The 288,358-nt window shown below is 41.4% G+C and overlaps 1 protein-coding gene and 1 long non-coding RNA gene across 4 annotated transcripts; one reads left to right on the top strand and one right to left on the bottom strand.

Moving 5' to 3' along the window:
• Nucleotides 1-52,953: 52,953 nt before the first annotated feature.
• On the bottom strand, nucleotides 52,954-79,047 carry LOC132523042 (uncharacterized). The gene is made up of 3 exons (XR_009541408.1): nucleotides 78,918-79,047; nucleotides 56,195-56,228; nucleotides 52,954-53,041 (listed from the first exon to the last, which is right to left on the bottom strand). It is a non-coding gene; the product is annotated as an uncharacterized LOC132523042 (long non-coding RNA).
• A 17,536-nt stretch (nucleotides 79,048-96,583) lies between these two features.
• KIF13B (kinesin family member 13B) lies at nucleotides 96,584-284,388 on the top strand. Of its 3 annotated transcripts, none has more exons than XM_060155773.1 (41): nucleotides 96,584-96,712; nucleotides 114,977-115,070; nucleotides 159,007-159,019; nucleotides 163,685-163,745; nucleotides 165,871-165,963; nucleotides 166,773-166,953; nucleotides 171,119-171,206; nucleotides 174,435-174,569; nucleotides 176,540-176,652; nucleotides 177,796-177,907; nucleotides 184,515-184,727; nucleotides 186,310-186,420; nucleotides 191,626-191,760; nucleotides 198,926-199,056; nucleotides 202,553-202,639; nucleotides 204,159-204,349; nucleotides 204,895-205,105; nucleotides 205,991-206,153; nucleotides 207,653-207,799; nucleotides 209,221-209,370; nucleotides 209,659-209,787; nucleotides 214,683-214,853; nucleotides 216,118-216,275; nucleotides 217,578-217,710; nucleotides 222,022-222,168; nucleotides 222,778-222,807; nucleotides 224,458-224,557; nucleotides 225,146-225,272; nucleotides 226,039-226,094; nucleotides 227,674-227,798; nucleotides 229,055-229,231; nucleotides 231,676-231,768; nucleotides 236,021-236,173; nucleotides 236,921-236,998; nucleotides 238,162-238,215; nucleotides 243,085-243,123; nucleotides 248,937-249,048; nucleotides 256,359-256,492; nucleotides 273,519-273,581; nucleotides 277,197-278,079; nucleotides 281,691-284,388. In XM_060155773.1, the coding sequence occupies exons 1-41, from the start codon at nucleotides 96,658-96,660 to the stop codon at nucleotides 281,975-281,977; spliced, it is 5,733 nt and encodes a 1,910-aa protein (XP_060011756.1). In that variant the 5' UTR covers nucleotides 96,584-96,657; the 3' UTR covers nucleotides 281,978-284,388. The 3 variants fall into 3 exon arrangements, with proteins under 3 accessions (XP_060011756.1, XP_060011759.1, XP_060011757.1); XM_060155776.1 differs by having other exon boundaries at nucleotides 277,197-277,778; nucleotides 281,691-281,882; XM_060155774.1 differs by lacking the exon at nucleotides 243,085-243,123.
• Nucleotides 284,389-288,358: the final 3,970 nt, after the last annotated feature.

The following is a 288,358-nucleotide window of genomic DNA, read 5'->3' as shown; positions in this document are numbered from 1 at the left end:
TTTAGGAAGGCTCATCAGACAGCAGGTGGATGAATGGATTAAGGGGAGCTGGGACAAATGACTAGAACTGTGGATGATATGTCATTAAGGATGGGGCACATGTCAGATTTCTATAATCCCAGTTTGAAAAAGTGTCCGAAACACCAGAGGCTTTTCAAGCATGGAGAAGGTACCACCTTACTGAAGTCAGATGCTGGCAATCGGCAGATACCCCCACCCCAAATTTTGACTCATCCTACCTTGAATCACAACATCTTCCCCTCTAGGTCCATCCTTTGGGTGTTGGTCCAGATTGCCTCAGTCCCCAGAGTCAGATGAAGTGAAGCATTGGAGTGGCTCATACCAGCTCATGAGAGCTATTTAGGAATTTTGTAAGAACCACTGGTAGAAGTCTACCATGGCAGGAGTATTTATACCATGGAAGTCAGTCAGTGCTACAAATGTGTTCTTTTGTTTTCAGAGATTGGTTTACCAGTGCACTACTGAGCAGATGTCAAGATGGAATTGAACATGTAAGAATTCTATTCGGGAAAGCATCTGTATGAGAAAAAAAAAAATGGGAAGGGGGACAAGAAAGGCTGGGAAAGTCAAGTCATGCAGCAAAGCAAGTCTGACCCCAAGTGAGGGAGGAGGGAGGGAAGAATAGCTAGTGGAAGCACCCTAAACTATATATGCATTTGAAGGACAGTTCTGCAAGGCTGTTGGAGAGTCCTTGAGCCAAAGTCGGCCATCGTTGGAGGTCTCCCAGGAACCAACCTAAGTATCCCTGTAGTACTCTGTCATTTATAAGGAGCACTCCATGGGAAGTGTGGCCTCAGTGAAAATATGGCAATGATTTTCTGAGCCCAGCAGCCAGGGCCCTGGCTAATAACACCCTTGCTGTTGGTTGTCCATGGGGCACGTTCTCATTACCACCACAGTCCACCCCTTGGGCTGCACTGGAAGTTGCAGTAAGCAGCTCCTTCAAGGTTCCATTGGACATTTTTCCCTGAAGGATAAGCCAACAGCCTCCACCACTGCAGTTGATCTTGGGACTACAACTGAGCATCCTCATCCCTCCTCCACTCTTCATTCTAAACCCTCCTCACCCTTGTTCTCAACATGGCAGGTGTTAGTGTCTTACCAGTTGGTATTGAACTTCATTCCTGAAGGGTCTAAATTCTTGATCACTGTACCCTTCTCAGTTTGGAGTGGCTGCACATGTCTATTCACAGTTACAGTGAGACAAGGGAGAGCCAGGAGGCACCCCAGTGTGTTGCCTGGTTTCCACACTCCCACCTCCTCCTGCTGATGAAGGTCAATGACTCCTCTCAATATGATGACCCCCCTTTTCACCCACTGACTCCAAAGTGTCCTGGTGGCAGCCTTAACTTGTAGTTCAATGGGTCTCTTGCTGTGTCTCCTGGCAAGGGTATATTCTCTTTTGGGACCAGGACTTCAAACCCTGCAGAACACAGAGTTGCAGGAACATGAGACAAAAAATCTGCCCAGTGGGTCATTAAGAGTGATGTAAGTGGGGTCACTTCTGATTCTACCTTTGGGTTTTATTAACTTTAGTAATATAACAGCCAGTTATTTTAGCAGCAAAAGTGAGTTTATTCAGGAATAGCCAGAGGAATTACAATTCATGGTGTGTGAACTATGGTAGACCATAGGCAAATTCAGAGAACAAGGAAGGGGGACTTGCTTTTAAAGGGAGAAGGGTGGAGTTGGGAGGGGCTGTAATAACCAATGCCCATTGGAGGAAGCTGAAAATCCAATATGGAGGCTTCTCATTGATTGGGCTGCTACAGTCTCTGATTGGCTGGGCTGTCATCAGAGGGAGATAAGTTTTTCTTCTTCTTCCAGGTGGATAGTAAAGTAGGCAAAACCTTCCTGTCAGAGATGTAGGCCTACATCTCTTTCTGTTTGGATAGTTGATAATGCATGGCAGGGTGTGAGAGCTCCCCATAAAAGCCTATTCTGACTCCAATTTTAGCTGAGATTTCTTTAATTAATTCCACATTTCCCCCTTTTGATCACGATCTTTCCTCAAAAGCATTGCTGATCAAAAGTCAGGATGTCTGCATATAGTGTTTTGTCCCTTAGTGCCAGGAAGACCCTTCTCTGTTTGTTATGTCTCACATTTGAGGGAAGGTACACAAATCAGAAACCTCATTAGGCTGCATTTGATTAGCAAGGAAAGGTAGTAGGGAGAACTCTCAGGCATTTCTTTTAAAAGTCCATATTTAGTCAATGTCCTAAGTGCTAGAAATTATCTCCAAGCACTGAGTTAGCATCATCTTATTAGGCATGTCATTTTTATAAATATTAAGACAAGCAATAGGGCTTCCCTGGTGGGACAGTGGTTGAGAGTCCGCCTGCCTATGCAGGGGACACGGGTTAGTGCCCCGGTCCGGGATGATCCCACATGCCACAGAGCGGCTGGGCCCGTGAGCCATGGCCGCTGAGCCTGCGCGTCCGGAGCCTGTGCTCCGCAAGGGGAGAGGCCACAACAGTGAGAGGGCTGCGTACCGCAAAAAAAAAAAAAAAAAGACAAGCAATAGGTACAGAACTTAACCACAGTATACAGTGCAGAATTTAAAACAACATGATAAACTCAGTTTGCAAGATGATTCTAAACCAGGAGCCCATACTAGAAGGTAGCCAGCTGAATAAATCAAAAGTTAGCGGGTTGTCAAGTGAAATTTGTTGTAACCAATGTGCTTGCTCTTTAATTTTATATAATTGGATCTCTAATTCCCTGGAGGCATTTATGCACCTGCAGCAAGAGGTGTTTGCTATTGCACAGACACCTCCTTGCTCAGTGAGTAAGTAATCATGGGGTACGTGCTTATCCAAAACCACCGTGGCCAATGAGTTAAGTGAGTATTGCTGAGCTGAAAATGTGTTAGCCACAGAGTCAGCTAACTATCCTAATATCAGAGAGGGATTCCTGTTCATACGTTCATTGGCGCTCACTCTGATCCATGGAAAGAAAGCTCTACCTACAGAGGCAAAGCCAGAATCACATACACTACCTGTAAGTTCTCACTTACGGAAGCTATAGAGGCTTAATAGGATGAGCCAATGAAAGGCTTCTGTTCAGTTATGTAGGGAGAATAGGACAGTGAATACAGCAAGGGCATGCTGTCCTTGTATTCTCCAGGTATCAAACTGATGAGTTGCTCAAGCATAAAAGCCACTGCCAAAACTTCCACACGTGAAGGTGTTAACCATGGTGTGTACATAAGGCCCCCACATAAGTCATAGTATCTATGGATTAATTCACTGCCACAAAGGTGTTAGCATTATTTAACCAAAGCTCAGACATTATGTTGTTACACACCAAGAGGTTACCTAGATAAACAGATATGTCAGCAAATTTACAAATGATCCAACTTGTATTGCCAACTCCACAGGAGCTTTCATACAAACATTCAAAAGATCTTATTTTCCCATAACAAGATTGGGTCAAATTGAAGCAAGAAATAATTTTAAGTGAGCTTAGCCCTCTGACTCTATAAAATGGGTCCATGGAACAATCTGGACAGACAACAGCATTTGGAACCCCAGTAAAATTACTTATAGAGTGAACCTAAGGACCATTCCTATCTTGGACTGACTGAGGTTTCTGATGGCAAATCCAGCAATCAGGGAGGTTTCCCTCTCTTGCAAAGGATTGGGAAATATGGACGGGGGCTTTGTTCTTCAACTGAAGGGAGGAGGAAAACAAGGTAAGAGACAGTATTGAAAAGAAGGTATACAGGCCTGGTCCAGATATCTTGGAAAAGCTGTCAGCCTCAGATGTCATCTGCTTCAGATCCTAGTGAGCTTTATCTTCAGGTTGCTGGACGGTGAGCAGGTTCACCTGGAGTTTAGTGTCTTCTTTAGGTGTGACACGTGGATCCAGGGGTCTACTCCCCGGAGTTTGGTGGCACAGCGGTTAGTTAACAGTACCTGATAGGGACTCATCCAGCGAGGCTGGAGAGAGTCCTTTTGAAGGGGTCTTTTCCAGTACACAAAATTTCCAGGTTGTATGGTGTAATGTGTGGGGTCTTTGTCCCCCAGGAGTGTGTTGCAAAAAGAGTATCCTACCAGGGCCTGGTTATTTTTTAACAGAAACAATTAGGTCTTTACAGTAGAGAAGTATGTATCCCTTTATCAGCTGTGGAGCAAAAGAAGCAGGAGGCCAGTGCATTCGGTGTCCTGTTACAAGGAGAGCAGACTCCTATTGAACCTATGCAAACACATACATTTTTATGAAAAATAAGAATTTTAAATAAGAGTTTCAGAACCCTTGAGTGATCAGGTAGGGAGAAAAATATAAATGCTGCAACCTTGGTTGCAAAGATACACTTCAGCAAATTGCTTTAAGTTATAGACAGCTTAAAGAAGCATAGAAAAAGGGTGGTCCTTTACATCTGGAAAACAAAAGCACTTGGTTTTCCATTAGAGTTTTATAAATTCTTACCCAGTTCAATGCTATGATCTTAAAGTTATCAAAGACCTGTATTCCAGTGTACCTGTCAGAGTCCTTTCCATGAGTTTCTCTGAAGATGAAGCACATTTGCAAAAGTATCTGAGTAAAGTAATAACTGTCTATAAATGACAAAAAGACTTGAAAATGCCCATTATTAAAGATTTGATGAGAGTTCATTATAACTGGATTGACAAGGGGATCTGCTTATTTCTGTGACATACATTTTAAAATTATGATGGAAAACATTATATCAGGATATCTTAGAATTTCAGGAATTTCACACAATTTGGAACACTTATATTAACATGTCCCTATACAAATAAAAAAGTTTAGTTTTCCTTCTTATCTGACAGGCTTCTCATTTAGTTTAACATGTCAAATAAACCTGATTAGTTTAACATTTTACCAAATGAGAGATAAATCCTTTGAAATTTTCCAGGAGTCCTCTGGAAGAACTCAAATTTAGTTCAAAGTCAAGAAGACTTCAGTTAGAACCCAATATTTTGGGTAAGTTTGTCAAAAATATGAAAATGTTTTAGGCATTTGACCAAACAAGACCACAAATCATTATGAAATTATACTTAATTATCTATTTGACCAAAGTAACAAAGATTCCAAAGGCAAATACCAAAAGGTTACATAGTTGTAGGTAAAACTCAGCTCTTTCAATATTGAGAAGGTTCAGTCTTCTTTAGGAATCAAAGGCCTGATTAAGACCACATGAAGTACAGGAAATTATTTTGATAAAACACAAACCTTTGTGTTCTAAGCAGTTTACTTAATAGGTTAAACAAAAAAACCCAAAAAAAACAGAAACAAAAACTTTCTCCCATCAGAAGCAAGCCAATAGTAAAAGTATATTTTCCTCATAGTAATTTTCCAATATGATACAAAATATGTTTACCAGGAGACCCAAATATCTTCAGTTCCTATGTAAAGGAAAGCAAAAGTGGATGAACCAATATTTGTAGTGTTTCAGTATTTCATCTTATTTGGAAGTGAGCTAGCTATTTAATGATCACCCATCATTTAATTTAACTTAGCAAACCTCTAAAGTTTCAAGTTACCAAAAGGTTTCGGGAAGTTATTTTTCAAGCATATATACCTTAAAACATAATTATTTCATCCAAAAGCTCTTATCCCATTTTCATCCATCTAAATCATTTGTTCCCAACTACTGTGTTTAGGTTACTCACAAAGATTTGTGTGATAGTAAAACAGTTAACCATCATCTTAAGTTATTTTTCTTGCTGACAAATTGTGTAACAAAGATAACATGAACTTATCTGACCAGATAAGTTAAAGACAGACAGAATGAAAGTTATATGCCTGTATTACTTTCAGCATTGATAAATTCAAAGACATGCTTGTTTTAATGAAAACAACAACCTTTGCCTAGCTTTCATTTACTAAAATTTAATCATAGATAATGTGAACCTGTAGGGCATTTGGGGTCAGTTTTTGTAATATTTCTTTAACTTTTATAAGTACATGTTTGTTTTTAAGCCAATTAAATAGAGCTCTTTACCAATTAATCTTAGCAATACCATCCAGAGGTAAAGAATACCATGCATCTACAACACACATATAGATACAGAAGAGCATACAGACAGATGCAAACAGCGATCTTATAGTTTTGTTTTAGATTTTAGCCATATCTCAGATGCAAACTCAAAAGAATAGTTGAATCTAAATTATTTTTCTGGAAGATGGACTAAGTTAAGGTTACTTGCTCAAATGGCCAAAGTTTTTTGCTTGTTTTTTTTTTGCATGCTGTAAGGATACTTTTCTATCTTAGCTGTTTTTGGCATCTCTTTGTCTTTTAGAAACTCCTGCATACCAATCAAAGAATGCATTTCATTGTCTCCCGAGAGGTTTGGGATCCTCTCTTTTAAGGGTGTCCCTTAGGTGGACTTATTTAAAACAAAATTTCCCCCTTTTGAACAAGATGGATGACTTACCAAAAGGCTTCAACAAACAGACAGAAACAGAAAGCAAGTTTTCTCCTAGGAGTTTTGGAATATATTTGTCTATTGTCAAAAGTCTAGGACTTCCCCTGTGGTGCAGTGGTTAAGAATCTGCCTGCCAGTGGGACACAGGTTTGAGCCCTGGTCCGGGAAGATCCCACATGCCGCAAAGCAACTAAGTCCGTGAGCCACAACTACAGAGCCTATGCTCTAGAGCCCGAGAGCCACAACTACTGAAGCCTGAGTGCCTAGAGCCCATGCTCTGCAACAAGAGAAGCCACCATAATGAGAAACCAGCGCATCACAACGAAGAGTAGCCCCCACATGCCGCAACTAGAGAAGGGCCTCACACAGGAACAAAGACCCAATGCAGCCAAAAAAAAAAAGTCTAGGGCGATTGCTACTTTAATCTTTCTTTCTAGTTGTTTCTTTGTTCCACTTAAATTAGAAACACTAATTAGGGGGTTAGCATTTGGATCCTCAGAGGGTCCAATTTTAAAGGGGCAGGTTTTGGAACTTCCCTGGTGGTCCAGTGGTAAAGAATCCCCCTTCCAATGCAGGGGACACAGGTTCGATACCTGGTTGGGCAACTAAGATCCCACATTCCGTGAGGCAACTAGGCCTGTGCGCCACAACTATTGAGCTTGCGCGCCTCAATGAGAGAACCCATGTACGGCAAACTACAGAGCCCATCCGCCCTGAAGCCCACGCACTACAGCTAGAGAGAGAAAACCCTCACATCACAACTAGAGAGAAGCCCGTGTACCACAATGAAGAGCCCGTGTGGTGCAATGAAAGATCCCACATGCCTCAACGAAAATCTCGAGTGCTGCAACTAAGACCCAATGCAGCCAAAAAAATAAATTAAATAAATAAATAAATATACTTTTAAGTTTAAAAAAAATAAGTAAAGGGGCAGGTTTTCACAGAGGAGGAGAGAGGAAGATGGCACAGGGGGCAGAGTCTGAGCACAAAATGGCTGTCAGGGAAGACACAAAAGATGGCACCTGAGACAACAAAGGGGAGGGGAACACAAGAAACATGAGTTTTCAGAAACCATGTATTTATTTATTTATTTAAAAATTTATTTATTTTGGCTGTGCCGGGTCTTAGTTGCAGCATGCGGGATCTTCGTTGCAGCATGTGGGATCTTTAGTTGCGGCATGCAGGCTTCTTAGTTGTGGCATGCATGCAGGATCTAGTTCCCCAACCAGGGATCGAAACTGGGTCCCCTGCATGGGGAGCATGGAATCTTACCACTGTGACCACCAGGGAAGTCCCCAGAAGTCATTTAATTCTTTTCTAGTTTTTTAGTTTTTTCAGCCAATGTAGAAATGGCATTTGCAAAGAGGCAACTTTATAGTTTTGTGCACAATTGGAAGCTTCTGGGTACCAACGAAAATAAATATACCGTTTTTTTGCTTAATTTTAGAACTGCAGTACTCCAATTTAATCTTAAGAAAAGTGAACTTGGTGAAATCAAAAGTTCTTCATAATGACCATTGTAATTCTAGATCACTTTTAGTTTGGTCAGACCACTTAGTTTAAAAATGAGCATGTGTGAAGTCACAGTTTTTAAACATAAAATGAGCCTGAGCCTCCAAAGGAGGGCTGCCTTTAGAACATTTAGATGGCTGGGATCCCATTTTCCTAAGGTCTTCTGAAAACACAAGAAAGGTGCAAGAGTGCTAGCCTGAATCCCAAAAGGAATCTACAGACAAAAAAACCCAACTTGGATTCCAGTTAGTCTGATCCCCCAAAGAGAACTTCGCTACCTTGCATTTCAGAAAACAACTGAGTACTCACCAAGGACAAAGCCTTAAACTGGAAAAGATGAAATCTTTCCCCTGACAGGACAAAGCCTTTCCAGATCCAGAATAAAGTCAGAGAGCTCAAAATGCAAAAAGAGCAAAGCTTGAAATCGTAGGGAAAACTCACAAAACTGAAAGCAGGAGGCCTTCATGGAAGCAATGAGCACAGGGGATTGGTGTGAGTACCTCACTCAGTTCCAGGGGGCCATCATTTCTGGAGTTTGCTTCCTTTGGATCCCACTTCTGACACCAAAAATGTCAACTTTAATAATAATAATAGCCAGTTATTTTACCAGCAAAAGCAAGTTTATTTGGGAATGGCCAAAGGAATGTCATTTGGGATATGTGACTGTGATGGATCATAGGCAAATCCAGAGAACAAGGAAGGGGAACTTGATTTTAAAGGGAAAAGGGAAGAGCTGGGAGGGGCTATAATAACCAAAGAGTCCATTGGAGGAATCTGGGAGTCCAAAGTATGGAGGTTTCTCATTGGTTGTACTACTACAGTCTTTGATTGTCTGGGCTGTCATGGGGTAGAGAGAAGTTTTCTTCTTCCCGATGAACAGTAAAGTAGGCAACATCTTCTTGTCAGAGATATAGGCCTACGTCTCTTCCTGTTTGGAATAATTAACAATGCATGGCAGGGCATGAGGTCTCCCCCTACAAGCTTGTCTCAACTCCAATTTTTTATTGGAGTTTCTTTAATTCCACAGATTCCAGACTTATGTGTTTTTCCTTTTAGGAACACAGGCCATATATAGGTCTTTGGGCACTGAAAGATGATATCCCATCCTTTCAGGGTATTTCCTGCAAGCTGGCACTTCAGCTGCTCCTTTAGAAGGACACTCCAGGATTCTATGAGGCCAACTCTCTCAAGGTGGTGTGGTTTATGATACAATTACCCACTTCTGCACTTCCTAAGCTATAAGGTGTGTCCCGTGTTTCAGGGTCCCAGATTGTCTTAGGCTGCTAGGCCTGCCATAAGAAAATACCATAGGCTGCATGGTTTAAACAATAGACATTTGTTTTCTCACAGTTCTGGAGGCTCAAAAGTCCAAGATCAAGGTGCCAGGCAATTTGGTCTCTGGTGAAATCTCTCTTCTTGGCTTGCAGATGGCTGCCTTTTTGCTGTGTCCTCATGGCATGGGGAAGGGGAATGACAGGGAGAAACAGAAAGCTCTTCCTCTTCTTTAAGGCCACATTCCCATCATACTAGGGCCCCACCCCTATAATCACATTTAACCTTAATTACCTCCTAAAAGCCTTATCTTCAAATACAGTCACATTGGGGATTAATGCTTCAATATATGAATTTGGGTGGAACACAGTTCACTCCATAGTACAGATTTTCCCATGGCCCTGTCCTTTGCGTAACAGACCTGCCTTAGCTGAGCATTCAAACATCTCTGGAGCTGTGACTCACAATGAGGTCTTCAGCCTGCCGCTCAAGTATCTCTGCCTCTCCACTCTGGGTAGCAAGGCCTCTTTGTGAACTACCACCAGGGCATTCTGGCTCTTGCACTTAGCCCTTATCTGCTTTTTAATAGCCTTCGGTCTCTCATTATCCTTTTGCAGGGCATCAGCACAACTTTGCAGTAAACAGTGAATTCCACTATCTTTGTAGGCATTGTTCTCCCCATATTTTTCAAATTCCTGCATCACCACACCTGCCACAGAATTCCCCTCCACCATGACATTTCCCAGGTCACCACCAGTAACATTTTTAGCAATTGGGCCATCCTGTTGTGCCACAGACTATCCATGTTCCACCTCCTGACCTTCCTCTTCATGTGTTGGGTGGTGGGTAATCCAGGCCCACATCCCCAACTTGCCCCTGTTCTCTCAGACTACTCTCAGTACCACTTGTGTTGGTCCAGGTCCTCTGAGAAGCAAACACCAAGGAGGGATTAAGCATGCAAAGATCTTATGCCTATGGGAAAGCAAATGGGGAGAGAGCCCAAAAGACTGGAGAGCCATGTCAGACCTCGAAGCAAGTCTGACCCCAAGTGAAAGAGGGAGGGAAGGAAGGAATTGAATAGAAGCATGCTAGAGTGCCATGAAGTCTAAGGAAGTTTCTACAAGGTCATCAGGGAGTGCTGGAGCCAAAGCCAACCGTCAGAGAAGTCCTAGTATCCTTGCACACTTAGTCATTTGTTGGCAGCTCCCGGTGGGAAACATGGACTCAGCACAAATACTGCAATGGATTCCAGAGCGAAGTACCGGGGGTCTTTGGTCAGTTATGATCCCTCTAGTTAGAGGTCCGTGAGGTGCAATCACCACTCTACAATGCTCCAGGTCTTCTCTGACTCCAGTGGGGCAGAAAGAAAAAAAAGTGTTACAGTCAACAAAAGAATAAGCACATGGTGTTTTTTAATCCTTGAGTATTGATCTAAATAACCACTTCTGCCAAAAACCACAGAGATAAACTTCTTTATCGTTACATAGTCTCCACCATACTGGTAGGTATTTGTTATTTTTTTTTTTTACAAGTCAAAGTAAGCACTGCCCCTGATGGCCAAGGATGTTAAAGGCCATCTGCATTTTCTCCCATATCTCTCCAATAATTGTCTTCTGGGGAGCTCACCACCAAGAAGTATTCAGAATGACTTCCCATTGCCATGGTATCGTTTTTATAATGTTCATGATGCTGGGCTAATATCTACGTGGAAGTTAAATGATCAATCAAGGTGCATCCCCACACTAGTTTTGTTTTTTTAAATATTTATTTATTTGGCTGCGCTGGGTCTCAGTTGCAGCGTGCAGGATCTTCGTCGTGGCACGTGGGATCATTTTAGTTGCGGCATGCGGGATCTGGTTCCCTGACCAGGGATCGAACCCGGGCCCCCTTCATTGGGGGCGTGACATCTTAACTACTGGACCACCAGGGAAGTCCCTCCACACTACTTTTGAAAGGGAAGGAGTGAGCAGGTAGGATTCTGTTCCTTTACCCAGAAGTAAATCTCAAGTCCACAGTAGCAGAGCTATTGCAGGCCTGAGTGCTCTGATTGCCAAAGGCGTTTCACAGGTACCGTTACAAGTCAGCCCTGTGCCAATGGCCTTTTACGTCTCCATTCAGTTTTTTAATTTTCTTTTCTTTTATATCCCACCCCAGATCCTCCTGACACTAGTCAAAATCGATTCCCAGTCATGAATGGCAGAGCCCCATCAGCTCCTTCTGGCCTAAATTCATATAAAACAAGAAAAAGAGCCTCTAGGTTGTCAACTCAGCATTTATCGAGCTCCTGGTGGATACCAAGCACACACTGTTAAGTCCTGGGATACAGAGACAATAAAATACGGGCCCTACTTTCTAAAAGCTCCCAATCAGCTTTTTCACAATCCTCATGCTCTCCACTGCATTCAGAGTGCCAGGGTCTAAATTATTCACAGAGGATAAAATGGTCTATTTTGGGGTAATTCCTATCACACTTCATGGTGACTGCTTCCATTTTTAAAATAGCCTCAAGTGTGACTATTAATCAGGATATCATTAAAAATAATATCTGTCAGGATGACATTCACTTCTATTCCATAAATAATATCACCAGCATTGAATTCCTGAACAGTGGAACATGTACAAAGTTACAGAAGGACTCTGGGTAATGAGCTTCTGGAGGAGAGGGCTGTGCCGTGTCTTCTGCTTTTCTAACACACGGCACCTGGGACAGTGCCTGACACATGGGAAGAGCTCAGCAAATGTTTGTTGGATTAATTTTTAAATCCCTACATCTCACATTGTGACCCTGTTGTGAAAGTACGTGGTTCTTTGTGATGTCAAGCTCCAAGGTTAGGAGAGTTTCCAAAATGTCTTAAGGTGTCTTAGAGACCCATTCTTGCTTTTTAAAAGTATATTTATATCTTTATCCTCTTACATCTCTTAGGTGAACGTATTTCATAAGTTCATTACTCAATGTATGAAAAGGTACATAGTTCTATTGATTTTAAATCTACTTGTATTAAAGGTCAAGAGCTGCCCCTTTTGAACTGGATAAAAATCAGTGTCAATGTAGCTTTGTCTATTTCTACCTTTCTCTAGCACTAACATTCTAGGCTTATTTAATTTTTTTAATTAGATTTTGAGATAATGGCAGAGTCACATGCAGCGGTGAAAAGTAATACAGAGTGATTGCATGTACCCTTCACCCAATATCCTACTAATGGTATCATTTTGTGTAACTACAGTACAGTATCACAACTAGGAAATATCACTTGTGTGTGTATGTGTGCATTTAGTTCTATGCAATTTTATCACATGTGTAGATTCATATATTCACTACCACAGTCAAGCCTCAGAACAGTTTCACTGCCACAAAGATCCCTCATGTTGCCCTTCTATAGATCCAGCGACTTCCCTCCCCGCCTGTAACTCCTGGCAACCACTAATCTGTTCTCCATCTCTATAATTTTGTTTATAGAATGTTATATAAATGGAACCATACCGTACGTAACCTTTTGAGATTTGAGATCCGTCCAAGTGGCTATACATATCAATGGCCTGTTTCTTTTTATTGCTGAATAGTATTTCACAGTATGGATGTAGCACAGTTTAACCATTCACCCACTGAAGGACATTTGGCCTGTTTCCAATTTGGAAGTCATTTTATTTTATTTTTTTTAAATAAGTGTATCAGCCATCAGTTTTACCATCTTCAAAAGCCCAAATACTTGCCTTTCTCATTCCCATCCTTGCCCATTCCTTTAACAGTTTTAAAGCCCTTCTCGAGTCCTAGCATATTTTTCTGAGATTTCTTGATCAAATTTCCACATAGAATTCAGACTGAAAAACACAATACTTTTTTATGATAGTAGAACAATGTTTCCCCTTGAGTTTATAATACCTTTCCTGATTGGGCCCTACCCGTAGTCAACTTCTTTGGCTACTGGAAGCTGATAAGCTCAGAGAACAGTCTCATACTGTGTGTAGACATATTTTAGCCTAAGGAACTACAAGTATAGTTTGGATTATTATTTTTCTCAATATCCTATCTTTCACTTACCCATCCTGAAACTAATCTGCTGCTTTGCTGCAGCCCAGAGAATCTGAAAAGAGCTTCCCCCATCTTACACGTCTTAGTTTGTGTTCTCTCTGCCTGATAAGTCCTACGAGGTCTGCAAGCTTGGAGGCTGCTCCGCACAGCCCCCCTCCCTACTCTTGTGTACAGGTCCAGGGCTTGCGGCCAGCTTTTCTCCATTTCCTGTCACTGTGTCTCTTGCTAATGAGAGTCTTATCTATGATTGCTTTCTGTTCAGCAGAAGGAAGGAATTTATCTGACTTTCCAAAACCCTGAACCAGCTTTCTGAGCTCTAGGAAACCAGCATCATTCCTGTCTTAGATTGAAGAAGAAAGAGACCCATAAGCTACACCAGCGGTTCCCACTTCTGTCTGCACATCATACCCAGGTGTCACCTCCAATGCATTAGATCCAGGGAAAACCTAGAACATGAGCATGTTTTAAAAGTCCTCAGGACTCAAATAAATTATAGTACACCCATACACTGGAATACTATGTAATCATTTTTTTTAAAAGACTGAGGAAGTTGTCTACATACTGATAAGGAAAAATCTCCAAGACAGAGTGTTATACGAATGAAGTTGATATAAATCCATATGCTACCATTTGTGCAGGAGATGATAATGTACACGTGTCTTCGCTTATCTAGGCATAAAATATCTCTGGAAACATTTATAAGACTCTAGGGACAGTGGTTGCCTCTGGGTGGCTGGTGGGTTATGGTGGGAGGGCAACTTTTCACTGTGTACCTTTTAAAATCTGTTGAATATTAAACCAGCTAAATCGATTGCTTATGTCAAAAACCAAATTAAAATCAACAAAATTAAAATAGAAGGAAGGTGATGCTGACGTACAGCCAGGATTGAGAATCACTGTGCTACACGATCATGAGCTGACAGTGAAAACTACAAGTCCAATTACAAGTTTCCTGGACTATTTATTATTTGTTTGTTTGGGGAAAGATTGAAAATTCCCTTTTAAGTGCCGTGCATACCTACCTTTTAAAAAATTGAGTGTGAGCATTTTTACTGTACTATATATAGTACTGTACTGTATAGTAGAGGGAACGCTACTCAATACTCTGTAATAACCTATGTGGGAAAAGAATCTGAAAAAGAATCGATATATGTATAACTGAACAACTTTGCTGTACACTTGCAACTAACACAGCATTGTAAATCAACTATACTCCAATATAAAATAAATTTTTAAAAAAATCGAGGTCTAATATAAATAGAGAAAAGAGAGCGCAATAAGAGTACATCTTAATGAATTTACATACTGTACACCTGCATTCAGAGTGAGAGGCAAACCATTTCCAGCATTCAAGAAGGCCCTGCATGACTCCCCTCAATCAATAACCGCCCTCCAGATGCAACCACTGTTCTGACATCTAGTGTTTCTTCTTGAACTTCATATAAATGGAATATGTCTGGCTTCTTTCATTCAACCTTACGCCTGTGAGATTGATCCATGTTGTTGCATGTGGCAGTGGTTTGGGGCTTTTTATTGGGGAGAAGGCTGCAGAGGGGACTTTGCTAAGTAATCTCCCCTTTATAAATATACCACAATTTACTTATCCATTCTTTGGTTGATGGACGTTTTGGTTATTTGCAGTTTTGCGCTATTATAAAGCTATATGGATATTCTTACAGCTGTCTTTCAGACATAGGCGCTCATTTGGGTACTCTTGGGTACTCTTGCATCTTCTTAACAGAAGTCTTTGATTATGTGATTAACTGTTCTTTGTTTATCTTCCCTGAAGGATTATAAGCTTTCTGAAAGTAGGGAGAGATCTATGACTGTTTACTGGGGCATCCCCTGAATGAAAAGGAAAATTCCCTATTGCCCCTAACCTTTCCTGTATTCCAGCCTAGAATAAGAATCTGATGTCTGAAGATATGGCAACCACCTTCTGATAATGAGAACAATGGCAAAAGAAAGGCAGGGCAGGCAGCTAGCTATGAGGTAGCTAGGTTCTGATGATATTGAAGAACACAGCACCAACCCTGGACTGCCTACCTCCAGACTGGTGGGAAGAGAAAAAAGAAGACAGAAACAGAGGCACAGAGTAGAGCAGAGATGAGGGATGGAGAAAGTCTGAGAAGTTGGAGTCTCAAGTCCCAGCTCATTCCTGAGACCTGATTGCACACTGCCCTCACATCTTGCAATGCACTCTGTCTTCCAATAAATCTTTCTTTCTTTGCTTGAGCAAGCACCACTGGATTTCTGTTACCTCAACCAGGGGTCTCACCTAAGTCACTATTTCAGCACTGTATTATCACTGATTTTTGTAATTTTGCCTCTAATACATCAAGTAAAGGTGAAAAAGATGCTTATAATCTCTAATTTGTAAAAAGTAGGAGAGTTCTCACAGTGTGATAGCAAAAACGTAGGCTTTGGAGTTGGAAAAAATTGGATTCAAATCTCCATTCTGGCACTCATCCAACATGTGATTTTAGCCAAGTTACATAAGTTCTCTGAGCTTCCGTTTTTCTTACTGGCTAAATGGTGATAATAATATGTACTTTGCAGGGTTGTTAAGGGCTGGATGCAATAATGTTTGTAAAGGGCTGGTAGATAATTAGTATTCAATAATGAGAGGAATTTTTTTTGAAAAAAGGTGGAGTAGTTTGTATTATATAGTAGAAAGATTTACCTTGAAAGTGATTTTTCTATTTATGGGATTTCCTTTTTTTCAGAGAGAGAGAGAGAAAATTACCTTATTTCCCAATAGTGCCAGATGGTAGACCATCAACACACTAGTCCAAACTTGGAGTATTGCAAACATTATTTTTGCGTGTCAATAAACCATCAGAAAAATTATGTGCTAGCTAAATGATACCTTCAAAGTAAGATTTCTAAAATTTATAGGCTCTGTATAAAGAGATTGGCAGCCCAAGTCTGCTCCAAGCTTCCCTTGCCAGAGCCTGGGGACAAATCAGGTGTCTCAGAACACCAGATGACTTTACAGACCCCACGCCTCCTGCATTCGTCTAAGCCCTAGAGGCTTTGTGCCATCTCTGGACCAGAAAACCACATCCACGGGTCTGCGCTTCATCATGGACAACCACAGCTTTAAATACAAGACAGCACTTTACAATCAAATCCAGATGGACAGCTCTCCCAAAGCCAAATCTATACCCAGGACACAGATTTCTAGAGGAAAATGCAGCCAAGGCAAATACAAAAACAACCCAGGGAACAAAAAGTCCCAGTCACTCTAATGTCATTGATCGCTCTGCAGCTCAGCATTGAGCGGCACATGCGCAGTGTGACGGCAGGCATGGGGGTGGGGAAGACCAGGAGCCAGATGCCAAAGCCCAGGAAATGCGCGGGGTGAGCGGAGGTCAGCAGAAGACAGTGGCAACAGTAGGGAGGGCGTATGCTCTCCCATCAGCACGGTCCACTTTCTCTCCCTTCCTTGTTAGAGTGTGAGGACCCGGCCTCACACATATCTACGGTCCTACTGTGTACACAGCCCTGGAGTGTGGGCTGCCATCCCCCGTGTCAGATATGACACGTGGAGGGGATGAACTGTCTAGAGTGCTTCCATCTTGCAGAAGACGCTGCAGCTCCTCCTCTCAGCATCACTGGCCAGGACCTCCATTTGGTCCATTTGCTGAGAAGTGGCCAGACCCTACGGGGCTGTGCTGAGCAAACTTGTAAGAGATTCGCTGGTAAACCAGATGTCTATTGACTGACTCTTTCTAGGAGACACCCCCTTTACGCTGCCCTCATTCGTCACACCTCTCGCTCCAAACCTTCTTGTATTCCACCAACTTAGATTTATCCTATGTCCATGTCTTCAAGACCCTTCTCTTTGAGGTGAAACTATCTGATACACTTGATGATGGTGAGTGGTCAAGGATAGGCTACTTCTTTCTTAATTACAGTCATAATAGTTACCATGTGCCAGGCATTTTATGTACATGATCTCATGTAATTCTCAACCTTATGTAGTGGGCATTATTACTATCATCCTGACTTTTATAGATGAAGAAATGGGGGCTCAGAGTAATTCAATAACTTAAATGTCCCAGGTTGAGCTCCCCAGGAAGCAGACTGGGATTATTGGGCAGCATGTTTGTTAGGGAGTGTCCTTGAGCAGGGGTGGTTTTGCATGGCTTAGAGAGAGCGCCCTTTAGATCAACACCCATGGAAGGAGGGCATGGGGACTGGAGTGAACAGAAGGAGAAGTTGAGCTCTGATGCAAACCATCGCTGGCCTAAGGCAACCCATCAGAAGCTCTGGAGATAGAATGACCGACCTTTCAGAGTTGTGTCAAATTGAGGTGGGAGGACCAGGTCTCTATACTCCCTTTCAGTCAGTCATGGGACATGGGACCCCCCAGAAGGGTGGACTTTGGGTGACATGGCTCTGCAGCTGAGGCAGACCTCAAAGGGGCTGATGGCTGCAGACAGTCTGCTGATCACACTTCCAGAAGCCGGGCCAGCGAGTCCTTCACTGACACAGGAACTGAGTTGCCCATCACCATGTCTGGAATGTTGAGAAGGTCCCACAAGTCATGAGTGGTAGGGCAGGCTTGGGACAGAGACTCTCTGACCCTAGATCCTTCCAGTCAACCATCTTTCTACAGCGCCTCTCACAACGCTTTAAATCGGTTGTTGAATGTTCAGCTCTCGAAGGTGGTTTTCTTCTTTCACGTGTTTTGCCTGCAAATTGGCATCCTCCCCAAGCCGGCGGGCCCCTTGGGCACATTTATGATTGTTGCCTAAAGGAGGATGACCCTGTACCTGTCTAGGGAAGACCAGTGGCCTCAGCAGTGTTGATGTCCTGAGCCCTTAGCCTGGGGGAAAAAAAAAGATCAACAAATACCTCTGTCCCCCTCATAACATGCTCAGTGGTCACTTCAGCCTCAAGACCAATCACACATGCCCACAGAATGAAACCAAATATTTCAGCAGTCCCACTTCATCCTACTACCCTAGAACTATTTCCTTCTTTAAAAATTAACTTTGGGATCTTATTTAATTTGTTCTTTCCTATCAGCTGTTAAAGTGAAACAAGAGTGAGTGAGACAATGTTCAGAGTCACAGATCCTTTTTGCAAAAATGACACTATCTCTGTAAGAGTTTCAAGCCATGTATTTTTTAAAAATTACTCAAAATGACATCACCTGGGGGTAATCACTTAACATTTTGAGTATCTCCTTTCAAAAAGTGCCGTGCATATATATATAGACTAAAATACATGTGTTCGTTTTTCATAAATGGGGATAAGCCATGCATGCGTCTTAATCTGCTTTTTCCTCACCAGTGTGATAGGGGGCATCTTTCTATTATGACAGATTTTCACACTGGAGCCTGTGAGGAGCTAAAGATGACCCTGGGGATGTGGACAGAGTTGGGGAGATGGGGACGGCTGTGATAAAGTTTTAAGATCTTATCCTAAGTATAAGGAGGAGATACTGAAGTACTGCAAAATTCAATTTATTTTTAAAATGGCTTATTCTGACTACTGGTTGTGACATGAGTGTTTGTTGTCATGATTCAGTCAAAAATCTATGTCTAAGTAATGTTTCCATGGTGTTCAACCTTAGACATAAGAGCGGGAAATGTCAGTAATTTCCACTCAATCCATGCCCATACATAGGCTTCTTTGGTTAGAATTTACTAATTACCAGAGAAAGCTGTCATCTATAAAGGCTTTCCCATCTTTATAAATCTTACCTGTCTGCTTTCCAGGACCAATAAATGTTCATAGTAGAAAATAAAGAGAATTTTTTTAAATTTATTTATTTTTATTGATTTTGATTGGGTCTTCATTGGGTCTATCATTGGGTCTTCGTTGCTGTGCATGGGCTTTCTCTAGCTGTGGCGAGTGGGGGCTACTCTTCATTGCGGTGCGCAGGCTTCTCATTGCGGTGGCTTCTCTTGTCGCAGGGCACAGGCTCTAGGTGCGTGGGCTTCAGTAGTTGTGGTACGCAGGCTCAGTAGTTGTGGCTCACAGGCTCTGGAGCACAGGTTCTGTAGTTGTGGCTCGCAGGCTCTAGAGTGCAGGCTCAGTAGTTGCGGCACATGGGCTTAGTTGCTCTGCGGCATGTGGGATCTTCACAGACCAGGGATCGAACCCATGTCCCCTGCATTGGCAGGTGGATTCTTAACCACTGTGCCACCAAGAAACTCTGAGCATTTTTAAAAAGAAAACCTAACTCACTTGTAATTCTATCATCCAGAGATAACCACTAATCATTACCGTGTTAGATGTCTCCTGCCAGTCTTTTTCCTAAGAATATTTTTTTCTATTACAAAAAAGAACAACCATATTGTACAAGCTGTATTATATTTAAATATCTTTCTAGATCATTAAAGATTCTCCTACAACTTCATTTTCAGTGATCATCTAGTATCCATTTTGTGGTACTATCATTTGTCAAACTAGTCCCTACTTGGTGAGAATTTACCTTGTTTTGAGTTATTTACTATTATAAAGCACACCTGTGATGAACACCCTTGTAGGAAAACCACACTGTGATGATCTGCTTTAAGATCTCATAGACTCTATCCATCCTTACAGCCTCACCCACATCACCATCAAACATTATAAAATATACCTCAAGCTCACATTAACATGGTTTTGCTATAAAGAAAATTAAGAGGATTTTTCTAAGTTGCTTTTGAAACTGTTTAGCTCCAAGGAACACATTTAATTTACCTATGAATTCTCAGCATTCAGCTTATACCAGAATTCTTGTGAAGTGAGAAAATCAAATCTACAGATGGGTTTTTGTTTGTTTCTCTTTTATTTATTTATTTTTAAAACTTTTATTGAACTATAGTTGATTTACAATGTTGTGTTAATTTATTCTGTATAGCAAAGAGATTCAGTTATACTTGTATATATTACTTTTCATATTCTTTTCCATTATGGTTTGTTATAGGATATTGAATATAGTTCCCTGTGCTATACAGTAGGACCTTGTTGTTTGTCCATCCTATATATAGTAGTTTGCCTCTGTTAATCCCAAACTCCCATTACTTCCCTCCTCTTCCCTCCCTCCCCCTTGGTGATAGTTTTTTAATATGATGAAATTTTATGAACAATAAATTTAATAATTCATTCAATTGATATACAGTTGCATTTTGTGAATATTTAGTTTCAACATCTGTTCATTTAATTTTTTCTTTTTCTTTTTTACTTAATTTTGGAGATAGACTTGTTTTTCAAGGTCTCAAACATTTTTTAGGCTCTTTAAAAGCTCATAGGCAGGACTTCCCTGGTGGCGCAGTAGTTAAGAATCCACCTGCCAATGCAGGAGACACGGGTTCGAGCCCTGGTCTGGGAAGATCCCACATGCCGCCGAGCAACTAAGCCCGTACGCCACAACTACTGAGCCTATGCTCTAGAGCCTGAGAGCCACAACTACTGAGCCCGCATGCCACAACTACTGAAGCCTGCGTGCCTAGAGCCGGTGCTCTGCAACAAGAGAAGCCACCGCAATGAGAAACCCACGCAGCACAATGCAGCCCCCACTCACTGCAACTAAAGAAAGCCCGCATGCAGCAACGAAGACCCAACACAGTCATAAATAAATAAATAATTTTTAAAAATAAAATAAAAGCTCATAGGCGTCAGGCAGTATGACTATAAATCCTAATAGATGAACGGACTGCAAATATTGCTAAGAGGGCCAATAATATAGAAAGATTTTCAAACAAAGCATGATCACTCTCACTCGATAAACTCTAAACTAACCCTCCAACTCCTTCTTCTCCTCTTGCAGCCCCTCTGCATGAAACACAGACTACCTGTAGGTAAATGGGTTTCCCCAGGAGAAACAAGAGAAAGAAAGGCATATTGCTTCTCAGAGGGTGGTTTCACACAAGGGTCTGCTTGTTACTTTTTTTTAATCTTATTGGAGTACAGTTGCTTTACAATGTTGTGTTAGTTTCTGCTGTACAGCAGAGTGAATCAGATATATGTATACATATATCCCCTCTTTTTTTGGATTTCCTTCCCATTTAGGTCACCACAGAGCACTGAGTAGAGTTCCCTGTGCTATACAGGACGTTCTCATTAGTTACCTATTTTATACATAGTAGTGCATATATGTCAATCCCAATCTCCCAATTCATCCCACCACCCCCTTCCCCCCTTGGTATCCATACGTTTGTTCTCTACTTCTGTGTCTCTATTTCTACTTTGCAAATAAGTTCATCTGTATCATTTTTCTAGATTCCACATATAAGAGATATTATATGATATTTGTTTTTCTCTTTCTGGCTTACTTCACTCTGTATGACAGTCTCTAGGTCTATCCACGTCTCTGCAAATAGCACAATTTCATTCCTTTTTATGGCCAGCTCGCTATTTTTTTTTTTTTTTTTGGTATATGGGACTCTCACTGTTGTGGCCTCTCCCGTTGCGGAGCACAGGCTCCGGACGCGCAGGCTCAGCGGCCATGGCTTACGGGCACAGCTGCTCCGCGGCATGTGGTATCCTACCGGACCGGGTCACGAACCCGTGTCCCCTGCATCGGCAGGCAGACTCTCAACAACTGCGCCACCAGGGAAGCCCCCCAGCTATTTTTGATGGACAGTTTTTGTGGGTCAGCACACACATTGGCACATGGACTTGCTCTTGCCGAATGGACATCTGCAGAGATGAAAAGGTATTTGTATGGACACGTGTCAACAGGGCTCTGAAGATGTTCACAGCGATGGAGGCATAGGTCACTGCAAAAGGTCACCCTGCATCAGGACACCACACCCACCACTCCTCCCAGCGTTGCCTTTGTGCATCTGGGGAAGCTCACTTTTCAGCGTGTGTCTTTTTATAAACTTATTTTTTATTATTATTATTTTTTACCACATTGGGTCTTCGTTGCTGCACATGGGCTTTCTCTAGTTGTGGTGAGCGGGGGCTCCTTTTTGTTGCAGTGCACGGGCTTCTCATTGTCGTGGCTTCTCTTGTTGTGGAGCATGGGCTCTAGGCGCGGGCTTCAGTAGTTGTGGCACGAGGGCTCAGTAGTTGTGGCTCGCGGGCTCTAGAGTGCAGGTCAGTAGTTGTGGTGCACAGGCTTAGTTGCTCCACGGCAGGTGGGATCTTCCTGCACCAGGGCTCAAACCCATGTCCCCTGCATTGGCAGGCGGATTCTCAACCACTGCGCCACCAGGGAAGCCCTCAGCGTGTGTTCTTATGAGGCCAAGGGATCTTCCTCTGAAAAGCATCTTCAGCCCAGAAGTCAGGAGGAAAGAAACCCACCCCTTGCAGCCATCTGGGATTAAGCAGGCTTTAGCGTGCAGCCCCCAGATACCTCGTGGCAGGATTTCTCATACCATCTCCAAATGTCAAGTAGAGGAATGAGTTACAGCTCATCAATAGATGCTTTTTTCTTTGAAGAGACATTTTACGGGGAGGAAAAGGTCACTGCCTGCCCCTATCCTTCCCTTCTCCCTTACTTTTTATTTGATAGACTATTTTTTAGAGCAGTTTTAGGTTCACTACAAGATTGAGCAGAAGGTATAGAGAGTTCCCACATACCCCCTGCCCCCCTCACATGCACACAGCCTCCCCACCATCAACATACCCCACCAGAGCCTCACTCATTTTTTTCAGTGCCCTCCATTTCTTCTTTTGGATTTTCTTCCTTTTGGATTTTTTTTAGCTTCAATACTCCTTCCTCCTCCAGAAATCCCTCTCCTTTCATCACACACTTAATGTTCTTTTGGCTTTAGCCCCTTATCATTGGCCTGGAGCCTCTGGGCTTCTTCCTTAGGTCCTCACCCCAGCTAAGTTTTCTCTACCAAAAATTTCCCTTGTTATTCTCCGTGTTTATTAGCAATGCATTTTCTCCTTATTGCATTTTATTTATTATTATAAGAGTCGTGACGTGAACCCACATTTCCTGGTATTTAGCTATGACCAAATCCCCCATCCACCCAACCCACCACCACTGACTACGACCATCAATCATTCACTCAACAAACATTTCCCAGATTCCTGCTATGTACTAGGAACCACTCTAGGAACTGCAGTTGTCCAAGAATGTTTCCTATAGTTGCTCTTGTTTTGACTTTTATCCAAGATCCAATCAAACATCATGCATTGCATTTATTATGATGTCTTTCTGCTCTCTTTTAAGTTAGATATTAGTATTATAGTATATTATGATATCTTTTGACAAGACCAGGCCACTTGTCCAGTTGTCTTATATTTTGTCCAGAATAGCTCATATTTTGGATTTGTCTGATTCCTTCCTCCTGCTTAATTTCAAGTTAAACATTTTTGACAAGAGCACATCCTTGGTGATGTTGCATTCCTCTTGTCACTTTAGGGGGCACAGAATGTCAAGGTGTCCCATCATTAGTGTTGCTAAATTTAATCCCTGAATCCAGGTGATGACTCCCAGCTCTCTCCACTCTAAAGACACAGCGTTAATTAATTGCCCTTGGTAATTGGTAAGATTCTGAGAAGTGACACTTTGAGACCATGAGCATATTTTATCCCTCAACAAACTTATTTATCCATCAACAATCCTTACCTGAATTGACTGTTACATTGGAGGTTAGAAATGATGGCTTTCCAACCTTCTTTCTACCACTAATTTTTTTTAAGCTTTATTCTACTTATTCACCGGGACTCGTGGAAATTTTAAAAATCAATGTCTAAACATAAGACCCAAAACTATAAAACTCCTAGAAGAAACATAGGGGAAAAGCTTTATGACATTGGATATGGCACTGACATCTTGGATATGACATCAAAAGCACAAGCAACAAAAATAAAAATAGAGGGGCTTCCCTGGTGGCGCAGTGGTTTTGAGTCCGCCTGCCGATGCAGGGGACGCGGGTTCATGCCCTGGTCCGGAAAGATCCCACATGCCACGGAGCGGCTGGGCCCGTGAGCCATGGCCGCTAGGCTTGCGCGTCCGGAGCCTGTGCTCCGCAACGGGAGAGGCCACAACAGTGAGAGGCCCACGTACTGCAAAAAAAAAAAAAAAAAAAAAAAGACAAATGAGATTGTATCAAACTTCAAAACTCTTGTGAATCAAAGGGCGATATCAGCACAGTGGAACGGCAACCTACGGAATGGGAGAAAATATTTGCAAATAATACATCTGAAAATACTGGACATGCTGTTCAGTATTTTCACTATAAGCATCTTTGCTGCAAGCATTTTTGCTGCAGACATTTTGGCTGCATAACTAATTGGCCGTAAGGCAATTTTGCTGTGAATGACAAAATAACTGGTTGACAATTTTGGGTTTGACAGTTTGGTTTCAAATAGTTGAAATGCATTAGCATCTCTCCCAGTTAGCAACATTATCGCTGGCTTTACCGAGCTGACAGATGACAATGATTTGCCCCAAGAGTTGGTTTCTTAGTTTGAAACATACTGCATTGGAGGAAGAAGAGGCCGAGGGCTTCAAAGGCACGGAGTTGAACCCACATTTCCCGCAGAACTTTGGAATGCCTGTTAGCGGACATGTGACAGCATGCCAAGAACACACAACAGTGTAGAAGCTTTCACAAGGCAATACAAAGTTCAGTTACAGATATTCATCCTAGTGTTTAGAAACTGATACCTCTCTTGAAGAAGGAAGAAATGTTAGCAAAAAAGAAAATGTGCCATGCTGAACAAGGAAACGAATCAACAAGCAAAAAAAAGTGTAGAACCCAATGGATGCAAGACTTGGAAGACAAGGGCTTAGATACAGCCCACAAAATGAAAATCCATTATTTGTGCGGTATTGCCATGAATTTACACGCATTTTCAATGTATTCAAGTATTTTGTATTTTGCAGTAAAGTCTTTAATTTTGTTATTCATTTCTCATGTTTCATTATGTCCTTTTTAATGTCTCTCTTTTATTTTTCACTATTTTATCTTTTATGGCAAAATTGCTTTACAGCCAATCCGTTATGCAGCAAAAATGCTTGTGGCAAAGATGTCTAAAGCAAAGATGCTATGACAAAAGTACCTAGACCAATATCCAGCATATATAAAGAATTCCTATAACTCAACAACAAAAGGTTCAAGTAACCCAATTAAAAATAAGGCAAAAACAATTACTGAGCCTTCGTGCCACAACTGTTGAAGCCTGCACGCCTAAGAGCCTGTGCTGCGCAACAAGAGAAGCTACTGCAATGAGAAGCCCGTGCACCGCAACGAAGAGTAGCCCCTGCTGGCTGCAACTAGAAAGCCTGCGCGCAGCAACAAAGACCCAACACAGCCAAAAAAATGAAATCAATTTTAAAAAATAATAAATGAGGCAAAAGACGTGAATAGACATTTCTCTAAAGATGATTATACAACAGGCACATGAAAAGCTGCTCGGAATCACTAATATCAGATAAATGTAAACCCAAAACACAATGAGGTACCAACTTATGCCCATTGGGATGACTACGATGAAAAATAATAATAAGTGTTGGCAAGGAAGTAGAGAAATTGGTGGGATTATAAAACGGTGCAACTACCATGGAAAACAGTTTGGTGATTCCTCAAAAAATTAAAACTAGAATTACCATATGATCCAGCAATTTCACTTCCTGGTATATATCTAAAAGAATGGAAAGCAGGGTCTCAGAGAGGTATTTTCACACGCATGTTCATAGCAGCGCTATTCACAATAGCCAAGAGGTGGAAGCAACAAAAATGTCTATAACAGATGAATGGCTAAACAAAATGTGGTATATATGAATATTACTTAGTCTATAAAAGGAGGGCAATTCTGTCACATGGTACAACATGGACAAACCTTGAGGACATTATGCTGAGTGAAGTAAGCCAGTTACAAAAGGACAAATACTGTATGATTCCACTTAAGTCAGGTATCTAAAATAGTCAAATTCATAGAGACAGAAAGTAGAGTGGTGATTACCAGGGCCTGAGGGAAGGGGGGAAAGAGAAATTGATGTTTAACGGGTGTAGATTTTCAGTTTTGCAAGATGAAAAAATTGGGGGGTGGGCGGTGGTGGGATGAATTGGGAGACTGGGACTGACATATATACACTATTGATACTATGTATAAAATAGGTAACTAATGAGAACCTACTATATAGCACAGGGAACTCAGTGCTCTGTGATGACCTAAATGGGAAGGAAATCCACAAAATAGGGGATATATGTATATGTATATGTATAGCTGATTCACTTTGCTGTACAGTAGAAATTAACACAACATTGTAAAGCAACTATACTCCAGTAAAAATTAAATTAGCCTTATGAATCAAAAGAAAAAAATTCTGGCGATGTTTCACAACAAGGTGAATATACTTAACACTACTGCATTGTATAATTAAAATGGTAAATTTTATGTTACATTTTTAAGTACAATTTAAAAACCAATGTGCTATGATCAATTATTGTCATTGTTTTTGATGCTCAAATTATTCCAAATTTGACCAATGGGCACTCCTTCAAGTCAGTCCCTTTGTGCTTTTGACATTATTCTATTTGTCTTCAAGCACATCCTTGCTTTCTGGCTACAAGACTGAGTTTAAGCCTCATGATAACCCTATTACAGAAACACACTATACTTATGTTTCAGGCTCTGTGTCTATGCACATTGCACCTGCATAGGCAACTTCTGGAAGGCTTACTCAGGAAACTGCTCATGGGGGTTGCCTCTGGAAATGGGGTCTGGGACTCAGGTACCCAGTGAGACCCCAACGGGCAGCTTGCCCAATCTCATGGAATAGCACCCTTGTATAATTCAGCTTAAGGCTGCCCTTAAGATGCTGAAGACCTAGAACAGGCAAGAGTAAAGAAATAAACAGCGTCTTCCCATTACTTGAGGATACTGGCACCACGAACTTTTCTTCTTTCTCTCCTTCCATCAGTCTAAGCTCCTCCCTCCTGTAGCTGACCCCAGAAGTGCTCAACCTGGCTATGTAAAAATAACATTCATTATTTTTATTTACATGAATGGCTTGCTGTTTATGTTTAATTACCATATAGCACAATAACAAACACACTCTAAGAGGGTCGGGACACTTTTGTGGTGGATTTTATTTCCAAACCCTGCATGTATATATTTAATCTTCATAGTTCAAGTAACGTTGCCTATTCACAACTTAAAATACTTAGGAGTTTTGCTGAGGAGGATCTGAATTCCTGCCCCCATAATTTTTATAAAACAATAAGAGAACACATTTATTGAGCATGACACCCTTTATCATTTGTCATAAAAGCCTGATGACACAGGTGTTATTATCATGCCCATTCTACAGATAAGGAAAGTGAGGCATAGAGCATTTGGGTCACTTGCTCAAGATCACACAGCCTAATGGCAAAGTCAGACAGTGTGACTCCAGAGCAGCAAAGCTGCGTGATGAGGGCACTGATGGTGTTCTTTGCCATATGTTGCATGGGAGGGGTTGAGTGGTTGTCAGTAAAAGGAATTGAAGTGTCAGCTTAGACCCGTGGTCAGTGGAAGCCAATAATATTTTTCTTACCAATGAGATTCTAACCCACTCTGGGGGTAGGGACCTTGTTGTACATCCCAGTGCTTAGCATATGCATTACAGTTTCTGCTACCTCTGAAAATGATCCCAAATTCAGTTGATGTCCCTAACCCAATCACATGGGTTAGGGACGCCCCCTAGCCCCACCCACTCCATGAATCACCTAACTTGGGTCAGTTCTACTGAAACAGTTTTCCAACTCATCAGCTCTTCTCCATCCCCACTGCCTCTGCCCCAGGCTGGGTCCTGATCATCACTTGCCTGGCTTAGGGCAACATTCCCTTCTCTGCCTAGGAAACGCTTACAGACTCTCCAGACAGCATTAGTCACTCTCTCTGAGTAGGGCTTATCCCATTCTATTATATTTACTATAAATTCTTTTGCAGTCTCCAATCAGAATGAGTTCTTCCAGGGAAGATGCTGTCTTTTCATATCTTCATCCTTTCTTCCTAGCACCGAATCTGGAACACAGTCAATGTCAGTGTTTGCTGAATTAATGATCTCCTGAAGATCTTTCCTAAAATGTTTCAAGATTAAAAAAAATCATATGTACAAAATGCAAAATATTCGAACAATATAGAAATTGCAAGACACAGATAAATCTTCCTCCCCAATTTAGTTCTCCCCAATGAGTATCTGTATATAGACATTTTCACTTACAAAATAGAATTACCCTGTATGCATATTGATTTCGTTGTGTGCATCTGGGAGATATTCTCTATGGAATTTGCCTCTCTCCTTTAAACAGCTGCATAATATTTCACCATATGTATATCGACTTAACCAGTCCCCTATTGGTGGACTTCTGGGTAATTTTTAGTTCTCTGCTATAATGCTGTCCCAATGAACTTATATTGAAGGCCCTTTTTAAAGTCTTATTTTTAAAACACGAGTATCACATCCACATGATTCAAAATCCAAATGTACAAGAGAGTGTAAAGTAAAAAGCCTCCCCTTTTGCCTATAATCCTCGTTCCATCCTTCCTGCAGAGTCCACAGCCACCCGGTTCCCCCCCATAGAGGCAACTGATGTCACTACTTTCGTACCTGTGTCTATATTGCCATATTTTTTTCTTCCATATTTTTAAGAGAATATGCAAGAGCTAAATTCCAAGTCCTCAAATTGCTGAGTCCAAGTGTATGTGGTTTTGTTTTTTAATAGTTGATACTGCCAACTGTCCTTCAAAAAGATTGTACTGATGTAATTAGTAAATATTAATTAGGTGGTTAATAATACTAATTAGGACGTAGTAAATACTAATTTACACTCCTACCAGCAACAAACAACATTTCTTTCCCTATGTCTTCACCAACACTGGCTATTTTCAAACCTGTAAATGTTTGCCAAGCTGATAGGTGGTAAGGAATACCTTGTCACTTTGATCTACAGTTCTTTAATTATGAGTGAAGGCAAGCAGCTTTTCATATGCTTATCGCTGTTTGAATTTCTTTTTCTGTGAACTGCCTCTTCAGGTCCTTTGCCCATTTTTCTGTTAGGTTGTTATATTTCTCTTATTGATCTGTACATTTTTCTGGCATGGCATCTGCAAATATTTTCCCTCCTAATACGCTTATAATTAAAACCACGTAATTCAAAATTTTAAATTCCTATTCAGGGGTGTCACTTTTGTCTCCCCAGTCAGCTTGTAAATTACGCCAAAACTGGGACCTAGAATCTACTCTAGTCCTACATTGCACGGCAAACTCTGGTTGATCAGCTGCGACCTTCATTCTGGGCACAGGGCATGGACTGAGATCCTCTGGGGAAGAATTGTGCCTTCTGTTGTTACGGAAGGAGATGAGATTCGACTTCCAGGGTCAGCCTCTCCATCTATCTAGTATATCTTTCTCTGTGACAGCAGCAACAAGAAGCATGTTGAAGAGAATCCAATTACCCTTTTTGACACCCGATTCAAAAGGTTAGGAATTTATACTATATATCACCCTTTGAGATCTTCCTTCCACCAATTCATCTAAACCCCTCCTGAACCTCAGTATACAGTCCCACTCCAGGCACTACAGGTAATGAGTTCTTTTGTTTATAATGCAATATATCAACTTCTGGGTCAGGAGGGCAGCATTATATTTACGGAAGCATGTATAATTCTCCCCACTTCACTCCAAATACCTATAAATAATAAATAAAAAGTAGGTTTGAAATATTAACAAAATGTTCCCTTTATTAGTTCCAAAATTGTCTTCAAACTTTTCCTTGACCTTTTTATTGTATATTATTACATACAGAAAAAGACAAAAAATATAAATGTACAGTTTAATGAATAACGTTAACCCTACAACTATGTAATCACACCATGTGGAAGAAGGGGGTCCCCAAATCTCTTATGTGTCTCTTCCTCACAAAGAGAAGGTAAACACTCTCCTGACTTTTGAGATAATCATTTTCTTGCATTTTAAAATGTTCTATCTATCACCTATGGATATACCCCTAAGTGCTAAACTTTGGTTTGAGCTGGTTTTGAACTTTTGTAAACAGGCTTTGTGTAAATGGGCTGTCTGTATTTTTTGTGTCTTGTTGTTCCCCTCAACATTAAGTTTTTAGGATTCACCCATGTTCGCTGAGAATAGTTCTAAGTCATTCATTCTCTTTCTTGATAGGTTTCTATTATATGACAATACCACAATAAAATTACACATTCTACTGATGGACATTTGGGTTGTTTCCAGTTTGGAGTTATTACAAGTAATGCTGTTATTCTTATAAATGTATCCTGGGCCATGTGTATACAATTTTCCCTAGGGGTACACACAGGAGTGAAATGACTGAATCTTAGGGGTGCATATCTTCAACTACAAGATAGTACTGCCAAACATCTTTCCAAAGTGGTTACACTGGGAATTCCCTGGTGGTCCAGTAGCTAAGACTCCGCACTTTCACCGTCAAGGGCACGGGTTCAATCCTTGGTCGGGGAACAAGGCACACAGCCAAAAAAGAAAAAAGTAATAAAAATAAAAAGTGGTTACACGAATTTGCAACTCCCATTAATAGAACCTGAGAGTTCCCGTTGCGCTATAGACTCCTTAACACTTGGTGTTGTCAGAGGTTTTTTAATTTTGTTTTGTTTTTTAATAGCTTTGCCAAGGTATGATTCGCATACCACACAATTCATCCTCTCAAAGTGTACAATTTGATGGTTGTTAGTATATTCACAGAGTTGTGCTTCCATCGTCACAATCAACTTTTGAACATTTTTATATACATATATCAAATCATCACAATGTACACTTTAAATACCTTACAATTTTATTTGTCAGTTATACCTCAATAAAGCTGAAAAAAGAAGAATTAATATTTTGAAAATTTTAGGACATTTTAATTACCACAGAAACCCAAACCTGTTAGACACCACTGCTCATCCCCCCAACCCCAGCCCTAGGCAACAATGGTTGCCTACTTTCTGTCTCTATAGATTTGCCTGTTCATTTCATTTCACGTAAGTTGAATCATACAGTACGTGGACCCTTGTGACTGTCATCCTTCACTTAGCATTATTGCTCAAGCTTCACCCATGTTATAGCATGTATTAATATTTCATTTTTATTCCAAATAATATCCCATTGTATGGCTGTTATTATTTATCCACTAATCAGTTGATGGACATTAGGGTTCTTCCTCTTTTGGGCTATTATGAACATGCTGCTGTTACGAACATTCACGGACAATTTTTTGTGTGGACATGTTTCAATCTCTTGTGTATATACCCAGGAGTAGAGGTCCTGATCATATGGTAACTCTATGGCTAATTAGCCTTTTAAGGACCTGCCAAACTGTTTTCCAAAGCCGCTGCACTAGTTTACATTCCCACCAGCAGTGTGTGATGGTTCTAATTTCTCCACATCCTCGCCAACACTTGTTACTATCTGTCTTTCTCATAATAGCGATTCCACTGGGTGTGACTTGATGTCACCTTATGTTTTGATTTGCATTTCCCTGATAGCTGATGATACTGAGCATCTTTTCTTGTGCTTATTGGTCGTTTGTGTATCTTCTTTGAAGAAATGTCTATTCAGATCCATTGACCATTTTTTAATTGGGCTATTTGTCCTTTTATTGCTGAGTTGCAAGATATACATAAATATCTACCTCACCAGATATATGATTTGCAAAACTTTTCTTCTGTACTCTGGGTTTTCACTTTCTTTTTTTTTTTATTTTTTTAACTTATTATTTTATATTGGAGTATAATTGATTAACAATGTTGTGTTCGTTTCAGGTGTACAGCAATGTGATTCAGTTATAACATATACATGTATCTATTCTTTTTCAAATTCTTCTCCCATTTAGGTTGTTCCATAATATGGAGCACAGTTCCCTGTGCTATACAGTAGGTCCTTGTTGGTTATCCATTTTAAATATAGAGTTTTCACTTTCTTGATGGTATCCTTTTTTTGAAGCACAAAAATTTAAAGTGTTGATGTCCAGTTTACCTATATTTTCTTTTATTGCTCATGTTTTTGGTATCATAGTTAAGAAACCATTGCCAATCCAAGGCCATGCAGATTTGTATCTATGCTTTCGTCTAAGAATTTAATAGTTTCAGCTCTTACCTTTAAGGTTTTATCTATTTTGAGTTAATTTTTGTGTACTGTGTGAGATGTGAGTCCACTTTCATTCCACATGGATATCTATTTACATGTAGATATCCAGTTGTCCTAATACCACTAGTCGAAACGACAATTCTTTCCCCCATTGAACTGCTTTGGCACTCTTGTCAAAAATCAATTAACTGTAATTGTGAAGGCTTATTTCTGGACTCTAAATTCTATTCCATTGATCTATAGCTCTATCCTTAGACCAGTATCGCACTGTCTTGATTACTGTAGCTTGGCAGTAAGTCTTGTTTTGTTTTGTTGTTAAGTTTTGAATTGGGAAGCGTGAATCTACCTTTGTCCTTCTTTTTCAAGATCGTTTTGGCTATTACGGGTCCTTGCATTTCCATGTGAATTTTAGGATCACCTCGCTGATTTCTGCAAACTCAACTGGGATTTTGATAGTGATTGTGTTGAATATGTATATCAATTTGGGGAGTATTGCCATCTTAAAAATATTGTCTTTTCAATAATGAACATAGAATGTCTTTTCATTTATTTAGGCCTTCTTTAACTTCTTTCAACAATGTTTTGTAATTTTCAGTGTAATTTGCACTGCCTTTGTTAATTTATTCTTAGGTAGCTATTCTTTTTGATGCTATTGCAAATGGAATTGTTTTCTTAATTTCAATTTTGGTTTGCTCATTGTTACTGTATAGAAGTACAAATGATCATTGTATATTGACCTTGTATCCTGCAACCTTGTAGAACTCATTTATTAGTTCTAAAAGATTTTTTAGTGCATTCCCAAGGATTTTCTATATACAAGATCATCTCATCTACAAATAGTTTTATCTCTTCCTTACCAGTCTGTATGCCTTCTTTTCATTTTCTTGCCTTATTGTCATGTCCAGAAACCCCAGCACAATGTTGAAAAGAGTAGTGAACATGGACATCCTTGTCTTGTTCCTTAGGGGGAAAGCTTTCACATTAAGTATGATGTCAGCTATAGGTTTTTCATGGTTGTTCTTTATCAGATTGAGGAATTTCCCTTCTATTCCTGGTTTGTTGAGTGCCTTTATCATGATAAGGTGCTGGGTTTTGTGAAATGTTTTTGTTTTGTTTTTTGGCTGTGCTGCATGGCTTGTGGGATCTTAGTTCCCCGACCCGGGATCAAACCCGTGCCCCCTGCAGTGGAAGCAGAGAGTTTTATCCATTGGATTGCCAGAGAAGTCCCGTAAAATGTTTTTTCTGCATGTAGTGAGATGATCGTATTATTGTCCTTTATTCTACTGATTCAGTGTATTACATTAATTGATTTTTGAATGTTAAACCAAACTTGCACTCCTGGGAAAAATTCCACTGGGTCACAGTGTATAATCTTTTCACATATTATTGAATTCTAGTTCCTAGGCTTTTGTTGAGGATTTTTATGTCTATGTTCATAACATTTATTGGTCTGTAGTTTTCTTTTCTTGTGATATCTTTGTCTGTTTTTGCTAGCAGGATAATACTACCCTCATAAAATGAAGTGTTCCTTCCTTTTCTGGGGTTTTTTTTGTAGCGGGAAGAGTTTATAAAGAACTGGTATAATTTTTCTTTAAATGTTTGATAATTGTTGAACTTTTTATTTCTCCCAACTCATGAATGTATATTGGTATCTCAAGTGGTTTAACTTTGCATTTCGCTGATTACTAAGAAGGTTGAACAATTTTTCATATGTTTGTTGGACTTCTGGATTTCCTTTTATTCAAGCGTTTCGGTCATTTGGGGAAAGCTGTCTTCCTTATTGATTTACAGAGGTTCTTTTTATGTTCCAGATACCTGTCCTTCATAAATTATATGTGCTGCAACAACTATCATTTTCTTTACTGTGGGTTTTTAAAATTTTTTGTAAAGTCTTGATAAATAGAAATTCTTAGTGTTTATATAGTCAAAAATATGGGCTTTTCCTGACCATAAGTTCAGGAAATTTGTGTGTCTCATGTAAAAATATTTAAAATATTCCAAGATCATTAAATATTCTCCTGTAATATTTCCTAACTTTTTTGCCTATCATTTTATCCACCTGGAAATGTTTTATTATAAATGATGTTAAACAGGAATCCAACTTTATTTTTTTCCCAAATGGATACTTATTCATCTGAATACTATTTCCTGAAAAAAAATTATTTCTCCACTACTCTGCACTGCCAACTCTAGCAACATCAAGTATCCATAAATGTTTCTGGGTATCTATTCAGTTCCAATCATCTATCTGTTCATTTTTATTCCAATACCATAGTTTTAATTATTATAACTTTATAATACTTTTGCTAACTTATAAAATAGCTAATTCAACCATGTTTCTCTGCATGAGTGTCTTGACGCTTCTAGGCCCTTTGTATTCCATATACACTTTGTAATTATCAAGTTTCACCAAAAATTTGTTTGAATTTTTGACAAGGATTGCATTGAATCTACTGATAAATCTGAGTAGAAATGCCATTATATAATATTGAGCTTTCCATACTGTTAATATGGTATATTTCTCCACTTATTTAGATATGCTTTAATATCTCATGGTAAAGTTTTTTATTTATTTCGGTAAAGGCACTGCACAGATACTTTCATGTACTTCATATTTCTCATGGTATTATAAATTACATTTAAATATTTTCCATTTTCTGTTTATGACTAGTCTAGAAATATAACTTATTTTTGTACCTTGATCTTTGTAAGATCTTTGTAAGTCACTTGGCTAAACATTCATGAACATTAACCTTTGAACTATAAATTCTTACGGAATGTAATGTACACAATGAGGTAATCTACAAATGATGGAAATTTTGTTTCTCCTTTTTCATTGTTTTTCTTGTGTTATTGTCTTGGATTCTTGTTTCTCATCTCAGAGAAAGTGAGGTTTCATTATTGTGTTGCTTCTTTTTTTTTTTTTTTTTTGTGGTATGCAGGCCTCTCACTGCTGTGGCCTCTCCCGTTGCAGAGCACAGGCTCTGGACGCGCAGGCCCAGCGGCCATGGCTCACGGGCCCAGCCACTCCGCGGCATGTGGGATCCTCCCGGACCGGGGCATGAACCCGCGTCCCCTGCATCGGCAGGCAGACTCCCAACCACTGCGCCACCAGGGAAGCCCCTTGTGTTGCTTCTTGAAGCTCTGTTTTTGTCTGATTGTGTTTTGTTTTATAGATATCTTTTATAAGGTTAAAAAAGTCTCCTTCTATTCCTATTTGGCTATGAATTTTTATCATGAAAGGACATTGAATTTAATCAAATACTTTTCCTCCATCTTTTGAAATGATGATCACAAGCTTTTCCCCTCTAATCTGTTACTGTGGTGATTTACATTAATTGTTTTTCTAATATTAAATCAACCTTAGAATAAACCAACTTGGTGATAGTATATTATCCTTTTTTATATATTGCTGGATCCTATTTGCTAATATTTTGTTTAGAATTTTTGTATATATGTGGGATTGTCCTATATTTTTCTATTCGCCTACTATCCTTTTCAGATTTCATTATCAAGGTTATAACAGCTTCAGAAATGAATTAGAAGAAACCTCTTTGTCTATTTTCTAAAAAGTTTGTGTAAGACTGGAATTATTTGTTCCTTGAATATCAGGTTGAACTTTCCACTGAACCATCTGAGCCTGGAATTTTGCTTGCAGGGAGATTTTTAATTACTAATTCAATTTTTCCAATGAGTTATAAGAATTTTCGGGTTTGCTTTCACTTCCAAAGTCAGTTTTCATTTCATATAACCTTATTGAGGTACAATTTATATACAGTCAAACTCAAGCATTTTAAGTGTACAATTCAACAACTTTTAGTACATAATTTTTTGCGCAACTATAACCAGAATCCTACTCTAGAACCCAGATTCACTTAGGGTAAATTTTTTTTCCAGGAATTTGTCCATTCCATCTGATTTCTGGCATAAAGTTGTTCATAATATCTTATTATATTGTTAATTTTTACAGTATCTAAGTTATGTTCCCTTCCACTCCTGCATTTTTGTAACATTTTCTTTTTTCCTTGATCAGTGTCACCAAAGGTCTGTCAAATTTATTAATCTTTTTGGAAGAACAACTCTGGATATATCAAAACTCTCTGCTGTGGATTTGTTTTCTATTCTACTAATTTCTGCTTTTATCATAACTGTTCCTTCTTTTTGCTTTCTATATTTTATTTTTATTTCCTAATTAGTTAAGAAGGATGCTTAGCTCATTTCTTCAGTCTTTTCTCTTTTATATCTGTTAAGAGCTATAAATATCCCACTAAGTACTATTTTAGCTATAACAACTAGTTTTGAAATGTAATGTTTTCTATTATTGTTCAATTCAAAATGTTTTAAAATTTCCATTATTATTTCCCTTTGCATTTTTAAAAAATATTTATTTATTTAGGCTGTGCCAGGTCTTAGTTGCGGCATGTGGGCTTCTTAGTTTGTGACATGCAGACTCTTAGTTGAGGCATGCATGTGAGATTTAGTTCCCCAACCAGGGATCGAACCCAGGCTCCCTGCATTGGGAGCATGGAGTCTTACCCACTTGACCACCAGGGAAGTCCCTACATTCATTATTATTTAGGAATACAGTTCTTTAATTTCCAAATTTATGGAGATATTTTGTTACATTTTTATTATTGATTTCTAGCATAATCCTATTTTGTTCAAAAATAAATATTGTGTGATTTCAATACTTCAACATTTTTTACTTGCAGCCCAAAACATAGTGAAATTTTTAAAATATAAAATGTGCACTCAAAAAAATGTTATTCTGACAACTAGGGCACCTACCAGGCACCGGTGGGGAACCACGGACACCTAAGGGGACGGGAGGAACCCCCAGCGACCAGGTAGGACAGGGGGTGTGGGGGGAGTGAGGGGCAGAGGAGAAGTGGAGGTGGGACGGGACTGGTGCCCTGAGGGGCGGCTGGGGGAGAGGAAGGGATCCCACGCACGAAGGGGGAAATTGGGGAACCACTGGCAGGGCAGAGGATCAGAAAGGAGCATGGCCAGGTTTCCCCTGCCCACTTGGGCCCCCAGGAACCTTCTGAGATACCAGGCCTGATCTTCTGACCACCTAGACCCCCTCCAGTCGTGTGGGTCCTAAGGGAGTGGGAGGGAGGGAAGAGGGAGCAAAAGTAAAGGCCAGACCTACGGGACCAGCACCCCTAAGGGGCAGCTGGGGGAGGGGAAGAGTTCCTACACCCAGCAGGACCCACCCTCGGTTAGGGGTTCAGTGGGGATGGGGGAGATCCTGGGGAAATGGGAGAGAGGGGCGCGAAGGAACAGAAGGGAACGGGGACCAGTGCTTTCCCTGTCCACTTATGCACCCGGAGCTTGTTGGGCCCCCAAGCCTAATCCTCTGCCCTCGGAGCCTCCCTCCTGCAGTGCAGAGCCCAAGCCCCGCCCCTACACCCCACCCAGGGCCCCACCTCTACACTCAGAGACCCCCTCTGAGACCCCTCCAACGCGCTGGGCCTAAACCCACACACCCTCACTCAGGGCCTTACCGCCAAACTCCTGAACTCCATGCTCCAGAGGCGCTCCTTCCAACGTGCTGCCTCTCCCCTTCTGCGCAGGTCCTAAGCAGAGGCCCTGCCTCACGCTCAACGTCACCCCCCCAACTGCCTAGGTCCCACCCCACCCTAAACCCCGCCCCTGCATAAGTTCCACCCCTGCCTAAGTTCCACCCCTATCATAAAGGCTTTTTTTTTTTTCTTTTTTCCTCTTTTAGATTGGGGTTCTGTTTTACCATGTTGATTCATTGTTGTTAATTCATTTATATTTTTATTTTTCCTAATAAGTCTTTTATTTTTCTAATTTTATTTTATTCTTTATACTTTGTTATTGTTCTCTCCTTTAGGCTTGTTCCCCTCCCCCCCCTTTTTTTTTTCTTTTTTCTGTTGTGGCTTTATTTTGCCTTGTTGCACTTGTTTCAATTATAGTTTTATTTTTCCTAATATATTTTCTATCTTTATAATTTTATTTTTTATTCCTTGATATTGTACTGCTCCTTTTTTTCTTTCTTTTTCCTTTTTTTTCTTTTTCGTTTACCATGCCACGAAGCTTGCAAGATCTTGGTTCCCAAGCTGGAGGTTGGGCCTGAGCTCCTGTGGTGGGAGCTCCAAGTCCAAACCTTTGGACTAACAGAGAAACTCAGACCCCAGGGAATATTAATCAGAGTGAGGCCACCCAGAGATCCTCATCTCAGCACCAAGACCTGGCTGGATCTCAGCACCAACTCCAGTGCTGGAAGTCTCAGGCCAAACGACCAGTAAGACAGGAATACAGCACCACACATCAAAAAAAGAAAAAGAAGAAAACAACAAAAAATATGTTACAGACAAAAGAGCAAGGTAAAAACCTACAAGACCAAATAAATGAAGATGAAATAGGCAACCTACCTGAAAAAGAATTCAGAGTAATTATAGTAAAGATGATCCAAAATCTCAGAAACAGAATGGAGAAAATACAAGAAATATTTAACAAGGATCTAAAAGAAGTAAAGTGCAAACAAACAGTGATGAACAACACAATAACTGAAGTTAAAAATACTCTAGAAGGAATCAATAGCAGAATAACTGAGGCAGAAGAACAGATAAGTGAGCTGGAAGACAAAATGGTGGAAATAACTGCCAGGGAGCAGAATAAAGAATGAAAAGAATTGAGGACAGTCTCAGAGACCTCTGGGACAACATTAAATGCACCAACATTTGAATTATAGGGGTCCCAGAAGAAGAAGAGAAGAAGAAAGGGGCTGAGAAAATATTTGAAGAGATTATAGTCAAAAACTTCCCTAACATGGGAAAGGAAATAGTCAATCAAGTCTAGGAAGCACAGAGAGTCCCATACAGAATAAACCCAAAGAGAAACACACCGAGACACCTATTAAGGAAACTATCAATAATTAAATACAAAGAAAAAATATTAAAAGTAGCAAGGGAAAAGCAACAAATAACATACAAGGGAATCCCCATAAGGTTAACAGCTGACCTTTTAGCAGAAACTGCAAGCCAGAAGGGAGTGGCAGGACAAATTTATAGTGATGAAAGGGAAAAACCTACAACCAAGATTACTCTACCCAGCAGGGATCTCATTCAGATTTGATGGAGAAATTAAAACCTTTACAGATAAGCAAAAGTTAAGAGAATTCAGCATCACCAAACCAGCTTTACAACAAATGCTAAAGGACTTTCTCTAGACGGGAAATACAAGAGAAGGAAAAGACCTACAAAAACAAACCCAAAACAATTAAGAAAATTGTAATAGGAACATACATATCAATAATTACCTTAAATGTAAATGGATTAACTGCTCCAACCAAAAGACATAGCCTGGCTGAATGGATACAAAAACAAGACCTGTACATATGCTGCCTACAAGAGACCCAATTCAGACCCAGGGACACATACAGACTGAAAGTGAGGGGATGGAAAAACAAATGGAAATCAAAAGAAAGCTGGAGTAGCAATTCTCATATCAGACAAAATACACTTTAAAACAAAGATTATTACAAGAGACAAAGACAGACACTATATAATGATCAAGGGATCAATCCAAGAAGAAGATATAACAGTTGAAAATATTTATGTACCCAACATAGGAGCACCTCAATACATAAGTCAAATGCTAACAGCCATAAAAGGGGAAATCAACAGTAACACAATAATAGTAGGGGACTTTAATGCCCCACTTTCACCAATGGACAGATCATCCAAAATGAAAATAAATAAGGAAACACAAGCTTTAAATGACACATTAGCCAAGATGGACTTCATTGATATTTATAGGACATTCCATCCAAAAACAACAGAATACACTTTCTTTTCAAGTGCTCATGGAACATTCCCCAGGATAGACCATATTTGGGGTCACAAATAAAGCCTTGGTAATTTTAAGAGAATTGAAATCGTATCAAGTATCTTCTCTGACCACAACGCTATGAGACTAGATATCAATTACAGGAAAAAAATCTGTAAAAAATACAAACGCATGGAGGCTAAACAATGCACTACTAAATAACCAAGAGATCACTGAAGAAATCAAAGAGGAAATTTAAAAATACCTAGAAACAAATGACAATGGAAACACAACAACCCAAAACCTATGGGATGCAGCAAAAGCAGTTCTAAGAGGGAGGTTTATAGCAATACAATCCTACCTCAAGAAACAAGACAAATCTCAAATAAACAATGTAACCTTACACCTAAAGCAACTAGAGAAAGAAGAACAAAAACAACCCAAAGTTAGCAGAAGGAAAGAAATCATAAAGATCATCTCAGAAATAAATGAAAAAGAAATGAAGGAAACAATAGCAAAGATCATTAAAACTAAAATCTGGTTCTTTGAGAAGATAAACAAAATTGATAAACCATTAGCCAGATTCATCAAGAAAAAAAGGGGAAGATTCAAATCAACAGAATTAGAAATGAAAAGGAGAAGTAACAACTGACAATGCAGAAATACAAAGGATCATGAGAGATTAAAAAGCAAATATATGCCAATAAAATGGACAACCTGGAAGAAATGAACAAATTCTTAGAAAAACACAACCTTCTGAGACTGAACCAGGAAGAAATGGAAAATATAAACAGACCTATCACAAGCACTGAAATTGAAACTGTGATTAAAAATCTTCCAGCAAACAAAAGCCCAGGATGAGATGACTTCACAGGTGAATTCTATCAAACATTTAGAGAAGAGCTAACACCTATCCTTCTCAAACTCTTCCAAAATATAGCAAAGGGAGAAACTCTCCCAAACTCATTCTATGAGGCCACCACCACCCTGATACCAAAACCAGACAAAGATGTCACAAAAAAAGAAAACTACAGGCCAGTATCTCTGATGAACATAGATGCAAAAATCCTTAACAGAATAATAGCAAACAGAATCCAACAGCACATTAAAAGGATTATACACCATGATCAAGTGGGGTTTATCCCAGGAATGCAAGGATTCTTCAGTATATGCAAATCAATCAGTGTGATAGACCATATTAAGAAAATGAAGGCTAAAATCCATATGATAATCTCAATACATGCAGAAAAAGCTTTTGACAAAATTCAACACCCATTTATGATAAAAACTCTCCAGAAAGTAGGCATAGAGGGAACTTACCTCAACATAATAAAGGCCATATATGACAAACCCACAGCCAACATCATTCTCAATGGTGAAAAACTGAAACCATTTCCTCTAAGATCAGGGACAAGACAGGGTTACCCACTCTCACCACTATTATTCAACATAGTTTTGGAAGTTTTAGCCACAGGAATCAGAGAAGAAAAAGAAACAAAAGGAATCCAAATCGGAAAAGAAGAAGTAAAACTGTCACTGTTTGCAGATGACATGATACTATACATAGAGAATGCTAAAGATGCCACCAGAAAATTACTAGAGCTAATCAATGAATTCAGTAGAGTAGCAGGATAAAAAATTAATGCACAGAAATCTCCTGCATTCCTATACACTAATGATGAAATATCTGATAGAGAAATTAAGGAAACACTCCCATTTACCACTGCAACAAAAAGAATAAAGTACCTAGAAATAAACCTACCTAAGGAGACAAAAGACCTGTATGCAGAAAACTATAAGACACTGATGAAAGATATTAAAGATGATACAAACAGATGGAGAGATATACCATGTTCTTGGATTGGAAGAATCAACACTGTGAAAATGACTATACTACCCAAAGCAATCTACAGATTCAATGCAATCCCTATGAAACAACCAATGGCATTTTTCACAGAACTAGAACAAAAAATTGCACAAGTTGTATGGAAACACAAAAGAGCCCAAATAGCCAAAGCATCTTGAGAAAGAAAAACAGAGCTGGAGGAATCAGGCTTCTGGACTTCAGACTATACTACAAAGCTACAGTAATCAAGACAGTATCGTACTGGCATAAAAACAGAAATATAGATGAATGGAAGAGGATAGAAAGCCCAGAGATAAACCCACGGACATATGGTCACCTTACCTTTGATAAAGGAGGCAAGAGTATACAATGGAGGAAAGACAGCTTCTTCAATAAGTGGTGCTGGGAGAACTGGACAGCTACATGTAAAAGAATGAAGTTAGAACACTTACTAACACTGTACACAAAAATAAACTCAAAATGGATTAGAGACCTAAGGCCAGACACTATAAAACTCTTAGGGAAAAACATAGGCAGAACACTCTATGACATAAATCACAGCAGGATCCTTTTTGACCCACCTCCTAGAGAAATGGAAATAAAACCAAAAATAAACAAATGGGACCTAATGAAACTTTAAAGCCTTTGCAGAGCAAAAGAAAACATAAACCAGACGAAAAGACAATCCTCAGAATGGGAGAAAATATTTGCAAACGAAGTAACTAACAAAGGATTAATCTCCAAAATTTACAAGCAGCTCATGCAGCTCAATATCAAAATAACAAACAACCCAATCCAAAAATGGGCAGAAGACCTAAACAGACTTTTCTCCAAAGAAGATATACAGATTGCCAACAAACACATAAAAGAATGCTCAACATCATTAATCATTAGAGAAATGCAAATCAAAACTACAGTAAGATATCACCTTACACAGGTCAGAATGTCCATCATCAAAAAATCTACAAACAATAAATGCTGGAGAGGGTGTGGAGAAAAGGGAACCCTCTTGCACTGTTGGTGGGAATGTAAATGGATACAGCCACTATGGAGAACAGTATGGAGGTTCCTTAAAAAACTAAAAATAGAACTACCATATGACCCAGCAATCCAACTATTGGGCATATACCCTGAGAAAACCATAATTCAAAAAGAGTCATGTACCACAGTGTTCACTGCAACTCTCTTTACAATGGCCAGGACATGGAAGCAACCTAAGTGTCCAATGGCAGGTGAATGGATAAAGAAGATGTGGCACATATATACAATGGAATATTACTCAGCCATAAAAAGAAATGAATTAAGTTATTTTTAGTGAGGTGGATGGACCTGGAGTCTGTCATACAGAGTGAGGTAAGTCAGAAAGAGAAAAACAAATACCCTATGCTAACACATATATATGGAATCTAAAAAAAAAAAAAAAACTAGGGGCAGGACAGGAATAAAGACACAGACGTAGAGAATGGGCTTGAGGGGGAAGAGTAAACTGGGATGAAGTGAGAGAGTAACATTGACATATATACACTACCAAATGTAAAATAGATAGCTAGTGGGAAGCAGCCGCATAGCACAGGGAGATCAGCTTGGTGCTTTGCGACCACCTAGAGGGGTGGGATAAGGAGAGTGGGAGGGAGACACAAGATGGAGGGGATATGGGGATATATGTATACATATAGCTGATTCACTTTGTCTTACAGCAGAAACTAACACAACATTGTAAATCAATTATACTCCAATAAAGATGTTAAAGGAAAAAAGAAAAAAAAATGTCATTCTGAAGTTATTGGGATCAGTGTGACTCTTGCTGCTGCTTCTATCAGTTATTGAGAGTTAAAGTTTCTTTTAATCTTCCGGGATAATTGTGGAGTGGTTATTTCTCCTATGATTCTGTCAAATTATCTTTAATTATATTCTGTGAATGGTTATTAGGTAAATAAAAGTTTAGAGATAAAAAAATCTTTCTGATGGCTTGACCTTTTATCATTTTGATGTAACTCTCTCTATGTCTAGTATTGCTTTTTGCCTTAAAGTCCTTTGGTGTTTTTATTTTACAAATAATGAAATTATTCTTTTTAGTACAATTCTAAAAGTTACTGAGAAATGCATGGAGTTGTGTAACCATCACCACAATCAAGATACAGGACAATTCCATCACCCCCAAAATTCTTTTGTTCTGCTCCTTTGTAGGTACCCTACCACTGATCCCTGGTTATTACTGATTGTTTTCTATCACTACAGTTTTCCCTTCTCCAGAATATCATATAAATAGAACCATTAAGTGTACAGCCTTTTGAGTCTGGCTTCTTTCACATAGCACTAGTTCAAGAATCATCTATGTTGCGGCACGTATCAGTAATTTGTTCTTTTTGTTGCTAAGGCGTAGTCCACTGTCTGATTGTAGCAAAATTTGCTTATCCATTCACCAGTTGAAGAACACTTGGGTTGCCTCCAGGTTTTCTGCGGTTAGGAACAAAGCTGCAATAAATATGTACATACAGGTTTTCCAGGGAACATTTTATTTCCCTTGAGAGTGGGGTTACTGGGTAATGTGATAAATGTACATTTAACTTCATAAGGAACTGTCAAACTGTTTTCCAACGTGGCTGCACCATTTTGCACTCCCACCAGCAATGGATGAGAGTCCCCATTGCTCTGCATTGTTGATTGTTGCCAGATCTTGGTATCATTTGGTTTCTGTTTGTTTGTTTGTTTGTTTTTGGCCTCACGAGGAGGCTTGCGGGATCTTGGTTCCCTGACCAGGGATTGAACCCAGGCCCCCAGCAGTGGAAGCGTGGAGTCCTAACCAATGGACCACCAGGGAATTCCTGTTTTGTTTTCTTTCAGCCATTCTATTAGGTACGTAGTAGTATCTCATTGGACTTGTAACTTGCATTTCTCTAATGATCAACGATGTTGAAAAACTTTGCATGTGCTTATTTGCATCCATATATCTTTGCTGAAAATACCTGTTCAATCTTTTGCTCATTTTAAAAATGTGGTTATTTTTATTGTTGTTGGGTTTTGGGAGTTCTATATATTGAATACAAGCCCTTTTCCATATAATGTGATTTGCAAATATTTTCTCCCAGTTTGTGGCTTGTCTTTTCATTCTCTTAACAATGTCTTTTACAGAGCAATAGTTTTAAATTTTATTGAAAACCCATTTATAAATTTTCTTTTTTCTTTTAAGGGTCATGCTTTTAGTGCCATATCCAAAAATTTTCTCTAACTCAAGGTCACAAAAATTTTCTCCTGTGTTTCCTTTCAGAAGTTTTATAGTTTCAGGTTTTATATTTAAGTCTATGATGTATTTTGAGTCAATTTCTATATTAAATCTGAGGTAAGGGTTAAGGGTTCTTTGGGGGGGTTGTTTGTTTGAGGGGTTGCATATGACTGTCCAATTGTTCCAGAATTCTTTGTTGAAAAGATTGTTCTTTCTCCCTTGAACTGCTTTTATAATCTTGTTAAAAATTAGTTAACCATATTTGTGGGAGTCTATCTCACATACATATAGACTTACAGTCTATCTTTTCCCACAATATCTCATTGTCCTAATTACTGTAGCTTCATAGTAGTTTTAAGGTCAGGTAATATGAAACTTCCAACATTTTCTTCCTTTTCTAAGTTGTTTTGACTACTCTATTTCCTACCATTTTCTATGTAAATTTTAGATTCAACTTATCTATCTACAAAGTCTCCAGCTAGGGTTTTGTTTGGAATTGCACTTAAACTACAGATCAAACTAGGGAACATTTGCACCTTAATGAAACTAAGTCTTCCTGTTGACAGAGCATCTATCACCATTTATTTAGGTTTTCTTTTATTTCTTTCTTAAAGTTTATTTTGTCTGATAGAAATATAGCTATACCAGCTTTCTTTTTGGTTAATATTTGCTTGGTATACCTTTTCCCACCTGTGGTACCTCCTAGCGATGCCCATCCCTAATCCTCAGAACCTGTGAATGTGTTAGGTTACATGGTAAAGGGGAATGAAGGTTGCAGGTGGGAGGAAGGCTGCTTAAAATCAGCTGACCTTAATCACCTGAACTTAAGAGAAATTTTTCTGGATCATCTAGATGGGCCCAGTGTAATCAGCAGGATTGTTAAAAGCAGCAGAGAGAAGAAGAGCATAGGCCAGAATGATGCAGTGTGAAGACTTAGCCCAATATTGCAGGTTTTGAGGAAGTGGGCCATAAGCCAAGGAATGCAGGCAGCCTCTAGAAGCTGGAGAAGGCAAGGAAATGGATTCTCACCTACAGCCTCAAAAGAATGCAGCTGTGACAACACCTAGATTTTAGCCCAGTAAGACCTCATTTGTATCATTCAAGCCCTAAGTTCATGGTAATGTGTTACAGCAGAAATAGGAAACCAATGCACTCTCTTTCTACTCATACTTTCATTATTGTATTCTTAAGAACATCTCTGGTAAACCGCATGTGATTTGATTTTGCTTTTGTTTTTCTTAGAGTCTGACGATCTTTGTTTTTTAACTGGAATATATAATCCAGTAATATTTAATGTTCATATTAGTATATATATTAATTGCTCATATATTTGGTTTACATCTAGTACAGGCAGACCTCAGAGATACTGTGGGTTCAGTTCCAGACCACCACAGTAAAGCAAATAAAGGGAGTCACGTGAACTTTTTGGTTTCCCAGTGCATAAAAAAGTTATGTTTACATTATACTGTGGTCTATTAAGTGCATAATAGCATTGTGTCTAAAAAACTGGGCATACCTTAATTAAAAAATACTTTATTGCTGAAAAATGCTAACCGGTTGAGTACATCCCCTGCTCAACCAGGCCTTGCTTCTCACACATGACTATCCAATCTTCTTAATTATAGAGCTTAATTAGTAACTTCCCACACACTTGCTCCCTGCCCCAGCCGCTGGTTTCCCTGGTAATTGATGAGCCAACTTGGTGTCAATTCCACCTATAAATGGTAGCCTCCTTCTCCCCCAAATAGCAAAGACTATGTCCAGCCCACTGTCTGCTGTCCATGGTGGGTGTTGCTCCAGGGCCTTTGTTTCAGATGTGCAAGATCCCCTGTCCACTAAACTATTGATGTCTCTGTCACTGTCTCTAGGCTCTTTCTTCAGTCTCAAGGCTAGGCAACTAACTACAGGGCTTGCAGGCCTGCAGGGTGCAGCCCAACAGCAGGGTTGTCACAAACATTCCATTTGTTAAAAACAAAAACTCAGTAGCACCGAAGCACAATAGAGCAAATCACAATAAAACAAGGTATGCCTGAATCTACTTATCTCATGTATTCTGTTTCTTTTTCCCCTTTCCTTCCCTTTTTTCACTTGATTATGGTTTATGTCTTTCCTTCTGCTAAGTTATAATTCTGATTCTATATTAATGGATACCTAGAAATTAAAATATGCATAATTAACTTGCCAAATTCTAAAGTTAGTCAATATTTATCCTTTCCTTGGATAATTAAAAATCTTTAGGGGAATTCCCTGGTGGTCCAGTGGTTAGGACTCCATGGTTTCACTGTTGAGGGCAGGGGTTCAGTCCCTGGTTGGGGAACTAAGATCCCACAAGCTGCTGTGAGACGAAAAAAAAAAAAAACAAAAAATCTTTGGAACCCTTTAGCTTCATTTATCCCTCTCCAGCATATTTGCTATGATTGTCATGCATTTTAATTTTATTTAAAATCTTACAAGCTACTAGTATTGTTTTATCTAATCAACATTAATTTAGATTTTGTCTAGATTATGTACCACTTTTTTCTTTATTTGTTTCTTATTTTGGTATCACATTATTTCCATTTGAAATATACTCTTTGGGATTTGCCTTATTGAAATTCTGATAATAGCAGACTCTCTCTCTCTTTGTCTATGTGAAAAATCTCTATTTCACCCTCATTCTTGAAATATACCTTTACTGTATAAAAAGTGGTAGGTATTTTCTTTTCACATATTGACATTATCATTCCATTGTCTTCTGTCTTCCATGGTTGCTACTGAGAAGTCTGCTATTAGTCTTGCTACCCCTCCTTTGAAGATCTTTTGTCTCTGGTTGTTTTTAAGATCTTCTCTCTGTTTTTGGTCTTCTAAACTTCACTGTAATCTCAATATGGACTTTGTTGTTGTTGTTGTTGCTGTTGTTGTTGTTGAACCAGCTTGTGATTCTTGGGTTTTTACATCTCTGGGTTGATGTCTCTAAACATTTTTAGAAATTTCTAGAAAATTCTTAACCTTTCTTCAAATATTGCTGTTGCCCCATTTACTCTCCTCTCCTTATGTAAATTTGATTAAATATATGTTAGGCCTTTTCACTCTGTCTCAACTTTTTCTGTATTTTTTATCTTTTTGCTTCTCTGTGCTGCCCTCTGGAAAAAATTTCAGACCTCTCTTCAAGATGATTAATCCTCTCTTCAGCTATGTCTAATCTGGTGGTGAACCCAATCCACTGAGCTTCTAATTTCAGTTATTGTATGTTTTATTTCTAGACGCTCTATTTTGTTCTTTCCAATTAACTTTGTTGTTGCTGTTGATTTCCATTTCCCTGCAATAATATTCAAGCTTGTCTTTTATCCATATAAACACAGTAAGTAAGCACAGTTGTTTACTTGTGCGTGACAATTCCAATAGCTTGTGCCTTTGCGGGTCTCATTCTGTGTTTTTTTCTGGTTCTCAATCACAGTTCTGTTCCTCTTTTGCATGTATTATCTTTGTGTGCTGCAACTGTACTAGAGGAATTATTTATAGGAAGTATTTGAGGCCTCAGATGAAGCTTCTTTTCCCCCAAAGGGATTTGCATTTGCTGCTGCCTGGTGTAGAGACACCACCAGTCCAGGCACCACCTGAGGTTTCCTAAGCTACCCAGATGGCAGAAACCTGGAGGAAAAATCCCTTGGAGAGCCAGTCCAACCTTACCCTAAATATATGGCCCTTTGTGCTTCAGATTATGGTCATCATACAAACTATCCTTCCCTGGGAACTTTTCTTCTTAAAGTACCAGAAATCTCATGGTGTTCCATCTAGAAATCCCTAGCATTAAACAAGGATAAGACAATGATGTCTGGGTTCTTTCTTTTAATAATGTTCCCTGTGGTATCAAGAAGCTTGTTGTCCCTTTAAGTCAAAGCAACATATTATGTCAGTTTCCTTGGGAAACAGTTTATAAAACAAAACAGTACACAATTCAAGAGATATTTATTAAGTGTCTGCCATGAACCAGTTGCTGTGGTGCTAGGAATACAATGGTGAGAAATACAGAAACCAGCACTCCAATGACTATTTAATTTCTTTCCTAGATGTAATTGGTGGCTTAAAGATTATTTTATTATTTTGATTTATAATTTTAAGGGTAAGATAAATCACTGTGTCTTCATGCTTTTCCATTTGCTACTATTCCTCAGAGAGCTCAAAGCCTATTCAGGGAGGAAACATGAAACAGCCTGGGTAATTCAATTCTGCAGTTATTTTTATGGAAAGCCTCCTATAGGGAATACATGGGAAGTAATGGTCATTGAGTTCTTACTTAGTAGGTTCCCAGTACTCTACATTTGTTTCTTACCAGAAGCCTATGAGATAGGCATTAGTATCCCCATTTTACAACTGAAGAAACTGAGGTACAAAGACACTGCCTTTCCTGAAGTCACATAGTATGAAAGGCAGCTTCTGAAATGGCTCCCAAAGATTCCCGACTCCTGATAACCACCACCCTGTGTATTAGCCCATCCTTTGGGGGCTGGGCTAGAACTAGTGACTCACTTTAATCAACAGACTACAGCAACAGGGACTTCCCTGGTGGTCCAGTGGGTAAGACTCTGTGCTCCCAATGCAGGGGGCCTGGGTTTGATCCCCGGTCAGGGAACTAGATCCTACACACATGCTGCAACTAAGAGTCTGCATGCCACAACTAAGAGACTGCATGCCATAACTAAGACCCAGTGTAGCCAAAATAAATAAATAAATAATACTACAGCAACAGTGATGGGGTGTCACTTCTGAGATTAAACTACAAAAGACTAACTTTCCTTTCTCTCTTTCTCTTTTCCTCTGGCTCGTCTCACTTTTTCATTCTGATGATGAAGGAAGCTACCATGTTAGGAGCTGCCCTATGGAGAAACCCATGAGAAGAAGCTGGGGCCTTTTGTCCAGCAACCCATAGGAACTGAGATCTGCCAACTACCACACATGAGCACGAAAGCAGATCCTCCCCCAGCTGAGCCATCAGGTGAGACCACAGCCCCAACTGACACCTGAAACCCAGCTAAGTCACGACCAGATTCCTGACCCATGGAAACTGTGTGATAACAAATGTTGTTGTTTTGAGCCACTAAGCTTTGGGATAATGTGTTTCACAGTAGAGAACCAATACACACCACTAATATAAGGCAATCAGATATTTGACAGGTCTATCTGAGATGACTTCCTGAGCATCGGTATACACACACAAAGAACTAAATCCTCAGAGGAGATACCTTTGAATAGAAATTTCAAGAAGGGTCCAGACAATATAAATCATAGGAAAGTAGAGCTAAACTTATTCTTTTTTTGGCTGTGTTGGGTCTTCGTTGTGGTGCGTGGGCTTTCTCTAGTTGCGGCGAGCGTTCGTTGCAGTGTGCAGGCTTCTCACTGTCGTGGCTTCTCTTGTTGCGGAGTACAGGCTCTAGGCACGCAGGCTTCAGTAGTTGTGGCACGTGGGCTCTAGACCACAGGCTCAGTAGTTGTGGCACACGGGCTTAGTTGCTCCGCAGCATGTGAGATCTTCCGGACCAGGGCTCGAACCCGTGTCCTTTGCATTGGCAGGCAGATTCTTAACAACTGTGCCACCAGGGAAGCCCTAAACTTATTCTTAAAGCTCACATTATCCAGCTCTCTCATTTTACAGTTGGGGAACTGAGGGATTGAGACTTTCCCAGTGCCCCATGGCATTTGGGAAGGGCCAGGACCTAAACCTAGTTTGTTTCTTTATGCAAAGTGTCTACTCTGCTTCAACCTCACTTCCCTTGCTATTTAAGGCAGAACTAATGCCTTCTTGAGTTTTGCTCACTAACATGTTTTGTATAAATGGCCTGTACACGTTATGAAGTAATGCATATTTTCTGCAAGAGAAGTCCTTGATAGTCACAATGAAAAGTTGCACAGTGTCCCTTTCTACCCTTTTTTCTCCACCTCCCACCCCAGCAGCAAGACATGGACATGGAATAGAATTGTTAGGATCCCTGGATAATGGGATACCTAGATGCTTTCTGAACAGAACATTGTAATCAGGCCACACATAGGCAAGAGGGAAGGAGCTAGTTATAAGAGCTAGATTTGGTAGCTTATCCACCAGAGAACTGCAGGTATTTTGTAGCTCCTGGGATGTAGAAGGTGGTTCAGGAGATTAAGGAGAATATTTCAGGGTCCCAAGGAATCCTCAAAAGAAAACAAACAAATAAACGAAAAAGAGTACCCTTTGCAGAAGATCTTCAATAGCAAGTGATCAAGCAACTTTTCTCTGAGCCGCATTCATAGGTTGTAATGTTAACATGTGTCCACTAGAGGTCAGCACTTACCACTACCTAAAGCAGAAATTCCACCGTTTTCATCTAAAGACTAACCGACTTGGGATATTTTGTCTTGCCAAACAAACTGAATTTATTAAGAAATATCAACTTGGGTTTCCGATTTTTACTTATAAAAGGCACAAACAGTAGCCATCATACGTTTCAGATCACTCTGAGATAACCAGTGTTATAAAATTCCAGCACCCCCGAAGTATTTTTTAGTTGGCCTTCTCAGAGAGAAATGTAAGAAGAGTTATTAAAACGCTGAAAATTAAAAAGAAAGAAGGAAGGAATGGAAGGAGGGAAGGAAAAAAGAGAGAAAGGAAAACAGTAAGAGAGGAAGTCTGAGAACCATTATGACTTCCCAGTTCCCTTGGGATCCAGAAGTTCTGGTTTTGGGAAACACCAATTTTAGCCAGAGGAGGCAAGGTAGGACAGTCCCATTTTCCTTTTCAAAGTAGGACAGGCATTCTTTCTTGGATAGAGCTTCCTAATCTATCTTATGTTGGGGAAGGGCTAAATATGTGTTAAAGAAATCTTCTAGCTCAGGTAATCATCTAATCACATGTTCTTGGCCAATGACAAACGTTTTGGAGGTGAAGTGGTGGTATTTTGCCTCAGTTGAATTTGTATCTACCTACATTTTGGTGGCATAAGCTTAGAGGGAAGAGACAACAGCCCAATTCAAGACAAGATGAATATAATCATCTTGACCAGACTGTAATATGCTTGAGGTCAGGGACTCTATACTATATGTCATTTATTTTCTTCCAATGCCACTACAGAGCTTGGCACACAGTATAAATGAGTCGATGATAATGCATTAAAAACCAAAACGTGGGGCTTCCCTGGTGGCGCAATGGTTAAGAATCCACCTATCAATGAAGGGGACACGGGTTCGAGTCCTGGTCTGGGAAGATCCCACATGCGCGGGGCAAGTAGGCCCGTATGCCACAGCTACTGAGCCTGCGCTCTAGAGCCCGCGAGCCACAACTACTGAAGCCCGCGCGGCTAGAGCCCGTGCTCTGCAACAAGAGAAGCCACTGCAATGAGAAGCCTGTGCACCACAACGAAGAGTAGTCCCCGCTCGCTGCAACTAGAGAAAGCCCACGCGCAGCAAAGAAGACACAAGGCGGCCAAAAATAAATAAATAAATCAATTTAAATAAATAATAAAACCCAAAACGTGTTAAGAAGCCCCTGATGAATAAAGAGCATTCATTTTCCAGAGTCTATGACTCAAGGTATATGTAGAAATGGTCAGTGTACTATATATTCATTAGACATGTGATCGGTATTTAATTCTCAAGTTAAGATTTTAACAGTCGATGAAATTCAGAGGATTTGAAAAGGAATATTGTGTGTATTCTCGCATGGCGTTACAGAGATCCACTACTGGGGTGCCAGTAAAAATATTGGTCGCCAGGTGGCGCTGTTGCCTTACCGTCAGCTTCTCCGCTGCAGTCTCCTCTTCAGGTGGGTCCTTGAGCGTTGCTCTCAACTGGTGAGACAAAACGACCTTCAGATTCGTTTTAATTACGAAAACTGACAAGAGAAAAAAAAATAATAATGGGAAGAATGATAACGTTACAGCCAGACTCTTCACCGTCGGTTTCATCTGAGATGCAGTTTGATTTTATCTAGAGGAGACAGAGAGGGAAACACATTTTACAGAAGCTCATTTCCTATTTCTAGCAGGATCAGTCAGCTAGGAGGTGAAGTGTTTCCCGCCCGGGCTCGGTTCTCTCTGTTCCATGGGGTCATCAGTAAGACATGGCCAAGGTCTCATTCCTTGTGGAAGGAGAGAGATGAGGTCTGAGTGTGTGTACGCGAGAGATGGAGGGAGGTTTCCAGAGGTGGGTTAAAAGGTCTGTCTTTCAACAGGGAACTATATTCAATATCCTGTGATAAACCATAATGGAAAAGAATATTTTTTTAAAATGTCAAAAAAAAAAAAAAAAGCTCTGTCTTTCAACCAGCCCTGACCCTGTTTTCAATACCACAAATCAGAGAAGTTTATCAGATACAAAATAGGCAGCAACAACTGGCTACACCCAATTTGACAGTTGAATCTGCAGTAAATATAAAATCTCAAACCTGGAGCCAAATAAATGAACGGCCCCCATTCAGCCAAATGCCCTCCCCACCCCATCAAGGCCACCATCCTCTGAACACATCCGGCTCCTTCACGACTGCTCTGAGCCGTGCCTTATTCAACCCTCACCACAATAGCCCCAGGAAGAAGCCATGACAACCCCATTTCAGGCTGAGGAAAGCTGAGGTTGACTATCCTGACTGGTGATGGCTCTGTGGTTTGGACACGTCTTCCCCGCAGAGAATGTTCTTTCCACTTTGCCTGTGCAGCTTCTCCCACAAACTTCTGCGAAGAAGATGGGGCCGATGGGCCCTTCCCTGGAAGGGGGACCCTTTGTGAGGACCCGGGAGGGGCCTCCACAGGGAAAAATGCTCATGGTTGGAATGTTTACTACGAGTTCTTGAGACTCTAAGGTGGAATAACATAGTAGCTGAAGGAACGCTGCCTCTGGGCCCAGGCTGCCTGGTTCGAGGGTCAGCTCTGTCACTCGCTCATGCAAACTTGAACAAGTTACTTAACCTCTCTGTGCCTCAGTTTCCTCATCTGTACATTAGGGATACTAAAATGCCCATCAGAGAGTTGTGAGGGTTAAGTGAATTAAACACAGATAAAGCACCTCATATTGCACATTTATTCCTTCAATAAACCCTGTATTGTTTATTGTTGTAATTAGATAGGTCACAGCAATTAAATTCTTAAGCAAAAATGAAGTCAGAGAAAGCTTTAAACCAACCAAACTTTAAAAAAAAAATATGTTTTCTCTGAACCAATCAGGACTGCTCCATCCTGTGAACCAGTGGGCCCAGGCTTTGACAAAGATTGTTCAATTTGTTTTGTTTTGTTTTTTTAGTTTATTTATTTATTTATTTATTTTTGGCTGTGTTGGGTCTTCACTGCTGCACACGGGCTTTCTCTAGTTGCAGCGAGTGGGGGCTACTCTTCATTGCGGTGTGTGGGCTTCTCATTGTGGTGGCTTTTCTTGTTGCAGAGCACAGGCTCTAGGCACGCAGGCTTCAGTAGTTGTGGCACATGGGCTCAGTAGTTGTGGCTCACGGACGTAGTTGCTCCGCAGCATGTGGGTTCTTCCTGGACCAGGGATCGAACCTGTGTCGCCTGCATTGGCAGGCAGATTCTTAACCACTGTGCCACCAGGGAAGTCCCAAGATTGTTCAGTTTGATCAATAAGACAATTCATACCTTGGGCACCTACTGTGTGCCAGGCTCTGGCTAGCTGTAGAGGAATTCACAAATGAAGCCACTGGCCCCTGCCTCGCAGGCTCTCCCAGGGCTGCAGGAGAGACAGGAAGTTACAAACCACAAGAACAATGTGTTATATATGGAAGTAGATCAAGGCCCTTTAAGGGTGAGAGAGGAGAGAACACTTAATTCAGCCCAAAGATTTCAGGGAAGGCTTTCTGGAGGAGGGGGCATTTAACCAAGTGTCCAAGTGATAGGAAAGGGAAGAGAATTTAAACCACAGGGAACTCAAGAGCAGGTGGGCTTGGCTAAAAGGTGGGAAATTATGAGGAAATGGCTGGACCCAAAGACAGAAGCCAGAAGGAGCCTCGGAGGAGAGGAGTCCCAAGCTTCGGAGTCCGATTTTACCTTGCGCAAGAGCATCCTCTAAGAATGAAGTTTCTCAAACTTTAATTTGCAAACAAATTACCTGGGGATTGTGTTAAAATGCAGGCCTGGGAGAGCAAACTCCCACGTGCTTCTAACTCTGCAGGTCTTATACTCCAGTGCGTGAGGGCCGGCAAACCTTTTCTGTAAAGGGCCAGGTAGTAAATAGTTTAGGCTCTGCCAATCCTGGGGTATTAAATGAAAGCACATGGCTGTATTCAGTAAAAGTTTATTTGCAGAAACATGCAATGGCCCAGAAACAAACCCTCCCATATATGGTCAAATGATTTTCGGCAAGGGTGCCAAGACCATTCAACGTGGAAAGGAGTTTTTCAACAAATGGTGTTGGAAAAAATGGATTTCCACAAGCAAAAGAAAGAGGCTGGGGCTTCCCTGGTGGTGCAGTGGTTGAGAGTCCGCCTGCCAATGCAGGGGACACGGGTTCATGCCCCGGTCCAGGAGGATCCCACATGCCGCAGAGCGGCTGGGCCCGTGAGCCATGGCCAGTGAGCCTGCGCGTCCGGAGCCTGTGCTCCGCAACGGGAGAGGCCACGGCAGTGAGAGGCCCACGTACCGCAAAAAAAAAAAAAAAAAAAAAAGAAAGAAAGAGGCTGGACCCTTACGTCATACCACAGACACAAATTAACTCAAAATGGATCAAAGACCTAAATGGAAGAGCTAAAATTATAAACCTCTTAGGACGAAAGCTTCGTGATATTGGATTTTGGCAATGCTCTCCTAGCAGTTTCACCAAAAGCACAGGCAACACCAAAAAAAATAGATAACTAACTAAAAAAAAAAAAAAGATCCAGCACAACGAAGATCCCATGTGTCGCAACTAAGACCAGGTGCAGCCAAAATAAATAATAAATGAATACTTTTAAAAAATGGTTCAATAGCTGTGGAAAACAGTATAACAATTCCTCAAAAAAAAAATTAACAATAGAGTTGCCAAGGCGGTCCCTGGTGACCTAGTGGTTAGGATTCTGGGCTTTCACTGATGTGGCCCACATTCAATTCCCGATCAGGGAATCCCACAAGCTGTGCAGCACAGCCAAAAAAAAAATAGAGTTACCTTATGATCCAGTAATTCCTCATCAGGGTGTATACTGAAAAAAAGTGAAGCAGGAAATCAAACAGATATTTGCATACCCAGAGAAACTTTTTACCATTTTTCACAATAGCCAAAAGGCAGGAACAACCCAGTCCATCCACTGATTAACAGATAAACGAAATGTGATCTGTACATACAGTGGAATATTATTCAGTCTTAAAAAAGGAAATTCTGACACAAGTTACAGCATGGATGAATATTGAGGACATTATGTTAAGTGAAATAAGCCAGTTACAAAAGGACAAATACTGTAGGATTCACTTATATGAAGTCCTAGAGTAGTCAGAGTCATAGAGACAGAAAGTAGAGCTATGGTTGCCAGGGGCTGGGAGGAATGGGGAGTTAGTGTTTAATGGGGACAGAGTTTCAGTCTGAGAAGGTGAAAAGTTCTGGAGATGGATGGTGGTGACAGTTACAGAACAATGTGAAGGTACTTAATGCCAGTAAAATGTGCATTTAAATGGTCAATTTTATGTATATTTTCCTATGACTTAAAAAGCATGCAGTAGGCAGACTTTGGCCACGGGCCAGATTTGTTCCACTTGCCACAGGTGGCCGACTTCTGGGAAACTCATGGGCCCAATCATTTCAGGATAATGCCTCAGGCTGCAGAGACCAGGCAGATGGGAAGCAAGGGAGGGAGAGGCAGGGAGACTGTCTGCAGGCAGGAGGTCTTTGCGGAATCCTGGCCTGAACCTGTGCTTCTCAACTCTAGCTGCACATCACCGGTACCAGAGGGGTGTCAAAACTCCCTAATGCCAGGCCGCACTCCAAACCAATACATCTGAATCTCTGGGAATGAGACTCAGGCACCAGAGCCCTTTATAGCTGCCTGGTGATCCCTTGAATTCAGGAAGGATCACACACGGGGAACTTTCCAAAGTGCATGGCCCTATAAAACTGATGGGATGAGAAGAAGGTAGATTGAGGAAACAATTCCCCACGTGGTGAAGAATTAACTGTTTTTGAGAAGCCTCAGCAGCTTCGGGCAGAATTAAGTGCTTCTCCCCCTCACTGGCTAAAGTGTCTTGTGCTTGTTCCAAACAAACACACTGATCTTGTTTGTAACTTCTCTCTCTCTCTCCTCTCTTTTAAAACCATGGTCAAATATATACATAACATAAAATTTATTCTTTCAACCATTTTTAAGTGTGCAGTTCAGGGACACTAAGTACATGCACACGGTCGTATGGGGTTGGCCCAAAAGTTCATTCGGTTTTAAGTAAAAATAAAAGTCACATTTCTCATTTTCACCAAGAACTTTATTGAACAACGTATTCACTAACCAAACTACAACCATCGCCACCATCCATCTCCAGAACTTTTTCATCTTTCCCAACTGAGACTCTGTCCCCATTAAATAACAGCTCCCACTCCCCTCTCTCCACTGCCCCCCCATCCCTGCCAACCCCTATTCTACTTTCCATCTCTATGAATTTCACTACTATGAGTGGAATCATACAGTATTAGTCCTTTTGTGTCTGGATTTTTCTTTTTTCTTCATAGCTAAATGGATTTTATTCTAGGAATTCAAGGATGGTTTAACATTTTTAAATCAATATAATTTATCATGTATTTTTTTAAAAAAATTATTGACATATAGTTGATTGACAATGTTGTGTTAGTTTCAGATGTACAGCAAAGTGATTCATTTATATATTTTTTTTTCTTTTTCAGATTATTTTCCCTTGTAGGTTATTACAAGATATTGAGTATATTTCCCTGTGCTATAGAGTAGGTCCTTGTTAGTTATCTATTTTAAATATATACTAGTGTGTATATTTTAATCCCAAACTCCTAATTTATCCTTCCCCCGCTTTGGTAAGCATAAATTTGTTTTCTATGTCTGTGAGTCTATTTCTGTTTTGTAAATAAGTTCATTTGTATCATTTTTTTTAGATTCCATGTGTAAGCAAAATCATATGGTCATTTTTTCCAGATTCCACGTGTAAGCAAAATCATATGGTATTTGTCTTTGTCTGGGTTATTTCACTTAGTATGATAATCTCCAAGTCCATCCATGTTGCTACAAATGGCATTAATTCATTCCTTTTTGTTACTAATATTCCATTGTAGATATGTACCACTTCTTTTTTTTTTTTTTGTGATACGCGGGCCTCTCACTGCTGTGGCCTCTCCTGTTGTGGAGCACAGGCTCCGGACGCACAGGCTCAGCGGCCATGGCTCACGGGCCCAGCCGCTCTGCGGCATGTGGGATTTTCCCGGACCGGGACACGAACCCGTGTCCCCTGCCTCCACAGGCGGACTCTCAACCACTGTGCCACCAGGGAAGCCCCCCCACTTCTTCTTTATCCATTCATCTGTTGATGGACACTTAGGTTGCTTCCATGTCTTGGCTATTGTAAATAGTGCTGCTGTGAACACTGGGGTGCTTGTATCTTTTCAAATTATGTTTTTCTCCAGATATATGCCCAGGAGTGGAATTGCAGGATCATATGGTAGCTCTATTTTTAGTTTTTTAAGGAACCTCCATATGTGTTTTCCATAGTAGCTGCACAAATTTACATTCCCACCAACAGTATAGGAGGGTTCCCTTTTCTCCACACCCTCTCCAGCACTTGTTATTTGTAGACTTTCTGATGTTGGCCATTCTGACCAGTGTGAGGTGATACCTCAGTATAGTTTTGATTTGCATTTCTCTAATAATTAGCGACGTTGAGCATCTTTTCATGTGTGTGTCTGGCTTATTTTATTTAACATAATGTCCTCAAGTTTCATCCATATTGTAGCCTGTGTCAGAATTTCCTTCCTTTCTAAGGCTGAATAATATTCCATTGAACATATAGACCACATTTTGTTTATCCTTTCATCTGTCAGTGGACACATGGGTTGCTTTTGGTTGTTGTGAATAATGCTACTACAAACATGGGTGTATAACTATCTGTCTGGGTCCCTGCTTTCTCTTCTTTTGGGTACAGACCCAGAAGTGGAATTGCTGGGCCATATGGTAATTCATCTTCTGAGGGACCTTACCCATCTCTCTCAAAGGACTGGGAGAGCCTGCAAGGCAGGGGCCAGCGGCTTCATCTGATAATCCCTCTTCATTATCATGACTTCTCTGGCCTGTCTGGGGTGTGGACTGGTGAGAATATGTATAAAATTTAGCAGCAGCAAGAGAACAATTTGCTGAGTCATTTCTGGCACATTTTCACTTCACGTTTCACAGTTCTACAACAAGTATGGACAACAACCAAAAAAAAAAGGGGGCTTCCCTGGTGGCGCAGTGGTTGAGAGTCCGCCTGCCGATGCAGGGGACGCGGGTTCGTGCCCCGGTCCGGGAAGATCCCACATGCCGCAGAGCGGCTGGGCCCGTGAGCCATGGCCGCTGAGCCTGCGCGTCCGGAGCCTGTGCTCCGCAACGGGAGAGGCCACAGCAGTGAGAGGCCCGCGTACCGCAAAAAAAAAAAAAAAGACTATTGTGACGCCTGCAGGCAAGAGGAGGGACAGATGAGTCACAGGTGAGGAAAGACAGAGACAGAGAGAACAGGGAGGCCGGGAACTGCCCCAGCCGCGGGTGTGTGTGTATGTGTGTAAATAAACCTTTGAATACAGAAAAGCATTTTAAAAGACTCAGAATCCCATCACCCAAAAATGTTGACCAAAAATAAAATATATGCATATAGTAAAAAAAAAAAAAAGAAAGAAAGAAAAAAAGAAAGGAAAAAACCTACGAGATAAAATAAAAAGCAAATTTTTTTCTCTGCCAAGCACCTCTGGTGTCTTTCTAGAAAATAGCACTCATGCATGCCAGTTTATTTACGTGTACTAATTTTTGTATTTGTATAAAAATATTATCATACACATTGTTCTATACCACCTTAGAAAGAGTTTTTTTGTTTGTTTCTTTTTAACCCAAAAGAGGAAAGAAAATAGCCAGAAAAGACCATAAAAAATTAATGGCAGGAAAGGGCAGAGAGATCCATGAATACAAATGCTGTTCATAGGAATTCACTAAACTTTTTCTTAACCCAATTTTTTCCAAAACAACCCTTGAGCAATTAAAAGTGTCAGCATCTGTAGCTGGAGCTGAAGATGGCAAAGATGAAGATCGCCAGTAACTTCAAATTTCTCATTAACACGTTAGACGTAACAGCAGCATCAGAAATACTGTCTCATCAGTTACACAGGATGAGAAAAGAAAAACACTCATTCAGTGTGCTTGAACGTGCTGCTTGCCGTGGTTCCCTCTTTTCATCCCTGTCAATGAGAGAACAGAGTATTCTGGATCGTTTTAATCGTATCAGGATTGGCAACGTTTTCAGAAGAAAATCGTCATGTGTGCTTTCAATTTTTTTGTTTTGTTTTGTTTTGCGGTACGCGGGCCTCTCACTGTTGTGGCCTCTCCTGTTGCGGAGCACAGGCTCCGGACGCGCAGGCTCAGCGGCCATGGCTCACGGGCCCAGCCGCTCCGCGGCATGTGGGATCCTCCCGGACCGGGGCACGAACCCGTGTCCCCTGCATCGGCAGGCGGACTCTCAACCACTGCGCCACCAGGGAAGCCCCATGCTTTCAATTTTTAATCCTTGGAATCTCCCTACAAGAAGTAGCAAATATTTCAACAAGTTTCACCATGCTCTCCATGGCATCCTACCTTTTCACAGGGTAACTTCACAGATATGGAAGTCTTCTTGCAATAGGAATGGAACTGCTTCTAGAAGAAAATCCTGTAGAAAGTTTACAGTTCAAGTTGCCAGGAGCTTTGCTTGAAGTGCCTCTCTGTGCTGTATTTTGAGACGGTCACTGCAGGTGAATGTATTAAATACTCTATACTTGTTCACGACTCTCCATGACCTTGCATTTTAAGGAGAAGAAATTCTTCTCAATCCTTGTCGAAAGTTCATAATTTTATCTACTTTTCTTCCTACATCCACACATTCAGGATCATCTTTGTCTACCCCATTTATTTATTTATTTTGTAAAGACCCTGCTTTTTTTTTTTTTTTTGGGCTGCGTTGGGTCTTCGTTGCTGTGCACAGGCTTTTTCTAGTTGCGGCGAGAATGGGCTACTCTTCATTGCGGCGCACAGGCTTCTCATTGCGGTGGCTTCTCTTTGTTGTGGAGCACAGGCTCTAGTCGTGCGGGTTTCAGTAGTTGTGGCACGCGGACTCAGTAGTTGTGACTCGCGAGCTCTAGAGCGCAGGCTCAGTAGTTGTGGCGCACGGGCTTATTTGCTCTGCGGCATGTGGGATCTTCTCGGATCAGGGCTGGAACCCTTGTCCCCTGCATTGTCAGGTGGATTCTTAACCACTGCACCAGGGAAGTCCTGTCTACTCCCATTTAAAAAGCCAAAATATAATGAACAAGTACATTTCATTCAACGATCATTTTACAGAGCACTTGCTATGTGTTGATACTTGGCCCTTGGAAATATAAGGATGAACTGTCAGCCTCTGACCTCAAGGGGGCGCTCACCGCCCACTGAGTAGAAAAGCTGTTCGCTTCGAGTTCCAATTCTCAGCAAATGGTATCTCTAAGTTGCTAAACCAAAACCCAGAAGAACTACAAATTCGATGAAGCGGGACGACATTATGCTAAGTGAAGCAAGCCAGAAGGACAAATGCTGTAGAATTCCACTTACATGAGGTACCCATCATAGTCAAATTCACAGAGACAGAGGGTAGAATGGTGGGTGCCAGGGGCTGGGGGTGGGGAATGGGAAGTTGATGAATGGGGACAGAGTCTCAGTTTGGGAAGATAAGAAAGTTCTGGAGATGGATGGTGATGATGGTTGCACAACAATGTGAAAGGACTTAATTGCACTCAACTACACATTTTAAAACGGTTTAAATGGTAAATTTTGTTGTTTATTTTACCACAATAAAAAAAAATTGTTTTTAAGCCAAGAGTCCCCCTTGAAGCCTCTCTTTCATCCCAGATCTAATTCATCGTTAAGGCCTAGTAGCTCTACTTTCAAAATAGATCCTAAAGGTGACTACCTCTTACCATGGCCCCTGTCACTGTCCTGGGCTTCTTCCCACGTGGGCTCATAAAAGGGCTCCCAGCTCCACCTGTAGCCTCTCTTCCACACGCAACGGCAGACGCCCTTCACGGCAGAAGTGACCTCACTCAACACTCCTACTTCCATGGCCTCTTTATTGTTCCCTGAGCTTCCCAAGAACATTCCCTCTGGAGCCTTTGCCTTTGCTCTCTTTTCTGCCTGGTACCCTAACAGCTCAGATTTGCACCTGGCTCGAGCCCTCGCTTCTTTCACATCTGCACTCCCAGATCCCCTCCTCAGAGTGGCTGCTCTTTACCACCTCCTCTGACATAGCTCATCCCCCTCAGCCTCCATCCTAGAGCCTTGCTTTATTTTCCTTCATACCAGAATTGCATTGTGTGTTGATTTGTTGGTGACCATATGTTCTCTGCGATGGCCCCTACATACGAACCTTCAAGTTGCAAACTTTCAAAGATGCGAACGAGGGACTTCCCTGGTGGTCCAGTGGTTAAGAATCCGCCTCCCAAGGCAGGGGACTCAGGTTCGATCCCTGGTCAGGGAACTAAGATCCCACATGCAGCACAGCAACTAAGCCTGCATGCCTCAACTACTGAGCCCGCGAGCTCTAGAGCCCGCGCATCACAGCTAGAGAGCCTGAGCGTCTGGAGTCCACGCGCCACAACTAGAGAGAAGCCCATGCACTGCAACTAGAGAAGCCCGCATACCGCAACTAAGACTAGATGCAGACAAATAAATAAGTAAAATGTTTTTTAAAAAAACAAAGATGCGAATGTGCATTCGCACATCCAATCATGTAAGTTGGTTCCCATGACTGGCATGTACTGTCATGTGCACGCATCCTCTACAAGTGGTTGTGCTTTTGTGTACTTTACTGTATAGTACTGTACAGAGTACAATAGTACAGTATCTTTATTCAAATCCAGGATGTCCAGAAGCAAGAGTAAAATCAGCGGTGATGTAGCCGGTACTACTGTACTTTTCAAGGTACTGTACTGTAAGATTAAAAATGTTTTCTTTATTTTTCGTGTTTGTTTTTTATGTATTATTTGTGTGAAAAGCATTATAAATCTATTACAGTACAGTAAGATATAGCCGATTGTGTTAGTTGGGTACCTAGGCTAACATTGTTGGACTTAGGAACAAATTGAACTTATGAACGCACTCTCGGAATGGAACTCAGTCATATGTAGGAAACTTACTGTAGTGCCTGACACGTAGTAGGCACATTCAGTATATGATGGTTGTTTGAATGAATGAATGAGAGAGACTTTGTTATTTTCTATATATGAGGGCTGGGCTTTGAAGGAGCAGCCCGTATCACAGGTGTGTAAGGTAAATAAGGGAGCTGGGGCTTTATTTGACTCATGCCAACAGCCCACTGTGAGTCCAATGAGGCACATTGTGGTCCTAAGACAGGAGGTGAGGGAATTCCCTGGTGGTCCGGTGGCTAGGACTCTGTGCTTCCACTGCAGAGGGCACAGGTTTGATCCCTGGTTGGGGAACTAAGTATCCAGGTGTGGCCAAAAAATAAAAAATAAATTAAAAAAGCAAAACAAAAAACTAAGAGCATGAGGTGAATGGACTTGTATCTCTCTGGTCAAGGCCTCACTGAATTTTCACTCAAAGAGAAAGATAACTTTTTTTTATGGAAGTATAGTTGATTTACAATATTGTCTTAGTTTCAGGTGTACAGTAAAGTCATTCAGTTATACATATATTTTTTCAGATTATTTTTGCATTGTAGGTTATTAAAGGATATTGAATATTGTTTCCTGTGCTATACAGTAAATCTTTGTTGCTTATTTATTTTATAAATAGTAGTGTGTATCTGTTAATCCCAAACTCCTAATTTATTCCTCTACCGTGCCTTCCCCCCTTGGTAACCACATGTCTGTTCTCTATGCCTGTGAGTCTGTTTCTGTTTTGTAAATAAGTTCATTTGTATTATTTTTTAGATTCCACATGTAAGTGAGATCATATAATATTTGTCTTTCTCTGACTTCCTTCACTTAGTATGATAATCTCTAGGTCCATCTGTGTTGCTGCAAATGGCATTATTTCATTCTTTTTTATGGCTGAGTAATATTCCAGTGTATATACGTACCACATCTTCTTTATCCATTCATCTGTCGATGGACACTTAGGTTGCTTCCATGTCCTGGCTATTGTAAATAGAGCTGCAATGAACATTGGGGTGCATGAATCTTTTTGAATTAGCGTTTTCATCTTTTCTGGTTATAGGATAGGCTCAAGAGTGGGATTGCTGCATCATATGGCAATCCTGTTTTTAGTTTTTTGAGGGACCTCCATACTGTTCTCCATAGTGGCTGCACCAATTTACATTCCCACCAACAGTGTAGGAGGGTTCCCTTTTCTCCACACCCTCTCCAGCATTTATTATTTGTAGACTTTTATTTATTTATTTTTCGCTGTGTTGGGTCTTCATTGCTGCATACAGGCTTTCTCTAGTTGCAGTGAGCGGGGGCTACTCTTCGTTGTGGTGCACGGGCTTCTCATTGTGGTGGCTTCTCTAGTGGCAGAGCACGGGCTCTAGGCACATGGGCTCAGTACTTGCTGCACACGGGCTCTAGAGCGCAGGCTCAGTAGTTGTGGCGCACGGGCTTAATTGTTCTGCAGCATGTGGGATCTTCCCGGACCAGGGCTCGAACCCGTGTCCCCTGCATTGGCAGGCAGATTCTTAACCACTGCGCCACCAGAAAAGTCCTATTTGTAGACTTTTTGATGATAGCCATTCTGACCGGTGTGGGGTAATACCTCATTGTGGTTTTAATTTGTATTTTTCTAATAATTAGCAATGCTGAGCATCTTTTTATGTGCCTGTTGGCCATCTGTATGTCTTCTTTGGAGAAATGTCTATTTAGGTCTTCTGCCCACTTTTTGATTGGGTTGCTTGGTTTTTTGATATTGAGTTATATAAGCTGTTTGTATATTTTGGAAATTAAGCCGTTGTTGGTTGCATTGTTTGCAAATATTTTCTCCCATTCTGTAGGTTGTCTTTTCATTTTGTTGATGGTTTCCTTTGCTGTGCCAAAGCTTTTAAGTTTGATTAGGTCCCATTTGTTTACGTTTGCTTTTTTTTTCTTTGCCTTGTGAGACTGATCTAAGAAAATATTGCTACGATTTATGTCAAAGAATCTTTTGCCTGTGGTCTCTTCTAGGAGTTTTATGATATCACGTCTTATATTTAGGCCTTTAAACCGTTGAGGTTATTTTTGTGTATGGTTTGAGTGTTCTAATTTCATTGGTTTACATGAGGCTGTCTAGCTTTCCCAACACCACTTGCTGAAGAGACTCTTTTCTCCTTTTTTATTCTTGCCTCCTTTGTTGAAGATTAATTGACCGTAGGTATGTGGGCTTATTTCTGGGCTCTCTATTCTGTTCCGTTGACCTATATATCTGGTTTTGTGCCAGTACACTGTTTTGATTACTATAGCTTTGTAGTATCATCTGAAATCTGGGAGGGTTATGGCTCTAGCTTTGTTCTTTTTTTTTTTTTTTGGCTGCACCATGTGGTATGTGGGATCTTAGTTCCCTGACCCGGGATCAAAACCCGTGCCCCCTGCATTGGGAGCACAGTCTTAACCAATGGACTGCCAGTTCTTTGTTCTGCTTTGTTCTTTTTCTTCAGATTGCTTTGACAATTCTAGGTCTTTTGTGGCTCCATATAAATTTTAGGATTATTTGTTCTAGTTCTGTGGGAAAATGTCATGGGTAATTTGATAGGGATCACATTAAATCTATAGATTGCTTTGGGTACTATGGCCATTTTAACAATATTAATTCTTCCAATCCAAGAGCATGGGATATCTTTCCATTTCCTTGAATTATCTTCAATTTCCTTTATCAGTGTTTTAGAGTTCTCCGTGTATAGGTCTGCCACCTCCTTGGTTAGGTTTATTCCTAGGTAATGTTTTCTTTTTTTTTTTTTTTGCAGTACACGGGCCTCTCACTGCTGTGGCCTCTCCCGTTGCAGAGCACAGGCTCCAGACGCACAGGCTCAGCGGCCATGGCCCACAGGCCCAGCCGCTCCGTGGCATGTGGGATCCTCCCAGACCGGGGCGCGAACCGGTGTCCTCTGCATCGGCAGGCGGACTCCCAACCACTGCGCCACCAGGGAAGCCCAGGTAATGTTTTCTTGATGCAGTTTTAAATGGAATTGTTTTTTACTTTCTCTTTCTGATATTTTATTGTTAGTGTAAAGAAATCTGTATATCAATCCTGTATCCTCCTACCTTGCTAAATTCATTTATTAGTTCTAATAGTTTTTCTGTGCAGTCTTTAGGGTTTTCTATATAGAGTATCATGGTATCTGCATATAATGACAATTTAACCTCTTCACTTCCAGCTTGGATACCTTTTATTTCTCTTTCTTGTCTGATTGCTGTGACTAGGACTTCCAACACTATGCTGAATAGAAGTGGTGAGAGTGGGCATCCTTATCTTGTTCTAGAATTTAGTGGGAAGGCTTTCAGCTTTTCACTGTTGAGTATTTTGTTGGCTGTGGGTTTGTCATAAATGGCTTTTATTATGTTGAGATATGTTCCCTCTATACAGATTTAGGTGAGAGTTTTTATTATGAATGGATGTTGAATTTTATCAGATTTTTTTCTGTATCTGTTGAGATAATCCTGTGGTTTTTGTCTTTTCTTTTGTTGATGTGGTGTATCACATTGATTGATTTGTGAATGTTGAACCATCCTTGTGACCTTAAAATGAATCCAACTTGATCATGGTGTATTATCCTTTTTATGTATTGTTGGATTCAGTTTGCTAATATTTTGTTGAGGATTTTTGCATTTATATTCGTCAAAGATATTGGCCTGTAATTCTCTCTTTTTGTACTGTCTTTGTCTGGCTTTGGTATCAAGATGATGGTGGCTTCATAGAATGACTTTGGAAGTGTTCCCTCCTCTTCAATCTTTTGGAAGAGTTTGCGAAGGATAGGTATAAGTTCTTCTTTGTATGTTTGGTAGAATTCCCTGGTGAAGCCATCTGGTCCTGGACTTTGGTTTGCAGGGAGGTTTTTTTTTTTTTTTTTTTACAGATTCTATTTCATTTCTAGTCATTGGTCTGTTCGAGTTTTTTCTAGACTCAATTTCGGCAGGCTGTATGTTTCTAGAAATTCATCCATTTCTTGTAGGTTTTCTAGTCTGTTGGCATATAACTGTTCATAGTATTTTCTTCTGATTTTTTTTGTATTTCTGTGCTATAGTTTGTTATTTCTCCTTTTTCACTTCTTATTTTGTTTATTTGGGTCTTCTCTTTTCTTCTTGGTGAGCCTAGCTAGACGTTTGTCAATTTTGTTTATCCTTTAAAAAAAAACAGCTCTTGGTTTTATTGATCTTTTCTACTGTTTGTTTGTTTTAGTTGAAGTACAGTTGATTTGCAATGTTGTGTTAGTTTCAGGTATACAGCAAAGTGATTCAGATATATATATATACATGAAAAAGAAACATATTTCTTTTTCAGATATAATTTTCCATTATAGGTTATTATAAGATATTGAATATAGTTCCCTGTGCTATACAGTAGATCCTTGTTGTTTATCTATTTTTTATATAGTAGTGTGTATCTGTTAATCCCAAACTCCTAATTTATCCTTCTCCTCTATTGGTTTTTGGATCTCTATTTTATTTATTTCCTCTCTGATATTTATTGTTTCCTTCCTTCTGCTGACTTTGGGTTTTGTTTGTTCTTCTTTTTCTAATTCTTTTAGGTGGTAGTTTAGGTTGTTTATTTGGGATTTTTCTTGTTTCTTGAGGAAGGCCTGTATCACTATGAATTTCCCTCTTAGAACTGCTTTTGCTGAGTCCCATAGATTTTGTAGGGTTGTGTTTTCATTGTCGTTTGTCGTTTGTCTTGAGGTATTTTCTGATTTCCTCTTTGATTTCATCATTGACCCACTGAGAAAGATAACTTTTGAAGAAGACCCATACCCCCTTCAGCATTCTCAAATGGCATTCTACATTTTCTCCAAAAATGTATTCACATTTATGAAATTTATGCAAGTGCTAGGATTATGGATTTAAGGTTTCCTCTCATGCTCACCTCCTACAAGATTAGATTACCTGCCCGGCCAGCTTCAGAAAGCCATGAGAGATAAGAGGTTCTGGAGAGAAAATAGCTTGCTTCTTTTGAGGAATGTTGAAGACACTTCCAAGAAGCATTTCAGAATAGAAAGGGAGTTGTGGTGGAGTGGCTTTTAAAGGGTAGAGATGAGCTGATTCATCTAGAACTGGCAGGCAAGTGGCTGCTAAGAGAAGGGCTCCACAGGGAACTGTTTCTGGAGCCAGGAGGACAGGTGTAGGTGTAGACCGAGGGTCAAAGAAGGGTCAAAAAACACTAAGCTTTTGATCAGAGGGAATGAAGGGTGCATTGCAGGTCAACATCACAGCTGGGAGGGTAAAGAAGAGCATAGGAACAACACCCATGAGGAGCAATTCCTTGGCCCACTCCATTGAGATCTAGAAAGAGTCTGAGAACTGCTCGAGGCATCAGTGCTCACAGCAAGGAAGACAGAAAAGGAAGGGCTTTATGCAGTCATTTAAAAAGAGATGCGCAGATAGTCCTCAGTGGATGACCTTGGAGGTCCTTTCCAACTAAGAATCTCTGAGAACCAGATGGGATAAAAAGCAGAAATAAGTAATAAGAAGGAAAGGAGGGAGTGAATGTTCAGTTTTGGAACCTTTACTGCAGGCCAGATACTTTGCAAGGTGTTTTGCACTTACATCTTATTGAACATTCATACTAACCTAATAGGTTGGTATTATTATGTCCGGTTGGCAGATGAGAAGACCAATGTTCAGTTTATGGAACGTGCTCCATGTCACACAGCTAGCCAGTGGAGCAAGCAGGACTCAAATCCAGGAGTGTACGATTCCCAAGAGACAGTCCAACTTTTGGTAAATGAGAGAGATATTGTGGAATACCTTGCAGTTACGGGTTTTTTTGTTGTTTATTTTTTTTGCGGTACGCGGGCCTCTCACTGTTGTGGCCTCTCCCGTTGCAGAGCACAGGCTCCGGACGCACAGGCTCAGCAGCCATGGCTCATGGGCCCAGCCGCTCCGCAGCATGTGGGATCTTCCTGGAGTGGGGCATGAACCCGTGTCCCCCGCATCGGCAGGCGGACTCTCAACCACTGCGCCACCAGGGAAGCCCTTTTATGGTTTTTTAGCCTTATTTTGAGCCACAGACCTCTTTGAGGGCAGGAGTTTTTAACCACCAAGGGTCTCATGGATGGGCTTTTGGGGACATGAATCTCCTGAAATTATCTGCGAAATCTACTTTGCATGTGTATTTTTCTGGAGAGAAGAACCATAGTTCTTTGTTCAGTTATTTAAAGGTCTCTGCCCCCTCAAAAGATTTTAACCATTGTTCTAGGAAGTCCATGAACCCTTATGATAGCAAGAGGACAGAGAAAGACAAATACTGTATGATACTATAATGATGGATACATGTCATTATACTTTTGTGCAAACCCACAGAAAGTAAAACATCAAAAGTAAATCCTGGGACTTCCCTGGTGGCACAGTGGTTAAGAATCCGCCTGCCAATGCAGGGGACATAAATAAATAAATAAAACATTTAAGAAAAATAAAGTAAATCCTAAGGTAAACGATGGACTTTGGGTGATTATGATGTGTTTTTTTTTTATTAAAAAAATTTTTTTAAATTTATTTTTGGCTGTGTTGGGTCTTCGTTGCTGCACGCAGGCTTTCTCTAGTTGTGGCGAGCAGGGGCTACTCTTTGGTTCTCATTGTGGTGGCTTCTCTTGTCACGGAGCACAGGCTCTAGGTGACAGGCTTCAGTAGTTGTAGCACACGGTCTCAGTAGTTGTGGCTCCTGGGCTCTAGATTGCAGGCTCGGTAGTTGTGGTCCACAGGCCTAGTTGCCCCACGCCATGTAGGATCTTCCTGGACCAAGGCTTGAACCTGCGTCTCTTGCCTTGGCAGGCAGATTGTTAACCACTGCGCCACAAGGGAAGTCCTGATTATGATGTGTTAATGTAGGTTCATCCTTGGTAAAAATGCACCATTCTAGGGAGTGATGTTGATAATGGGGGAGGCTTTGCATGTGTGCGGGCAGAGGGTAGATAGGAAATCTTTGTACCTCTGTATCTTCCTCTCAATTTTGTTATAAACCTAAAACTGCTCTTTTTTTAAAAATGAAGTCTTTAAAAAGAAAAAGATTGAAAAAAGAAATAAAACATAAAAAAGTATCCTATGAAAAATGTAGGAATCATCATTAGAAAAAGAGTAAATCGTACAAATGAACTTACTTACAAAACAGAAATAGAGTCACAGATGTAGAAAACAAACTTATGGTTACCAGGGGGGACAGGGGTGGGGGAGGGATACATTGGGAGATTGGGACGGACATATATACACAACTATATATAAAATAGATAATTAATAAGGACCTACTGTATAGCCAGGAAACTCTTCTCAATACTCTGTAATGACCTATATGGGAAAAGAATCTAAAAAAGAGTGGATATATGTATAACTGACTCACTTTGCTGTACAGCAGAAACTAACACAGCATTGTAAATCAACTATATTCCAATAAAAATTTTTTAAAAAAGAGAAAAATGTTTCTGGAATGATGTCAATAAAAAATTTATATTTGTGAAAAGAAAAACAGTAAAACTGATAGTTGTTTCTAGTAGTTGTTTTTTGTTAGGTTTTGTATAATTCCGAGCAATCATAGGTGTGGTCCTGAAAAAAAAAGCCGCAACTTTTTTTTTTAATTTATTTATTTTTAACATCTTTATTGGAGTATAATTGGTTTACAGTGGTGTGTTAGTTTCTGCTTTACAACAAAATGCATCAGTTATATATATACATATGTTCCCATATCTCTTCCCTCTTGCGTCTCCCTCCCTCCCATCCTCCCTATCCCACCTCTCCAGGCGATCACAAAGCACACCGAGCTGATCTCCCTGTGCCATAAGCCGCAACTTTTTAAAGGCCATTTGGAATAACAACACCAATGAGAGTCTTTTTGAGTAGTGTCTTTATGCTTTTCAAAGTGCTTTCATATATATCACCCCATTTGATTTTAACAGCCTGTAGGGTGACATAGCCTAAAACAACTACAAAATTGCCACTGAAAATAGAGTGACTAGAAATGATAAAAGAAGAACTCGTTTACAACTTAGCATTCTATTTTAGTCACAATAAAACAAGAGAAAACTAGACATAGGGCATTGTTTTAAAATTCCTGCCTAGGTGGAAATAAAATTTTGAGAAATCAGTGTCCCTTGAAGAATGATTGGAAAATATCAGAAAGATAAGATCCTTACAAGGAAGTAAATGATAGGTATGTTATATATTTAAAGAATCAGAAGAAATATAATCATGGACTAGTATTTAAGGATGAGGGACTTCCCTGGTGGTCCAGTGGTTAAGACTCCGACCTTCCACTGCAGGGGCTGTGGGGGTTTTATTTATTTATTTATTTTTGGCTGCGTTGGGTCTTCATTGCTGCACGCAGGCTTTCACTAGTTGCAGCGAGCGCGAGCTACTCTTCGTTGCAGTGCTCAGGCTTCTCATTGCAGTGGCTTCTCTTGTTGCAGAGCATGGGCTCTAGGCACATGGGCTCAGTAGTTGTGGCGCACGGGCTTAGTTGCTCCGTGGCATGTGGGATCCTCCCGGACCAGGGCTGGAACCCGTGTCCCCTGCAGTAGCAGGCGGATTCTTAACCGCTGCGCCACCAGGAAAGTCCAGGAGTGTGGGTATGATCCCTGGTCGGGGAGCTAAGATCCCGCATGCTGCAGCAAGGCAAAAAAAAAAGAAAAGAAAAGCTAAGAATCAGATGAGAACTGCATAATTTAAGTGGTGGTGTGAGATATGAGAATGGGGACAAACCCAAAATCAAATACTACAGACACGTGGGCACGATACCGACCTAGTTATTGGTCCAAGTGGTGGGCTAGATTGCCCTGTGCACTGGCCAGGAGGGCGACTGACTCACAAACACACAAGCTATGATGATGAGCTGGGATCTTCCCACCGCCCACCTAACCCATCAGAGTCAGGGACTGACCTTTCCCCTGGCCCCGGTTTAGCCCAAAGATACCTGAAGAGCGGCAGCTCTCCCCTCAGCCAAATACAGAAAAGTTTTAGAGAATGTAGGTCAGGTCCACCCTTCCTGTAATTCATCCTGGTTCTTTAGGACCTAAAGGGTCCTGCTCTTCATGTGTGTGGAAGTGGGGAGGGGGCAGGACAGCACCTAACCTTCCTCCACTCAGGATTCAAAGGTATGTTCTCGTTGAGGTGTGCACAAAGTAAAAGATAAAGTTTTCTGTCCTCACTCTATTTCTTCCCTTCCTGGTGGGAATGTGATCTTTTCTCAAGAAAAACATGACAAATGATGCCCTGAAAGGTTAACATAGCAAGGAAATGGTTTATTTCTCTTGTAGATATTCTGCTTTGATCCCTGAACAGAGCTCAGGAGTTCCACTTGGTACCAGGAGGGAGCTGGGACCCCGTGGGGAGGACGGGGGTGGAAAGGATCCAGGCAGAGATTGAAGAGGAGAGACCTGAAACCAGGAAAAACCTTCTACGCCAACCAATGGCTGCCTCTACACCCCTGAAAGGTGATGTAATGGAAAAATACCAAACCGTTTGGGCCTTTTCTCTAGATTCCACTTGCTTGTCTGGGATCTGCTGATAGTAAGATCTCCTTCCCTTCCAGTGGAACCGGGCTCTCTCTTTCAGATGTGGCAGGGCTGGAAGGAGGGTTATAAACATTTGCCTGGATATTCTCCTTGGTCTTGAAAGGCCCCTCCAGTTTGAAACCTTGAACCCTGGTTTAGCTGACATTGGACCTCCCCTGCATCCTGGACCTCACTGGCCCAGGCTGACCTAACTGCCCGTAGGTGTGGTGAGCCCCCTGCTGGCCCTGGATTCCCCGAGTCCTCTTCAGGAGGGCCTGCCTGTGTCCACTGTCTCAGGCCCACAACTACACTGGCTCTGACTAGGTGCATTTCATTTTGAACCCAGGCCCCCCCACCTAGTTTGGAAGATTGTTGGAAATAGCTTGCTTTCAAAGTGGAAAGTGGGAGAAATCAATACAGGAGTCTCTTAAAACCCAGTTGTAAGGATTTGGGGAATCAGAAAGTCAAGAATGTAGAGAGGAAGGGATTAAGAACTTCTATAGGGGGGCTTCCCTGGAGGCACAGTGGTTGAAAGTCCGCCTGCCGATGCAGGGGACACGGGTTCGTGCCCCGGTCCGGGAAGATCCCACATGCCGTGGAGCGTCTGACCCCGTGAGCCATGGCTGCTGAGCCTGCGCGTCCGGAGCCTGTGCTCCGCAACGGGAGAGGCCACAGCAGTGAGAGGCCCGCGTACCGCACAAAAAAAAAAATAAAGAACTTCTATAGGGACTTCCCTGGGGGTCCAGGGGTTAAGACTCCACTCTTCCACTGCATGGAAGAGTATGGGTTCGATTCCTTGTCGGGGAACTAAGATCCTGCATGCCACGTGGCCAAAACAAAGAAAAAGAAAATTTCTTGAACTGAATAAAAATGAAAATACAACATATCAACTTAAAAAAGTATTAAAAGAAAAAAAAACTTTTATAAACAGGAAACCACTACTCCTTCCTTCAAAGAGGGGAGGGATAATAAATATCATCACAGAAAAGCCTGTGCCGTAGAGAGAATGGTGACTGATCCCAGCATGAGTTAATGAGACCTCAGAGAGGAGGGTGAAATATGGACTAGGTTAAAGCAGAAATAAATGGGAGAGAAAGAGAATGTCAGTTTGGAAAGGGAAAGTTTAATGCTGGAAGTAGGTTTTTATTAAGCAATGTAGTATTTATGAATATTTTCTTTCCCTCTTAGTTAAGATAGGAAGGCCAGAGGCGGACTATTCCTGGTGGGGCACAGCTGGAAACTGTTAAGGATGACAGAGTATGTCAAAGAGGATTTGGAGGGAATTCCGCTGTGGTCCAGTGGTTAGAACTCTGCACGCTCGCTGCCGAAGGCCCGGGTTCAATCCCTGGTTTGGGAACTAAGATCCCACAAGCTGCGGGATCTTTTTTTGTGTGTGGCCAAAAAAAAAAAAGAGAAAGGAGGATTTGGAAAGACTTATTTTAGGAATTAATTCAGTTATGTCTTTAATCAATAGCCTATTTTTAGAGCAGTGTTAGATTTACAGAAAAATTGAGCAGAAAGTACAAAGAGTTCCCATATTACCCCCTGACACACACACACACACACACACACACAGAGTTTATCATGCATTGGTGTGGTACATTTATTACAATTGATGAACCAATATCGATACATTATTATTAACTCAAATCCACAGTTTACATTATGGCTCATTTTTTTTTGTTGCCATTGATGAACATATTAAATCTAAAAATAAAGCTGTTTTCATAGATGAGAGATTATTAACAGATGTAGAGAATCAATGGTTCCTCTATAAATACTTTATATAATTCCAAAAAAAAAAGTGGAATTTCCCTCTTGGGACAGCATAGATGTCAAAAAACAAAAAATTTTCCTTCTGATGGCAGGACTCTTTGGTTCTGGAATGACTTTGAGCTCTTAAGAGCAGCATTTTTGGTACTAGGCAAAACAAAGGTGGTTAAATATTCTTAAGGCTCAGGATATAAAACCCCTTAAAAATTTTTTTGGGTACTTAATGCCGTTGAACTGTAACCTTAAAAAAGCGTTAAAATAGTCAATTTGTGTTATATGTATTTTGCCACAGTCAGAAGCCTTTTTAAAGGAAAATCACCCAGGAGAGCACAGCCACAAGAGATGTAACTCAATCAGCTGAGTGGGAAGCCAATTTCCAAGGCAGACGCCACCAAGTATGCATCCGGGAACGAGCAAAGATGAAGGCCTCAGATTGCTTGTAAGCAAGTCGCGCTTCTGAGCCAATAGCAACATTAGCTTTTGGGAAAGTGTTATGTTCAGTGTGGCTTTGGATCAGACCTAGACCACCTTCCTGGCAGGAAGGTGAAGTCTCCTGTCCTCAGATTTCTGACTTCTCTGAGGCCAGCCGTTACCGGTAAGGGGACCCGCAAGATCATGTACCTGCTTAGGATTTAGGGAGACAGTGGGAAGGCAGGAGTTCTCCTGGGTGACCCTGGGGTCCGTTGGTGGAGTCTGTCCAAGATTCTGCCACCCCACTGTTGTTTAACTGAGCTGCAAGTGGCTGGGTGATCCGTATGCTGTTGGCGTTGATAAAGACATCGTCTGGCTCCAGGAGTCTGCCTCTCCCCAGACACACTTGCGTGTAGATTGTGCCATTCCACCCCTCGCTGCTGTATAAAGTCGTCTCAAACGCAGAGCAGAACTTCATTCCCTAAAAGGCCAAGTCAAGGTGTTAAAACCTCAGTTCCTCATTCAGGGATCAGGTGGCTTGAAATTAACTGTCGCCTTCCCAGGGATTGGTTTCTCCTCAATGGGTTTTTTGTTTGTTTGGTTGGTTGGTTGGTTTTGGGGGTTTTATGGCCGCACAGAGCAGCTTGCAGGATCTTAGTTCCCTGACGAGGGATCGAACCCGGGCCATGGCAGTGAAAGCGCAGAGTCCTACCCACTGGACTGCCAGGAAATTCCCCTCAATGAGTTTTAATTTATAATTGACCCAAAGATATGAAAAAGTGCTAATGGCTGTCATTAAACTAAATGAGATGGTGCACATGTCAGGGCCTGGAATACTGCCTGGATCATAGCTGGTGCTCAGTAAATGTGTGCTTTCCCTTTACTGAATATGTAGCTTAGAAAATCAGACGACTTGCACAATCTTTAAGCTAGTTCTATATTCTGGGCTCAGTTTGATCAGAGGGGAACTACTAACAAAATTGTTTATACAGTTGACCCTTGAACAACATGCGTTTGAATTGCCTGGGTCCACTTATCCATGGATTTTTTTTTTTTTTTTTTTTTTTTGCGGTACGCGGGCCTCTCACTGCTGTGGCCTCTCCCGTTGCGGAGCACAGGCTCCGGACACGCAGGCCCAGCGGCCATGGCTCACAGGCCCAGCCGCTTCGCGGCATGTGGGATCTTCATGGACTGGGGCACGAACTCGTGTCCCCTGCATCGGCAGGCGGACTCTCAACCACTGCGCCACCAGGGAAGCCCGGATTTTTTTAATAGTAAATACTACAGTACTACACGATCCTGGTTGGTTGAATGTGCAGATGTGTAACCTCGGATACAGAGGAACCACATATATGGGGGCCCAACTATAAGTTATCCAGGGATTTTTGATGCTTGAGTACTGGTGGCCCTAACACCCCAGTTGCTCAGGACTCAACTGTAATTGTAAACTTTGGTAGCAATTATAGGAAATTGCTTATATAACAGTATTTTATTGATTATAGGAGACACTCAGTAACAGTATAAAAGGTGTTAAACACTTTGTGTTCCCTGTGTTGGCACTCACTGTCAAGTTTTATGGAGTAACTTTATTGTGAACATTATTGCCGTCTTTTGAAGAGCCATGTGCAAAGCTGTTTTCCTTTGGGCAAACCTTAGCCTACCTGTGGGAGACCCTCAGCCTTCTGCTCTCAGAATGGAATAAGCAATTATTCCATTGCTTTTTTTTTTTTTAAACAAGGAACATTTACTGACATTTCAGTCAGTGAGAATTGAGAAAGTGACCTAATATCTTTTTTTTTAATTTTTTTTAATGTGGACCATTTTTAAAGTTTTTATTGAATTTTTTACAATATTGCTTCTATTTTATGTTTTGGTTTTTTGGCCACGAGGCATGTGGGATCTTAGCTCCCCAACCAAGGATCGAACCCACACCCCCTGCATTAGAAGGCAAAGTCTTAACCACTGGACCGCCAGGGAAGTCCCTCCATTGCTTGTGAAGCATCCGTTCCCATGACCCCCCAAGTCAGCATCCCTAGTCTTGATCAGTCATGAGATCCACTTGTATTCTAAGTGCTGGTTGCATGTTTCCACTTTGATATCCTGTCATTATCTCATGTTATCTGCTATGTTATTCTCCTGATAATCTAAGCTTGACACCACAGACTACCTTTGATTTCTTCATTTCCAGGTGATTGAATCCATGGGTCCTCCTTTAGCAGGGCTCTCTCTAGGTAGACCCTCAGGGCCAGAACTAGGTGAGGAAGCAAGGCGCCTAGGGTGAGGCAAACTGAGGTGGCACAACCTTTAAGGTGGCACAGCTCTCCAGGTAGCACAAGTGCAGGAACAGCCTTGAGAGTGGGTGCCTTCTTAAGCTCTGCATCCTAGGGACCTCCCTTGCCTCATTTCTATAGACTGAATGTTTGTGTCCCCCCGCCACCAAAATTCATATGTTGAAATCCTAACCCCCAGTGTGATAGTATTAGGAGGTGGGGCCTCTGAAAGGTTCTTAGGTCATGAGGGTGGAGCCCTCAATAATGGGATTAGTGCCCTTATGAAAGAGACCACAGAGCACTCCCTTGCCCCTTCTACCACGTGAGGACAAAAGACTGCCTATGAACCAGGAAGGGGGCCCTTACCAGACACTGAATCTGCCAGCACCTAGATCTTGTACTTCCCAGCCTCCAGAACTGTGAGAAATACATTTCCATAGTTTATAAGCCACCGGTCTGTGGTATTTTTTTATAGCAGCCAGAGTAGACTAAGATACTCAGCCTAGTCCCACCCTGTTGACACTTCCTTCTCATCCCCACAGCCACATCCCAGCTCCCTGACCTGATGACTGCAATGGCTTTCTAACTGGCCTCCCCATTTCCACTCTTTTCCTCTCCCTTCAGAACAAGTCTACTGTTGGCTTTCTTCCAGCATCACTCCTTGAGGCAGACCATTTGTGTTCTCAGAACACCATTACGCACTTATCACTCAGCATGGTGGATATTTCTTGACCCGTCTGCCCTCTCTTGAAGGTAAGGACTGTGACATTCATTGTATGTCCCCCCAAAATACACTGGCACAGTCATTCATGACATGAGAGGTGGTGCAGCAAGGCGGTTGCGCAGGGAGTTCTGGATTCAAATTCTGACACTTCTCTTTTTACTAACCTGTGACTTTGGGCAAGTCACTTAACCTCTCTCACCTTTGGATTCTCCATCTATAAAACATGGCACCCAAACTACCCACCCTTGTGGGACTCTTGGCAGGATTGAGTAAGACTGTTGCAGTGTTTGCCTCAATAAATGCTAGTGACCATAATTAGTCCCTGAACGTCTGCTGAACTAAACCATCTCTACCCTACACATCACTGTCCAATTACTCTTCCTACGTTGTCACTTGTGTCATATCACTCTCGGATCAAAATCCTCCTGGTTGGATGAAACTCTAACCCCTTAGCTTTAGCAGGTATTGATTTACCTCGATTTTCAAAACACATCTATTATTGTGTAAATGTTTCTTTCAATACTATTTTCATAAAGCTTGTTTTGTAATTACTAGTTGGTCACAAGAAAATGATTCTATCAGAATCAACCTTATAGGGAACAATTCTGTGAACCTACCTTTAATCCGGGGTTCTCAGTCCTGGCTGCATATTCAAATAGCCCAGGGAGCTTTTTAAAGCACTCCAACACCCAACCCCCAGAAATTCCAATCTAATTTTTCCAGGGTGTGGCTGGACATTGGGATTGAAAAAGCTCCCCAGGTGAGTCTGCTGTGCAGCCAGTGTTGAGTGGCCCCCTGGCCCCCTCTGCTGTGTCACACCGGGTAGAGCCTTCATGCCAACTCACCTGCAACCACACAGTTTTCAGGTTCTTGCTGTCAGCTGGCCGTTCCTGTTCCCAAGTTTGCCTGGTATAGGCCCAAGTCACACGAGCTCCTACCCCGAAGGGTTTGTAAGGAGGCACCTTCTGATGCAAATAAGCCTTGTCTTCAAATCAGGCCACAAACACACCTTGACTCACCCTCATTCTTGATCCGGTTTATGGTCTACTGATAACATCCTGGATGGAAAACCAGTTTCTGACTTGCAATGACCTATTCACCCCTTGGCTGGAGCTGGACTCTCATGTGCTCCGGGCTCCTCCCCTATCCCAGACTAGCAGGAATTGATTACTTCTTTGGCATTTAGTGCTTTGCCTCCTGATTTCTACCACGATAGGTCCTAGCCTTCGGGAGCTTCTACAGCCTTTAGCTTTCCTCTTGCAGTGCTAGCCCCATCCCAGCCCCCAATCCTGGACGCTGGTGCCTTTTGGGTGTCCGGTTTCCACTTACTTTTCTTATAGAGAACTAGGTGATAAGCCGAACCTTGAACAAGGAAAACACAAGTCTGGAACTGGTTAATCCGGAGAAAGTGGAAGGGGGTAGTTTGGAGGGTTATCCAACACAGTTTACCTTTTTTGTGGATTTTAGGAACCCGAGGGTAATGCATAGGGTATTCTAGTAGACTGTCAACAACCACAATCCTTCCCACCTTTTTTTTTTTTTTTGGCCACTTCCCCACAGCACGTGGGATCTTAATTCCCTGACCAGGGATTGAACCTGCGCCCCCTGCATTGATAGCATGGAGTCTTAACTACTGGACTGCCAGGGAAGACCCCTTCCCATCTTAATATCATGGTTTCTGCTCCTTATTTACTCCCTCATCTGGTTCTCCTTTTTCCCCTTTTATCACACACAGCACATGGAGCCCAGATAGGAAATCAGAATTATGTTTACAGTCAGAGCGAGAATAAGATTTCAGAATCAAATCAACCCACGTAGGGCTATGGAGAGGGAAATTTACAGGGGACAAGGGGTCAGTATTTATACAGGTCCTTCTCAGAATGTTTGTATCACTAATGTGGAAGGACCTTGCTGTTTAATTAAAGCTCCTGCAATAGACTTGAGATTTGTCACTTTTTCCCTACTTGCTTTGGGTCACGCAGGACTAAGCTGAAAGTCCCATTTTAGAAGAGGGAGGTTCTGGATCTCACATCAGCTCACTTTGGGCACTTGCATCCCCTCTGCAGTTGTCAGTGGAGGGCATATATAGTTCACAAATCTACCTGGTAGAAGCTTCAAGGAGTTCTTACACTCAAGACTTTAAAGGCAACTAAAATGTTCATCAGGAATAAGACATACACACTATGGGATGAGAACTGGGTACAATTTACTCTCTAGTTAGCTTAAATCATAGCCATAAAAAATATGAAGTAGTGTTTTTTTAATTTTATTTTTTATTTTTTGGCTGCGTTGGGTCTTTGTTGCTGCGCGAAGTCTTTCTCTAGTTGTGGCGAGCGGGGGCTACTCTCCATTGTGGTGCTCCGGCTTCTCATTGCGGTGGCTTCTCTTGTTGTGGAGCACGGGCTCTGGGAGCACGGGCTTCAGTAGCTGCAGCACGCGGGCTCAATAATTGCGGCACGCAGGCCCTAGAGCTTGCGGGCTTCGGTAGTTACAGTGCATGGGCTCAGTAGTTGTGGCTCGCAGGCTCAGTAGTTGTGGCACACGGGCTTTAGTAATTGCAGCACGCGGGCTCAATAATTGCGGCACACAGGCCCTAGAGCTTGCGAGCTTCAGTAGTTATAGTGCGTGGGCTCACTAGTTGTGGCTCGTGGGCTCTAGAGCACAGGCTCAGTAGTTGTGGCACACGGGCTTAGTTGTTCTGCTGCATGTGGGATCTTTCTGGAACAGGGATTGAACCCATTGTCCCCTGCATCGGCAGGCAGATTCTTAACCACTGCACTACCAGGGAAGTCCCCTGGAGTAGTGTTTTGATATTAATTTCTTCTCTACATCTTGGTGAAAGCTTAGACAAATTTCTTTCTAGAGTCTCCTATTTTTTCATGGTTTATTTTATCATCAGCATCTCGTACTGGTCCAAGAAAAAAGTCATTTCCTTACATTATGAAACTTATTGCTAATTCCAGAAAACTCACATTCATACTTGGCAATTGCTCGACTTTCAGACAGTATTAAAACATTCTGATTATTTAAAAAAAAATCATCAGGCAAATCCACAAGAGAGGGTCTGAAGGATAATTGTATTGTCTGCCTCATTCATGAAAGAGACACTGGCTCCAAGTTGGAGGAGAGGAGCCTCTGAATGAACACCAGCTTTAACTTCATGCCAAGTGTATCCCAATTAGCTAAATGAAGTGATCTGTTGGGTTGGGTCCTTTGGTATTCACTTTACAATAGATGATGGCTATCAGAATTCTCTTTTAACCATTTCATCTCGACAGTGGCTAGTCAAGAAATCCAGTCATACCTTGAAACTGCTATTTTGTTATGGTACAGAGACGTTTGTTTTCTTATTTTTATAATGCTAATTTTGTCATTAAAATATGTGATTCAAAAAAATAAATTAATTAAATGTTACAATAGCAAAAAAATCATAAGGAAAAATTTTGATTACAGAAAATTGGGAAAATTATAATAAATAATTAAAATTAGCCATAATCCTCCCACTCAAAGGTACCATTCTGGAGTATTTCTAGTTTTTCTTTCCCTTTTACTGTATATTGTTATGTACATGTGTATAAATGCATACATTAGGTGAAAATGATATACTATAAACTGCCTCAAAGTTATCATTAGAATGTACTTTTCCATGCCATTAAACATCCTCCCAAAACATGAATTTTAATGATGGTGTTTAATTACTGCATCTCACTGTAAAAAATATCACAGTTTAACTATTTCCCTATTGCTGAAACTTTAAACTGTTTGTAATTTTTGAATACAGTAAGTAAAATCCAATTGGCTATCCATAATCATAAATGTTTATGACCTCCTCTACTTATTTCCTTAAGATAAATTTCCTAGAAATGGAATGACTGGTTACACATGTTTAAGGCTCTTGAAATTCACATGCAAGTACTCTCCAGAAAAGGTGCACCAATATATACTTCTGACCAGAAATATCTGAAAGTACTGTTTTCACAAGGACTGTCCCCCTGTGGTTTCAGCACTGAAAGTTCCACATTCCAGGAAACCCTCCACTGTACATGAGAAAGCATGGTTTTCAGCATGAGTGTGGAAGATTGGGGGAAAGTACAAAACTCGTTATAGTGGCGAAAACCTAGGGGCTAAAGGAAACACTCTTTTTAGTGTCAAATGGATATGGTGGATAGATTACCCACCTTGCATGGTCACTGACTGCTGATGTTGTCTACCATGATTTTCAGTTCCATAACAGATCATCCACTGTTACATCACTGGGTGTGATACTACTTAGGTGTGCAACTTAAGGGCCTTATAATCTTTAACAGTCTGTCTTCGTCTCTGCCTGCGGTTTAACTCTTGTTCTGTATTTGTATTGAGAATTTGCTTGTACCGAATGCTAGTTTAATTTTTTAACATTGTGAATAGTGTGACCATGTTTTCTAAGAGTTCATATTACAATACAAACACCAGCGTGACCTAGACATCACTGAAAAAAGAAGGCTAAAGGACCATGACATTTTAATGACAGACGGAAGGACATGGTACATGATTAGGGAGGTAAAGCAACAAAACTGAGCATGCTACACAGGTGCAGAAAATATACTGGGATCGAGCATGGTGCAGAAGGGGAGGTAAAGACACACATGGGGACTGAATCTTAAAAGTCCGGGATGAAATGGGCAAGTCCTTCTAAATCGATCTAAACTGGCCTCTTAAAACGTAGGGCCGGGGCTTCCCTGGTGGCGCGGTGGTTGAGAGTCCGCCTGCCCATGCAGGGAACACGGGTTCGTGCCCCGGTCCGGGAAGATCCCACATGCCGCGGAGCGGCTGGGCCCGTGAGCCATGGCCGCTGGGCCTGCGAGTCTGGAGCCTGTGCTCCGCAATGGGAGAGGCCACAACAGTGAGAGGCCCGCGTACCGCAAAAAAAAAAAAAAAATGTAGGGCCGATTCTGGCAGAACTTACCAACCATTATGCTTTCTACAGTGTATCAAGTGATGGGTTAAATCAGAGCAACGCTAGTCATAACGAAGGGGATGAGGATATGCCACTTTGGCATATTATTTTGAACTAAAGGTACTTGAGAAACAGCAGATGCAGGAAGAACTCTCTGCCCTCTCCCATATGCCTAAAAGCAAGGCATAAATTTCCCCTGGAGAAAGCTAACCTTCCATTCCCACCCCCAGCCCCTTGTACCAGGGAGAGCACTCTTATCACCAGAGATAGGGAGTCGACACTGAGATGAATTTGCACAAACAGGCCTTATTAAAATAACTATTCCCCCCATGTATTTCCCAGTTACTTCCCTGCAATTTGTCATCCCTTGAATCCCAAACGTCCTTTCCTTTGTTAAAATGGTATATGAGACTTCCCTGGTGGTCCAGTGGTTAAGACTCCACGCTCCCAACGCAGGGGGCGCAGGTTCAATCCCTGGTCGGGGAACTAAGATCCCACATGCCGCAAGCCATGGCCAAAGATAAATAAATAAATAAAATGGTATATAAGCTCCTGAAGCTAACTGCTTCTTTGAGTTTCATTTCTTTTCTGTGAATTCCTGTGTCTGTAACTATTAAATAAAAATTGTGCCTTTTTTTCTGTTAATCAGTCTTTGGCCCATTTAATTCCCAGGCCTCAGATACTGAATCTAAGAGTGTGGAGGAAAAGTTTTTTTCCTCCCCAACAACAAAAAATATGTTCTATTTCTTAGGTACTTTGATATGAAACATGGAATCTCAAATTGTCTTCTTGATTTCTATGAAGATTTAAATGAAACTACAGAAAACATAAAAGATTGTTGATATATTATCCGACTGCCAACTGGACCTTGCTTATCTATCTGCCTATTTGGCAGATGGTCCAAATGTAAATTTTGGCAGATTCAGTCTATACTTTTTTTTTTTTTTTTCGGTACGTGGGCCTCTCACTGCTGTGGCCTCTCCCGTTGCGGAGCACAGGCTCCGGACGCGCAGGCTCAGTGGCCATGGCTCACGGGACCAGCCGCTCCGCGGCATGTGGGGTCTTCCCGGACTGGGGCACGAACCCATGTCCCCTCCATCGGCAGGCGGACTCTCAACCACTGCGCCACCAGGGAAGCCCCAGTCTATACATTTTTAACCAAAGGCAATGAAAAAACATCTCTCCTACTGAATGTTTTGCATATCTTATACACCACACTGCTATAGAGAAATATGATTTGCTCACCTGTGAAGCTGAGGTTTTCATTATGAAAGTTTTAGTCACTTTTCAGTTTTCTGAAAACTGCAGAATCACTTAATGAGATATGTGACTTTATAGAAATGGAAGGAGCTCACCTTGTTAGACATAGGACATATGTCTTAGACATAGTCTATCATTGCTGCTGGCCATAGAAAAGATATGAAATATTGCCTGTAAAATTATATTTTCAAAATGAGGGACAAGAACACTGTCCTTCTCCAATTTGAAAATACAATGAGGATAAGAATGGAAAAAAGAATGACTGTAGAACAGAAATTTGTATGCTGTTTCTCCAAAAGTGTTTGATGATCTTTGAAGAGGCCATAAGAAGCCTAGCTAAGGGTGGACTGAGCCCACTTGAATTGTTTGATGTTATGTGTAGGTTGTAACAAAAAGTTTCATAAGGAAGTTTTTGGAAATAAGACTGCTTCAGAACTCAAAACAAAACAAAAAGTCACCAAAAAAGGGCAACCAAATTAAACAGGACTTTCTCATTTCTCTACTAAAACTATAATTTACTTGGAATCAAATTTTGATTTCATAAGTTCAGATTACATCCATGCTTTAAGATCATTTTCCCTGAGAGAAATTTAACTCATGATATCATCCAAGCTGCTCTGGAGTGTTCACAAATGATGGACATTTTCCATACAGATAGTGTATACAATGAATTTATAGCTGTAAAGGACATTATTGACAAACAGCTGACCTACCGAAACAAGCTTGTAGATACAAAGTGGATGAACATTTTTGGAAAGCTAGAAGCAAAGTCCCACAAGTCTAAAACCCTGCAATTACTAGTAAGTAAAATCTACTATTCCATACAGTATGCTTTTGTTGAGGGAATATTTAGCTTGATGTCATCACAGAAGGCTGACACCAGGAATTAGCATAATGTGGACTTGGTAAGCATCAACTGAATTTTGCATTTGAGTATGTTCAGTCTGTCACCACATGAAAGCAAAGAAGGATGCTCTAAGTTATTGTAAAAAGGAAACAAAGAATAAAAATATCCTATGGGATATTTTTGGAGAGAATATTGGGAGAAAAAGAAACATGTCTTTGTGGGAGAAAAAGAAACATGTCTTTGTGCTTTCTTCTTAAATATAGGTTAATATTTATTTAATTAGTCCTATTGTATTTTCACTCTCCTTTTAAAACGTATTACATTTGTGTATCTTAGGCATTGTTCACATTTCTTCCGTAAGAAATAGCCTGTTACCTTCTATTAGTCTCTTGCTGTTTTGTTTTGTTTTTAAATGTCTTCTTCAGGACTATAACTTTACGTTTATCATATATTGCCAAAACTTTCCAATTTGTTGCCCACTCTTTCCAGTTTTGGTGAGTTCTTTGGGTATACTTTAGAAATATTCGTTTTCCAAACTACCTGTTTTTATTTTTCCCCTTGAAGAAGCACTTCTGTGCAGAGCTGAGAGTAAGGCTCTGGTGTAGCACAGACCCCAGCTCCACCTACAGACCTTGCAACCTTGCACAAGTTTCTCAGTACTTTTACTATTACTGATGACTTCTTTCTTTGCTTGAGCTCAGCTAAATATTCGCTCTTATTTTTCTCTAGTTTTTCAGGTTTTTACAGGTAAGCCTTGAATGTGTCTGGTAGTTACATTGGTGAAGGATGCCTACATCGTTCTCTATTTCTAAGGTGGTTTTGCTCTCCTCCATAGATGGTGCCGAAGTGCGAGACAGTTGCAGCTGCCCTGCTCTGTCCTGGGCTTTGTTCAGCTGCCCCTGAGTCATGCTGTGGCACTGGCAGGGTTTTATAGCCTCTGGCTTTCTAGTGGGTAGAACAGCTTCCAGATTGAGTCCCAGCTGAAAAACAAAGTCTCCCTCGATGGCATAGAAAAATGAACTCTATGTTACTTCCTATTACAGAGTCCCGGGCTGCAGCTGCCTTGGGTTTCTTTTAACCGCTTCATGCCCAGTGTCTAGAAGATTAAAACCACATGAGGCATCCATCCTGGCCTGAGCCATTTTCTCTGCCCTTCTCTTCCCTCCAGTATCGGGATTTTGATGCACTCCACCCTCCCACCCCTCGCTGCCACCCGCCTTCATGCTTCCTGCAGAGGTAACACCTCCTAGATCTGAATCTGGGGTAGCTCAGAATGTTTCTTCTCTCTCCCCAGCTAGGCTCAGGCCTCCACCCCAGCCACCTGCAACTGCCACATGTGACAACTTCCCTGGGAAAACAGGATCTCATTTACCTGCCAGTATCCAAGGAGGAATTTGATGGATATTTTTTTCTTCCACTGGAACAGCATCATTTTCTTCCAGTAAATTCTAACCTGGAAATGTAAAGTATGTCATCCTCACTTTGTGATTCCTTATCGGGGAAGTACCTTTCATTGATTGCATATGCTATCAAATTTGGATTAGATGGAATTGTATGTGATAGAAAACAGCAATAATGAATAGAGGGGGGAGGGTGTCTTTCACAGCAGGGATTCCTCCCCAGGTATTTTTCTAGGACATTTCTTTTTCTTTCTTTCTTTCTTTCTTTCCTTCCTTCTTTCTTTCTTTCTTTCCTTCCTTCCTTCCTTCTTTCTTCCTTCCTTCCTTCCTTTCTTTCCTTCCTTTCTTTCTTTCTCCCTTTCTTTCTTCCTTCCTTCCTTCCTTCCTTTCTTTCTCCCTTTCTTTCTTTCTTTCTTTCCTTCCTCCCTCCCTCCCTCCCTCCCTCCCTCCCTCCCTCCCTCCCTCCCTCCCTCCCTTCCTTCCTTCCTTCCTTCCTTCCTTCCTTCCTTCCTTCCTTCCTTCCTTCCTTCCTTCCTTCCTTTTTCCCATGCTAACTTTATCCAGTATTTCTCCCAGGAGGTTTTGCTGCTTCACCAGATGGCCCTCCCCATGAGAAGCCAGTTGCTTCTCCTCAGGCTGGGAGACCTGGGCAAAATAGTTCACCTCCAACTTACCTCACCCTTTCTCTTGTGGTTTCAAAAAAATCCCTTTAAATTCTAAATCAGATTTGTTGATGGGCTGTGGAAACCTCTGAGCTGAAGGGAGCAGACTGCTGCAATCACGGGTCTGACGAATCTCATGCCTTAGGCAGTGGGTCCCCCAAGCAGTCAACGTATTTGTACCACAGCCTATGAATATTTTATAGATGTCCTTTTGTGCTCACTAATGGGGCCTGAACTGTACAATCTGCCTGGAATAATACCAAAAGAATACCCTCTCCTGACCTCCATCCCTGAATGATTTATGGAGATGAACTCGGCCCATCAGAGATTTATTATGGAGGTTGTTCTTTCCAGACACTTTTCAACAAAGAGGGAAGTAATATGTTCGTACAGATAGTGGACACTCTGGGGGAGTTTAGTGTGGAATCTGTGTGTTTGGAGAGGACTCTTCGTTCTGGATCTTCAGAGATGAGGAGGGAGTTTACCTTTCCTCAATAAAGAGGGCAAAATGCGGTTTGAAAGAACTTCCATGCCACCACCCGTGCTTATGTTATTCCTGGAATTTCTTGTCACTGTAGAATATCAGTCAAAACAATGAAAGTAAAGCCTTTCTCATGCCTCCTGTCTCTTCCACTCTGTGTCTTTTACATTGGAATAGTTCAGTGTCCAAGTATAGATGGGGTCGGCTGTGTGCTTGTCACATACCAAAGACAAGAAGACAGCATCTCCACTACTGAGTTCTCCACCTAATTGGAGAAGATGAGACCTATACACATTGCTTACGTCGGCCTGTCACCAATGCTCGTGCGGTACAGAGCTAGAAGCTTCCAAAAGGGAACATTGACGTGTGTTGGACGAGCGAAGGGTGAGTTTATGGAGAAAACAGGGCTCGAGTGGTTAGGTGTTAATTGGCAGAGGGAGGGAGGACATCCTAGAGAAGTTAGCAACGTGAGTGAGAGCAACTAGAGCAAAAGTACTGGGTAAGAGAGACTGTCCAGCAGTGAGGGGTGAGTAAGGGGATGCTGCCTTCTAAAATGAAGTAAAACCCAGGGCTGTAAGGTTAGTATGAAGAGCCCAGTGATCTCAGATCTTTACTTCTGATTTGACTCGTGTTGTGGTCTTTCCCCCCGTCCCCACTGCCTCCACCACATTGGCCTCAGAGGTAGACTTCTTCCCTTTTAAAGCTCTGTCAAAAGTCCCTTCCTCTGCTTCCCCCTAGCATAGGTCAAATACACATACATTTAAGAAAAGTTTACTAATGGGGGAGGGGTCAATTAGGAATTTGGGATTAACATATACACACTACTATATATAAAATAGATAATCAACGAGGACCTACTGTATAGCACAGGGAATCCTACTCAATATTCTGTAATAACCTATATGGGAAAAGAATCTGAAAAAGAATAGATACATGTATATGTATAACTGAGCACTTAGCTGTACACCTGAAACTAACACAATATTGTCAATCAACTATACTCCAATATAAAATAAAAATTAAATTAAAAAAAAGAAAAGTTGAGCACAAAGAGAGAAAAAAGAAACTAATGTATAAATAATCGCGTTTACGAGGTACACCTCGCTCTCTGGGTCTCATAAACCCTACTTCATCCCAAATGAGATCCCAGGGAAAGAGGGGTGCACCCTACCTAGTACACTTCAGGGGACATCTTTAACCTCCAGCACCCAAGTGGACTCTTTGAATCATCGAAATCTCTCAAAAATCCAAGTCAATTCCATTCAGCCTCCTGAGCCCCGCAGTTGTGGCCTTTTACCCTTTCAGGAGAAACCCAATTCTATGACCCCAAAGTGCATGACCCCATACACAGGATGGAGGGATACTTTCTGCCAGAGGTATCTTTTGGGGAGGGGTCATGCAGAAGCTTTGAAAGCCAGAACTGTAGAAGGCTTAGGATAGGTTGGTGGCAATGCGAATAGAACAAACAGGTACGAGAGACACGGATTTTGACAGCAAGGAACCCCTATGAGCTTTTTGCACTTCAGGCTCTGGCAGCTACTCTTCGATGAATACTAGTGTTTCTTTCCGTTGTCCCCTTTCTTTCGTGCCTAGTTCTTCTACTGCTTAGCTGCCGCTCCATCTATTGGCTGTTCTTTTCCCCCCAGCTTTGGAATTGGGTGGAGTACCCTTAGCTTTGCCTTCCCTGTGATCTCCCAAGCCAGGTCTACTGAGCCTTCTCTTTTCCCAGTGCACCATCCTTAAAGGGGGTTCCCACACTATTCTGAGAAACAAAGAGGCAGCAAAACAACTTGAAGAAGTTATGAAATTTCCAGAAATCTAACCAAACTTCTTAGCCCTTAAGGACAGTCACCACCTCTTTTTGATCTTTGTATCCCAAGCACCTAATGCCATAATGCCAAGCACAAGGTGGGGAAGTTTGTTGATTAAAATAATAAATTAATTAAAACAAGGAGAACAGGGACCTCCCTGGTGGTCCAGTGGTTAAGACTCCGCCCTTCCACTGCAGGGGGTATGGTTCAATCCCTTGTCAGGGAACTAGGATCCCTCATGTTATGCAGTGTGGCCAAAAAAAAAAAAAAAATCCCCCAAGGAGAACAGAGTGATGTCATAGAAAGTAAGACCATCAAGAAGGGGATGGTCGATAACACCAAATACCACAGAGAAATCAAGTAAAATGAGGACCGAAAGGCACCCTACTGGATTTGCAAATCAAGGACCAATGATACACCTGGCCAGCCTGGTTTTATTGGAGGGGTGAACGTGGCGAAAGCGTGATTGAATTAATAGTCGGTTGACTAATGACAGGTGAGGAAGGGAAGGCAGTGAGTGTAAATTATCTGGGGAAGCTTGGCTGTGGAAGAGGCAGAGAGAGAGGTAACTGGAGGTGGACTAAGGGTTGAGGGGAAGTGGTAAAGATGGTAAAGGCCCTGGAGGAATGGGGGAGGGCACTGAGGGCCCCACTGAGACTAAAGAGCACAGATCTGTGAGGGCACCAAGGTGCATGGGTGTGTGACTTCCTCCAGCAGGGTTCCTGGGCCCAGTTCCAACGTGTGTGTGTGTGTGTGTGTATGTATGTGTGTAGGCTTCCCCACACCAACAAGCGATTCTTGGACACCAACAGGGTGACAGGAAATTCCACTCAATTCTGACACTATCTACCTAGACATAGAATCAGATTCCATAGGTAAAGGGCTCAGGCCCACAAGACCGCCCTCCACCTTAGACGCCAGTCCCAAGCCCAGGTCGTCACCTGTGCTCCTGAACAACTTGCTATGAATTCGCAGTTCCATTGACCCTCCTCTACCTCAGGATGCTAATTGCAAGTCCAGGGTGTTACCTGTACTTCTGACCATCAGGCTATAAATTGGAGATTCCCATGACTCTCTCCTTGGGTTCAATTAATTTGCTAGAATGACTCACAAAACTTAGGAAAACACATTTCACTAGATTTGTTATAAAAAGATATTAAAGGATAGGAATCAACAGCCAGATGAAGAGATACATAGGGCTAGGTCCCAATCAAAGGAGGTTCTGTCCTCGTGGAGGGTTGGGGCCCAGAGCCCACATGGAAACTGGTTCCCGTGGAAACTCCAAGAAAGGGCCCCAGCGCTGTCCTTTTAGGGGTGTTATGGAGGCTTTATTACATACACATGATTGACTAAATCGTTGGCCAATGGTGTTGATTTCAACTCCAGCCTGGCTCCCCTCCCTGGAGGTCTAATCACAGGTTGGTCCCATTGGCAATCAACCCCCAGCCTTAGGTGTTTTCCAGAAGACACATCATTAACACAACAAGAGACACCTTGATCACTCTCAACCCTTAGGAAATTCCAAGGGCTTGGGGAGCTATGAGCCATCAGAACAACTGTGAATGAAGATCAAATACATATGAGACATAGATTTTGGTCCTCTGAATGATCAAATATGTATTTCTTGTAAGTCACAACATGGCACTGACCAAGTATGGGAGAAGGAGGGAAGGGAAATGACTTAAGTTTAGGAACTCACGGGCCATGAGTGGTGGTGATGACATGGGCAAGAGGAAGGTTTAAGCTACAGACGTAAGAAAATGAGCCCCTGAAGGAGCTTGAGCGTGAGGAAAGGGGTAAGTTGAGGAACTGGAGGCTTAAAAACAGTGCATTGGTACCTGGCAGTAGGGGAGTGAGTCAGGTTGGATGAGACTGAGGCTGTGGATGAGAGTTACTGAGTTTCATAGGCGGAGCCATCTTAGATCATGGCAAGATCCAGGTGTGGCCCTGCCAGTCCGTGGCTGATGAAGTGTCAGAAGAGGCTGAGGGACCCAGCAGGGCACCAGAGGCTACATGAAGCAGGGTGGGGTGGTGGCAAAGGTCTGAAGGCCTGGGCAAGAGCACACAGCAGGGACCCAGAATTTGCATTTAGGAACCTCTTACTCAGGCTAGCGTACAAGTTAACTTGCCCCATTTAGTCTCAGTTGCCCATCTGTCAAAGGCTGTAATAATATCGCCAAGCTTCACGGGATTGTTGTGAAAATTAAATGAGATCGTGTATGGGGGGTGCTGAGCACAGTGCCTGGCCCATAATAAGCACTTGATAAATAACACCTATAAAATAAAGGCCACTCTGGAGACTGACATCCACTAGGAATTCACAACATAGGAAAGAGAACACTAACATGAAAAATACATAAGAGGATGCATAGGGATGGCCTTCTTTGTGGAAACAGCCTAGATTTTCAGAATCAAATTTGTGTTTGCATTCCAACCCTGAAGCTTACTAGCTCTGTGTAGATTGGAGGCAAGTAACTTCACCTGTCTGTGGTTAATCATGGTGCTGGGTTGTTAATATCTTCCCTCACATGTATTAAGTGCCTGCCTACTGAGTACCAGGGATTATACTGGGTGTTGGAGATAAAGAGACTTGAACAAGACACTCTCCTGCACCCACAGTATAGCTGGGGAGACAGAAACAGACAACTGGGAAAACTTAGACCTCTGGCAAAGCTAAGCCTGAGGCACGCAAGTAAATCCTTAATGACGCCGGAGAGATGTCTTTTGCCCTGATGCAGTGATTAGCTCATTCCCTCCCTTTTTAAAAATATAGAACTTAGCGTACAGTCCCCACTTTTTTTTTTTTTTACAATAATAGGGTTTCAGAAACTATTCTGGAAAGTAGAATAGCGGAAAATTAGATGTTTTCAAATTCCTATGGGCTGAACAGTCTGTGTGGAGACACTTCCCGTCATGAAGGATTCTAGAGAGGGGGGTCAGAGCACAACCGTGGCACCTTCAGTAAGTTTGTCGGGTCCAGTTTCCCCATCTGTAAGGCGAGGAGAGTAATGGTCACTGCTTCATAGAGTTAGTGTGAGGATTAGATGAGTTAATACACATAAAATGCTTAGGGGAGTGTCTGGTACATAGTGATTATTCAATATGTTTGTTCTCATTATTCTATTAAGTGATGATATTATAAGGCAAAATGTCTTCCTCAACCTCTGCAGGGATCATCAGAAATTGTGGATCAAAGCAACAAAAAAGTAAACTAGAAATTGGTTTTAGAACGAGTAGATCTGCAAAGGGTCAGGGCAAAATAAAGGAGGACCTTCTTATCAACACAGCTAAAATTCAACAATGTCTTGACTGCAGTATCTACACCGTAAAATATTGGTGGATTTCTTAAGTCCTTGCTTTGCAAGAAAATGGTCCAAGGGAGTGCCTTATTTACTAGTTCCTTTTCTCTTTTTCCTCTAATAGTTCAAAAGGGAGAAACCCTGACTTTCCCCCTCTTCTGTTGGAGTCCGAACCAGCACTCCCAGCCAGGTGACAGGGCAGCTCTCCAGTTACCTGGTGTGAAAGTCCCCAGGCTCCTGGGCTGCAGGTTGAAACTCGCCTCTCAGTCCTTTCTCTCTCACAATCTCAGCGAGATTTTCCCCGGGAAGATAAAGCCATTCCTAGGCTCTGGCTCTTTCCTCTAAGAATCCTCTCTCCTCACCTTTATTGCAGAAGTCAAAAGGGGGAGATTAGTGTGAATAAGAGGTCAAAGGGAGAGTAGCCCACAGGGGTGTTTCTCTACGGTCCCTTGGGAAGCTCCTGTCATTTTCTTCCAGTCAAATGTTTCCAGGACCACTTAAATGGTTTTGAAACTTTAGAGAAAGTCCTCACCTCTTCCCTATTGTATCCCCCCCCACCTCTCCGACTCCTAAGGGGCTTTCTCCTCTCGGAAATTTGAGCTTAAATGGAAATACAGTGTTCACATAGAAACTGGTAGCCTTCTCTTTTTCTGCCTGCCTTGTTTCTGTTAAGCTAGATTCAAGCTGTCATGAGAACAGGCCTTTTAAAAAGAAAATTTACCAGGTTATAAAAGAGATATAAAGCGAACAGTGGATGCCCAGGAACCTTGGCACATTGCAAACCCTCATTTGTTATAACCTGCGTGTGGTGAGATGGTTAATAGGAAATCCGTTTAAGCCTAGAATACCCAACTCTGGTAATCAGTCCAAGGGCCATGATAAAAGTTTTTTCAATGCTAAATAAGAGCAAAAGGGTAGGAGTGAGGGTTTTCATCCAGCAAATGATTTCAATATAAAAATATATTCTTTGCGACCTGGCTTTTATTTTTTTTAAAGGATGACAGTGATAGTAGACAGCAATTTGTTGTATCCATTAGTTTTTAAAGAATTTACTTGGTAAAATTAAAAAGCTGACAATGGTAAATTAGTCCTCCTTATTTTGTTCACTTTATTGCGCTGTGAAAATCAAAAGATTTACTGTCTGAAACCTACTGCTTCTCCAGCTGAGAAGGCCCCCTTGAAATCTCAGATGAGGTGCGGCTAAGAAAGAAATTCCCTTCCTGTAAGGAGGGCCTTCTGGGGTTGCATTTTCTATTTTTAACCTTTTTTTCTTACTTAATTTTTAATTGAGGTATAATTGACATATTAGTTTCAGGTGTACAACATAATGATATGATGTTTTACCTTTTTTTAGTTGTGGCAAAATATACACAACATAAATGTACCATTTTAGGGCTTCCCAGGTGGTGCAGTGGTTGGAATTCCACCTGCCAATGCAGGAGACACGGGTTCGAGCCCTGGTCCGGGAAGATTCCACATGCCGCAGAGCAACTAAGACCGTGAGCCACAACTACTGAGCCTGCGCTCTAGAGCCCGCGAGCCACAACTACTGAAGCCTGCGTGCTTAGAGCCCATGCTCGGCAACAAGAGAGGTCACCACAATGAGAGGCCCATGCACTGCAACGAAGAGTAGCCCCTGCCCACTACAACTAGAGAAAGCCCGTGTGCAGCAACAAAGACCCAATGCAGCCAAAAATAAATACATTTATATTTTAAAAGGTACCTTTTGTGTGTGTGTGTGTGTGTGGTATGCGGGCCTCTCACTGTTGTGGCTTCTGCCGTTGCGGAGTATAGGCTCTGGACGCGCAGGCTCAGCAGCCATGGCTCACCGGCCCAGCCGCTCCGCGGCAGGTGGGATCTTCCCAGACCGGGGCACGAACCCGTGTCCGCTGCATCGGCAGGCGGACTCTCAACCACTGCACCACCAGGGAAGCCCTGAAAGGTACCATTTTAACCATTTGCAGGTGTGCAGTTCAGTGGCATAAAGTACATTCACATTGTTGTGCAACTATCACTACCATCCATCACCAGAACTTTTCTAATTTTCCCAAACAGAAACTCTGTATTCATTAAACACTAACTCCCTATTCCCCTTCTTCCCAGCCCCTGGCAACCATCATTCCACCTTCTGTCTCTGAATTTCACTATTCTAGGTACCTCATATAAGTGCAATCATACAGGGCTTGCTTTTTTTGTGTCTGGATCATTTCATGTCTTGTTAATTTCTGCTGTACAGCAAAGTGATTCAGTTATACATATATACATATATATATGTGTGTATATATATATATACACACACATACATATATACACATTCTTTTTTATATTCTTTTCCATTATGGTTTATCTCAGGATATTGAATATAGTTCCCTGTGCTATATAGTCTCTTAAATGTGTTTTTAACCTGTTGGACAACTCTGCTTGTATTGAAGCTATTTCAACAATAGGATGGTTGGTAAAAGGGCAAGTCTTGCCAGCTTTCTGTATTTACTCATCTGTAAAATTGTTCTGAGTTCTATTCTGTCATTTAAACATATCGAAGCAGAACTGCCTCTTATAAAGGTGGCCACTGCTACTCATTTCCTATTGATATTCCCAATATGTAATGTAGGCCCAGCATTGCATGTAAAAATCTCCCAGTTTTCATGCATTGGCCAATAACGTTGGGCCAAATAGAATATGTTTGCAGGTCAGATCTTGCCCACAGGCCACCAGTTAGCATTTCTGCTAGGGCTTAACAAAAAGCACATTTTAGTGTGGCTTCACTGAGTCATTGATTCATTCATGCAATAAATGTTTACTGGGTCTCTACTACAGGCAAGGCTACACATGTAAGATATGGTTTTAAAAATACAAAATACGGGCTTCCCTGGTGGCGCAGTGATTGAGAGTCCGCCTGCCGATGCAGGGGACACGGGTTCGTGCCCCGGTCCGGGAAGATCCCACATGCCGCGGAGGGGCTGGGCCCGTAAGCCATGGCCGCTGAGCCTGCGCATCCGGAGCCTGTGCTCCGCAATGGAAGAGGGCACAACAGTGAGAGGCCCGCGTACCGCAAAAAAAAAAAAAAAATAGGAGAGACATAAATAGTTGCAGCATAAATGCTATAACAGATCAAAAATGACTTTTATTGCGCACTTTTGTGCCTGGGAGTTTTAAGAGGTTTACCTACAGTAACTCACTAAACCTCACAACAATCCCATAAAGTAGGTATTTCATTTACATATGAAAAGACAAGCATACAGTGGTCAAATCACTTGCCTTGATCACACAGTTGGAAAGTGCTAAGGGCGCGTTTGAACCCAGATTGATGCCAGAGCCCAAGGTCTTGACTGGAAGGGGGGCAGGGGGTGGGTTGGTATAGGGTAACCTGTGGATTTATGAAGACCTCCAGAAGTGACTTTTGACTTGTCTTGAAGGCTGATTTCAGCAAACACGGCCGGGAGGGCAATCCAGGCAGAGGAAATAATTTGAGCCAGGGATAAAACACTAAGATTGGCAGGAAATGAGTCTGAGAGAGGTCGCAAGGTCTCCAGTGCCATCTATTCAACTGTTTGTTTTCAGGTGAGATATCAGCTCATCGACAGCTTACGTCTCAGTACTAACTGTAAGGGTAAGTAAGAATTGTGTAGAAACAGAGGGGTATTTACAAGCTCCAGAGAGGGAAGCGCACCGGACCTATGCAGCTCTGCCCCCGACCACCTATAGGGACTACAAGTCCCGTCATGCAGCGGGGGCGCCGCCGGGAGCACCGAGTCGGCCCCGCCCCTCCGCAGGCCCCGCCCCGGCCCCGCCCCTCTCTCCCGTAGCCCCCTCCCGCCCGGTCAGCCCCGAAGAGTTGCCCGGTGGCCGCGGCAGACGGAAGCCGAGCGAGAGCCTTGGCGGCGGCAGGATGGGGGACTCCAAAGTGAAAGTGGCCGTCCGGATCCGACCCATGAACCGAAGAGGTGAGAGCCGAGCGCGCCTGGGGCCGCCGCGGCGGAGGCGGCAGGTGCCTGGCGCGCCCTTCCCTTGGCCGCGGCCGCCGTGTGGGGTCCGGCCGGTCCCGCCCCTGGAGTCCGTGTCTGGGCGGGGTGGGGGGGCGGCCCGCGCACCCCGAAACCTCGTCGCCCGTGCCCGCCCCGCCTGCTCGGGACGCCCCTCCCCTGGCCCGCACCGCGTCCCGGGGCGCCGCGGGCCCCATGTCCCGGCCCGCTGCCCCTTCCGCCGGCGCGCCCGCCCCGCCGCCCTTTTGCCCTCCTGTCTCCCTGCCCTTCTAGGAGGGCGCCCGCGCCCCTGGCTCGCTTCCTCCTTCCCCACCCGGCCCCTGGTCCCGCGCCTCGCCGCGCCCCCGCTCTCGGCCCGCCAGCTGTCAGCGCGGCCCCCGCCCTGGGGTCCTCATCCTCCGGCCTGGCCCGGGACAGCCGGGGACCCCCAGGCCCCACGTCGGTGGCCCAGGCGCCCCGACCCCGCACTCCTGTGGCCCGTGGCAGGAAGAAGGGCAGGGAGTTGGGGTTACTTCTGAGAAAGCAGTCTAGTGCAAAAGTCCTTCCTCTTGACTTTTCACTTTATATTCCTTTAACCTGGATTGTCATGAAGACTTGTAAATCCTTTGATTGAACTTGGGTAGAGGAGTTGCCCTCCCCCGACCCCCCGCTTTTTCTTGACTGTTAAGAAAGTTTTGTTTTTGCTTGAAGTCATCTTCGTCATCTCTCAACAATAAATAGATTAGGTGCCAAGATTCTTGTGAAATTGTATCTTTCAGACATTCTCTCAATTCTGCAGGGAGGGTAGAGAAAGCAGATAAACAGTATATTTTAAATCCTCTTTAGACAGTCAAATGTAATGGAGAAAACCTGACTCAAGTCAGAGGCGGTGGGCCGGGCCTTGGCTTTAATGCTTAACTAGCAGCGTGACAGGGCAAGTTACTTTAAGTGAGATATATTGGAAACACCTCCTGTATATACCAGGTGATACTAGTGGGATCATTATAGTCCCAGGAAATGACTTTTCAGCTGAGAAGGCTCTTAACTAATGCGAATCATTCGTGTAAGTACCAGAATCATTTTCTCATTTTCGCAACTTCTTTGTTTGTAGTTGTTGTTTATTTATTTATTTTATTATATTTATTTTTGGCTGCGTTGGGTCTTCGTTGCCGCGAGCGGGCTTTCTTTAGTTGCGGCGAGCAGGGACTACTCTTCGTTGCCTTGCGCGGGCTTCTCATTGCGATGGCTTCTCTTGTTGTGGAGCACAGGCTCTAGGCACGTGGGCTTCCATAGTTGTGGCTTGCGGGCTCTAGAGCGCAGGCGTTCGAACCCGTGTCCCCTGCATTGACAGGCGGATTCTTAACCACTGCGGCACCAGGGAAACCCGGTAGTTGTGTTAAGTCTGTGTAGAAATGGAGTTGCTTTCTAGCTGTCTTTTCTGTCTTTGGTATATATTGAGGTACACAGTTCAACAGGATAACATGCTTTCTAGGTTTGTCCTCTTGGAAGTTTTTTTTTTTTTTTTTTTGGAGTTGGTGATTCCTCCTGTCCCTGCTTGGCTTAAGGCTGTCAAGATGACACAAGAATTTTCCCTAAGAACTTAATTACTTTAAGTTCTCAACAAGTTCACGTTTTGGGTCTTCAACCTTTGCCTCATTAATTCCATGCTCTGACAAAATGAAAGAACTTAGATGAACTCTGACAGTTTCCAGAAGCTTCTAGTCCTCGAGTGTTCAGGCAGCTTTATTTCAATTCACTTCAAGTTTATTACCATCACAGTGATTAAAGGCAGCTTTATTTCAATTCACTTCAAGTTTATTACCATCACAGTGATTAAAAAAAAAAAAAAAAACACCAAGCCGCAGAAAACACAACTTAGCTGGGATTTGATTCTGAAAGGATGATTTCGGCACATTAAAAAAATTTCCTATTCACGAAAAACTTGGGAAATGCCAGTGCTAAAAAGAGGCAGCTAACTCACCACCACCAAAGACCTATCTTGGATAATTGAAATTCTTTCCTCTTTCCCCTCCCCCGACCTTGAGTTTCAGTTTTCCATGGGAAGCACTATCCTTTTTACTTATAAATTGACATTGATTAGATTGTAATAATTGTCAGTATCAGAGGTTCAAGGGGTACTTAGAATACTTTTAGCTTTGGAAAAGATGTTAGTTGTCCCTTTGGCTGAACTCATTTTAAAATTAAGGTTTATGCATAGATCCATTACCCTATAAGTAGAAGCGCGTTGTTTGTGGTATACTGCCTTCTGATTCATTTAGTGCTGTCTCTTACCTAGCCTCACATTTCCTGAATGCACATGGACTTTTTTTTTTTAGTGATTACTACAGATAATTAAAAGTGGTTCTATTTGTATTTTGTCATAAAGTAGTCATTTACATAAATCTAGAGGTTCTTGTGGAATACAATGGAGTGGAATTCTAATGCCAGTGATTTTTATACTGCTGTGTAGAGTTTGCTTAAAAAGGCTAAAACAAAGTCATATCCCTTTCCGGTAATTTTGAAAAAAATTATTACTGTGACCAATTATTACTTCCGGGAAAATTAATGGATTAAGTAATAGTATACAATTCTGATGAATAGTGAACTTTTAGTCATAATTGTTTCTCCCTTAGCAGGTTAGTGCAGGAAGCAACCTCAGAAATCACTCTTCACAAATGAGAATGAGATGAGAATGGGTTCCTGGGATAATGTAGTTTTACTCTAAAGACTGATAGTTGGAATCACGTTAACTACTTGTTGAGGAAAATCTGAAATTTGCAAGAAGCTTCTAGTGTACCATTAAGTCCTTCATGTGATTCAGTATCTGACTGTGCTTAGGTGTTAAGGTAGATAATTGGTTTATTATTTAACATTTATCATGGAATTAAGAGTGTTTCAGTCTTTTTTGCTAAATTACATGTGGGCTTGGGAAACTTAGTTATTTGAACATTCAGCATTAGGCCCTACTTCAGTCATAGCAAGAAATTGTAATGACTAATGAATATGCTTTTGTCGGGAATGTTTTTCTTGTTATACATTTTAACATTATACTAAGAAAACAAAAAATAAAAAGGAAAATGTCTCTGACATTCTTTCACCTTAACAATTCACACTCATTTTCTTATTTTCATTCCAGTTCGTACTTACATGCATATGTAATTTTACGTAGTTTTAATACTACAACTTTTGTTTTTGCTTTTCTTCATTTGAAGTATGAACTTAAACAGCTAAAGTAAAAGAGGTTAAGCTTGTTTTGTCATGAGATCTGGGAGTTCTATTTGCAGTTCTGTTTGTCATCTCTCAGACCTGTACAACTCACCAGGTAACCTCTTTGTGTTCTGTAAACTGTAAGGAACACCCATTCATACATTATTAACCAGTGAAATTATTAAGTGAGCTGAAAGTTTTACAAGCATAATTGATGGCACTAGTTAGATCAGCGACACTCTCCTGTTCAGGACTTTGATGTTTTATAACTTTAGATGGCTTAAAAAATATTTAATACTTATTGAACACCTGCCAGGTGTCTACCTTATCTTAGTATGGGATCTTATTGCCTTCCCTCAAGGGGCTTCCAGTGTTTAAATATGTATGAGATTAACTATCAAAATAAATAAATCTATATAAAAAGTGTTTGGGAAATATCTTTGCTGTCTACCTAGCCTAAGGTGATGAAACCGGAAATTACATTAGAAATTTAGCAAGAGAGAAAAAACAGTGAAATGGGTTATTTCAGGTGTTAGGAAGCATGGACAATAAATTTATTTTAACAGGTATTTCTCAACGGTTTGCTTTGAATTTTTCAGTACTTGATGCAGTGAAAATCACGGAGAAGAATCAACACAGTAAAAGACACAAAGAATAATGTAATGTCTAACTAGGAAAAGAAGTCAGTGCTTAAGTGAATCACAGTCTAGTTTCTCAGTGGATAAGATATAGACGTTAAAAATGAAAATCAAAACCATTTAACAAGGAAGACTTTTTTATGTTAGAAAAAGCAGAATGTAAAGCAGTATGTGTAACTGTATGGTTGAATCTATTATGATTATTACTATGTTAAAAATGTAAACAGGAATGGGCAAGGGCTAGAAACAAACGTGAAAAAATGAGACTGATCTTGTTGGGGGAATTTTATTTCCTAAAAACTTTCTCTTAGTGTTGTCTAGTATTATAGTATTCAGTTTTTAAAAGTGCACTTTACGGTTTATGCTCATAAGGAAATGACCGTCACATGAAAAGATAAGATTAAAAGGTAAACACCTTCAGCAGATTGCTAGTTATTAAAAGTACCAGGTGAGTGATAGGGAGATGTAGGAATTTAGAGTGAAGGATCCCTGGAAACCTGGTGATTAGGGGAGGCTTCTTTCTCTGTGGAGGGAGGAAGCTTATGGTGCCTGGTGGGAGGGGTGGGGAGTTGGTTCTCTGAGAAGGAAGTATGGCCTGAGAGCAAAGGCAAGGGGACAGAAATGAGCCAGGCAAGTTTAGGCACAGAGATGAGATTAGCGTGTGCTAACACAGGGAGGAGTGCTCCGTGAGGTTAACTGGAGAAGGCTGAGATTAGGAAGGTCAGGCGGAGTTGCAGGGGGCCCAGAAATCTGGCTTCAGGGTGGCTGGTCCATGTGCTCTGTTTAGCTTTTGAGAACTTCGTGTGGGTCTTGGACATAAGCATGACGGAGAAAGATCGCCAGATCTCAGGGCAAGATTGAAAGCCTGGTAACTGATTCAGGGTATAGCTAGAAAACATTTACAAGCGTGTGGTGGAAATGAAGCCATGTGAATAGGAAGATTAAGGAGACCAGTCAAAACCAAGTGAGCAGTCGTGAATCAAAAGACAGGTGAAACTGAGGAAGTAGGAGGAAGCTTGGAAGACCCTGGCCCGTCAGTGAGGAAAACAGGTGATCCTTGGGAATCAAGGTGCAGGGTTGGGTGGGAGAATCTGTTTGAAACAGGAAGGAGTCTTTGACCCTGAGCCCACTGGTGGTTCTTAAGCCTTCTCAGATAACTGGTGTTGGAATTAGGGATGACTGTGGATGGAAATTTCTGACATATTTTCTGAAACAGAAGATGCTTGTTTTATTATCATCTGCTTGGGATGCTAATGGAGGATGAGACACACATCTATCACAACATTCTTTTGTTTCTGCTGTCAACTCCGTGACTGAAAAATGGGATTTATACATATAGGGCCAGAGGCTTTTGGAGACGAAAGTACAAGTTTATCAAATCAAATCAAAACTTGTTTGAATTGGCATTACTTTAACCCCCCACCCCCCCATAAAACAATGACTAACGTCAACTTTTCCATTTCTTAAGTTCTGAAGATGGAAGAAACCACTGGCAAAAATATTGGTTAAGCAGATGGATTGAGCTGTTTAGTGAGGGAAATGGGTTCGTTATTGATCTCTATGCTTGCTGATCAGCTTCCCCTTGTGTTCAACAAAGCATATTCTTAAAAAAGCTTGGCTGAGAGAAGCAGTGTAGTCATTAGGGAAGTGTGTGAAACATGAAATCCATGACTTAATTGGTCCTGGGCTTTAGCTCTCAGAAGCTGTAGGTATCTTTAAAAGCTGGTAGTAATGAATTCGCCTATTCAATTTAACATGTGTTGATTGAGGAAAAAAATAATAGCTACTTTTTGAGAGCTTTCTGTTTGTGAGCTACACAGTTCGTTCCTTTTTATACATTATTCTTCAAACAAAACTTTGAAAGGTAGTTATAGAATTTCTTTTTAACAGAATCTCAGAGAGGTTAAGTAACTTTCCCAGAATTACAAAACCAGTATTTTGGAGCCCGAATTTCACCTATTTTGCCATTAAAACCTGTGCTTTTACTACTCTATCAGACATGATGATCTTTAGAGGGGCGTTGCATTCCTGAGCTTGCGTAATTTTCAAAGATGTGCAGGATATATGAGAAGCATAAGTCATGATCTTTGACAACAAGAGCTCACTGTCTTGTTGGTAGTAAGATACACAGGTGAATCAGTTATGAGTATAGTACACAAAGCAATGATGGCGGTGCCTTATGAATTAAAGAAATGGGGGTGGGGCTTGAGAATGATGAGGCATGGGTTGAAGGCAATTGACAGGAAGGCATGGCAGGTGGGGTGCACAAGATGAGTTGTTGGACTTAGCAAAACATGGATGTAGGAATTAAGCGAGAACAGTGAGGAAGTTAGCTGTAAAAATTCAGACAGCAGGAAGGAGACAGTATCTGTATAATTAACAGTTAAAGAGAGGTTGCTGTGCATCGACATGGTCCCAAGCACTGAACTAGATTATTTTAGGTTAATCCTCACAAAAATGCTAGGAAGAATTTATAACTCATTTTACAGATGAGAAAATGGGAACTTGAACAAGCTTAGCCACTTGCCCCAAATCACATAACTATCAAGTGGAGAAACTGGGGAGAAACTGGAGAACCTGGGCAGTTCAGCTCCAGAGCCCCAGCCCTGAAATTCTGTTCTTTCTTGGAAAAGCTGGAAGAATATAGGGAGTGGGGCATGAGAAGAGTGATGGAAGGTGGCCTCACTGAAGTCACAAGGTTTGTGGGCAGCAGAGGGGTATGAAGAGGGGTGAGGTACAGGCAGGTTCAGAAGGGTCTTGGGCAGGGTTGGAGGAGTGCAGTCACTGTAGGTTTTTTTTTTTTTAAGGTAAAATTGGTATGTAACAGTATATTAGTTTCAGGTGTACAAGGTAACTCTAAAAAGTGATCACCACGATAACAATAAGTCCAGTTACCAAACAACCCCCTTCACCCATTTGCCACCCCTAACCCCCTCCGCTCTGTAACTACCAGTCTGTCCTCTGTGTCTGTAAGTTTTGTTTTGTTTGTTCTTTTTTTTTATATTCCACATATAAGTGAAATCATACGGTGGTGTTTGTCTGATTTACTTCGCCTAGCACAATACCCTCAAGGTCCATGCGTGTTGTCACAAATGTATAGGTTTTTGAATAGAGCAGTGGCACTGTTAAAGTGATGCTTTAGGAAGGTAAATTAAGCTGTGTCTCTATCTTGCTCACAAGCTAATACATTAGCTTGTTTCTGTTTCATGAATGCTGGAGGAAGACACAGGACTTTTGGGTCAGAGGATTTACAGCGCAGCAGGTGGCAGGAGCAGTTCCCTTTGCCTGCAAATCCCACAGGGGTGACATGGAGGGGTCCAGATGGATGCTGTGCAGGCAGTGGGTTGGGTTGCATCTGAGGAGCATTGAGCTGGGGGACTCGATTGCTTTTACGTGGTAAGCAAGCCTGTTCTTTGTCCTGAGGGTTGCTGGCTGCAGACACATTCCTGAGAGGTGGGTGGGGTAAAGAGCATTTCTGGCCTTGCAGCCTAGACACACCCAGCAAGAACTTGTCAAGGTGGTATGAAAGCAACTGAGATTTGGGAAATATAGGAAGATTGCAAAGCTTCTGGTTTAGATAACTGAGTGAATGAGTGCTGGTGTCATTAACTGAGATCAGAAACATGGGAGAAGCAGGTTTTAGGGTGGAGGTGTGGGAAATTATGAGCTCCATTCTTGGACATTCAACAATATTTAGTCAGTGCTTATCACATGCCATGCACTGCACCTACAACTAAGATGTGGTACGTGCCTGGAAGAAACGCAAGAGACTGGTTGAGTTTTAGTTTCTGAAGTGCAGCCAAGCGGATGGATGCAGAAGCTGTTGTACAGGAGTCTGAAACTAAGGGACTAGAGATACGTGTAGATTTGGGAGTCGTTACTATATTTAGAAGATAGGACATCAAATTAAGGCATGCGTGAAGGACGAGGTCACAGAGGCCAAGAAGAGAGGCATAAGGAAAAGCAGGTGAAAGTAATGTGGAGGCCCAGGGCAAAAAATGGCAGAAGAATAATTTTTACTGAATGAATGAATTGGTCTTGGCATGTTGGTAGTGGGCTGAGAAATCAGTGGGTGTTTCCATATGGAAGCAGTGTGTATACGTGAGCATTCTTCTAAGAAGCTCCATATAGAAATATTATTCAGTCATAAAAAGAATGAAATAATGCCATTTGCAGCAACATGGATGGACCTAGAGATTATCATACTAAGTGAAGTAAGCCAGACAGGGAAAGACAACTATCATATGATATTGCTTATATGCGGAATCTAAAAAAAAAGATGCAAATGAACTTATTTACAAAACAGAAATAAACCCACAGACATAGAAAACAAGCATGGTTACCAAAGGGGAAGGGGAAGGGGGGAGGGATAAATTAGGAGTTTGGGATTAACATACACACACTACTATAAATAAAATGGATAACTAACAAGGACCTACTGTATAGCTCAGGAACGATACTCAATATTTTGTAATAACCTATAAGGGAAAAGAATCTGAAGAAGAATATATATGTGTGTGTGTATATATATAGCTGAATCACTGTGCTGTACACCTGAAACTAACACAGCATTGTAAATTAACTATACTTCAATTAAAACAAAAAAGCTGGGCTTCCCTGGTGGCGCAGTGGTTGAGAGTCCGCTTGCCGATGCAGGGGACGTGGGTTCGTGCCCTGGTCCGGGAAGATCCCACATACCGTGGAGCGGCTGGGCCTGTGAGCCATGGGCACTGAGCCTGTGCGTCCGGAGCCTGTAAAAAAATAGAAATAGCCAATAGAGAGGGAATTTTTTTTTTAATTAATTTTTGGCTGCACTGGGTCTTTGTTGCTGCACGTGGGCTTTCTCTAGTTGCGGGAGCGGGGGTTACTCTTCGTTGCGGTGCACAGGCTTCTCATTGCGGTGGCTTCTCGTTGTGGAGCATGGGCTCTAGGCGCGTAGGCTTCAGTAGTTGTGGCTCGCGGGCTCTAGAGCGCAGGCTCAGTAGCTGTGGCGCACGGGCTTAGTTGCTCCACTGCATGTAGGATCTTCCCGGACCAGGGATTGAACCCGTGTCCCCTGCATTGGCAGGCGGATTCTTAAACACTGTGCCACCAGGGAAGTCCCTAGAGACGGAAATTTTTGAAGTATAGGGGGAAGAGGATAATTATATAATGAGAAAGCCCTGGAGTGCTTAATTTTCTAGATGAGGTAGAATGTGAGGTTATTAATTGAGAGTAAGAAGAATTGGGTTGGCTGGGATCTTCAAAGTAGTGAGTGTCTAGAAGTGTGGTTGAAGGACTTGAACCATAATTTATATCCATTGAGGACAGTGGGACCATTCCTTCTCAGCTGTTTTTGAGATGTAGTTCATGTATCAAAAGTGTATACTTCAGTGGCTTTTAGTGTGTTTGCAGAGCTGTGCAACCATCAGCACTGTCCGACTCCAGAACATTTTCATCATCCCAAAGAGAGACTCTCTCGTTAGCAGTCGCTCTCCATCCATACCCACACCCTCCCCTTTCCCCACAGCCCCTGGCAGCCACTAATCTACTTCTTGTCTCTGTGGATTTGCCTTTTCTGGACATTTACTATAAATGGGATCATACAGTATATGGACTTTTGTATCTGCTTTCCCTTGGCATAGTGTGTTCAGGATTTATCCATGTTGTAGCATGAATCAATACTTCATTCCTTTTTAAAGCTGAATAATATTCTGTGATATGGATATGCTGCATTTTGATGCCCATTCATCAGTTGATGGGCATTTGGCTTGTTTCCGTTTTTTAGCTATTAATGAATAATGAACATTTATATATAAGTTATTGTGTATTTTCATTTCTCTTGAGTATGTGTATACATGGAAGTGGAATCGCTGGGTCATATAGTAACTCTAACTTTTGAGAAACCGCTAAATTGTTTTCCAAAGTTATTGCACCATTTTACATTTCCACCAACAATGTATGAAGTTTCCAGATTACTGCCATCCTAGTGGGTGTGAAGTGGTATCTCATTACGATTTTTGATTTGCTTGTCCCCAATGTCTAGTGATGTTAATTAAGCATCTTTTCATGTAATTAAGCCATTTGTATATCTTTTCGGAGATCCCTATTCAAACCCTATTCTTATTTTTAAAATTGAGTTGTCTTTTTATTATTGAGTTCTAAGAGTTCTTTGTATATTCTGAGTACCAGTCCCTTAACAGATACATGATTTGCAGATACTGTCTTGAATTTGTGGGTTTCCTTTTCATTCTTTCAGTGGAGTCCTTTGAAGCACAAAAGTTTTTCATTTTGATGTGGTCCAATTTATCTGTTTTTTTCTTTTGTTGCTTGTGCTTTTGATTTGATATCTAAGAAACCATTGCCTAACCCAAGGTCATGTGGATTTTAATGCCTGTGTTTTCTTCTAAGAGTTTTATAGTTTTAGCTCTTATACTTATTTAGGACTTTGATCTGTTTGGCGTTAATTTTTGAATGTGGTGTGAGGTAGAGGTCCAATTTTGTCTTTTTGCATGTGAATACCCAGTTGTCCCATCACCATTTGTTGAAATGACTATACTTTCCCCATTGGATTGTCTTGGCACCCTTGTTGAAAATTAGTTGACCATAAATGTGACAGCATACGTCTGGATTCTCAAGTCTATTCCAATGATTTATACGTCTGTCCTTAGGTTAGTATCACACTGTCTTGATTACTGTAGCTTTGTAGTAAGTTTGAAATTGGTGAGTGTAGTCCTTCTACTTTGTTCTTCTTTTTCAAGATTGGTCTGGCTATTCTGGTTTTGCCTTATAAGTTTTTAAATACCTGCTTTCTAACCCTCTGAAGTTGATTGGTTTCTTGAAAATACACATTTTATGTTTTGGGCCATGTAAGATTATTTCAATTATTTTGGTATTACCCCATCAGGCATCGTGTCTTGGATCTTCCTTCATTCCTCAGTTTTTTCTTTAGCTGTATTAGAACTCGGTTATATTTTATCTTTTGTTTATTGAATAGATTCTCATGTTCACTGGTAAAAACATAAAAGTAGGTGATTAGGATATTTTATATATCTCTTACTAGAAAGCAAACTACCAATTGGTTTTTTACCTCTGTGGCATCACCTAATTTTCTTTTTCCTTGGGTCAGTGGGTCCCAGGCAACTTGTAAGTGTAGTAAAGAACTATAAGTCTTATTCCCTATTCTGCAATTAAGAATACTACATTCCAGTTGGGAAAACAAGTGCTTCATACATGAAATATGAGTTATGAATATCATCAGCATGCATAGACATGTAAAAATATTAGGCACATGACACAATTTAGTTGAAAATAGAACCATATATAGCATGCAAAATTTTCAATTTAATTAAAATGTGAATCTTACAAATAATTTACTATCTTCCTTTTAAAAATGGACCCTAGTGAATTTAACAGTAAGTTATAGCTTTTTAGGAATGTGACATAGGTAAAGGGAGGTTCATTTATATTTCTGAGTAGTAGATTTTGTTTGAAAATTACTATTAATTTTCTGGAGAATTAGAAAAGCAGGTTCCTGAATGGGCAACTCAGAATTATTTTGTCCACACTGAGAATGATGCATTTACTCAGATGGAATATGAGTTATATAAAGGGAGTCTCCCACGCCCCACCTATCTTTGACTATGATGTCATTGAAGAAAGAGCCATAGCTGATTTATGCATTGAAGAAAGACTTGTTTCAAATTATTGTTCACTTTTACAAGGTGACTAAATTTGCTCGCTGAGTAAGCTGAATTATCAGCTGTTGATATTTTATTCACCTTGAGGAACTTGACCTAGAAAAAGATCCTGTTTGGGAAATAATATGGGATCTTTAATGTTAGTGGACTAAATTAACTTTCTTTCCTTCCTCCTTTCTTTCTTTCTTCCTCTCTTTCTCTCTTTCTTTCTATTTTTTTAAAAAAATATTTATTTATTTATTTTTGGCTGCATTGGGTCTTTGTTGGGTCTTCGTTGCTGTGCACGGGCTTTCTCTAGTTGCAGCGAGCGGGAGCTACTCTTTGTTTTGGTGCGCAGGCTTCTCATTGTGGTGGCTTCTCTTGTGGAGCGTGGGCTCTAGGCGCATGGGCTTCAGTAGTTGTGGCTCGCAGGCCCCAGAGTGCAGGCTCAGTAGTTGTGGTGCACGGGCTTAGTTGCTCTGCGACATGTGGGATCTTCCTGGACTAGGGATAGAACCTGTGTCCCCTGCATTGGCAGGCGGATTCCCAACCACTGCACCACCAGGGAAGTCCCTCTCTTTCTTTTTTAAAGGACTCGTGAATACATCAAAGAATTCATGGTTCTGAGTACTATAAAGCTTGATTAGTCATGACCTAAACTTATAGCACTACTTAACTCGAAGATCACTCTGGTTTTTTTATTGGTTTTCAGACATAGTACTAATTAAATCCCAATCCCATAATTTTAGGCTTCACTGAGAATAAACTGTTGTCCATATGTTACTTATTATAATAATGAGTATTTAGTGCTATTTTTTATTGTGGTAAGGTAGATATAACATAAAATTTACCATCTTAAACCATTTTTAAGGGTACAGCTCAGTGGCATTAGGTACGTTCACATTGTTGTACAACCGTCACCACCATCCATCTCTAGAACTTTTTTATATTGCAGAACTGAAACTCCATGCCCATGAGATACTAACTTCTTTAGCCCAGCCCCTGGCAACTACCATTATACTTTTTATCTCTATGAGTTTGACTACTCTAGGTGTCTCATATAAGTGGAATCCTACAAAACTTATCCTTTGGGACTGGTTCATTTTACTTAGCATAATGTCTTCAAGGTTCATCCATGTTTTAGCAGAATTTCATTCTTTTTTTAAGGTTGAATAATCTTCCATTGAATATATATACCACATTCTGTTTATCCGTTCATCCATTGATGGAAAGTTGGGTTGCTTCCACCTTTTAGCTATTGTGAATACTGCTGTGAACATGGGTGTACTTTAATGCTGTTTTTGCAAAGGTAGTGCATAGCAGCTGGGTATTAATCTTTTTAATCTAAGTATTGTTCCAAACGAAGAGGAAGATGTTTATGTTTTGGATTTTTGGTAGGTGTTAAAAATTTTTTTTTTCTTTTTTAAATTCACCTTAAATTTAAGGCCTAAATTTGGTATTGCTATTTAGTCAATTAATATTTAATCACAGCTTTGCTTTCTAAGCAGTATAGAGCAAGAAGTTTTCCATGGAGAAAGTGTCATATTTAGAGTTTTGTAGCAGTATAGTTTCATTCAAGCATTGGTGGCATTTGGTGATAAAATGCTTTTCATATATCTGACCCTTAAACTCTCCTCAAATCTCACTGCTCTTATTTGCTTGAGTGTGTGTCCTAGATGTTCCACCCATATTCTAAACAGTCTTGTGAAAAGCCTTCTTTTAACAGCGTTGGGGTGGGAATTTTGTTTGGTAATAAAAACTGAGCTAATAAAGAAGTGAAGATAGTTGTTTATATTTTGAAGGCCACCTCCACTGGGTGTTAAATGTAGGGACATTTGTAAGTGTTGTACTCTTTAGGACAAAATGAGTTTAGGTTGGATATATTAGTTATTAGGTGATTCTTTGAATTATATAGGATTTTCCAGGGATTGGTTCCTGAATCATGCCATTTAATGCTTTCAAACTATTAGTGTGTCTAATGAAGTCATGAGGGGCAGGATGGAGGAGCTGTGAAGAGTATAGGGAAAAAGCCTACAAATATTGAAAGAAAACGTTTGAATCCTTTTTCAATTCCAGATCATCTGAAATGAAGGCAAAACTCTAGTGGGGGCGGGGGAGATATTTGATTTATGGCTTTGCAAGCATGCATTCTAGATGAGTACTTTTGCATGCAGAACTATACATGCAGCTCCTTTGCTCAGACCTAAGGTTCTTGCAAGAAACTAATATCTAACTTTGTGGTGGGTGGTGAGATGGAGATTCTGAGTCAGTACAGTTTCTGGAGCCTTGATAAAGCATTTGTGTATAATATAGATTTGACTGCACAGGGTCAGCCAATACAATATGGTCAGAGGTCATTAAGGGGTAGTATCAACAAAGTACGATGATTGCAAACCTTTTTTTTTAGGGTGTGAAGTGTTTTTATTTTTTAATTTTTTTAACATCTTTATTGGAGTATAATTGCTTTACAATGGTGTGTTAGTTTCTGCTTTATAACAAAGTGAATCAGTTATGCATATACATATGTTCCCATATCTCTCTGCAAACTTTCTTGAGCTCTGGGCCTAAGGAAAGAAAGAAGTAAAAATGCATGTTTGAAAAGTTTTTGCATTGTGGCTGAGGCTTTCCTGCAGCATTTCTGTGGTAGTATAGAGTGGATTTAAACACAAAGTATTAGAAATAGGCTTTCCTACTAGTTGACCACAGTGAGACATCTGCCTTTCCAGGTTAGCCTTCCACACCTGGGTAAAACATATGTCTGATATTTTCAGTTTCTCTTTGCCTGAAAAATGTATTGGCTAAAAGAAAGACCACTAAATTTTTGGTACTTCTAGATTATATCTTTGAGAACAAATGTAGAATAACTGATGTGAGAAAGGTTGAGTGGTAGGCACCGGGAGGGAAATTTTTGTTTTTGTTTGCATTTGTCTCAATTATATAAGTTAAAGGAAACAAAAAAGAAATCATCTTTCCTGGCAGTGCAGATACTCTGAAGTTATAATGAGTTTGACATTGACATTTGGCCAAGGTTCTTAGGGAAATACAAAATGACTCCAGTGTAGTACAGTTTCTTTCCTTAGAGCATATCTTTGGGTAATAGAGATAAGGCAAACAGAAACAGTTTCATACTTTGGGTCAGAAATTTTGAAGAATATAAGAACATAAACATGATGTGGTCATGTTTCTCTTTATTGAGATATAGTTCACGTATGACATAATTCAACCAATTCAGTGTTTTTTTATTTTTTAAACTTAAAAAAAATTATTTATTTATTTATTGGCTGTGTTGGGTCTTCGTTGCTGCATGTGGGCTTTCTCTAGTTGCGGGAGCGGGGGCTACTCTTTGTTGTGGTGCGCGGGCTTCTCATTGCGGTGGCTTCTCTTTGTTGCAGAGCACAGGCTCTAGGCACACGGGCTTCAGTAGTTGTGGCACGTGGGCTTCAGTAATTGTGGCTCGTGGGCTCTAGAGCGCAGACTCAGTAGTTGTGGCGCACGGGCTTAGTTGCTCTGCAGCATGTGGGATCTTCCCGGACCTGGGCTTGAACCCGTATCTCCTGCATTGACAGGCAGATTCTTAACCACTGCGCCACCAGGGAAGTCCCCAATTCAGTTGTTTTATTGTGCTCATGCAGTTGTGAAAACAATCAGCACAATTTTAGTGCATCTTCATCACCCCCAATAGAAACCTGTACCCACTAGCAGTCACTTCTCAGCTCTGGGCAATAACTAGTCTATTTTCTGTCTCTGTTTGCCTGTTCAGAACATTAGAAATAAGTAAAGTCATACAATATGTGGTCCTTTGTACTGCCTTCTTTTACTTAGCACAAGCTTCATCTATGTTGTAGTATGTGTCAGTACCTTATTCCTTTTAATAGCCACATAGTGTTCCATTTTATGGATATACCACATTTATCCATTCATTAGTTGATGGACATTTGGGTTGTTTCCACTTTTTAGCTGTTATGAGTAGCCAAATAATACTGCTATGAACATTCATGTACAAACTTTTGTATGGACATAGGTTTCTCTTGGGTATATGCCTAGGATATATATATATATATATATATATATATATATATATATATATATATATATATATATATATATATATAGGGAATTTCTGGGTCATATACTAATTCTGTGTTTAATCATTGAAGAACTGCCAGACTATTTTCCAAAGTGACTGCATCATTTTACTTTCCCACCAGTAATGTATGAAGGTTCCAATTTTTCCATGTCCTCACCTATACTTACCTGTCTTTTTTTTGACATCCAATTTACACTTTATTATTTTTTCTTTCTTAATTGAAATATAATTGACTTACAATATTATATTAGTTTAAGTTGTTATCTTTTTGGTTAGAGTTATGCTAGTGGGTGTGAAGTGGTATCTCATTGTGGTTTTGATTTGCATTTCCCCATTGTCTAATGATGTTGAGCATCTTTTCTTGTGCTCATTAGCCATTTCTGTATCTTTTTTGGAGAGATGTCTGTTCAAGTTCTTTGCCCATTTTAAAATTGAATTTTTAAAAATTCATTTAAAATTTTTTAAATTGAGTTGTAGGAGTTTTTTATATTTTCTGATGCAAGTTCCTTATTTGATATATGATTCACAAATATTTTGTGAATTTTGTGGATTGTTTTTTTCCCAAGAATTCTTTTTTTTCTCTTTTTAAAAAAATTATGTATTTTTTTTTTACAGTAGGTCCTTATTGGTTATCTGATTTAAATATAACAGTTTGTACTTGTCAATCCCAAACTCCTAACCTATCCCTCCCCCCCGCACCCTTCCCCCTGGTAACCATAAATTCATTCTCTAAGTCTGTGAGTCTGTTTCTGTTTCGTAGATAAGTTCATTTGTATCATTTTTTTTAGATTCTGCATATCAGAGATATCATATGCTATTTGTCTTTTTCTGTCTGACTTCACTTAGTATGATAATCTCCAACTCCATCCATGTTTCTGCAAATGGCATTATTTCATTCTTTTTAATGGCTGAGTAATATTCCATTGTATATATATACCACATCTTCTTTATGCATTCATCTGTTGATGGACGTTTAGGTTGCTTCCATGTCCTGGCTGTTGTAAACAGTGCTGCAGTGAACATTGGGGTGCATGTATCCTTTCGAACCACGTTTTTCTCCAGATATATGCCCAGGAGTGGGATTGCTGGATCATATGGTAGCTCTATTTTTAGTTTTTTCTTTTTTTTTCTTTTTTTGATTGCATGGCATGTGGGATCTTAGTTCCCTGACCAGGGATCAAACCCGTGCCCCCTGCAGTGGAAGCATAGAGTCTTAACCACTAGACCGTTGGGAAGTCTCCTATTTTTAGTTTTTTTAAGGAACCTCCATACTGCTGTCCATAGTGGCTGTATCAATTTACATTCCCACCAACAGTGTAAGAGGGTTCTCTCTTCTCCACACCCTCTCCAGCATGTTTGTAGATTTTTTGATGATGGCCGTTTTGACTGGTGTGAGGTAATATCTCATTGTAGTTTTGATTTGCATTCCTCTAATAATTAGCAATGTTGAGCATCTTTTCATTTGCCTCTTGGCCATCTGTATGTCTTCTTTGGAGAAATGTGTATTTAGGTCTTCTGCCCATTTTTTGATTGGGTTGTTTGTTTTTTGGTGTGGATTGTCTTTTTACTCTCTTGATGGTGTCCTTTGAAGAACAAAATTTTTCATTTTGATGAGGTTGTCCCAGCACTATTTGTTGAAAAGGCTATACTTTCTCCATTGAATTTCTTGGCACTGTCATCAAAATCATTTGGCCATAAATATGAGAGTATAATTCTGTACTCTCTGTTCCATTGATCTATATGTCTATCCTTCTATCCTTATATTAGTACCACAATTACTGTAGTTGTTTAGTAAGTTTGAAATTGTTGAGTTGTCGTCTTTGTATTTTGTTCTTCAAGATTTTTTGGCTGTTCTAGGTCTTGTGTATTTCCATATAGATTTTAGGATCAGCTTGTTAACTTTTGAAAAAAGTTAACTTGGATTTTAATAGGGATTGCCTTGAATTTTTATAGACCAATTGGGGGAGTATTGCTATCCTAATAGAATTAAGTCTTTCAATTCATGAACATAAGTTGTTTTTCTATTTGTTTAAATGTTTAATTTCTTTCAACAATGTCTTGGAATTTTCAGTGTATATATTTTGTACTTCTTTTAAATTTATACCTAAGTATTTGAATCTTTTTGATGTTATTATAAATGAAATTGTTTTATTAACTTCATTTCTGGATTTTTTATTGCTGGTGTATAGAAACACAGCTGATTTTTGTATGTTAATCTTGTATCCTACAACTTTGCAGAAATTGTTTATTCTAGTAGTTTTTAGTGGATTCTTTAAGATTTTCTATATGTAAGATCATATAGTGTGCAAATAAAGGTAGTTTTATTTTTTCTTTCCAATCTGGATGCCTTTTATTAGTTTTTCTTGCCTAACTGCCCTGACCAGAAATTCTAGTCCAGTTTTGAACGAAAGTTGCAGTAGTAGACATCCTTGTCTTATTTCTGATGCCAGAGGGCAAGCCGTTCAGTCTTTTACTGTTAAGTGTGATGTTAGCCGCAGGTATTTTAGGTGCCCTTTATCAGGTTGAGGAAGTTCCCTTCTGTTTCTAGTTTGTTGAGTTTTTATCATAGAGGAGTGTTGGATTTTTTGTCAAAAGCTTTTTTCTGACATAAATTACTTCAAAATGACTAATTTTTTTTCTTTTTTTTAATCTGCAGAAATTGACTTGCATACCAAATGTGTGGTGGATGTAGATGCAAACAAGGTTATTCTCAATCCTGTAAATACCAATCTTTCCAAAGGAGATGCCCGGTAAGTTAAACAGTGTTACGATCAATGGATTTTTAAATGGCGGAAAGCAACAATGGCTGCTGAACTGAGTTCAGTTGAACAAATATTGAACGCTTACTATGTGGAGACATATTGCTGCCAGATAGACGAGGCCTGTAATACGGAATGACTGAGTGCCAGAATGCGTGTTGTAGGCAGTAATGGTATTGGAAGGTCCGAGAAGAGAGTGTCGGTTAGATTGTGAAGTAACCGAGGAAGGCTTCTTGAGGAGGTGGTACTGGCTGGAGGCTTAGGTAAGATGTGAACGGGAAGAAGTCGGGTAAAAGGGAAGGCTTTTAGGTTGTTCCTCAGTGTGTGTTGTTTTTACTTCTGCCAATTCTCATCCTGTCTGTCACTTAGAGCCCATTTCAAGTGCTATTTTCTTCCTGAAGACATTCTTGCAGCCTTTAGTGATTCCTCTCTTTTAAGGCCTCATGAACTCTAATCTGTACTACCTAATTTAATTATTATATATTGTTTTGAATTATTAATTGTAGCTTAACAGTAGATTTTAAGGTCTTGGAGGGAAGAGACTCTCTGTCAGGGGTTGGGGATGAATACTTGAGCATCAGTTCTGGATTTGGGTGATAGTATGAAGAAAAGAGAGGGCAAGAGGTTGTAAAGAAATTGAATGTGGGGAGGAAGGAAGAGATTAATTTGGTTTTTCTCAGCAAGTGGGGGAAAATTAATTTAATCACATAAGTTGGAGTCAGTTTACAGAAGACCTTGAAAGCAGATGAGATTTGGCCTGTATTTTTATGGGTAGGATGTCATCTTTGACAGTTTTTTAATTATTGTGATTAAGGAGGTGGATTCGGAAGAGCTGTTGAATGGCAATGCAGAGAATAGGTTAGAGTGGGGAAAAGACTGGCTGTTTGCAGAGATCAGCTCTATCAGAGATGTTTTTGTGCCGATCCTGGAAGTGGAGAACACATGGTGCCCGCCACGATGCCTTGCACAAAGTAGGTGCTTCAGAGTACTTGTAGAGCAGTGCTGTATATGGAAATATACCCGGAAGGTACTCCATAAAGGTTCTTTCAAGTTGAATTGCATTGAAAAGAGCACTGGCCTTGGAGTCAGAAAATCTGCAATAGAATCCCTACTTATGTTATTGTAGTTAGTTTTGTTTTTTTTTTTTTTTTTTTTGTGGTACGCGGGCCTCTCACTGTTGTGGCCTCTCCCGTTGCGGAGCATAGGCTCCGGACGCACAGGCTCAGCGGCCACGGCTCACGGGCCTAGCCACTTCGCGGCATGTGGGATCTCCCCGGACCGGGACATGAACCCATGTCCCCTGCATTGGCAGGCAAACTCTCAACCACTGTGCCACCAGGGAAGCCCTAAAAATTATTTTTTATTGGAGTATATATTTTTAACTTTTTTGAGCCTTATCTGTAAGATACGTGCCTTACCTGTCTCACACCTCTGTGAGATCAAATTAGTGATTGTTAAAGTGCTTTGTAAAGTGTTCTGTAAATGTTCAGGTTTATTGTTATTGATGTAGAGATATTTCTTAAGCATCTCTGGGATATGCCATTATTAGGGTGGGAAGGGTATAGATGTGTCAAGAAAGGTGCTGGGATTTTGAGCCTACTAACTGAATGACCTGTTGTCCTGAGTGTTAATTGAAAACATTAATTTGGGGGCTGTTTATTGCTCTTAGAGCTTCCAATCTGAAGACTATGGCTTTCTTTGGCAATGTGGGCGACTCTGAACAAACTTGGAGGCAGTACCCTCTGGTAGAAAGAATATGGGCTTTTTATACAGGCTGATGGATTCAAATTCTGGCTCTGCCACTCACTGGCATGGTTATCTACCTGTGTTTTTTATTTGTAAAGTGTTTTCATTTTCTGTTGCTGTGTAACAAATTACCTCAAAAGCTTAGTGGTTTAAAACGACAATAACCGTGCATTATTTCCTGGTTTTTGTGGGTCAGGAATTGAGACAGGGTGCAGCGGGCACGGCTTGCTCTGCTCCATGCTGTCTGGGGCCTACTGGGAAGACTCGAAGACTCACCTGGGTCTGGCAGTTGGTGCCATCTGTTGGCTGGAGAGGTCTCTGGGGCTGTGGGCAGAACGCCTGCTCACAGTCTGGTGGCAGGTTCCAAAGGCAAGCGTCCTGAGAGCACGAGAAAGCCAGGTGGAAGAAGTATCGCCTTTGATATTCTAACCTTGGAAGTCACACGGTGTCATTTTTGTCACATTTTCTTGCTCAAGTCTGGTATAAAGCTCTACACAGTTTCAAGAAGAGGAAACATAGACTCATCTGTCTTAGGGTGGAGGAAAGTTAGTGTCAAATCAGGAAAGCATTTGGGGTGGGAGATGTATCGTTGTGGCTCCATCCACAAGTGTGTACCTGATGAGGTAATTGTGAGAATAAAATGAGCACATAGAAGCTTTTTTAAAAAATGTTTTCTTTCCTTTAGAGACCTTTAAATCTTAGGGATTTGTGAAAGAATTAAATAGCACTTTTTGGTTCCATAGAGTATCTTGGATGACTCTTTTTTTACGTGTGCTGAAAACAGAGATTGAATATTAACTCAGTGCTGTAGAGTACTGTCTGATAAAAAAAAAACTTTTAGAAATGACAACTGTCAATAAGGTTGGTATGTAATGGCTTTTGGTGAAGTAAAGTTAGGAAGCACAGCTGCTTAAAAAACAACTCTTTATTGAAGTACATACTATACATACAGAAAAGTACATATAGCTTGATGAATTTTCATAAGTTGAGCAGTCCTATAACTGGCGCCCAGATTAAAAACAAGAACATTACTAGTATGACAGAAGACCACCTCATGAGAAGCACTTTTTCTTTTAATGTAATATCAAGGTGAAAAGGGAAAACAGAAATTTTGGGATGTAGCAGTTCAGTGGTATATGTTGACTCCATTAAAAGAAAAAAATAGGAGGGAAAGCATAAATTACAAAGTTAAGGTTAATTACCGTCTAGTTTGTAGAATGACTAATCCATACAACAAGTTATGGTTTTATAGGAGGTATACTTGTATTGGGTTGGCCAAAAAGTGCCTTCAGTTTTTAAGTAAAAGTAAAAGACATATTTTTCATTTTCACCAAGAACTTTATTGAACAACATAGTCACCCTTTTGTTCCACTACCTTCTGCCATTTTTCAGGCAACTTCATATTTCCATCTTCTCAAAACCTTTTATTTTTTTGAGCAAAGAACTGTTCAAGGTGCCTTTTACAGTCCTCCAGGGAATTGACATTTTTTCCATTAAGAGAATTTTGTGAAGACCGAAATGAATGGAAATCCGAAGATGCAATGTCTGGTGAATACGGCGGATGAATCAGAACTTCCCAGCCAAGTTGTAACAGTTTTTGCCTGGTCATCAAAGAAACATGCAGTCTTGAGTTATCCTGATGGAGGATTACGTGTTTTCTGTTGACTAATTCCGGACGCTTTTCATTGAGTGCTGCTTTCAGTTGGTCTAGTTGGGAGCAGTACTTGTTGGAATTAATCGTTTGGTTTTCCAGAAGGAACTCATAATAGAGCACTCCCTTCCAGTCCCACCATATACACAACATCACCTTCTTTGGATGAAGACCGTCCTTTGATGTGGTTGGTGGTGGTTCATTTCACTTGCCCCACAGTCTCTTCCATTCCCCATTATTGTACAGTATCCACTTTCATCGCCCGTCACAATTTGTTTTAAAAACGGAACGTTTTCAGTACGTTTAAGTAGAGAATCGCAGGTGGAAATACGGTCAAGAAGGTTTTTCTTGCTTAACTTATGTGGAACCCAAACATCAAAGCAATTAACATAACCAATATGGTGTGAATGATTTTCAACGCTTGATTTGGATATTTTGAGTATGTCGGCTATCTCCCGCGTGGTATAACGCTGACTGTTCTCAATTAATGTCTCAATTTGATTGCTGTCAACTTCACCTGGTCTACCCAACCACAGAGCATCGTCCAGCGAGGATTCTCCAGCACGAATCCTTGCAAACCACTTTTGACACATTTGATCAGTCACAGCACCTTCTCCATTCACTGCACGAATCTTTTTTGACATTTCAGTTGTGTTTTTACCATTTTTGAAATAATAAAGTATAATATGCCAAAAATGTTGCTGCTTTCCTTCCATCTTCAATATTAAAATGGCTACACAAAAATTCACCAATTTTAATGTCTTTTTTAAATGCACACTGATATGACAGCTGTCACAATACAGTCTAACAAAATTGTTTCGAATGAAGTTAAAGACAACTAAGTGCTATCAGAGCCATCTTAAGGAAAAAACTGAACGAACCTTTCGGCCAACCCAATAGCAGAGAGCCAGGGATTTGAAACTAACATTAAAAAAAGTGGTTTGGTCAGTCTAAATCACTAGTCAGAAAGGCTCAAATTAATGTTTTTCCTTTAAAAGCTACAATATCCTTGTTTTTAGAATAGTATCCAATCCTATTAATATAAAACTATGACTAGTTTTGTATGTATACTTACAACCTAAGTTAGTATACTTTGAAAGTGAACATGTATACATTTTATAACAATAGTTTGTATATTTTTCTGATTAATTTTGCATTAACTTCTGAAAGTTTCATGGTTTGATGGTTGTGCTTATTAAAGCTAATAAAAGTCATGGTTAAATGAGGAAGACCATTTTCAGCTTAACAGCTTAATCATGGGAATTTGGGAAACATTTTTGCTGTGCTATATATGTGGAATTTCAAAACTGTTTTGAAAAATAAGATGCTTAAAATTCAGAAAATTGATTGTACATGGCTAACGAGATTAAGAAATGCTGACTTTGGAGTCAGACATCCTGGACTGAACCTCAGCTCTGCTACTTAACATGTGTGATGTGGAGCAAGTTACGTAATTGTCCTCTGCCTCAGTAAAGTGGAGATTATAGTAGTATCTGCCTATAGGTTGTTATGAGGATTAAGTGAGTTAAAATATGTAAAGTGGCAGTGCCTGGTATACAGTTAACCTTATGTAAAAAGTTAGCTATTACTTTGACTCTTACTGTTACTGTTATTATGGCCTGTATTCAAGTTGTAGTCCATGGTATGTTTGTGAGCTATAACTTCATAAAGGAAGTAAAATTTTTTAAAAAATTTATTTTGTTTATTTATTATTTTTGACTGCGTTGGGTCTTCGTTGCTGCGCGAGGGCTTTCTCCAGTTGCGGCGAGCAGGGGCTACTCTTCGTTGCGGTGCATGGGCCTCTCATTGCAGTGGCTTCTCATTGTGGAGCATGGGCTCTAGGCGCACGGGCTTCAGTAGTTGTGGCACACAGGCTTCAGTAGTTGTGGCTCGCGGGGTCTAGAGCACAGGCTCAGTAGTTGCGGCACATGGGCTTAGCTGCTCTGTGGCATGTGGGATCTTTCCGGACCAGGGCTCGAACCCACGTACCCTGCATTGGCAGGCGGATTTTTTTTTTTTTTAAAATAGATGTTGAGGGTAGGAGTTTATTAGTTTATTAATTTATTTTTGCTGTGTTGGGTCTTTGTTTCTGTGCGAGGGCTTTCTCTAGTTGTGGCAAGCGGGGGCCACTCTTCATTGCGGTGTGCAGGCCTCTCACTCTTGTGGCCTCTCTCGTTGCGGAGCACAGGCTCCAGACGCGCAGGCTCAGTAGTTGTGGCTCATGGGCCTAGTTGCTCCGCGGCATGTGGGATCCTCCCAGACCAGGGCTCGAACCCGTGTCCCCTGCATTAGCAGGCAGATTCTCAACCACTGGGCCACCAGGGAAGCCCCCTAAAAAATGTTTAAACCAAAATATATTCAGTACTTGAGTATACATGCCTATCAAGAAATTACCTAGTTCTAGAAAAATTTCAGCTTTGCAAAGTCAGAAACTTTATTTTATCTAGTTTGCCCAAAGTTGGTGGGGTCTTAGGGACTAACATGCCATGTGTTAGAGAGATAGCCCCTTAATTTTAAGTTTACAGTGAACAAAATATTAATCCCTGTCATCCGGGCTTCTCCGTAGTATCAACCAACTGGGGAAGCCAGGTTAAAACATTGCTTGTGAACATAGGGTAAGAACAAAGGGACGTTTTATTAAATATGGAGAAGATTAAGGACAGACTCTTTCTATTCCGCAGCACTCTACTCAAACACCCTAGGGACTGAAACACTTGTATCCACCAGTTCGGTCTTTTTCTTCTATATATAGTACTAGATACACATTGACAGATTTGATCTATTTGTTTTCTCTTGCAGAGCCATACTGCTTATACTAGTAGTACGTTAAATGTCTTTTTGGAATTACCCTTTTGCACTAAACCAGTTTAGTTTTCTAGACTGGTCCATGGGCTTTCCCAAATCTTCAGCACTATATTTACAAATCATCTTTTAGGGCTAATAAGTGACTAATTCATTATCTATTCTTAGTAGATTTTTACAAGTGTAATTCTCAGTGTGTGATTCTTCACATTTAGGAGCCCTTTAAGTCCCTTTTATCACTAGTTACAATAATACCATGATGTAGAACAGTCCCTTTTTAAATAGCTAAATACTTCTTTAAGCCTTATTTTGTTTGAATTATGTCTTAAAACATTAAAATTTTATCTTATAATAAAATGTTAATGCTAGTGCTTGTCACCATGATAGGACAAAACAGTTTCTTAGGCTAAGTTTTATCTTCTGCCTTTTGCCTCATTCCCTCCTCTACCCACCAGACAGGCCTTTGCTGCTCACTCTGGCTAAAAAATTGAGATACTTAAAATGTTTTCAAAGGGAGTGAGGTGTGATTTCTCATGGAGAGTGGCAGCCTCCACTTTATGAAACAGTTGTGGTATGAAAGTTATGTTTCTGTGAGTTTGGAAATGGGAATGCATTTTCCGATAGGTATTGACAGTTGTTTCTAGGAGAAAGGCTGTTCTATTAAAAAGAGTGACTAGTTTGGCCCACAACTCATACGGTAAAGTTTGCTTGTTTGTTTTTGCTGTGCGTGTATGGAGATAAAGAATGCATTGACTGTCAGTAACTAATATACTTTGGCGTCACTGTGCCAAAGGTGCCAGCAGTTTTATCCACCGTTGTTTTTGCACCATCAATGCAAATATCAACACAGTGAAGAGGGCAAATGTCTTAGTATTTTATGAAAATAGTTTTGACCTCAAGACCCACTGAGAAGCTCTAGGAAACTCTCAGGAGTCCTCAGACCACAATTTGGGAGCCAAAGTTAGACTGAATGGATGTCTTTGGTTTATTTTTAAACTACTTCATTGAGATATAATAAGCATATCATATAATTCATACCTTTAAAATGAACAGTTTCAATGGTTTTTATTATATTTACCAGCACAATTATTTAATTTTATGACATCTTTATCACACTGTTAATCTGTGTTCCGTCTCCAGGTTTGAGATTTACCTATTCTGGACATTTCATATAAATGAAATACAATTTGTGGTCTTCTATGATTGGCTTCTTCTTACTTAGCATAATGTTTTTGAGGTTTATCCATGTTATAGCATTTATTGGTACTTATTCCTTTTTATGGTGGAATAATATTTCATCATATTCTATTTTGTTTATCCATTCATCAGTTGATGGATATTTGGGTTGTTTCCACTTTTTGGCTATTATGAATAATGCTGCTGTGAACATCTGTATACAGGTCTTTCTGTGGACATATGTTTCTGTTTCTCTTAGATAGATGTTCAGGAGTGGACTTTCTGGGTCATATGGTACCTCTGTGCTTAACATTTTGAGGAATTGTCAGACTGTTTTCCAAAGCGGCTGCACCGATTTACATTTCCACCAGCAGTGTATGAGGATTCCAGTTTCTTTGTCTTTTAAAGAACCCTCATTTACTGTAAGGAAATGGTGGTGACTCTGGCTAATTGGAGAGTGTATACCCTGCCCGAAGGCATTCAGATTACAGTTAAAATAATTGAGCAAAGTTTTAAAAAATATAGTGTATAAAAAGATTTAAAGAATAAAACGCTTAGGCACCTGTCACTCAGTTTAATAAATCATTACCAATACAGTTAAAGCCTATTGTGAACAGCCTCCAATTTTAATGCCTTTCTTCTCCACCACAGTTAACAACTTTTCCAGAATTTGGTTTTTTATCTTTCTATTTCTTTACATTTTCACTATGTGTGTTTGGAAATTGTTTGCACAATATTACGTGTCCACAAATGCCTTTTTCTAGTAAAGGGTCAGAGAGAGATGTGACTCAAAAAAGACTGACTACTAAAGTATAATGCCTGATTTTTTTAAAAAATAAATTTATTTATTTCATTTATTTTTGGCTGTGTTGGGTCTTTGTTGCTGCGTGTGGGCTTTCTCTAGTTGTGGCGAGCAGGGGCTACTCTTTGTTGCGGTGCGCAGGCTTCTCATTGTGGTGCCTTCTCTTTGTTGTAGAGCATGAGCTCTAGGCGCGCGGGCTTCAGTAATTGTGACGTGCGGGCTCAGTAGTTGTGGCTTTCGGGCTCTAGAGCTCAGGCTCAGTAGTTGTGGCGCACGGGCTTAGTTGCTCCACGGCATGTGGGATCTTCCCAGAGCAGGGATCGAACCCACGTCCCCTGCACTGGCAGGCGGATTCTTAACCACTGCACCACCAGGGAAATCCCTAATGCCTGATTTTTAAAGGCAAAAAAAATTATATTAAGAGAAGCCAAAAATAATATCACAAGTTTATGTTGGGGCGGAAAACTAATTGTTCATATTTTATCAAATACGCCGTTCCTCCTTTTTTCCTCTTAAAAAACCAAAATAAAAAAAAAAAGCTTTTTTTCCCTTCTCATCTATTGTTTGCAGTGAATTCCAAACAAGCGTTGCAGTGAAAATTGTTTTACTGTACCTCCAAGTCTGAGAGACTGTGGATCAGTGAGCTATGCCTGTTCAGAGATGCTGCTTTAAACAACAGAACTGAAACCGGAAAGGGAAAGAAGTTCTTAGTATAAATTGTACTGAGAATCCCTTGGTCAGTTAATCCATTTTCTTCTTTAGCCCTCTGTTTTCTGTCGTGTGTGTGTATGTGTATAATTAACACGACAACCGTTAATATACTAACTTAGAGTTTCTCTTATAATTCTTTATTACCCTGCCCCACCAAGTGTAAGCTGTTATTATTGTTATTACTCTTATTATTTGGCCGTGTGTCCTGTGGGATCCCAGTTCCCTGACCAGGGATCGGACCTGCACCCACGGCAATGAAAGCGCTCAGTCCCAACCACTGGATCACCAGGGAATTCCCCAAGTGTAAGATTTTTAAGACCAGAATTTTCTGAAGTAGAAAACATTTGGAGAGTTAGACTTCAAAATCGTAATGAACCTGAACACTGATTTCTGTGGTATTTTGTGAAATGGCCTGTTTTTTAGTACATGTGGGAGAGACTTTCCAAGATGGATGGAGTTAGCTGTAGATGACACAAATATGCAGATATTTTTCTTGTTTTCTTGTAAAACTGTGGGGCTTTCCACTCCTTCCTGTTTGGTTATGTTTAACCTAATAATAAATTGATAGTGTGAGGGTTATAACTGCCAGTCTAGTGCAAAGAATGTCTGAGATGTTGATCTTAACCAGCACTTGTCAGAAAGGTCATTAAAACTCTTTTTATTCCTTCTAATTGCTTACCAGACATCAGATCTTAGTCAAGATTCTTAGGTAATTAATGAGTTCTAATATGAGCAAAGTATATCCAGTCCTTGTTTGGAGGTTCAGAGTACTCTGTTCTTGGTAGATGAATGAATATATGCAGAATATATATATATATATCAGATAGATGCAGAATTAAGTGATGTTGACCCATGTACATACATTTCTCTTGCAAACGTATTGTGTAATACTGCTGAGGGGAGGGCCTAATGCCAATAATTGCTTTGAAATATATGAAGTCATTTTCAGACTAATTCCTTGTTAGGAGAAGGCATCATTAGGTCATATTAGATAATGACTTTTAAAATTTCTGTACTGTTATATGGATGCTACTTTAAGTAAAGATTTTAATTGAAGGAAGTCATGCAAAGTGTAATTATGGTATATACAATAGATCGGTTTATTCTCTCTGCTGTGAAATGACTTGAGTGAGGCTAATAATTCTGCCCAAATAGAATTTACTCCTCTGGAGAATAGTATGTGGTATGTTTTAATTTCATAAAGGGACTCTTCCTCGGGAAGCCTGTCTGCCCTGATTATGTCAGAGTAAAGTGGGGAGAACAGTGTCCTATGTACTCTGATATTTTAGAGAATTCCTCCCCATCTTTTTAAAAAGTACTGTGGCCATTGAGTGTATAAACCATTTACTACTTTTGAATGTATCTGGGAAAATGAATCGGGAAGTCTCTTAAAAGTTAAAAAGGTAATAAAATATGTATGGTTGAATTCATGTTATTTCATGGTTAATAGCACATAATCAAATAGCAATAAATACAGATTTTTCAAAGTTTTACCAGCAAAAGCTAGTAGGTTGCTAAAATGAACTGTTTGATAGCTGTAATATTAGTAAACCTGTCTGAACAAAATTAGACTGTTCTAGTAGAATTTGTGAAATCTTAGCATTGTCATTGGGTATGTATCTATCTTGTTTATGCTTTTATTGGTACAGCAATAAGAAGAAATAAGCTGTTTTCCTTAATTCAAGAAAAGAGTCTTTATCACTGTGCTTGAAATACTGCTTGGATACTAACATTTGATATAATGAGGATGCAGGGTTATGTGTATGTGTGGCTGGTTACTAGATTAAGTTATAGCTAATACGAATTAAATGTTTTGAATTTCCCCAGAATTCTGGATTCACCATAAAATTATCAGATGCCATATGATATACCAGATAAGACATCTAATTACGAATAAAGTTTAGGTAAAACTATCAAGTCCCACTATTGATGTTTTTAAAATTTGTCTTTGTTGTTTGTTTGGCAATACTTTTTTTTTAGGGCTCTTTGTCTCAATCTCCAGTTTAGGAGTTGTTGCTAATATAAACAAAATGTTGAATAAGGATCTAGACTTACGTTTTAAAGATAGAGGTAGCAGGACTTCCCTCGTGGTCCAGTGGTTAAGACTCCACGCTCCCAGCTCCCAATGCACAGGGTACAGGTTCGATCCCTGGTCGGGGAGCTAAGATCCCACATGCCGCATGGCGCGGCCAAAAAAAACTAACCAAAACCCTCCACACACAAAAAGATGGAGGTAGCAGTACTCTATGAGGAAATGTGCCATGAGAAACCATTCCACCCAAAAAGTTGCTGCGTCACAATATCTTAGGAATCTTTCTGATCCATTCAGCAGCTGAACATCAACCCTTTGCCAAGTACCAAGCTAAAAGTTAGGATAATCTTTATTAATCCTTAGTTCCATTACATTGTGGTGAAATTATTTTTAGCACACAGTATCTATAAACATACTAGTAAAATAAAAAACAAAGCAAAACAGAAAAGTAGAAAGGGAAGTTGAATTATTCTCTTGTGGACTTTGTAAGTCTGCATTTTTGCAGGCTCAGACTTGAAATGATTCTATTGTTTAATTTTGAGCATTGTGCCTTTTCTTATGAGAGTGATATTTAGCTAAAAATGAAAAATTATTTCTTTTGCAAGTTAATAGTGTAGAGTTCTGGAGCCCTTTATCCTACCTGCTTAGAATTCATTAAAGAACTATCTTGTGTGATGGTGAATTTCACTTTTTACCAAACCTAATTTATGTATACTTATATTAAATAAAAAATTCTATAGAATGAATAATAATTAAGAGTAGTAATAATCTTTACCTTCACGTATTGACCCATAAATGAAACAGATCAGTAATGCTTTTGTTCCACTTTTAGGAAAACAAGAATTTACAAAAGATCATGGGGTAGGTAGAAGTTGTATTTGCCATTTAATAAAAAAAACCTCTTTGTTATGGAGAATTAAAAGATATGCCAAAGTAGACAGAATAGTATAATAGGCTGCCTGTTGCCCAGCCCTCAAAGCCATTCACCCATGGCTAATACCGTCCTATCCACATCTTCAACTCTTTCCTTTTTCCCACATTATTTTGAAGTAAATTCCATTTTACCCACAAGTATTTTTAATATATCTTTATTATTTTTAACATAACCAAAATACCATTATTACACCTTAAAAATTAACAGTAGTTATGCAGTAGCATCCAAGTTTCAGTCAGTGTTCACATGTCCAATTGTTTCATGAAGTTTTTTCCCCAGAGTTTGTTTTGAAGAGCATCCATATATGGTCTACCCATGGCGATTGGGTTATATGTCTTTTAATTTATTGGTTCCTTGGTTGTTGAAGAAATGGGGTCATTCGTTGTGTTGGTGGGTTAATAAGTGAATTTATTACAGAGGATGTACTGTGCTTATTTAGTCAGCTGCCAAATCTTGATTTTTCTTGTGAATATTTTTATCCTGACATTCCTTTCTATTCTCTCTGCCGTTACCCTAGTTAGTACCATAATTGCCTTATATTTAGCCTTCTGACTGGTTTCTGGAACCTTCCTTCAAGCCTGCTCCTGCTTCCTGTAGTCTGTCTTTTCAATTTGGAGGCTTTATTATTTCTACTAATTAAGAAATGTCACTGCCTGGGTGACATCTTTTATGTGTTCATGCCTCCCTGTTTTCTAATGCTTGTACTGTTTAGCTTTATCGTATGTCTTTTGAGTCCCCCTCCCCTTTGAGACTGTGGTTACTTGAAATCCGGGACCTCTTCTTATTCTTCGTGCCTCGTACAGTGCTTTGCAGGCCGAAGGTGCTCTGTAAATGTCTCTTGATTGATTATAACTGTTCTGTTAGTGCTTGTTCTCCAAAGCTCCGCGTTCTCATATTTGCCCCAATTAGTAGTTGGAAAGGTGATTTGTGAGTCTGGGAGTTGGATTTTATTGTATTTTTTTTTTAAAGCATTTATTTATTTATTTATTTGGCTGCGTCGGGTCTTATTTGCCGCATGCAGGATCTAGTTACCTGGCCAGGGATCGTACCCAGGCCCCCTGCATTGGGAGCTTGGAGTCTTAACCGCTGGACCACCAGGGAAGTCCCAGGATGAAGAGTATTTCTCAAGACAGTAGTAGGGCCTGATGAGCCATTTCCATCCACTCCACCATATAGGGCGCGGTTTTCTAGAAAGAGAGATTCTTGTCCACTGGATCCGGTCTCTTGTTTACTCTCTTGGCACCATAGCTTTTGTTTTGCTTTTCTTGTTTTGACAACAACCTTCTGTTCCAGTGCTGTTCATTGATGATATTTTAAGTGTGCTGTTTCCTGGTGATCTAATATTAGTGCCATACTGTAGGATAAATTTCCTTGGGAAGAATTTCCCGAAGATTAAACAATTTGTGATATATAGATGTTGCAAACTGGGGTGCCGTAGGCTACATTTACCCATAGATGTTTGTTTGGCCTGTAGTTTCAATGTTTAAAAATATGGGGGTTTCATAAGAAAATTCAGATTTGCAGTTTTTCCTAAACAACCTGAAAATCTGGCATCGCTGGGCTTTCTGCCTCCTTTGACAAGGTCATGAGCTCTTCAGGTCCCCAGCTGGTGGACACCCTCATTTATGTTATTTGCCTTGTCCCTGTGGACCTTTCCATCCAACCCTTGGTGTAGATCCTTAACGGCTTTGGTCACAAAACATGTCCTTTCCTGACCTTGGCCCTGGGTTTGGGGCTCACATTTCTTTTTGAAACTCTTAACTTCTGCACTGTGAAGATGGTATGTTCTCAGTTTTTCTTTAGTTTATTAAGTTTAGCCATGTGACTTCTATAATTGTTGATATGACTTTATAAATTATCGAGTGTTCAGCATAACACATTATTGATTTGCAAAAATGTAAAACAATGCTACTCTTCAGTAAATATATATTTATATAAATATAAATATTTTTGAGAATAGTGTTAGTTTTTCTTAAATGTTATTTATGTTAACATGTAATCTTGCTATGTTAAATGAATTAATAACATTTTAAACTTAAATATGTTTCTCAGCTTTAATTTCTAATGCAAAAAAAACTTCTGTAGGCTACAACCCATGTAAAAAGAAGCTTTTTAGGGTCCTCAGTTGTTTAAGAGTGTAAAGGAGTCCTGATACCAAAGAGTTTGAGCATCTCTGATACTAAAGGGTAATGTGTTAGCCCAGGTTAATCAGAATTGTCTAAGGTATTCACCAAAATTTTAGAACATAATCATTTTTTCCCTTGTAAGCAATATCATGTAAATCAACAGTAGGTCCCTACAAAAGTTTATTGAATCCATGGTGTTTCTGAAGTGTATAACATTATTTAACTAAGACATTTAGGCATATAATTCTGTGAATTTGGAGTTCTACCTTAGAATGCCGAGAAATTTAACCCTTTACCTTTTGGGATAGGGGGCCAGGGATTCCCTGGTTCTAAGCCTTTCTGATTGTTCTCTTGCTCTTGGTAGAGAGAGTTTGTTGCATAAACAGCGGGGAGAGGATTTGAAGAACTGAGATGGAATTTTGGTGTGATTTGAGATTTTGGTGGGGGGGACTTTTAAACAAGATTCAGATGCTAGAGGGGTGAGAGAATGAGCAGTTGTAGAGAAGAAAACTGGGGTTCCTTGGAGGCGAGAAGGGGATGAAATAATCCTACCTGCTTCCCTTTGTGGGTAGACAACCTGGAAAAGCAGATGCTGTGCCACAGTTTCCTGAAGGCTCTCCCTCTCCCAGTTTTGTCTTTCTGTCCATCCACCCCTTACCTCCCCCCAACCTCCCACCCGAAAGCAGGGAGGGAAACTTTTTTCCTTCCTCTCTCCACTTCAGCTTACTCTGTCTCATCATTATAGAGTCCTCACCTTACATCACTGGAGTAATAGAACAGTTAAAGCAAGATATGGGTGGAGACGAGGAACTGTTTTGCTTTTGCTTGGTGAGATAGAAAGGGAGGTAGGCAGGATGAAGAGAGAGTCCCAGCAGCCATAATGAGGGTGGGGGATTCCTGGACCAGTTTGGTTGGGCAGCCGTCCAGGTAGAACAGTATGTGTAGCCAGGACACACGCATCTCTTTATTCTCTAGTTGCAAATACCTGTCTTGTCTCTCCAACTGTTTTTAAAATCCCTTTGGGTTAGGAATTGGATCCTAACTAATTATCCTTATAGTTCAAAGGATTTATAGGTATAGAATATCTGTATGTGTTAGGATCTAGCAGAGGGTTAGGCTCACAGGTGCTCGAGCAGTACTTTTAGATTGAAAAACATCATGTATATTGTCCTGTTGCCCTAAGAAGAGATTGGAAAGTCCTTAGCATATGTCTCATAAAATGGTGTAGAACTGGGAGAGGCTCTGAAGGTCTTGCAAGGATATATTCAGAGAAGATAAGATTAGATGTGATTTTAACTATAGTTAAACCATAGTTTAACTGATTATTGGAGGGGCTTTGGCCTGCAGTTGCCACTGCCTGAGGAGAGCTAGTTCTGATGGCTCTCTTGGTCTTTGCTCTGCCTTTCAAGAAGGAGCTCCTCTGGGCATAAGACTCCCAGGATAGGTCTGTTCTCCGTAGGGTGGGTTATGTGATGTTCCTGTGTCTACCAGGATATTTAAAGGGGACAGAAAAGGCAGGAAAAGAGTATATATTAAAAAGAATATATATATTTATAGATGTATAACTGAATCACTTCGCTGTATATCTGAAACTACTAACACATCTGAAACTACTAATTGTAAATCAACAATATTTCAAAAAAATTTTAAAAATGATCTGAAACAAGCAAGAAACCTATGACAAAAAATCTGGTTACTGTCTACAAGGTGGAATTATTTGATTATAAATTTGTATATCAAAAACTTTAATAAAATTTTTTTTTTTGGCTGTGTTGGGTCTTCACTGCTGTGTGCAGGCTTTCTCGAGTTTCGGCGAGCGGGGGCTGCTCTTCATTATGGTGTGCGTGCTTCTCATTGCAGTGGCTTCTCTTGTTGCAGAGCACAGGCTCTAGGCGCGTGGGCTTCAGTAGTTGCGGCTCACAGGCTCTAGAGCGCAGGCTCAGTAGTTGTGGCGCATGGGCTTAGTTGCTCCACGGCATGTGGGATCTTCCCCGACCAGGGCTCGAACCTGTGTCCCCTGCATTGGCAGGCGGATTCTTAACCACTGTGCCACCAGGGAAGTCCCTAATAAAATTTAAAAATATTCCTAAGTAAAAAAGATAGATACACTACGAAAAGTAAGGTAGCTAGCTAGTGGGAAGCAGCCGCATAGCACAGGGAGATCAGCTCGGTGCTTTGTGACCGCCTGGAGGGGTGGGATAGGGAGGGTGGGAGGGAGGGAGACGCAAGCGGGAAGAGATATGGGAATATATGTATATATATAACTGATTCATTTTGTTGTGAAGCTGAAACTAACATACCATTGTAAAGCAATTATACTCCAATAAAGATGTTAACAAAAAAAAAAAAGATAACTGTCAAGATTTCAGATGTCAGCAGAATGCAGTCACTGTAAAGGAGAAAAGGATGGCAAGACTAGTTTTATTTTTATTTTTACTCATAAGTAATTCAAATTTCAGGATACCTGTCAGTTTTCTGTAGCTGGTAAGTCTTTGGAAGTTGAATCTGTAATGCATAAGAAGTTTTGACTGGAGTTTTTTGTTTTGCAAACTGGGATTTTTATAGCAGTTTTATGTAATTATACATATGTATCTAAATCTGCATTAAAGCAGATCATTTCCTCTTTATTGTTTAGATGGAATGAACATTTGCAAGGTTATAAAGTGTTTTTTAATCAATTTTTTTATTGAAGTATAGTTGAATTACAGTGTTGTGTTAGTTACTGCTGTACAGCAAAGTGACTCAGGTATACATATATATACATTCTTTTTCATATTCTTTTCCACTATGTTTTTTCACAGGATATTGAATATAGTTCCCTGTGCTATACAGAAGGACCTTGTTGTTTATCCATTCAGGTGTTTTAAAAAATAAATTTTACCCTATGAAATGAAAACCATCTTAAGAATCTGTAGTAGTAGCTACTGTTCATATAATTGCACTTTTATTATTTTGTCAGACTTAACATACTCCTCTGTGTAGAAAACTGGGTGGGCTATGTTTTGGTCATGTGTAACAAACTTCCTTGCTCGCTTTTATTCTCATCAAATGTTACCACAACAGAAACCCCGTATGTAAGCAAGATCTTTGTTCAGTTATTACTCCCACTTAGCCACTAGTGAGTCATAGCCGCCCTTGCAATCTGCCATGTTCTTTCGGGGATCAGAAACTGCCATAAAATAGGGGGAACCAGACATTGAATATACATTTGGTACTATTTGCGTGAATGTCTTTTCTCTGAAAGTTAGATTTATTAGGACTGAACCCGTACGCTAGCCTTTATCCACTCACATCGGGAAGGATGCTTAAAAGTAGGATACTGGGACAGAGACTGGTTCAAGATTGAGTCATACCTTGACACCAAACTAGGACTTTGTGCCTTGCCATTTCCATAAGCTTTACTTAAGTTTTCTGACACTGACTTCATCTTTAACCGCTGTATTAGACATCTCTTCTGTCCCACTTCAGGTCTTCTTGGCCTCACTCTCCCCAGAGCCTTTAATCACTTTTCACCCCTGGCTGTTGCCAACTCAAACTGGACCCTGACCAACTTGATGTGGACATAATCTGACACCTCATTCCTCGCTCCTCTCCCCGCTCTTCCCTGGGTCTGTAATCCATGATAAGCCCTAGGCTTTGCTTTCTGAGGAATCCATGCTAAGAACATCCTTTTTGTATGCCCTTGGTTTATATACTAAATGGATTCTCTTGCTTATGTATTACATTACAGTTGATCTGACATATTTTGACCCGACTCTGAACTTAAAAATTAGGAAGAGGTTAGGTCTGTTCTTCATAGTGTGGATTAATTTTTTTTAATTTAAAAAAATATTTATTTATTTGGCTGCATCAGGTCCCAGTTGTGGTATGCAGGATCCTCGTTGCGGCACGCGAGATGCTTCGTTGCGGCGTGCGGGCTCTCTGTTGTGGCACGTGGGCTTCTCTCTAGTTGCGGCATGGACTGTAGAGCTCGCGGGGTCAGTAGTTGTGGCACGTGGGCTCTCTAGTTGTGGCGTGTGGGCTCCAGAGCGCGTGGGCTTAGTTGCCCCACGGCATGTGGGATCTTAGCTATCCAACCAGAGATGAAGCCCGAGTCCTGTGCATTGGAAGGCGGATTCTTAACCACTGTACCAGCAGGGAAGTCCCTTGTGTGGATTAGTTTTTACTTTTGTCAACCTCATAAGCATTAGATAGGATGTAGGATTGAGGTGTTGCCAGTGGAATTTAGCCATCATCATTGCTTATAAGGATAGGAAAAGGCAAGAGTTGGTTGAAGGGCATCGGAGAAGTATGACTCAGAATGGATTTTGAGTTCTGGATCTACCATTACCAACTGTGTGCCTTTGGAAAGTTTACATGACTTCCCTGAGCTTCAGTTTCCTTTTCTGTAAAATCAAGGTGAGAACACCATAATATAGATCTTGTCAGATTGCTATTGGGATAAATGAGTTATTTATGTAAAATGCCTGGTACATGGTTGGTACTTAGTAGATGGTAGCTGCTGTTATTCCTTGATTCGTTTATTCTGATCAACTTTCTTCATAAAAATTTTATTCATTGAAACACGTCATATTTTAAGTAATTTTCTTCCGACAACACTGGTCTATGCTAGATACTCAGTAAATACTTACTGGCTAGGTTAGACATGTAGTAAATTATCATACTATGTTCCTAATAACAAATCATGCCCTTTTGCTTTTAATTGGCAATAATCTTAGGTGACTCAAGCTATAGCTCTAAGTGTAGTTTCCTAGCCCTCCAGATAGCAAGTACAAGATGTTTATTTCAGGGATTGTGGGTTTCCTCTAAAGAACATCAATTTGCATAACATTGCCCAGAGTTGGTTTCCTTGTTCTGAGCAAAGAGCTATTATTATAGTCAAAGGAACTTGTGGTCAAGGTCTTTGAACACGTGGAAGGTGTAAATAATGCAGAGACAGCTAGGGCAGTGTTCATGGAAATATGAGAAGTGAACAGAGAATTTAGTTTTTGGTTCTTTTCATTGATGATAAATAGCATTTGTAGGCATTATTATTTCTTATAGTGTGTTGGATCCTTTGCAAGGGTTTTACCTACAGGTTCAACAGAAGTACTTACAATAGAAAATATAAGCACCATGATTATATTAGAATTTTCAGAAGAGGAGTGAGGCAGGAAGGCATTGTATGACTTCCCAACATCACAGTTAGTAAGTGGCAGAGCTGGGGTTTGAACTCAGGTTTGCGTGAGCTCATGTCTCCAAAGCCAGATACACTCCGTGTATCACCAGATACACTGCTTCTTATTGCCTTGTAAGATTTCTTTCTTTTTTTTTTTAAATATTTATTTATTTGCCTGCTCTGGGTCTTAGTTGCAGCACACGGGATCTTCGTTTCCGCATGCGGGATCTTTAGTTGTGGCATGAGGGATCTTTTAGCTGCAGCATGTGAACTCTTAGCTGTGGCATGTGGGATCTAGTTCCTTGACCAGGGATCGAACCTGGGCCCCCTGCATTGGGAGCACAGAGTCTTAGCCACTGGACCACCAGAGAAGTCCCCTGCCTTGTAAGATTTCACAGAAGAGTTTCTTCTTGATCTTTAAACATTTGAAAACATATAATTGATTTTTTTAAAAAAGTAAAAAAGAAAATAAAAAATACAATTGGTAAATTGAGATTAGAGCAAAACTGTAGGCATACAACAATTTTTTTTTTTTTTTTTGCGGTACGCAGGCCTCTCATTGTTGTGGCCTCTCCTGTTGCGGAGCACAGGCTCCGGACACGCAGGCTCAACGGCCATGGCTCACGGGCCCAGCTGCTCCGCGGCGTGTGGGATCTTTCCAGACTGGGGCACGAACCCGTGTCCCCTGCATCGGCAGGCAGACTCTCAACCACTGCACCACCAGGGAAGTCCAACAATTATTGATTGGTATCTAATATATGCAGCCCTGGCAAGGTGCCTGATAAGGGAAGGATAAGTAATGACTTGCTCTTCTTTTAAGGAATCACATTCTGGAGTTAGGGAGTGTAAGTACGTTACATTTGTTAACGCACTCAACAACTATTTGTTGAATGCCCTCTGTGGGTGTCAGGATAGTGTTGACCCTAAGAAAACAATGATGAACAAAAGAAAATTTGGTCCCAGGCTTCATGGAGCTTCTTAGTCTATCAGGGTTATTATGAACTGGTCTAAGGCATTTGGGTCACTTATAATCAGACATTAGTAACCTCCGACAATTAGAGCTAGGTGAGAGCTTGTAGGCCTTCTTCCTCATCCCACACTACCATGGGGTAGGTCAACCACGAAGTTCTGACAAATTCTGCCTCAGATCTGTTAGCGCAGGCACAGCATTAAGCATGCAGCTTGCTCCTGTGAGCTCCATGAAGTCACAGCTCTCAGGCGCTTAGCCCGAAAGTTTCCCTTGAGACAAAGGTAGCAGGATTCAGTACCCTCTGCTTAGAATTATGTGGCAGAGCCTGAATTCAGGTCTGGCTAGAGCCCTAGGCCAAGAACCCTACCCCAATGGCACAGGATGCCAGGGTTGTTAAAGGCTTAGACTTTGTTCTCCCAAGAATGGAGGTACCTGTGTAAGATTTCTAGTCAGTCTGAATAGTTTTAACACTACGCATTTTACCAGTTAAAAATTATTTCTGACATTCCTTGTGCTGAATAATGAACTGTGTAGTGTTGATCAGAAGGAAAGACAGCTGAACCTATTTTTGCATGAACCCCTTTGGCAGTCTGATAAAGTCTGTAGACCCTTCTCAGAATAATCTTTCAAAAGCATAAAATGCAAAGGATAACAAAAGAAACCAAATATAATGAGGGACTTCCCTGGTGGTCCAGTGGCTAAGACTCCACGCTCCCAATGCAGGGGGCCTGGGTTTGATCCCTGGTCAGGAAACTAGATCCCGAAAGCCACAACTAAGAGCCTGCATGCTGCAACAAAGATCCCGTGTGCCGCAACTAGGACCTGGTGCAGCCAAGTGAATGAATGAATGAATAAATAAATAAATATTTTAGAAAAGAAACCAAATATAATGAAATGTAGTTCCAGAAATATTTTTAAAGATGTGGGATACAGTAATATGTGCTTCTTTATTATTGTATTAACTAATAAGATCTAGTGTTGGGAGTAATTAATTTCAAAGTTGTGATGAATATAAATACAACATATTTGCAGCAGTTGTAATGTGATAAGAAGATAGCTGTGGACTTCCCTGGTGGTACAGTGGTTAAGAATCCGCCTGCCAATGCAGGGGACACCGGTTTGAGCCCTGGTCTGGGAAGATCCCACATGCCGCGGAGCAACTAAGCCCGTGTGCCACAACTACTGAGCTTGCGCTCTGGAGCCCGCGAGTCACAACTACTGAGCCCGCGTGCCACAACTACTGAAGCCCGCATGCCTAGAGCCCGTGGTCTTTAACAAGAGAAGCCACCACAATGAGAAGCCTGTGCACCACAACGAAGAGTAACCCCGCTCAACACAACAAAGAGTAACCCCCGCTCAACACAACTAGAGAAAGCTCACATGCAACAACGAAGACCCAATGCAGCCAAAAAAAAAAAAAAAAAAAAAAAAGCTGTGATTTCTATTGGTGACGAAGTCACTGCTAATACTGTAATTTATTGCCTACATTAATAATTGAGGGTAATTGGTAAATTGCAGTTAGAAATTAGTGAAAAATAAAAGGGTAACTTTTCCCCCCATCCATCTTCATAGATTCCTGTTCATTCTATTGGGATTAAGAATCTCCACACTAGAGTGCGCATTCTTTTTCTTTTTAAATAGAGAAGTAGCCTAATTTATTTTAATTTTTAAAAAAATTTTTTTGGCCGCTTGGCTTGCAGAATCTTAGTTCCTTGACCAGGGATTGAACCCGGGCCCTTGGCAGTGAAAGCTCAGAGTCCTAACCACTGGACCGCCAGGGAATTCCCTAGAGTGTGCATTCTTGATTAGAATCCTTTGTATGTTAACCCTGGAGTGTATATTTGTGATTAGGATACCAAATGTTAAGAAATTAGCCCCACACGTGGATTAAAACTTAACACTTGCCTTTATGGCTATTTTTCTTTTCTTTTTTTCCCCAATAATTTAGTAGGGCTGATGAGACTGTGCAAATAACAAATGGAGTGTATGAAAAGTTCCATAGGAGAGAGCTATGAAGTGCTATGGGATTATGCAGAAGTATTTTCAAATAAAGACAAGAGAGTCTTGTCTAAAACAAAGACGGTATCATAAGAGGATCTAGATAGACATGAAAGCAGTGATATAGTGTTAGAAAAAAGTGGGGAGAAGGAGTGAAAGTTTCAATTACTATAATTCTTTAAGGTTGAAAAAGACATCACAGAAAAATATGATTAGGGCTTTGTTCTGTCTGGCTTAGAAATAAAGATATTTCAGATATAGAGAATAGCATGACAGTAGGAGTAGAGGGTGGGAAAGCATGGAAGGTTCTTCTGCATGTGAGTGACATAATTGTCCAGTCACGGTTATAAGCAGTGTATACATGTTATTTAATCCTCACAGCAGTCTTATTATTATTTGCACTTTTTGCAGATGGAGGAACAGGCATGGCAAGATTAAGTATCTTGCTCAGAGTCAAAACTAGGCCTGTCTGGCTCCGCTGGACTCAAAATGACTCCATACAAGATTACACTGGTGACAGTGTGGAGGGTAGATTAGGCGGGAGCACGAGCGGAGATAGGAAAACCAGGTCAGAGACTGTTAACATGATACTGGCGAGATGGTAAAGGTGGCCTGAACGCTGTGTGTTAAAGAACTGATGAAAAGAATTTTCCAGCTTGGAAATCTGCACATTTATGTTCTCAAGTCAGACAACACCCACAAAATAGGAAATGAAAGTGCAGTGTTTCTGAGTAGAGATTTTTTACCAGCCAGTTTTTGTACATGGCTGGATGAATGCCTGTGTTACAAGTATCTCTCCTGAGTGTAGAATATTCATTATGGGCAGGATTTTATTGTAATCACCAGTTAGTGTTTACGTGAGAACCTCGCGTAGCCACTTGTCCAGATAGGATCACCAGTGGAATGATTTGCAAACTTACGTTGTGTGGTGATTAAGCTTACAGGTGTAAAAGGTACTTACACCTTGTCGGAGCAAAGGAAGCATTCAGAATCTGGCCCATTTGCTAGCAGTCAGTTCGAGAAAACTCAGAAGTGGGAGGGAAAGCTTTAGGTCAAGGGCAGACTGACGGTACGTTCAGGGTCTGGAGTAGGATTGATTCATCTTTGGGGTGAAATACAGCAAACACCCCACTCAGTCCTGACTTCCCTAGGCCCAGGAAAAGAGCTTTCTGGCAGTGTAGTGAGTTCTCCAATAAACGGATTCAAGAGAGCTTCAATAGTGTGAACTTCACGTGACTGCCTGGTAGATAAATAACCGGGGTGCATAGTTCTCTACCTAACAGATGATCAGAGCTAAATGGGAGTTTATAAAACATACCTAATCCACGTTCTGCATTTACAGAGAAACTAAGTCGATTGGTTCCTGGTCACAAAGCTTTCTGTTGGCTGAGTCCAGATTCAGCTGGTGGCCTCATCGATTTGACAGACGTGTCTTAGGAGCCTGTGGGTGGGCCTCCCTCACCCACACAATACTTCTAGCCCTTTCTTCACTTTCACAGGCCCCAGAGAGATGCCTCTTTATCTCAGACACCCTGATATTTCTGGTCAGAAGTATCGTTGATTTTTTAAAAAAATATCTTTATTGGAATATAATTGCCTTACAATGTTGTGTTAGTTTCTGCTGTATAACACAGTGAATCAGCTTATATGTATACATATATCCCCATATCCCCTACCTCTTGAGCCTCCCTCCCACCCTCCTTATCCCACCCCTCTAGGTGGTCGGTCACAAAGCACCGAGCTGATCTCCCTGTGCTATGCGGCTGCTTCCCAGTAGCTATCTATTTTACATTTGGTAGTGTATATATGTCAGTGCTACTCTCTCACTTCGTCCCAGTTTACCCTTCCTGCCACTTGTGCGCTCAAGTCCATATTCTATGTCTGCATCTTTATTCCTGCCCTGCCCCTGGGTTCATCAGTACCCTTTTTTTTAGATTCCATATGTTAGCATACGGTTGATTTGTTTTTAATCTGCCGTAAAGCAATGAGGATTTTCAGGTCAATCAAGACCAAATGTTAACATTTTCAACCTCATAGTCACTCAGATATGTTCTTCTCTACATTATCATTTTTCACTTTCATATTTTCATTTTTCACTTTCACGTTGACAGACTAATGGTATGATTTAAACTACGGTTTCTTAATACAAAACATCTGTTTAATTGTGAGTTGCAGTTACCAAATTGTAGATTTCCAGGCTGGAAGATAGAAACAATTCTTTTTTATTCTTAATACTCATCCCTAGGATGAGGCATTAATTGCAAGGCAAAGTACTTTCAAACAGCCAAAGCAGGAAAATAGGAATTGTTCTTTCAGGATGCATTGGCTAAATGCGCAGATAAAATTTTTATGCCATTTCTTTCAGGTTTTTGATGTATATTATTCAATAAGGATTGAGTAAGGTAGCTGAGACCTATTTTAATTAAATCATATCATGAAGTATTTGTTTCAGTTATAGTCAATCCTCATCTTATTTCAAGCTATAAAATATTTAATATTTTCTGCCAACTGTTAACAGAAACATTTTATGTCAACTGCTAGCATGGTTTACAGTTCTGTATACAGTCAGCCCTTCGTATCCACAGGTTCCACTTCTGCGGATCAAAGAACAACTGCGGATCAAAGAAAAAAAATTTTCGGAAAGTTTCCAAAAGCAAAACTTGAATTTCCTGTGAGGCCACTATTTACATAGCACTTACATTGTGCAACTATTTACATAGCATTTACATTGTATTGGGTTGGCCAAAAAGTGCCTTCGGTTTTTAAGTAAAAATAAAAGACACATTTTTCATTTTCACCAAGAAATTTATTTTTTAAATATTGTATTTATTTATATATTATTATTATATTATATATATTTATATATATTATATATTTATATATATTATTATATATAATATAATATTTATTATATTTATTTATTTATATTTATTTTTAAATTTTATATTAAAAAAATTTTTTTAGATTTTTTCAGTTTTGGCTGCGTTGGGTCTTCATTGCTGTGTGCGGGCTTTCTCTAGTTGCGTCAAGCAGGGGGTCCTCTTCGTTTCAGTGTGCGGGCTTCTCATTGCGGTGGCTTCTCTTGTTGTAGAGCACGGGCTCTAGGTGTGAGGACTGTAGTAGTTGTGGCACGCGGGCTCAGTAGTTGTGACTCACGGACTCTAGAGCGCAGGCTCAGTAGTTGTGGTGCACGGGTTTAGTTGCCCCGCAGCATGTGGGATCTTCCCCAACCAGAGATTGAACCCGTGTCCCCTGCATTGGCAGGCGGATTCTTAACCACTGCACCACCAGGGAAGTCCTCACCAAGAACTTTATTATTTATCAGTTTATTTTGGCCGTGTTGGGTCTTCGTTGCTGTGCGCAGGCTTTCTCTAGTTGTGGCGAGTGGGGCCTACTCTTTGTTGAGGTGCACAGGCTTCTCATTGCGGTGGCTTCTCTTGTTGCGGAGCATGGGCTCTAGGCTGGTGGGCTTCAGTAGTTGTGGCTTGCGGGCTCTAGAACACAGGCCCAGTAGTTGTGGTGCATGGGCTTAGTTGCTCTGCAGCATGTGGGATCTTCCTGGACCAGGGCTTGAACCTGTGTCCCCTGCACTAGCAGGCGGATTCTTAACCACTGCGCCACCAGGGAAGCCCCACCAAGAACTTTACTGAACAATGTATTCACCCTTTTGTTCCACTACCTTCTGCCTTTTTTTTTTTTTTTTTTTTTTTTTTTTGCGGTACGCGGGCCTCTCACTGTTGTGGTCTCTCCCGTTGCGGAGCACAGGCTCCGGACGCGCAGGCTCAGCGGCCATGGCTCACGGGCCCAGCAGCTCCACGGCATGTGGGATCTTCCCGGACCGGGGCACGAACCCGTGTCCCCTGCATCGGCAGGCAGACTCTCAGCCACTGCGCCACCAGGGAAGCCCACTTTTTATCTTTTTGAACAAAGAACTGTTCCAGGTGCCTTTTACAGTTTTCCAGGAATTGACATTTTTTCTTTTGTAAAGGCCAAAATAAGTGGAAATCCGAAGGTGCAATGTCTGGTTAATATGGCGGGTGAATCAGAACTTCCCAGCCAAGCTGTAACAGTTTTTGCCTGGTCATCAGAGAAACATGTGGTCTTGTGTTATCCTGGTGGAAGATTATGCGTTTTCTGTTGCTTAATTCCGGATGCTTTTCGTAGAGTGCTGCTTCAGTTGGTCTACTTGGGAGCAGTACTTTTTGGAATTAATCGTTTCGTTTTCTGGAAGGAGCTCATAATAGAGGACTCCCTTCCAGTCCCACCATATACACAACATCACCTTCTTTGGATGAAGACTGGCCTTTGGTGTGGTTGGTGGTGGTTCATTTCGCTTGCCCCATGATCTCTTCCGTTCCACATTGTTGTACAGGATCCACTTTTCATCGCACGTCACAATTTGTTTTAAAAATGGAACATTTTCATTAGGTTTAAGTAGAGATAGAGAATCGCATGTGGAAATAAGGTCAAGAAGGTTTTCTTCGCTTAACTTACGTGGAACCCAAACATCAAAGCAATTAACATTACTAAGCTGGTGCAAATGATTTTCAGCGCTTGATTTGGATATTTTGAGTATGTCGGCTGTCTCCTGCATGGTATAACGTTGATGTTCTCAATTAATGTCTCGAATAGATCGCTATCAACTTCAGCTGCCCGACCGTGAATCATCGTCCAGCGCGAAATCTCTAGCATGAAACTTCACAAACCACTTGTGACACGTTCCATCAGTCACAGAACCTTCTCCATACACCACACAAATCTTTTGCGTTTCAGTTGCGTTTTTACCTTTCTTGAAATAATAAAGCATAATATGCTGAAAATGTTGCTTTTTTTCCTTCCATCTTCAATATTAAAATGGCTACACAGAAATTCACCAATTTGGATAAGTTTTTTTTAAATCATGCTGATAGGACAGCTGTCACAATACAATCTAACAAAATTGTTTCGAATGAAGTTAAAGACAATTAACTGCTACTAGAGCCATCTTACAGAAAAGACCAAATGAACCTTTTGGCCAACCCAATATTAAGGTATCATAAGTAATCTAGAGATGATTTAAAGTATATGTGCAAGTACTATACCATTTTATATAAGGGACTTGAGCATCCTCAGATTTTGGTATCTGGGGGGGATCCTGGAACCCACATGTACCGAAGGATGGCTGTACTCTTCTGTTTCTTTAAATACATGGGAAAAGTCTAATCTTGATGTTTAAAAAGGTAAATGGACTTTTTTCTCATTCTTATTTAATTATTAAAAAACCCTCAAAATACCATTTTATATACTTGTTAACCCAAGGAATACCATATCTTTACCATACTCCTTGTTTTGTAAATAGCTTCTAGTTTTAGCTACACATTGTATTTTATTATTACAGGTCAGTTAATAAGAAACAATATATTGATCCATCTTGTCTTTTATCCATTTTAAATTACTAGATGTATATAATTTAAATCCTTGCTTAATACTTTTAGTAATCTGTCTTACAAAATGTATTCTATAAAAGAGACCTCCTTGAAATGAGTGTTAAAACTTATATTTGAATTTAAAAATGAGGTCAGGTTATTTTGTACAGAAAATGTGTTTGATTTGCCTGATTATTTTGATAATAAGATAATAAAGATTTGATAAGATATGTAAAACAGTGATTTGATAATAAAGCTACGTTCTAGTTAGTTTATAGGGGAGACTTTTCCATAAATTGAATCAGCTAAATATGCAGCTTCAGTGTTTTGATGAAAATGTATCTAAAGCACATCATAAGATGAAATAATTTTATCAAATAGTATTTTTGTCAAAGGTGTAATGAAGTTAAAAAGATTTGATTTTCAAAAAAAAAAAAGATTTGATTTTCTCAACCCTTTCTGACTTTTAGAGGTTAAGCAAAGTTCCAGTAAGTGAAACAATAGCAGGTGTGATTAACTTGATAAGTTATGATGAAGTCTTTGGCATCTACCCAAGAAACTGAAAAAATGAGCAGGCACTCTATGACCTGGGTCACAACTCCTTTTGCAAATCAGGTACTTTTCAATTTTTGCTTTCAGGAGACCTAATTGATTCATTAACTTATAGATCGTTAAATATAATATTTGATGTTAGGTTATTATGTGATTTGTTTTTTTTTGGCATGTACCATGGCAGGAGTGCAAAGATTTTTATGATGTTACTATAACAAACCTCCTTCCAGTCCAATCCTCTTACATATTTGAGCAAGGTTTTCAGTGCTTTACTTCTGTACAAAAGAAAATAGGAATAGAATTAACACTCAGTGCCGACTCATTTTAGTAGTAAGATACAGTCATCCCATGGACTCGTTTCATTATAAGATGCTTTTCCATTGCAATTTTTACTTGCTGTGTTTATCAAAACTTGTGATATATTTGTTTTGTTCTGATCGGTCATGTGTTGCTAATAATTGATAGCTCAATGCAGAAGAAGAGTAACCAGAGAAATTTAAAATTTTAATCTGTATGGATATTTTTGCAGAAAAGAATGATAGAGTGGTTAACAAAAGACTTTACATTAGGATAAAATACTTTGCGGAAAGTGGAATGGAATTTAGAGGCCGAGTGTTTTGTTTTGTTTTGTTTTTAATTTCTTTGCCTTCAAATTCTCAAGTCAGTTTAGATGCTGGGCATATGACCTCACATAACTGGGTGAGTTCATGGGAAAGAAGTAAAGGTATGAAATTACTGACTACCGAAGGAGAGTTTTTTCATTAAAACAAAAATAGTGGATTGTATCAGCAATAAAATATGAGTATCCAAATTTACAAAAATTTATGGTACTTGAATTCTAATGAATATATTTAAGGAATTCTATTTTAAAATATAATATTTCAGGAATTCTTTACAGCTATCTAAACTCATGTTTGAAAAATTTTATATGACAACTTAAAAACGTATGAGGCGGTTTTGGGGGGGTACATGATCAAAAAAATCTTGAAGATTACTCCAGCTATGTTCATACCTAGATTAATCTTAGGCATATATTCATTGACTCCCTGATGAAGATTTTAGCTTAGATGTACAAGCTTTTTACCTCTTCTCTTACTGCTTGCTTTTTATATTTTTGTAATTTCTTCTTTGGTCATTTCTGTGGTATTTTTACAGAACATATTGAAACCTGTATTATTAAATCAGCTTTAAACATTGTCTCTTCACTCCTTCTTTACGAAGATGAGACCATGCCCTTCCCCCTTTCTATGCCCTTTTGTAACCCACTTGCTTTATTCATAAGTCGACATTATTTTATATATATTATGTATCCATCCATCCATCCATCTGTCTATCCATCCATCCAGTTATCTGTCTATCCCTCTGTGTCAGTGCTAGACCAAACGGTGTGGTAGGTTTGCTTGTCCTTCTCTGGGTTCATTATCACAACCCATAGGCTATTTGATGGAGTGTCTTCTAGCATAATGTTTAAATAAATTCTCTTCTCAAATTCCATCGATTACATCAGATTGTACCACATTTTAGACCGTGACTCACTTGAATAGTTTTTTATTTTTCCTGCAATTTTGTTTACTTTTTAATTGTCTTTAGCATATTCTTAAATTTTTCTCTTTCAAATTCTTAGGATACCATTCTGTTAATTTTCTCCAAAGATCTCTGTCTCAGAGCCTTCTGTCTTGTGGTTGCTCTCCGGACCTGCTCCTATATAACTATTATCTGAAATTCAGGGAGGAAGAATTAACGTTTTCTGGCTCTTTTACATTTTTAGATCATGGTTTCTTAAGGAAACTGGTAGTTTAGAGTCTAATGTGTAACAATACAGGAAGGACAAGATGTTGACAGAGAATATACATAGGAAAAGTGGTATCTGGAGATCTGAGGAGAGGATTAGAAGGAGAGATTTTAAACAGGATGTAGTCATGGTTAACCTAACTCCTAGTGTCTCATTTCAGTAAACATTCATCGAATGCCTACAATCTGGCGGGCACAGGGCTAAATTTAGGTGCTGAGATACCCAGATGGAGGAGCTGGGGTGGAGGGGGCCGGCTGCCAGTGCACCTGTAAGCAGTTGATACAATGTAGTGCATGTTATAAGGAAACATGTTCAAGGAATTCTGGGAACCTTATGTTTTCATCTTTAATGCTGTAATTCTCTTATGCCTTCTGATAAGCACGATGTAACTGTGCTCATAAAGTCCCAAGGTGCACGGGGTGTTTCAGATAGGAAACAGTTTAAGAAGGTCAAGGGGTATTCAGTTGATACCCATAAAAGAGAGGGAGAGGGGAGCGGTGGTATTAGAAAAAGCCACCAAAGTTTACCATTTATTATTAGTGAGTGGTAGGTCCAAATAATACAGCAAGGTAATGAACCGTCTTGGGGGATGTGTCTCGATAGCCCTCTGCTCTGGGAAAAATCATACTATTGTAAATGAATTTTGGTGGAGATATTAAACTGGGCACCTTAGTGCTTTATCTCCTCTGGACCAGCCTTTATTCTGGAGTTTTCTCCAGACTAGTTCACCGAAGAGTAGAATAAGACATTTGCATCATCTTGCCTCCGTAGCCAAAGGCTCTCTCTTACTTTTGAGATTCTCTCTGTTGAGATTTTAGGAAATCCATACACAATACTCCCTTCCCCCCTGCCACCCCAATTCTGAACTGAAGTAGTCATGGGGATCAGTAAGATAGAGACAGGAAATACACAAATCAAAAATAAAACACTAACAACTGGTACTTATTATGTGTTAGGCCCTGTTCTAATCTCCATAGCAACCCTATGACATAGATTCTCTTATTATATACATTTTACAGATAAGGGAAACTGGAGCATGGAGAGGTGAGGTTAGGTTAGGTTGAGTTAGTTACCCAAGTCACACAGTAAATGGTGGAGCTGGGATTTAAAATCGGGCACTTTGATTCCAGAGCCCAGTCTCTTACCACTGTGTTTTCCTGCATCTCATTTCACCTCTGGTACTGAGAGAGCTCTTGGAGAAAAGGGCTTTAGGACTGTTGGCCAAGTGGGCCTCCTGATACCTCCCCTGTGCGTTACAGACTTGGCCAGGCCAGCGGGCCACTGCAGGCCTCCCCTGTGGTGTGGACATGCAGAGCCCACGTACTGGTTCCTTCTCCTGAACGCTGCTAACTCGATCGTTCACCCTTCCTCTCAGGAGGACAGAGTGAGTGGCTTAGAGGCCTCAGGAGTGTTCTTTGGAGTTCTTCCACATGGAAACACAGGGATGAGGAGTAAAATGTTCTCTCCTTAGCACTCTTGGTTCAGTTAAGACCAGGTCTTTTTTTGGGAAATTAGCGTAGATTGGGCAAGAGCTGAAGAAAGGACAGCCTTCCCCCAAACAAGATTTAACCTAAGCACCTGAGGGTCACATAGCTTCAGCTCTGTGTCACTGTGTGAGTGTGTGTATATATATATATATATATTTTTTTTTTAATTTAATTTTCTATTTTTGGCTGTGTTGGGTCTTTGTTGTTGCGCGCGAGCTTTCTCTAGTTGCTGCGAGTGGGGGCTACCCTTCGTTGTGGTGTGCGGGCTTCTCATTGCGGTGGCTTCTCTTGTTGCGGAGCATGGGCTCTAGGTGCGCGGGCTTCAGTAGTTGTGGCACGAGGGCTCAGTAGTTGTGGCGCACGGGCTTAGTTGCTCCGCGACATGTGGGATCTTCCCGGACCAGGGCTCGAACCCGTGTCCCCTGCATTGGCAGGCGGATTCTTAACCACTGCGCCACCAGGGAAGTCCCGCTGTATATATTTATCTACATAGGTTTCCCTCATTTAGAGCCCACTTTCATATGCTGCCTACTTTGTTTGAAGGCAAGGAAAAAACAACAGACAACCCCCGTCCCCACCCCCCAATCAGATCATTTTAAATAACCATCCTTCCTCAAGTTTCCTGAAACATTCAAAGTTGACTTGAATTTGTTCTTCCACATCGCTTGCCATGGAGAGAGGGAGGCAGAATGGCACAGTAGAAAGAGCATAGTTTTAGAATGAGAAACTTAGGTTTGAATCCCAGCTTTGCCACTGACCAAATTAATTAACTTCTCTGTGCTATTCTTTCCGTATTACTCTGTAAAATAGAGAGTGTAGGACCCACCAGTAGGGCTTGTTGTGAAGCTTAGAACTAAAGTGTACTAGGTAATTGACACACAGTAACAAAAGATAGCTTCTCTTGTAATAAAGATATGAAAAAATACAGACTTAGACTTGTGGAATGCTTTAAAAATAATTTCAGCAGTTTTATACAAGCAAGTTTCTTAGGCAAGTCTCTTTTACACTACTGGGAAATGGTAATACTGGTTAATATTTGGGTATACTGTTTGGTTATTGCAGGCACACTCATGTACGAAGGTGAGTGTACAAAACTGATTTGCAAGTATACCTCCTGTACGCAATATTTGTTACCTATATGTTGTATGCAGATTGTTTTTTAAATTTAAGAGTTCATATCTTCATTTACTTTTATATTTCCAAGAGTCTAAATTTGCATTCAAAAGCTTCCAGTGCTTTTTTCTTTGTCCTTCAAATTAATGCCTTAAAAGATTGCTGCTGCTTTCTTCACAACGTTTTAGTTTAGTTGAAGAATGCCCTAAGTTCTGAAGCCATACTGCTTCTTAAGGGTTAGTTGGTTGTATCTTGGGATATGAAATAACCAAAGGATGTAGGTGCCTTTTTTGTTCTGCTCTAAGCCATTTCCCAGATCAAGTGTCATCCCCTCCCCCACTCCATGTTGCACAAAACTTGATGTATTTTGCTTGTTTGTTAGGTAGGCTCGACAAGTCTTTTCTACCTGCGTCCCCCTTCCCCATGTACCACTTGGTCTACTTGGGGATTAGAGCATATTTCCTTGAGGTTTGTTTGCCTATTCAGGAAACAAGACTTTATGAAAGAGAGAAAGACAGAAACAGAAGCACGAAAAACTAATACAGAGAAAGGTGAGCCACTACACAGAATTTACTTTAGCAGCTTGCTCCTGGAAAGAAAACTCAGTATTGATGATCTCACAAGACCTACATGTTTGTTTGTTTGTTTTTCGGTACGTGGGCCTCTCACTGCCGTGGCCTCTCCCGTTGCGGAGCACAGGCTCCGGACGCTCAGGCTCAGCGGCCATGGCTCACGGGCCCAGCCGCTCCGCGGCATGTGGGATCTTCCCGGACCGGGGCACGAACCCATGTCCCCTGCATCGGCAGGCGGACTCTCAACCACTGCGCCACCAGGGAAGCCCCTGACCTACGTGTTTTTGATGGTGTCCCTTCAGCAGAGTATTGCTTCTGCCTTGGTTTGAATCCTCAATCCAATATTTAATCATTGACTTGAGCAAGTTGCTTAATCTTCTGAGCCTCAGTTTCCTCACTTGTAAAATGAGGATGATAACAGGATCTATCCTTTAGTGTTGTTTTGAGGATTCAAGACAGTAATACATGGAATGCATAGTGTGGACCTGGTAAGAGCACAAACTGTATCGAGTCTAGATTTGAACCCACATCTGCCTAGTTCCCAAGCCACGTTCTTTCCCTACCACATAGGATATTGTGTGGTGTGAAGTAGATTATGTAGGTGGTAGCCTGGTTCCTGAAGTAGCAGAGAGGTTTGATGAGGTTAAGTGACCCCTGGGATCACAAAGCTAAAGCAAGGCAGAAGGGAAACTGAGTGAAGGGTTTCTAACTGCTAGTGTAGAGTAGTTTTCCCTACAGCATCGTGCCATGAAGACGTCTTCAATATCTAATGATTTGTTATCTTATCAACTATATTGCAAGCTTCTTGGGGATTTCAACTGTTAAGTTCATGGTGCCATCTGATTATAGGCCTGGAATAGTTAGAAACTCAAGACGTAAAGCAATAAGAATGACTTTGGCATAATGACTCAAGTGTATGTGTTGAATCATCCAGTGTGGGCATTGGTAATTAAATAAAATTTACTAAAATAAAATCTAACATACTGAGCTTGGTCCTAAAAAGATTGACCTGAATTTCAAATGGGTAGTTTTGCACATCCAGATCATAAAACAAGTAGTAAATGTGAAGTTAAATTTATGCTGACCATAAGACCCAAAAGTTTTACTCTTAGGTGTCCAACGGAGATAAAAATGAATGTCTACACAAAAAAACATGAAGAAATTCAGAAGTGGTTAAAGAGGTAAAAGCAATGAATGAAGTAATAGTTAGAAATGATACAGAGAAATAAATATGAATGAAAATAAGGAAAAAGCATGGATTTGATCAGGAGTTTGTCAGTCCTTATAATACTTTAAAAATAGAGATAGAAACTAGATTGTGAGAATTTTTCTGTTCTTTAAAATGAAATATAAACACATCTTAAAAGGCTCTCAAACCTCATTGGTCATTATGGAGATGCAAGTTAAAATCTCAGCGAGATGCCACCTTCACGTCCACTTGAATGGCTATATATATATGTAAGGCAGACAGTGCTAAGTGATGGTGAAGGTACAGAGCACCTGTGACTCTCACATGTTGATGGTGGACATGTAACCCGGTACACACATTTAGGAAAACAGTTTGATTGTTTCCCATAAAGGTAGATATACACTAACCCTATGACCCAACAGTTCTTCTCTTAGGTATCTATACTTGCATAGATATATAGAAATAAAAATAAGTGTCTACATAAAGGCTTGTTCTTGAATGTTCATAGCAGCACTATTCATAATAGCCCCAAACTGGAAACAGTCTAAATGCCTATCAGCTACTGAGTGGATAAACAAAGTACTATTCACCCGGAATAAAAAGGAACAGAGAACTGATAACATGCTACAGCAGGGATGAACCTCAAAACATGCCTCAGTGAAAGACACCAGATGCAAAAGACCACATATTGTATGATTCCATTTATAGGAAATGTCCACAAAAGAAGATGGACAGAAAGCAGATCACTGGTTGTTTGGGGCTGGGGGAAGGACCTGGGATTGAGTGCAGTCAGGCTTGAGGGAACTTTTTGGAGTGACGGAAATGTTCTCAAACTAGATTGCATGGGGGACGGGGGGTGCACAATTCTATACATTTCCTAAAAGTCATTGAATTGTTCACTTAAAATGGATGATTTTATGGTATATAAATTATATGTCAATAAAATTGTTAAAACTACATAAACAGATATTTAGACTATATTAGATTATTTATATCTTTAAAACTATTGATTTTTTAAAGACATCAGAATTGGTAACTTTTAAGAAAATGCCAAGGTCTAACTGAACTCTCAGTTCTCTGTGGCTTATTTAGTACTCAACTCCTCTTCCAGTCTTCCTTCAGCAGCCAATTGGTGGTCAATTTTACCTTCAGTTAACCAATTGGCTAGTCAGTTCACACAAAGTATAAAGAAACCGGGGTGACTGTGCAGATGCTTGTAGTTTAAGGAATCCTTTCTAATACCGGGATTTCTGGTTTTGCTGTTGCAGGCATATTTGGTTCCTCAAAATATCTATTTCTACTGCTTTTTTCTTAGGCTGTAAAATGTTACCACTTCCTGCTAGTGGCCTCAACTTAATCCTTTTCCTCTTTCCATGTCTTCACTCTTTTCTTCATTCCACAAATGACCAAGGCTTTTGTTTATTTTACTTTCTCTGTTATTCCTTTGCCTATTGAAATAAACATTTACAAACATGGAAATGATGGAAGCATGGTTTATTTTGGGTGACATAACGCCTTTCTTTTGGGAAATGTTATTAGGTAAAACACAATCCCTGCTTACAAAAAAAAAAGAAGAAGAAGAAGAAAAAGGCTGCCATAATTGTATGGTGAAGGATAGGTGTCTTTTTTCCTTTCAAATTTCAGGTTTTACTTTTAGTAGAAAAATGGTAGAATATTTGGGTCTGTGACATGTAGCAGTTAAATCCAAGTTCGTTTTTGGGAGAAGAGGTTAATATTAATAGTGTAATTAAAATTGATTAAAAATACAATTTCAAATTTGATTTGGAAGCTTACAGTGAAAATATTCTGTTCATCTTGTGACACTTATTTTTGTAAATTTTCTAAGTAATTTCCAAATATCTTATTTCTAATTGCTTTATTCTCTGACATATTTAGCATTATTTTATATTTCTTTTTTTTAAAAAAATTATTTATTTATGGCTGCGTTTGGGTCTTTGTTGCTGCGCGTGGGCTTTCTCTAGTTGCAGTGAACGGGGGCTACTCTTCATTGCGGTGCATGGGCTCTTCATTGCGGTGGCTTCTCTTGTTGTGGAGCACAGGCTCTAGGCACATGGGCTTCAGTAGTTGTGGTTCACGGTATCAGTAGTTGTGGCTCATGGGTTCTAGAGCGCAGGCTCAGTAGTTGTGGCACACAGGCTTAGTTGCTCCGTGGCATGTGGGATCTTCCCAGACCAGGCATCAAACCGGTGTCCCCTGCATTGGCAGGTGGATTCTTAACCACTGCACCACTGGGGAAGCCCTATTTTTTATTTTTTAAAATATTTATTTATTTATGTAAGTATGTATGTATGTTGCACTGGGTCTCAATTGCGGCATGTGGACTCTTAGTTGCGGCATGTGGACTCTTAGTTGCGGCATGTGGACTTCTTAGTTGTGGCATGCATGCGGGATCTAGTTCCCCAACCAGTGATCGAACCCGGGCCCCCTGCATTGGGAGCATGGAGTCTTACCCACTGGACCACCAAGGAAGTCCCAGCATTATTTTAATATTTACTGATCTTTTTAGCACTTCCCTCCAAGGGTGCCGTAGATTATAAAGTTTCTTTTAATGAAGAGCAGGAGTGTTGTGATTCATTAGTGATGTTCGCCATAGCTTGAAATGGGGAAGTGATTGTCTGGGTGCCTTGTGTTTGGCCCCAGCAGCTTGAATGTAGGCTTTGGATCAGGCACACACCAGTTTGAATCTTAATTCCACCTCCACTAGCTGTGTTAATTTCAGAATGCTAAGTGACTCAGGTGTAAAATGAGGATATCTCATAGGGTTAATACTATGATGAATATAAAGTACTTAATGTAGTGCTTGGTGCTCAGTTATTATTCCATGAAAATAACTCTGTGCTAAGCTTGTATCTCCAGTATTCCAAGTTAGAATAGTCCAAATCTGAGCATTTCAATAATCTATCCTAATCTCTGTGCATGCCTTGAAGTTATTTTAACATGTAATTTTTAAAATGAAAGTGTATTACCCTGTTAACCTATCATGTGAAATATATTTTATTTAAAAAAAACCACACAAATGAATCAATATTGATTTAATTCTTTGGTCAGATTTAAACTTCCTTGTAGTGAAAGTGGACAGTGAATTAAAACTTACTCTGCTTGTGTGTTTGACAGATGATTCGCAAATGATTGATTGAGTTAATAGTGTATTCTTTGAATGATGCTCTCTCAGTATATGGTAACTTGAAATTATGGAATTTATTAAACATCTTTCTAACGTTTTCTGATTGTGAAATACGCCAGTTGTGGTTCAGTGGCTGTATTCTTCGGATGTCCCTCTGTTCTCAACCAATTGTAGTTTGTGTGGGTGGAAGATTTTAATTGGAGAGAATTGTCTTTTGTCTTGATTTAAAGAAGTTTCTCCAAGGATATATATCAGAGGTAGCGACCTGAATGTTCTTACTGTTTTTTAGGCCCCCTTCCTCCGCATCTTCTGGGATACTCAGCACCACTCATTTCTGACCTTTTCTGGCATTCTGTGGATGCATTTTCTGTCTTCATATAATATATTTCATTTATAGCTATCTCCTAGTTTCATTGAAGATTCAATTTGTATTTGTTTCTTGTTGGCTTTATTGTTTTGGAGATGATTTTAGAGAGCAGAGATGTTGGTAGAAATGTTTTTATTCTATCAGGAATACTGTGATTGAGAATAACATAAATGACTTAATTTAGATTGGATGTTTACGAAAGATACATGTAGAGAAATAATACCTAAGCCGAGAAACGACAAATGAGTAGGAGCTAGCCTCAAGATTTCAAGGCAGAAAGAAAATCATGAATGAGAGCCCCGAGACTAGAAAACTGTGTACACTGGGCCAATTAGAAAAGACCAGTGAGTGAAAGGAAGATGGTCCAAGATGTGGTTGAGATAGAGGGAGGGGCCAGTTCACCTAGAGAGCTTAAACAGCATTAGCTGAATCAGAAAGCCTTGTGTTGGACACTGATAAATGCCAGAAGACACACTCTGTCCTTCAGAAGCTTGTAGTCTAGTTGAGGAGATGACCCATTTATATTAAAAAGTTTATATAATGTGAGAATAATGGGTAATGCATGAGCAGTTGAGAGTTCTGACTTAGAGGGGGAATGGGGGAAGGAGAACTCACTTTTGGGTGGGGTTCTTATGGAAGGCTTCTTGAGGGAGATAGAATTTGATCCGAGCTTTTCCCCACATGAGTAGGGCTTGAACAAACAGAGTTGTTAGAGGGATGGCATCATCTGAGTGTCGGCATGTGGAATTCAGGAAGGACAGTAGCTCACTGGAGAGGAGGACTCTTCTAGGGGTATGATGTGGGAGGTAATGCTCGAACTGTAGCTTGGGTTACCTCTGATGTTCCAGTGGTCTGCACGTGTCCCCGATAGAAATATTGAATATAACTTGTTGAATGCTTACTGTTTGCTTTCTCATTGTAAATAAAGAGCTATACAAGTAATCCAGTGTAACTTCTCATTCCTTCTACAACATCCTCATCAAATGCTTCCCTGTTCTCTCTTCAGATAATTCCACTAATGGTGAGCTGGCTGTTTAACACAGTGCTAACTATTCTTATATTAAAGAACTATCCCTTTTCTTTTAACTTTCTTTAGTAGATCCTACCAAAGATGGCATCATGTCTTGTTTTAGTCTTCCCTGGTCCAGGCTACATGTATCATTTTAAAACCCCTCTACATCTGGAATGCTATTCTCCAAGATAGTCTACTTTATCAGTGATGCTTTTAAATTTTATTCTTCAAAATTGAATGTAGTATTCTAAATGTTGGGGAGACAGTGACCAGGGCTTTTAGTGATATTTGTACTTCTTCAAGTTAGCTAGATCAGCAAAGATTGATGAATCTCCTCTGTGAGTCTAGTCAGTGTCTAAATTTTTACTCAGGTCAGCTTTATTCCTTATATGGAAAAGCACATCGGGGGAGGGGTGACAAAGAAAAAATAACGATCATCACGCAGATTGTTGTTTGGTTGCTGGTACTGCCAGCTTAAGTCCGAAAAGGAAACAATATCTTTATATAGTATGGCTGTATTAGAATAAACTCTTTGTGATGTTAACACATCTGTTATAGAACGGGTTGGAGTGGGATCTTGTTAAAACAGAGATTCCAGATATTTCTAATTGTGAACGTTTCAGAAACTTAAATCTTTAAAGTTAAAAGAGGTGATGATATTTGGATATAACGTTTGATTTTGGTAGTTGACAGCAGTAATTGATTTATAACTCATAGTTCTGATATAGTTTTGTTTTACACATATACAGTACTTTGTGGTTTATTTTTGGACTCAATATCAATTTTATTTTTGTCATGGTCAGAAGTATTGATAAAAATTCCCAAAGATCATTAACTTTTATAAAATGATCACTAAATTTCTTCTTCATATTGTGGCATTCTAAAGATTAGGACTTTAATTTGACTTAATTTTATAGTGTAATTTATTATTGCAAAGAGAAGTGAGCACAAGCTCCTAAACCAGGTGAGTAAAAAGGAGGAGGTGACTAGCTTATTCACAGAAACAGTTCTATCCAAAATATGTAATCAGGGAATTCCCTGGTGGTCCAGTGGTTAGGGACTCCACACTTCCACCGCAGGGGGCCCGGTTTCGATCCCTGGTCAGGGAACTAAGATTCTGCAAGCTGCATGGCACGGCCTAAAATAAAATAAAATAAAACTACAAAATATGTAATCAAATCATTTGTTGTCTTCTGAAACATCATCTTCCTAAAAAGCACATCTACCCATCTTGATCCACCTGGGCTGTTAACATCTCAGTAACTAGACAGTCACAATTTGGGGAACAGTAATTGTTGTGGGCAAGACTCATCAATGGATGCTAAAATTCATGGGTGAAAGTATGATGAGAAAGGGTGCTTACATGGTCTTAAAATATCACCGCCCCCGCCCCAAGAAGGGTACAGAGGGAAAACCAGTAATGTTACAGTGGAGAGACCTGGTATATACAACTGTAACCAGAGTTACCATCATCAGTAGTGAGATTTGGACAACATCATGTACCTTCTGGTATTTTTTTTTTATTGAAGTATAGTTGATTTACAGTATTTCAGGTGTACAGCAAAGTGATTCTTTTCCATTATAGGCTGTTACAAGATATTGAGTATAGGTCTGTGTGCTATACAGTAGGACCTTGTTGTTTATCTATTTTTGTACATAGTAGTGTATATCCGTTAATCCCAAATTCCCAATTTATCCCTCCCCTCCCTTCCCTTTTGGTAACCATAGTTTGTTTTCTGTGTCTGTGAGTCTATTTTGTAAATACATTCATTAGTGTCATTCTTTAAGATTCCACATGTAAGTGATATATGATATTTGTCTTTCTCTTTCTGAGTTCACTTAGTATGATAATCTCTTGGTCCATCCATGTTGCTGCAAATGGCATTATTTCATTCTTTTTTATGGCTGAGTAATATTCCATTGTATATATGTACCACGTCTTCTTTATCCATTCATCTGTCGATGGACATTTAGGTTGCTTCCATGTCTTGGCTATTTTAAATAGTGCTGCTGTGAACATTGGTGTGTGTGTATCTTTCAAATTAGAGTTTTTGACTTTTCTGGATATATGCCCAGGAGTGGGATTGCTGGATCATATGGCAATCCTATTTTTAGTTTTTTAAGGAACCTCCATACTGTTCTCCATAGTGATGTGCCTTCTGGTATTGATGTACTTAGAAGGGCACAACATTGCTTCTTTGGTGCCTGTCAAAATGCATAACGTGAATTTAGTCATGGGGAAGCATTAGACAAACCCAGATTGAGGGACATTTTACAGAATAACTGCCCAGGACTCTCCAGGTGTCAGGGTCATGAGAGACAAACCGTCCCCAGTTGGAGGAGGCGTGACAACTGCAGTGTGTGATCCTGGACCTGAAAAAGGACATCACGGGGGCAGTTGGGAAGAAATTTGTATAAGGTTGGCTCTAGATTATTTCATAAATCTTGTGTTGATGGTTAATTTCCTGGTTTTGATAATTGTAACTGTGGTTTTAATAAGATGTTATCATTTTGAGAGGCTGGGTGAAGGGTACACGGGAGTTCTTTGTACTGTTTTTGGAACTCTTTGTAAGTGTGGAAATTCAAAATGAACTTAAGTAACAACAACAACAGAAACTCAGAAATTCAGACTCTCATGCTTCTACTTTATGACATCTCTTTTGATTGGTCAAGGGGCTGGTTTTCTCTGCTTCTTAAATCTCCACTGTGATCTGGATAGCTGAGGTTTCTAAATAAGGGATTTTGGAATAGTGAGGCATTGCCGTATTGGATTGCAGCTACAAGTTGAAAGGTTTTGTTTAATTAATTAATTTACTTATTTATTTTTGTACAGAGCTGTAATTACATCTTTGGGTTTCCAATGGCTCTGTAGGTTATTTGAGCATTACTGTTAGAGCCACCAGAATCCCTAGCTGGAAACTTAGCTCTGTAATTAATTTACTGGTTTGTTTCTGTTTTTATTATCATGTTCTACATTCAGGTTAGTCCCATGGATTGTTCTGCTGTGTATCATATATTGTTGAATTTCATATTTGTTGGTTGTCTTTTAGGAAGAGCTGATTTTTGTATAAAAATGTTTTACTTAAAATATCATGCTAAACATCTTATTTTTCCTCTCAGAAAAGACAGTCTGGAGTTTTTATAAATATAATGAATAAGTAAACTTACACTGGCATAAGCACCAAGTGGTGACCTTTTATTGGGTAATAATTAGAATGGAGGAAATTAATACATTGGGAAATGTTTCTGTTACCAGGAGCACAGTTGTTAATGTATGACTCATAGATTCTTAAGTCTAGGAGAAACTTGACGAGACTGTTTTGACCAGTGTGGGAGAGGAAGAAAACATGGACTTGGGATTCGGAAGACCTACTTTTGCATCCCAGATTCATCACTGATTATTATTGTGTCTTGGACAGCTCATTTAACTCTTGAGCCTTAAGTTTTTCATCTGTAAAACTGGAATGATAATAGCACCTTTCAAAGTTATTGTGAAAGTTAAATGAAGTAGCATACAATGTACCTGGCCTAATGTGGGCATTTCATATATGCTGGCTCTGTTCTTTCCTCCAGCTGGGCTTATAACTGTGCCTTCTGAAACTGATGAGATTCTTCTTTGCTTATAAATACCTACAGAACGATGATAGCGTATGTTAGTCATCTCTACTGGTATTTCCCAGGTCTTTTTGTTTGGAAGTTTCCCCATATCTCCTATCCCAGAGAAATTATTTTCTTTTATGTGTTAGTCACATTGGCTGTTACTCCAAAATCTGTTAGACAAGTGTCACTCATTTGCTACTTTCCTTGGTAATTTAGTCTTCTTATCTGAAATCGTTTGATACAAATAAATATTAAATTTAGAAGAAAATTTTATGAGACAAAGGCATAAGATGTCCAGACATTTGAAGTATTTCCATGTACAGTTTCCTTTCAAGTTTCAGGTTTTACTTGGCATTTGGATCCTCTGAGAAGGGCCAGTTATTCCCATGGTTGTGTGAGTGAACATCATTGTTTTTATGAGTTATACACGGAAGTGTTTAGGGCTGAAGGCGCATGTCTGTAACTTACCTTCAGATGATCAAGAGAAAATAATGTGTGTGTGTGTGTGTGTGTGTGTGTGTGTGTGTGTGTAGAAGAGGGGAGAGAGGGAGGGGGGAAGAATGACATAGCAGCCGTGGCAATATTAACAATTGGTGAGTTTGCGTAAAGGGAGCTCTGTGTGCTTCTCTTACAGCTTCTAAATTTAAAACTATCTTAAAATTATACTGGATTGAGTTATATTCCTGTACCCTGAGGAGATGTAAGCCAGTGGCATTTTCAGAGGGAGGGAGGTTGGAGGCACCTGGGTTAGCATAGAGGAATAAGTAGTAAGTGAGTAACTGGTCACTCCCTGGCAAAACATTAATTGTTCCTGGGCTTCCCTGGTGGTGCAGTGGTTGAGAATCTGCCTGCCAATGCAGGGGACACGGGTTCGAGCCCTGGCCTGGGAAGATCCCACATGCCGTGGAGCAACTAGGCCCGTGAGCCACAACTACTGAGCGTGCGCGTCTGGAGCTTGTGCTCCGCAACAAGGGAGACCCCGATAGTGAGAGGCCCACGCACCGCGATGAAGAGTGGCCCCCGCTTGACGCAACTAGAGAAAGCCCTGGCACAGAAATGAAGACCCAGCACAGCCAAAATAAATAAATAAAAATTTAAAAAAATTAATTGTTCCTTTAACCTTTTTTTTCTTAGAACAGAAGTTTTTGGCAGAACGTCCTATATAGATAGAGAGTGAGCTGCTGCTTTATCAAGGCAGAGGCGACTGCTTTGAAGTAAAATCAGATGCTAAAAAGTAAAGAATTTTTAAAAAATATTTACAAGTTGTATACAAGGATAAGTAAAAGGTAGAAAGCAGAAATATTAGGACTTTAAAAATTATCCGGTGCTCAGATAATCTTTCTTCTACCTGAGAGATACGTTAGTTTTCTATAATTAGCATTCTATCCTACTAGCTAATAGATATTAATTTATCCTTTATTTCAAATTGCTATATGATTTCAAAGTTAATATTTTGTATTCTTAATAAAGATTTACATGATGTTTATTGTTTTACCCTTCAAAAAGCATCTTCTAACTAAAAAAACAATTTTTAAACCCTTTCTCTTTTCTTTCATGTCATTGATGACATCTCTTTTGGGAACTCAGAAGCCAGCCAAAGGTAAGAGATTTGGTTTATTATGCGATGCTTGTAAAGGTCTTATGGGCATATTTTTGAAGTACTGGTAATTTTCTTCTCAAAAATAAAAATTTTCTCTGGCATTTTTATAAAAAAAAAAAAGAAGTAATGCAAGCTGTCAGCCTGTTCATAAATCCAAAGCCATTTATTGGTGTAAGAGGTTTATAGAAAAGCTGTATTTGTACTTTGACCAATTCTGTCCGGTCTCCTGGCAACTACAACACAGATTCCTTTTGTGCCCTGCTGTTCGCCGTGGATTGGCTCGAAACTGCTCGTCCCATACTGTGGTCAGAACCATAGCAGGCAGACTCATCCATGTTGCTCCTGGGACAGCGGGGGACACATTCTCAGGCCAACAGAAACCTGCCCTGGCCCACAGCTTCCTCAAGGGAATATGCTTTCATCTGAGATTTGAGCCCAGATTCTAGAGAAACTTCGGTGGGGTGGGTCAGTTCCTGCATCTCTTAGGAAATGTAGCTGTGCCAGAGTAGGCGCAAGCACTGTATTATTGAATTGATCATTCTCTGGAATTTTCCAGGAAATTTAGATTTTTATCTACATTCTTGGAGTTTGGTTTAAGAGTCCGTGGTTGAACTGTAATTCCATTTTCTATTATCGTTGCTAAAGTATGTATAGACTTGTCACTTGGGACTCTGAATGATTAAAAAAAAGAAGTTTAATATGGCACTGACTTCTTTATATATGTAGAACTAATTTCATTAGTTTTATCTTTTCTGTGAAAAGATGCCAGATTATTTTTGTTTTCTTAATTTTTGATGGAACGGAGGCTGGAGATTGCAGTAAAAATGTGAGGAAACATTACATGACTATTTAAAAACTATTCATGTTTTATTTAATTCAACTGTATCTTAACGTTTAGAGAAAATGTGTTGACGTAAAAAATATGGAAGGGCCAGCACCACACTATTAACATGGTGGTTCCCTCTAAGGAGAAAATGCTTGGTGAATGGGAGACCTTTATTCCTTATGTTTTGGTGTTATTTGACTTGTTATAATGAATGTGTGTTTCTTCTCTGTTACTTAGAAAAAGTTTTTTTTTTTAATTTTAAAGGAAAAATGTTTATTTAGAAAGAAAAGGGCTTGTCTGCTTTAGGAAATCTGTGGCTGGAAGATACCTGTAATAATTTACAAACTTCCTGAAACTTAAAGAGGACCATTCAGTGTTGTTAGTAAACAAGAACTAAGCATTCCTAGTTCCCAACTTTGTACAGGCTGTGGCACCTTCCTGTAACTGGGGAAGAGAGCGAATCCAGCCTGTGGTGAAGGGCCTGGTGGGGAGCAGACAGAGCGCTCAAAGGCTGGGTTCAGCTCCCAGCTTCCCACCTGCAGGTCACCAGCTTCTTGACTTCCTTGTACCCCAGGGCCTCCCGTGTAGTATCAGCTGTTGTTGCGGTTACTTTAATGGTAGCTTCTCTACTGGAATTGAAAACAAGAATTGTGAAGGAACTCCCTGAATTTAAGAAGATGTTGGGGGTAGAAGTTTATTAATTAATTTATTTATTTTGGCTGTGTTGGGTCTTCATTTCTGTGCGAGGGCTTTCTCTAGTTGCGGCAAGCGGGGGCCACTCTTCATCGCGGTGCGTGGGCCTCTCACTATCGTGGCCTCTCTTGTTGCGGAGCACAGGCTCCAGGCCCGCAGGCTCAGTAGTTGTGGCTCACGGGCCTAGTTGCTCCGCGGCATGTGGAATCTTCCCAGACCAGGGCTCAAACCTGTGTCCCCTGCATTAACAGGCAGATTCTCAACCAGTGCGCCACCAGGGAAGCCCAACTCCCTGAATTTAAAAAAGAAAGAAAAGAAAGGAAAAACCCACAGTCGTAGGGAGAGGAATGCCATTTAGAGCCTGATCTCTGAGATGTTCACACAGATGGACTGTTCAAGTGTGAGCTAAGCTTACAAGCAAAGAATCAGTATGGTGTCCACTTAAGCTTGGTAAGAGCAGAATCAAATAAAGTGCTGAGAGATGAGAGCTGAACGTTAGAACAGAAGAAACTTAATTTGAGCTTCACATCTTATTTAATCTCTCCCTGCTGACTAGTGTAGCTGGAAAAGCTGCCCCCATTGGAGGTTTTGGTCCACAGTCCTTTGGGACCACCTTCTATCTTCCTTCTTCTTTTCCTCCCCTTTCTGTTGGAGAATTGCTAACATAGGGAGCCACCACTGTTGACAGACACATGTTTAGCTCTGGAAAAATGTTGAGGATTAGTAATGTACCACATAGTGCTGAGGCTGGGTGGATGGCTTCTGGGCTCCAGGGTTCCCACCTCCTCCGGGGTGTTGTCCGTCACTGGGCTTCTGCCTACCTTTTTGGCCTTGCTTCCCCATCACTGCCCCACCCCAGGGAACAAATGCCTCGTGCCACTGTTTTGCACAAAGATGTGGGTGTTCTGATCCTTCCTTGCTCTAAAGGTGTTTCTAGCCAGTTGCCCTTTCGGTTGCCCCCAGGGCCCCTAGCCACTCACTGAGCTGTTTTCCTGCTGCACTCCTGGAATTGCTCTTAGCTTTGCAGCCATCTCCTCCTGCCGTGATTTGGCCTGTGCTCTCCCTGTGGTCCCCATCTCACACCGCACCAGTCTCATTGCAGTTGTTTTTCAGGGCTTCTCAGTTTCTGGTCCAGGTATAAGCAAGCAATCTTGATTTCAAAAACTTGCTCTCCTTTCCCTGCTTCTTTCCCTTTTAGGCTCTTTCCCTCCCTCTCTCCATCATTTTGTGTTAATTTCAAGTAGAGGTGGATATAGGCATGCATACTTAATGTACCATCCTAATCTAATTTCCTCTTTAAAAAAATGTAACTCTTAGACCTCTGGTCCACATGATAGCCTTGTGAGTTCACACAGAAACATTCTTCTGCCAACTCCAAACTCATAGCAGGGACAGATAAGGCATTTTAAAATATTAAAATCATGTCATTATATTCAAAAACAACATATGTCACTGCAGGGACCAGCAGCAGGCTGGGGCTGAAGTAGCGTATTTACTGGGCCTTGAGATCAGACACAGGTTTTCGGAGGATTGGAGGTTCAACCCTTGCAGACTAGAGGGGATCCTATGTATGGGTTGAGGACCAGAGAAGTCCACCATGAGAAAACTGATTTGGGTGAGGCTCCATCAGGAAAGAAGGCTTAAAAAAAGATTTTTGGGGCTTCCCTGGTGGGGCAGTGGTTAAGAACCCGCCTGCCAATGCAGAGGACATGGGTTTGAGCCCTGGTCCGGAAAGATCCCACATGCCGTGGAGCAACTAAGCCCGTGCGCCACAACTACTGAGCCTGTGCTCTAGAGCCCGTGAGCCACAACTACTGAGCCCAAGTGCCACAACTACTGAAGCCCATGCGCCTAGAGCCTGTGCTCCGCAACAAGAGAAGCCGTGACAGTGAGAAGCCCATGCACCACAACGAAGAGTAGCCCCCCCTTGCCGCAACTAGAGAAAGCCCGTGCACAGCAACGAAGACCCAACGCAGCCAAAAATAAATAAATAAATAAGTAAATTTAGGAAAAAAAATTGTATATATTAAAAGAAAAAAGGATTTCTGGCCACCAACATTGAGCCAATTTCTGTGTTAAGTAGGAGGGGGTAGAGACATTGGGCTTTGGAAGGACCCAAATCTGGGCTTCAGTAGCTGGGAGTGACAGTGTAACTATTCATGTAAAGGGGGGCCAAAGGGGGAGGAAAAAAACAGGCAATCATGTAAACCATAAAATGCAAACTCCCAACTCAAATGTACTTGCAAACTAACGTATAAAGCACAAGAGGAAACCTGTCATCAGGAAGTGAGGCAACAAACTCCAAAAGTGGGAGTTTGAAATGCAAACTGAAATGAATTTAAAAACACTTAAAATCCTTAAAAAGACTAAATTGTGAAATCCAAAAAATTAAAAATATAATCGGTGAAAAAGACTTTTGAAAGTAAAAAAAAAAAAACGTATTTTAGAAAGTAGTAAAATAAAAGATCGAAACAAATCGTTTGTGATATCCCACGAAGTAGCAATATGTATTACTAATATTTCCAATGTATATTCTTCCTACTTTTTATGTATGTTGATTTTTGTACAGATATGAGATCATGGTCCAGACTTTCATAGCTTTTACATTAATATATGAATCTTAGTCTTCTATGCTCTTGGAGCTACACAGTATCGACCATGGGCATGTTATAGTTTATTTAAAGAATATGCGTTCTCAACATGCTGTAGTAATCATCTTTACATTTTGTTTAAAAAAAAATCTTTGTTTTCTCTGATGAGAAAAGAATGTAGAGAATACATAAAAGCATAAAGAAGAAAACAAAGATATCACTAATCTTATCGTGCAGTAATAAGCTTTTATATATGTAACTGTGTGTGTGTCTAATAGCCATCATATTATACATACTGCTTTGTAACCTCCTCCCTTTTCACTTAACATTGTGAAAAGTTTTCCATGTGAAATAAAGATCTATATCATCTATAGGGTGCTTACTTGCCTATTGTAAGACTGTACCATAAATAACTAACCTCCATTGTAAGACAGGAAGTTGTTTTTATTTCACTGTTATGAACAGTGTTATCAGTGTCATGACATTGTTATAACATTATAAGTATGTTACAGTTTTGTTCTTAATGCAAACTTTATTATTTTTGTTTTTCAACAGGTATTTGCATATGATCATTGTTTCTGGTCTATGGATGAATCTGTCAGAGAAAAGTATGCAGGTAAGAGTCCAGCATCCTATTAACTACTGATAATATAGAAAGGTGTTTTAGTATTTTTCCTATAAACTATCATAGTAGTATTTTGTGTAATTTTAGAAACTACATAGAGAACTTCCTCCAGTCTTTGCTATTAGAGTTTTAACATTGATTGGGAAATGGGAGATTCATGGTATACTGTTGTCAGTATAAGATGATAAAGTTAGATTAACAGCGTACACAGTTGAGGTTGTCTTACACGCATCCCTGGGCCTTACACACGACCATGGCATGCAGTAGCTACGTAGATTCCCTTAGATGTTTGTAATATGGTCTAGAGAGGCAGCTTGGTGTAATGAAAGAACTCTAGCCAAGGAGGAAAGGAAACCTTGAGCTTAATCCAAGCTCCACTCCTGTCTCTGACTTTCAGTAAATCACTTAGGCTTTCAGTGTCCCTTTTCACTCTTTTTTTTTTTTTTAATTTTATTTTTGGCTGAGGTGGGTCTTAGTTGCAGGATCTTTGTTGTGGCATGCAGGATCTTCGTTGTGACATGCAGGATCTTCGTTGTGGCATGTGGGATCTTTCATTGCGGCACGCAGGCTCTTCCTTGTGGTGCGTGGGCTTCTCTCTAGTTGTGGTGCTCGGCTCCAGAGCAAGCAGGCTCTTTGTTGTGGCACGTGGGCTTCTCTCTAAGTGAGGCACACGGGCTCAGTAGTTGAGGCATTAGGCCTCAGTTGCTCCGCGGCACGTGGGATCTTAGTTCCCCGACCAGGGATCGAACTTGCATCCCCTGCATTGGAAGGTGGATTCTTAGCCACTGGATCACCAGGGAAGTCCCCCTTTTCCCTCTTTAATGGAGAGAAATATGCCATATCCTCTCTAAATTTGCTCTGGGAGTCTATTCTTTTATTCTCCTCAATGATGACTGTCTCAAGCCCCTTTTCACTACAAGTTTAAGACTACAGCGACAGGGGCTTCCCTGGTGGCACAGTGGTTGAGAATCCACCTGCCAATGCAGGGGACACGGGTTCGTGCCCTGGTCTGGGAAGATCCCACATGCCGCAGAGCGGCTGGGCTCGTGAGCCATGGCCGCTGAGCCTGCGCATCCAGAGCCTGTGCTCCGCAACGGGAGAGGCCACAGCGGTGAGAGGCCAGCGTACCGCAAAAAAAAAAAAAAAAAAAAAAAAGACTACAGTGACAGCCAAATTAAAAAAAAAAATCTAAAAAAAAAAGACTACAATGATAACCATATATTTCCTTTATTCCTAACTGCTTATGACACCCATTTCTAAGCGATTTTTTAAATATTGTATTGGCCTTTATCATGAAAAACAGTAGTACTACAGCTGTTTCCAAAAGTTAAGGTTAATTTGGGCTGGCTGGCCCAGTGATGACTCTGAGGATTGCTTCAGAATCACAAGTGTGATGAGGATGAATGGATCTTGTAAATGAGCTAGAAAGTGAGGCCTAATGGAATGCTGTTTATAGCATTCAAAATGTAACAAGCATAACAGCATCCAGTTCTTTCATATTATATTCAGGGCCCAAAGAGGTTGAATAACTTGTCAAGGCCACGTTTGGTTATTGACATATTTAATTTAGCCTGTGGAGGGGAATTGGACCCTACTATTTATGTCCATGGTTGAAAGCTAGAAGAAATGTCCCAGACCTTCCTCCCTCTCCCAGCTGGTATGTATTGTAGACCCTGTAATTAAACATTATCGTTGAGGAAAAGGAGAGGGAATTGATATATATGATTATTTTGAACTTTAGTACACACTGAATAAAGCATTGGCTGAGTGGTACATAGTTAAATTCAGATCCACCTAGGTCCCAAGTATACATTTCAGATATTTATAATCATTGTTTATAAAATTAGCAGTTCATTGGTTTTTTTTGGCCGGTGTTGATTCAAGTTCATATTATCAGGAACTTTTCACTCATTTTCTGTTATGTGCTAATAACTAGATATTTCTGAAAGACATAAGCCTTTGGAAGCACTCATCAAGTTTAAAAATCTTGTTTGGTAGATAAACAAGCTGAGAAAAAAGTGCATTTTTGAGAGTTATGTTTGTTTTTCGTTTTTTTAATTGTTCATATGTAGTTTTGGCTTAAAACATCCTACCTTTTTCTCTGTCATTCTTTCAGGTCAAGATGATGTTTTCAAGTGCCTTGGGGAGAATATCCTTCAGAATGCTTTTGATGGCTACAATGCATGTATCTTTGCCTATGGACAGACTGGTAATTGTTAAATAATCTGTTTTATTTTTAAACTTTAAAGATCCTAACAAAAAAAACACCAAAAAGAATACATATTGCTAGCATCTTATCAGTTGTGATTGATAAAGGAGTGTTTTGACTTCTATACCTCTGTGGTCAACAGGAAAGAAATCTATTTAAAGTGAAGGAGTCACTTTTATAAGGGTATATCGTATAACTTGTCCAATTGAAAACTATTCTTCATGGAAAAATGGTTATGATATTTTCAAGACTTGTTAGGACTATGAGTGATTTAATTTTTTCCTCTATTTTCCTATGCTTTCTAAATTTTCTTTAATGAATATGTGTTTTTGGTACATAGAAAATAATTTTGTAGTAGAAAAATAAGATGACTCTGATTTCTACACTGTTGCCAAAGGGTAGTGGTAGTAAGTTAATTTGCTCTGGGGCCTGCAGGGATAACGTACATTTTTTATGCTATGATTAGTGGTTGGAAGCAGGCACGTAGTATTCATCATATGGATCTTTCCAGTTCAATTTTAGGAAACTATTCCTACCTCACAATTTTTCAGTCATTTTAGGTCTTTTTTTTCTTTTTTTTACGTATGATGATAGTTAAAGAAGGTTTTTATTTTCTTCCTAAAGGATGTGTACTTCTACATGTATAATTGGAAAGCTTCTCTACTTACTAGTGTCATCATTATATTTGGGTATATTCCTCATTTGGGACATTTTGCTAAGTGCTAGGATTTTATTATGAGCAATGGAAAGAGGGCTGTATATTTAAACTTCTCAAGGAGACAGTAATAACTATGATTTCCATTTTTTAGGATCTGGAAAATCTTACACCATGATGGGCACAGCTGACCAACCTGGATTAATCCCAAGACTTTGCAGTGGACTCTTTGAACGAACCCAGAAAGAGGAAAACGAAGAGCAGAGTTTTAAAGTAGAAGTGTCCTATATGGAAATTTACAATGAAAAAGTTAGAGACCTTCTTGATCCCAAAGGGTAAATGACTTTGAGACTTTAATGTTGTGGTATCATGGACTAAAACAGACTTAATAAATTGGCTTAAGTGAATTTTTTTTTTTTTTTTTGGCGGTACGCGGACCTCTCACTGTTGTGGCCTCTCCCATTGCGGAGCACAGGTTCCGGACGCGCAGGCTCAGCAGCCATGGCTCACAGGCCCAGCTGCTCCGCGACATGTGGGATCTTCCCAGACCGGGGCACGAACCCGTGTTCCCTGCATCGGCAGGCGGACTCCCAACCACTGCACCACCAGGGAAGCCCCAAGTGACATGTTTTACACTGAACTTGAGTAAAGAGTTATTTTTCTAGTTTTTAGTTATATTAAGAGGTTTCCTGTAGCCAGTTCTGGGCTTTTGAACTAGGGCTGAGATGGGGCAGGGAAGCATGGTTGAGCAGCATGTATTTGGGTTATACCGTCTCTCTCAGATATATCCAAAAGCACAAACAAAAACTACGTATTGATAGTTAAGTTACGGAATATCAGTATAACTGGTATCCTTAATCAAGTAGAGTGTTTTTTGTTTGTTTTAAACCAAGAAATTTCGAATGGAATTCATCTGTTTGCAGGCTGTGACATAATCAGAAATAGTGAAACCTGGACTTCAAGATAGTTCATTTTCATGATTCTCAAGGGGAAAAAGTGTCCAATTTTATGGCGTAGGCTTTGAAAGAGAAGTGGCTTAAAAGTATTAGAAAGCCTTCAAGAATGCTGCCTCAGTCTGCAGTCATAACTGAGGCTAATGAGGAAGATAAGGGGTATCTGAGGAAATTTGTACATTGCACAGAGTTCTCTGAGTTCAGATTTTAAGGAAGTGCAACAATGGAGAGAAAAACATAAAAACCACAGCCTGTGGCTTATTGCTGGTAAGAGCAGTATTTGGAAGGTCAAAGAGCCACGTGAGCTGAAGCTTATAGAAAGCGCGGAGGACGGTGAGGGTGCGTCTAGTTATTTTGGGATGAAGAGGACGATCAAGGAAAGCTGGTCTCAGAAGCAGTGGGTCACAGCGGCCCTCAATCAAGAGGAAACTAAACCTGTCAGCTCCTCACTGGCATCTGTTTTCTTTAGCAAAGATAATGATCTGCAGGCCTTTCATATGAGGCTGAATTGGCACTTAGTATTTCTTCCCTTTTTTTTGGCTGTGCCGCGCAGCTTGTGGGGTCTTAGTTCCCTGACCGGGGATCTAACCCGGGCCCCTGGACTGCCAGGGAATTCCCGACACTTAGTGTTTGTTTGTTTGTTTGTTTTATTTTTGGCTGTGTTGGGTCTTTGTTTCTGTGTGCAGGCTTTCTCTAGTTGTGGCGAGCGGGGGCTACTCTTCATTGCAGCGCGTGGGCCTCTCATTATGGTGGCTTCTCCTGTTGGGGAGCGCGGGTTCTAGGTGCATGGGCTCAGTAGTTGTGGCTCATGGGCTCTAGAGCACAGGCTCAGTAGTTGTGGCGCACGGGCTTAGTTGCTCCGCGGCATGTGGGATCTTCCCGGACCAGGGATCGAACGCACATCCCCTGCATTGGCAGGCAGATTCTTAACCACTGCACCACTGGGGAAGCCCCCGGCACTTAGTGTTTTTATACAGAACTTTACTTAACATTTATCGAGTGATCACTGTATGCCAGGCACTTTGCAGTCATAGATGAAGAGCTCAGTGTGGACAGAATGGGAGTTTTGGAAACAAATAGTTATGAATCAATGCAATAATGCCTTTAAATCGTGAAGGAGGCTTGCACAAAATAGGTGAGATCAAAGAGGGAGTGACTGCCTTTGCCCGGAGGAGAAGGGAAGATTCTACAGAGAGTGCTTGATAAATTTGTACTGAGTAGGAGTTTGTCCACTGAGAAGCAGGGTGGGAACGATTCAGGCATGGGGACAGCCTGTGCCAGAGCATGGAGGTGTGGAGAAATCAGAGGTTTGGAAAGTGACTCAGCTGTCCAATGGGGCTAAAGGGCAGTATGCACAGATGTTGAAACAGGGAGCAGGGAACCAGAGGGAGGAAGGCTGTGGCCTAGGTAGCCACATCTTGCTAAAAATTGTGCCCCTCTACTTTTTCTGGCTCTGCCTTGAATCCTTTTTCTTGCACCTTCATTTCTGTGAAAAGCATCACTTTCTTTGAGATCCCAGAAATTCCTACTCTTTCCAGAAATTCTTAGCTGACTTCATTTTCATGTTTTATATTCCACAGTGCTTATGTGAATAGCTTGAACTTTACTATCTACGATTTGCTAATAGTCTTGAGTAATATCTTATATGTTTGTCTTGTGTACAGTTTAGTAATTGACAGCATGGGCTTTGGAATCACCCGGCTCTGGATCTAGGTCCTCTACTTGTTACCTATTGGGCAAGGCAAGTTCCTTATGCTTTCTAGGCCTCATTTGTACAGAAGGGATTATAACGTTACATAACATCTCAGAGGGCTGCTGTGAAGATAGACTGGGTTGATAGACCTGAGGTCTTAGAACATTTACTGGCACATAGTAAGTGCTCAATAAGTGTTAGCTGTTGTTGTCACCATGAAAGTTTCTCGAGGATTTTTGTAGTGTTTCTGAAGAGCCAAAGTGAATGGATTAAAAACTCTGAAGGTGATTCCTTTTCAGCGAAAGATTATTTGAGAGAACCTAGTTATTTTATTCAAGTACTGATTTTATTAATTCACTGCCTACTTTGTGTAGTAATAGAATTGTTTTACTCAAGAGATAATGCAGTATACACTATCTTTAAGAAAAAGGGAAATATGAAAGGAAAAAAGTTGTAATAGTTCTGATCTTTGGATATATTCTAAGTCAAATATTCTATATGTATTATTATTATTATTTTTAGAGGTTGGGGGTAGGAGTTTATTAATTTATTTATTTTTGCTGTGTTGGGTCTTCGTTTCTGTGCGAGGGCTTTCTCTAGTTACGGCAAGCGGGGGCCACTCTTCATCGCGGTGCGCGGGCCTCTCACTATGACGGCCTCTCTTGTCGCGGAGCACAGGCTCCGTAGTTGTGGCTCACGGGCCTAGTTGCTCCGCGGCATGTGGGATCTTCCCAGACCAGGGCTCGAACCCATGTCCCCTGCATTAGCAAGCAGATTCTCAACCACTGCACCACCAGGGAAGCCCTCTATATGTATTTTATATACAGTTTTATAGTAGTAAGTAAAGTTTTGGTGGTTGATCCTAGGGTACTGTAAGATTCCAAATCATTAGAAAATAATAAGTTACATAAAACAAGAATCACTTGTAATCTCACCATCAATAAATATTCTTTTTAAAAATTGTAGTATTTAGGGAATTCCCTGGTGGTCCAGTGGCACTTTCACTGCTGTGGTCCGGGTTCAATCCCTGGGCAGGGAACTAAGATCCTGTAAGCTGCACGGTGCAACCAAAAAAAAGAATTGTAATGTTTAGATTTTTTGAAGAGCTTTTTTGACATAGAATCAGTCATCAAATATTCTTTATATTTTTTGGTTGATATCATTAAGTATGCTGTATGCTCTAGGTTTCTGACAGGTGCCCTCTACTGGTTTTATTAGTTCCTTGTTTGTAAGAGGTTTATTTTTTTAACCATGAATGAGTATTTAATTTTATTGAATCATTTTTCAGGTTATTGAAATCATTTATTGAAATGATCATGTATATTTTTTTCCTCTTTAGTCTATCATTGTGGTAAAGAGCATGGATCTTTGTTCAGTGTTAAAACAACCTAGCAGCCCTGGGACAGTCCAACTTTATGTTTTTAAATCACTGTTAGACTCAGCCTGTTGTCTTTATTTTTGTCCGTTTATATTTGTTTGTCTTTATTCATGCCTGAGTTTTGTCTGTAGTTTTCTTTCTTTTGCACAGTTAACATTTATTGAGTTTCTGCTCTTTGTGCCGCATTCTGTGATCTGACAAGTAGATTGTTTGTATTTATTTGACTCTGCATTCTTTGTGGTAGTAGACATCCCCCAGTGTACCCTTTTGAGTGATGTGAGATTTTACCACATTACGAAGTTTTTCTTACTAGTCAAGATCTTAAGTTTTGGTTTAAATTCTTCTGGGATCAAGTCTGTTTGTTCTCCTTATGTGGGATCTTTGTTGAAATCAGTATGTATTTTTATTGCGCATGGCCGAGTCCTTTTAAACAGGTTAATTGTTTAAAAATTGATTCTTTTGTTTTTACTGAACAGAAGCCGTCAAACGTTAAAAGTCAGAGAGCACAGTGTGTTGGGACCCTATGTGGATGGACTTTCTAAACTGGCTGTCACAGGCTACAAGGTAACAACATCCTTTATGTGAACTACTAAAATTCACTGTAGCAAGTTTTTTTGTTGTTGAATTTGTGATCTTTTGCTGAAAAAAAAATTATGGTAGCATCACTTAATAAGTCACAAAAAAGTTTGTAAAAAAGTTACAAAAACCTTTATTAAAAAGCTTTGGGTCAGTTTAATTTTGAGAGAAGGTATACATATTTGCAAGGCATACCTATTCGTCTATTGTGAGACACATTTTTTCCATTTTTATGAGCTCTAAAATTGTGATATTCCTTACGATTGTATCTTAAAATGATAAATGGCAGTATTTTTTCTTCTGTAGTAGTACATAAAATAATGATGTTGCTTATGATTTTGTTGATTTAATGAAATAAAATATGAGTTGAGTAGTTGGAATTCAAAGCCTGTTTCTAATTTGAGAGAATCACTCTTTTACCTTTAGTTACTAGTTCTCTTCATTTTCAAACTTCACAGTTATGCTTTGTGTGAATCCGTTAGGCTTTCCTCGTTGGGAAAATGGGGGTAGGGTGAGCTGTGATGTAATATCCATTGAATTAAGAGTCGGAGACTGTTGATGGTGACAGTCTTCTCATATGACTCCTATATGACTCTGGATTGTTTCCTCTATCTCACCAAGCCTCTTTGTCCTAATTTTTAGAATGGAAATTAGTTTTACTGTCTTGACTATCTTTTGAGGTAGATTCATTAGTTCCTTTGTTCATCAATCACATTCTATCATTTGGTCAATGATACTTCATTTAGTAAACACTATTTACTTCATTTAGTAAACATTTATTGAATACCTGTTATATGCCAGGCATTGTGCTAAGTGCTGAAGAAATAAAAAAAAATGAATGAGGTGGTCCATTCCCTCAAGATGCTTGCAGATGTTATAAAGGTATTATAAAACAACATGATTTTAAGTGCAGTGAGAGATGCATTGTTCAGGGTTCATGGTAGTTTGGAGGAGGAATACCTGCCTTCAGTGGATATGTAGGTGTCCAGGGAGGGTGGTATCCAGGAAAGCTTCCTGGAGGAGATCAAATGAGATAGTGCATGTGAAAAGTCTTAGAAAACTCTACAGTATCATATAAATGTTAGGTATTGTTGTTTTAATAATGATGTTTGAGAGCTTATTTCTGCAACAGTGAAGAGAGATCAAGATTTTTTTGAGAGCTCAGAGAGATTGGAAAGTATAAAAAGACATTTTATTCAAAAAATTAAAAGATTCAATAAAGAGCTTTATGTAGGAGACAACAGATTAAAAATCAATGAATGTCTAGATGATTAGAGACCAATGAATAAATGTAGGCTAGGGACTTCCGTGGTGGCTCAGTGGTTAAGAATCTGCCTGCCAATGCAGGGGACACGGGTTCAAGCCCTGATCTGGGAGGATCCCACATGCCGCAGAGCAACTAAGCCCCTACACCACAACTACTGAGCACGCGCTCTAGAGCCGGCGAGCCACAACTACTGAGCCTGCATGCCGCAACTACTGAGCCGGCATGCCGCAACTACTGAGCCCGCACGCCACAACTACTAGAGCCCAAGCTCCGCAACAAGAGAAGACACCCCAGTGAGAAACCCGTGCACCTCAACGAAGAGTAGCCCCCGCTCACCGCAACTAGAGAAAGCCCGCACACAGCAATGAAGACTCAATGCAGCCATAAATAAATAAATTAATTAATTAAAAGAACAAACAAAAAACCGGAAACATTTAGTTTTAAAAAATGTAGGCTAAATAGAATAAAGCTTTTTCATTAAGTGTCAGGATTGTAAGATTTAATGGATCTAAAATGGATTTGGAACATCTAGAAAATTGTAAATTTTACATTTTGTTGTTTTTCCATTCTGGTGCCAACTTCTACCTCTTTTTGCAGTATTTTTACTTTGAGGCTTGTTATGTATCATGTTGAATTTGTCCTTAAATGTTATTCTTTTTCATTTATATAGGAAAATAGAATCTTATTATTTTCAAAGTTTTTCATATATATGTGTCAGTTAGGATTATGTTTGGCTGCATATAACTGAAAATAATATAACAGGACTTAAGTGCTTTGGAATATGAATTATTATCTGTTTTGTCCCTATGTATCCTCAGTATCTTAAAATGTACCTGGCTTGTAGTAGGTGCTTTGTGTATTTATTAGAGTGAACAAATGAATGAATGGTGAGAGGGCTGGTATGGCGACTCCAAAGCTGCTGTTAGGATCTAGATTCCTTCCAGCTTTCCACATAGAGCCAGGTCTTTAGTAATGCCCTTGTTCTCATAGTTCAGGATGGCTCAGAACCAGCATGTGATAGTGTGCCTATTCCCTTTAAGGTGAATTCCCAGGTGACTTTTTGTCTCATCCGCTAAAAGTTAGTCATATCACCAGGCTGAGTTGCAAGGGCATCTGGGAAGTGCAGTCTCTTAGTTCCGCTGCAGTGTGCTCAGCTAAAGATGGGGTTCCTTTACTGGAAACGAGGAGGCTGGATAAAGGAAGGCAACTAGTACACTCTCTCACAAGTACAGTATGTTTCTTGTTCCTCATTAAAATCCTTGTAAGGTAGATGATGTCATAGCTGTATTGTTATTTATGAAACTGGATTTCAGACTGCTTAAGTAACTGTTTTAGAGCTTATAACATTAAAAAAAAAAACCCCAAAGATCCCATGATCTTTCGAGTGTATTATGCTGTCTCTGTTTTAGTTACAATGGCAATGAAGTAGTGAATCTGTGCGGAAAATTAGTCTCTTGATGTCCTCATTTTTAAAAACAGGTCTGGTAAGATATACACCAATGCGGTGATGTAATGCTTTGCCTGTGTGAAGGGGTTACAAATTATTTTTGTTTGCTGTTTATTTATACAATCTAATTTGATTTACCAATTAACTTCTATTACTATAATTAAATAAGCTAAAGTTTTTCAGATTTCTAGATGAGATGAGGATTGGCATGGCATGTTTGTCCATCTTGTGGGACTTCAACATGTAGCTTCTAAACTTTTCTAATTCTTGGTCAGAGCTGCTGCTTTATTCTGCACCTACAGTAAATAATGTATTTTATTTGAGTTTTCAGAGAGAGTGCTGGCTATTGTACTCTGTGGGGCATAATGTTCATCGAGAAACAGAATGTAAACTCCAAATGTGGTTGACTAAGTAGTGAAACTTGGAATGCATTTCGTAGTATAGCAGAGTTTTAATGTTTATTAGATAATGAAATGTATGTCTATGACTTGTTTCCACTTAGGATATTGAATCTTTGATGTCTGAAGGTAACAAATCTCGTACAGTTGCTGCAACCAACATGAATGAGGAGAGCAGCCGATCACATGCAGTCTTCAAAATCACCCTCACACACACTTTATATGATGTGAAGTCCGGGGTAGGTGTTCAGATACATGACCTTTTCTTTTTTTTTTTTAATTTCTAAAGTGGATCATGGTTTATCTTATTCCCTTCAGGTGTTAGATGACTTAAAGTCCTAGCCAGGCATGTGTATCAATTAGAACTCAGGACAAGAAACAGAAGCCACTCTAGGTAAACAGAAAGGGATTTAATAGAGGGAATTGGATGATTACAGAGTTGTTGGTACACCTTCTGAGGAGTGATTTCTAGACTAAATCTCTAGGAATAACCTCCAGAAGGGCACAGATCTCATCCAGTGAGGATGGTACTACCCCTGAGGCCACCCTCAGACCTGTGAGTTCCAGGCACACCCCAGAGCTGTGATCCAAGATACAAGAGTCAGTGAGGCCACCTTCTTAGAGCCCTGGTAGTTGGAGAATGTGAGCTGGGATGCCTTTTTAGGAAAACTCATATATCCACACTCCTGCTTGCCAGCAGAAAATAAGCCAAAATGGGTGAGGGGGATGACCTCTACTTTGTTTCTGCCTTCTAAATCTTAAGCAAGAATATGTGATTGACAGAACCTAAGTCACATCCTGAGCCTTGGCTGCAAGGGAGTCTGAGAAATGTAGGTTTTAGCTCTCCACCCTCTCCAAATAAAGGAAGTTGGAACAGAAGTTATACAAGCTGATGGCCCATAGTCTCTGCCATAGCATTTTTTGAGCTTTCAACTCTGATGGCAAACTGTATAAGCTAATAATACTCTAGCTGATTTAGTGGAGTTTCTTTTGAAGTGTTACCTTCTGCTAAACAGCAAAGTGTTAGAAGGAGTAAGTTATACTGGAGAACTTGTACTATAAGATTCTAGATTTGTGGAATAATTTTTTGAGCATTTGGACTTGAAGCTTATGAAAAGTAACAGAGCCAGAGATGTGTATGCTTCTATCACACTGAAAACTTCTGTGTTGGCTCATACATTTGTGTTTTCCCTCTTACTTTTTATGTGAACTTTTGCATATTTTATTACTACCCTCCAGCGAATCAATTTCAAATACCAGAAGCTAAAATGATCACCCTGGCAAAGTGCTGTATTTTGGCAAGATTTTCATTTGCTGAGAGCATATTTTTCTTCTTTTACCATCACAGCAAGATTAGCGCAACGACAAAAAGTTCTTTGTTTTCTATTTCCTTTTCAGCATAAAACAAAAAACATACTGACTTTTTTTTTTAAACCAAAAGTACTTTTGATTTGGGAAGCTTAATACCCTTTTGTTAGCAACATGTTTATTTATGGAAATAAGTATAAATGTATACTTTAAAGGAAAGTTTTAAAAAGTGATCCAGTCTATAGATTTTGGCATTGCTTTCCCACATTTCTTACATTGCTGCAGAAGTATAAACTATCTGTTTTTGAACTATCTGTTTTGAACTATCTGTTTTGAACATTTTTGATAAAGGAAAATGTCAGTATGTATAACTAGAAAAATATGTAAATTTAATACCTGAAATTATGAAACAAGGGAATTATTATATGAATAATATGAAAAATTTTAGAAAGCATTGGGTCTTTGAGGGATCCTTCTGTTGTATAAAAGTCAGATTTTTTTGTATCATAAGACATTCAAATATTTTCTCTCAGGATTATTGGTAAATATATATGAAATTTTAAGCGTGGTTTCACATATTAAAATTTATACCTTATGAATAGTGCTTTTGTATACTTCTCTAAGAAGATTTTGTTGGGTTGTCTTCAAAATGTACCATATTGGGGGGCACTGTTTTGTTTTGAGATAGTTTTCTGTCTGGATTCGTAGTTGTGTATAATTTTGTGTGTATCTACTACTAGATTGTGTAGTTTTCTTACAGTTATGTAGCAGCCCAAATTAACTTTAAAATAACAACAGATACGCTTTAATAAAGGATTTAGATAATAAATTCATTCGGTAGAGATGTATCACTTTCTGTATTCTGTAACTGTTTGTTAGTATTTGTCGATTTGCTTCCTAGACATCTGGAGAGAAAGTGGGCAAGCTGAGCTTGGTTGATTTAGCCGGCAGCGAGCGAGCGACGAAAACGGGAGCGGCAGGTGACAGGCTGAAGGAGGGCAGCAACATCAACAAGTAAGTTGTCCAGAGGCCTGCCTCTGTTGCTTCAGTGACTTAGTAGCCAAAAGGGGGAACTTCTGTAGTTATTGAAAGAATAGGATTCCGGAATGACTGAGGCTATAAATAGTGTAGAACTTTTTTTCAGAGATATTTTTTAAGGGCCCGAGCCTGTTTTATGTTTTGTTGAGAGGCCTTCTGGGGCTGAGGAGCACAACCTCAGTCAAGTCCAAGGTTTCCCAAGGGCAGCCCTATTGAGGTTCGGGGCCAGGGAGTTCTTTGTCCCAGGGAGTGGTCCTATGCCTCATAGGATGTTTAGTGGCATCCCTGACCTCTACCCACTAGGTGGCGGCAGTACTTGCCATCTCTCTCCCCAGCCCGAGTTGTGACAACATAGATTATCTCCAGATACGGCCAGCTGCCCCCTGTGGGGACATAGTCACCCTCCAGTTGAGGGCCACTGGTCTAAGCTATAGAAACAAAGATAATCGGAGCATCAGAGTCCAGCTGTGGATCTTGGCGTGGGTGTCACCGTCTGAACAAACAATAACGTGTACTGGCTACATTGGGCTTTGCTTTTTATGACAGCTGTGGTGCTTATTTATACCAAGGTTTTACTTTACAAAGTAATATTTTGTGCACCAAGTCCTTCATATGGTTATACATTTTCTTACCTTAAGCTATATTGTTAGCCCCTTGGGGGCAGGAATCTTTTCCATCCTTGTGGCTCCCAGAAGGACACTTAGTAACCAGCTGGAGATCATAGAATACCATCATCCAGATGCTACGCTATTATTTATTTATATATATATGAATGTTCTTGCCTTGTACTATGTTTTAGTTAATCGTATTGTGTTTGTGGCATCCTTTCTTAAAGATATGTGGTATTTGTGTCATTATCTTGACCTAATGGTTTACAGCTTACATTTTTTTTACAAAAATGAAAAAAAAATTGAACTAAGCAATTTTATAGCTTACAGTAGTATTAGAGGGATATCAGCATTTAGAGTTTATGTGTTCTTAACCTGAGCAGCAAAATGCTGACAACAGTGCTGTTCTCGTGCTGGTACAAAGGCATCTTGATGTTCAGTCTTTGTGCTAAAATGTGACATTTGATACACTCAGGTTTTTACGATTATTACGGTTTGTTGCACCATGCAGGTCCCTCACAACCCTCGGTCTGGTTATCTCAGCCCTAGCAGATCAGGGTGCTGGCAAAAACAAGAATAAATTTGTTCCATATCGTGACTCAGTTCTCACTTGGCTGCTCAAAGTAAGTTTTTTTCCCCCCTTTCTGGGATGCTCTTGGTGGTTGGTGAAAAGGAAGAATAAAGAGTAGACTCTTGATTTCTCCCAATTATAATTTCCTACATCAGTGTTCAAATTTAGAATCATTAGACTCTTACATGATAGTCCTAATTTTAATGGATTAAGCATGGGTTTCTTTCTGATTCACCAGGACCCGGAAGCAGGGGGGTTTGCGGCACACCGAATCGCACAGTCGCCTCTGAGATGTGGGGACTAGAACAGGACCTAGTGCTGATCTGATAGCTGAGCGCGTCATAGGAAAGGGGTTTACACTGTGTTCCAGACCCAGCTGGACTGCTGCTTCCTTCTCACAGACTCCTTTTGTTTGATGGACATTTTGGATCTTCTTTTTCTGTTTAACTTCCAGACTACTCACGATCATTTTAATTTGCTTTCAGCTGCTTAAAGCTGTTGTTAAAAGGTAGAGTAGAGCACACATTCACTGGTTAATTGATTCAGCATGAATGAGAGAAATGGAAATGAGGAAGAAAAAGCCTGTATGAAGCGCTGTGAGGAGGATGTAAGGAAACGCTAGATACTCCTTGCCCTGTAATCACTCAGTCCAGTAAGGGAGAGAAGTTGTGTACACAGAATACTATAACACAAGTGGGTGATTCCATGAGAGAGAAGAAAATGGCATGTAATCGGAGTTTGGTGAAGAGAGAGACTATTTCCAGGTTTCTTCTAGTCTTTCAAGATTCCCTTTGGTCTCGATAGAGCTGGTGTGGTGGATTAGGTATTGGACTGGGAGTTAGAGGATATCAAATCTAGTGACAATTTAACTCCTTATAAAGTTGCCAACCCGGAATAAAATATTTTACCTAATGCTCTTTTAAAAAATGTTTTTAAAATGGAAAAATAATTTTGTGAGCCCTGTTTAGTTGTGTGATGGCTTATTTTCTCAGTGATCAAGAATTTATTGAATACCTGTTACTCACTGTGCTAGTGGTTGAGCATATAAAGATGAGTTAAGCGCAGGCAGCTAAGTAGAGAACACAGCTTTTGACATGTTTAGAGAACCATGTTTGTAAAGGGAGTAGGGTTTTCTTCTAGTTTCTACACCCTCTCAAAGGCTTTACTAGTATTCAACTTTACTTTCTAAAACTCTACACAGTGTTTGAGCATGCTTTATTAAGTGAAATTTGCCACAGTAGAAAATCAGGTAGATTACTTCCTTTGGCCAAAATGCAATAAAAGTAGAAATTTAAAACAAAAGGATAGGGACTTCCCTGGTGGTGCAGAGGTTAAGAATCCGCCTGCCAATGCAGAGAACACGGGTTCGAGCCCTGGTCCGGGAAGATCCCACATGCCGCGGAGCAATTGAGCCCGTGCGCCACAGCTACTGAGCCTGCGCTCTAAAGCCTGTGAGCCACAACTACTGAGCCCGCTCGCCTAGAGCCCGTGCTCCGCAACAAGAGAAGCCACCGCAATGAGGAGCCCGCGTGCAGCAACAAAGACCCAACACAGCCAAAAATAAATAAATAAATAAAACAAAACAAAACAAAAAGATAAACAAAATTTGATGATTAAAAACCACTTGTAGGGCTTCCCTGGTGGCGCAGTGGTTGGGAGTCCGCCTGCTGATGCAGGGGACACGGGTTCATGCCCCAGTCCGGAAGGATCCTGCATGCTGCGGAGTGGCTGGGCCCGTGAGCCGTGGCCGCTGGGCCTGCGCATCCAGGGCCTGTGCTCTGCAGCTCGAGAGGCCACAGTGGTGAGAGGCCCACGTACCGCAAAAAAACAAAAAACAAAAAACCACTTGTATATAACTCTTGAATTAAAGGGATACATATTATAAAACGTTTAATTACCAAGGAAATAATTGTCTCAAGTGTCAGTAATTAACCTTGAAGTCTCATTTGTTTAATTTCCAGAAGAAATCTCAATACGATACTTCTTCCTCACACTTTCCATAGAAACATCTCCTGATCATTCCTGATGATTTCTGGATGTGCTTGATTTAAAAGAATATTCATTGTCCTGTCGTTCCAGTGTTGCTGCTTCAGTCCCTTTAACCCAACAATAAGAAATACTTTGTTAAGTTGACGTAGTTAAAATGGCCTAGGTTAATCATTGAGTGTCCATCCCATAGGCTGGAGGCCAGGAGAGCTTGGGTCAGGAGAATCAGGTACTGTGCAAAGTGCTTCACATACATTATCTCATTTATTCCTTGGAAGGCAGATGGTGGTGTTCCCATTTTACAGATGCGGCAACGGACACAGAACCTGCAAGTGACAGAACCAAGATAGGAATCCAGGGCTGACCTTGCTGCCCATCTTCTGTTGCCTAGGCTGTGCTCTTCTTACCAAAGGTTTCTTTTCACTAGAAAGAGAAGCACCTTACTTTTACCAAATGTGATAGAAACTGTTAAATATAATTGAACTTGAAGAACAAAACTAAACACTTTTTTAAAAAGCTCACTTTATCTTCTGTTTAATAAAACTAGGCTATGATTGTAACTTCTATGTGTTAATTCTTAGGCTAAAAAAATGAATAGTTTCCTTGATCTTTGTCATATTTTTCCTGAAAAACTACATGACCTTCTTTACGATGTTTGACTTTTGTACAAGATCATAAGTAGGGGCATTTTTGTAAAACCTATGCTGGGGTTTAAACAGTTTTCCCCAAAGCCTTTTGGAATCCATTGCTACACAAATCATTCTCCTTTCAAGTGTCTTTTATGTCTTTTATGTCCTTCTTTAATTCTCAATTAGTCTAATTCTTCCTGATCCTTGTTTGACTTGGTATGATGCTAGTATTCTCCACTGTGACTTTCATCCAACTCATAAAATTGCTCATCCTTTATAAGATTTGCAGTTTCTTTTTAAAGTTTTCTTTTGCATTGTGTTCACATTATAATTATGTAGTGCTCTTAGAGTCAGAGAAACTGCTCACACTTGGTGATTTGGCAGGGGGGGGTGTGACGTGGGGGGATGGGGATGGATGTGACTGCTCCTCTCAGGCAGGGTTGAGCGCTTACTCATTCGGTAAGTGGTCAGTGGAGAACTGTTTCATATTAAGATTATGTTTTCTTCTCTCTGTGACTTTCTAAATATAGGTCTTAACATCAAGTAACTTCCTGTAATGAGTGCTCCAATAATGAATATCTTTGGAATTCATCTACTTTTTTGCATCCTTACTGCCAGTTCCTTAATGAATAATGAAGGCTTTCTTCTCTCGCCTGGGTGATTGAAACTTCTTTCCTGGGCTTTCCTAGTTCATTCTGTTCTTTACAGTTAGGTTGCTGTCTTTCTAAATTAATACTCTTCTTAAACTTAAATGTCTTCGGTAACTCTCCAGGGGCACTTATGATAAAGTCCAAGTTATTTAAAGACTTGCGGTTTACTAGGCCCCTCCCTACTTGTCAGTGTTCAGCTTTTGCTTCTTGCCATTATCAGTTCTAGCTGAGTGATGAGTACTTTTACTTCTAGGACTTTGCTCTTACTCTGCTGGGAACAGTCTTCCTCCTCTCTTCAATCCCTCTTCCTACTTCCCTCTCCCATCCGCTTTACCTAGGTGATGCTTATTCATCTTTAGGTGTCAAATGTCACTTTCTCTGGGAGTCTTTTCTAACCTTTCAAGACTGGGCTTTCTGCTTTTTCTCTGTTTTCCCAGACCATATTGTATTTACTTCTACTTTAGTTCTTAGCATATAGTATTTGCTCACCAGCATTGCCCTCTAGATGGTAAACTCCGTGAAAAGTTGAATGAATGAATAATTTCAGCTCTGCTCTGCACTAGCATTATGACCTTTGGTAAGCCTGTCAATCTTCCTGGGTCTCATTTTCTCGTCTGTAAAATGAAATAATTTGATTAGGTGACTTCAAAGAGTTCTTTCAGCTTTAAAAGATTCCGACTTCCAAAATTCTTTCTCATGTCCATTTAATTTGCAGTTTCTGCGTTTGAAACAAAGCTCATCTGATTTGCCTAATTGAACAATTAAAGAGTAAACAAGAAGCATTATACTTTCTCCTTGAATGGGTGCCGGTTCTTTTGTTGCTGTTTCCTTTTTGCTGATGGCATGAGGCCATTTTTGAATATGAGCATATTGTTGCTCATGCACAAGGGCTTTTAAAATGTCAAGTATTAAAAGAAAAATGTCAAGTATTTGTTGTTTGCCAGGTTTCCTTTTCTCAGCACAAATTGAAGCACAGTATGCATGCTTTTCTCCTGTGGTAGTTATTGTTACGAATCCCCTTCTACCTAACCGCATTTGCTCTTCCTGTGGGCTAAGAGAATGCAGTGGTTCTGGAAGGGCAGCAGTGCACCACGGCGCTGCTTGTGAACTGAATTCCAGCCTGAGATGTAATTCCTATGATCTTGATATATGACATTTGAATTCCATTAACGTGCATGGGATTCTTCTTGACATCTTTCTGGAAGTTGCCAAAGCTGGGCACCAGCAATGTGAGATCAGTGTCGGAAGTAGAGTGAAGCAAGCAGTCATCCAGACTTTGCAGAAATTGCCTTTGCTTCCTAAAGCCCAGATTACTTTCATTTCCTCCCTTTTCATGCATCGAAGAGTTATTTCCTTCAGTGATATAATTATCTTAGCTGTGTTTTCTGTGGAAAACCAAAATTTTAGTAATGGATGAATAAGGGGACATACTGTTTGTGATTATATTGGACTGTTAGCAACACCTAGGGAACAATTTTGTTTCTGGCACTAGGACAGAACAATTTGGAAAGGCTTCAGGTCTGAACTCTCTCTGTTGCCAGGTGTTATTTTGTTACTGTGCTATCGTGGGTAGCTGTGAGGGAGTGGAAATCATATTGGACTGGAAGGTAGAATACAACTGAGCAGGAATGTTTTCACTTCACTAGTTCTGGATCTGTAGGCAAGGTATTCAACCTCCTTTGTCAGAACAAACCTCTGGTTTTTCATCAGTAAAATGGGGATACTAATACTCTAATTCACAAAAGGCTGAGGACTGAATAATCTCTGCACAAAGGTGTATAAATCACGGGTGGTTCAAGCAAATTTTAGAAATATTGATAACAGAAAACATTTCTATCTTCAAAAGTAAGAATTTTGTATTGGTTAATGCAGCCCAAAGATAGAGTTGGCTTTCTTGTGATCTAATGAATTCCTCATTAGTGGCCAGCCTGAGTGTTCTCTCTAATATTGTGAGTCTATAATTCAGTGATACTTTACTACTGAAAGGGGGCATTGAGTCTAGTCTTCTGGGTAACTCTCATCCTGAGATAGAGTAGTGGGAGTTATCTATGGCTGTGCAGCAGATTACCCTGAAAACTCAGTAGCTGGGAGCAGCCATCATTTGTTATCTCAGAGTTTCTCTGGGTCAGGATTCCAGGTGCAGCCTGAGTGTTCTGGGAGGGGTCTCTCCCGTGGCTGCAGTGCAGGCGTCATCTGGGGCTGCAGTCCTTGCCGGGTGCTGAGGTTGGATCTGCTCACCTGAGTGCTTGTGGGCAGGCGTCAGAAGATGTGTTTCCAAACTCACTCCTGAGGTCTCTTCCTCGGGCTGCCTCACCTCATGGCAGTGGTTTCCCTGAGTGAGAGAAAACACCCACAACAGAAGCCAGTCTTTTATAATCTAATCTCAGACGTGGCAAGCCATCAGTTCTGTGTTCTCTTCCTTAGAGGCAGATCAGAGTCCCGCCCACACTCAGGGAAGGGGAAGACATGGTGGTGTGAATTCCAGGAGGCGTAGATCTCTGGGGGCCGTCTCAGAGGCCGCCTGCGCAGCTGGATTTCATGCAGCCTTTGTGTGGCGAAGCGGCGTGGGGTAGACTTGACTTCCCAAGTCCTGTTTTGTAATCCTGAGTTATATCTAGTTATTTTTTAATGTTCTCAAGGGGAAGTCGTTTTTTGAATTTGTTGAAGCCCATCCTAAAGTCCCTTTAGCGGTTTTCTCTAATGGAGATGAATGTCTTTTTTTCATCACCCTTATCTGAACTCTAGAAGCGGTTGTATAGAACTTGAAGCCTGTTTCAGTAGTTTTTGAAGTGCTGTCAGATGGAATACGATGAAGTACCTTCAATGTATCTTTTGTTTTCTAAGACCATAATTGTACCTTATGTTTTAAAAATTTACAAGGTGCTTGATAGCATTATAACAGCACCACTTTCTGAGCTATTATTCAGGCTTCACAGAGACTCCAGGTACATGGCGTTATGGAGTAGATTGTAGGTAATCACTCTTTGATCAAATACTGTTACGACTGTTCAGTCTTCTCAGGGAGATTTTGTAGGCACTTAAGAAAGCATCCTTTTTTATTCTGAGCAGTCTGCTGACTTATGGTGTCACGTTGCCTGTTAAAAGAGGACAAATTGACTTAGAATTAATTTTTATTAAACTGAAATAAGTGTGGGCTTCATTGTATTTCCCAGTTCTTTCTCAAAAACCAAAGCTCCCTTTTGCAGAAAAGTAGCTTTTGCCAGCGAAGAAAGAGCATGGGACTGGGAGCCAGTATACCTGTACTTAAGTCCTGGCTTTGTCCTTCAATCTGTGTTTGACCTTGGGACATTATCTCATCATATGGGGCTTCAGCGTTCCCATATGATGTTTTCTTCCAACTTTAAAATGGTATTCACGTTCTTTTCTTCTCCAGGACAGTCTTGGGGGTAACAGCAAGACAGCCATGGTAGCTACTGTGAGTCCGGCCGCTGACAACTATGACGAAACCCTTTCAACCCTGCGGTATGCAGATCGTGCCAAGAACATCGTGAACCACGCTGTGGTGAACGAGGATCCCAATGCACGGATTATCCGGGACCTCCGAGAAGAAGTAGAAAAACTCCGAGAGCAGCTAACCAAAGCAGAGGTATGAGGCACAGCCGAGCAGCATTATGGGTCTAGGAAAATCCAGTAAAGCTAGAACTTGACTTTTCTTCCCCCAGGGCCATAAGTGATGAGTAGAGTTTTTGAATTTCCTATAGGAAGAGAAATTTGAGATGAGTAATAAAGGAAGACAGATAAGTTGTCATAGTTGAAATTTAGATAGTTTTTACAGGTGTTAAAGGATTGAATAGGAGAGAATAAGGGGAATTGAGAAAATGTTTCTTTCCACAGTATAGGCAGCCGACGAGAAAAGAGGTACAGTAGAATAGGGTAGAGAAAGAGAGATGCTTGAAACAAAAATAGATACAACTTAATACTAGTGCAGCAAATGGTGGTGAATGTGCATAGGCTAATTAGAAGAGGAATCAAACAGATTTGTGTTGTATCAGATGTTCACAGGTTGAAGTCCAAACAGAAATCCTAAGGAGGTCTTGCACACCATAATAAGCTAGTTTTTCCATGTTATGGGTTAATTATGTTCATAGGAAAAAATATAGCAGAAGTAGCCATCTGTTTAAAACTGCCCTGTTTCACTATCCTTTGTACATTCTATAGTGTATGATGTTTATGTTCCATTACTGAATTTAAAACCTACACAATTCTAACCAAAAATCTTTTTTATTAATTTTTAAAGATTTATTTTAAAAAATTTATTTTTATTGAAGTATAGTTGATTTACAGTGTTGTGTCAATTTCTGCTGTGCAGCACAGTGATTCAGTTATATACATATTCTTTTTCATATTCTTTTCCATTATGGTTTATTACAGGATATCGAATATAGTTCCCTGTGCTATTCAGTAGGACCTTTTTGTTTATCCATTCTATACGTAATATTTTCAAATGCTTATCCTTTTATCAAAAGTGGGATGAAATGTCAGATTCAGGATCCCTACTTTAACTAGCATTTCTGTTCCCATTATTTCCAGGCACTGTGCGATTCTTTCTTGGGCCTGAGGCCGTAGCCCTCTTCTCATGACCTGTTTTCTGGTAGTACAACAGTAAATTACACGGTCAAAACAATTATCTTGATTGTATTTTTGCCTGTTGAATCCTATCCTGTTTTTACAGGAATAATTTTACAGTTCATCAAGATTCTTTGAAAGTTTGTTTCTGTCTTCCTGGTATCAATAACACCGTCCAGTTTTCAACATGTGCAAATTTAGTCTGCATATACTTGAAGAAATACCCAAAGTCATCAATTAAGAGTAGAATGAGTCACACATATGAGTCTAGACCTATTGAGATTTAAAAAAATAAGCCCTTGGTAGCTTGAACTTTTTATCTCCCTAAATGTAATTAGCTCTCATAGTAACAACAGGTTAGAGAAAAATGAAAAGGTTAAGTCTTCTTTCAAACCCACTGGATAACTAGGTGAGTCTGTGGGACCCACACAGTCTGGATGCTGTGGGTCAGTGACAGTCCTTGTGTCTTAGGCAGGTCAGGGACCCCAGTGAGCTGTAGAGCTAAGAAGAGTCAGGTGGTTCCTCTTGTCCTCCTGGATTTAGCGAATTCTTTTTTCAGGGCATTGTACAGACGTTTCATGAAATAAACATTTTGCTTGTAGGCAATGAAATCTCCAGAGCTGAAAGACCGGCTGGAAGAATCAGAGAAGCTAATCCAGGAAATGACTGTGACCTGGGAGGAGAAATTAAGGAAAACCGAGGAGATTGCCCAGGTTTGTGCTTCCTGCTTAAGGAGAGAGAAACGTCGTGGTAGTTTGCGCAGTGCAACTCGGAGCCTGTTTCTGATTTCTTTTTGATTTTTAGCTTTGAAGATGGCAAATCTAGCAGATTAAGATTTAAATAAGATCTAAATCCAGGAGTCTGTACTTTACAAAGTTCATTTGAAGGATAAAGACTTAATTACAATTAATTGTTCATTATGTAAGAAATATATTTTTAGTGTCATAAAATTTTTTAAATGATATAACTAGCCATTGGCTCTGAACACCCAATTCTGTTAAGTGCTTTGCAAACATAAGGAACTTACCCAACTTCAAAATTATTAGTAGTAGATATTTAGGCTATGAGCGTCTTGCTTCCATATGCAAATCAGTAAAAGTAATATGAAATACCTAAATCTGAGGTGACTGTCTCTTATTTTTAGACCATTAAATATAAAGTAGTGAAATCTTCCAGCGGGTGCATTAGCATTTGGAAAAAATCCTAAAATGTCCAACTGTGTGCCTAGTAAATGGTTTACTCTGTGACTTTCCTCTTAGATGCTTATTCAGCCTCTGTTTTAGAAATATATATGGTAATGTGGAGGTCAGTACCACACTGAGCAATCTTCTCATGATTGGATAACTCTGATGGTAGATTTAACTGAAATCTTTTATTCTTCCATTTCTGTTCGTTGGCCTTAGTTTGTTCTTCCAAAGCTAAGAGAATAAGTGTCCCACTTGTATGTAGTAACTAATAATAACAGTAATAACCAATACTTATTGGGTACATGTACATATTGGGTCCTATGCTAAGCACATCTAAATATACAGCATTTTATTTAATCCTCCCAATGGCCCTGCAAGATAGGATCTGTTATTACCCAGATATTGAAAGTCACCTCTACCTCTTCCCCTCCTTTTCTAAAACTAAAAATTTCTTGTGTTTTCAACTGTTCTTTGTATTAACAAAATAGAACTTGCTACTTCTTTTGTTACCCAGTAGATTCCATCTTTCAGTGTGCTGTCCAGAATCAATCGATGCATCAGATGTTGTAGGACAGTACTATTATTATGTAGCATAAGGTGGATGTTAGATTTATATTAGTGCAGACTAGGATTTAAGTTGATTTTTAAACATTTTTATTACAGTCCTTTTCAAAATAAATAAAAATATGAGTGTAATAAATCCACACGTACCCATTACCCAATTTCATTAAAGACCAACATAAGAGCAGTCTTGTTTTATCTGTATCCCTGCACTGGGTTATTTTAAAGCATATCCCTCAGATTACAGAGAAGAGAATACACCAGTATATAAACTTTACTTCTCATTACATATTACACTTGCTGTTTTTCATAAATTAAATTCTTATTTAATAAGAATTAATTCTAATTATCATTCAATTTGGAACTAATTTATGTGAGCATTTTTGGGCTACTCTGAAAATAAAACATTGACTTTGAAGTGCTATTGTACTTGGGTTGCTTTGCTCTGATACGAAGCAGGGTAGGTCTAAGTGAGAGTGTAGTGCTGATGCAGCTTATCTGTAGCATCTTTCCTCACCTAACTGTCCTCTGTCTCGGTCATATGCCCCTTTTGAGGACAGCCTGATTTTATCCAACACCTCATTTAACACCTTATCTTTCCAAGCCCCCAGGCTTCAGTGCTGCTGAGCTTTCTTCTCCTCTCTCACTGGTCTGTTGGTCATTGACCTCTTTGCAATACAGACTGGCATTTCCTAAAATGTATTCCTGGCAGTATAGCCACAGACTGCTAATAAGTCTTAACAGACTGTTAATAGCTACAGACTGTTAATAAGGGAAAAAAATGGTTCATGATCAGATAACTTTGAGGAAACCTAGGTGAACTCAGCCAAATGGATTTCTTTTTTGAAGAGCTCTCTGGGAGTCTGTTCTAAGTCAGCCAGACTCTCAAAGTCCTCTGGGTTCTGTGGCATCTTCCTCTAGTATGCCCGCCCCCGGAGATTGTCCCTGCCAGTGAACCCTGTGGAAGCTGTCTGTACCCTTTTGACCCTTAAATCATGAGTACTTTATTTACTATTCAGTTTTTTGTGTGTACTTTTATTACCTAATGAGTTTGTAAGGTTCTCAAGAAAAAAGGCTGTATCTCTTAATTTTTGAAACTATGTGCTCAGTAGTATTTTTGAGTAAACAGTCAGAACTCAAGTTGACTAATTTCTCAGCCCAGTGGCATATCTTTGATACCAAATTCTCTTTATTTTCATCTTTTATGTTCTCAATAAAGAAATGTACACTTACGTGAGATAGATCAAGGGTTAGCAAACTAAGCCCTTGGGCAAAAACCCGGCCTGCCACTTCTTTTCATGGTTTTATTGGAATGTGCCATGCTCATATGTTTTTGTATTATTTATGGCTTCACAGTTGAATAGCTGTGACAGAGACCATAGGACCCAGATGACTAAAATATTTACTGTTTGACATTTTATAGAAAAAGTTAACTAATCTCTGATATCAGAAGCAATATTTAGTAAATGTAACTGTATTTTATCATACAATACTTGTTTATTCTTTGAACTGATTCCTAGATGTTGCAAACTTTTGTTGTTTTTTAATGATTAAAAACTTCAAAATTTTTGGCGGCAGATGTAGCAACGAATTGACAGTTTTTCAACGCTGTGCCCTTTGGTTTAAACAAAAATTTTGTGGTATTTCTACCATTATAAAATCTCAAACGACAGGAAAACGCTTAAGGAAGTAGGATAAAACAGTAGTTTACTCTAACTGCTAACTTAGACAATTATTCATTTATATTTCTTTCTCTGGCATAGATTTGCTCAATGACCTTGGGCAAACCTATATTCAGTGACATTCATTCCATATTCAATTATCAATATTGAGCAAAAGTCAGAGAGTTATTGTTGGAGAGTGTGGGGATGGTTGGAAGTAAGTAAGTCTGGCCATTCATTATAGGGCTTTGAATGTCAAACTAAAATTCTTAGATTTCAGCAGTAGGAGCTAGAAAGATTTTGATTTATCTGTTAAAACATTTACTATATGCTATGTACTATGTAAGTATATCCTGGCTGTTTTATATACATTATCTCATTTAAATCCTGTCTTCTCCCTTACTCTGAGTGGCTTTACCTTTGTTAAGTCATATAGTCTTTTTCAGGCTTGCCTTTGCCTCTGTATGAATTAAAATTTTGCCACTAGATGACAGTAACCAAACTTCTTCTAAATCTTTTAATTATTTCCATAGTGAAAATTACTAGAGTCCTAATAAGAATATAAGTAGAAGAAACTATTGTATTACAAAAGTAGTATTTACTTATAGAAAATACAGAAAGATTATTATGAAGAAAATTTAATTGAACGGATCCAGTCATCCAAAGAAAACTACTGTTAATATCTCTGTGGTTTCTTCCACGTTTTCCCAGTACACAGATTAATATACTAGTTATACCCTACATTTTAAATTTAATATTAGTTCATGAACATCTACCCACTTCATTCGTAGTTTACAAAAAAAAGACATTTTTATAGAGAAATGTTTCTTCTCATTATTGGAATAATTCTTTAATTACACCAATATCCCTTTGTAAAAGACCTTTCACTCAGTAAGGGACCATACAAGATATATTAGAATTGCTTTCTTCGTTTTAGGAACATGGTTCTTTATCAAGGATAATCATTGCTTAGAATTGAGTGCTGAAAAGTAATGGCTAGTGCTAAACCACTCAGCACTTCTGAAAGAACCCAGTAATGTTTGTTAGAGAAGAGACTCAATTCAAAGGCCCAGAACCAAAATATCCCCTTCAGTATGTTTGTAATAGTATCATTCTAGGGGTGATTGACTGGGTTGCAGTGGCTGTATAAATTAGGATGTGTGCCTAGAAATAGCAAAATTCTAAGGCTGCAATTTAACTATACTGCAGACTTACTGTGTGGCCCTAGTTAAGTGACTTAGTTTGTGTTGTCTTTCCTCAGAATCAGAGGTTCTTGATGACTCATCACTATTCTCTATTTATACATAGTTAAAGACACCCTGCTCTGCCCTGATTCGGTTGCAGGATTCATGCGTATCTCCCTAGGTGCACGCATGTGTATGTTGCATGTACTCACAGATCGGTAGGCACGAAAAGGAAAGGTTCATGTTCTTATGAAAATAGGGCTTTACTGAATATGCAGATTTTATTTTGATAAATTCACGACAGCGACGATTTGAGTGCTCTTCTGTGTTATGCACTGTGCTAGGTGCTAGGAATACACAGTGGAGAGATAGGGTCCCTGCCCTCACAGAGAAACGGTCGAGTAAAAAGTTACCAAGTTTGAGAACAGGTGTGCTCCAGACAGGAGGAATAGGTGTAAAACTCTTAAGCTAGAGAGAGCATTCTTGAGACTTTGAGGGCCCTGGAAGATGTTCCACTAACTGCGTACAGGCTTTGAGAGTAGGGGTGACAAGATGTGACGATGGTGAGTAAATGGGCCAGATTGAAGGGCCTTGTGGGCTTGGTTGAGGGAGTTTGGCCTTTATCCCTGCTGGAGACCCACTGAGGATATCAAGCAGCAGAGTGTATTAAATACTTGGCTTTTCAGAAAGATCACAGTTGAGTAAAACACACTTACATTTGCTCACATATACAGAATTAAATGTGAAAGGTGAATTCAGGATGTTAGATATTTTCAAGAATGAAAAATGAGAACTTAGCATATTTGATTGCTGTTTGTAATGGCTTTATTTTATTTATTTAAAAAAATTTATTTATTTATGGCTGTGTCGGGTCTTCGTTTCTGTGCGAGGGCTTTCTCTAGTTGCGGCGTGCGGGGACCACTCTTGATCGCGGTGCGTGGGCCTCTCGCTATCGCGGCCTCTCGTTGCGGAGCACAGGCTCCAGATGCACAGGCTCAGTAGTTGTGGCGCACGGGCTTAGTTGCTCCGCGGCATGTGGGATCTTCCCAGACCATGGGTCAAACCCGTGTCCCCTGCATTAGCAGGCAGATTCTCAACCACTGCGCCACCAGGGAAGCCCACATGGCTTTATTTTTGAAATTAAAAAATTTTACCTAACAAAGCAACATTATAGTTTAGAAAGAGAACAAATGCAGTAACCTATATAATACCATGTCCTAAGTAACATATTTGAGTTATAAAGTTATTTAATAATTACTATATGACTTTTTATATCTTGCTGCCTCAATAGCTGTGGAATTAATACTTCTCTAATGCCTTTACAGGAGCGGCAGAAACAGCTTGAGAGTCTTGGAATATCTCTTCAATCTTCTGGAATTAAAGTTGGGGATGATAAATGTTTCCTCGTTAATCTCAACGCTGATCCTGCTCTGAATGAACTTCTGGTTTACTACTTAAAGGTGAAGTAGTAGGCTTTTCTATTATTTCCTACCACAGAATAGAGCAGTATTTCACAGTATTTTTTTTTATACTTGGAGAACCATACATATTCAAAAATATGAGTTAGCAAATTGTTTTTATTTGATTAAGCTGGAGTATAGGAAAATCTTGAGTTTCTGAGATCAGTTTCTCTTTGTAGTCTTTGAGTGATGTCATTCGACCTAGTAAATATGAAAGATGATATTCTGATATTATTTCCAACAAGTTAAGTAGCTTAACTTCTATCATTTAATATGATTAAACCAGGGAGTTAAGTAGATAACTTTAAAGCTTACACAGTGACTTTTAAACTAAACGGTTTCATCGGTAGACTAAAGCTTTTGTGATTTCTATGAAGCACAGCTTTTGGTGAGTGGTTTCTTAGCTTACAGAGGAAATGTTTAAAGAAAGTTATTAGGACCACTTGATTTGAAATTTGTGTTTCCAGTAACTCTTAGGAAAATTAAAAATTTTGGATTATCAACTTATAAAAAAAGAGAGTAAGTCACTTAGGGACTGAGAGGGTCAGAGTATGGAGCAGAAAAAACCAGATATACATTGAAATCTATATATATTGTATATATGTATATACTCATATACATTGAAACCTATAGGTTGTGGGATGTATCAGGAAGACAAGAGACAACTTTAGGATGAGCATGATATCAGACACTATATAAATTACAAGGAGTTTGCCAAAATTACCTTTGCCAACCCTAGAGCATAAATGAGTTACATAATGGACTATATGACTCTGACATATGGTTAATGAATATTTAGGAGGAAGATTTTTCCCCTCATAGTATAGGAACTATCTATGTGGGTTTAACTAAGTTAGTGACTAGGACAGTAAAGACATGAGCTGGTACAGTTGGAAGCAGCTTTAAAATTAGAGAATTGTGTCGTTTCACTTCTAAAGAGACTGAAGAATTCACGACACGTTGGCTGGTTTCCCAGTTTTTATCAAAGGTATCTGGGGTAATTGCTTTGTGATATTTTGATAAGGCCCTGTTATTCATAATTATCTTATACCATGTTTTATTACACTGTGAGTTAAATTGTGTGTTTGTTGCATATAATCGTGTGCACACTCAGGTGCTGTGTGTAGTGGGAGCAGTGCTGGCGTAGGAGGGAGATGCCCTCAGTTTCTAGTCCAGCACCACTGCTTGGCAGATGTTTGCTCTCAAGTCCTTTGCCCCCCACAGTCTACAGATTCTTCCTCTATAAATGGAAGTTTTCTCTGTCCGGCTACCTCACAGGGTTCCTGGAGGATTAAATGGGATTTGACATATAGAAGCACTTTATAAACAGAAGCACTATCCACATATAAATTATTCCACATACCATTTTCTCATTTGATACTCTGGTACCTTATTATATTTTCCTTGTCCTTTGAAAAAAATGACATATTAGCACATCTCTTGCTGTGCTTCTAACAATGCTGGCAGCTTTTTGTGTTAGAATTTCAGCTGTAGATATTCATATGCTTTAGGAGAGATGCAGTATTAGAATAGGAGTTAAATATTCTGCCCTTTTCGTTTTCAGAACTGTGAGTTCTTTTTCTTTCTGATGTGATGAAGTTCAAATTGGAGCACACAAACACATACACCCAACAAGAAAAAAAGCCTGATTCATATCTGTTCCTTAACTAAAAAATTACACAAAGAAAACTATTTAAAGACTTTTGGAGAGCAGTTAAAATATTTCTGGTCATCTTGTATGGAGGTGTTGGGATTCTGTTTCAGACTGTGTGGTCAACCCTGTTTTGGCAGAGTTTGAGGCAGTGTTGGTTCTTCACTGCCCAAGCTAAACCCATGACAAAAGTTATATTCATGACAAAGCATATTCAAAAGGATGATCTCAGTCCAAGAACAGTTTTTGCTTCAGTAAAGTGATACCATGATGTGGGTTGGAGGAATTTAGAGGCCGAGCGTTGTTTATTTCTTTGCTTTCAAATTTTCAAGCTGGTTTACATGCTGGACAGATGACCTCATGTCAGTGGGTGACTTTGAGCACCCCATGTATAAAATGAGGGCCCTGGATTAAATTACCTCTAGCATTCTTTCTAGTTCCACGTTTTGAATGGTTCTCTTCTAGAATAGAATCCTCCATTTATTTGTTCTGTCTGGAACTTGCAGAAGCGAAGTATGGTGGCCAAACCATAGGTAGAATGTAATTCACAAGGTAATTTTGCATCTAATTTGCATAGCCAGGCAGCTCTTGCTTTGCATGGTTCCAACATACACAAATTCCAGTTAACGTGAGTTAGTAAATAATGTTGACGTTGCAGGCATTCATGATGAGCTTCTAGATGTGCAGCCAGAGGAAGTTAGTGAAGGTGAACTTACCGATGTGAAATAATGAAAGTGGTTGTGATGAGAAGACTGCAGATGTCTCAAAGGGAGTGACACCAGAAAGCACTTCACATGAGAGGAGCTCTTGGAGATACTTCGCAACATTGAAAGCACAAAGAATAAAATGGTAGAAGCTTAGAAAGGAGTATGACAGTTTGCCAAGGTGTGGAAAATATGCTCACTGCATGCTGTAAAATATATGTTGAGAAGAAGGCAAGCACTGTTCTAACTACTCTCGGTACATACGCTTTTAACAAAAAAAAAACTGCTTTAAATTTCTATGTTTCTAATGTTCTAAATGACAGTGTACTAAATAAATACTAGTTTAACTGGTTTTTCATTTTCCTATACATTGTAACAGTAAGAGATTTCTTCATGATTTTACGGACAGTTTTAAATGTCACAGAATTATTGCAGTTTTCCCCAATGATTATTAAGATCTCCTTGCTAAATTATTTTTATAGTCCTGTGCTCTTGTGCAAAGCGAGGCCTGCCTGCAGTTCTGAGGTTGACTTGGAGATTTATTTATATTTTAAAAAATTTGTTATTTTTTAAATTTTTGCACAAGTTTTAAAGGTTACAGTCCATTTAGAGTTATCACAGAATGTTGGCTATATTTCCCGTGTTGTAGATAGGCTACATTTTTGTAACCTATCTTACACCCAATAGTTTGTACCTCCCCACCATATCACCTCTTCCCACTGGTAACCACTAGTGTGTTCTCTATATCTATCTGTGAGTCTGCTTCTTTTTCATTATATGCATTAGTTGGTTATATTTTTTAGATTCCACATGTAAGTGATACCATATAGTGTTTGTCTTCGTCTGGCTTATTTTCACTTAGCATAATGCCCTCCGAGTCTATCCGTGTTGCTGCAAATGGCAAAATTTTATTCCTTTTTTCTTTTTATGGCTGAGTAGTATTCCATTCCATTCCACGTCTTCTTTATCTATTCATCTGTTGATGGACACTTAGGTTGCTTCCGTATCTTGGCAATTGTAAATAATGCTGCTATGAACATTGGGGTGTGTGTATCTTTTGGGGTATATACCCAGGAGTAGAGTTGCTGGGTAGTTCTGTTTTTAGTTTTTTTGAGAGACTTGTAGATTTATGCCAGCATAAGCCAAGCTTCTAGAGGGAAGAGCTGCTCCCCTCACCTTAAATATGTTATGCTAGCAATACACTTTTATTTCTAAAAAGTCTAATAAGAACATATTAGAAAAAGAAAGGGGCATTAGTGCCCAAATTTCAACAGCCAGAGAAGACCACAGTTAATATTTAATATTTTTATCTGTATCTTCTGGATCTATTCCTGTGTGTGTGTGTATATTTATAATGATACGTATTTTTTAATTACAGAAATAGGATTACAGTATGATTAATTCCAGTCACACCTTTGAATTCTCCACCGAATCGTTCAGGAAAGCTATTTTGCTTGTGCAGTTCTGGATCTACTCTTTTCACGAGTCAGCTACTCATGGCTGGGGAAGCAAGGGTGATTCTGAAGGACTTGGGGCAAATTATCACACACACACTTGATCAGGATTTGTACCAGTGATTCCGCAGCAGCGTCAAAGCACACGTACGTAGGGAACAGTCCTAGGGGGAGCGTAGCTCCCGTTGGCAGTAAGCTGCCTGCCAGCATTCAGTCAGTGGAGGGAGGCGATCCGCAGAATGGCAGGGCCACAGCCATTCCGCGTTGATAGAGCTGTGGGCCAGGCTTCAAGGGGCCCGGGACGAATAAGACAGCGGTGTGGCTCTGAGACGTGCCTGGTTGGAGGCAGTTTGACTCACCTAGAGTAATATTTGAATTTGTAAAAGACAGAAAGGTACCTTTCCTTCCTTCCTCACCTCCATTCCCGGAAGGCTGTCTTCAGAGTCCTGGTTCTGTGAAGCCAGGGCGATTTCGTTTATTAAGGGCTATTGGTTATTTACGTATGTAAAGAGCAACGAATACTTCTCTGCTTATTGCCCCTGGTACTTGCTGCAATCTTGGAATGCAGCAGTCGGAGCTGATTCTACACTCAAACTCCAATCTAGGGGGTAGTTCAGAGCCTTTCTCCACCTCCACCCCCAAGGACAAAAAGGATTCCAAAGTCACAATAAGGACTCCAGCTAGAATTTCTCATGGGGAAATTCTAGGGGAGAGGAAAGGGATTATAATAGAAATGGCCTAAGCCAAGTGCTTTGGGGATCTTTTCTTCTTTTTTATGTGATCTTGGGCTCTTTTTCTTTTCAGACTCTTTTTTTTTTTTTTTTTCCTTTTAGAACTTCTCTGCACCTTGTAGTTGGTGTTGTTAGAGAGGGAAGAAGTGGGGAACGGAGACCGACATGGAACACATTCGTTAGGCCTGCTAATGAATGTCACTGAAGCATGACTTGTAATTTACACCTGATCATGCCCTGTTCTCCAGCTTAGGGAAGTGTGGGATTGGCCAAGAAGCCTCGGCCAAGATCAAGGAGCAGAGATTGGCCGGGAATGCCCTCTCTGTGTATTGTATATACTCCTTGAGGACTGAACGGGATGCCATGGCACAGTTCTGAGCCCGGCTCTTTGTTTCCTTGGAAACACTGCTGCAGCATACTTGAGAGAAGAAACCCCCAGAAAAGGGAACATGAAAATAATAGAAGGGAAGAGGCCTTTTTCTGAGGTTGAGATCCCAGAAGAGATGGGAAGAATTGGAACCCAGAGTATAATTAGGAGGGATATCAGCAAAGAAGAGGAGAAAATTGTCTTCCTGAGTCTGAAGGGAATTGATTGTTCATTTATTTTTCTTTTATATTTATCTAATGGCTGAATGTACCAGGCCTGTGTTACATGCTTGGAATACAGTGGTGGGGTGGTGCAGGTCAGGCTGTTCTCTGCTGTCTTGGAGTTTCCATGCTAGCCATGGAGATGGACAGGAAACCCACGGACAGTCAGTCTGTAAGGAATTCAGGCACGAGAGTAACAGGGTGGCTACTTCTGATTGTTGGTTCAGGCTGCACCTCTCTGAGGATGTGTACTTAAAAGCTAAGGTGGAAATGATAAGAAACTACCAATATCAAGATCAGGGGAGGAACACCTCAGACAGAGGAAGCAGTCAGTGTGCTCAGAGAACAGATGAAAGGCCCGAGTGGGTGGGTCACGCTCCAGGAGAGGCAGAGTGCTGGGAGCTGGGATAAGAGAGGTAGGCAGGGGCCAGATCACAGAGGGTTTGTCAGCCTGGGTAAGAATTTGAACTTAGAAGTTCAAAGGGAAGCCACTAGAGGATTCTCGATACGGGATCACGTGATCGGCTGTTGTGGTGGGAGCGGGTGGGGTGGATAGAAGTGGAGAAATAGGAGGAGGCTCTAATATTCACCTGGGCAAGAGAATAGGATGTGATAGTAGAGGTGGGAAGTGAGCTGATTCTTGATATATTTCAGAGGGAGAGTCTTTGACGATTTCCTGATTGACACAGGGCTGGAGGTAGACTGCTAAGACAGAGAGAAGACTCCAGGACAGCATCTGAGCTTTTCTAGTTGACCAGCTGGGTGGTGGTGGTGCCATTAGTATTGGGGAAGGGAATAGACTCAATGGGGTGGTGGGAAGGTGGAAGCAAAAGTTCTGCTCTGGCCCTTTCACTTTGAAATGTCTTTAGACATCCAAGTTGTGCCCAGTAGGCAAGAAATGATGGTGACTATGACTAGGGCAGTGATAGTGGAGGTGGGAGAATGATGGAACTAAAGTCTGTAGTTCCTGGTTGGTGATTTAATTGTGTGTGTGTGTGTGTGTGTGTGTGTGTGTGTGTGTGTGTGTATGGTATTTAAAGCATATTGGACTGGATGAGATCATCATGGTCAACGGTCAGCAACCTGCTTCCATGGGTTAAATCTCACCCCCTGCCTGTTTTCATATGGCCCAGGAGCCAAGAATGGCTTTTGCATTTTTTAAATGGTTGGAGGAAAATCAAAAGAATCATAATATTTTGGACTCTTGAAAATTATATGAAGTTCAGATTTCAGTGTTCATAAGTAAAGTTTTATTGGAAAGTAGCCACACTTGTGCATTTGTGTATTGTCTGGCTGCTTTCACAGTACAAGGGCAGAGTTGAGTAATTGTGTATGACTCAAAAAGCCTAAAATATTTCATATCTGACCCCTGATCTAGGTGTGTATAAGGAGAAGGTGGCCTAGGGACACATCCCAGTCAGTATCAACATTTAAGGGCAGTCAATGTTGAAGCACATAAGAGGGAGTTCGATTTTTATGTCTGTTTTCTCAGGTACCTGCCAAAAAGTGACACTGGTGATGAGGGCTTAGAGGATTGAGTAGTTGGGGGTTTAGGGTAAGAAGAACACATCTACCATATCTTTTATGAGGTCTAGGGAGACCATGTAATTCATAAAATAATTCAGACTCCTTGCATTTGAATAGCTCTTTATCTTTGTAGACTCATCTTGACTGAGACCAGGTAGGTGATGTACAACTTAAGTAACTGTAGTTTTCAGACCATGCTCTGAGAGTAGTATAGAATATTTGGAATCAAGATTGCAATGGAAAATAACGAATGTAATATAGACATTAATGGAAAACTGTAGTTGTAGGTTTAAAAGTTATAACTCAACTCAGTGCATTACTCCTTATAAGGAAATAGAACTTGTAGAATGAATTCTATAGAAAGCCAGAAATTCCCTCTGTCATTCCATTTGCTTTAAAAAATCTTTTAGCTAAGGTAACGGATCAATGTATGAGAGCTGCGAGTAGATGATTTCAGTTCGTGTACATGTAAGAATGCACTATTAATCAGTGAATTTGATTCTTTTGTAGGAACATACACTGATAGGTTCAGCAAATTCCCAAGATATCCAACTATGTGGAATGGGAATTCTTCCTGAACATTGTATCATAGACATCACATCAGAAGGCCAGGTTATGCTGACTCCTCAAAAGAACACCAGGTAATGTACTTTAATTAGTGTTAATGTCACAGTAATTTTTAAGAGGAAGAAAGTACACTAATTGAGGATGGTATAAGGACGTTTGGCCTTTGTGTGCTTTTATGTTCACTTAAAGAAGATATTCAGTTAGTTACCAAGTCCTTAATATTTAACTTTTTAATATGGCTTAAACCAATCCTTCCTCTCTATACATACTGCCGTGGCCTTATTTAAATAAGGTCCCCATCAAATCTTTTTTTTTTTCTTTTTCTTTTTTTTTCCGGTACATGGGCCTCTCACTGTTGTGGCCTCTCCCGTTGCGGAGCACAGGCTCCGGACGCGCAGGCTCAGCGGCCGTGGCTCACGGGCCCAGCCGCTCCGCGGCATGTGGGATCTTCCTGGACCGGGGCACGAACGCACATCCCCTGCATCGGCAGGCGGACTCTCAACCACCAGGGAAGCCCCCCATCAAATCTTGATTGGAACTCCTGACAGCACCCTAATCTTCCTGGTCCACTCACCATACAACCAGATGGCTTTATTCTATTCTTGATGCAAAAATCCCTTACATCCCTCCTGCTTATCTCCTGTTCTTCTGCATCTGCCATTCCTCTGGCCAGCTAAGTAACTCCTGTTTGACCTTCAAGGTTAAGTTCTGTCACTGTCTACTTTGGTCTAAAATAAGGGCCCCCAGTACATTTTCCTAGTGTACTTTATGCTTCCTGTTATGTTAATACTTCATACTGTGTTCTTGTGGGCTGTTAGCCTTTATTATCACATTGGACTGTGAGCTCTTTGAGGACAAGGACCTTTCTTTTTTCGTTCTCTATCCTTAGCGTGTAATACCAGACTAATAAATAAGTGCTCAATAAGTAATGAATAGGCATAACATTATACAAATTAAATATTTGTCAGTTTGTTTCCTTGAGCTTTGAAACTGTTATTGCCCTGTTGTGTAACTGGCTATATAACTGTTTATAGGTGATGGTTAACTGACATATTGATCTTCCGAATGTTGATTCATCATTATATCAAAAAATCATTAATACCATCACTAATTTCATCCATAAAGTCTGTAAATATTTGGAAGCTATCAAGTTCATGGTAAAGGATAGAAGTGAGAAAAGAAAAAAATAGAGCGTAAGCTGGCCCAGCACTCCCAGCTCTGGTGTGCTATTCTCCTATTAAATAATCGCACAGATACCAACCCCAGGGAAGGTTACTCTGAGGCTATGATGAAATAAGAGGAAGCAGGCCACATAATAATTTTGTTTCAGCAGAGACAAAAACCAGGGTCACTATGCCACACCCAAAATACCAAACACCTTCTCTCGGCCAAGTGAGTGGCTGTTTCTTCACCAGTTACAACTTTATCCTCTGTGGATAAGATTTTTGACAAACCCAATCATAGAATTACTCCTGCTCTCTGGCAGTATCTGGTATATACAGAACTCTCACCTCCTTAGACCCCCTCCCAGGATGAGCAGCTGAAGCCCAGTCCTGCAAGAGTCCCCCCAGGCCCCCTCACTGAGATGCCCCCATGCTTCCTGTGGTGTCTCCTCCCTCTGCGTGAGTAATAAACCCAACTGGTTCAACTACGGGAATATTCCTGGTGGTCTTTGGTTGGAAGACATTGACACAAGTTTCCCAAAACTCTAATTTTCACTTGAAAGTTTGACATTTACAATTGGCAACAAATACTGTCAGCTGTTTTTGTCAAAGTGACGGGCTGGCCTTGTTCATTTTCGAGAAAATGTCTGCCAGAAAACCACTTTGAGTATGTCTTCTGCTCAAGACAGTTCTTATACTTCGGTATGCATTAGCACAGTGCTTTGTGTGTACTTCTCATTTTGTCACCTGGAATGTTTAAGAAGTTGTGTACTACTCAAGGGTCAAAATTTACTAAAAGTAGTAATTTATTATTTTTAAAAATTTATTTTTGTTTTTTAAAAACATTTTATTGGCGTATGGTTGAGTTTTACTGCTTCATCAAGGACCTTTTCAAGTGAAACATTTTTAGAAATTGTGGGTGCGTGGCAGTGAACAATCCAGTGACTACTTATAAATGTTTGGTGCCGCTGCTTTCATTTGTGCTAAAACACCAGCAGTTTTACTCCTTGCCAAGGCAAACGTCAACACGGTGAAAAAGGGCAGGTTAGTGTTATTATAAAAATAAATTTGATCTTCGGGACCCCATACAGACCACATGTTGAGAACTGTTATTACAGTCGTGCTTTTATTTAACTGCTGGAGCTTTAAAAAATAAGCCTCTGTATGTGTTTGCCTTTACTTAAACTCCTCACTGTATGTAAGGTATTCGTGTCATAAAGGCTAAAATCTGCTAATTTTAGTAGGTCCCCTCTTGTCATAACTCTAGTTTTTGAGCTCGTGCTTTGAATAATCAGACTGTAGGAGCATAGAGACCAATTACTTTTAGTGCTTAAAAACCCACATGGTAAGTGAAATCTAGATGGAGAGTTAGGTTTTGTGTGTATGCATATACATTAAAAACAACTGGCGGTACAAAGCCAGGTGAGTGCCTTAGGAACGTAAAGAAACTAAGGTAGTATTGGTTGGAGTGACAGAGGAAGTAGAAACCAAACTGGGCTTTGTGAGAAATCAAACTGAGTGAGACTCAGGGTGATAGAGAACGGGAACCCTATTCCAGGTTATAGGACTGGGGTAAGCCTCGCTTTGGAGGAAGGGTCAGCCATGTTTAGTGGACAGAACGTAACACCCCTATCGCCCCCCTCTTTTTTTTTTTGTTGGAGTTGAGAATTCACTAGAAGTGGGGAAGAAGGAGATAAAGAGGGTTTCCTTTTGCAGGGCCTTTAATGTCAAGTTAAAGAACTTGACCTTTATCCTAAACCTAAGCAGCTTAGTCATTCAGTGGAGAGAGGCATGATGACACTGGTATTCCAGGAATCTTATTGTGGTATGCATAATTTTCTATTTATTTCCTGCCCCTCTAAAATTTTTCCTTAATATCCTTCTACCCATCATTTCTTCTGTTGAACTCTATTGTCAAGATAAGCAGTCAAGTGGATCTTACAAATCTTCTGTCTATTGATAGGATATGCACATTTTTCTGTGCTACAGGAAGTTACAGAAGAGTTTAACATAGGCCTCATTTCTTGTTACTGATACTATAGATATTTCTGAGTTTAGTTGGTTGACTGGCTCTTTTTATCCATGTAGATTGGACATACTTGTTTTAGTTGTAGTGTACACTGCTACCATCTTTTTATTACTGGCTGCAGTGGTTCCATATTTACTCCTTAATACGCTGTATAACAAATTTAGAGCTTTGAAAGATAGAGGATAATAATCTATGATACTTGGTACCATAAGCATTTAAAATAAATCAGCAAAGAAGGAAATACAACTAATAAAATTCACCAAGGGCAGATTTTATTTTGGGGAATTGATTCTTTTGTTTTTCCTATATTGTATTGGAAAAGTTAAAGGAGAGAACATGATAATCATTGTTTATATGTTTGACCTCTTCTCCCCACAGAACATTTGTAAATGGCTCCTCCGTATCCAGTCCTATTCAGCTACACCATGGGGACAGGATCTTATGGGGGAACAACCACTTCTTCAGGTATGACATTAATGGCTCTTAAATAGGTAGATTTTTGATTATTATACTCTGAAATAGAAAAGTATATATTAACAAGTAAACTTAATGCTATAAGTATTCTATGTTGTTTTGTGCACATAAGTATGTATTCACTATACATATGCATTTAGTCACTATACATACGCTTGTTCACTATACGATTGGAGCCCAAGGGACACATGAACAAGTACACTCAGGAGAAATACTGTGTTTACTTACATCGTTTTTCCTTTTTATTTCCCATTGGAAGATGATTGCTTTGCCGTCTGGTATAAGAATTCATTCATTATTTTCTGACATGCTTGTCTTTTTGTTTTTTTTAATTGGAAAAGTAGTGGTTTAAGTTTCCTTATCCATAAAATAAGGTTAATATTTCATTTAGGAATGCTCTCAGCTGCATGTAATGGCAAACTTGACTATAATGGCTTAAACAGGTAGTTCATTTCTCTGACAAAGCCGAACTCCCAAGGAGGATGGTTATTGGCATTGGCTAAACCTCTCAAAAGAGTCATGGCAGAAGTCGTGTCATTGTTTTGGCTTTTCCCTGTGGTCTAAAGATGGCCACGCCACTCCAGACATCAAGGCAGCACTCAGGCACATGCGAAGAAAACGAGGTTGAAGGGTGGCAGGACTAGTCCTGACTGTGCTGATGAGAAGAAGCAGGAGTCTTCCCAGAGTCCCCAGCAACCTTCCACTTACCTCTCATTCACTAGAATTTGCCTCTCAGCTGCAAAGGAGGCTGAGAATGAAAGTGTCTGACCTGGGACTGCATATTGTTTCCCATACAAAATTGGTGTTGTGTTGGTGAGGACGGACTGGCTAGATAGAGTGCAAAGTTAAAATCCTGGTCTGTTCCTCTACCTGTCCCTGGCCCTGTGTTTCCTACATCAAGCTGACTAGATCCTTTGCTTGTGGGCCAGTTGCTATTTTGATTGTTGAGAAAAGAGGTGTACAAAGTGTGTGGAAAATCTTTTTCATTTTTTTCCTTAAACTTAATCAAGTGTAGATTGCTTGGCTTAGTGTTCAAAGTTTCATAGTTTGGGTTAAGTTGATCTTTCCACCATTATCTCACGCAACTTTTGCTCTACAAATTTTGTGTATCTCCGTGTAATTTTTAATTTCTCCAGAGGCTATGAGAGTTTCCATTTTTCCTCATGCTGTTCCTCTGTCCTAACGCCCTGCTTTCTCCTCAGCCTTTAAGGCTGGGCTCAGATGACTTCTTATTCTGTCATCCCTGCCTCTTTCAGTCCAGCGTGAGGTGGTCCTCAGCTTTTCTCTGACACCTAGCTTGTCACGTGGCCTTGTGTCACACTCTCTGTTGTCATTATTTGCGCATGTGCCTGTGTTTTATTTCTACTACTAGAATATAAACTTCTGAGTACAGTAATTGTCTTATGTGCACATAGTATCCCCTTGGCATCTAGCAAGTGCTAATATTTAATTAATGCAATGAATAAATGCATATCTTTCTTTAAAAGATAATATTCTTTTTCTCCCCAAGACTTAATTTGCCTAAAAAGAAAAAGAAAGCAGGTGGAGAAGATGAGGAACAAGACACGTCCATGAAGAATGACACCAGTTCTGAGCAGCTGGATGTGGATGGAGACTCATCCAGTGAGGTGTCCAGTGAAATCAACTTCAATTACGAGTACGCGCAGATGGAGGTAACCATGAAGGCTCTGGGCAGTAACGGTGAGCAGATCTGTTGTGCTTTTTGGAATCTTTCAGAGTTGCTAGACTGTTAGAGTTGTTTACAGTGGACACTTTTTAAGTGTTAGCAACAAAGGAAATCTTCATGTTGTTCCTGTACTCAATTCTTTTGTGACTTTGGCCTTAATTTATTATGCTTATAAAAACTTGTTTTTTCTTTCTGCCTTGATACACAAATCACTGAAAACTTTGTTCTCATTGATAGAATTTCTCAGGTTTGAGACTTGACTGCCACTGGCTTATTATTGTAGTGGATTTCCAGACCGTTAACTCTGTCTTAGGTTATGTGTAGAACATACAAATAGACCTGCTTTTTTTTATATGGAAGATGGTTTGGCATGTATCTGACAGAATAGATAATACGATCAGTAATTGGGAGTAAGGAAAGTTAACTGTCTATAAGAATCTTACGTTATTAATTAGGATGACAAACAACGTAATAATACAGAACATTTAAAGTATATTGTGTAGTGCAGTTAACCTTTTATTATTTGCCTTAAAAAAAAAAACAAAAAACACTTGTTTAGATCCCATGCAGTCAATACTGAACAGCCTAGAACAACAGCACGAAGAGGAGAAACGGTCTGCATTGGAGCGCCAGAGGCTCATGTACGAACATGAACTGGAGCAGCTCCGGAGACGGCTGTCTCCTGAGAAACAGAACTGTCGTAGTTCGGACAAGTTTTCCTTCCACTCACCCAGCGCTCAGCAGCGATTGAGGCAGTGGGCGGAAGAGAGGTAGGTGGAGCACAGGGCCTGTGCCACCTGCGTAGCGTATGCTCGTCACCTTTAACCCACCTGCATGACATACAGAGTGGAAAAATCTAGGCCTTACTTTAAAAATGAATTACATTAAAAGAGAGTGTTACAGCTAGGAACCACTTGGCATTGTCTTTCCCCTCCCCACTTTTGGAAAAAAAATGGGAATTGTCAATTTATATTGATTTATTTAAAGCCGCCCCTGTTAGGTGCTGCCCCGTTTTCAGTTTGTATGGCTTTTGGGATTTGACTAAACAAGTATGTGTACTTAGAAGTTATACTTTATCATTGTATATTATACTTTAGGTTCTGAAGCGTGGGTAGATGCTTTTTTTAAAAAAGGAAAAAGAGAAAGTGGTTTATCAGGTAGGTAAAGCATGGTACCAATGAGATTCAGATTGCAAGTTTGATCTCTATTTGAGCTAATTAGCATTGCACTAAATGTTTTATCCATGGTTACAGACGTATTTAACTAACCTCTTGCTCTTCAGAGTTTGGTCTGCAGACAGGCAGCATCTCTGTCACCTGGAGATTGATAGAAATGTAGCATTTTGGGTCCCCCACCCCAGACCTACTGAGTCAAAATCTTCAGTTTATCAAGATTCCCAGGTGATTTGTACACACAGTCACGTTTGCCAAGCCCTAGTCTCTGGCCAGCTTCTTACAGGAGCATGTGCCAGTGCTTGTAACGTAGCCCACATTCAAGTGTGTGCATGGGCCAGTGTCGGTGATGTATTCCCTGTGTGCAAAAGACAGTTGTAAAGCTTGGTTCGCAGTTTGGTGTTAACGTACCATGCACTATATAATATTCTGATGTGCTGCTTTAATGGTTATCTGCCCCCCCACCCCCTTTTTCTTTTGAAGAGAAGCAACACTGAATAACAGCCTGATGAGGCTGAGGGAACAAATCGTTAAGGCCAATCTGTTGGTGAGAGAAGCTAGTTACATCGCGGAAGAACTGGATAAACGAACAGAGTATAAAGTAACCCTACAGATTCCAGCTTCCAGCCTCGATGCCAACAGGAAGGTGAGATTGACGTTAATGAAAACAAACAAAGATATCGCTGGTTAAAACGCCTTCATGTTATTCAGACACCGGGGTGGGGGTTTTGCCCTCATCCCCATCCCCAGCAGTACCCGTACCCCAAGTGGTTCTTCCCTTCTTGCTACTCCTCTGCCACCCGCCACCCCTTGCCCCCCAAGTTAGGGATTCATTTTACCTATAGCATGTTATTTTCTACTTGTCACTAGATGGCATGGCACAACTGTCCACTAGTTGTTTCATGTGGGTATTCAAGATCACAATTCTCTCTATTTTTTATACTGTAAGAAGCCTAATAAAAATCAGAGGTCAAGTCCCATCATAGTCTCCTATCCTTGCCATTCAGTTTTCTCGCTTATTTGGGTTCTTTTATAGCTCTTGATCATGTTAGTACATAATTTTTGATGGATTAGGTAGAATTTTGTATCCAGATATTCGTTTCCCTAGCCGGCTGAATATAAGGTAGAAGGGCCTTTGCAGTATGTGAGAGAACGGTAATTTTTGAACTTCAGAATTCTAAAATCCTTGCATCGTTATGTAAATTCTGTTTCTTTGGAACTGATTATAGGCAAGATGTTAAGGCAACATTGGCGTCTTTCATAATTCTCCACAAAGTTCTAAGTAGACGTACCAGAACAGTTTAAAAAATTTCCGGGAAATCTCAGTTGATTAGATATCTGATAGGTACATCTCTCTGGGGGAGATCTACAGGGGCATTTTTATTTTCTACATTGTGATTTCAAAACATTTAAACATGTTTTCTACATTAAAAGCACGTTGCTTTCTAAGCTAGAAAAACTTAAATGAGTACTATTTATTTTTTTTGAGGTGAAATTCACGTAACATAAAGTTAATTAAAGTGAACAATTCAGTGGCATGTAGTACATTCACAGTGTTGTGCAGCCAGCATCACTACCTAGTTCTGTACCGTCTTAATAATAAATTCAAACTACGTATATTTGGAACTTGGTATCATTTGTTGCCTCCAAATGGGTAAATAGGATACTTTTCACAGCTTACTCTTTTAATCATTTGTGTTTTGTATCACATTAAGATACTTAGCCATTCAGAAATTTTTTAAAATGCTAACTTTTGAAAGGTAAAAATTCTTCACCATCCATCCCACAAACTTTCCCTTCCCATTCAGTGCTTATGACTCTCTTCCTACCCACTGATACTCTTTGGTCATATGATGTCCTGAATAAAACATTTTTGACTTCCCCATAGACATGGTCTACTTTTCTGGGATTTGAGTTTAAATTTAGATTTATACTTAAATTTAAATTTTGACTGCAGTTAGATAGAAAGAGGTTATATTAAGCTTGTAAGATTTCTGGGAAGTTCTGCACTGAACAGATTAAAGAATGATACAGTTTCCATTTTAGTCGATGACATTTGACTGGTGGGTATAGAATGTTGGGATTGATGTCTACGATGCATAGATATCTCTGTGCTTCCCAACGCCACTCTTACTGTCTTCACAGCGAGGCTCTCTCCTTAGTGAACCTGCCATCCAGGTGAGAAGAAAAGGAAAAGGGAAGCAGATTTGGTCTTTGGAAAAACTGGACAACAGGTTATTGGATATGAGAGATCTTTATCAGGAGTGGAAGGAGTGTGAAGAAGATACCCCAGTAAGTTATTTGAGAAAAACTACTTAACTGATAGTCACAGAAGGAACCACTCAGGAATGAGCCTGCCCATTTTAGGGAAGAACTGTTCATTTTTCCAAAATAGCTTGTTTAATAAATACAATACTTATTTTAATCCTGTCAATTGTTTAGCTAGTCAAGAATTTTAATAACCTGTTTTTCTGGCATCTTCTCTCCTCCACATTTGTGTTCTCTGGATTTCTAGTAGAATCTTCTGTGTTTTTCCTGGCTTCTGTTGGTGTTACGTGTATCTGTCTCCCATGGTTTTACTCAGGCCTTAATATCTCTCTTCCCATTTCTCAACATATTTTAACCTTGCAAATAACAAAACTACAACATCTGTTTTTTGAACTGAACATCAGTGGTACCTTAATATTTATACTATTAGGAACATTTTTTGAAGGCGTTTTGATCCTAAAGCAGGTGCCATAGATCTGAACTCTGGTACTCTCTCCTCAAGTTTCAGGTTTGCTCATTTAGGTCAGCCGTGTGCTTGTACCTATTTAAAATAGAAGTATGAATTATGTATATTTTTACATCGTTTCAGCGCTGCTGGTCCTAGGGCCCCATAGAGTTGTTCACTTCCTTATCCTCTTGTTTTGTAAAAATGTTCATCAAGGGCTTCCCTGGTGGCGCAGTGGTTGAGAGTCCGCCTGCCGATGCAGGGGACACGGGTTCGTGCCCCGGTCCGGGAAGATCCCACATGCTGTGGAGCGGCTGGGCCCGTGAGCCATGGCCGCTGAGCCTGCGCGTCCAGAGCCTGTGCTCCGCAACGGGAGAGGCCACAACAGTGAGAGGCCCGTGTACCGCAAAAAAAAAAAAAAAAAGTTCATCAATAAAAATGACTTCTTATAGTTAGATGACATTTTTTTCTTAAAACATTTTTTTCCATTTTCTTCTGTATTCCTCTCCTATTTCAACTTAGAAATGAAATAACATTAACAACAAATAACAAGCAAACCAGACTCTTGTAAGGGGGTCACCTCTCATTAGCAGCAGCGTGTCTAATGATTTGGTAGGGACAGGTAGAATAGATGTGAATGAAAAATAGAGTACTTTTGTACACTCTGCTGATTTTTCTAGTCAATGTATACTTTCTCTATTTTCACAGCAAGGTTTCCATGTAAGGGAGAAGAAATGATGAAAGTAATGATGTGTTATTGGGATTGCTCTCTCATGGGTGAAGGGTGCTGACCACCATTCTAAGTGGGAATGAGGAAGAGTGTGTGTGTGTGTGTGTGTGTGCGCGCGCGCGCGCGCGCGCGCATGTGTGCGTGCATGCAATACAATGCTATACTTCAGCTAAGTTTAATGACTTTATTAGATTGCATCAAAAAGTGGTAGGTTGAATTCGTTTATTTTAAGAGATTTTCTGAAGCTGTATGTTTCGAATCTCTTTAAAGGTGATACGGTCTTACTTCAAGCGTGCAGATCCGTTCTATGATGAGCAGGAAAATCATAGTCTCATTGGGGTGGCTAATGTCTTCCTGGAGTCCCTCTTCTATGATGTGAAGTTACAATATGCTGTTCCAATCATCAACCAGAAAGGAGAGGTTAGTTTTCTCCTCGTGCCTTGTGCCCCGCAGAGAACAGTTTGAGAAACAACAGGGTGGTGATAGTAAATTGTTGTTATAATTTTTCATCAATAACGACAGGCATTATCTATGTGTATTATTAATATGTGTGTTTCCATACTGCTGGATGGTGATTATTCCAAATAAATACTTTGAGGAAAAGTAACTGGTAGAACCTGTTATACCACTAAGCTAACCACTTGACTGTACAACAGAGGAAAGAACAAAATCTGGAGAAAGGATCTGCTTTTGTCCCCACTGCTGTAGGTGGCAGGCCGGCTGCACGTAGAGGTGATGCGCATTAGTGGTGACATCGGGGAGAGAATTGCGGGAGGTGATGATGCTGCAGATGCGTCCTTTGATAAGGAGACCCAGGAGAACAAACTCGTGTGCATGGTAAGGCCCACTTTCCTTTAAAAGTAGTAAAAGTGCAGCTGGTTTTGAGGAGTGTGGGTATTTAGACAGTAAATACTGTGTCCTTTTTCAAATTTTGAAAATATCTGTCTCTAAATAAATCTTTAGTATTTAGTGTTCTAGAAACCGTATTTCATCACATTTTCCTGACATTCCAGGTAGCCAGGTATTTCCACTCCCTTCTTCTGTGACCCCTTGGATAAGTCACCTCTTTCTTCTGGGCTGTTCTGCCCTAAAATTATGTGAATTTGAGTTTGTCTGAACTTCTCTCTAGAGAAGCCGGTTTTCTCACACAGGTTTCCTCCTCCTTTTGGGCTCTTCTGATGCTGGAGGTGTGTCCCAGCCCTGGTCCTATTGCTAAGCAGCCGCCTAAGCCACTCTTCACCCTGTCTTTGCATGTTTCTTGTTTCCTCTTCAGGAGCATGCCTTTGCTTGTGCTGTCCCGTCATGTCCTCGCCCCAGACCCTTTCCTCTCTGCTCTTCCCACGCATGCTGTTCCTGAACTGTGTGTTGAGTATCATCTGTGAGACACTGTCAGGCGCTGGGAATATGAAAATGAGTCAGGCAGGACTCGTGCTGTCAGGGGAGCAACCTGTGTAGTTGGTGTGCACCTTTGGGGGACGCAGAGGTAAACGGAGGACTCCAGTACTGTGTGTCCCGTGTGCTCTGAGAGGGGTAGATAGGAGTTGTTCTGGGACACAGAGTAGGGGTCATCAATGAATGCACATAGTGAGGTCTGAGGGATATTTCTGGAAAGATGAGACTCAGAGTGAACTGGAAGGAGAGCATGTTATGTAAAGCTGTCCTCTCCCTAGGGGGCTGTGGTATCGTCACGGGTGTTGCTTGGGCGCGTGTTAGGTCAGCATAGGTAGGGCCGCCTCTTCACTCATTACGACAAGGAGAACGTCCCATCGTGCATTTCCAGGCACACTCTAGTGGGCCAGGGTGCCATGGTTGAGAATCACCCAGGCACCACTTGAAAAGGTTTTTGAAGACGAGAAATCAGCAAGGGGCTTAGACACCGTGTGTGAGTGAGGAGGCCATTCAAAGGTGAGGCCAGGAAGCCCACACTTCACTCTCATTTCGTAGTCTATCCTAGGTCCAGTCTTGTAGCTCAGTAAATATTTCTAGAATTGAGTTTCATTTTGAAAGGAGTAAGTTAGGCATCAGCTACAGGTATGGAGCAGCTAAAGCTGTTAGAGTTGGGCCACTTTCCATAGGTCTTTGCATGTATTTAGGAGGCCTCAATTAGTAATTGACGGTCCATTGCTTCCGTGTGACGGGGAAGTATTCTTAATTCACTAAACGGTGAATCTTTGTACTGTACTCGATTTCAGAACATTTCCTTTGAGGTTGTATGATTATCAAAGATGGGGAGACATAGGCTTTGTGACTCATAATGGCCCACTTTAAAGGGGATGGACCAGAGATGCAACCTGTGAAAGTTACCATTAGTGAAGTAACATATGAGGGTACTGTCTCACTTGGGAAATGTATCTTTGTCACTGGGTAACTTAGGCTTTTTTTTTAAATGAAGTTAAAATGTATTAATATTTTTTTATGGAAGATATCAAACATACAGAAAAGTAGTAGGATAGTGTCATTGACCCCTATTCATCCTCCCTCGACTATCAACTCATGGTCAGTCTTGTTTCGTTCATATACACAAGCTGCTTCTCCGCTGTCCCCTTCCCTTGGATTATTTTGAAGCAATCCCAAACATCATATTTCTTCAAGAATAGTTTAGTATATATATCTCCAAAAGAAGAGGACTTTTAAAAAACCAACCTAGCCAGGATATCATGATCAAGAGTTAATACTTTTTTAATATCATGAAATATCCAGTCAGTTTCCCTGGTCGTCTTGGTGTCTTTAGTCTATTTTATATTTTAATCTTTAGGCTCTGGCCCTTATGCTTGCTCCCTCCTGCTTGCCCTCTCTCTCTCTCACCCTGCAATTTGTTTATTGTAGAAACTGCGTTGTCATCGTGTGTTTTCTCATAGTCTGGATTTTGCTGATTGGTATTATTTACTGTGTTAAGGTGTATTTGCTGTAAATTGGGAGTTAGATATAAAGGTGACCTATGGGGGAGGGGAGGGGCGATGATCCTTTACAGGGTGAGGTGTCTTCCATCAGAAGGCACATCATGTCTGGTTCTCTTTTGGGGTTGTTAGCAATCGTTGATGGTTATTACCTAGGTATTTCATTAGGAGTTAGAAAAAATAATTCTATCATTCCTTCATTTATTAGCTGGAATTCTGTAGAGTGAACCTTCCTACTGTCAACTATTTTGCTATTCAGAGGTACAATTTGTATCTAAAAGGCAGGGTGAATGCTCCATTCTCTCCCTTTATTCGCTAGTTTTCAAAATAATGAATTGGTTTTCCTACTATTATGCAAAAGCGACAAGTGAGGTTTTTTTGGTTTGGTCTTCGTATCATTATGAACTCTTGGATTTAAATATACTTGGTGTGTTTTGATCCATTGTATTCATTACCTATATCGAAGCTCAAACGATCCCATCTTTGACCCGTGGAGGCCTCTTCGGGTGGCTCTTGAGTCCTTTGATACAACCCTAACCCTCAGAGAGTGCACCAGCTTTCCTGCTCTGGAGTGACGCAGACTGTACATTCCTTGTCCCAGACCATTTCTCCAAGGAACTGGATCCCTTTCAGTGGGGAGTGGTTTTTAGACACCATATTCTGAGTGTGTAATAGCCTTTTGTGTAAAAGGAGGAAGACAAATAAACTGTATGGTAGTTAAATATTGGTGGGGAATAAAACAAAAGATACCAGTTTGGGGGCACTTAAGATATCACAGGTGATGAGTATCACTGGCCCTTAAAAGACGACTAGATTTATTTTTCTGTGATGAAAAAAAGTATGCACATATTAACATATCGATCATTTTAATTACATTAAATAAAATTAGTATATTTTAAAACCGCGAACAACATCAGTGTCTCCCGACATTTCTGGGCTGTAGGTCTTGAGCAGTGGCAAGTTGAAGTCTGTGGTATTCTGACACCTGGTGGTGATTTTGGTTTCTGCAAGCAAATACTTAAACCTATGTTCTAGATATCATTCCTGATATTTTTATTCCTGATATTCTTTATTCCTGCAGTCTCATTCCTGAGGAGTTGCCTATAGGGGAGAGAGTTCAGCATATGAAACCTTGCTTGCTTATTTATTTCAATCTTAAAATTGAAATTGATTTCTAAGAAAGAAAATTAACTTTCAGATGGAATTCAGTCACAAAGAAGTATGTATTGAACATCCATCCACGTAACGCCTGGTAGTGATTTCATTCATTGTATTTCATTGGTATGGTTAGTCCTCACACATCTATCATTAGGTAGCTGTCCTGTTTTCCATAGGAGAAAAACTAAGCCTAAGAATTTAAGTAATTTGCTCATAAACAGAAGCTAATAAGTGGCAGAAATTTTTATTTAGGTCTTTGTACTCCAGAATATTGCAATCTTCCCAAATACCACATTGCCTCATCTTAAAGACTATAATAAGCATTTTAAACACTTAATGAAAAGGGCATGGTTTTTAAAATTTAATGAAAAATTAATTGCCAAATACTAATGGCTCTATTTGTTTTGGACAAACAAAATGTGTTAGTCAATCTGTCTTTCATAGCCTGGGAATTGCTATCTAGATGTTTCAAACTCTGTGCCATCACAGAAAAAAGTGAGTAATAGCAGGAGTGCCCGTCCGTTGCTTACCCATTATAGAAGAAAATAGTCGTCTGCTTTGCATGATTTTCTGTGTCATTATTAATACTTCGTTAAACAGTAAGAACATTTGTGGTTGCTAAACTATGTAAACTTCTGCCACATACTCAAATCTGTTTTTGTTTATTTTACGTACTGGAGGTTTAGAGTGCGTCATACAACATGTAGGAAGCTACCGGGTGAAGAGCGTGATAACTGATCAGTGTGCAGTCTCCTGAAGGTTGGCCTCATGGATTATGAAGTCAGAATTTAGCTTAGTTAATTTCAGTATTTAGTTTCTTCCACAACTTATCACAAAAGTTAAAAATCAACCTGACACTGCCTGCCAAAAGAAATATTTAGACCATTGGCTGCTTTAAAATCTATTATGGGCATTTCTTCTGGGGGCGTTCGGTTCTGATTAAACACATACTTCTGTCATCGCACGTAGTTATCACAAAACCCCACACCCCAGCAGTCCAGGGCACATTTCCTTTGATCTGGCCCTCCTCCCTGAATCTGCACGGAGAAGGCATCGTACACATCGCTGCAGAGAATGGTCAGCGGTCACCATCTTTTGTCTCCTCCGTTCACCCCTCCAGATCTTCAGAGTATACATTCCTGATGCTTTTAAAGTTTTCCAAAAACGCTCTAGTAGCAAGTAACATTCCAATTGAGAACCTTGTTCTTTATTATACATTAAAATATCAAATAAATGTTTTTTTGCCCTTTTCTGAATATTTACTGCTTACTGGTATTCACACTGTTTTCATTCTTCATTCATCATTCTTAACAATCTTGTGTCCTTGGGCCGTATTATCCATAGTTGGCCGAGTTTGTATGATTGAATGGTGCTGATGTTTGAGAACTTTCTTCTTCCGAAGATGATGATGATATAAAAAACGAATTGTAAATGTTCTTCATCAGCCTGTAAATGCTTTAAAATGTCCACTTGTATATCCTCAAGGTTACTGATACCTTGTGTCAACCTCTCACTAAATATGACATTTCACAGATGCAAAAATACAGCCCAGGTTGAATGAGATTTGGTCAACGTAAACCAACTGTTAGTGACACAGTCAGGACTAGAGCCTGTGTCTCTGACTCAAAGTACTTCTTGGAACTTTCTGAGTTAAAAACAGTCTTCCTTTTCCTTCAGGTTAAAATACTTCAAGCCACCGGCTTGCCACAGCATCTGTCCCACTTTGTATTCTGCAAATACAACTTCTGGGATCAACAGGAGCCGGTAATTGTTGCACCCGAGGTGGATACCTCATCCTCTCCTGTCAGCAAGGAACCTCAGTGCATGGTTGTCTTTGATCAGTGCAATGTAAGTGTGTTTTCCAGACTGGGGCAGCATTTAATTACTCAGGTCAAAACAAAAAACAACCCATATTTTGTTGAGTAATTTGGTACCAGTCTGTGTCTTGGATCAGGTTCTTAGAGTGGGGTTGGAGTCAAAGACTAAAGTGCCGTCAACACACTGTATGTACATGTTAACTTACACAACGTTATATGTCAATTATATCTCTGTAAGCCTGGGGGAAAAGCAGAACTGTAGTGTCAGTGCATGTAGCTCCTCCAGCATCAAAAGTTAACTTTTGTGTGACTATATGTACATATGTCTGCTCTTCTCCAAAAGGAATCCATGTTTTGTATGAGTTACTGGAGAAACTGTCATCTGGGAAGGTTAGGAAACTAGTGTTTTAGAGAAAGTGAAGATAGAAGGGAGATAAGAACTAGCATTGTGGAGCCCCTAATATTCTGTTCAGCACTTTGTGATTCTTTCATTTGCTCTTTCCCACAGCTGTATTTGATGACAGTGCTTTTTTTAGCTGAAGAAGTCGGTTCAGAGGTCATTTGCCCATGGCTAGTAACTAGCAGAGCCGGGACTGTCAGATTCTAAATTCTCTTTTTCTACTTTATCTCACTTGAGCCATCTCATTTTTTTTTTTTTTCGAGAGAGGTCTCTTTCTAATCTGTTTAAAACAGAAATACTTTTGTTGTGCTAAAGATCGAGAGAGAGAGAGAGAGATTCTATGACTTTTTAAAATAAACTTTTTTAGAGCTTAATCCTAATTATTGCAAGAGGCTGTTTTACATCTATCGTACAAAGATGGACAGATAGGAGAATTTTTTTAAAATAGGTGATTATTTGCACTGATGATCAGTATTTATTTCCTTTCTCTCTTATTATTGGAGATAGTTAACTTCCTAAAAACTGGAAAAAATTGTTTTTCCAACACACTGCTGCCTTACTGGATGTAATAACTTTTATATCAAGACATAGATCATTGTTGTCATTCTTAATATAATTATTTATACTTTCAAAAATAGCTCCCAAAATATTGCTAACAAAATAGAATACAGTGCTGGTCTTTCACAATAGATTTTCAAGGTGAAAAGTTTTTTAAGAATCAGAGTTAAGAACCTTGGGCCATCTGAGCATTCATTATGGGTATTGGATGACAGTTTTGTCCTATGGCTAAAACATTCTATTTCTCTTCTCCATGATGAAGTGAGGATATGTCAGGTGTAAGTAATTGTAAGGTCACTAGAAGGTGTTTTCTTCTTCTGTACCTACTTCCTTTCAGGAATTTTCTGTTGGCATCACTGAAGACTTTATCGAGCATCTTTCAGAAGGGGCTTTGGCAATTGAAGTCTATGGCCATAAGATGAATGATCCTCGGAAAAACCCAACCCTGTGGGATTTGGGGATTATCCAAGCAAAAACACGCAGTCTTCGGGACAGGTGAATTTTAGATATCCATCTGATTCCATTTATAATTTTAAAAAATTGCTAGAGATTAATATTGCCATTTATAAAGGTTACCCCTTCCTGAGCATTACCAGTATTCCAGTAATAGCTGGTGTTATGTCCACGGTATTAACAGCACAGTTAAACTTCCTTGGAGGAGTGAACTTTGAAGAGTGATGGGAAAAAGTTAAGAAATAGGTAGTTAAGAATGAAGTGTGAAATGAATTTTTGGAGAATAGGTTGCTTATCATTATGAAATACTTCTAATTAATCATCTGTAGCGAAAATAGATCAAGATATACTCTGGAATTCAGGTTTACATGGTTTTTTTTTTTTAAATAAATTTATCTTTGGCTGTGTCGGGTCTTCGTTACTGCGTGCGGGCTTTCTCTAGTTGTGGTGAGCGGGGGCTACTGTTCGTTGCGGTGCGCGGGCTTCTCATTGCGGTGGCCTCTTTTGTTGTGGAGCACTGGCTCAGCACACAGGCTTCAGTAGTTGTGGCACTCAGGCTCAGTAGTTGTGGCTCGTGGGCTCTAGAGCACAGGCTCAGTAGTTGTGGCACACGGGCTTAGTTGCTCCGCAGCATGTGGGATCCTCCCGGACCAGGGCTCAAACCTGTGTCCCCTGCATTGGCAGGTGAACTCTTAACCACTGCACCACCAGGGAAGTCCCTTACTTATTCTATCTTTAGCTCAAAGTTCTTTTCAAATAGCATTAATCGTGGAAGGAGGAAGGCTTACTTGTTGACCAGGATTTTAAACAGAAGAGTTAAAAGGAAAAGACTGAAAGAGCATATATTTGTACTGCATCTAATTATAGATGAGAAGCAGATTTTCTTCTTTTTTTTGTATTTAGAAAGTTTTACCAAATACTAAATTAGACATTGGGATTTTTTTTTTGATTCTCTTATTGACCTCAGCAGAGATACTTGTCCAGTCACCAAAGCATACAGTACTACCTTTGCTGTATGAAAAGATAATCACTGCAACTTACTTCTGTACTTCTGATAACAATGTTTAAATTTTTGAATAACCACTTTGAAATAGATTTGTAATTATCATACCTTTTTGAATGAAATAAAGGCATCATTTTTAGTTCTGATGTTGTTTGTTGAACTTTGCTTTTAATTACATTTGCCAGTATGTATTTGTGTATTACTCACTGAACTACAGATAATTCTACTGAGTTATTCTGTTTGGAGGTTATTTTCATCATTAATTCTCATGTGTAGGATCCTAAGCTGCCTGTATTGAAATAGAAATGTATGATTTTCCAAGAACTTCAACTATTTCCTAGATGGAGCGAAGTCACCAGGAAAGTGGAATTCTGGGTTCAAATCTTGGAACAGAATGAGAATGGTGAATACTGCCCTGTAGAGGTAATTCCTGCAAAGGACGTGCCAACAGGTGGAATCTTCCAACTCCGGCAGGTAATGACATTTTTAATGTTAACATTGAATTCTTTGGTGTCGTAAAGGTTAATATTGGATTCCTTTTAGCAGAAACATCAGGGATAATGAAATCTAGATTGGCCAAGACCACTTATTAAAGTTTTCTCTCCCTTCATGTGTATTTTCTTTCATTTTCAAAAATAAAGCTGTGTACAGTATTTAAAACCAGCTTCTGTGAAGTTTAAGTAAGAAAAAGATAAGCTTTTGGGACTCCCCTAGTGGCACAGTGGATAAAGCTTGCGCTCCCAGTGCACAGGGGTTCCGGGTTCAATCCCTGGTCAAGGGAACTAGATCCCACATGCATGCCGCAACTAAGGAGCCAGCAAGCTGCAACTAAGGAGCCAGCAAGCCACAACAAGGAGCCCACGTGCTGCAACTAAGGAGCCCACCTGCTGCAACTAAGACCCAGTGCGACCAAATAAATAAATATTTTTTTTAAAAAAAGAAAAAGATAAGCTTTATAGTGACTTAGAATTGAACTGTAGGAAACAAAACAAACGTATCAAGCAGCATTAGAACATTTATAAAGACGAGGAGAGGCTGTGTGACATGGCAGAAAGAACAATCACTTCAGAGTCTAACATTCTGGGGTTTGGTTCTGGCTGTCCCATGGCCTAGCTGTATATCCGTGAGCAAATTCAGTCACCTCCCGGAACCTTTCCTCAGGTGTAAAGTGGAGCGGGGTGATAACACCAACTTTGTAGGGTTATTGTGAGGATTAGAAATACTGTATATGGGGCTTCCCTGGTGGCGCAGTGGTTGAGAGTCCACCTGCCGATGCAGGGGACACAGGTTCGTGCCCCGGTCTGGGAGAATCCCACATGCCGTGGAGCGGCTGGGCCCGCGAGCCATGGCATCTGAGCCTGCGCGTCCGGAGCCCCCGCTCTGCAACGGGAGAGGCCACAACAGTGAGAGGCCTGCGTACCGCAAAAAAAAAAAAAAAAAGAAATACTATATGGAGCCCAGTGCTTGATACATGGGAGATGAGAAGTGTTTTCCCCTCTGATGCCCACCAGTTCTCTGCTTCTCTGCAGGCACCAACTGGGTGTCTTGTAATTCAGTTCAGTTTGGACCCTAACTACCCAGAGCGAGCATCACACTCCACAGGTTTAAGGGCCCAGACTTACACAGGACTGCCCTCACTTCAGACACCAGCTGCAAGTGTCAGGGCCCCAGGTCACCCACATTTCTGTCCTACTTGGCTAGAGTTGAGGGTTCCTGCAACTCTCAGGTTTCATAGTTTGCTGGAATGACTCACAAAACTCAGGAAAGCCCTTTGCTTACTGTTACCAGTTTACTGTAAAAGATACAACTCAGGAACAGCCAAGCGGAAGAGCTGCACGGGGTAAGGTGTGGAGGAAGGATGAGGAGCTGCCGTGTGCCCTTCGCTGCGCCAGCTTCCCAGCACCTGACGTGTTCACCAGCCAGGAAGCTCTAACCCCATCGTTAGTAGGTTTTTACGTAGGCGTGGTGGATGACAGCACTGGCCTTTGGTGATTAACCCCATCTCCAGCCCCTTTTTTCTCACTCCCTGAGGTTTTGGCGTAGGGCTGAAAGTTCCAACCTTCTGATCAAGGCTTGGTCTTCCTGGCGACCAGCCCCAATCCTGAAGCCACCTAGGGATCTGCCTAGAGTGACCAAATGAAAAGTCACATGGTTAAAAGACGCACCTATCACCTTTATCATTAAGGAAATTCCAAGAGTTTTAGGAGCTCTGTGCCAGGAACTGAGGACAAAGACCAAATATCTTTTCTATCTTACTTAACACGTTAGGTAAATAGGACACGTTAAGTAAATGCAGCTAGGTAGATGTGAATACCTGCCAGACACCAATACAGCAGAGACACGTGTGGGACTTGTCACTTAACCCCAGACAGATGTGATCTGTAGTATCTGTGCTGCAAGTTAAAGATGAGAGTATCTTAATAGAATTTACATGTAAGACTTAGAAATACTCGTTTGCTATTCTTTACATGAAGTCAACATTTAGTAAAATATTATTGCCTGTGATAGTTTCCATACTTTAAAACAGTAGTAAAATATTAGAATGGCTCAAGAAAATGAATGTTGAAATCATTCAAAGCAAAATATGAGAAAAGGTTAAAGGAAAAAGTTTGCTTAAATAAGTTTCTGAATGTCTTAGGAGGAGGAAAATGATAAGCACTTGTTCTCTGACCCTAGCAAATGAATTTTAGCAAATCCATTCATGTATAGACAAGGCACTAAAAGCAAAAGGAAATTAGTTTAAAATATAGTGTGAGATATATACATAAAATAGGATTCATAAGGGTGTGAAGAACATCTTTTCCTGAACATCTGTTAAAACTATATATATATCCTCTTCGGATGCCTTAGAAATTCTTCATCTCCCGGAAGGCAAGACCAGATAATTTTCTGTGGTTTAGTATAAATTGAATATTTAAGTGTTTTTCACACTTCTGGCAACCTTTACTAAAAGTGTTCAAAGATATCTTGGGTATATCAGGAAAGGCTTTTTTGAAGGGTGTGCGTCTTGACCTGGGTGGTGAAAGAATCATGTTGGAAGGGTTCTTCATATATAAATGGCAGGAATAAAGATAGAGGGTGGAATTAGGTAAGTTTGGGTAGAAAGTATCAGTAACTTGTAGGAAGAGCTAGAAGCAGTAACAGAAGAGGTTATAGAGGCTTGGGGCAGCTAGTTCATGGAGGGCCTTGGATGGTAGACTTATTAGAATTCAAAATGGGAACCTATTGTTCTCCAACAGGAAAATAGCAGAGGAGAACTGATTAGATTAACTGCATGCATTTGCTAGTTTTGTAGTTAAAAAATAGTCAAATATCGGCAGTTACAAGAAGTTCACTAATAGTTTATGTATTGGTAAAGCTGTTCAAAGCTTTTCTGTGAAGCATTAAGCCATTCCTGGATCTTTTCCCTCCATTTTTCTCTTTATCCTGTATTCTCCCCCAAAGTATAGGTACTTCACCCTTCACGTTTGGGCGCACATTCAGAATAGGTCACTTCCTGTCTCAGGAAAAGTGAAAACCAAAGGTAGCTAATTGAAATGACTAAACTATTTCAGACAATTAAAATGTTTTCTTCTTTGCACAAAATATCTGATGCATAGTCCTCGGAAAATATTAAAGACATCTGCAACCCATCTCTTTAAATCTAGCTTGATAGAATCAATCATTGCCTAAGCTGATTTTCCTGATGATACAAAGCTCTTGGGAATTAAAATCCAATAGAAGAGGGGAAGGGTAACTGACTTGAAATTACATGTTGAGATTCTGTTTTTCAAATTCTATTTTACATTCCTAGAATTTATAAACCAACTTTGAAGTCAGTGATTGGGGATACTGAGAATTTTCTTTTAAAAATTACTTCATTGTAAATATTCAAAGTCACATAGTGTTTATTGTGAAAACATGCTTAAAGAAGGAACAGTTTCTTTCTGATCAATTCTTCATTTTGCAACTTGGCTTAAAATTATTTTATTTTGGGATGAGAGCAGTGAATTCAGGATAGTGTAATCATTCTTATTATTCTGATTGCTTATTTTTTAAAGTGGATCCTACTATATATACTGGCTTTGGTAATCTGCTTTTGTAAAAGAAGTCTAGTTAACATCTGTCACTGTACTCTTTAACTTATATATCATGTATGTTTTTCTATAGCAATATTTTAATGACCATGTAAATATTTCATTAATATACTATAGTTTAAGCAGTTATCAATGCTATACATTTAATTTGCTTCTAATTTCTTGTTATTCTTAACATTGCTGTAAGATTCTTTATGTACATATATGATTACTTAAAACAGGTTCCTAGAAAGTTGAATTGCTGGGTCAAGGGATTCTTATTTTTTAAGGCAAATTGCCCTGCAGAAAGCTTTACCGATTTATATTCCCACCAACAGTGTATGTAATTGCCTTTTTTGTAAACTTTGGGCAATATTGTAAATTGCCTTTTTAAAAGATAATTGCTAGCTTAGTAAGTGAAAATAAAGGTGTTTCATGCTTATTTTAATTTGCTTATTAGTAAGTGGAACATTTTATATTGTCTAGCCTTTTGCATTTCCTTTGTTAGATTGTTTTAAAGTTTTTTTTGTTGGAAAAAATATCTAAGCCATATATTTGTTCCTGATTAGTTTTTGAATTTGTAATTTACTACTAAACATGTAAGATACGGTGAGATAGCATCTCTAAAGATAAATGCTTTTCTCATCATCAGCCTGTAGGGGTCTCTCTAAACCAAATTTTTGGGAATCAAACCGATTTTGAGAAACTCTTAAAATTGTCTGTGATACAGGGGCAGTCCCGGCGAGTCCAAGTGGAAGTGAAGTCTGTGCAGGAGTCTGGGACTTTACCGCTGATGGAAGAATGTATATTGTCTGTTGGCATTGGATGTGTAAAAGTCAGGGCGCCGAGATCGGCCAAGACGCATGAAACCATCCATGTAAGTCTCTGTTGACAGACCCAACCAGACAAGAGAGTCTTTTGGAACCTGGCAGAAAACTGCCTTCCACAAACAATTCTTTCAGTATTTTATTTTCTTGGATATCTTTTTTTCTTTTCTTTTCTTTTCTTTTTTTTTTAACTGTATTGCATTTGCGTGGAACCACTGCACCAGCTTGTTGGTTTTCCCTGGTACATGGCAAAGTGAGGGTTAAAACATCTCAGCCTCCGGGAGTTCCTCAGTGCCTGATTTCCGCCCCCCCACCCCTCTGCAGAAACCCCCTGCTGGCTCATAAAGACTATTTGCCAGCAGGTGTTTGATTTCCCCTGGGGAGTGGGACTATAAACCCAGCAGGGGGAGAGTATTGTACTAGCTCCCTGAAAAGGTCAAATGAGGTTCTTCACTTTCCTATGAGAAGCTGAAGGTTTCACTCCAACTACCTGAAAACTGTAAAACCGAGTGTGAGGGTGAGCGTGGGTGGGAGATGAAAAAGCGTATTCGTTAAAGTAGAAAATATAAAGTATGGGAAAAGATTCAAACTTCTTTAGCGTAGTCTGATTCTTGGATAAATGATTGTTTCGGCTCTGCATAATATATTTTTTCTCTTAGGAGGAAGAGGAGGACATGGACAGTTACCAGGTAATGAAGCACGGGTTATCCTAGTCAAATAAGCTCGATTAAAGTACTAAATTACACATTCCTGAGTCTTGCCATGCTGTTACTTAGTAACTACACAATTAGTTTTGATTCAGATATTGCTTTGTCTGAAGTTAAAACAGAAGGGAACAATCATTTGTGACTGTTATCCTTTTCCAAACCTGGAGCTGCCCATCCAGGCCCCTGCAGATCCATTCTTCAGGTCCTCTTCCTTGCACTTGCTCTCTCCTTTTTCCCTGGAAGAGCTGTTGCAGACTTGGCTTCAGTCAAGCCACGCCCCTTAGGTATTTTCCATACTTTAAGCCAGGTCTCCTTTCCCTACTTCCTGGAGTCAAACAGGTTTTGTTTTGTTTTTCCCCCCACCCCCCTTTCCCTAATCTCCTGCAAGATTTTGTTTACGTCTGATACATTTTATTTTGTGAGTCTGGTTAGTCATCGTTTAGCACTGTCAGAGCTCTTCGGATCCTGATTATGTCAGCCAGTGCAGTCACCCTCCTGGTTTGGCTTCATTCTAATTGGATAAAAATGTCTGCTTTCCTATAAGTTGCTGATAAAAGTATTGAGGGTTAAATACAGAGTCCTGTGGCACAACCGTAGGGAATTCTTTTAAGCTGACGTTATTCCATTAATCACTATTCTTTGGATTTGATATTTCAGTCTTCTATAATTTCTTCCAAGTAGATCCATTGCGCATTTCTCCTTCTTGTCCACAAGAATGTCATGAGCTATTTGGTTAAGTGCCTTAGTGAAATCCAGATACTCCCAATATGCTCAGCATTCCACTGATCTACCCAGTCACGTAACTTTATTACAGAAGGAAATGAGGTAAGATGGGAGCACAGTCAGGTGTTGACTGGTAGAGTTGTTAGTCTGTTGGTAACATCCCGTCTGCCACCACCACCACCACCCCCCCCCCCCGCCAAAAAAAAAGAAACCCAACAGAAACTAGGGAGAGAAGCATTTACATGATTTGTAGATGCTGGTGAAACATGTTGAAGGCTGTAGTTAAGAAATCTGAAGAGTTCTTCCGATGGTTCTAAGGGATATAAATTTGAGGATTATCGAGTAGTATTTGTGATTTTTATCCAGCAAAGAGACCTTGTAGAAGATATTGGCTGCATGAGTGCTTGGAGTTCTACCCTTTGAGCCAATAGAAATAAAACTGGTTCTGGGGCTTCCCTGGTGGCGCAGTGGTTGGGGGTCCGCCTGCCGATGCGGGGGATGTGGGTTCGTGCCCCGGTCCGGGAGGATCCCGCGTGCCGCGGAGCGGCTGGGTCCGTGGGCCATGGCCGCTGAGCCTATGCATCCGGAGCCTGTGCTCTGCATCGGGAGAGGCCACAGCAGTGAGAGGCCTGCGTGCCGCAAAAAAATAAAAATAAAATAAGGGAAAAACTGGTTCTGGATTATCAGAGTGCCCTTTCAGAAATGGTGTTACTCTAGTACAGTAATGCTTTAATTTCTGAAAGTTTCTATTCTGAATAATGGTTGGATTCAACTAGTAGTGGTAATAAAAATGTTAGGGTATAATACTTTACATTTTTGAAGCATATTAGAGTAAGGTAAGATAGAGTATCGGTTTCAGATATATTGTCTTGATGTTATATTTACTGTAATCCCCTTGTTTGCTTCTAGGATCGGGATTTAGAGAGACTACGTAGAAAATGGCTAACTGTGTTAACAAAGCGTCAGGAGTACTTAGATCAACAACTGCAAAAGCTTGTCAGTAAACATGGTATGAAAAGCAACTTCTAATATTCCCCCCCACCCCAAATCAGTGTGCTGTTAATTCCCATTTGCAGTTACATGAAATAAAAGTAAACGAACACATCGGTAGTGGGAATGGCGAGAACATAGGAATGGTGCTTATTTGTGTCACATCCTTTCCAAAGGACAGTTATCCACTTGTAAGGATGTCTTTGCATAGGTCTCCCTTCCCCCCCAACAAAGAGGAAATAGAGTATGTGCAGTAAACATTGTCCCTCAAAAATAACTAAAGGAAGATGCTCACATTTCTTGATTTCTGGTCCAGAGGCACGCGAGCCCTCTGACTCTCGAAGAGATCATCCCTGTGCTGTTCCACCGCAGGCCTTCCATGAACTGCAGACGGCGTCTCTGTGAGAGCACACCAGCCTCGCTAGCTTATAGTTAGTTTTTTATCGTGAGCTTTTTATCACGAATTAGGGAAGTAATAAGTTGCTAGTGAACCCTCCTCAACCAATACATGGAATATGGGAACATCCTGTGGATAACGTAGGACAAAGCGTAAACAGCAGGCAAGAAGTGGGACCCCTGTATTTGATCCTCATTCTTGATGTTCTAGATAAAACAGAGGATGATGCTGACCGTGAAGCTCAACTACTAGAGATGAGGTTGACTCTGACTGAGGAGAGGAACGCAGTCATGGTCCCCTCAGCCGGCAGTGGGATCCCAGGGGCCCCGGCAGAATGGTATGGGTGCTGCCCTGTGTCTTCTGAAGTTTTCTGTGCTCACGGAGCTGCCCGCTTTCTCTATGAGTGTTGCCTCTGCTTTGATTAATGGATGACTTACCGTAGCGTGTGGGGAAAAAAGTTGTTTTAATTAGAGGAGGTGTTAAATTATTTTCATGAGTTGGAATAACTGTGACCTAAAACTTTTATTAAGTAATATTGTTTTTGGCCCAACTAATTAAGACTTCTGAGAATCTGAATCAATATTTAGTACCATTGCACTTAGCATTTAAAAAAATAGTTAATATGTTAATTACTTGGGTCATTCCCTTAAAAGACTATTCAGTCATAATAAAATTGCATCACCAGGTGTTTTTGATTTTGGTACTAGATTAAAGTGAACTGTCAGCAAATGTTCTCTGCCACTTTATAGAAATTAAAAATAGTAAATTAAGCCACATGGGGCCCTTAGGTATATAACTTTATAAGAAAGTACGTTTAAACAAGGGAGCTTCAACTTCAGTGATGAACAGGTATATGTGTTTTCTAAGACTAAGTTCTGATATCAGAGCGTATGATAATTATGCATGGAAGCACCAGAGAAAAGAAGCAGCAGTGGCAGTTAAGTCCTTGTGGCATCTCTGATGTGAAATTATAGCTAACCCAGTACCCAGAATTATCATTGGTTGACCTGTAATTGCTCTGCATGTATGAAGGCTGAGTCGTGAAGCACATGCCGCTGAGAAAGGCTGCTTTATTTGAGATGCTGTTGTTCGTTATGTTTTAGGACGCCGGTTCCTGGGATGGAAACACACATTCCCGTTATATTCCTTGACTTAAATGGTAAGTTAAGAGGTGCCGCCTTCCGAAGGCAACTCTGACAAATTAGTGTCCAAGTAACACTTAGATTCTAACAAAGTATGCAGTTAGGCAATTCTGTAAGCCTAAGGTTTGGGTCTGTTTTATGTGTGCCAAAGGACTCTAATCCTTGACAAAGAATGAATTTCCTGTAAGAATAGTATTTTTTTTTTAACAGTGATAGGTATGTCTCATCGTGATGTGTTCTCACATTTCATTCTACAACCCATACTGCTTTGTGTGCTTTGTCTCCCATCAGTTTAGGATGGCAGTAATGTTTTCCACACTTAAGGTATTTTCTTCTTTAATTCTCAGGAGGACTCCTCTCCAGAAAGGACTAATAACTAGTGATGCTTATGTAGCATGTTGCTTTTATCTGGTGTCTTCTTAGCATTACCTAATGAATTTCTCACTTTATCTGTGAGTTCTTGTGCCATTCATCACTGCGTCGCCTTTTTTGTTTTTTAAATAACTGTCATTTTTTTCCCCCTCATGTAAAATATTTTGGATGTGGCTACATTTTACAAATATTCTGTCTGAGGAGGGAAATAAAAATGAAAAGGTAGATTAAAGAGCTAAAAATAAGTTTGAAAGTCAGCATTTAAATTCCAAAGACATCTGCAGAAGAACTGTGTATAAAATGAGCCATCCTAAATAGGCAAGCTTGGATGTCCTCAGTGGTGTTCTTCTGCCCTGAAAGTATGTTACAGCATCTCAGGTATTTAGCGTCCTGTGCTGCTTGGCTTACTTGGACCTGTGAGAGTTTTTCGTATCCACACGGAGTCAGAGAAGAGCACTTAGCCACTGGCACCGTACATCCACCTGTCGGGGTTTTAATGTATTGCCATAGCACTCTATCCTTCCTTGTTCTCTTGAGCCTTGGAGACTGAGGGCGACTCTGTCTTGTTCTTACCTGAGGTTCCTAGATAGGTGAGGGGTGTGTGTGTGTGTAGGAGGGTTAGAAAGTGGAAGAGAATAAGCTTCAAGAAGACCTATTAGTATGGATATTCCAAGACAGGAGCAGCACCCTGTTCAGCCTATGCCCGTTCTTGGTCCACACAAGCCCACGTACTAGAAGAAATACTTTCGACGTTTACTTGCAAGCTTAAGATGCATAGGGAGTTGGGAGGGCCAGGCTTGGAAATGAACAACCAAAGGGCCACAGGGCAGCCCTTCAGTTTCTTAACTGTGGGATGATTGGAATCACTCTCACTCTCATTTCTTCAGTGCACTAAAAGACAGGGAATTGGGGTTCTAATCCTGTCATTAACATTTATGGGCTGACCCGGTGTAACCTCTTGGGTTTCTTGGCTTCGGTTGCCTTCCATGTCAAATAAGGCACGGAGGTAGGAGATTGGATTTAGATAATTTCTTGAGGCGTTTTCCATCTCTAAGATCCGTGAACTGTTTAATGGTCATCATCTGTGTGATGTAAAATTTCAGAGCCAACCAGCAAATGAAATTTGAGGCAGGAGAATTCTGCTACTAAGCACATTGAAATTTAGCTGGTAGGGGTTATCCTTTAAAATGATCTCCATATTGAATGGAACTTCTCTGCTTTTAGCTGATGATTTCAGCTCTCAGGATAATCTTGATGACCCAGAAGCTGGTGGATGGGATGCTACCCTGACTGGAGAAGAAGAGGACGAGTTCTTTGAACTGCAGATTGTCAAACAGCATGATGGAGAGGTAAATAAAGCATAACTCGGGAAGACTGGATGAAAAGTAGTTTCTTTAACCTTTCCATGAGCCTTTGAAAACAATCAGCAAGGTAATCATTTCAGTGCTTACGTTTCTCAAGAACTATAAATGAAAACCTTTCAGTATGATTTCCAGAAAGAAGGGAACCACTTCCAGAAGGAGTAGACCAATCAGATCACATCCATTCACTGTTTTACTTCTTTTCCTGGTGAAGGATCTTTGTTAGTAATTCATAGTTCAGGTCAGCAGTGGTCTACTCTCTGGGGAAATGCTCCTGAAGTACATAGAGGTAAAATGGCACAGTGTTTGGGACTGACTTCGAAATGCTTTAGTGAAGACTTCTTAATAAGGGAGGAAAAGAATAGATGAAGCCACGTGATAATGTTTGAATCTGAGTGATGGGTATACACTGGGGGCTTATTTTCTAATTTTGAGCATATTGGAAAAATTATAAAATATATTAAGGAAGGAAAGCCGACGTGATACTCTGAAGGACACATCATCACATAGTGAGTGGTATTCTGAAGATGCAAAACTTGAACTGCGGTGCATTCTGTAAAACAGTGGACCTGCACCCGTCTTTAATAAGTCAGTGCCGTGAGTGACAAAGAAAGCCTGAGGAACCAGCCTAGATGAAAGTAGACTAAAAGAACAGGACAGCTAAATGCAGTTTGTGATCCTGGGTCAGAACAGTTGAAACATTTGAATATGGACTCTGTATTATATAGTAGTATTGTATTGATGTTAAATTCCTGAATATGATAATTGTCCTATGGTTAAGTTATAGGATGTCCTTGCTCTTAGAAGATACTTGCTGAAGTATTTAGAGATGCAGAGTTACCTGTCTATAACTTACTGTAAAGTGGTTCAGTAAAAAAACCCAAAAAACAACAGCAATACTGTGTGTGTTTGTGTGAGAGAGAGGGAAAAGGGCAAAATGTTAACAGGTGGTGAATCTACCTGAAAGAAATACAGGAGTTCATTGTACTCAATTTGCAACTTTTATGTTTGAGTATTTTTCAAAATAAATAAATTTTAGCTGTCGGCCAGGAACAGCCTGCTCTGTACTCCCTCGAGTCGGTGCCGGAGGCCACATCCTGGGATTCCCATGGTCTCCCAGGGCAGTTCTCTTAGCAGAGCTGCACTCATTGAGTGGCCTGCTCCACTTCAGCCCAAGCCAAGATGTTTCCTTGTGGGGTTTTGTGTTTTAGGAGGAGGGGGTGACTGTTCTGTCTTCTCTGCAGGTGAAAGCGGAAGCCTCCTGGGACTCCGCAGTGCACAACTGCCCTCAGCTGAGTAAAGGCACGCCCGCGGATGAGCGAGTGTTTCTCATCGTGCGGGTGACGGTCCAGCTCAGCCATCCGGCCGACATGCAGTTGGTATTACGCAAGCGCATTTGTGTCAGTGTTCACGGCCGGCAGGTGAGTCATTGATCCTAGTTGAAGAAATGACTTTGGGTCAGACACGAGGGCGGGGCTGTGGAAGGATTGCTCTGGCCTCCTGTCCCCCCAGGCTCTGTGAAGCTCTGAGCTTTTCTCTTTCAGTTGACTATTGCTGTCCTATAACCGTGCTTGCTTCAATCCCGGAACCCGTCAGCCTGACTTCCTCCTAGACGACCCTGAATTGTTACCCTGAATCTTTGCTACTGCAGAGGCACAGCTCACAGCCCTTCCTTTGGGTGCCATAGGGCCCTGTCAAGGCGAAGCTCACTGTTTTTGTCTTTGACTCTTCATCTGGGTCCTGCAAGATGAGAATGTTCACCACAGATGAGCTGTTGTTTGTGCTGTTCACCATTTCGTTTTCCGTGCCTTTCTTTTCTTGCAGTCCTCTCTGCTGGTTCATTGATTGTGTATTTGGAGAGAGTACTCTGTCAAGCTTTGGGGTAAAAAGATGAATAAGAAATAATCTGCATCCTTAAAGAGCCAATGTCCACTGGCTTCTGAGTGTATAAGCAGACGACTCCTCTACTGTGATGGTGCAGCTCAGAGGGTGAGAGTGCAGTCAGGGAAGGCTTCAAAGAGGAGGGGGCATGTGAGCTGCTCCATTGCAGGCAGCGGTGGTTGGCAGGCAGAGGAGTCGCTGGCTATTTCACCGAGAGGAGGAAATATCCGTGCAGAGGTGGTGAGGAAGGAAAGGGCGTGGCAGCTTGGGGACCGTTAGAAGCAGAGTGTGACGGGGTGTGCTGCAGAGGCCACGGCTGTGGGCATCAACACAGTTGCAGCTAGGTTATGAAGGACCTTGTGCCGTATGAGCCAGTTTAGTAGAAAACTTCTAGATAAGAATATAAAGGATTTCTGCTGTTGGTTCTGCAATGATACGATTTGGGAGGTTGGTTCCAGGGGTTCTTCTCAATACACTGGCTAAAACCAGGACAGATGAAAATAAATCTTTTCATTTAGAAGAGTACAGTCACGGTTGACAGAGTCCTGGATGTAATCTCCACCCCTAAAAATTAATCTTTAGTTCTAAATGTCACACTGATATCAATCTTTGAATGAAGACCAGCAGTGATGCTGTTAAAATTGCAGCTCTTTAGCTTGGCAATCGAGCATCAGTACATACAGGTCATGGCGTAGCTGTAGATGTATGTATATGCCGTGTCTCCCATTCACTCTTTTCTTGGTCTCTCTTTTCTCGGAAGTCTATTTTTAAATAAATGTATTTTATTTATTGATTTTTGGCTGCATTGGGTCTTCATTGCACATGCAGGCTTTCTCCAGTTGCAGTGAGCGGGGGCTACTCTTGGTTGCTGTGCGTGGGCTTCTCATTGCAGTGGCTTCTCTTGTTGTGGAGCATGGGCTGTAGGCTCATGGGCTTCAGTAGTTGTGGCACGTGGGCTCAGTAGTTGTGGCTCGCGGACTCTAGGGTGCAGGCTCAGTCGTCGTGGCGCATGGGCTTAGATGCTCCACACCATGTGGGATCTTCCCAGACCAGGGCTCGAACCATGTCCCTTGCATTGGTAAGCAGATTCCTAACCATTGTGCCACCTTATAAGTCTGGAGTCAAGAGTGAAGGGATGAAATAAATGCATTCTAAGAGGCTAAAATCTTTTAAAAAGTTAACTAAAGATCGCTGAATTATTATTAAGTTTGTGAAAATATGTACTTCTGAGACCAAACAGTTTTTTTCCTATTCTGTTTGGGGGCTTTTACCTATTTCCTACTCGGCTTTTGCATGAGGGAAAAAGGTTCAGTGTCAGTTTAATATTCTCTCTTATTCTTATCTTTATTCACCAATTACATTCTGCCCTCATCCGTGCTCTCTTTAACCTCTACAGGATGTTCAGTCTTAGCAACATCTTCAAATGAGTCATCTATGCATTAATTCAACAGTTCAATTCTTAACCGTGCAAAGAGCACAGTCAGCATAAACAATGACCATGCACTCTTAAATCATTCTTCATAACGATCCTGCTTTGGTCAAGAATTAATGCCTGGACTTGTCAATATTCATGGTGCAAGATGTCCATCGTGCTGGAAAGAGAAAAAAAGGATAAGGGTCACCAGCCCTTCCTTACATCTTCGTTAGAAGGTCATTTTATCTTGTAGAAGTCAACAGTCTCATTTCTGTAGCCGTTCAGCAGAGCTGAACCAGATGCCTAGTGCGGTTCCAGAGTTTAGGGTTTGTACTTCTCATATATTCGGTATGGGACCTGTCACGTGGCAGGCATCATATAAATTGGTTTGGGGCACTAAGACAAAGTTGAGGAACTTCTATGTAGTGATTTGGATTCTGACTTATATTGGAAGTATGTTCTTTTCCTTTTTGGTTAGAGTGAATGTGGTGTCGTTTATGCTGTCTCTTTGTTAATGAAAACTCAGTTTTTGAGGTGGGAAACCATGTCTTCTATTTTGTTTTTCTCTAGGGTTTTGCTCAGAGTCTCCTAAAAAAGATGTCACCTCGAAGTTCTATTCCAGGCTGTGGAGTGACCTTTGAAATTGTCTCCAATATTCCAGAGGTGAAGGATCATATGAAATTTGAATATACTAAAAATAAACATGTAGAAAGAGCAAACTCCCTGAAAAGTCACCTATGCAAGAAATGTGTGTTAAATGAAAATGTATATTTAGGAAAATGTTATAGATTTGTAGAGGAATTTCCTAATCTTCACTTGATTCAGAGTAAAATGTACTTGTGTGGCTTTAAAGGTTTTGGTTTTAGTATTTTGTTAAAGAAGAATCTTTTGAAAAGCAAATCAACACCTTTTTACCCACAGAAGAGGGTATAACCCTTGAAGGAAGGCAACACAGCATAACATAGAGTTTCAGGGTTTCATTTTGGAATGAAACAGAAATCTTGTTTCTGTCACCTCTTAGTGACGTGAACTTGGGTAAGTTACTTTGAGCCTAAATTTTTTCATTTATCAAATTGGGTTAGTGATACCTTCTGTACAGGGTTTTTTTAAGGATTAAATGAGACAATATACACAAATTGTGTACGTGCTAAACAATAAATTGTAATTGCTACTATTATTATAGTTACTATTATTATTTCTCTTTCTGAGCTAATTCAGATATGCACAGGAATCAAACAGATAGAGCTGAAAATACCCCTGACAGGAGCTTGCTGGAGGATGTAGTTTATATGTGCTTCCTAGTACTTAATTCCTGATTTAGACAGATTTGTGCACTTGGTTATTGGCATAGCTAGTAACAAGGCCTTCCTTACAGGAGTAGGAGAAGTGAGGGGTCTAAGAAAAGGACCCAACAAAAAAGACAAGAGTGGCTCCTTCTGCCACATTGACTACCCAAAATCGGGGAGTGAGTGGGGAGGTCCAGGCTGTGCTGCCCTTGGGGGTGGAAAATGGGAATGGGACCCTGGGGCGAGCACTCCCTCCTAAGCACACCATCCATGGTGCCTTCATTCTCTTGATTCAAGGGCTCAGTGCTTGTTGATTGATTCTGTTGATTATTTGAACAATAGATGGACAATATATATTTTAAGACAGATCAGGTTTTGGAAGAGTGAAAAGATTGCACAGTACTTAGGCTTTGTTTTAGAGTACTTATATCACAGAACACTCTTCCTCTCAAATAATGTCAAATAGTGACTAATTCTTGCCTGGACCTTCAAAGTATTAGGCTTACATAGCACATATTAACTGTTTATTTAATTTGGAGCCTGCTGACCATTTAAAAATTGAGCCCCTTTTCGAGTTAGACAAGCTGCAAAATCTTGGATCTGGAATATATTACTCTTTGTATACTTATATGTGGGGTTAGAGATTTACTGTTTATTCTCTATATCTGAGTGTTTGCTCTTTTTTCCAGTTGTTTCAGATCTTAACTCTATAAAACGGTTTGAATGCAGTTGAGAAACAGTGACACTTGCAGTGAACTATCTTCAGTTTTTCCTTTTCTCCCATCATCTTTCTTCTCTTCTCTCCTCATTTGTAGTTTTTTTTTTTTTGGCTGTGTTGGGTCTTCATTGCTGCATGTGGGCTTTCTCTAGTTGCGGCGAGCAGGGGCTACTCTTCATTGCAGTGCGCTGGCTTCTCATTGTGGTGGCTTCCCTGTTGTGGAGCATGGGCTCTAGGTGTGCGGGCTTCAGTAGTTGCGGCACGTGGGCTCAGTAGTTGTGGCGCACGGGCTTAGATGCTCTGCAGCATGTGGGATCTTCCTGAACCAGAGCTCGAACCTGTGTCCCCTGCATTGGCAGGTGGATTCTTAACCACTGCACCACCAGGGAAGTCCCCCATTTGTAGTTTTCTTATCTTCTTTAACAGTGCTTTTATTCTTCAGGTGATACGGTTTTTCAAAGGGCAGAAATGTGGGGAAATCAGCGGAAAGATAAACACATAGCCTCACGTGATGGGGCTACCTATTAATAATTAGCTAAATGTCTAAGTTGGGAAGTGTTAAGGTCACATTATCAAATCCTGATGATAAAGACAAAGGAAAAGTGAGACTTAAAGCTTATAGTGTAAGGACTACACTAGTTTATTTTTTATTTCAAAATAAAATAGAAAGCTTCTTAAAAGCTAGAATTCATCATGAAAAAGCCTGGAAAAGTTCTTTGTGTTCCATATTACAGAAGCTTTGAGGGCTTGGTAGCAAAAAGAAGTAGTCATAGACCAGAGAGCAACAAGAGATGGTTTCACCGTTCTTCCTTTTTTTTTTTTTTTTTAAAGCAGCTAGAATGCTTTCATTGCTAATGGGAGTGTAAAATGATACCACCACTGGCAGCTGATCATAAAGTTAAATAGACACCTACCCCGTGACCCAGTAATTCTACTTCTAGGTCCTTACCCAAGAGAAGTGAAAGCATATATCCATAAAGATCTGCCCAGGAATATACAAAGCAGCTTAATTCAAAATAACCTAAAACTGGAAACAACCCAAACATCCATCAACAGACGAATGGATACATAAATTGTGGCATCTCCATACTGTGGAGTATTACTCAGCCATACAAAGAAATGAACTGAGTGAACGAATCTCTAAATCACTATGCTAAGTGAAAAGCCAGGCGCCAAAGGGTGTCGTTCCATTTATGTGAACTTCTAAAACAGGTGAACTAATCTGTGGTGAAAGAAATGACCTTGCCTTGGGGGAAGGGTAGGGGTCGAACTTTCTGAGGAAATGGAAATGTTTTATTTCTTGTGTGGATAACATGGATATATAATATATACATTTCTTTAAAACTCAGGTATCCTCTTTCTTAGAAAATCAGGATATTCGGTGGTTAAAAGAATACTCTATCAGGAGTCAGGAGACCTAATTCTAGTCTTGCTTCTTTTGCTAATTATGCGACCTTCCTCTTTCCTCATTTGTAAAATGAGGATGATTCCTGGGCCCAAACGAATTACTGTAGGAGACAAAAGTTTTGTGAACTTAAGCTGTCTTCTGAATTTTTCCATATTTTATCCATTCTAAGGCTTATGTAAATTTTTTAAAATCAATTCATTTATTTTATTTATTTATTTTTGGCTGCCTTGGGTCTTCGTTGCTGCACGCAGGCTTTCTCTAGTTGCGGTGAGCAGGGGCTACTTTTGATTGCAGTGTGCGGGCTGCTTGTTGTGGTGGCTTCTCTTGTTGTGGAGCACGGGCTCTAGGCGCACGGGCTTCAGTAGTTATGGCACGTGGGCTCAGTAGTTGTGGCTCGCGGGCTCTAGAGCACAGACTCAGTAGTTGTGGTGCACGGGCTTAGTTGCTCTGCGGCATGTGGGATCTTCCCGGACCAGGGCTCGAACCCGTGTGCCCTGCGTTGGCAGGCAGGTTCTTAACCACTGTGCCACAAGGGAAGCCCGTAAGGCTTATGTAAATTTAAAAAAAATATTTTTGAAGTTAGAATGTGTCTTATAATTGATGATATCTTAAAGTTAATTGGCAGAGTTTTTTTCCCTCCTTAGTGGTATATGTCTTTTCTTAAAGTCGATGGTATCTTAAGATGCAGGGGCATGTGGATATATATTTTGTAGTCTTTGACATTACTATAACAAATTCACCAGTAAAAAAAAGTATCTCATTTTTCCTGAGAAGAGTACTTTGTTATGAGCCACATGAGCTTGAGATACCTGACTACATTAACAAAGTCCCTCCCTGACTTGCAAACATCCCATTTATATGCCTGGACCAGTTATGTCCAGGGAGCTGGGTGAGTGAGAATTTGCTTAGTTACTTCTCTTCTCGGTCAGCTTCCAGCCTTCGGCCTCTGCCACTGCAGAGTTGGGGATTGAGACCACACTTGGAATATGTAGTCTGTGGGAGGCTGCTTAGCAAAAGGGTTGGAACCCAGCCCTTCTTTCCATTCTTAGCCTCCATACCTGTGTCTGTCTCCTGCAGGAGTTGTTTGGATCCCAGACGTATCCAGCTGTTACCCCAGCTCCTCACTCTTCCCTCTGGCCCCCCAAGATATGTTCAGGAGGTACTGTTGTGGTTAGATTTCCAGCTAGCCCACCAAATCCTTTCTAACCAGGAATGTCTTGGTTTTCAATGGAAATGTAGGAGAGAACAGTTTTGTTGAAAATGTGCTGTGTTTCAGCTGCTCTGTGTTTAACCAGCCTTTCAAGTGAACCGAACCACCATTTATACCATGATTTCTGTGGGAAAATGCATTTTGAGTTCCGAAAGCTGACTTTAAAATGGAATTTGGAATACATCCCATTTGTTCGTTCAGTACTCTTGTGTGTATTTGTATAATCAGGAAGCTTTTGTAACATTTTCTTCTGCAAGGTACTTAATTTTAATATACAATTTTCCATTCTCCAGGATGCCCAGGGTGTAGAGGAACGAGAAGCATTAGCAAGAATGGCAGCTAATGTTGAAAACACGGCTTCTGCTGACTCGGAGGCATATATTGAGAAATACCTCAGGAGCGTGCTGGCAGTGGAGAACCTTCTCACGTTAGATCGACTTCGCCAGGTCAGCCGACAGAGCTGGTGGCCATGGTGCCAGCCCAGCCTGACTCTGGGTTTGACTTTCCACAAGTCACGTTATTGTTACATCTAAACGTTTGACGCCTCTAAGTGGAGCATATTAACTTAGATTAAACTTGCTGGGTAAGTCTTTGAAGATACAGACACTACTGGAAAGTTACGTTTTCCAAGACCCTAAATGGTATCTAGTGGCCATTTGGAAGTAGTGGAAGAGAATATGTAACTCTTGGTGGCTAAGTATCTTAGAAATTCCTTGATACTGGGTCATAATGTCACAGAAGGTAGAGTGCTGTGCCCTTCTTTGCCGCCACAGCCTCGGAGTGGATCTCTAGAAGGGAAAACAGAAGCGCCAGCCGTAAACCTAAGCCTCAGAGAAACCCTGAGCTCCATTTTATGTGACAGTGTTGAGACTTTTTTTTTAACCAAAATTACGAATGAAAAATAAAAGAGAATGGTCTGCTTTTAATAATCTTTCTCTTGGGACTGACTTCTGGCCAGCTTCAAGGGGGCCGTCAGTAGATACAGAAAAGAATGATCCAGGTAACCTGTCCGCTGTTGAATTAACTTTGAGTATTCCACAGTGATGGCAATTGAGTCATTCTGTCGTGTGAAGTAACAGCCGTCCTTTAAAGAACTAGGAATGTGTCCATAGCTCAGCCTGCTTTAAGATACTGTTACTTTGGAAGTGTGTCTCTCATGTGTATTTTTCATCTGTATTTTCTCTGACTGACAGGAAGTTGCAGTGAAGGAACAGTTGACAGGAAAAGGGAAGTTGAATAGGAGGAGTATTAGCTCTCCAAATGTGAACAGAGTGAGTACCTGGAACCCCATTCTGTCCTCTGCTTTTGCTCCTCTTTCCTTGGATAACTCCTTCCCATCCTTTGACTCTCATCTCGGATATCATTTCCTTCTATGAACTGATTTAAGTGTCCCCATTCTCTACCCTGAAGCATCGGCGCACCCCTCTGTCACTGCCCTTCCTAATTTTACGTGGAAAGTTCCCATATGAGTCCCTCTGTAATGTTTCTCCGTTATCTTCATGTCGCCAGTGCCTGGCACACTGACTCTGTTAGGTGAGTGTTTGTTGTACTAAAGCAAAACTAGCCGAGTGCCTAGGGAAACTGTTTGAATTTTCTAGGCCAAACTGAATTACTTATAAATTGAGGAGAAGTCTGGACTAGGTTTATAAACTGTGATTTATCTCTACTTTCCTTACTTTTGATAAAGATATGAATATGAGAGATAGTACACCTTTGTCTGAACTTGTTACCCAGAAAAACCATGGTACAAGCATTGAAATAAAGAGCAGCTGACCCTTAGCCTTGGTGTTGGAGAGGACCCAGTGAGAGGCAGGACGGGTCTCAGACTGGAGGGCCCATGTGGCCCCGCGAGACTGCGTGTCGTCACTGATGATCTCAGACAGAAAGATTGGGAACATTCTCAGGCAGTAAAAAATACCACTTTAACTCAGTGTAAATATCTTCTCATTCCTTCAGAAAATGATCTACTAAAATGCACTGGTATGTGCAGAGATTTGGTATTTAGAATCCTATGGTTTAAAATAAATAGTTTGCGTGTATACATTTGCTACAATACCCAGAGAAAGGAGTCGTCCGATTAGGACAGGGTAAGGTAACCAGTAACCTGGTATCCTTTAAATAGAAGGGGATAAACAAATGAAGCGTCTCTTACTCGGGCCCAGCCAGCTGTTGCCTCAGTGTACACTGGATATCTGATGTTATACAAACCTCCCATCTTAAAAAATGTTAATTCGATTTTTTTTAAAAAAACTGCACCTGACGGTGTCCCAAAGGCCACTAGTCTAGTTTGTAACTTTGGTCTTGACAGTCTGTCTGATACCATCCAACTTCAACGTTCTGTTGATTCGGTTTTCAAAGTCTTGTATTTCCAGGACCATAGATCTATGTACTTTTGCACATGAAGGACTAATCCCCCTCTTGATTTCTTGTTTAGCTGTCTGGCAGCCGACAGGATCTTATTCCATCCTACAGTCTAGGTAGCAACAAGGTGAGTGTTTGTAACTATTTTCTATCAGCCTTAACCCGTTTCCCATTCCAGCTTTCCTCTTCTCAAATATCACACGCTAGTTTTGCGTGCCAAATTTTCTCCCAGTTTTCTATACTGTGTGAAATTTATTGGAGAGCGTTGAGTTCATTTCTTTTTATCTGCCAGTTAAAATAATGTTACCGAGACCTTATTATTACTCTACTTTCTAAGGGTTAAAAAACAATTTAAGTTCTTAAGTTCTTCTGTTGAAAATATTCTTCCTGTTTGTGTCAGAAAAGGAACTTCATGTCAGATCTTTAGTAGTAAAATATTGATGAAATGATTGAAAATATGTGAGGAATAAGATCATGTCTAAAAGTTAATATTATTTGTTAGAAGAAAGAAAAATAAGCGAACAGAAATTTTGTTAGCTGGAATGTATTTACTTGCTTGTTAATATAGCTTTCCCCAATATAACAGAGTTTTAAGCATAGACAATTCATTTTCCTGTACTTAAAGGGCTCACACTTGAAATTGTAACTGGATGTCACATGACACAGTTTTGTGCCTGCCGTTTTTTGAGGGACCTCGTTAGATGTTGGTGCTGCCAGCTGCAGGCAGTGTTTTCTGTGTCGATATCTTCACCCTTGAGGAGGCCAAAAGTGTCATATGAAATGGTCTGACATGAGGAAGTTGTGTCACAGTAAAAGAAGATACAGATAAAAGAAGATTGGCTATTTAATCATTATCAAAGCTGAGTGGTATTCATTACACTATTCTTACACTATTCTTTCTATTCTTGTTAAATATTCTACAATCTGTCTTTGTATAGGTTTGAAATTTTCCTTATAAAAACTTAAGAAAGGGCTTCCCTGGTGGCGCAGTGGTTGAGAGTCCACCTGCCGATGCAGGGGACGTGGGTTCGTGCCCCGGTCCGGGAAGATCCCACATGCCGTGGAGCGGCTGGGCCCGTGAGCCATGGCCGCTGAGCCTGCGCGTCTGGAGCCTGTGCTCTGCAACGGGAGAGGCCACAGCAGGGAGAGGCCCGCGTACCGCAAAAAGGAGGGGAAAAAAAAAAAATTAAAGAAAAGGCAATGAAGTTGATGAACAATTAGACTCATTTTTAAGATCTAGGTTACTAGGAGTTTACCTGAAGTAATACATAGATATGTATCTATGTATATATATCCTATTATTTCAGGAAAACTACCAGTAATCTAAACCTTAAAAATATATATCTCAGTGTTTATAGGCAAATAACTTGCTCTTCAGCTCATCAGTTCACTGACCACCTACCATGCGTCTGAAAGTGTGCTAAGGTTTAGTACTCCTTGATACGGGTCCACTGACAGGTGTGATTAGCTCTTGATAATCATAGCATAGTTGTGATTAGCTAAACAAAGCAGAGTTTATGGAAAATTGTGTCATTATTAATTATAAATAACTCAAGTATTTTAAGGAAAATATAAGAAAAAACCATGACTTTCTGTGTTTTTTTGAAATCCATCTAACCCAAATCCTCTATCATGAATTCCTTGAAAAAAAGTAGCCAAAATTTCTTCAGCTTTTCTCTCTCACCCTAGTTTCCTTATGTTTAAATGAAGAAAATAATAGAAAACAGTAGTATCTGCTTGAAAAAGAATTATTGTTTCATCTACACCAAATAAACAGAATAAAGGAACACAGATGCTGTAATAGAAGTATGCCTAGGTAGAGTAGGAGCCCAGAGGAGGGAGTGGGCACTTTTATAGGTATTATTCAGGGACCAAGAGAGGCTACAGAGAGGGGGAACTCCCCGCCCTCAATAAGCTTAATGCTGAAAGAGGATAAGGTCCACCCAAGGCAGGGAAGGCGTTGAAGCAAGAGTGTGAACAGAAGTGTGGAAGGAGGAAAGAGCATGAGTAAAGCAGAGAGGGTGCAGTGTGGGGTAGAGCCCAGAGAAAGGGGCCTTATTTCAGAAGTTCCTATAGATGTGCCTATAGGAGTAGCTGGGGAGCTGGGTCCCTTGAAGGAGTCTTTTTAAACAGTCTACCTAAACCCCACTCATGTTCCTGGCTGTGGTGTATAAAATTACGTTAGAATAATGTACATAGTAGAAATGTGTACAGTTACCAATGCACAAGTGAGGGTGGGGACAGCAGGTGGGGTAGAGGTCTCAGCAGCGGGGAGGGGGAGGGAGAGATTCAGGACGTGCTCAGGAGATGGAAGCTCTAGAACTCGGCAACGTGAAGAATAAGGTGGAGCCCAGGGGAGACAGGGTGGCGTGGGCTCTGGGAGACAGTGCAGAGAGGTGAATGTTGCAGGCGCAGGTTTGGGGAAGAAAACGATTGAGGTCAATTTTGGACAAAAGGTTATGTCTGCCAGTTCAGGGGTCTGGAAGCCTGAGCTGAAGACAGATTGGGGAGCTCAGGACCTGGTTGGAACAGCATGAGGGATTTGAGCACAGAGGCGAGGCTGTGTGGGCGTGATGGTGATACTTTCAGGCCTGTGCAGGAGGGGAAGCCGGCCAGGGCCACAACGGACCGGAGTCCTCAAAGAGGAGGGGAGGCGCAGGAGGGCGGCTTGGAAACTGGTGCCGGAGAAAGGCGGTTTAGGAGCTCCTTCCAGATTCCTCAGAGACCGAAATGAGGACTGAAAAGACTATTTTGGGTGTGAGAGTGAAGAGTTTATTGGAGGCCTTTCCCAGGGCAGTCTCTTCTGTGGAGGATAGGGGAGAAGTAAGCAAAATGTGTTTTGGGGCGTTTTTTTGTTTGTTTGTTTGTTTTTTGCGGTACACGGGCCTCTCACTGTTGGGGCCTCTCCCGTTGCGGAGCACAGGCTCCGGACGCGCAGGCTCAGCGGCCATGGCTCACGGGCCCAGCCGCTCCGTGGCATGTGGGATCTTCCTGGACCGGGGCACGAACCCGTGTCCCCTGCACCGGCAAGCGGACCCTCAACCACTTCGCCACCAGGGAAGCCCTGTTTTGTTTTTTGTTTGGGTTTTTTTTTTGGACGTGCTGTGCAGCTTGCAAGATCTTAGTTTCCTGACTAGGGATCGAACCCGTGCCCCCTGCAGTGGAAGCGCAGAGTCCTAACCACTGGACCGCCAGGGAAGTCCCAGCAGGGCATATATTAAATGAGTAAATAAATTACACATTTTTTTGTTACTGTACCAGGACCTTTCCTTTTTCAGTCATCTTGATGTCCTGGGGCCCCTGGGTAACTTAGAGAAGATGAGGAAATTCTACCCTCTCAGATTTTACTGGTGTCCTGGTGCCGTCCCAGCAGCAAGGATCTGGCTGTGTCCGCTCTATTTCAGCATGTATTTTCAGTTTTCGTCAGATGCCTCCTAACAGTGAAGGACGCTTTTCTCCTGTTGCAGCAGTTTGCAGTCTTCCTCAAAACTTGGCGTCTCTCACCCCTGCGCAACCACAGCAGTCCCCAGCCTCTGACGGGCAGTGGAGTTCTTGTCAGGGAGAACAGGAAGGCCAGCTCCCCATTACTAACGTGCTCCCAGTTCAGCTGTGGAGCTATTATTTTATCTTCTTGTGAACTGTTGGCCCCCATGGGCCCTGAATGGTTACCAGGTATGGCTGGGATTCCATCCACTCCATCACTGTCACCATGGGCATCACTTGACTTCCTGCTTGTGTCCAGATCAGTAGGTTTTATGAATGTCCACATACCAAAATCAGAGAATTTTTGCTTTTCACTAGGGGAAAGGTGGAGGAAAACTGTTCTTAGATTTAATGGATGGACCTGTTTAATGAGTATGGAAATTCAGGTGACAGAGGATCATAACTGATGCTAGGAAACAAAGTGATGAGAACACTCATCAAAGAGGATTTGATTCCAGGCTCACTTCAGCAGGGAGCACAAAGTGGTTCCCCCTTTTGCAGGTGCGGGGCCCTCAGTAGTTTTATCATTTAAAGCAGGGCCTCTTAAAAGATTTTTAAGGAAAATAAATATTTTTTAAATTGTATTTTCTTACTAGCGAGAAAAGAAACATTTCCCTCCACCGATAGCAGCAAGGAACAGAGATTCCTCCCTTTGGTCTTTTAAACGAAACAATGAAAAACATCGTCAAATATGGCATTGCTTTGAATTCAAAATTGTTATAATGCTGTGCATAATAGAATTCCTCAGGGTAGTGTTTAAACTAGTTGACATACAAATTATCCAAGTCCTATTAAACCCCTTTACACAGCAGCCGTGCTCATGGACATATGAAATGACATATATATGAGGGTGCCCATTGCCACATTGTTTATAATGGCGGAAGATTGGAAACAAGCTAAATGTCCATTGGTTTGGTCTGGTTAAATCTATTTTCTCCCTGTGAGTGTGCACACGTGCACACACATAAGTAAATGGGATACTATACAGCTGTAAAAAATAATTAGGAACCCCTCTAGGTACTAATGTGGAAGATCACCAGGATATACTTAGTGATTAAAAATGCAGTGCAGCACAGTATGCTACCATTTGAATTATAAAAGGAGGGAAACAGAGAGGTGCATGTGACTGTTTATAGATTTGCTCACATAGACACGGGAAACCCTATAAGGATATATGATAAACAGATACCATTACTTACCTGCCTGGGGAGAGAGTAGAAGCATGTGGGCACCTGAGGTAGGAGGCTTCTCACTGTGTGCCTTTTTATATTACTTGTTTTTTGGATCATGGGAACAAATTACCTATTGAAAAAAATTAAATTAAAATTAAAAATTTTTATTCTCTACCCTTTTTAGCAGAAGATTTTATTCTCTAGTAAGTAGTGGTTTGAGAAGGTCTTCAGTTGCTTTATCTGTAATAATTTTCGTGCAAAATCCTCAAGGAGAGATTACTAAAGAAATTGTTCTGGAAAATCTCAAAGACTCATGTTGTTTTTCTTCTTTTCTTTTGGAGACTTCCTTCATTCTGCAGTTTTCAGAGATCCAGGGAGAGGTAATTAATCCATTAGGTTTTTCCTAATGAGTGGGATACAAGTATTATCCTACTATCCTAAAACATGCTTGCTTTTACCTTGAGAATAAGAATGCATTTTTAAATGTAGTTTTTATAAGACGACTAAATTTGACACTGTACTAAGTTTTTGGCTCTTACCCTTTGGTAAAAATAACTTTGGTAATCGGTATATACAGTTCCTCTCAAATGTTCCTTGTTACCTGGGCTATGAAAATATCTGTCAGACGAGACCAGGAACAAAGGCATCTGATGGAATGTAGAAGGCTCTGGAATGTGAAGAGTTGGAGTTAATTTATTAGTTAAGCAAATGATACAGTAAATGAGAACTTTTAAGCTGTACTTTTCTCAAGCATGGGACAGGGGAGAGAAGCAAAGAAGAGAGCAAAAGTGCCTTGGGCCTTCCTTCAACGCCACAGAACTTTGCTCAGTGGGACCATCCTGGCTTCCTTGCATGAAAGTATTTAACATACAGGGAAGTTGAGTCGGAAATATAATTTTAACCTGGAATCGATGCTTAAAATGCTAGAAACTGTATTTAAAAAAAAATGAAAATTATAATCACAGTTACATCTACCTTTCAAACTCGTGTGGGCCTGTTTCTGGGTTCTCTGTTCCATTATCTATGTGTCTATCCCTGTTTCTTGATTATGAAATCAGAGTCACAGACCAGAGAATCTGCCGTGTCCTCCCCACCTAATATCAGAACATTCAGGTTTAGAAGCAGGGAGAGGCCACGGAGTAAGTTCAAGTCTGCCTTTCCCTACTAATTTTCAGTTAATGTCATGGCAAAGATTAGTCAGTCGGGAGAGAAGTAACACTAAAAGGTGTGTCCGGGAGGCAGGAGCAGAGAGTGTGATAGGATTAGGGCTCTTGGGGAGGTGAGAGCAAGTGGTAAGGTACTAAAACAGTGTCACACTTTGGCCTATAATACTTGGAATTCGGCCAGCCACATTTTGCGTGGCCTTATTTATTGATGCTCGCTACATATTAAAGTTGGAATTGTTTACTGAGCTCCACCAAGATGCAACTGATGAGCTAATTGATCTTAAAAAGATAAATTGAATTTTATTAACTACTCTTAACTTTTAATTTCACCTTATGGCCTAAAAAATCACTCTTGAAAAGCTTTTCAATTAAGAATATAAAATATTCCTAATTGCAGTGATGTTGTTATTTACTGTTACTGGCTATTTCATCATTATTGTAAGGCAGTTTTTGTATAGGTATAATGAAAGCTTAGCAAACTTTTTGTGACCAGTCTACCAGATTAGACTCACATTTAGGTGCAGAATTAATTTCAGCAGATTATTTTTCCATTTAAACAGTGGCTGTGCCTTGAGATCTTTTGCAATCTACGGAACTCTGTCAACAGAAAATACTGGTCTTACTTAAAGACATTTTAAATGGAATTATATATTTTTAAATAAGTTAGTAAGATGTTTGTCAGCTTCTGATTGGAGTTTATGGTGCAATTAAAAATAGCCAAAAGCCTGGATGAATATTCAGTTAACAAAACTGAATTGTGTGTTTTGGCCCCATCACCTTCCTGAAAACTGCAGTTATGTAGTGTGGCACTAGTTAAGGCTGGTACCAGATATGAGTCACCTCTTCTTTAGCTGCACGAGAAGCCACCTTTGGACCTGGAATGTCACTGGTGCTTCTCTTTGTCTTCCTCTTTGTCACTTTCCTGATCAAAACCAGACCCCTTGACGGAATACCCAGAGCATTTGTGTCTGTCTGGAGAGTGGTAGCAGGAAAACAGGAGGTGCCCAAGGGGGACCGATCAGGTCTTCAAGCCAGCTGAGAGCGTGCTGTGTTTTTCCCTGTTGGGTTTTGCCTTTAAGCATAGTGTCCATCGACAGATGAATGGATAAAGAAGATGTGGCACATATATACGATGGAATACTAGTCAGCCATAAAAAGAAACGAAATTGAGTTATTTGTAGTGAGGTGGATGGACCTAGAGTCAGTCATACAGAGTGAAGTAAGTCAGAAAGAGAAAAACAAATACCATATGCTAACACATATATATGGAATCTAAAAAAAAAATTCTGAAGGACAGGGATAAAGACGCAGATGGACATAGTGAATGGACTTAAAGACATGGGGGAGGGGGGCTTCCCTGGTGGCACAGTGGTTGGGAGTCCGCCTGCCGATGCAGGGGACGCGGGTTCATGCTCCGGTCTGGGAAGATCCCACATGCCGTGGAGCGGCTAGGCCCGTGAGCCATGGCCACTGAGCCTGCACGTCCGGAGCCTGTGCTCCGCAACGGGAGAGGCCACAACAGTGAGAGACCCACGTACCGCAAAAAAAAAAAAAAAAAAAAAAAAAAAAGACATGGGGAGCGGGGAGGGTAAGCTAGGACAACGTGAGAGAGTGGCATGGACTTACATATACACTACCAAATGTAAAATAGCTAGCTAGTGGGAAGAAGCCACATAGCACAGGGAGATCAGCTCGGTGCTTTGTGACCACCTAGAGGGCTTTCTCTAGTTGCGGTGTGCAGGCTTCTCATTGCAGTGGCTTCTCTTTGCAGAGCACGGGCTCTAGGCGTGGGGGCTTCAGTAGTTGTGGCTCACGGGCTCAGTAGTTGTGGCTCGTGGGCTCTACAGTGCGGGCACGGTAGTTGTGGCGCATGGGCTTAGTTGCTCCATGGCATGTGCGATCTTCCCAGACCAGGGCTCCAACCCGTGTCCCCTGCATTGGCAGACAGATTCTTAACCACTGCGCCACCAGGGAAGTCCCATTGTGGCTGATTCTGAAGGTTGATAGACATGAAAAATGTCAGAAACATCACAGATTGATCTTTCCAGATTTCAGTAATGGAGCGTGGATTACTGTGGTAGAAGTTTAAAAAGAAAAATGCCATACTCTGACTTTGAGAGCTGAGCTCATAAGAAAGCAGAAAGGCCTGGTGTCTGGCCAAGTCTTTTTTATTCATTGTCCTGAGTTGATCTCTCTCTGAAGTACCTTTAACTGGGATGCTTCCTTTTTTCTTCCCCAACATTTCAGTAAAGGGAGAATAACCCTGGACCAGCCAAGCATGTGAAATGTATTGGAAAGACACTAATTGCCTTGTCCCTGGGTGGCAGTGTGTGTTGCTAGACCCCGGACCACAGATTCCACTCCTGGCAAGAGAATGGACATGTACAGCCAGAGAGAAAGAATATAGTGAATGATTTCAGTGGAGTGTTTCTCCAGAGATCTGCAGGTATCAGAAAGAGGAGGGAGGAGTGTTATACCAGTTTATCATCCAAATTTGTTGTTCCCTTAGAAGCAGAGCCTGTTCTGTCCCAGAGCGATTTGAGACACTCTGTGTCCCCGTCTCTGGTTAGCGAGACTGTGAGATTCCTCAAGGTTAAGATGGTGGTTAAGGGAGATGGATGAAATGAGTCTCCGTTTTTCGTTCTCTGATGGGGCTAACGATATGGCTAAGGCTCTGTGTAAGTACTGTGTGCATCCTTTCAAATGTTTTCACTTGAGATATTCGAATATATGAGACAGTAAGAGTTACTGCCTCCATTCAGATTTGGGGGTAACATTGGGTGTGGGAGTTCCAGCTGGTAAAAATTACCCAGGAAGCTAGCAGAGCCCTGAGTGTGCCTTGGGGAAGAGGTGACACCTACAGTATTTGTCACTGGACCACACCAAATGGCTGAGGTGCTGACTCCAAATCTGCTGCTTAGTTTTCCTAAGGGACAGAGTCCCACTATGTCAGCTGCCAAACAAGGAAGAAAAATGTAAAGTATGAAAACAGATTTATTCTGAAATCGAGTATGTTGTCTTCAGAACAACCTTGCATGAGCTTAAACCCTGTAAAGAAAGTGTGAGACTTTTCTTCCTCTGAGCTCAGTAGAATGTTGACTTCATTGTCCCGTCACCTGATGGTGACGTCCCAGAGTACACAAAGCTGCAGCTTCCCAGACAGATAATTAAATGCAAAAAAGTTAATGAAACATTAAAGTATGTAAATCAGTGTGTGATTCATAGTAACACAAATGCTCCTACAGTGACATGTTCGTAGTTCATTTCCCTCATCATCTCTTCATGTCTGTCTTGCCTCCTAGCTTCCTACTGTTGAGCATCATACCATGTGTTAAAATATCAAGCGCTGAGAGAGTTCCTGGGGAAAATGGGCTTCTGTAAGATAAACAGGATCCAGATCACTTAGGGCTTATCAATTTTATGATCAGTACTTAGGTTGCTGCTAAAAGCAGATAGGTTTCCAGTACATGTTGGCAACCTAAGAGAGCTTTCTTCCCCCATCCACCTTCAGGAGCAGCAAAGAACTTACTTTGCAGGCGATTACTAATGAAGACTCAAGTTGATCGTCAGGGTCACTCATCTGTGGAGTACTGGCTTAAACTAATATAAAATACCATTTTTTAAACTCTGGTGAAAAAGAAGTCAGAGTGATTATCGGAAGACCAAAAGAGAACGTACAGCATTTAAAAGAGTTATGTCTCATCTTCATTACTGGTTTTTATACTGGTAGTATGGGTTGGGGTTTATTTCTTTACTGGACGGGACTGATGTTCAAAGTGTTTTGGTGCTGTCACCATTTTTATGGCTCAAGCTCTAGACAGGTAAACTAATCCATCAGCTGGTGGGCATTGTTTTTGTATTATGCAGTGAAATCTCTTTAATGGGAATTTACAAGACAAGTTGAAAGTGCAGTCAGACTTGTTCATTCAGAGACTACCATTACTGGCAACTTGTGACTACTTGGTTTAGGCTTAACTGCAACTCATCTTTAATATCTGTTAAAAAAAAATGAGAGGCTTGGTAATATGCTGTTCTAGAGTTTTTACTTTCATGAATGGTATGTGGCGGAGGAGAAGACGCCTGACTGTATTAGAGTTGTTCCTAGGCTTCCGTCGAGAATCTGAAGTGAAAGAGGGTATCTTGAGGCACAAGAGCAGAGAGGGCCTAAGGAGCAGAGCAGAAGGGAGGATTTCAAGAGGAATGTCTTACTAAATCCCTGTTTTGTGAGAAGCAGCATGATATAGGGGAAAGATTATTAGGAGGCTGTAAATTGTAGTAAGCAGTAAACCAAGGTTTATTTAGTTCATGTGATTTTGTCAATGACATTGCATCATCTCACAGATTGACCAAGTCCTCAAGTCTAGGGGACGCAAAGAAGGTAAGTCTCTACCTTCAACAGCTGCTGTGAGGGAGGAAGGTGCACCGTCGCTGGCACAGGTCTTTGCATTGGCAGACATGACCACCTTGCCCCGTCCCTAGCCCATCGGGGAGCGAACACCAGTGTTCACAAGTGTGCAGTGGAGCGACTGCAGGTACAGGAAAACCACCGACAGCATGAGAAATTGCTATTCCTGTACTATACTGTCAACCTCTTGAATTTTGACACCTAAAATTTTTAATAAAATAGAAAGGCTTTTTTTAGAAAAACAAAACTTGAGACTGTATCTTTATCCTAGAAGTTCATTCTGCATTTGGCTTCTGTCCTGCCTTAGGCAAATGTTTAGCCATTTGGACAAAATGGGCAGAAAACATGAACAAACATTTCTCCAATATACAAATATATGAGTGGCCAATAAGCGCATGAAAAGATGCTCAACATCACTAATCATAGGGGATACCCAGATGTGAGGTGGTATTATTAGGGAGAGCAATTCTATAAAGAAGAGGAAGAGTACTTAGGTAATAAGATTTATCATGTCTTATAACAAGAATAAAGCTTTAGTAATGTGTAACAGATTTCTCTTCAGTATCTTTAGATTTTTTTGTTAGTTGATATGAATCAAAATTCCTGATTTTGTCCTTAATAGGGCCGGTGGGAAAGTCAACAGGATGTATCGCAAACTGCTGTTTCTAGAGCAACCACTCCGGCTGCCCCATCTCCCCCTGGTTGTCCCCAAAATAACCATTCTCCTGATCCAGGTAAGTTATATTTTCCTTTTTCAATCACTGTCATGAAATTTGAGCATCTTTCAGAAGTAGTTTAAATCAGGATTTCCTACCAGGTAACCACTGTCCTACTAGTTAATGCCTGTCTGAATTTTCCCCTTCCTTATCATAACGTGTTGAGTCCCATTGTTTTGAATGTTGAATGTATCTTGCATTCCTGTGAGAAATACCACTTGATCATGATGTGTTGTCCTTTATATTTGTTTGATTCTGTTTGCTAATATTTTGTTTAGAGTTTTTGCGCATATGTTCTATGATGAATATATGTACCTTTTTCATAACGTTGTCTTTGTTAGGTTTTGGTGTCATGATTACATTGGTTTCATAAAGTGACTTGAGAAAAATTTCCTCATCTTTTTTTCCTGAGTTTATGTGAACTTGGTATTACTACTTCCTTAAATGTTTGACAGTGTTCACCAGTGACACTCTCTGGGCCTGGAATTTTCTCTGTGGGAAGATTTTAGATTATGACTTCAATTTCTTTATTATAAAGTTAACTTTTTATATTTCTTTGTAAGTTTTCATAAATTATGTTTTTTAGGGAAATTTCTATTTCACCAAAATTATTAAATTTATTTACATAAACGTTACAGTGTTCCTTTATTGATCATTTAATGTTTATAGGATCTGTTGTTATGTTCATTCTTTTTATTCTAAATAGATAATTTTTGTTTTCTTTCTGTTTTTCTTAAATACTTTTGAAACTGGTTTGTCAGTTTTCTTTAGTCTTCCCACAGAGCCAAATTTGGTTTTATTTTCTGTTTCATTGATTGTTATTTCTTTCTGCATTTCACAAATTTTGGCACGATGTGTTTTTTTATCATTCTGTTCCAGATATTCTAATTTCTCTGATTTATTCTTCGACCCCTGGGTTATTGGGTAGCATATTAATTCATTTTCCTATATCTTGGGGGTGTATTATTATTATTGATTTCTTATTTAATTTCATTATGAGCAGAGAACAGACTCTTCAAAATTTCAATCTTTTTAAATGTTTTGAGACTATATTCTATCTTAGTGAACATTCTATGTGTATTTGAAAAGGTCTATTCTGTTTTGGGCACAGTGTTCTGTATATATCAATTAGGTCAAGTTGGTTGATAACCTTGTTCAAACCTGCTGTATCTTTACTGATTTTTTTCCCCCTCATATTTGTTCTGTCGGTCATTGAGAGAAGGTGTTGAATCTCTAAACAATGATTGTGAAATTGTCTATTTTTTCCTTTAATTATAACAGTTTTTGCATGATTCATTTAGAAACTCTGTTACTGGGTATAACACATTGGAATTGTTATTTTTTGCTGACATAGTTATGTTTCTTATTATGAAATGTCCCTTTAGCTCTCTGGTAATACTCTTACTTTGAAATCTGTCTTGCTTGATATTAGTATAGGCACACGAACTTTCTTTTGCATATTGCTTGCATGGTGTATCTTTGCCTCAGTCTTTAAAATTTTAGCCTGTATTTTTATCTTTAAGAGTGATTATCTTATAGACAGCATATTTAGGTTTAGTGTTTTTTGTTTATCTAGTCTGACAATTTCTGCCTTTTAATTGGCATGTTTAGTTCTTTTACATCTAATATTATTATTGTTATCTCTGCCATGTTGCTGTTGGTTTCTGTTTGGCCTATTTATTTATTTTTTCCTCTGTAATCTTTTTTGTTTTCTTCTGGGTTAATTGAAAAATATTTTGCAGTATTTTATTTTTTCTTTGGCTTTCTGGTATACCTGTATTTACTTATTAACATCTTTGTTAAAGGAGTCTAGTAGGTATCTTTAATTTTACCACAGTCTACTTAGAATTAATAATTACCACTTTCCACTGCACAAATATAAGAATCTTGCAACAGTGTAATTCCATTTACCTGTTCCCCCACCCCTCTTATTTTGTATTATTGTTGTATCTTTTGCTTTTATAGGTGTTGTGAACCCATTTTACAGTGGTTGTTTTTTTTTTCTTTTTTTCTTTAAAACAGCTCTTTGTCTTTTAAGGAAATTAAGAAACTATAGATAATCTTTTATATTTTCCTTCATATTTATTATTTCTGTCACTACTCCTTCCTGAAGATCATATATTCATCTGATATTATTTCTCTTTAGCCTGAAGAATATCCTGTATTATTGTGCAGTTTTCCTTGAGAAGATGGGTCTCCCCTTTTGAGAATATCTTTATTTCACTTTTTTCTTCAAAGGATATTTTCACTAGGTAGAGAACTCTGAGTTGATAGCTTGTTTTCTTCTAGCTCTTCAAAGACACTGCATTATCTTTTACACTTCTTTTCTGATGAGAATTCAGCCATCATTTGTGTCACTTTCCCACGACATGTGGTATATCTTTGTTTACGTTGTTTGCTTTCCAATTTTTCTCTTTATTTTTCTTCTTAGCAAGTTGGGCAGTGATGTGCTTAGGTATAGTTTTCTTAGTGTTTATCTTGCTCGGGTTTCACCGATGTTCTTGGGTCTATACATTGAGATTTTTCGAACAGTTTTGGGAAATGTTCAACTATTAGTTAATTACATTTTTCCCCTGCCCTTTTCTGTCCTTCTGAGAATCTAATTGCACACATGTTGTATTGCTTAATATTGCCCTATGGGTCACAGAAGCTCTATTCTATTTTGATTATAATTTTTCATCTTTTTATCTTATTTTTGTTTCTTCTGATTGGATAATTTCTACTGCCATTTCTAGTTTTTTATTAAGCACATCCAAGAATTTTTAAATTACAGTTATTCTTTTTAGCTTTAGAATATCCATTTGCTGCTTTTTTTAAATAGTTTTAATTTCTCTGCTGATATTTCTTTCATACCTGTATATTTGTTAAGACCATATCTTTTTTTACATCCTTGGACCTGTGTATAAAAACTGCTTTTAAACTTCTTACCTGCTAACTCCAGCATCATGACCAATCCCCTAGTCTTTTTCTGACTGCTTTTTTCTAGTCTATGGGTCATATTTAATGAGTTTTGACAAGTTTATTTACTCATGTAACTTACACCCCAGTCGAGCTCTAGAAGATTTATGTGACTCCAGTTACTCCCCACAGTGCATCAGTGTTCTGATTTCAGATTAGTTTTGCCCGTTCTACAGTTTCATTTAAATGGAATCATATAGTATGTGCTCTTTTTGTGTTGGGCTTCTTTTGCTCAGCATATCTGTTCAAGTCATCCATACTGTTGCATGTATCAGTAATTTATTCTTTTTTATTGCTGAGAGATATTTCACTCTCACAGTGGAATTTATCGGTTTTTAACCAGTTCTCCTGTTTATGGACATTTGGTTTTTTTGCAGTTTTTGGCTACTGTGACTAAAGCTTGTTCTTGTATAGGTCTTTTTGTAACATTTCTGTTGAGTAAATACCTAGGGTGAAATTACTTGGTCATAGACTACTACCTTGTTTAAAAATTCTGTAAATTAAAGAAAAAGATTCTAATCAGTGTTTACTTGATTTGCATATTTACCACTTTGCTCTGCTCATCATTGCTTCCTGCTCATTCCATGCTTCTGAGTTTAGTTTCTTTTTTAGTGACTATGTATCCATCATTAGCGCTTTTAGCAATCATCTTTTTTTTTAGTGACAAACTGTTTCTTTTGTATGTTAAAGTTTTTATTTTGCTCTCACTTTGAAGAATCCTTTTACTATGGAAAATATCAGACAAAGTAGAAAGAGAATCATGATGTGCCCTCCGGTGCCCCATGCTGATTTCAGAACGATCAGTGCATCACCAGGCTTACTTATCTGTGCTCCCACTACGTCCCCACACCCTCTCAGAATGACTTTAAAGCAAATCTCAGATATTATCTCATCTGTAAATACTTGTACATGTATTTCTAAAGTAATACCCACAGTAACATTTCATTCCTAAGAAAAATGAAAAATAATTCCAAAATATCATTAAACATCTAGTCAGCGTTCAGATTTCCCCAGTTGGATCAAGAATATCTCTTAGTCATTTTGAGTGAAAATCCAAGTAAGTTTCACACATTGTGATTAGTTGATACGTGTCTTAAGTCTGTTTAGTCTATCTGCTCCTCTTCATCTTTTTTCCCTGTTGCCTTGTATTTGTTGAAGAGACCAGGTTTTGTACATAGACTCTGTACATTTTTACTTTTACTGGTGACATCCTCACCAGGTTATTTAAACATGACTCTCTGTCCCGTGTATTTCCTGTAAATTGGTGATTAGATCCACAGCCTTGGTCAGATTCAGGCTAATTTGAGGGAGGGACGGAAGGTAGGGTAAATGAATGGGTAGTTTTATGTACTTCCCTTAGGAGACACATCATGTCTGATTATCTCTTTTTCTGTGATAGATGCAGCCTTTAGTTGATTACTGGCTAGATATTTAATTAGAGGTCATCCTCACTCTAGAATGTTAGTTTAACTGCATGTAAAACTTTAGATTATTCCTAATTTTTTCTTAGCATTTAGATGATTATATCTTCTACCTCTTTATTCATCTTAAACTTTTTGTTTGTTTGTCTCTTCTTTTTTTTTTTTGGTGGCCATGCCGCGAGGCTCGCAGGATCCTTGTTCCCTGACCAGGGATTGAACCCTGGGGCCCTTAGCAGTGAAAGCATGGAGTCCTAACCAATGGACTGCCAGGGAATTCCCTTGTCTCCTCTTTTTTGTTCCTCTCATCCCTATTTTTGCTTTTGACCTATCTCTTGGCAAATAGCTTTCTCTTTGCTGTATTTTTTTTAATGACTGAGCTCATGATTACAGAATATCCTTCTGTAACTTTTCCTAGTTTACTTAGAGTTAATAGTCCTTTATGGAAAAGGTAAAACCTTAACCGTACAGGTCCGTGCACCATCTGTATTGCCAATGAACTTGCATCGTCTTGGTCCAGCGTGGAGTAGAGGTGGGGATGGTCATGTGCTTCTCTTCAGGCAACCTCATATACAGATGCCTCAAGTTGCCTGGCTGCTTCTTTTTAAAGTGTTAATTAGGGTACAGTTTTCAAGTCACATATGACTTGAATTAGTTTTTCTTGAAAATTTAGTCTTATTCACTAAGAATAAAGAATTATAAAGAATAAAGCATTAATAAGTCTCCTAATATCATAGGCGTTATCTGCACGTCTGACCCCAGCCTTTGGTAATTAAGAGCAGGTAAGAACAGGGTTGGTTCAGGGCACTTGTCCCTCTCTTGTGAAAACAACTCAAACACCACTGTCTTCCTGAAAGGTCAGTTTCATCATCTTCATTCAGTAAACAGCATGAAAAATTAAAGTTGAATAAGATATGGTCCCTGACTTTAAAGAGGTTAAAGTCTGGATGGAGAGCTGTACGAGTGTGTCATTGGCTATGTGATTTAAAAATGAAAAGCCCCATTTTATTCTAGGGCAGAAGTTATTGGGTTGGCCAAAAGGTTCATTTGGTTTTTTTCCCATAACGTGGTTCTAGTAGCAGTTAGTTGTCTTTAACTTCATTCGAAACAGTTCTGTTAGATTGTATTGCGACAGCTGTCATATCAGCGTGCATTTAAAAAAAGACTTATCAAAATCGGTGAATTTTTGTGTAGCCATTTTAATATTGAAGGTGGAAGAAGAAAAGCAACATTTTCGGCATATTATGCTTTATTATTTCAAGAAAGGTAAAAACGCAACTGAAACGCAAAAACAGATTTGTGCAGTGTATGGAGAAGGTGCTGTGACTGATCGAACGTGTCAAAAGTGGTCTGTGAAGTTTCTTGTTGGAGGTTTCTCGCTGGACGATGCTCCACGGTCGGGTAGACCAGTTGAAGTGGATAGCGATCAAATTGAGACATTAATTGAGAACAGTCAACGTTATACCACCTGGGAGATAGCCGACATACTCAAAATATCCAAATCAAGGTTGAAAGTCATTCGCATCAGCTTGGTTATGTAAATCGCTTTGATGTTTGGGTTCTACGTAAGTGAAGCAGGGGGGAAAAAAACCCTTCTTGACTGTATTTCTGCATGCGATTCTCTACTTAAAAGTACTGAAAACGTTCTGTTTTTAAAACAAATTGTGACAGGCGAAGAAAAGTGGATACTTTACAATAATGTGGCACAGAAGAGATTGTGGGGCAAGTGAAATAAACCACCGCCAAACACACCAAAGGCTGGTTTTCATCCAGAGAAGGTGATGTTGTGTATATGGTGGGATTGGAAGGGAGTCCTCTATTATGAGCTCCTTCCAGAAAACCAAACGATTAATTCTAACAAATACTGCTCCCAGTTAGACCAACTGAAAGCAGCACTCGATGAAAAGCATCAGAATTAATCAACAGAAAATGCATAATCTTCCTTCAGGATAATGCAAGACTGCATGTTTCTTTGATGACCGGGCAAAAACTGTTACAGCTTGGCTGGGAAGTTCTGATTCATCTGCTATATTTACCAGACATTGCACCTTTGGATTTCCATTTATTTTGGTCTTTACAAAATTCTCTTAATGGAAAAAATTTCAGTTCCCTGGAAGAATGTAAAAGGCATCTTGAACAGTTCTTTGCTTAAAAAGATAAAAAGTTTTGGGGGCTTCCCTGGTGGTGCAGTGGTTAAGAATCTGCCTGCCAATGCAGGAGACACGGGTTCGAGCCCTGGTCCAGGAAGATCCCACATGCCACGGAGCAACTAAGCCCATGCGCTACAACTACTGAGCCTGCGCTCTAGAGCCTGCGAGCCACAACTGCTGAAGCCTGTGCGCCTAGATCCCGTGCTCTGCAACAAGAGAAGCCACCACAATGAGAAGCCTGCGCACCGCAACGAAGAGTAGCCTCTGCTCTCTGCAAATAGAGAAAAGCCCACGCGTAGCAACGAAGACCCAACACAGCCAAAAATAAATATAAAAAAAAAGTTTTGGGAAGACGGAATTATGAAGTTGCCTGAAAAATGGCAGAAGGTAGGGGAACAAAAGGGTGAATACATTGTTTGATAAAGTTCTTGGTGAAAATGAAAAATGTGTCTTTTATTTTTACTTAAAAACCGAAAGCACTTTTTGGCCAACCCAATAGTACTTGACCAGTTAGTGACAAGGCCCAGGGTTGGATTACCGTTCGCATTTAATAGGCACGATGGATATTAGAGCATTTTAGAAGTACCCCAATTGCTGCTATTTAATTGGAAAAGGAAACACCATTGTGTTTGAGGGTAACTATAATAAGAGCATGTCTTTTAATATTAATTTTTTTAAGGATACGTTTTTTGATTTATATTGTTAGATTTGCTTACAAAGGATATGTGGCCAATTTACAGTAAGCAAGATGTCTCTGTAATTGTTTTTGCCTTATCTCTTTTCCTTTCAATATTTTTGGCAGGACTCAGTAACCTAGCAGCCTCCTACTTGAGTCCAGTAAGATCCTTCGTGCCGCAGATGCCGAAGCTGCTGAAGTCTCTCTTCCCCGTCCGCGACGAGAAAAGGGGCAAACAGCCATCTCCCCTCACACATCAGGTAAAAGCGTCACGAAAGCAACAGTGCCCGTGCTCCTAATAGGTTGCTGGCGCAGTGATGCTCTGCGCTGCGCTGAAGCTGGAAGGAGAGGGTACCAGCACTGGGGGCGTCAGAGCTGGGCTTTCAGACCTGGTAAAAGCTCTGGTAATTTCTCTTCCACTCTCGTCGGAGATAACAGAGCTGTTTAAACGCAGTGACGCTCTCAATCCTTTCTGCCTTTAAAAAATGCCAAGTACACTACTAACGTGATTTATGGTCATATCACTTAGAGCAACAATAGTGAAATTTATGAAGTGCACTTAGTGTTGTTTGTGTATTGCCAAACCGAAAATGTAATTCTATTTTTAATTCTTGATTTCGTTTCTTATTTCACACAATTTTACATCATCCCTGTCCTTGCTGCTCAACCTCTTTTTTCCTCTACTCTGGTTTACCTGTTCTTTCACTGAAATATTAAAAGTGATACCGTGTCTTATTTCCCCTTTTTATTAAAACTCTCTACCGGGCCTTAGAAGAAGTTTTAGAGAAGATGTTAAAGGGTTTTCCAAATAATCAGGAAGCTGCTCTTGTGTGATGGTGCCTGGGAAGGCTGTTGGAAATGCAATTTTTAGCCTCATATAGGTGTGAATTCAGCAGAAAATGATAAATGAGGATTTATTTATACTCATTCAAAAACACATACAGTGCATGTTCAGTTGTTGAAATAGTTCTTTTGACATCAGCTTCTCCACATTCACTTAAACATTCAAGTTGCAGAAATGTAGGTGAGTCTCCTTGCCTGAGACCTTAACTATTTAAAAGACTTTTCTAAGTTTACAAGTGCATTTTCAAGGGGGATGGTATCAGTTTTGTAAGGTTGCTATGCAGATACATAATTTTTTCATTCTAGGATTATATGAGCGTATATATCAGCATAGATGCACACATATTGTATGAAAAAAATTAAACATCGAGATTTTTGGAAATGTTTAAATTTAACCGGGCACTAACGGGTGCTTGACAGTTACCAAAATGAATCTGAGATGGCGAGAGCTTAAAAGAAACAGCAAGTCCAATATTTGGTGGGGGTGAGGGTAGGCAAAACAGATTTTGCCACGGGTTCGTCATAGCATACGTTATTCTGTTCTAAACTGCTACATCGTTGTTTCACAAAGTATGATTCATTTACTGTTTGTGCCAGAATTTCCATGGTAGCTTTTTAAAAAGGTAACTTTAAAAAAATACAGCCAGACCTTAAAAAAATGTAACTCATACCTCACCTTGGGACATCTAATAACCTGCATTTATAAGCACCTAAGGTGATTCTTATTCACATTAAAGTTTGATATCCACTGTTTTTCAATTGCTGTTTGGTGAAGACAGAGTTATGTAAGTTAAAGGAAATTGGAATAGTATTAGAAGTCATTGAATCAGACTACCATTGTTATAATTATCAGCTACTTTAAGCTTTTGATGTAGCAAGTCAAATCACCTGCTACCGTAAGAAGTTACTTTTACTGTTTTGCCAGTGAGTGATTGGTTCCTTTGGATATGAGAGGAACAGCAGTGGTTTAGAAAGAAATCTAGTGATTGGTGGATAATTGCAATTTGTAATGTCCAGTTTAAGAGAGGTAATCTTGAAATATTTTGAAGATATCTTAAGAATATTTGTTCATTCAGTTTACTTTTTTTGAGCATATATGAGCAAAGGTGTTACAAAAAGTGGCCCTAAATGCTGCATAGTTCATAAATAAATGAGAGTGTCGATACAAAAGTGGCCTTAACAAAGATGCTTAGTGGTGGAGCTAAACTGTTCCATTTGGTTGGTGAAATCCCCACTCCCTTGAAGGACCGTTTCTCAAGGTCACCAGAGCTCCATCTTGCCTGCACTTCTCAGTCCTCATCGTGGACTCGACAGTCGTGCAGGAAACATTTGTGTCTCTGGGCTTTAGCGCTTAGCGCTGAGTTTGCCTGGCTTCCCTTCTGTTGGCTGCTCAGTCTTTCTCAGTTGCCTTTTCTGGGACCCTTTATTCCATCAAGCCGCTGATATTCAGGTGTTCCAGAGCTCCCTCCCAGGTAATCTCATCCAGCTCTGTGGCTTTTAACTCTTTATGCATTGACGATGCTCACATTTCTATCTCCAGCCCAGGCTTTGCCCCTGAGCTCTGGCCTCATGGAGCTAACCACCTGTTCAGCTTTTCCACTTACAAATCCATTAGACATTCACATTTTACAAGTTCAAAGCATTACTCCTGGTTTCAGCTCCCAAGTCTGTCTACTCCCAGCACAGAAAATACTTATAAAATACATGCCCATCTCAGCGTGTATAGCACAAATGTCCACCTAGTTGCTTCACCTCATAAATAGTCCATCAGTAAAATTTTGTGGGTACCACTTTCAGTCTGGTGACTTCTCGCCATCTCCATTTCTCATCACTCATCCATGCCATCGTCTCTTGCCTTGACTATGCAGCAGCCTATCAATCGGTCTAACTGACGCTTTTTGCCTCACACAGTCTTGTCATTCACAGAGAAGCCAGGGTGAGCTCCCAAGGCCTTACATTAGTTCATGGCTTGAAACCTTCCACTGCTTCTCTTTGAATAAAATCTATTCCTTACTGTGGTTTACAGTGGCCTATGTGATCTAGCCTCCTGACTTTTAATCTTTTATTCCCTTTATTATTTTTTATTTATTTAATTATTTATTTATTTTTGGCTGTGTTGGGTCTTCGTTGCTGCGCGCAGGCTTTCTCTAGTTGCGGTGCGCGGGCTTCTCATTGTGGTGGCTTCTCTTGTTGCGGAGCACGGGCTCTAGTTGCGTGGGCTTCAGCAGTTGTGGCACGTGGGCTTCAGTAGTTGTGGTTCATGGGCTGTAGAGCACAGGCTCAGTAGTTGTGGCGAATGGGCTTAGTTGCTCCGCGACATGTGGGATCTTCCCGGACCAGGGCTCGAACCCATGTCCCGTGCATTGGCAGGTGGATTCTTAACCACTGCACCACCAGGGAAGTCCCTATTCCCTTCATTTTATTCTTTGTTCACCATGCTAAGCCATATTGGCCTTTTCGTTGTTATTGTTTGTCGCATGAACCATGAAGCTCCTTTTGGTCTCAGGAGTCTTTGCACTTGCTTTTCCTTCTACTTGGACTGCTCTCTCCCAAAGTCTTTGCATGGCTACTAGGTCTCTAGTAGACTTGTCTGCTAATAGCATGGTCAAGAAAGACCACTCTAAGTAAATACGTTTGAGTTTAGAGTGGCCTGAACCAACCAAACTAAAACAATAGCATCTACCATACATATTACAGTGTACTCCCATATTTAATCTTTTCATTGGGAGTCATTGTTATGTTTATATGCTTATCGGTTATCTCCACTCTAGAATGTAATTCTTCAGGGCAGGGGCATAGTCAATGGAAAATATATGTTGGTTGACCATTGACATTTGTACAGCTTGTAATGTTAGATAGTTTGCATGTACCAGGTGTCATCCAGTGGTGTAAAGGACTGTGGTTATAGTTCGGAGGTGAGAGAATCACATCTGAGTGGGGATTTGAGATATCGAGACATATTTATGAAGTTTCTTTCCTAGATTAATGCAGGTTCCACTAAAGAACTACTCTTAAAGGAGGGGAAAGCTTGAGCTTATCATTTTGGACTTATTTGATCAAAGATGCTTGTGTTCTCATTTTTACTATCTCTGCTAAAGTTTTAAGAGAAATAAATTATAATTTAAAATGACAGTATCAATATAGAGGTTTCCCTTACTAGGACCACTTTAAGTATGCTTTAAGTTGCCGTCACCTAAATGATGTTCCATCCTTGGAATTAGGGCACTTGAGCGTTAATGGAATTTCAAAATAACAGCAACAAGAGCAATGCTATATTGGCTAGATTTTTTTAGTGTTTCCCAATTTTTTTATAGTAATCTTCACTCTAATGGCATCCCATTCACTTGGAAATCAGATTTGATACCTGAAAGTTGAGGTTCTTACTTTTTTCCCTCCGTGTGGAACCTCCGAGTCCTCTAGGAAGAAGGTTGTTTTATTTCTACCCAGTCTTTGCCTCTGCTTTTTTCTGCTATTGCCCAGGAGTTAAAGGTTCTGTGCTCCTTTAGGCTTTCTCCAGACCTAATAGCTGAAGACTAGTCAACTATATCTCTTATAATAAATGCCTCATCATTCTTCCGTTGTCTTGCCAGGGTTTTGCTTAAAGTGGGGAGCCCAGAAGTGATACTATAACCCCTATGCTTGAAAATAGTGCAACTGTCACTGTCCTCTTTTGAATAATGTACTTCTACCAAAGTGGCATATGATTGCACTTTTTTTAAAGGCAAGTATTTTTAGTTCATTGTGCTCTGGTCAATTAACGTTCCCCTTTTTTGTTTGCTTGTTTATTTGCTTACACTCTTGTCAATGCACTTCTCTTTTTATTATTATGTTGTTTAGTTGAAGTATAAAAATACTTAAATAAGGATCTTTAGATTCATTTAGAAAATTTTTCATCTTGATTTTGTTTCAGCATTCCTAGGATAGCAAGATATTTTTTGAATAATTATTTAAAAAATACTTCTGTCCTAACTATCATCTGCAAACTTTGAAGGGCATAGTCTGCATTTGAGTCACAAACAAAATATGGAACATTAGGGCGTGAGAGAGAACTCTGTCATATGTGACTAGAGATCTCTCCCCAAGTTACAGAGCGACAGAGCGACACACTTCAGCTCTGCATATTCAGTAACTTCCATCTCCAACCCACGTTTCCCCCTCTCCCTAGCAAAGAGATTATGGGAGACTTTGTTAGATGCATTACAGAAATAGAGGGACACCATGCCTTCCTCTGTATCACCAGTCCAGAAAGCCTAGGACAAAATTCATGCTGATGAACGTTCCTAGACCACCCTGCCCACTGCCTGGCTTAGCCATAGCTCTGTGTGAGGTATCTAGTGTAGCGTAAAGAAATACACGAATACCCCGAAGCTTGCTCTCTGTCTTGATTCTGGTTTAAATTGGCTACTACTGCCTTGTTAGTACACTAATTTCAATGGCCCGTATAAATAGTCATTAAATAATCAATACCAGACTAAAAAACTTAAATAGGTTTTAGAATGACATCAAAGATAGAACCCAGAAAAATAGAAATCAGTGCACATGCCTAAAAGGAATCTGGATCAGTTCTACAGTACAGGAAGGGGTAAATATTGGTATTAACATTGCATAAAACTTAGAGACAAAAAATAGTAACCCTGCTTAAGATTTCTTTTTTTTTTAAAAGTTATTATTTATTTAAATTTATTTAATTTATTTATTTTTGGCTGTGTTGGGTCTTTGTTGCGGCATGCGGGCTTTCTCTAGTTGCCGTGAGCAGGGGCTGCTCCTAGTTGCAGTGCGCGGGCTTCTCACTGCAGTGGCCTCTCTTGTTGCCGAGCACGGGGTCTAGGTGCACGGGCCTCAGTAGTTGTGGCTCGCGGGCTCTAGAGCACAGGCTCAATAGTTGCGGCGCACAGGCTTTGTTGCTCCGCGGCATGTGGGATCCTCCCGGACCAGGGCTCGAACCCGTATCCCCTGCATTGGCAGGCGGATTCTTAACCACTGTGCCACCAGGGAAGCCCCTTGTTTAAGATTTCTAATGTGAGACGGCACAACAAACTAAACAGAAACCCCCAAATGGATCAGCAGAGACAGTACGTGGTAACCCAGCAGACTACAGAATAAGACAGGCACACTCTCATTTCTGTCCCCACCCAACTTTCTCTTTTCATCATTTTCAAAGCCATTGCCCTCTCCATTTCCTACCTGACTGTGATGAAAGATCTCAAAACTTCTTCCTTTTTCTGTTTCTGTCCCAAGTTAATTTGGAGACTTAAACTCCTCTGGAAGAGTCACAGTAACAAAGACACTCACAGCAGCCCACCTAAACACCACACCTGGGTTCTCTCCGGCATCGACAACACTTAGATCATTGCACTTAGTTCTGGGTATGTTACTACTAGACATTCATTGACCAACTGGAATTATTTCAGAGAATAACATCAGAAATGATTTATGAGGAAGGATTAAAGAAGTTATTTATAGCTTGACCAAACAATGACTAAGAGAGCTGACTGTGTAAGCATTCAGGGGATATCAACACCAAAGGCAGGGAAGAATTGTGTAAGGATGGTTCCAGGCAAGCAGCAGTACGAAAGGCACAGAACAGAAATGAAGTTAACGAAGAGAATGGTAACAACCGTAAATGAGTACAGTGATTTGTAGATAGCAGGGTACTCTCTAAAAAAAACCCCAGGGCTTTCTGTCACTTCTATTTTGTAAAAGTAAGATTTTGAAAATATAAAAGTATTCCCATTAAGAACCGGGGAATGGAATAGATCCTGTTTCTACCAGTCATTCTTCCCTCTTTTCTTTGCTAGATTAGGTGGAAGAGAGGCAGAAGTTGTGTAATGAAGGAATGATTATTATCAAAAAAGTACTTTTAATCAGAGTGTCCTTGACATTTTCAAACAAGAACGTTCAATTCCCTCCCTCATGCAAAGATACAAACACACAACCACAGTGAAAATCTAATGAAAAGATTAATGTTTATTAACTTGTTCTTTGGAATCAGCAGGTTCTCAGATCAAGATTCTGTTATTTGGGGGGGCATATTTCAGCATCTGAAAACACTCATGGATCTTTTCTTGTAAGATAGAAGTTAACAGTTTATTCTGAGGAATACAAAAATTTAAAGAAAGAAAATAAAGATTTTAAGAAAGTCATTAGAAACAAAGGTTCTTATATTTTACAGAATCATGTGGCTTGAACATACTCGTAAAGACTTATGTTTGTCATTTTTATGGAGATCTGTTTTTGTTTGTAATCAGTTTCTGTCTGAGTTCCAGAAATGCAAAAGATACAGCACTGAGAGAGGTGGCAGCTGACAAAATTGCTGTCTTTGACCTTCTGATGCAAGTTTAGTAACTAATCTGGAAAATAATGAACTGCAATTAGTGAAATCTGTACTCATATTCAAGTGTGTTTCTCAGACAGCACATACAATAATTGAAAGCACTTCCTGCTCTCCAATTAGTTAGATTGAATTAATGTGGCATAATAGCTTTTTTCATATATCTAAAAGATTGTGTTCAGATGAAGCTATTTATGTACTTCAAACTTAGGTGCTCCAAATGGCGTCTTTGGTTCATTTGGGGAATTAAAGAGTTAATGCTCACATTCAATTTCCACCATCAAAAACACAGCCGCATTTCCGGCCTATCTTTATTTTACCGTCTGCCCCTCTTCAGTGTCCTGCGCTTTGCTTATGGCTGCCTTGTCGACTTCAGGGATGTTTGTCTCCGGTTTCAACACAGCATCCAGTGTGGAAGATGGACAGGGCCTTGCGTAGAGAAAGCAGCGCCCTGCGCATCTCTGGCCTAGTTGAAAAGATGCTTGGCTAGTTCTTCCGGGTTTCATGTCAGCAGTTCCTCCATGTATAAAATGGGGAGAAACAAACACAGCTACTGGTTCTTCCCTTGTGCATGAAGATGCTGTTTTAGGCTCTTCATACTTGGGCTCCTCTGATGAAACAAGCCATATAAATGCCTGTCCTGGTGTCTTAAGGGTTCATCATCTTAACTAACTAAAATAAGAAAAGGTATCTAGACTTTGTTTTCTAGCCTTGAGTTTTCCTTAATTATTCAGGTTATTTTTAAAGATTATTTCCCCCTGTAGTTTATATTTGGATATGGTATGCTATATTGCTTTTTCTTGAGTTAACGAAGGGAAGTTTGCACAGCCCTTCTGGAGTACAGACTTTTAAAAAAAATTCAAAGTAGGACTTCCCTGGTGGTCCAGTGATTCAGACTCCATGCTCCCAATGCAGGGAGCAAGGGTTTGATCCTTGGTCGAGGAACTAAGATCCCGCATGCCACGCAGCGTGGTCAAAAAATCCCAAGAATTCAAGGCAAGTGATTTCTGTTCAGTTGGTTTGGGGATGTATTCTTAGGCATTCTTTTTTTTTTTTTTTAATTTATTTATTTTTATTTTGGGCTGTGCGCGGGCTTTCTCTAGTTGTGGTGAGTAGGGGCTGCTCTTTGTTGCAGTGTTGGAGCTTCTCACTGCACTGGCTTCTCTTGTTGCGGAGCACGGGCTCTAGGTGCACAGGCTTCGGTAGTTGTGGTGCACGGCTTCAATAGTTGTGGCATGTGGGCTGTAGAGCGCAGGCTCAGTAGTTGTGGCCGCCGGGCTTAGTTGCTCCGTGGCATGTGGGATCTTCCTGGACCAGGGCTCGAACCCGTGTCCCCTGTATTGGCAGGCAGATTCTTAACCATTGGGCCACCAGGGAAGCCCTAGGCATTCTTACTACTTTACAAAATGAGACTCTTATCTCTTTTCTTTTCCAAAATCATAACATCTTACCATCTATCTTTGCCCCAGAAATGTATGGATATTGACATACTTAGAGACACTAAGTTGACAGGTTGTCTTCAGAATCAGGGTTAGTAGTTGATCTGAAAAATAATGAAAAGAAGATAGTTTCTGAGGCAGGATACGAGTTGATGGAAGAGACCTCAGTCTGCCAGTCGTTTTTCACAAATGGGCCTTGTATACTTCTGTATGATTCTGGAGACCTGAGGTTGGAACCTTTTTTGGTAAAGAGCCAGATAGTATCATTTTAGGCTTTGCAGGCCAAACGGTGTCTGTCAGAACTAGCTGTAGTTCTGGTCCAAACATTGGGTCTGGTTTTGTTCCAATAAAACTTTATTTATAACCCTGAAATTTGAATTTCATATAATTTTTACATGTCACAAGGTATTCATTTATTTCAACAACTTCAAAATGTAAAAACCATTCTTAGCTTACAGGGCACACCGAGGTGGGGACGGTCTAGATTTAGACCCTGGTTTTAAGTTTTTAGATTGATGGCCATTCTGTGTTTCAGGTAAACATCCTTCATCCTTCATGGCTGCTTGAGAAACTAAGTGGATGGAGTGAATATTACATCCTCTTTTTAAAAAATAGAAATCTTTTTCACATAAATACTTAAATAAATTTTAATAATTATCATGCAGAAGTTTAAAAAGTAAACTAGCTAAACCCTAAAAAATAAGGAACAGTCTCTTTCCTGACAACTTCAGAAATACTAGTATTTAAAATTTTCTGTTTCTAGGGCCTCAAGTAAGTTGAACTAACACATATATGATAGAGTGAAATAAAAAGTCTGTTTGGATGGGCTTATTCACTTTTATCAACGGATAAAACAATTTACTTCTTGATAGAAGAAGTGGGCCGTTTAGTTGTTTCATGTAATTGAATTAAATAGGAATATCAGATGGTGGACCTTGAGTGCCCATTTCTGAGGAGTAAGAAGGGCCCTGTCTACGTCTGGTGTTGCACACATTGTATCCCTATCTCCTGGCACAACCTTTAGAATATAGTAGGCACCTGGCCCGTGTTTTACTTACATCAGGTGGAATTGTTGATTGTTTAAAAATGTGCATATAGTAAGTCTACCTAGAAATACCTTGGAAGACAACACCCGAAATCCCAATGACTGGGTTACCTTGGTACTTTAAAAGAGTACTGAGTGCTTGGTGTGCCAGGGATTTTATATGCATCAGCTCAGCACCACTGCTGTCTGATGAAAATAAATGAGCCACATGTGTCATTTAGAATTCTCTAGTAGCCACATTTAAAGTAAAAAGAAACAGGCCAAATTAATTGTGATAAAGTAATTTAGGATTGACATACATACACTACCATGCGCAAAATAGCTAGCTAGTGGGAACCTGCTGCATAGCACAGGGAGCTCAGCTCCGTGCTGTGACCACCTAGAGGGGTGGGATAGGGAGGGTGGGAGGGAGGTCCACGAGGGAGGGGGGATGTATGTATACGTATAGCTGATTCACTTTGTTGTACGGCAGAAACTAACACGACACTGTAAAGCAATTATACTCCAATAAAAAAAAAAGTAAAAAGAAACAGGTCAAACTAATTTTAATAAAATAATTTACATAACCCAGTATATTCATAATATCGTCATTTCAACCTGTAATCAGTATAAAAAAACTTACTGAGACAGTCCCATCTTTTTTTCTGTACAGTCCTTGAAATCAGGTGTGTATTTTACATTTCTAGCACATCTCAATTTAGATACTAAATTTTCCTCGGAAATTTTGATCTGCATTTAGAGTTCATGAAGTTGAAAAAATAGATCCACATGCCCAAGCCATTCCAAACATACTTAAAGGTGCTTTAAGTTTACATATTATTAGTTAAAATTAAGTAAATCCACTTCCTCAGTCACACCAGCCACATTTCAAGTGCTCAGAAGCCATGTGGCTGGCTTGGACACGCAGAGTTAAAGGGTGATATTAGACACTGAGTTGGACAGAGAGGAAGATGAGACTCAGGTGGGTTAACTAAGGTCAGAGCCTAGGGAGCAGCAGAACTGAGACATATTCAAGAAACAAAACAATGCACAATTGTGATCTGAAGAGATTTCACTGGGTTTGATTAAAAATAGCAAGCGATTATATTTGTAGAATGAATGACTCTATAAAGTATTTGAAGGAGGAACTAGTCATGCCGTGGAAATACACTGGGTAGGATCTATCCATCTTTGTTTTTTTTCATTTCTTTCTAAAAAAATTATCTCTGGGCAATGAGGGATCATTGACAAAGCAGGAGAGTGACGTGGTCAAATTTGTGTCTCAGAAAGCCCCTCTGACTGCAGTTTGGAAGATGGATTGGAATAGAATAAAACTGGAAGAATCTATTCAAATGTATGTACATACCTCATGAGGGATTGTGATATTGGTCAGAAAAGTGAACTCACCATCGCATGCTTGACACAGTGACACTTTAATGTCACTGATTGGAAGGAGCATGTGCCAGGTAGGGTAACAGCGTCTCTGGTGAGGACCATCTGGTGGCCACCCGCCATCCTCCCTGGGTGGCATTGCTTAGAGAATTCCTGTGGTCTGGATCACCACCTTCCAGATGTGATCACCCAGAGGTGATCAGGTCTACACAAAGGACTGAGGGATCAATTAGAATGCCAAGTTACTCATTTAAACTAAGAACTATAACTGCCAGGTGGTTAAAAGTGCTGGTGTCATCGTGGCCAGCACAGTCTTACCTGGATCCCTCTGGAAAGCCAGAGTGCAGCTCCTAAGGCTGCTCGTGAGCCCAGGCTGGTGCCGGGTTGGGTCCGAGGGCACCCCCTCCGCGGCGGCGGCTGGAGCGCCTGTCCCTGCACCCGCGTGGGGGGGCACTGCCAGCCTCACCACCCTGCCTCTGATTAACAACCTTTAAACAGTTGTTTATATTGGTTAGGCTGTTACTGATTCTTGATCTTTAGTAATTGTACGTGTCTGATTTTATCTAATGTTTATTACTTTACCAGAACATATTCAGAGATGAGGAAGTATCTTGTTTATGTGCACTGCCCCAGCTCAGTGGTGTTCCTTATATTTTTCTCACTTTAGCAGCACGAATATCAAAGGTTAGCTATTGAGTATTTATGGCAAAAATAAATCTTACATCTCTTGCTGTATTTTCCTATGCTTGGATTAAAGTGATTAGAGTTGTAAAAAAAAAAAAAGACTTAGAGGATCATATTCACTTAGGAACCATTAGAAAATGACATGTAAGAATTTATCAAATTCAGGGTAAGGGGTGATTTTTAGGAAAGGTTCATTTTCAAACAAAAAACTACATCAGAAAATTTAATTTTTTTTTGAACAAAGTGATGATTTTTTGCTTCAGCTGATATCTCTTCTGCCCTCTACCTACCCCTATGCCCAAATTTTGGAATTTGATAGGATTTTTCCAAATCCTATCTAACTGTACAATTCAGCCTTCATGTCACTTAAGTAATTCATTCATTCACTTATTTAACTGTTTATTCATTCAACAAACATTAAGTTCCTGTTTATGGATGAGATGAATGAGACATAACCCCTACCCTGCAGAGAGCTTGCAGTTGAGAGGGGCTCCCGTCGAGACACATCGACAGATAAATAGGACGATGTTGTAGGTGCTGAATGTGTGTATCGGGGGTGACACAGTGAAGGTGGCATTTTACCTGCAGTTTGAGGAAGAGTAGATGTTGCTTGAGCTGAGACTTAAAGATGACTAGGTCTTCATCGGGTGGAATGTGATACCCTAGGGGAAGGGACAGTGCGAGGATGGCGTGTTCAGCACAGAGTGGGTTAGCATGCTGAGCGAGGGAAGTGCAGCCTCGTGAGGGGTGAGGTTCTTTCAAGTCATGCCAAGGACTTAAGGCTTTATTCTGGGGCAAGGAGGTCTCCAAATTAGCTTTTATGCCTAGTTATGAAATTCTGAGCCAGTCTGCTCTGTTTTCATTCAGGTGGCATGTGAAAACCAGAGTTTAGTAAATGACAAGGTATGGTATGAGAAGTGACCATCACCTTTTCCCCGAAATGCTTCGGAGCAACCCTCTGCCTGTCACCTGCCCATCTACTAGGTTTGAGCCACCCTCGGGACAGCACGATGGCAGGTTCAGCTGGCCTCCAGGCCACAGTCCCCTTCCATCCCTGTCACTGACCCCCCTGGGCAGTCTGTCTGCATTTAACCGTTAGGTGAATGCCTCTGCGCCTTGGTTTCTGTAGTGTGAAATGTAGATAATTAAACTTACATTCGTGAGCCTCGTGGGGCTTCTTAATATTTATAGCTGCAAAATACTTTGCAGTCATTTTTATTAATAGTTACCAGATGTGTCATAAGGATTAATGAACTTATGATCTGCAGTGTTTTGAGCTCTTGGGATCGGAGGCAACTGCCTGCATGGGGGATATGTAAAAGAGCATTAAAGTGCAAGCAGTACCATTTGGAAATGGGAGCTGTTACGTGTGAAGGACAGATGACACACTGAAGATTTCAGTGCACTTTGTAGGTATTTTTGGTACCCTTACTGAGGTTGCTAAATTCACCAAAGGCCATGGCCAAATATAGAAGGCTGGTACCCCCTCCCTTGCACCCCTCCCCCCATGATCGTGCACACGCACAGGTGCGTGTGCACACTCTTTCTGCTGAGGCCACCGTCACCCTCGCCCTGTCGTCCCTTCTTCCTGGGCACCGTCTTTCGCTCTCCCCCCAGTTTCCAGGTGTTCAGGAGTCTCCTTCATATCTCTAAATTTTCATTTCTCTTTCCTTTTCCTCTTACCATCCAAGTGCAGGCTCTTATGTTATTGGCTCTCCGCTGAGCCATTGAAGCAGCTGCTTAATTGACCTCTCCAAGTTTTCTGTCTGCCCTCTTTAGGGATAATCTTCTGTTAGCCTAATTCTTACGGCCGCTTCATTCAGTACCTTTGATAGTTCTTCATTGCCTGTGAAAATCCACCATAAATTTACATACAAGGCCTCCTCTGCACACCCTAACCTCCATTGCCTCTGCCCAGCACTGGTCAGTCTAGATCATCCTCTCTCTCCCAAGACCTCCTGGAAGGTTGAGTAGCTTTTCCTGGGCAGGGATGTGAGGAGGGAACACTGCCAGACACAAAGGGTAGCCTGCCTTTGTCACGCCACTCTTCACGTTCGAGGTGTCCCTCAGCTGTGGGAAAAGCCATTCCGTCTTCAAGCCCTGTCTCACAAGTGAAATTACCCTCATGGAGGTGTTCTAGGCCTGGTCCCAGGATGACCCCTTCCTCCTCAGAATCTCCTCTGCTTTGAAACTGTCATTCTGATAGCTGTCCTTTTCCTTGACGTTTTTGTTATTTGCATCCCGTCCGTCCCCAAACTGGATTGCTGCCTTGTTGCGAGTGAGCCCGTATTCTTCAGGTCTTTGTGTTCCCACGGCGCTATTGCAATGCCTTGTACGCCTGAGACCTGGGTCCTTGTTGAGCTAAGTTTATACACTGAAGCAGAGCCCCAGTTAAGTTCATCATGTAGGGCAGTATTATGGGAGAATTTGAAATATACAGAAGTAGAGTGAATATTACAGTGAATCCCTAGGTACTCAGCACCTAGCTTCCATAGAAAGCAGTACGCGGCCAGTCCTGTATGTCTGTGCCCCTGCCCTCTTGAGCATGTCCCTTGCTGGAGAAGTATCCACCTGTGGTCGTCTCTTGTCCACTGCTACCTAGCACCCCTTGGAGGGGACACCCCGAAGTTACCAGTGTGTGAAGCGAAGTGGGTGTGGTCAAAGTACGTGAAGTTGCACTCAGGACGCACTTAGACCTGATGTGATCTTATTGTTGACATGGTTTTCAGCCATTTCAGGTGTGTCTGATAATCCAGTGTCTGGTTCTCACGTCATCTGAATGCGGGGGTGGGGGCAGGCATCTCTGTGGAGCAGATCTGTTGCCTGATGGAGAAGTGGTTGTTGAGAGTGAGTGATGGTCAGGGGTGGACTCGAAGCCTTCAGCTTCGTAGCCTGGAGCCACAGAGTCTCGGCCAGGGGCCCTGCCCCACCAGGAAGCCCCGTGGGTCCACTGGGTTCCAGCATCGCGTCCCAGTCAAGCTGGCCCTTTAATTCATTTCAGCAGATACTTTTCCAAACATTTACTGGATTTTTTAAATCACTCTGAATCATAAAGAAAGTATCAATTATGTTTCCATGCTCCGTTCAGGAGGACAAGAATCTTAGAAAATCTTTCATCCTGGGTGGCTATAGTTCCATTCTTGGTGGGATTTTTACGTTTTTATGCCTTAAGGGAGAATGTTTCACACCAATCTTGTCGGTTTTAAATAAGATCTAACTGAAGAATGTACGTATTTTGGAGTTCCAGCTTAACACTTTTTTCTTTCCTTACTGAGAATTATGCTCTGAACACCTTTCCATTCGTGGGGGACTTCAGACACTATGGGGAAAATACAAATAAAGGGAGTAGGCCGTGCACTGAAGGACTGTAAGACAGGGTGAAGAATACGTGCTTGAAGTGGAGAACCCCTGAAAGGGAGCGGGGAGCACGGGGCAGGTGCCGGAGGGTGGGAGGGAGTGATGTGAGCCCGGCGGGGGGCGGGGGGTCCGTGGCGTTGCCGCCAGCGGGCGTCCTCCCTCATTCTGTGCTGTTGCCTGCTCACACCGGCTCTCTTAAACACACCTCTGATCCTCGCTCTCCCTGGCCTTCAACCCCGAGGAATTCCCCAGTGTTTGCAGGGTAGAGTACATCTTCCTTTCCTTTATCCCTAGGTCCTCCCATCTGTTTAGCTGGATCTCCTACTATCTCCTATTTAATCGCCTCTTCTCTGTGCTTTTGCCCAAATCCTGTTGCTGGTCCCTCACCTCTACAAAATTAATCCCTTCTAGCACTTTTCTCCCAAAGGCAGTCCCAGGGCATAGCTGGTTGTAGCGGTACCTTTGCTGAAACGCAATTGTTTGGTGTGTGAACATAGCAGGTTGACACCTACCCTCAGTGGGCCATCTTGTTGCAGGTGGGCTCTTCTCCCTTCAATTAAGAGTCTGGGCTGCCAAGTAGGAAGCAAGACTTTGGCCGTCAGCCTTCGTGCCTGCAGACTGTCTGGGGAGTCGTGACAGCAGAGGCCCCCGGGCCCCCAGATGCACCAGGGACCTGGAAGGACCTGGAGTGCTCAGGGCCAGAGGAAGGGACCTGGAGGGATCTCCGGGCAACTTAGATTAGATAGTAGATCAGTGAGCCAGCAAGAGAAGAGACATGCGTAACTCCATGGTAACAAACTCCGACACCCAATTTTGACTCCTTCTGTGAGACAGGACTGCGAGTAGGTGTTCATTTTGCCAGGACGGAGCCCTCTTAGAGCCCAGCTCTCTGAGGCAAGGTCCAGACTTGTGTGTCGGAGCAGGCAGGCCTGGGAAGGGGCCAGACGTTGGTTGAGAGAATAAAGGCGGATGTGGTGGACCCCGGGCTTCTTCGAGATGACTGCGTCTACTCTGTGCCCTTCCCCACCTGCTGTAGTGAACTCAGCACTACCAACTCCTTCACGGTTACCAGCTCCTCCTTTGAGGTCTGTTTTCCTTATCCTGGGGCTTGTTTTTGTTTTTCTTTATTTTTGGCTGCGTTGGGTCTTCGTTGCTGCGTGCGGGCTTTCTCTAGTTGTGGCGAGCAGGGGCTACTCTTTGTTGTGGTGCCCGGGCTTCTCATTGCGGTGGCTTCTCTTGTTGCCAGGCACGGGCTCCAGAGCAGAGGCTCAGTAGCTGTGGCACGTGGGCTCAGTAGTTGTGGCTCGCGGGCTCTAGAGCACAGGCTCAGTAGTTGTGGCACACGGGCTTAGTTGCTCCGCAGCATGTGGGATCTTCCCAGGGCTCGAACCCATGACCCCTGCATTAGCAGGCAGGTTCTTAACCACTGCGCCGCCAGGGAAGCCCCCTAGTTTTTGTCTTTTTTTTTTTTTTTTTACTCTCTCTTTTTGTAAATGTTCCTTGAACCACGTGTCCATAAGCAGCCTACTCCGTTCTTGTGATGTCACTTGTGCCCATTAACTCAGGCTCTCGTCACTCACCCCTGCTCTGTTGCTGGAGCCTGTGATTGGCCCGCCTCACTCGTGCACTGTTTCTCCAGCCAGCCTGCCTTCCGCCAGCAGGTCGGTCTTCATGTCCTGCCCTCTCTGCCCAGGCGTTGCAGGGGTCCTTACCATTGCCCAGGAGCTTTTGTTCAGACCCCAGAGCCTCTGTCCACATCCCTGTCCTGCTGTGCCTCGTGCTCCAGCCACACTGGCTTCTGTCCTCCTTGCTTCCTGTGACGGCACTGCCTGTGATCCTCTCGACCAGGGGTTTCCCGGGCCAGTGAAGTCCTGTAACGCTTGTATGTAGAGACGCAGCCCTTGGCTAACATGTGCCGTGCGAGAGTGGAGAGAGCACACCATACACCTTACTGTCTTCAGCGCGTGTCTGGTGTTGCCAGCTGGGCGCGAGCAGCTGGCTGAGTTCCCGGCTTCTCATGTTTCCTCTGCAGCATCCTGACCCCAGCCCCGGGCAGGCCTGCTAGGCAGTGACTTGTTAGAATTCCTGAAAGTTGTAAAAGTTTGCTTTGTGTGGGCCATCCTGACAGCTCTCCTGTCTGTTCAGTTGAAATCTTCTCTGGTTATTCTGTTCTGCTCCCCTGATCCCTGTGTCCACCTGTTCCCTTGTTTCCTCAGCCCGTGCCTCGAATCATGGTGCAGTCAGCCCTCCCAGATGCCGGGACGCCCGGGATGGTGGAGGTGAGTTAGTCGGGCCTGGTGGCGCCTTTGCTGGTGGCTACCCCACATACCGTGGGTGGCCTCGATGCTATACTTGTTGAGTCCACACCCGTGGTTTTTTTATTTTAGCATTCCCGTTTTGATAATTAACTATAATATAGGTCACCGTCTTCTCCCTCTGTATTTTGCTTGTTACACTTTCCTGTTTTCAACTTGTTAATCATATGATTGCTAAACTTTTAGGTGCTTGACTGCTAATGCAGTCTGTGGCTTTAATAGCCCACTGCTAGGTAGAGGCGATTTCTATAAACAGAACAATCTCCTTATTCCAAGTGTTGACTAAATTCTCAGTTTTACATTTCATTCTGATTCATGATATCAGCGTGAAAAGACTGCTGCTAAGCTGGGGAGAAAATAGTCTCTTATGATCTCCCACAGATGAACAGCACTTCTGATCTTATGAATAGCAAATCTCTTTTCTCCCACTGTGTATTCATCCTCTTAGGAAACGCGGTATCGTCATAGGAAAATTTTATTTATTAAAACAATAGGAAAAGAGGCCAAATAATTCGAAAGGAAATTTAGACGTTCAAGAATTTACTACTTTCTGCACAGCCCTTTTCAATGCAGGACATCCTTGGTGCTCACGAATTTAACTGAAGATAGAGCTGTGACACCCACCGCCCCCCCCAGCCCCCTATGAGTTGGGTTTATTATTTCTCGGAGGCAGGACTGGGGTCCCAAGGCCGGTGGGGCAGAATGAGAGACAGTCCCTTACGTAAGGGCGCTGCCTTGCGTGCTCCGCGCAGCTTTGCTGCACATCCCGCTGGCTCGCTCAGCATCCCGCTGGCTCACTCGCGTCCAGGCTTTCTGGCAGCCTTAGGAATGTCAGTGGCAAAGTGTAACCCAAAGACGCAGGGAGGTTCTCATCCACATAGCAGCTCCAGTCGAGTGGGAGCGGCTGCCGCAGCGCCGAAGCGGAAGGATCTGAGCTGCGCTCGGTCAGCAGGAAAGAACGCGGGTTATCTGGGCTCGCCTTTTGCCGCCTCCCGTCACCTTTTTCTTGTCGCTGTGGATGTGACCTCTGATCCCTGGCTTTTCACTTACTGGAGCCTTTGGGTGAATCCTTTAGCCTGTCTGGGCCGTGTTGTAAAGCGAGTACTTTCTGGCCCACATCAGAGGATCCAGTAGCGCTGATGGGGGAACAGCAAGGAGCTCTAGGGCACTGTTGCAGGACTGTCCCCCTCCGGATGGGCCCAGCTGCCCTTAGCAGACAGCAGATCCGGCAATGGTGGGTTGGACCCTGGGAGAGTGGGGAACACAGGCTATTTAAGGGCCATAGTTATCGTTCAGATTCTAGACTGTTGTAATTTTGTTTGCGTATTCTTCCCTGCCCAGTCAGTGATATTAAAACTAAAATAGAAAAGAGTAAATAAAATATGTACAAGTTGCAAAAGAAAAATGATTGAAGGATTGCCTAATCTTTTAGAGTATTTATGCTGGTGACAGTTATTGATCTATTGAATTTAGTAAATTTTGCAGCCCAGAGATTAATCACAAAAATGGGTTGTTAATCTCAAGGGGTGCTGTTAATTTTGTACCCTGAGAGCGTGCCTTGTGGGGGAAGGAGGGCCTCTGGAGACAGGAATATAAATGACAGTTCACGAGAAAATGCACGATTTATCAAATTGCTGAGTTAAGCCCAGTAACTGGAAGAGACTTACAGATCTCAGCTGTTTCCCAGTTCAAATAAATCCTGTATTTCAAATGGAAAATGGCCATTCTCGTAATATAAATCATCTTTCTGTAAATATTGAAAACACATTTCTCTTTCTGAGCAGCACCCCTCTCGCCCCCCAACCCACTCCCCACTCTGTCTCCCGTTCCCTGTCATTGTGCACTGGGAATAGAAAGATAATCTGCCACCTTCTCCCAATGGCTTAAGTTATCAAGGCAGGACACCTTAGAGCGCGCCAGAAACCGCAGAGCTCGGCACAGCCGCGACTGTCGTCTTCCCCAGGAGATGGGGCTCTGCGCGTCTCTGCAGGCTCCCTCGGACCCGGTGACGTGAGGCGGAGAGGCCAGCGTAGCTCTGGCCTCGCTCAGCCCCTGCTCGCCGGGCTGGCTGCTCCTCGGCCTGAGTCTCCCGGGACCAGAGGGACCATCTGTGACATGGGACCAGCCTTGAGCAGCAGCTTGAAAGACGGCCTCTCAGAGGAAGGGCACAGCCTGCGGGCAGCCTCTGTCCCTCCTCTTCCCCCCGCCTCCCGCCCGCAGGCCCCAGGGCTGCTGCTTCCTGCCCGAGCTGGTGGAGCTGTGCGCTGGCACTTCCAGATCCTCCAGTGAGACCATCATTTCAGTTTTGCAGGAGGAAAGTGCTCTTCTGGCCTCCGGCGGTGCTGTCAGTCTCCCCGTGGAGTTGGTGTTGGGCAGGGGGATCCGTTCACATGGGGGCAAGAGTTCTGAGCCTGCGTGCAGGGAAGTGGGAGGCGCTGGGAGGTGTGCGCCTGCTGTGTGCCACGCTCTGTGTGAGGGCCTGGTCTGCCTACCTTGTACAGCATTGCCGAGGTGGCCGCCCCGTACGTGTTGTTCCCACCACCAAGCGATTCTCGGACACCAGCTGTGTGTCCTACAGTTAACTCGGCTTCTGACCCCATCTACTTGGAGACAGTGTCAGATGCCACAGGTTGAGGGCTCAGCCCCGCAAGACTGTCCCCACTTCAGATGCCAAGTCCAGTGTGCTCCAGCTCAGAGGGTCCCATGACCCCTTCCTCAGGCTGAATGAATTTGCTAGAGTGACTCACAGAACTCAGAGAAACATTTTACTTACTAGATTATCCATTTATTATAAAAGGATGTAACACAGGAACAGCCAGCTGGGAGAGATGTGTAGGGGAAGGGTGGGGAGCTTCCACGCTCCCTGGGCACAGCGCTCTCCCCAGATTGCCACGCGTTCACCAACCCAGAAGCTCTCCAAACCCTGTCCTTTTGGGTTTTTACGAAGGCCTCATTGTGTAGGCATGGTTGATTCAATCATTGGCCATTGGTGATCGGTTCAGCCTTCAGTCGCTGCCCAGAGGTCAGGGGTGGGATGGAAAGTTCAAATCCTCTAGTCACATGGTTGTTCCCCCTGGCAACCAGCCCCCTTCCTTGGGGGCTTTCCAAAAGTCACCCCCTTAACAAACTCAGATGTGGTTGAAAGGGCCTCGCTATGAGTATTAAGAAGCCCTTATTGTTATTGCCACTTAGGAAACCCCAAGGGTTTTGGGAGTTCTGTGCCCGAAAACAAGACTAGGACCAAATATGGAACTCTTACTAGAAATGATGCCATCACAGGCAGCTGTTAAGATCTGCAGTTTACGGAAAGGAGAGGCGATGAGGGGCACCCGTGGCCGTCTTGCTTAGCCCTCAGTCGCAGCAGGGGCAGCGCCAGCGTGGAGCCTAGTCGGCCTGCGTATCTGGTTCGTGGAGGTCGCACGGCAGAACAGGGGAGCTGAGGTGGGAACCGGGTCCGCCCTGCTGCACGGCTGCGCTTGTCCCACCGTTGGAGCTGTCATGTCCCCGCTGACAACAGCATTGGTCTCCAGGCTTTGGGGAGCGGATGCCTAACTGTGAATTCTCCCCTCCCTGCTCCAGGCTCAGCGAGAGAGCGCGGGGCTGCGCGTGGCCTCCGACGTGCCCGTGGCCTTGCCGGCCGCCCCCTCGCCCAAGACCTACGACGGGCCCCCGAGACCCACGTCCACCTCCCCGGCCCCCGAGGGCGCGGATGGGCCGCCCAGCCCCCTGAGCGAGGCGTCCAGCGGCTACTTCTCGCACAGTGTCTCCACTGCCACCCTGTCGGACGCCTGCGGCCCCGGCCTGGATACCGCGGCGTTGCCCTCTCCTGGCCCCGGCCCGGCCACCCCCGAGCCCGAGCCCCCGGCCGCGCCCGTCACGTCCCGCGCCCCTCCACGCCCGGCGGAGCAAATGGCGCAGGGAGACGGCGCGGCCGCGGCCCCTGTCGGGGCTGCAGCGGTGAAGCGGGACGAGGTGGCAGGACCCCCTGCGCCTGACCGGCGGGGCAGGAGTGACCCTGCCGCCGCCCCCCAGAGGCCGGAGAGCCCCCAGCCCCAGGCGAAGCCGGCCGCTGGCCCAGGGCCCGACGTCTCCAGGCCGCCGGCGCCTGCTGACCCTCGGTGCCAGCCGCCCGCTCCGGCCCCTTCCTTCAGGATCCAGAAGGTGCGGACCTCGGAGCTGAAGTCATTCACACGCATGCTTGGCGGGGACCCCGGCGGCCCCTCGGGGAGCGAGGAGGACCCGCTGGCCTCAGGGGGCCCGGGCGACGGCAGTGCTGGGGCAGAGGCCCCGGGAAAGCTGGAAGTCTCCTCGGATTCTGAAGAAGCCAGTGAGGTCCCAGAGTGGCTCAGAGAGGGAGAATATGTGACCGTGGGCACCACCAAGACGGGCATCGTGAGATACGTGGGGCCCACTGACTTCCAGGAGGGCACGTGGGTCGGAGTGGAGCTAGACTTACCTTCAGGTTAGTGCTGCTGCTTTGGGACAGGTTCCGGGTCCCGGGGCGACTCACCGTGCCCCCCGTGGTCGGCCCTGCCCCGCACTGCCCAGTGCCTGCTGTGTGCCCTTGGGCACATCGTTCACGTCTCTGAGCCCCTGGGTCACCACTTTCCAAAATGAAGAATTTTGTCTAGATAAGAGTTTCTTAAGCGTTTTCAGAGTCAGATTCTCTTTTTTTTAACCTGCAGAAATTTCTCAGAAACCAAAGACCTTAATTGAAAGCTACTCTTAATTTGGTGACTTTAAATCCTGATTTTTCTTTTTAGTCACAGAAGCGTCCGCATTTCAATTGTCACAGCAGCTCCGTCTGCTGTGCTTGCTCAGGTTACAAAAACCAATGCCCCTGTGGAGCTTCAGATGCTTCAGGTGTTCCTAAGACACCCCAAGGCTCCTGGGCCCCCAGGGGGAGGACAGAAGGCGAGGTGATCGAAGAGCCTCGTGGGCTCACCAGTCTCTTAAGTCTCCTTATGGAATGGCCTCCCTCCAAGCCAAGAGATCATCATTTCAGAAAGACTGAGGGCAGGACTTAAGGAAACATGTACTTTGTCGTGCCATTCATTCATTCATCTATTTAGTTTTATTTATTTATTTTTGAACGTGTCCGGTCTTTGTTGCTGCGCGCGGCCTTTCTCTAGTTGTGGCGAGTGGGGGCTACTTTTCGTTGTGGTGTGCAGGCTTCTGATTGCGGTGGCTTCTCTTGTTGCGGAGCACGGGCCCTAGGCGCATGGGCTTCAGTAGTTACAGTGCATGGGGTTCAGTAGTTGTGGCGCACAGGCTTAGTTGCTTTACGGCATGTGGGATCTTCCCGGACCAGGACTGGAACCCGTGTCCCCTGCATTGGCAGGCGGATTCTTAACCACTGCACCACCAGGGAAGTCCCCAATTTTTCTTTTTTTTCTTTTTTATTTTTTTGCGGTACGCGGGCCTCTCACTGTTGTGGCCTCTCCCGCTGTGGAGCACAGGCTCAGCGGCCATGGCTCACAGGCCCAGCCACTCCGCAGCATGTGGGACCTTCTAAGACCAGGGCACGAACCTGTGTCCCCTGCATCAGCAGGCAGACTCTCAACCACTGCGCCACCAGGGAAGCCCCCCAATTTTTTTTTTTTAAATTGAGGTATAGTTGATTTACAGTATTAGCTTCCAGTGTATGGCATAGTGATTCAAAATTTATATAGATTGCACTCCATTTAAAGTTATTATAAAACACTGGCTGTATTCCCTGTACCATATAATATGTCCTTGTAGCCTATTTATTTTATACATAGTGGTCTGCACCTCTTAACCCCCTACCCCTGTCTTGCTCCTCCTGCTTTCCCTCTCTCCGGCTGGTAACCATTAGTTTGTTCTCTATATTTGTGAGTCTGCTTCTGTTTTGTTATATTCATTCATTTGCTTTGTTTTTTAGATTCCACATGTAAGTGATAACATACATTATTTGTCTTTGTCTGACTTACTTCACTTAGCATAATTCCCTCTAGGTTCATCCATGTTGTAGCAAATGGCCTGCGGATTCTTTTTGATTTAAACAGTTTTATTGTGATGCAATTTACATACCAAAAAATCCACCTGTTTAAAGTGTACAATTCAGTGGTTCTTAGTATATTTCCAGAGTTGTACACCCTAATTTTAGAATGGGTTTATCACCCCAAAAAGAAGCATGTCAGTTAGCAAGACACTACCCACCCCCCCAAGACCCAGGTAACCATTGATCTACTTTTTTGCCTAAGTTGATATAAAAGGTCCTAATCTGGACTTTCACATAAATGGAGCCATAAATACCCGGCCTCTTGTGACTATTTCACTCTCCGAGTTTCCCGGGCTTAGCCAGTTGTGGTCTGTGTCAGCACTTCATTCCTTTTTGTGGCTGATACTGTCCCACTGTAGGGATGCCCCACGCATTCGTTGTTCATCCACTTGTCAGTTGATGGACGTTTGGGTTGCTTCCACTTTTTGGCCGTTGTGAGTAAGGCTGCGGGGAACACTTGTGTGTTAAGTTTTTGCATGGACACACTCGTTTCTCTTGAGGAGATATGGCGGGGAGTTCACTCTGTGTCTAGCACGCTGAGCTCGGCTGGCCTGATTGCCTTTCTCCCTCCCACCAGCGTGTCCCAGGGTGGGGCAGCTGCTCCCTGAGCTGAGGCTTGGAGGCTGTGGAGATGGGTTTTAGCAGAGCTTGTGTGGCCTGCTGGGTGTCGCCAGTGAGGAGCTGTCCTTTGGTCCAGCAGAGTGAGGGTTGCGGGAGGGGCCTCAGTGAACCCCAGGCCACAGTGACTGTCTCTCAGCCCCTAGGCTCAGCTGTGAAATCACTGTCTTTAAAAATAATTTTGGCCAAGAATGTCATAAAATGGAAGAGGTAGAAGACTAGTGCAGCACAGGCTGGAATATTTTTTAAATTCCATTTCTGCTGAAATGCAAAGGGGAATTGGGAAAGACATTTTTATCTGTAATTGAGCTCAAGAATTAAAGGGGGATTAGCGAACAGACGAATTCATCCAGCAAATAAATACTAAGCACCTACCGCGTTCCAGTCCCTGTCCTGGATTTTGAGGACACCTTGGTGAGCAAAACCAAGTTCTGGTTTCCCTGGACTTACATTTTAGAGGGAAGAGAATTGCCAAGTAAACAAACAAAATGTGATAGTAGTGCGTGCTATGAGGAGAGCAGGGAGAGCACGTGCTCCCGAGGAACCAGGGTTCTGGCAGGAGGGGCACTGGGCGTGCGGGGTGGATGCCCGGTAGAGAAGAACAGTCAGAGGGCCACCTCGGGCTGGACACGCAGCCAAGAGGCAGCAGGGTTCTCGGAGGGCAGGCTGGGTGGGCGAGACCCCAAGGGACAGGGCAGGGCCACACACAGGCCCCCGCCTTCGAGGGGGAAGCAGGAAGGGAGAGCGAGAGGTCACCTGTGAGATACATCGAGAGGCGGACCGAGTGACTCCTGCTGACCTTGAGAGGAGCTGGTGGAGGGTGGGCCTGTTTGAGAGGGAGGAAGAGAGGAGGCAGGCTGCGGGGTGCAGGCAGTGAGTGTGGACAGTTCATGAGTGCTTTGCTGCAGAGATCATGTTCCCCAGCAACCCATCACCATGGGCTGCGGACACTGAGGGATCAGCTCCCCCCAACCCCCCCCCCCAGGTGCTGACCTTCACCTTAAAGCATTTTTTGTTTGCTTTTACCAAGGAGGCATCTTCTCCTCATCTTGACACACCAGGCGTGACATCTCACTAGCTACAGTTTGGTAATTTGCCAGTTTCCATCTAACAGATTTAGGGAAAATAATCGTTCCACTCACGACATCCATCCTAGGTTTGCGTCTTGACTGTCCAGACTGACAGCGGTTGGTGCCGAGGGCGGGGCGAGTGGGCGGGCTCTGCCTTGGTGGCACGTGGGCGTCAGAAGTGACAGGCCCTGGCCGTGCCGGAGGCCACCGGGATCTGTCCGCAGTGACCACCTCTGCTGCTCGGGAGGCACTGCCCCGGCCCCGCTCCTTCAGCGGGGACCGGCTGCGCGGGCCTGGGAGCACAGGGGTCCCACGGGCCGGGGAGCCACCTCCACGTCTTCCTTCCTTTCTTCCTTCCCGCAGGTAAGAACGATGGCTCCATCGGCGGGAAGCAGTACTTCAAGTGCAACCCCGGCTACGGGCTGCTGGTGAGGCCGGGCCGCGTGCGCAAGGCGCCGTGCGCGGGGCGGCGGCGCAGCGCGGGGCTCCGGCCGCAAGGCGCCCCCGAGACTCGTAGGAGCGGCGCGCTCTCTGGCTCTGCCACCAACCTGGCCTCGCTGACGGCGGCGCTGGCCAAGGCCGAGGGCGCGGCGGGGCGGGCCGAGCGCGCCCCCGGGAACCCGGAGAACCGCAAGTCCTGGGCCAGCTAAGCGGCGGGGTGGCCACCTCCCGTCCTTCCTGGGCAACGGACAGAGGGCGCGGGGCCCCTCCGAGCCTTTGCGGGGACAGCCCCGGGCGGGCCCTCTAGCCCCTCTCCGTGGGGACAGGCCGGGAATGCTTTCTGCACGTCGCGGGGCTGGTGACCTCTCCCTGTTTCTCCCTCTCCCCAGAGAGTGAGGCGGCGTCGCAGCTGGGCCGCGGGTGGAAGGTTCTAGGAGCCCAGCGTGGTCCCGGATTGTGGAGAGCAGGGTTCCGCCGTCTTCCTGGGCCTGGGGCCGCCGCGACTGCGGCCGCTGTTGCTCTTTTTTCTGTGCTGGTGACGCCGTTAACCTCTTAATTTAAAGCATAACCGTTACTCGTGCCTTTCCCTCCCGTGGAGGCGGCGCCCCGCACCCCCGTAGCCCCCAGCACCTCTCCCCACCTCAGGTGCCTGGGGCCCTGGGCCTGCCCCCTCCCGCCTTTCCCTCTTCCTTTCCACGGGGTTTCTTAGAGGTTTCTTTGTGGGTGTTTTAGGGTCTTTATACCCAGAAAGTTTTTTCTCTTTGCCATTTATTCCCTTAACAGAGTTCTTGGCATATATTTATTATATTTATTTTTTCAAAATCCGAAATTGTTCGCGAGCCACAATCATTCTCCCGATGTGAGTGCCCAGGGCCTGCCTTACGCTGCCCGCCTCTGCGGCCACTTGGGAGCTGCCAGCCTCCTGCCTCTGGCGGGGGTTCCCGGAGGACGCTGCCCTTCCTTGTGTCCTTTATCGCAGATACACAAGTGGCCTTACTCTAAGCTGACAGTGAAAACCTGGAGACTTTTGTTGTGCTTCTGTGGCCAATGACAAAGTCGGTCAGAGGCATCGTGGCCTTGGTGCGGTTTTGGTCCTGGGAGGGTCCTTAGACCAGCTTAGCTCCGTGGCGGTTTTGTGCCTTGACGCCCGCCCAGCCTGGGGCTGCAGCCCAGCAGGCGGAGGGAGAGCTGCCCACCCCGCTGCCGGCGGGGTTTATCCCTGGGAGCCTCGCAGAGCCACGGGCGAGGCTGGCCTGGATGGCGCTGGGGACGGTGTGAATCATCCCAGAGCATCGCCTGGCCCCGCTGGGACAGCTCTGGTCCAGAGCCCTTTCTCCACCGGTGCCTTTGGTATTACCAGGGTGGTGGCCCAGTGACCTGGTGCCCCAGGTCTGTGGCGGGCCACCACTTGTACTCCTTCCTGTCCTCAGCTGGCATTCCGAGGAACACCTGCCGGGCGTGTCCCTGAATTAAGCGCTCCCAACTCTGTGCCAGGTCTTCTGCGTAAGCTCCTTGCCAGCACGGAAGCTCTCCTTCAGGCCTGTTTTCAGTGCGAGGTTCTCCTCCGTGGATGCTAGCACCACCCGCTCCCTGGGAGGGCGGCTCTCGCTCCCAGAGCCTCAGGTGACCTGCCTGGTGGGGCAGAAAGTCCGCACCAGGCGCACTGGAGAGAAGACGCCATAGAAATGGAAGGTGGCTTGGGTGTTTGTGACCCTCATTTACGGAGCCAAGTACTTGCTGGGGCCCATCTGCCCTGTGACAGGCGTCACAACCTCACAGAACGGGCTTGGGACGGTCGGTCGGGGGATGTGAAGGGTCGGGCTCTTTTCGTTGTCGGTTGAGTTGAAGTGGAAGAGGTGACAGCCCCAGTCACTGCCCTGAGCAGGTTTTTGGCCGGAGCTCACGGGCCGGGAGGAGCCCTGTTGTCTGGAGAGGCCTCAGGCGCCCTTCCCCTTCTCCCAGCTTCCCCTACGCCTCCTCCCGGGGCCTGCTTTTCAAACGTCCCCAGTTCCGCCTGCCTGAGAGTGTCCCACCAGCCCTGCCCAGCATCTCTGCCCCCAGGGAAGCAGCGTTTCCTTAGAGCCCTTGACCTCGTGCTGCCGGGACTGGGGGCAGTGGCCAGAGCCCGTTGTGTGCAGAGGTGGTGCTGTCTCCAGGGAGGAAAGCACTGTCGCTGCTCTAGAGTCTGTAGCTCCCAGCTTGCCTGGGGTTTTCTCAGAATGAATCGTGTTTGGGCCTGTGCTGGTGGCGTTAGAGAGGCCACGTCGTCCCATCGGCGTTCCTGGTAAGCTGTTCCTGCGGCCAGAGAGCAACACGCGGGCTGCCCTGGGCATCCTCATCTGTCAGCACTGCTGGCAGAAGGCAGCTGCTGGCCTGGCTCTCCTGACCCAGCTCTGGGCCCTGGTTGGCCCGGGACCCTCGAGGGCAGTGAGGCGGCCCCTGGAAGAGCAGAGCAGGGCGTGGGGGCCATGCTGGGTCCTCGCAGGGGTATGGGGCCAGCAGTCCCGACCCCCGCCCTCTGGCTCCATGACCCACACGTCCCTTTGGGCCGCTGTGTTGGTGGATGGAGTGGGGCTCCGGGGACGCTCTCGGCCTCTCTCTTGCTGCCTCCGGCTTCCTGGGCGGCTCGGGGCGGGGGTGGGGGGTGGGTGGGTGGGTGCGGGGACCGTCCTGCTCCCAGGTGGTGAAGGAAGCCCGCCCTGCTTCTTGGCGCAGACTCCTGTTAGCTTGTGAATGGAAGAGCTGCGGTCCCTAAAGCCAGGTGCCGGGCAGTCCCTGCACCCTGAGTTATTGGGTGGAGGGGGGAGGGAGGGACTCCCCCTTCCCTGCGTCTTCTGTCCTCGCCTTACTAACACATAGACCTAATTTTAAATAAATGTCAGCATTAGGATCCCTGATGCGGTTCTTAGCAGGTCAGGCTCCGGGATTTAGTAAGACAGCAGGAGCGGCAGCTGCGTGGCGCTGGGGAGGGACCGTCCGTCTGTGGCTCCCAGCCGCACGAGGACAGGTCAAGGCTGGGCGGGAGCCCTCCTGGCCTCTGCCTCCTGCTCTGTACACACACGGTCACCCAGCCCGGACCCCAGAGGACTGTGGGGGGCGGTGCGGGTGGCCGGCCAGCGGGTCAGGCCCCTGTGCTCGGTGAGCTGTGAGCGGGCCCCTTGCAGAGCCGGAAAGGCCTAGGAGGTGTTCAGACCCTTATCCCCCCTCCCCCCGACCCCGTTACTTCCTCCTCTTGGATTAAAGTTCCCCGTCTGTGAAACTGACCAGGAGGCCACGGGTACATATTTTCTCCGCTACAATGAGCCACTTGCCCGAGGCCTGCCTGCTCTCACACGCCGCCAGCTCCCAGGATCACCGCCCCGTCTGTCTGCCTGTCGCTCCTCAGATGGACAGACATCTCTCCGGGATGGGTTGTGCACCTGAGACCCTTGACTGCACTGTCCCCGTTGTCCCCATGTGCACCCTTCTCGCGGAGGAATCCGTCATGCCTCCTGCGTGCTGCTGACTAATCGTGTTGGGAGAGTCTTGGAGCATCTCTGTGCGTGGAGTTCTGTAAATATGACGGGTTCACATAAAAGAGTGATTTTGTTTGGGAGACTGTATTGATTTGCTACACATGAAATGGGAGTTAAGAAAAATCCAAAGACTCTGTAATGAATTGTAAAGACTTAATGATTTGTACTGTATAATGAACTAAACCTCTTTAATTCTGTACCATATATGCCTTTCCGTCACATGACCAACAGCCTCTAAATAAAACCATTTGATCTCCTGCCTACGTCTGGGTCGTCTGGTTGCCTTCCTCTCCCCCACCCTGAGGCAGGGGTGTTTGGGCTCATTCCAGACTGTTCCACAGGCAGCTGTGACATGGTTCTGAGTGATCAGCGTGGGGCTTTTCAGGACTGAGACTAGAAGAGAGAGGTTCAGGGCAGCAGCAGGTCCGCTGAGCACACCTCCACAGCCCAGCGCTCCTTGTGATTTGGTTCCGTGGCCAGTGGGTTGAGACCTTTTTCAGGAGCCAAGGACCAACAGAAACTTTTTGATGGCCTTACATTCAAGGTAATCGGAGCTTCTGGGCTACCTAGCCGGGAGACCGCTTCTCTGGAACAGGGGTGTCCCAGCTCTCACGCCTCAGCTCCACTGTCCACCTCGACCTGCACGCTGGGCCCCCTGTCAGACGCCGCAGCTGGGGAACAGAGGACTTCTTTCCACTGCTGCACGGGTGAGTGGACCCTCGAAGGTTCTGCAACGAGGTGTTTGGGGGAGGAGGACTATGGCTGTGCACACCGGCGGTCCAGTCCCCGCAGGCTGTGAAGCCCGATGGCATTTGTTGGGCCCTGCTTGCCCCTGAGGCCGACATCCTGAGGATGTGGCACCCAGCTGTAGCCCAGCGTGGGCTTGAACCAGCGCCGGGGAGAGAAGCAGCCCTCCCGAGATGGCCTGCACCGTCCTGCTCATGGTCCAGGAGCCCAGCCCACAGCCGCGAGGACGCAGTCGGCCCAGTGCGCTGGTGGCCCTGCATCGGTGAATTACTCCGCCTGCGCCTGCTATAAAAGGTACTTGCAAACGTAGGGCTGCAGCCTCGGGGAGGGCTGATTAGAGGTGGCCGCCAGTCAGAGCACGTCTTGGCGGGACTTGTTTGTATTCCTAAGTGCCCGAGACTTGTTCTCAGAGATAAGCACTGCCGAATAATGACAGAAATTTGGCAGCCAGGAGGCTGTCCTGCTCTGAGGCAAGAGTCTCAGATTGATTTAGCTCCTAGGGTAAATCGTATTTTTCGAGCCGTTACTTACTGTCTTGCAACTCAATGAGATCTCCTTTGCACGAGGCTGTGGGGTTTTCACGGTTGCTCAGACCCCAAAATGGGCGCTAGTGGGTATGTCACGTTTAGTTCGTTCACTCTCTCGCTACTGGGTCCCTCGGAACATGTGTGCGCCGTCCTGCACCGGGCCTGGTGTCGCTGGACAAGTCCCACGGTCGCAGAACCTCGAGCGTGGCACCCACAAGAGGGGCTCCAGAGCTTTAGGGGTTGAGGAGGTGACCTCCAGGCAAGTGTGTTTGGAGGACTCGCAGACGAGGCGCGGGGGTGGTGGTGCTCTGGGGGCAGGTGGGCCCTGAAGGACAGAACCAGAAGGAGCAGTTCTGGCCCCAGTAGAGGGGCACGGGGCGGCGGGGGGATGGTCCTCGGCATCCCCATCCCCCGAAAACCCGCCCATCTACGTTGGCAACTTAGACAGGGTTTGAGGGCAGCTTAAAGTTTTGCAGAGTCTTTTCTAGTTATGCATAATGAGAAAACAGACCGTCTCTGAGAAGGGGTCGTTGAACCTATCCTAGCCTGTCGGGTGAAAGGGGAGCTTTGGCACCCGATCTCAGTCCTGCTCAAGAATTTGCTCCCAACCATTGGACGCCTTACACAAATTACAAAGCTTCAGCTTTCTTTCATATTGTGTTTTTACTGCTAAAGGTGAAGCCCCAGGAAGGATGGCTCTTCTAGGAAAATGAGGTGCTCGGGGCATGGCCTGAGGTGGGAGTTCACGGCTCAGCGAAGTTCAAGGGTGTGGTCCTCGTGGAAGAGAAGCTTCCAGCATCCCAGTGGTTTTAGGATGTGGGAGGATGGTGCCTGTAGTGAGGGGATCACGGGCGGGGAAGCTACGCGAAGAGATGGCTTCTCCCGGGGGATTCGGGGCAGACATGAAGGGAGCACAGGCTGGAGGAGAAGGGGCCGGATTCACGGCTGACGTTCCCTCAACCAGGAAGTGCTTGATTGTCCCCTTAACCCCTTTCAAGTGTCCTCGGGTCTCTGGGGCACCAGTCCATTTTCAAAAGCATGAAGGGACAGATGCTCAGAACAGAAGTGGCAGGGCACTTCCCAAATGACTGTCCTTACTCAAAGAAATCCCGACCAGTCTTCGTTCAGTTATACATTTTATTCTCTAATAGGTACAATACTAAAATAAACACAAATTAAAAAAAAGTTTTATTAAAACAAAACTGTACAAAAAAGCAGTATACTACATTTTAATTACAGAACAGTCTACTGTCCAAAAGGCACTAATCCAGAATAGGAGATACAATGATACAGGACTCATTGGAACTATTTTAATCAATACAATAGAGCACTTGTTTCTTTGACCATTTACATCTAGAAACAAGGGCTGTTTGCTACAGTCATTACACAATGTTATAAATATGAGTCCCACAGGTGAAGGTGCAGTATCGCTCTCCCTAGAGAAGGTTCACGTCACGAGGGACTGTCTTGGGGCTGAGAGGTGGGTGGGCAGCAGAGGCAGTCCCAGGCCAGGGCCTCTGGACGCCTTTGTGGTGGGAGGGCCGGCTGTCCTGGGCACGCGGAGCTTGTCCTCCGGCCCGGCCTGTCCGATGGGCGGTTTCTGGCCATTGCTGGCAGCCACGCTACCCCCTCTTGGGTGTTAGCACCGGCGGAAGGTGGGTTCTGAGACCCTCCAGGTTGACTGGGGCTGGAGGCCTGGGGGATGAAGCGCCAGCAGCTCGGCAGAGGGGAGGCGTTTTGTAACCTGATCTGAAAAAGGCAGCGACTACTTGGAAGAGGGGCGGGGAGCTCAGGGCCGGTG

Source organism: Lagenorhynchus albirostris, chromosome 7 (assembly GCF_949774975.1).
Source record: "Lagenorhynchus albirostris chromosome 7, mLagAlb1.1, whole genome shotgun sequence".
In the NCBI taxonomy this organism is placed as follows: domain Eukaryota; kingdom Metazoa; phylum Chordata; class Mammalia; order Artiodactyla; family Delphinidae; genus Lagenorhynchus; species Lagenorhynchus albirostris.
The sequence above is the reverse complement of the archived record's forward strand: the minus strand, read 5'-3'. Positions and strand labels throughout refer to the sequence as shown.

Bases quoted from the DNA above. Each gene is read 5' to 3' on its own strand.
- KIF13B (XM_060155773.1), top strand. From the start codon at position 96,658: ATGGGGGACTCCAAAGTGAAAGTGGCCGTCCGGATCCGACCCATGAAC. The intron at 222,808-224,457 runs GTAATGAAGCAC...GTTTGCTTCTAG, and splicing joins AGGACATGGACAGTTACCAG to GATCGGGATTTAGAGAGACT. The intron at 236,174-236,920 runs GTCAGCCGACAG...TCTGACTGACAG, and splicing joins CGTTAGATCGACTTCGCCAG to GAAGTTGCAGTGAAGGAACA.